We start from the raw sequence: 288,358 nt of genomic DNA on the forward strand, positions 1-288,358 counted from the left end.
TCTGACGTTTCCTGGTATTTCGGTGTTCAGCTTCCAGCATTTTACTTTGCTTTTATCCCTATACGTGAAGATAACCGCTTTTGGTGTTTGCATCTTAATCAGGCAACTGAGCAGCTGCAATTGGATTCGGTTTTGCATTATGAAAAGAAAAAAAGAAAAAAGCCACAAACCAACCAACAGCACGAATTTTTTTTCTTATTTGGGTATTCCAAACAATAAAAACTTTGCCTATAAGCAAAATAGTGATGATATATCTACACGTGGAGGATGGGCACTGCAGAGAAGGCAAGTGCTTCAAGGGAAGCACCCAAGATGTGTGCATAGCTCTGATCACACAAACACACACACTTCCCAATGCCTCCTCTCAGGCAATCAGCAGTCTTCCACACTACTCTCCACATCTCTGTTGCTGCAACAGTGATGGTTTATGTTCCTCATAACCGAACCACAGGTTTCGGAAACTAAGTTTCCAGGAAGAGTATTCCAGGACTAAGGACAAGGGAGGGTTACCATTTACTTCTCGCACTGTCTTGAGTGAGAGGCATTTGATTTTGAGAAATTCATCAGATGACAGAGATACGCTGTGTACAGTTGCTGTCTTAGCCTGAAATGCTCTTTCTTAAAGCCTGGTGACCCACGGTAGAGTCAGGAAATGGCTTAAAGGAACAAAGTTTCAGTGTCCAGTGGCTTCTTACAGCAGCTTAACCCAAAATGGGGTTAACCTGAGATGCAAGGAGGTAATCAAGTAGCCTTAGCAGTAACCACGCGCCACGAGATACCTCATGCCACAGTGTGCAAGGGGAAAAGTTGATCCTGCAACACTTCACTGCAGAACAGGGGATTCCGTGGAGAGAAAAGTGCAGATTCAGATAGGTCACTGTTTGTTATTTTTTTTCAGTACCTCACAAGGATGTTTTCAGTGTTGGTTGAAAAGATCTGGCTGGTTGTCCAGGGAAAAGGGCCAATTAATGATGACATGAAAGAGCAGATGGAATGCTTTAATTTGGAGATACTGTCAAAAATAGCTTTGAAAGAAGAGCCTGTGAAGCACAGGGGAGATGTCAATAAAACTTACAATTTAGATTTCAGTTCTGTTTAGTGTTACAGGCACTTTTTGATCTCTATCCCTATAGCTACCCCTATAGCAGTGGACTTAACAGGGATAGGGTTCAGGCTTAAACCATGGCACATGGTCATCCTCTACACTGTTTCCTTGGTGGCAGTGTCCCCAGCGTGGTTCTGTCCTACCAAACTAGCAGTCTCTGAAGCAATTGCCAGTGCAGCTCATGGTTTGGGATGGGCCAGGGGCTATTCCCAGCAGACCATCTGCATGCAGCTGACCTATTTCAGGAGACGAGAGTTTAGTTGTGCATATGCAAGCCATGCTGTGCCAGCTGGTTCCCGTGCCAAAGGACAGTGCCTGACCTGTTTTACTTGCAAGTAGAAACATGAGGGGCTTGACTTGTGTGATCCCCACTGTGTTCTGTGTCAAATCAGAACCTCACCACTGGCTGATTTCAAGCAATGAGAGGTTAGGTCAGGTCAGGCAGAAAGATCTGAGCCTTCTTCGATCAAGCAGGATTTCTGCAGAAATCTCTGCACAAAAGAAGGCACAGTTCCTTTGGCTAGTAGTGGATGAAAAAATCTATCTCATTATGAATAACCTTTCTTTTGTTTCCTCAGAAATGTTATTTCTTCTGCATTAAATGAAATATAACATTGGCTTTGATATGAATGCTGTATTCCATGGAAAATACTCATTTGTTTCTGGCCTTGCAAAGAAGCAGGAGTGAATTTCAGCAAGGAAGCAGTTAAGTTTGAAGCAAATGTCAAGCACAGATGGCATTTAGAAGTTCTGAAGAAATTAATAACTAAAGTAAGTAAGCCACTAGAGCAAATGTGCGCTTTCACATTAACAACAGCTGAAGGTAAAAGTGGGTTGGAATGGGGCTGATATAACTTAAGGTATACATCCTAAATAGGAGTCGGATGGGATTCCTAGGAATTGTAAACCAATGAAATATTATGGCTCTTACAAAAATTTTATATGGAGTACCTCCTTCAAATGCATGTACCTTCTATTTCTGTTGCCCTGACAGTGTGCAAGTGCTATAAATAAATATGGGGATAGTTTTGCTGATTTTTATTTTTTTAATTATTTTTTTTTTAAACCAGCTCAAACCAAAGCTGGGAAGAGAAATCCCAGAAGGATCTAACAAATGCTGAGGTGCTGGATGTGCTCATCTATTACACAGATGTTGCAGACTGTGAATGGACAAACTCTGCACTCGCTGGCATAGCTGTGCTTTGGGAGTCAGGTTGAGTACTTGCAGTGAAGGGCCTTTAGTTCAGGAGTTCACTTTTCCCTGTCTAGTGCCCCAGGCCTGTTGCCAAATTTCTCTGAGGAACACTCTAGGATGCATTTAAATTGTAAGGAGTAAGAGGTGTACAAAGGTATCTAGATAATACCTCTGTTTAGTCTAGAGAAGACTGAGAGGGGTTCTCATTAATGCATATAAATATCTCAAAGGCAAATGCCAGAGGGTGGTGCCAGACTCTTTTCAGTGGTGTCCAGCGAGAGGATGAGGAGCAATGGCCATAAACTAAAATACTAGAAGTTTCACATCAACATGAGGAAGAACTTCTTTACGTTGAAGATGGCAGAGCACTGGAGCAGGCTGCCCAGGAGGTTGTGGAGTCTCCCTCTCTGCAGACATTCAAAACCTGCATGGGTGCGTTCCTATGTAACCTGCTCTAGGTGGCCCTGCCTTGTCAGGGAGGGTGGACTAGATGAACTCCAGAGGTTCCTTACAACCCTAATCATTCTGTGATTCTGTGAACCGGGCATCATTCTTGTGTGTGCTGTGTGGTCTGGTGTGATTCTACATGCACGTATTTCAAGCAAGAGCAGAACTAACTACGGTGCTGTAGGAAGAAGTAATGTTAGTGTAAGCTGTACCTCTTTCTGCCAGTTACGAGGTCTGGAGGGGCTCCAAAATGGCAACAGGTTGGCTTTCAGGGTGAGATTACATGAACTATGTCTCTCAAATATCTGAGATCTTTCTTTACTGAGCAACTGGTCTAAGCCACATCTAATACAGAATCAGAAAGTGTCTGTAAAGTGATAGTATTCTGCTGAGAAAAAATACACAGAAAATTAAGCCTCAAAGCTGTTGCTTGGAGAAGTTCTCCAGGGTATGCTAGGAATATTTTTGAAACATGATGAGAAAAACTAGTAATGATTGTCCACAGGGAAGAAGAAGAAATTCAAAGTTATTCTTTTATGGGTTTTTACATAGACTGACAATGATTAACTTTCTTATAACTGTGGCAATAATTAGTGAATGATGTAAAATAAAATTCTAACAAAGGCAATCTGAAAAATAATAATCAGAGCAACTGTAATGAAGCACTGGGCTGAAAGATTTATTAGTGGCAAGTGTAACAGAAATGTGATAAACTGGGAAAAAGAAGAGCCCAGACTTTCAAGAATCCCATTGGTAGGCTGCACAGTTCCATGTTTTTGCAAGATGTGAGCAAAACATGTTACCGGAAAACCTAGACTGTCTTCTTATTAAACCGTGAACATTAACAACATGACTCATAGGCTCAGGGGACATGGTGCAATCATACTCTGCTTTCTGATGGGGTAAAGCAGCTCCAGAAATTCTTCCTCCTCTGGTATGAAATATTTACCTTAAACCAAATCCTAAGAACTCACTAAAAATAACAGCAGACTCTCCATAAATATTAGAAAGACTCTTGATTTTAGAGTTACTCTTTGGCTGAAGTGAAATGTGCTAGAAATACCAGCATAGCCCATAGTTGTCCTTTTAGCCTATAGTGAGTCAGATTTTATCAAAAGGGCGCTGCTGAAGATTCAGCTTGCTACAGCTGGATGATGATTTTGAACCCACCAGAATTCTTCACGAAACACAGGATGATTGCCATAACAAATGGAATTGCAGCTCAAAAAGAACTGTCTTGGGGAGGAATTGAATGGACAAGACACTCAAATCTGTGCATTGAATAGGAGGAAAGCTACAGGGAAAAAGAAATGTGAGCACCAGCGGCTCCTCAATGCCCTTCCTGAGCTCATTTTGATCAAAAAGCATTGTACTGTAAAGCACTGGGCTGTAGAAACCAGGTGGTAGCACGGGAGACTTTTTCAGCACTGTTACAACCTGTGGGAAGACACACGGGGGTGTGGAAATGAAGTCATTCATTGCAAGTCTTCTACCATTCATTGTCATGATCCCCTGAGCCAGTCACTGGAACAAAAGCGAAGATGCGCTCCAGCCTTGTAAGAGGAATAAATAACCCAGGAAGAATGTAATCTCCAGGGCTGATAAGGGGGAATCCTTTCGTGTGGGACCTCCCTACTGAAAGGTGGTAGGAAATCTGTTGCGCTAGGAGCAGGGACTAAGGGAAACTATAGTTAATGTGGAGGAAGACTCTTCATTTATATTGCTCTAAAAAGGCAAATTGAAAACTCTGAAATCCACAAGGGTCTTCTGGGATTTCAGAGGTTTCAATTCTAATCAGAGTTTCATAGTTTTTCTTTTAGAATTTTTCATCCTACTCGAACCAACACTGTGTGGAAAGCACTAGTGGCACAAAGCAGGCAGTGTTTGTGCAGTTGCTACTTTCTATAGCTATGCTGCCTAGTAGAGGTTCCAGCAGGGGCATGAAGAGCTGCATATGGCTCTTCCTCAGCAACTCAATCTCAACCGCCTGTCACAAGACAAAAGGTGGTTTCCTACAGGCATGGGGAAATCTACAGGGCAGCATCTCCCTGTACGCTGATTTGGCAAATATGTGAGATTTCCAGCAAATTCATGCTGGAAGTGCCTATGGAAAATCTGTCCTGTTGTTTACATTGGTGGCTGGCACTGAATCAGACTCTTGCAACTTCTGGTGCCTATTAAAGCACATCCGATGTGTGGAGCATATGATTCTCTTTCCTCTCCTCCCTTCCTTCCTTTCAGGGTTATAAGAGTCAGACCAGGCCTCTTAGTAGCACTCCACAGCCATTAAAGGTGTTGGGAGGACTGGGAGATCTGCCTGTAATCCCGAGTGGGGAATACATCTAAATGGAAGGAGAAAGATGCCCTGGCTGAAGGCCTGGGACTGTAAAGATGTTTAGGTTCTACAAAACCCCACAGCCACAGGCTGCAAACACCAGACCTTGACAGGTAAATAAGATTAGTGTCTAATCTGTTTATTGGGGACACGGCCATGGGCAACAAAAATCATGTGGGAGGATGAAACTGTAATTCCATCCTGCTAATGGCCTGTGCAAGAGCCCAAATCCTATCCTTCACTGTTCACATTTAATTCTGTATGTCTCTGTGTCTATGTTGTCATAGTGACAGAAGGCACTGAGAATATTTTATCTTTTTTTTTAGACATGGGTGCAAAACATCCTTTGACATGTATGTTTTCATTCCCTCCCAGCTGATATTTTTCTTGCCCTTCGTAAGAGTTTAAAAAATAACTGAAACCTTTAATGCAGTTCACTGTGCTTATATTTGGTACTGTTAATGAATACATTTTTTATGTCTGACAAACAAATTTAATACACACTAAAGGGCTTGGGCTAAATGTTATGATTAAAAATATACTGTAGGTACTGTTTGTTCTTATTCTTAGTGTATTGTCTCAAAGGGAATCTGCTGCTGGCTGATGTGGGAGCTTAGACACCTGCATTGTAAACACACAGCTCTAAGTATCTGAACCTGAACCTCCTGCCTAGGTTCTTGAATTGTATTTTGGTGTTTACTTGTTCAAATACACAGCTCCCACATAACTCCTGCCTTGGCTTATGCAGAGAAGAGGCAGAGAGGGAGGAAGAGAGCGGAAAAGTTCCTGGGACTAGAAAGAAGGTGTGCTTTGGTCTGAAGTATGTAGGGAAGGGATTTCAAAGTTATGCGTGCTTGTGTCTTCTGTTGGAAACACAAACTGCAGATCAGAGGTTTGGGCTGTACAGTGCAAAACAGCTGAAACGTAATGGTTAAGTTAAGGAAATAAATTGTTTGGGACTGGACAAAACCATGGACTGTCTTTAAAAACATTTGTAAGGAAGAGCATGTTAGTTTTGACTGCATCCTGTGGTGGCAGAGAATAAATGGATTCAGAATAAATGGATTCACAGCTCATGAGCCCTGTGAAAAGAGTGATGTAACGTGGCAGAAGATGAAATGTCTGTGAAACAGTAATGTAAGAGATGAGTTGCAGAAAAATGTTCAAAATGGAAGTTCCATGTGAGGATGCCTGAACTATACTGTGGATCAGTGAAACTTAGTTTTAGTTACTCTATTACTTCCCTAATTCCCAAGTCAACATGCTTTAATATAACAACTGTAATGTCCACCTATGGATGAGAAGGCAGAGCAGTAACAAGGTATGGCAGGATCTATACTGCCTGGCAGCTGTAGTCTGCACTTTTTGCACAACATCCACTTTCCTCCCTAAATCAGTAGAATTTCAAACATACCATCTTGGTTCAACACCTGGATATAAAATTAATTATGACAAATCAGAATTGGTAAGCATGCACCTCTTGGAAATGTAAAGGGAATGTAAACCTTCATAAACTGAAGTGGTTAAAAGTTAGTCGGGTGGTTGAATATTAACCTCATGAAAAACATGAGTACCGCCTAGAAACCAATTTACTGTTCTAAAATAGCAGTGGCTCTTAAACAATGAGTAAGGGTGGAGACTTCTCAAATGAGAAAATTAGTTGCCACAGAAATTAAGATAATCTTTCAACTTTCTGTATTTTGCTGTTCATACGTATTTGGAAATAAAGGTTTGGTAGGTGGTTCTAATGACCTGCATTGGGAAATGCAAGATGCCAAAGTGGAGTGCATGAGTATTATTCAGATAGGTTATGACGGAAAGATTTGTGGGCTCAGGATGGTGGCATATTGCCCAAAGTTATTTGAAGGATATATCACGATGGATGCAGAACAAGATCAATATGAGGGAAATATAACTTTCAGATCTAAGAATTTATTTGAAGGGGATGGTGTTAGAATTTAAATAGCCATTCGCTGTCTACAGTACCTTCAAATCTTTGTCTTAAAAATACTATCACTCTTAAAAAAGATTCTTCCTGGAGACCCTCAACATGTGAGTGGTCAGGTAATGTGTCACTCAAGGCAAAATCATAAGATACAGGTAGTTTGCAATAAACTCAGTGGGTTAAAAATTCTTTTTTTCACCAACACTTTCAAATCACAACTTTTCATAAGGAAAACAAACAAAAATAAATCCATGAGACCATGTATCTCTTTGGAGCAACCAGCTCCATTTATACAGACTCAGTAGAGAGAGGGTTAATTTCCAAAATGTGTTGAATTCTAGTAGATAAAAGGACTGATGAGCTTATTTTGAGTCTTAATTTGCTTAGAAAGAGACCCGGGAAAAGCAAGAGAGCTGTGTGCAGAAGGAAGATGAGACATTATCTCCCACGTGACATTCACACCGTGTGTGTTTCATGGTATTTGTTGCACATTTGAGTATTTCTTGCACAGAAACAACCAAGGAAGTAACCACTGTGGTGGTGACCATAAGGCTTCAGACCTGCTGGTTTGCCTGCTAAACGCTCCTCCAGGACAATATGAGAGAGTTATCTCTTTACCACATATGGGATTCTGCTTTGCTCAAACATGGCAAGAATGGTTTCTTCCTTTCATAATGAAGCATGGAGTGCTAAAATAGACTTCTGGGGGAAAGGAGGTGCCCCAGCATTTCAGGTATTCGGTAGGAGGCAAGAAAGGGGAAACGTAAATGTATGTATCCCATTCCTGACCTACAGGGAGAACAAGAGTTGAGCAGGCATTAAAGTTTGAAACTCTGGTCTTACTCTCTAGGTAGACAATTCTCAGTTTCATCCAGCTTTTTCTTCTTTTCCCTCCGCATGCACATTTTACTTACTGATGTGGCCCAACTAACCCCATCCCTTAACTGTGTATGCTCGCTTTTTCTGAAGTTCTTCCTGCTGGCTGGTTGAAGCAGTTGCTGTTCTCCAAATCCCCTCAAACTCTGCATTACCGATCAGACTGCATACAGCACAGCACTGGTGTGGCCTCCCTTCAAGTCCTGGCTGCAGTTTTGCACCTTACAATATATAAAGGATGTGAAAATATTATATTGTGTCCAAAGGAGGGCAACAAAGATGCTGAGAGGACAGGAGGAGATGACTTCTGAGGAGTGCCTGAGGACTCTTTGTTCAGCTTAGAGGAGCCTGAAGGGTAACCTCATTGCTGCCTACAACTACCTCATAAGGGGAGTGCAGAGTAAGGTGCTGGTTCTTCTCTCTGGTGTCTCATGATAGGGTGCAAGACTAAAGCTGTTCAGACTGGACATCAGGAAAAGTTCTTCGTGAAGAGAGTGGTCAAGCACTGGAACAAACTCCTCAGAGAAGCAGTCACAGCCCCAGGCTTCTTGGCATTCAAGAAGCATTCAGACAACTCATAGATCTATGGCTTAACTTTTAGGTTGCCCCACCTGGAGTTGGACTCTGTGATCCTAGTGGGTCCCTTCCAACTCCGGATGTTCAGTTTTACGTGAGAGACACTGGGAGTCACGTTTTGCTTAGTTTTGCGACAAGGAAACAAGATCAGAGACCTCAACACCCTTCCCCCCCCCTCCCTTCTCCCCATACTCTTGAAATGCCTATAGTATAAATTATTATATTTAGGCCAACTGACTTAGCCAGCACTGGTACTATGATTTATAGAATCTTTTTAATTGCTGCATATTAAAAGCTCTTTGCTGCAATACCATGAATTCAAATTTTCTGTGCAGATGGCAGCAAAGGACTGCAAATTGTGTACAATCACAAAGATTTCAAATAAATTTGTCAGCTTTAGGAGTAAAATCTCATGCTAAGAAAAATGTTCTCTAGAGGTTTACCTTATGTTTTACATACGGCTGGAAGTACTTTCTGAAATAAAGTCAGCATACCACTCGATGGTCTTCAACAGCCTTGGACCTGGACTTGCTTCCCTTCCTTTCTAAAACTCAAGTGTTTGTTAGATTGTAAGATCTATCTTTCAAATTAAGTTAATGTTTCAGTGTGAGGTATCTTCACAAGACATGTTTAAAATCTGAATGTAAGGAAGTGTTGATGTGCTTTTAGAACAACTGTTAACACTGCTTTCCTTATTAAGAACAAGCAGCACATCGGGTTTTGCCACATTAAATAAGGAGAATGGATGTTAACAGTTCTTCTGATACAATCTGATCAGGGAGCCTCCGAGCCTAGCAGGACACTGCATCCTATGTAATTTTTAAAGGCTTAATGCACCATGAGATTTCTTAACCAAAATGAATAATGGAAAACAACAACAAATCTTTTAATGATTTAAAATTGAGTATTACTCCTATTTGTCTCCTTTAAATGGAAAATGAACACTTAAAGCAATATGAGTCGCTGCTATTAATTTACTGTAGGACTGATCACACACTGTAATTCTCTGTTAAACACATCTCAACCTAGATGGGGACATTAGGCATCTGATAAACTGGTCTACATAATGAAATGAGTTAATGGCTGTATTTGGTTTTGTCCCTGTCCTATCACTTCATGCTTATCACTTCCCCATGTAAGTGAAGCCTTTGAATGGCTACAATTTATGCTTTAGCATTTGAATGAAATTAAAATTAAAATGAAAAGATCTGTAAGTCTGTGTAATGGAAATGGACACCAACAAAGCTTCACTAGAATCATAGAATGATTTGGGTTGGAAGGGACTGTAAATATCATCTAGCTCCACCAGCCCTGCCATGGGCAGGGACACCTTGCACTAGACCAGGTTTCTCCATGTCCAAGCTGGCCTGGAAGCTGAAGGCCAGGCTGGATGGAGCTTTGAACAACTTGGTCTAATACTGTTTTTAAATTCCTGCAGAGTATCACCTGAGGTAATAGGGATACGCAGAAAACAAACGCAGGAAACTTCCCAACCTATCTCACTTCATATAGAAATAACTTTCAGGAAAGATCTTATACAGCAGTATTGCACATAGTGCAGGAAAAAATGGGGTCTTAATAAATGTATGTAATGTAAAATGTTTTCAATTATTTTTACAACATAACTTACTAAAAGAGCATAATTTAAAGACCTGAAGGAAAACATAAGGTATTCAATTTAGAAGACTGTTCAGAAACCACTGACTTGCTATCCTTTTTTCTTTTAAACAAACATATTTGTACACAAAATAGTTGTCTACTTATAAAGTCATCTGTTCCTCTTGGTACTGTGTTCTTCCTGAAATCCAGATGCATCATCACATTTTCTTTTAAAAAACAGTTTCAGTATTTCTATCTAATTACAACTGATGCTTTTTTTTTTGTTCATTGCATGAACAAAAAGAAAAACATCTTCCATATTTACCTTTTCCCCTCAAACTACCTTCTCCGGAAGATCATTCAGTACAAACACAAGATTTCTTGATGTACAAAAGGGAGATGGGCCCGGTATGCTTCTATTGTCTGGATAAAAGAGTTCATAATACATACAAACCCATTCCTCTGAAATCTTCATTACAGGAAGTGCGAGATCAACATACAAAGTGCCCAAGGATTCTACACAGCCTCAAAGTGGAAGGCACCTACCACTCTGAGTGGCTTTGTAGAGGCTGCTGAGGGTACCTTCAGCCTGACCGTGTCAACGCACAGTGAGGTCTGTAACGGTTTTGACACAACTGAAAATCCCACAGTATTGTAATACCAAATGAAAGTAAGTGATGGCATTTCTGTGCATTCATCCTCTTCTGTACGAGCCTGTGAGCACCGCTACCAATTCAGATGGCAAAGCCCAAAGGAAAGATAGCTCTGGTTTCCCTGCACAGCAGAACCACCAGGAAACACAGACCTTCCCATGCGTAGCTCGCAGGTTTAGTCTGGAAATAACTTTTGTACTTACCCAGTCTGTGCAGGAGGAACAAAGCTCTCCCGGACTCGCACCAATTCCTTTGCCATAACTCCCTGCACTGCTCACATTCCAGCTTTCTCTAAATTTCCCTTCTTGTTAGCTTGTTTTATTAGATAACTACATACACTCTCTGATAATAAATGTGACTGCAAGCATAGCCAGTAACATAATCAAACACTCATTCCATTTTCTGTTATGTACTTACTTTTTATTACAGACTAATATGAAACCATCTCATATTTATACTAGATTTTAATTACTCAAGAGCAAACTTAAACCAGTCTTGAATGTATTTATTGCAAGCAGATTCATGTCTCCTGCTCATATATTCTACATAAGGATCCAAAATGTGACTGAGTATAAACAAGTTATATTTGGTTATCTACAGAAATAAATGTTAAAAATAGCACTGAAAAGAAACTTTACAGTAATGTCTTCACACACTGACTCTTCAAATCAAATAAACCAGGTGGTAGAGGATAATCTAAACATTTGATTTGAAGACTAATTTATTTTCAAATAAATGCACCTATAATTGTACAATTAAAAATAAGTGTCAGTATTTGGTGCTGGCGACTACAGACATCTGTAATGTTTAATGCACAGAGAACTACCCTCCAGCTCCCATACAGCAGCTTCCACAGATTCTACTTTACATTAGGTCATGAAAGGACATCTAAAATGCAGAGTGTACACAACACAGAATGTGTGTTGGAGACAACACCGGTTAAAACTCTGTGAGTTTTCAGAAGGTAAAAAATTAAAGCTCTATAAATGGATTCTTAGATTAGTCTGCAAAGTAGAATCATGTACTTTTCACTTTCATAATACTTTCACAAATTTCCATTAAAGCTTTTTTATCAGACAGTAGCATGAGCACAATGATCCCACTGGCTTCCAAAAGAAAAGTAGTGCAGTTGCTCCACCACTAACAGATTTTTTGTTTCCTTTCACATTTGCAAGCCAGTTGGGTCAAGACAAACAGGCTAATGCAAGCAAGAAAGTAAACTGGAAGCTTTTACATTAAGTGGCTGAATAAACAATTATCACTCATGGTGAAACAAAAAAGGTCTTTTGCCACAAGCCACTGTAGGAATATATGAACTTCAGTGGCCAAAAAGCTTGAAACACTAAGTCGTCACGTACATTTGGTTAGCGCTTACCAGCTTCAAGACAGTTACAGAAGCAGTTATGGAGACACTATGCTGTTAAAGCTGCAACAGTTTAAACAAGGCAAGTTAGGAAGTTATATAGGTTTCTATACTTTTCCCCTTTAATTTTTTAATTAATTTTAACACATAAAAATCTGTCTCTTTTCAGGGTCTCAGCCATAATAAAACATTCTAGCACAGTTTGAGCTACTTCTATTTTTTCATCTTTATATCATCTGATCCATTTACAACGGAACTCCCCGGTAACACCTGCTGCTGCAGTGGACTCTGTGTGTAGTAACAAAGACTGAAGCAAAAGCACCTCAAGTGAAACCCAGTCAATGTTGCATGGTTTTTTTTTCACTGACTGGTCTACTTTAACAAGCAAACTACCGACTTTTCAATGTAAAAGTATTGCTAAATCAAAGCAGAAACTGCCACTTAAATTCAAGCATTCTTTCTCCTCCCCAAAATGATGTGCTTAACTGAAATTTCCCAAGCACTTATAGAGGTGTTTCAGCCTGACTCATGTCAGTAGTTTTGAAGTGCAGGGCTACATGAAGTTTGCAATGAACTGCTTTATTAGTAGGCAGAACAGGAATGCAGCATTTTCAAAAACATCAAGCAAAAAATCTCATTTAAGGCTAAAAGATGGAACTCAGATAAGTAAAAAAGCAGGAGGCTTCAGAGAGTAAAAAAGCCAGCAGTAATAGCACAGCGCTGGAAGTACAGCGCTTTCCTCTCCACGGAAACTCCAACGGAACATCAATAGCTTGGGCGAGACTGAGCAGCAGACCTGCATTTCTAGTGTGACATTCATTAGTATTTTAACATTCAGCCACAACTCCACGCTAAGCTAAATCGAAGTGGCCAAAAACTCATAGGTATAAAAAAAGCCTTCAAAACATATACTTAAAAAAAAAAATAGAAATGGTGTGTTAACAAATGTATGCGTAAAACAGATTTATAAATAGCTACAGTATGAAAAATATTTCAGTGCAAAGGCAATTTTAAGATTTCTAAAAAATACATTACAAATAATTTGTTAACTACACACAAGAAATTTGTCACTGCTACTGGTATAAAATTTATAGCCATATTAACTCTTTAAAAATATATACACCAGTGTTTTATGTAGGGGATGGTTCTAACTGACCCACATTCAAGTCTGCAATGGGAAGTACATGTACACACACCCGCACCCACACACATATGTATTTCAAAGTGATACTACTATGAGGACATTCTTTGAAACTTAAAAGTGCTTGCTACATGTTAAATGGTAAAATACTTTCAGCTGTGGTGCTCCCCATTACACATCTTAAAATTCTCTTCTCTTTGGTTTACAGAAAATTTCACGACTTACTCTACAATCTCTGTCTCAGGCCATTTTAATAATATCCCACTGTTCAATGCGAAAATCGCCCAGAATATTGTGAACGACACTTCCTAGTAAGTAGGATTTTTCTTTTATTGAAAAGTAAATTAGTAAGTAAGCTATTTGTTTTGGTGGTTTGGGTTTTCTTTTTTTAGAACACAAAAGGGAAAATTTTTCTCTGCCTCCCTGGTCCATTCAAAATACAACTAACAATGTCTTGGCCAGGTCTTCCACTAAAGGCTGCAGCTCTGACTTCAGATATTTCTAGCTAATGTCCTCCCAGAGGTATCTAATAATGACTATAGTCATGAACCAGTTCTAATCACCGGGCTGAAATTGACTGAAATCAGATTACTCCTTCAGATATTTTTGCACCCCAAAATAAAACACTGGACTAACGAAACAAGACAAGGACACAGCTAATAGTTGAATTAGTGCCAGGTAACATAAATGTAGCAGAGAAAACAGAAGTGCAAGTTGGCTGTCATTCTTAAAGTCACTTAGAATCGTTGCAGTCAAACGAGTTCCTATCACAACTACGGTTCAACCGTTCGTAAACTGCCGTGTGCCACCTCGTGGTTCGACTGCAAAAGTTAACAGTTGCGTGCTTTGTAATACATCTAACCAAGCTGATTAGCCAGTATTTAACCATACACGGACAAAAACTTACATCAAAATTAAGAGGATGACTCCAGATAGTAAGAGTTGCTTATGTGGAAAAAAAACTTTTCTTCCTTTAAAGAAATAAATGTGTCAAAAAGGGCTCAATATATAATGCTGTTGGCTATGCCTATTTTATAATTACAGGCAGAGGACGTGGGAATGCTCTGACAAATTTGGAAAGACATTTTAGGCCAAATGCTTACGTTCAGGTTTTAAGTAGATACTAACATTGATATTTACCTACCTAACAGCCAACTTGACTTCATAGAGCATGTACATAATCCACACAAGGATTGTTTTGCCTATCTTTCTACGGGGGAAAGCTAACTTAAAACCAGACCTAGCCCTGATTTGGCCACTTACAAGGAAGTGAGCATTAGAGAGTGTTTCTTGAAAGCAGATTTGCACAGAGGAAACACCAGTTTGTTCTACAGAAAGAGCAAAGAAAGAAAAAGGACAGAGGAAAATCAGAAACAGTACTTGTTAAATATGATTTAGGAGACTTTCATTGGAGATAACTGAGGTCATTGTTTCTGGCTGAAAATTAAACCTGTTGAACTCAAAATGTAGGTCACTGACTGAAACTATACACTTCAAGTAACAAAGAAAACGACTAAAGATGACAGAAGCAGTAAATGCATAAAATTCTTGACACGGGATGAAGAGAATTTTTAGTGCTACCAGTCTCACAGTACCAGACTGTGCAGATTGTTCATTGCTCCAGTAGTTCAAAACATAAAAAGAGGCCTATTAGCCTGGAAGGGTTCATACTTCTAGCTCTTGATCCTGTTTGTCTGAACACTACCTCAGACTGCAAAAGCCACGTATAGTTTAATATATTTCTGTGACATGTTTGTTTCCTGAAAAAAGAAATAAACAGTTTTTAAAGGCTTGACTTGGTGTTCTGTCATACGGACGTTTCCAAACCTGACCCACTGTAGCGGTAGCCTGCACTGGGACGGCAATGCCTATTTGAATAGCCAAAGACAGATGGAAGTACTGAATAATCAATGCCTCTCCAGTGCGTAAACATCATTTTTTTAGAATGAGAATTAGACCTTCTTGCTGGGGAACTGCTGCAGTCACTGCTCCTGTATCTTGGGCTTTTCAGACAGGCAAGAGGTGTGAACTCTGAGATGTGCTCCTGACAGGGCCTCGATGCATCCTGTTGAAGGGAAAAAAACATATACACAGTAAACAAATGATTTTGGAGCTAGAAGTCTACAATTGTGTTCTTTCTTAGGGCCACTGTGCACTTGGTATAATAATGCCCTTCACTACATCACCACTGTGGCTATTTGTTTCATGTAAAGCTATAACCCCTCATACTGTTGAGCAACCAACCATTTTCAACATGATTAGTTTTATATTAAGACCTACAGAAGCAGGTGTAATTGTACACAGAATCTCTAAACCTGATAATGGGCTCTTCAGAGAACAGATGAAGACACAGAGGATTGCTTCCAAGTTGAATTGTTTTAAATCAGGTTTATATTTCACTTCGCGATCTCTCCTAGGATATCTTTTTTTATCTCTGAATGTCTTTAGTCAGGACTTTTTACAGGGAATTTTAAGACAGAACAGATTCAAGTACTTTGCCCTGTACTTCCAAAGAGATGGAATTCTTTACAATCAGTTAGTGTCAACAGATAAAGGTTCAAGAGGCTTAATGCACTTGCTTTGTACTTCTAAGCAGTATCTGATTTTGGACTTGCTTCGGTTACATGTAGCATCTATACAGCCAATTTATGCTATCTTGGCCTAATTGTCCATTAAAATTTATCTGTACCACATAACCACTCCACACTCTGGCAGAATCAGCCAGGAAATACTTGGGATTACAGTACCACCGCAGCTGCATGGCAACACCCTAGAACACATGCACGAACTAAAAGAAAATTAGCACAGCACTTCCCCCAACAAGTTTATCTAACTCTTCGCACTGAATGCACAAATAGTTTCCAGGTATAGAGGCACGGAGGTTATGTGATAGTATTTAAGCTATAAATGCATTATAAGCATGATTTCATAGAATCATAGGATCATTTAAGTCAGTGTTATCAATCACTCTCTCCACAAATGCTATGTAAGCCAGTCAATCCTCTATTCTTGATCATCCCCTTCCTCCTTTCCTCTTAACAGCAACACAAGAGCAAAAGGAATAAAATCACAAAGAAAATATTAATGATGTAGCTTATAGAAGTTTGGCTGAGATTTAATATTACACTTTTAAAATCAATCGCAAGCTTGAAGCAATACTTTTGAATAGCCAAGAGCAATCAGAAAACTCTCTTACAACAGGTACTCTTGGAAAAGTCAGTAAACTATACCAAACTGCTCACTAACAGTAAGGCCTGGGTTCTTTTAAACACACATATAGACCAAACACCATCAATACAGAAAAATGCAGATAATCAGCAGATTAGCAGACTTTGTTTTGGAAATGCTGGAAGGAGTATTCATACACTGTATGGGAACTATTTTTCCTATTGTTCCAGCGAGAAAGTGAGGCATTTTAGTTACTATGTGTATTTCTACAAATAAAATAATATTTTTTCTACACACAGCTCCAAGGCAAGCACTTTCAATCTGCCGTACCTGAAGCTGCTCAAGAGAGATGGGGTTTTCTACCACTATTTGTCTAGCAATCATTAGAAGTAAATCGAAAGCACCCCTCAACTACTGTGAAGCATCACAGCCCACACCAGCACATTACACTGCATCTGTCTTCTCCAAATACTGGAACTTTATGCACTCATTTCATTCCTTGTGTGCTGCTTCTCGGGTCAGGAGGGCATGAAGTGACTGGAGCAGACACGGCATTCAAGTAGGAACGTATCTGCATGAAAAAGTGTACCTTCTTACCTATATTCACTGGGGTAATCAATGGTGGGGCAAGGAGATGAGGTAAAGCAGAAAACTTCATTCTGCTGCCCTAATGTCTGGAGTATTTAGGAGCTCATTACCTGTGCTGGTGTCTCAAGTATTTGGCAAGACTACCACCCTTCTCTCTTGATCCGAGGCAGTGATGCAACAATGCACGGCTCTACATACAGCCCCAGTCTCTGTAACTGAGCCAAAGTCCTGTTCACAAATCGCTTCCTTTTGCATGGTTATTTTCCTGTTTTACTGTCTGTGTTTGGTCTATATATGTATTCAAGAGCACAAGAGATGATGGAAAAACTGCTTGTGTATGAGATTTCTGACTTCATGTATTCTACATGATAGTGTAATGTGAGTACAGTCTGCAATGATGACGACAGTTCTTATAGAAGAAATGTCACACAACACCTACACACATAACATAAGGTATTTGTAAGACTCTAATATGGGTATATTGATTCATTGCTTTTCCTTACACGAGTAAGCATCTGAGAGAAAAAGATCTTACCTGTGGCATGGAACATCTCTTACAAAAACTAGGCTCTCCAAGTAAAACATAATGATTTTGTATCAATATTGATAAAGTACATCAAAAACTCTGGAGGAAGTTGTATGGTTTGTAAATAGCACAGTTCACCAAGAGAAATTAATCCAAACTGGCAACACGTACAGTACTGTTACCTAGTTTTGATCTAATTATGGCTCGGAAGCTGAAAGATTTCCTTCAAGAAGTGGCCCATCGCTGTTCGCCAGTGCATTTAGGGCTGTTTTATGTCTCATACTCTTCTGCAAGGATGAGGAAAAACAGTGAGACTCTTGCTGAATACAAGAGAGAAATGTGAATGAACTGTACCATTTGGTACAAATGTTACTGTTTTAGCAAAGTCCCATAGAAGTGATGGATTTTCTGACATTTAAAATTGCAAGGTTATCCTGTGTAAAACAAGGTTTCTGATTCTTGATGCTGAGGTTATCATTTGAGCCCCTCTGAAGATGTTTCTACTTCATTTCAAACTCTGTTAAAAATACTTAATTACTCTCAAAAGCACTTAATTGTACCATTACTAAATACCATGGGCTGTCCTGCCCCTTTGACAATCACCTGTCCTTGGTTGGAAAGGACCTTAAGATCATCTAGTTCCAAACCCCTTGCCATGGGCATGGACACCTCACACTAAGCCATGTCGCCCGAGGCTCTGTCCAACCTGGCCTTGAACACCGCCAGGGATGGAGCATTCACAGCTTCCCTCGGCAACCCATTCCAGTGCCTCACCACCCTTACAGTAAAGAACTTCTTCCTTATATCCAATCTAAACTTCTCCTGTTTAAATTCGAACCCATTACCCCTTGTCCTAAACCAAGTAGATTGCAAATTAAGGACCACACATCCACCTTTGCTACTCCCAAGCACAACTGGCTGGGGAGGTGATGGGGCCAGTGCTAATGAAGGCTGACTGACAGCTTTGTCATTTCACCATGAGGAGAGGGCAGGGAGTTACCAAGCTACCTTCTACCATATTATTTAAATATTGCAATGGCAAGATCTGTTTCTTTGTTTTCAATAGGAGTCCAACACATGACGAAGGCAACAGTTTGCTGGTGACCAGTTTTCTAAGAGAAACAGAAGAATAATGAATCCCCAGAGAGGCTTCCCCAGGCAAAAGGACCACTTTGGGTTTCCCCAAGTGCAGCAAAGGGTAGAGATCTCATAAGGAAGCTAACGGGCAGATCTTGTGGCTGAAGTGAAAGTGAAGTGAAAAAACAATCAGCGAGAAGCAAAGAGAAAAAGAAAAATATTTCCTAAAAAGGGATGAAAGCACAGAAGTTATTTACAGCTCAGAATCTAAGCACCTGGTATTGCAGCTACAAAATATTTGGGATTGCTGAAACACTGTCAGTTGACGTGACAATTATAAAAAGAGGAAAATTTCAAGGGAATTTATATTTTCCCTAACAGAGCTGCTGAGCTGCTTCTATTAATGAAAGAAGAATAAAAAAAAGGAAATATAATCAATTAATAGAGATTGGATACATTAAAGAACACCTTATTGCTTTTTAAAAGTAAAGGCTGAAAGAAACCTCACAGCTGCAGAGTTTCCAGTTAAAGCACAAAATTCAGCTTGTTTCATTGAGCCAAAGAGTCGCTGGGACTACAGTACTAGAAATGAGCAGATTTTGACCAGAATTACCAGAAGGCAACAGATTCCTCCAAAGCTTTTGCAGAATTAATGTTTTAGCCCAAGAAATACAACAGTTCATACATGTGTGTGTATATATATAAAAGTATACATGCACATATATATACACGTAGACCTGTATGTACTATATGTACATGCACACACACACATACATGTCTTTGTGTGTGTGTATACATATAACTGAAAAGCTCTCTCAAAAAACCCAGAACTGTAACTAGAGTGTTTAAAACCCCCTGAATGATAACAACGGTTAACTATCTATTACCCACCACACACTGAAGTACTCAAGAAAGGAGAAAAACTTAGAAGCCTATGAACTACTTAAAAGCTCAGTTCAAACCAATCTGAAGGCACTTAAAAGCCAATTTTAGCCAGAATTTTCAATAGTGAAAAAAACTTTGTGAACTTTCCCCATGACTTACATAATTACAGTCACTTTTATTGGCTATGCATTTTTAAAGGGGAAAGAAGGAGGAAATGTGTATTTTATCTTAACCAGTTAAAAAATAAAGATATAAAATCTGCAATGGAAACCATCAGTCTTGTAGTATTAAGTAAAAATTATTTTCTTGCAGACCAGAGAGAAGCCAACATTTACTAGCATTTCTTCTACTTTTATGTTATATTGATTGTCACATACTTCTGAATCTTGAGCTGCTTTCTTTCTAGAAAAAGTACAAAATTTCATAAAATGGAATACATGCTGGACGTAACTTATGAATAAAAAAGTTGCATTTCCTTTTATCACAGCACAGCAGATATATTAATATATTCCAAAGATGGCTGAAATGGCTTCTAGTACCACATTTTCTGTATGACGTTAGTAACATCAGCATAATCAGAATTATCACTTCTTTGTGTGGCAACTATTCCATGTACTCAGGCACAGTGCAAATGTGACATGCGTTCACCTACTGACAGACCAATGATTAAAATGGGGATCTAAGCATTCTAGATTCTTGAGGCATAAACATTATGTAAAATACAGTGACAAAAATGACAGTGATAGTGACAGACTGTGACAATGATTCATAGAGTCTTTGAGATAAACACAAGAAGAAAACAGCTATACTAAAAAGTATTCTTTTTCAGAATATAGTTGATGTGAGTCAGAAATGGAGATGAGTATGGTAAATAACTTCTGATGATAAATTTTTCACTGTCCTTTGAATGAAATGGCCAAGCATGCAGAAAGGCAGAAAAAAGTCACCTTTTGTTCCATTAGAAACTTAGACTGCTTGAAGTCTGAGAAAGCATAAAGATGGTGGACTGCTCAACAGAAAGGCACTGATGCTTAGTCTGATTTTCCCAGGAGATTGTAGGAAGTAACCGTGCACATCATTTATGTTTAAAGCAAGGCAGCAGTTATTTAGACAAAGCAGATTGGAAGACAGAAAAAAACAGAGAGGGAAGAAGAAACACAAGGGATATATCTGGTTAAAAGTCATTGATTTTCTACTAAATATAAGAAAGTGAATACTGCCAGTGTTAAGCCCAAAGTCTGCTTTACAATCAATTCATTTTCCAGCATTAATATACAATATCTGTAAGAAATGCTGTACTACCTTTGCTTGGGCTTTTGTTTGCTAGCTTGTTTCTTCATATTAACCCATTCTTATTTTCTCTCATTACGCTTTTAAGCATACAGAACCTATACTAAGATCAATTTTTTCCACAAATCACAGACATAAAAAGAGAACAAAATATATGGCAAAACAGAAAAACGCTAAATGCTTTGAATGCTTTTCTGCTATTTATTATTTCCTGTCTTCCTTAAAGTGTGGCATTTTCACAACTGTGCATTCAAGGAATACAGAACAATGGCAAGGGGTTTTACTTTGCAGATATGAGAGAAGAATTTTTTACCTTTGCCAAAGGGAAAATTTTACTTTCCTTGGAAGTAAAGTTCCTTTATTCCTTTCCTCTTAATACAAAGTATCTTCTCAAATAAACATCAAAATGCTAACTAATCCCTACAGACAGAGTTGCTGGTAACTCATTATTTTAACCTACAAGCTGCAGTTGATGGGCTGAAAAATGCAAGGGAAGTAACATTAAGTTTTAGGTTCAATACCTATACTGTCCTTCACCTTCTAAACATATATAATATATGAAAGTTTGCTGGGGTCAAAAATACAGGTAACACGTTCTATTGCATTTGGTTTGATGAACCCAGCATAGTACCATGCTTCCCACAGAACCTGGCTTCTTTTTCAGCCTCAGCAGAGCAGGCCTGTATTTGCACAGTAGTTCCTCCTTTTTGGGCTGATCAGAAGAAAGGAGGCAACAGATTTTAAAATACTTTTTCCATTGGTACAGCAAGGCACATTTATGTAGAAATAACATATCAGAATGGGTAAAGTGTAAGTTGAAATATAAAAGAGAAAAAAAATATTAAGAAATACGAGTAAGTTTTAATACATGTGTGGTTTTATCAGGCATAGTTAAGTACAAAATAATTTGCTATAAAAGTATGCACAGATCATGCAATATGAATGTTGGCATGAGTTTACTACATATTCCTTACCAACTTTCGATATACTCATCACATTTATTTTAAGTATATAAACTCTAGATGTGTTCAATAATAATAGTGCTGAACCGTTTATCTGTCTCCCTCCATCTGCATCAGCTATTTCCCTGTGGTTGCTGGAACAGAGGCATGGGGGCTGCCCCGGGATTCAGGTAAATACCACCGTGGAAGTAACAGGCAGTGACTTTCACCATACCGCTTAGAAGTGGCTGATGTGGAACTGGTGATACATACCACAGATGGGGAACCTCTGCTCTAAGCTTGTCTCTAACCTTGAACTAGGAGTAATTATTAGAGACTTGTGATACAGAAAACTAACTTCACAATGAAAAATATTTTTACCTGGATTCTTTCTGTTGCTGTAGGCCACAACTGTCTGCATAAGACCTTCTTGAGAACATCTGGAAGAAGGCTGACAGTTATGAGCAGAATTATACCCAGCCACGCAGGACCACTAGACAGCATTTGCATGAACACGTAATACATCCTCTGATAATTGAGAAAAGGCCTAGTAGGAAAAAGATTAAATAGATATTACATTTCAGTACACAAAGACTGGCCATGTTAAATGTAAGAACTACGACACTGATTAAATACTTCAACTTCCCAGTCTGCAGGAGTTCATTCATCCCTGTTTTCTCAAAAAGTGATCTAAAAGAGGTAACTACCTTCTTGTTGGCCTCCAGGTTGCAGGAAATACCATGATCTGTCCTCCCTCCCACCAGAAACCCCAACACTTTCAACTGTCTTAAAAAGCTTCTGACCAACAATAGAAGAATTAGGTGCTCAGATATCTACAGTAGATCTACTTGCTAAAAAAGGGCGCAAATAGTAAGCACAAGTACAGGACTCTTGGTCATCCACACAACTCCAGCATGAGTACTGCTCCCTGGCTCTAGCTGAGACTGCTAAAGATAGCTCCCTCCAAGACAAGCCCAGAAGGTTAGCACCAAGCTGCACAGACATGACCTACTCAGTGAGATTTTGCCTCAGCTCCTTGAACCAACCCTTGGACTGCTTTGACATCTGGTATCCTTATATTCTTCTTTAAGAATATTTTAGCAGACAGTGAAAGAAGAGCTGAGCATTCTCTAATTATCATTACAGGTGTGCTTAAAATGTGATTGCTGTTGAGAGTTCTGCAGTATATAAGCACTAAATTTAATTCTGTTTGGGACAAAAAGGTGAAATACATAACAACTTTCATGTTTCGGACACAACTTTTGCAATGCAGTTTATATTAGGGTTCATACCAAATAATTCCTCCCCAGAGCAGAGAAAAGACAACGTAGAATACCAGTGATCCCCAGATCATGAAGTGATTTATCCACGTCCAATAGTGTGTATCTAGTGCAAGCTGACAAAAAACAAGTGAGATCATATGGTGCTGTTACTATCTAGAAGCAACAGAATACGCATCAGGAGAGAAAATAAAATTACACCCTTTGAAAAAAGAGAATGATTCTACATAGAATCAGCTAAAAGACTTTTTTCAGTTTTGAGCACAGTTAAGAAAGCACAAACAGCAAAATCTGTATTTAAATTAATATGACAATGTATTTTATAGAGATAAACTGATATAAGTTAGCAGCAATAAGAAAACAAGCCTTAGGAAAATGTCAGTGGATACCTTACCTTCAATGTAACTGTGAATACAAGCACAGTGAACACCAGTGTTCCAAAGGTCCAGTTTCCAAACATCTATAAAAAATAGTCCAAAGCAGTTATACGTAATATTGTCCACTATATGAATCGTCTAAAATAAGCCTCCTAAAGCTATGTATTGCTTTGTATCAGGAACTCAACAGTCAGGCAAAACCACTGAAATCCTACATGATCTACCCAGTGCAAAATGTTTTAGTTTCTTGCTCTTATGTGTACACACCTCAGATTTCATACAAACACGGGAAAAAAACCACAATTGATACACTTAATCTGAAGCTCAGTTATGTTTCCTAATTAAAATCAAGTGTAGCACTAATAAATCACTGAGATTTACAAATGAACTGGAGCAATTTCATCAGTCTTCTTTGATACCACCTTTTCTCTGATCTCCCTTCTCTTGGTCCTTGATACCCCAGAATTTCTTGGAGGTTCAACAGCATGTTATACAGATGAGTAACAGAACAAAAAGAATGTGCTAACCATTAAAGCCATGTAAGTATATAGATGTTCTACATAGGTTTTAAGATTAAACACTTTTGAATTGTGGTTTATTTTCTCCACACCTGCATGAAATAAAAACACTTGAGCTTTTCAAGTGGCAGAAATTATCATTAATGCTGATGGAAGGAAGAATTGTCTGTGAAAATGGTCACAGAGGGCTGCCTGGACTGCAGCAGCTAAGATACAATCAGGTTCAAGATCTAGAGAAATGCTATGAAAGTAAGCAACAGAGTTCAGACAGTGTATTTTAGGAGAAGAGACTTTGACACAGGGTATTGCACCCCTGAGAGAGAAGGGTGCCCAAGAGAGCTGAATGACTTTGAAAGAGACAGCTGCTGTGATGTCATGAGCTCCCTTCTGCAGGAAGAGATGGAATTTCAGAAGACCACCTCGCTGGGTGCTCAGGATGTTTCTCAATGAACAAAAAGGCAAAATGGGAGCATACAAGAAAAGTGCAAAGTTTTGCATCAACAGAGGAGTAATGCCATGTGGTGGAACTGACAGGCTGACCCTGCTGAAAAGGAAGTTGTAGTGCGGTTACAGTGGATGCGAGGTTGAATACAAGACTATACTGTGCTCTATACATAAGAAAAGCTGCAAACTGAGCTGTACTGGGAGGAACACGACCACTGAAGAAAGGTTATTATTCCTATCTACTTGACTATAGTGAGATTGAACCTGGAACACCATGCCCAGTTTGGGGCACCTCAGTTCAGGAGCGATGTGAAAAAAAATAAATGAAGGGATCAACTGGCAGGCAGCCAAGGTGGTTAGCAATATATAGCTCTCCTGTGAAGAGGCCGAAGGACTTGTGTCTGGTAGAAGTTAAGGAACAATCTAGTAGCTGCTCACGAACATTCGAAGAACAATTATGGAGATGAAGAACCGGAACAAACCTCTCTTCAGCAACAAGAAAAAGTCTGCTTAGGATTTAGGAGATTTTCCATTATGAACGCAAATATTGGAAGAGGTTGCCCAGGAAGGTTGTGGAATCTATCCTCAGGGATATTCAAAACTTGAAGAAGACTAGACAATGCCTTGAGCAACCTGATTTTAATTAGTCCTGCCCAAAGCATAAAGTTGAATTGGATCACCTCCGGGGTCCCTTCCCATATACATCATTCTGTAAGAGCTCGCCCAGTATTAGAAGACAGGGGATCCACATGGGCAAGTGATCACACAAAAATGTTGCTGCAGGAAAAACTCCGAACAGCCAGCCATGAGGCAGAAATCTGTAGGAAACTAGGCTGAGAATCCAATCAGTTTGGAACAGAAAGTAATTTTAAAATATTCAAATAATTTTAAAAATAAACATATGACTGGCTGAAAGATTCATTTTTCTGAGTATCCATTTCAGTATTCTAAAATTACACAATGTGTGACCAAGTGTAGAGAACATAAGATGAAATGCAGAAAACCTTCAGCATTTTGACCTTTTACTTTGATGCGCAATGTGATAATTTCATAGGTCATGACATTGCTACAATATTTTATGTGCCCTAAAAAAAGTATCAGTGCATGGACAGGAATCTAGTTCAGGAACTTCAAATTAGGTCATTTACCGACTGTTTGCAGTTAAATTTTACAGTACTCTCATGTCATATCTGGCATCTCTCAGACAACCTAGTGTCAGTCTAGCTTTCTGCACACTGAACAGATGAGTCTGTATTTCCAATAAAAGCTGCCAGATTAAATAAAAAAACCTGAAACAACCTTCCTCTGCTTCTGTCAGGCTAGACAGAAAGCATCAGGCTGCAACCAACCCTTCACCTACCCACCTTTTCAGTTTAAAAATAAGGTCACAGGAAAGGCACACAAGGCTCCATAAGGTTGTTAACTTAGCACAGAGAAATGCAAGCAGAGCAATATGGGACGATGTGAGTTACAAAAGCTCATAATGTATTTTCAGCATTGAATATCTCAAGATGCGACTCGTCTTCAGGCTGTGAATCATTCTTTTGTATGCCTGTTAACATCTAGTTTATGAAATGTTTTTCCATGCTCTGCTCCCAGCCTATCCAATTCTTCCCCTCCTCCTGTGACTGTATTTGTTGATCCTGCATGTTTTTGTTCATTATTCTAGTTAACTCTCCCCCTTCCTACTGTTTTGTATTTCTCACTCCGTTATTCCTTTCAACTTAGTTTCTCCTACCTATCTGAACCCAGCTTAATTGTATTTAATCCACTTTTCACTAAACATCAAAAAAAACACAAAGCCACACATGGGGAATACATTTTATTACACGGGTAAACTGAAAAGCCATTTACAATCTGCAAGTACTTCTACAGTCCCTTCTCTTCTTTCCTTCCTTATGTAGCAGGTCTCTATGTTTTAATAACACCAACAATGACGTCATATTCAAAGTGGAACACCATTCACGCAAAGCAGTACCACCAATTAATAATAATATAAGATAAATCTTTTGTATCTTAGATGTATTTACCAGGAAGTGACTGAGACAGGCATTTATGAAGTAAACCTCAGTCATTAAAAGTACATATCTTCATTATCATAGAAATAACATTCAACAGCATGGAAACAGTTTCAAACAAATTTCTGAATGCTGAGAAACATCCTGGTGGGGAAGTATGTTTGGAAGCAAACTTAATGGTATGCAGTCTGACACAGCTATTAATTTAAATTAATTAATTTAAATATTGACTTCACTTTTTACTCATTTTGCCACAACGACAATTAGTTTCTTTCTGGAGGGAAAGAGGAACTAAAAATTTTTGCTTTAGCAGCCATTTTAGCAAATTGGAACTTAGCCTGAATCACCTGATATCATTTATGAAATTAGTGGTACCTTCAGCCCCTTTAACCTGTGCCCTGTTCTACAGTAACATATTGTTGCGATAAACCTTTCAAATCTTTCACTGACTTTTTCCAGATGTGAGCATAATTTAAATACTTGGAAATAATCATCAACAACTAGCATTCATGCATGTATGAACTCATCTATGTATCTCTGGCTATACCTGAACACTAACATTTTCAAGCCTAAAACTGCAACTCTTAAGTTTTATACACACACACAAGCATGCATGCTGAGTAATGAATTTTTTTATCTACTGTGACACTCGAGTCAGAGTATCTCAAACAACACATTTTATCACCAAATATTAACTTGGGTATCCAGTCATAAATATAAACATTCACAATTTGCAAATTAGGTACTAGTCTGGCTTGAGAGCTTTATCAAGAATTTGACTGAATGTGTGCTATAGGAGAAGAATAAAATTCAAGAAGGAACTCAGAATATTTGCAATACAAACCGTGTATAGGTATAAGTTGTCTAGTTTTCAGGACTGTAAATATAAGCCGATGCAGAATTTTTAATATCTAACACAGCACATAATGGTACCAGGAAAAGAAGTGCTCCAGTGTACAGTTATGCCTAATGGAAATTCACTCTGTCCTTGTAAAAGCTCTTTCTAATACGTGTTCTCGATCACACTAGAAGTTTGTTTTATAGAATCATAGGTTAGGGTTGGAAGAGACCTTAAAGACCATCTAGCTCCAACCCCTCTGCCATGGGCAGGGACACCTTCCACTAGACTAGGTTGCTCCAAGCCCTGTCCAACCTGGCCTTGAACACTGCCAGGGATAGGGCAGCCACAGCTTCTCTGGGCAACCTGTGCTAGTGCCTCACCACCCTCACAGTACTTCACTGATATTTGAATATTGCATTTCTAGCAAACATGTACATTACATCCAGGTAACAAAACTCTGCACAATTTATTTTCTCTCACTTTGAGGGTCTTTTCTAAAGCTATTCGAGCACTTTATAGCATAAACTGTAATAATTTTTCTATAGCAGAGTCAGCAGCAAAATGTAGGCCACAGAAAAACACAGAACAAAGTAAGAAAATGCAAGGAAGCAGAAAGCCTACTTATTTTTTAAAGTTTATGGTTCTTCACCATACCTCATATACCTCAATATACATTATACTCTATAGAAACTAAGTATTTATAAAGTACAATAAAGAACATTTCTATCTATAAATTTAAGTGATATTTCAAAATAATTATAGGAAATATTTAACTGCTCTTTAACAGTTTAATTAAAGAACAGTGAAAGATGAAATGGATATCATGACAAATCCACAATAGTCTTACCATGTGAGTGCTGGTTGTCATTAGCTGAGGATAGGAAGAGAAGCAAGTAGCAAAAAGAAAAAAAAGCACACAAATAAAATAGACCAAAATATCAATGGGTAAAATAAATAAAATGCAAAAGTTCTTAAAATTTGCATTCATGTGACTGCAAAGCAAGTAGAGATAAGATTATTTTAAGCTGCCATATGTCAAAAATCATTGAAATATTAAAAAGCTTGTTATATTTAAGTTCTTTTATGATCATTTATAACTACTCTACAAGACTTTTGATATGTTAATCAGATATTCAGCAAATGCATGTTAAGCATAAAAGCTTAAAAGTTACTATGTGAATTCTGAAGGAATAGCTGGAATTTATTATATATATCTCTGTTGGATATAGTCCTATGCCTATTTACTGATACACAGCATATCCTATTGCATACTTCAGACTTTGCTAAACAGATGACCTATCTATCTCACCATAACTCATAAAAGTTATCTGTGCTGGAAATACTGAAGAAAACAAATCTATGTTCATAACACCATCAACATTAAAAAATTACCTTTGATTGACTGATCAAACCCAACACTAACCTGTCCATTGCTGGTCACAACTGTGTTGTCATACAATAAATAGGCACCAAAGAAAAATACCACAGCATCAAACACTCCTAGGAATGTCCAATAAATAAATGCACGCCAGCGCAGCAAAGCATTCTTGGCAACATCTCTGTGTAAAATAAAATATACACATTCATTATCAGCATGTTCTAAAATCCCAAACAAATGATGTCACTCACTGTTTTTTGAAGGAAAACCAATTAAGAATTGCATGTAAACCCACAACATTTCCACATGACGAGTGCCTACCACTTCACATCCAAATCCTTTCTGAATGTCTCCTCTTTAGTATTTTTAATTCTTCTAAGCCCTTTTAACTGTTACCTGTAATTCTTATTTCAACTGTGTGGTAAATTCCCCTGTGCTCTCCCATTTATTTTTCAATCTTTTTACAGAAGGTTTCTGTTTTCCATTACTTGCTGTGCATGTGATGATCCACTGTAGATTTTAAATGGAAACACTAGAGGTCTCTGGAGACTTTGCTTTATTTCCCACGGGGTGCTTTTATAGAGAATATTGTAATGAAATATTCATTTTATGTGGAATATGCAAAGCAAGGATTTTGCAGTTCAGTTGAAGCTTCAGGTCAAATGGTATTTCCTGACTGTTTTCCCACAAAAAAATACAGGGATTGGGCAGCAACAGAACTGTCCACTAGCTTGCATTTTCTTATCACAAAAAAAAGTTAATATTACAACCTTAACTCCTACACACAGAATAAGTATATATCAACTTGGCATATATCATAAAACTCATCAGAGTAAACCAGAACACAGTTAAGTGAAAATCCTGAATTACGGACACATTTACTACCAACAACTACTTTGACCGTAGGTACTTTAAAGACTATCTGATGATTACATGAAGTCAGTTCTCCCTGCAGATTACCAATAAATTGCACAAAACTGTATTTGGCCAACAATAACCTCATCTAGCCAGAACAACTGCACCATTGCCCAAAACAGCTTAGCAATAAACTGTTATAACAAAACCAAAATGTTTTTGACCAAATAACCTTCGCTAGCTTTCAAAAAGCAGAAAGGTCTTATGAATGACCATTTCTAAACTGGAAACATTTAAAATGTAGAAGAGAAAATAAAAAGGGGTCAACAGTAACATCCTATATTCCTCTTCAATTTCACAGCTAAAAACTTATAATTGCATTGATTAAATTGATTAACCTTTTAGCATCTAGTATTATCTCTCTCAAAAAATGTTTTTCCTTTGATTATCTTCTGCTGCCACTATCTGAAATGTACTGGTTTTGCAGCTGGGCATTGCTCCTAATTTATGTGGCCACATGCAGTTACACGGCAAGAACTATATTGCAAGTGGCTAAGAATCTAAACCAGTGGCAACTTCAGTGCCCAGAAGCACGTCAACAGTATGCAGAGGACAGTGTTGGACACCTCGTAGAATTCTATGGTACAACACTCTACCACTCTGTCCTCTTTCAGAATAAAGCATGTATATAGAAGAAATGGTATGCTTTCTCTTTTTAAAATCCTGTTCCCCATAGCCAGAAGAAAAAGAAGAGCACTAAAATATATGTGTCTGTTGTAGTTTATAGACTGTACATATGGTCTTCAACCTTTCTGTTGCACTTTATCTGACGTTCTACTCCCACTTTGTGGCATGGAAATCTTGAGGACTTCCATTACAACAGAGACAGATCTCACAATTGAACAAACAACTTTGGGGCACAATGTATGAATTTTACCTGTACAGCGAAGGCTCTCTCTTGAGTGTGTCTGCACTGACATGTTGCTCCATTAGACCGTAAAAGAGGATAGGAAGGGAAGTGAAGCTGATATTGTACAATGTTAGATACGCAGTATCGTATAAAGTCTGTAGATGGAAAAGAATTAAATCTGCTAGTTTTAATTTTAAAACACAATCCAATGCATGGCACTTGATTTGAAATCAGTCAACTTTTTTTAAAAAACAAAATGTATCCCTTCAGAAAGGAGGCAAATATTCCTGAACAGCTAAAACAGGCAAGATAAAACTACGCACTTGTACCCTGTTCATCTGGAGGACAAAAGGTCACCTAAGAGATTGATTTAATAGTCTTGTCCATGTAGCAGCCCCTCCTGTTGTTTCAACTGCAAGACACCCCACAAATTTAAAGAAACAATAATATTTTCTCCCAATTAAATCTTCCTCTTGTACAATTTAAACCTGAAAACAATCCTCTTGTCTAAGTCTGGTCATTCATTCCTTTGGGTTTTCCTCCATCATTCAGAAGAAAATGATAGATTTTGCTCCCACAAATTAGATGAGAGCAAGGGGTTGAAAAGTAAAGAAAAAATTTAGAAACCAGAATACTGGATCCTGTCCTGAATGATGGCACATTTCTAGTGAGCAGCAGTTCACTTTTCCTCTATCTTTCTATGCGCTGGGTTTTTTTTTCTTTTCAACTAATTGAATGCCACTATTTGTCCGAATTTTGCCATGCATACCTGTACATACCAGAAAAGACGAGTTTATTCTTCCATTTTCGGTCTGAATTCTAAAAATTAACAACCAGTTCAATTACTTATCTTTCAGGATTCCTTCTATCTATGTTCAATAAGCTTAAACCTGAAAGACTACATTTCCCACAGGCATTCCACTTTGCACTGCAGCTCCAAATTTTGGTTTCCTGTATTCTTTGACTTTGAAAATAACACTGCGTTAACAACACTTCATAAGGTTGATTTCTGAAATGTAACTGCAACTGCCACTGAAAATTACATGAACCAAAAGAGATGCTGCTCTTTTGACAATGTATAAACTAACCTAGAAATTTTGTCAGATGAACAGGCACAGCGTTAAACAGTCAACTCTCTTGATGGAAAAAAAAAGAAAAAAAAAAGAAGCCAAAGAGAAAATATGGCAGCGAGGGGAAACGCAACTAACCTGTTGTGAAAACCCACAGAAGAACTGATATAAAAACTGAGGAAAAATGAAGCAGACATTCTGAAAAACAAAGTGACACAGTCATCAAGTGGAATACAAGCAGTAATTTATATACTGAACAATGCTATATAGCTGTGCGTAGCATAGTTTTATAACACTAGTAAGTATTGCACGAACAGTAGAAAGAGCTGCATACATTAAATATCAACATTCTCATCTTCCCGTAGTACTATTAAGAAAAATACTTAAAATATTTTGAAAACAAACTTAAGGCTACAGTTTCAAAATTCAAGGGCAATGTATTTTGCAACCCAGGAGCACAGCTCAGTCAAGGCAAGGCAAACAAGGGACAATGCATGGTAGGACACAATATCCGGTAAAGCAAGCATGGACACCCTGGTTAACATGCTTCCCAGCAAAGTAATTTTAAAATGTTTCTAAGTACAGTCCCAGACATCATCGTCTCCTAAGTATACACATGGTCAAACACCAAGACCTTGAATTATCTTCTGAAGGGTCCTTTCTATTATCTTCCATCATTTCCCATCATTTAGACATAACAAATTGTCTAAACAGAAGGATGCACATGATAAACTACCCTGATGAAAATAGAAACTAACGTACATTGAGCTAAGCCAAGTTCTCAAATGCTGTTTCCAACTTAATTTAAAAGGCCACTGTAGAGAGAACCCAGAAGGTACTGAAAATAAGCAGAACAGTCTGTGATGGAATTTGTAAGAATTCTTTTTTTTTTTAATGCAATTAATGCTTTTTGTATTAACAGTGTAAAGTGTATATAGATATTACCACGTAAATTTGAGATTAATGTAATCAGAATAAGCATTCTCCTACCTTATAAAAGAAGTATTGCACAAGTTCAGATATCCTAACATAATAAAAATGCCCATGAACAAGCAACATTTTTTTCAAATGTTTAAATTTAGGTATTGCATAGTCACTGTTTCTTGCGGCTTGACGACCTTCTTTGCCAATGATTCCTTTAAAAGAAAAAGTGATGAAGCTGTTTAACAACTGAAGAACTATTTCAAAGACACAATTATTTGAAAAATTCTATATTAATGCTATGACACCCATCTAGTAAGAGATCACCATGGTAGTTACCTGGGGTAAATTCACTAAAAGTTGTCTACAAAATGTATAAGCTGATTCTTTGAGACTGCCTGTTTTTAAGAAGTGAATGCTTTTTGTCATCTCACTTGAATTAATAGGCTAAAAAGCCCACTTACCTATGCCAACATGTGCTTCTAGAATCATACTGACATCATTTGCTCCATCACCAATTGCTAATGTAATAGGATGCTCCTTTGATAACTTAATCAATTTCACAATCTGGAAAAAAATAGTGTTAAAAACTCTTTTCTGTTATGGTTTGCTTGTTTTGTATAAGCTTACAAGTAATGAAAAATGACCAACACAGTTACATAAGAAATTCCGTGAAGGGACATAAAACCAATATTACCCAATGCAACTACTATGAAGATCACAGTAGTTTCTTCATATTAGAAGTATTTGTTCCAAATATAAAATAACAGTTTTCAAATACTTTCAAACTATTAAGAGATACAGATAGTAGGAAGGAAGGGCAGAAGAATGGAAGGTGTTGAGGTTGCTTAATGCAGTGTAAGCACATTAATAAATTAAGAGGGTTCCAGAGACAAAGAATACAATTTCAAAGAAATCCTGAAATAAAGACTGAAAGATTCTGCTTTCTTAACTGTGCTGATGTTTTTTTTCTTATTATTTAAGAAAAGATAATAAGACTGTCTATATATCTAAATATTGTTGACATAGAAACTGTCCAAAAATTTGACCTCAAATCCCTCCACTGTAAATGTTCACCTATGTTCATTTGGTACTGAATCAGTTCCAACTAAAAACTACAGACTTCCAGACAGTTAAATTGCTGGATAAATACATGTGTTAAAATGAATAAAGGGCTACATATGCTGTACCTGAGCACTGAGAAAGAGACATGACAGTTTGAAAGATAAAAAGTGTATATATAAAAAAGTGTATATAAGAAAGGTAAACGTCTCCTTCCTTTAAAAGTTCTTCACTTATATTGAGATGTTTCAGCAATGGAAACATATGTTTTTACTTGATACAAACTAACATACAACAATTAAGAAGTACTTAAAAATGATAATGCACACATTTTTCTGTCTGGATTCTTTTTTCTTGGCTTACCACTTAAAAATAAAGAAGTATCACTCTACAGTAATAATGCAGGTTCTTGTAGCATCAACAGGTAGCAGACTATTCAAAGCTTGTTAGGTTAAAAAGGAAGTAATTAGGTCAGTTCATTAAATATGTTCCTTATCAGCATGTGCCAACCATAAAATTTGCACAATATGTACATATATCAAATTCAGGTGCACAGCTGGCTGCCCTTTTAGCATACCATTATCTAAACTGCTTGACAGGAGAAATTCTTCCCTCTCTCCTGGTATTTTTTTTTTTGCCTTTTCCATTTTAGAAAATACAAAAGTGAATGGTAACATTTTAAGTTATCAGCATAAGTTATAGAGAGGATTAACTTTCAATATTACATATGTGCACAGCTAACAAGCAACTGCAAAATGAAATACAAACCTGTGCTTTTTGTAGAGGTGCCATTCGACAGCATAACACTGCACTGCAGTTCCTGCAAATTTCAAGAAAGAGCTCTCTGTAGTTACCAGAGCTCCCATCTTGTCGTGGTTTCATTATTAATGATAATGCTGCTCCATCAATAATTAAACCATAATCTTGCATATCAGTTGAAAGTCTGTTCAGGGATAAAATATAAACGAAGAGACACTGTAAAATTCTCAGACACATTTAAAATCTGGCAACAGCGATTTTGTGAAAATTAATTAATGAAAAATAATGACTATGGAATACTGCAAAATTAATATACTTCTAAAGGAAATTCCTGCTATTTATGACATATTAAAATTCTAGATTATTGAAAATATTCAGTGCTTCACCAGTTCAAAGACAGAAACCTGATACCTCGGTGACTCCACCAGTGTGTATGAGTGTATAATTAATGACCTTTAAAGTTCTATTTGAAAGGACTCTGAGAACTACAGTGAGGTAAACTGATTTGCAGGAATAAAGTTAATTTTGTGGCACATTCCATAATAAAAACAAAAAAGGTTAAAGGAAAAGGCCTCCAAAATTTGCTTTGATGAGGAAAATACTTCTTTTTTTCTTCTTTTTTTTGTTTTTCTGAGGGAAAATGAAGTAAACCATGCTCTGAAGGAAATGCCCGAAAGAGACTTGTTGGCCTGAAGAACCAAGGCCACTGTCTATCTTTAGAGTACCTATCCTTTGTGTTTAGTGTGGTGGGTAAGTCTGATACAGGTATACCTGTAATTATATTCTTAAAATACAGTAATTACATACATTACCTATAATATTACAATATATTATTATCTATATTAATCTATAACTGGTACACCTGTAATAATTCGGGCACTGCTAGAAGCATAACCATGGTGGCATGAAGCACAGTCTACCACAATAACATATGCCAAACAATGAGGGAAGATGGTCCACGCTATGACAACAGGTTTTTGTGGCATCCAAACCAGTTATTCCACAGCACCCTTGCATTTGCCTACATTACAGAGCAGCCCCAGGCTCCAGCTCAGCAATGAGTGTTGTATAAACATACACTGAGGTTTATTTGTGCTCTAGTTTCAGTGCTCCAAGATTATACTACTGTGTGTGGGTTTTCAACAAACACAGTTTCACCAGGAACAGTGTTTGTGAGGAAAACACCATATTTATTAACATTAGTGTATTTTAAGCATCTCCATCTTCTCTACTACAACACAAGCCATTTTTGACAAATAATATAAAGTACCATAAACTATATTTACTAGCAGCTCACAGGTATTTTCAGCACTTTGTTACCATTGTACAAATAGGCTTACGCTGTTAGTATGTAACGACATCAACCAAAATGTATTATTATGAAGTTCAGGCAACGTATTGAATATTTGACACATTCTAGTGAAAGATTTTCAGTCTGAATTTGAACATCCAGGCAGAATCTTGCCATTACAGATAGTATTTGCAATTACAGATAGCTATTTTATATATTATAGTTGTAATTTGCTATTACAGATAGCAAATTCGCCAACTCTGGAGTCAAAGACAAAAAATTCTGGAGTCTCAATGTCTAGAAAATGGGCATTGCACAAAAAGTTAAACAAACATATTTAAACATATCTTGTAAGACCTGTAGGACTTAAGCTAAATGTAGTACAGGTAACAGTGAAATACGATTTAACTGAATATAAAGGTGTTCTTCGTTAGACCAAAGGAGTTTAAAATGTAAAGACAGCTAAGAAAAATGCTCTGCCGCAGACTTTCAAGCTTAAGGATAAGAGTTATAGAAACACTGCTAAAATAATATCATAAATGCTTGTTAATTTATTGTTCCTTTACTACAGACATACTAAAAATGCATATAAAATGCATTACTAGAGGATTCTATATTAAAAAGACAAATCAAATATGTACCATTATGCCAAGAAGAACCAGCAACTTCTTTTCTTAACGTCTTAATATGAAAAAATGTTTTGGAATCCAATTTTTAGTTTTTTACAGTGGAAAAAAGAGCAAGTAATATATACCAGCTACAACATTTCAAGTAAGTAGCCTAATTTACTACCTATATAAGGCAGATTTTACATTATACCTGCTTTTTGCTTTTTAATGCCATTTCCTAACTTATTCCATATACATGATACCTATCCTTCCATGGATATTCAAATACACAGAAGTCAGTAATTTCTTTACAATTCAGGGCACTTAAAGTATTTTTATGCACATCACAAGATTTGGTACTATACTGTTGCCTGTCACCTCTCTGTAAATGTAGCACTAACCTTCCCTAGAAAGAGGGCCATATATTGTTGCTCTCTGTGACCTTGGTCTTAAGAAAGTCACATCACATATTGACTCTAATTACAGGAATATATCATACATGCTTCACTTTTAAAAATTAGAAATAGTATTTTGCTTTACAATCATCTTTTTCAAGAATGAATATTTTTGCAGTGGAAAAATAAGTAATTACAATGTCAGTTGTGATTTTTTTCTTTTAGTTAAAGCAGTACTGGAAATGAGATAAAGTACCATGCTGGTGAAAACTTAAGCTTATGTGGAACAAACATACTTAATTGCCATACAGTAATTCACACTTTTAACAACAAAAAACTGAAACATAGTACGTTGCTGCTCTTAAGGCAATTGATCAATCAATCAATCATTTCATTGTTTATGAAATGCACAGAAGGCCATTACTGGCTTGAAAATTCAACTTTTTCCTTACCCTGAGAAAGTATCCCTGGTTAAGCTGCCACTGTGTCTTAGGACAGTTTTGCTTAGGTCAAAAAGCACATCGTGTAAACTCTGTTCCTCAATTTTCTTTGTGGTTAGCTCAAGTATTTGTGTATTTCTCCGGAAGAGTTTGCAAGCATAGCAAGTAGCTGCAGCAGTCTCCATTTTGTCTCCTGTCAGAACCCAAACTTTAATTCCAGCTTTCTGGAGTGCTTCAATAGTGTCAGCAGCTTTTTCCTGTAGTCTGTGGAAGCCAATTGACAACATACATTGACAGATTGCTTGGAAATGAGAAATTCAGAGATCCTTACTGAAAGGCTTCCATAACCAAATTTAAAATAAAAAAAATTAAAAAAAAAAAATCAAAGTTATCAGATCTAAGAATTTTCCCCAAGGTGTGAATCTAAAAATGTCTGGCAGAGTAGTACATTATAACTAACTAGTTTTGACACTTTCAAAGCTCTCAAGGTTTTCATCCATACAGTCTAAAAGATGCTTCTTCAGACTAGTACTTCAATTAGAATACTTTCAGCACTTTCAGCTAATGACATCAAACAATGAGGTATTGCTGAGTTATTAAAGTGACCTCCTAGTTTTAACAGCTTTTGTTTCTTCTTTTTTTTTTAACCTAAAGGTTCTTTCTTCATTTCCTCAATACCTATTTTGTAGTTCCTTCCTCCAAAACTTTCCACTACAATTTGTGTAATAAGGTATTACATGCACTGCATGTAAATGTCTTGAATATACTGATATTTGTACACTTAACTTTTGTTACTAGGTTACTAAATTATAAAGTTACCATGTGTAACTTTCGTAAGCTAAGGGTATGGAATTGACTCAAATAGAGGGTGGTTGGTTTTTTTTTTCAAATAAATCTCTAATTAAAAAAAAAGTTACAAAAACGGTCCTCATACTTTGGTACAATTACTAAACATAAGAAACGAAGAAATGCACTAACCGATCTTCAACAGCTGTAGCACCAAGTAAAATAAAATCTCTTTCTATCTTCTCATACACTTCTGCCAATTTCTTTTCTCGGTCCTGGAGGGCCAACTTCGCATTCTGAAGCAGCTTCTGTACTTTGCTATATTCTTCTGCTGTGAGCTCTTTATATGCAACACATAATGTTCGCAGTCCCTCCTAAAGAATGTAATCAAAAGAAACAAAGTGCGTCTTAGAAAACTCTTTTTAGACTTCTTGATGGTGTTTACGATGGAATAGTTGAAAAAAACTCTATGATTTTACTATTAATATGAAAAGTCCCACTGCTCACTTCATCAGTACAAGAGGTAATGGGTTCAGACTTTTTAGTCTGAACAGGGGAAGTTCAGGTTAGATATAAGGAAGAAGTTCTTTACTGTGAGGGTGGTGAGGCACTGGAACAGGGTGCTCCATCCCTGCTGGTGTTCAAGGTCAAGCTGGACAGTGCCTTGGGCGGCATGGTCTAGGCTAAGACATCCCTGCCCATGGCAGGGGGGTTGGAACTAGATGATCTTAAGGTCCTTTCCAACCCTAACCACTCTATGATTCTATAGTGAAGTGACTATAGTATAAAATAATATACTATAGCTTAGAACATGAGTCAACTTGATTCTGTGCTGCCCTGGACTCAGTTAAAACCTGAGGGACAAAACTCAATTTTCCAGAAGAGAAATAGCAACCCAGCTGGATGTATGAGATTAGTAGGGAAATGAGAGTCAGGGTAAAGGTTTCCCTCCTTACATGTGTAATTAAGCAGGATGAATCAGAATAAATAACAGTAATACAAATAGTAGCTCTGCAGAGTGATTTTGAGGCAGGGGCAAAACACCAGAGTGGTGAAAGTGAAAATTCAACTATGCCATTTCAGCCAAGTGAAAACAGAATTTAGCTGTGGGTGTTTCAGACTGGATCAGACTTTTGGACTGTGTAATGAGTAAAAAAAAAAAAATATATATATAGACCGTGTTAAAAAAAAGCAGCTATAACACAAGTTTTGCCACCTCAAATATATTGCCTCTGACACCATGGCACTTTACCAGCAGGTCTTTGTATAGTTACTTATCACCAATCCAAAAAGAAGCATTAAAATAGCTCCCTGACTGACGCTATTCATAAGGTTAGGTGCCAGGTGGTTGCCTGTATATTCCTTTCCTTCAGAGGCCCCTGTATGTAGGAGCCGGCCCTATTTCCAATTATCCAGGATGAAGAAATGGCTGTTGGTCTGGATTTTTTTTTCCTGATAGACACTGGATGGATATGATCCATAAAATATTCCCTTAGTTTCATTAAGCATCCTTCAGTTGTAATTATCAGACAGCTGTTTTTTATAGTAAAGCTTAGCAAAGCACTTTGACAAAAGAGTTTTGACATTTCCTGTCAAAAAAAGGCAGCTAACACTGTAGGTATTTTTCCACGTACCTGTAATAATACTTTGTTTTCAGTTCAAGTACTAGCTGCCAGAAAATTTTACCCTATTTATAAGACTATCAGTCATATTACATAGAAGTGGGTTCTGCATATTTTTGGACACAGTAAAATTTAGTATTTTTCAACTCCAAATACTATTTTTAGGTAAAACCAAGTCTGCATTTCTTTTAAAGGTGATTAGGCCATTCACAGCTCATTTTTAGCAAGCAAAAATATAAGGGTGATCACTATGTTGCCCCATAAGCAACACGTTTGTTGCTACACCATGCTCTAATAGATTTTCCCTTTTAAGAGCTTGTAAAACAATAAAAGGCAGCAAATTACAATTGCTAAGGCTGGGGACTGAAAGTAGAAATCAAATTTTCGGTGAAGTTTTTCACTTTTCTTTCACTCAAATGTTAATTCAAACCACTAGACCACTAGAGTTGTGAAAATGCCATAGTAAAAAGCTAATTGATGACTTCTGGTATAACACACAGTTGTGCATATCTATGCATTCGTATTGTCTACAACTGCATTTTGGAAGGTGAGAGGGAGGAGAGATTCAAATAAAAGAGTGACACGGACTGCTATCCATACAGCCTGTGTGCACTTTGGCACAGAATAACCTCAGTGCCTGGGAAGACAAATCTGTTACCTGATCAAGCAGGAAATCAGAACACTTAATTTCTTTTTTTATTTTTTCCCCCCACTGATATCATATGAACAGATCAATAAGATGGAATCTTACCACTGCATTGCGTTCAACTCTGGATCGTATTTGGTCAATTTTGCCTTCCTTAACTCTAGGAAATATGGAAGAATCTGCTCCCTTACAAAACAGAAATATATGACCTGAAAGAGACAGCATATGGAATTCAAAATGGCCAAATATATCCTTCTTCAAAAAATCATGCAAATTATTAAGTCTTCAAAAGCATTTCTTGCACATTTTATAGCATTTGTAGTCATGCTGGTACCTAGTCTCCTTCTTTATAAAGACAGACACACAGAGTGTGATTAATGCTTAAATCTTTGATAAACCTCAACAAATCCAAGTGAAACAAAAACATCTAAGACGAAACAGGATGCAACAGTCCTACCTGTTGAAGATCTAACAATTACACTCATTCGCCGTCTCACAGAATCAAAACTCAAAACCTCTAATAATTCAAACCTGGAACAGAAACAGAATTATTTTTTAAACAACTCTGCTTTTCCAGATCCCTAAATTGGTTGTTACAACTTCAGGCATATCAATTAAAGCATGAATTCTAGCATGGAAAATTATATTGAGTACTATGGAATGTGAACTTCCACAGTGTTAAAAAGCAGGTTACAAATAAGAAACAGGGGAGACCCCTAGCTCCTAATTACTTGAAACAGAATTTGTCTGCATCATGTTCATAAGCATCTTTAGATATATAGCCAATATAATTTATTTATAAGACTAGAAACCTTGCAGTAGAGCACTACACTGCTCATAAAGTAAATTCCTACGTATAATACCTAGGGATAGCCACAGAACTTGAAATGCATCAGCATTTACAAAGAAGTCTTTATTTAATATTTTTCTAATTTTGACTATTCCTATTTCCCCAAAGAGCCCACATTATTCCATAAATCTTGCTCAAGTGTTGGCTGACAAGTTATTAAAGTGTAAAAAACATTTCTTTTTACTGGTTTTATATTTGCCATTGTTTTTTACAATTTCATTTTATCCCATATTCTTTTCCCTTCTAGGCAGAAGCTCCTGTTGTACTGTTTCTGTATCATTCATCAGTTAAAATACTTTTATAATTTACTACCTTACCTATTTCCTTTTATCTAAAATTCTTCCTTTTTCAGCACAAACATAAGCATCCCAATCATTAATCCAAATCTCTTCAGGATTCATCTCTGTTAATACTTAGCTCATAAAACAGATTTGCTTGTTTAATTAGGTCATTCAGTTCTAAGTCCTTACAACAGTCTGGGATTCAAACCTGTACGAGGCCACGGTGCTTTGTTCATTAAGAAGTTACAACAGATTCTAAGAAGGAGTTGGATCAGACCTGTATCTACAAACCATGATGCATTTTGGAGAAAATCCCTAGTAATTACAGTACTTTAATAAACCACCAAATGATACTGAATGAAGTTCTTATGAGATGAGCCACAAAAGTCTGAAGTAACTTTCAGGAAAAATCCTCCATATTCCCCTAAAAGGGGGAAAAATGCCAGCAGGGTTCCTATATTTGTGTCCAAGAATCCCTGTGTGGTTAGCAGAGTGCACATGTAGGAAGACTCGGATATATGATAGACTTTACCAGTAAACTTCTACGGAAGTGGAAAGTAACATTTTTGGAAGTACATGCACCCCACTGAACAGCTCTACTACTAAAATGTCACTGAAAATTTTACTCATATTATGGACAACAAAATCTATTCTGTCAAAGGAAAATAACAAGAACAGTACCTGTTTTAATTTTTCTTTGAACCAGCTATAAAAATTTATTCTATAGATATTACCCCCCCATAAATACAGATTATTTGCAAACGACAAACTCCGTACATACCATTTTCTATTAAAAAATTATTACCATATAACAAAGGAAAAAATAACCTAACCATAGTTTCTAAAACTATCAGTAACTATTAGATTATCCTCATCTATTTTCTTGTATTTTTAACCACTCACTTCTCTATGTTATTTTCCCGATTTACGATCTCCATAAAATTGTCCTTCAGCCTTAGATAGGTGTAACCAAGCCTGTGAAATGGAACACACATCAAGAGAATGAATACAACAAATACATAATTATCCAGTTTAAGCATATCATAAGGATTTAAGACTGAGCTTCTCTTGAGGGTAGGAAGGGGGAATTGGTGACCAAAACATACCCCACCAAACCACAAAACCCAACTCACAAACTGTTTTATTTGATTTATGAATATGAGCAGTCATGACTGTATGTTGAGAAAATCATCAGCTGTGCCAATTTGGTGTTTCTTATTACAATTTTTGTGCTTAAAACAATTTTGAACTTCAGTGATTAGATCCACAAATAAAAAAATTATAATATCTAATTATACACGTACCTCTGTATTCCCTCAACTAGAGCAACTTCATCTGGTGATGATGATATATATATGCAAGATCTTCTTGAGAGCTGGCTTTTCTTCAATCCATCTACACTGTCATCATCTTTCACCTGGACAGTGTGGCAAAGACAAAGAGCTCGGAAAAATAGCTCCTCTCTCTCCTAAAACATAAAAGAAATAGTTGCCATTACGTGTTACCACTTTCATGCACTGCTTTGATAACCTTCTGAAGGAAAAGTTTTCCATGTCACTAATTACTACTGTTTCTGTCAGATAAAGGCAATGTCACAGGTCACCTGCCCTTTAGGGGGAGCCAAGTCTTTCCCAGGGGTACGCACAACCGCTCATCAGCTGCTATTGCTACTAGCATTGCCATGCAAGCCAAGCTCCTGATGCCCAAAAGAGGGTACGTCTCTTGCTTCCTGGGTCCTAGATGTGGCTAAAGGTTTTTTAACTTTACTTTTACTTAAACTTTGAATAAACTGTATCATATACTAGTTGAGGTACAATTTTAAGAGTCCTGAGTCCAGACAGAGGGATGCAGCACCTGAAGCACAAGTCTTAACAGGGTTTACAGATTTCAGTTCCTTAGGCAGCTTGAGTATCTTTAAGAGCTATATAAAATATAGGAGGTGGGCATTTTGGCAGCTGGAGAAAACAACTTCTATGAAATTTCAGATGGTTCGGTAATGACAGCTTCTGACAACAGAAAAATATTTCTGTTTCATGGATACCTTACTGTATTCTACCTGTCACTTTGTGTCTGAATCTTATTCTTCTGCGCTGCTCAGTACAAATTGACTGTGCCACTAGAATTCCAAGACAAAAACACCTTGGGACCGCATTCTGAGGCCTGTGGGTGACAGCTATAAGGCTGCTGAATTATATCAACATATTTTAAGAGGCCTTGTTTTGGCATAGTGAAGGGTATGGCCAAACTATGATTTGACACTGTACTGATATATTTAAAAATATATCCAATGTCCTTTGGCTATGATTATCCTGCCCATTTACAACCTGCTCATTAGCTGACATATGAAAGCTCCTTAACTTTCACCTAACTTTGCTTTACACAGCAAAAAAGCAGCATGCTTTTTTATACATGCTGTGTATAACACATTTCAAATGTGGCTATATTAAGTCACATTTAAAAGTAATTTCATTTAATCATAAACCATTCTCTGGCCGCATATTCACTCAGTGATGACTGTTTGCCTTGAACACTCATTTTCACCCTTGAGGAGCTTTCCTGCCTTGCTTTCCCTATTACCACTAATGTTAAATGGAAACCAGCTATTACATTTCTTTAGCTACTAACCAAAGAAAGTTCTGTATTTGGGGGTTTTATTTAATTCAATTTTACATCTGCAGTAAGTCGGGAAACTTCCCATTAAGTCTTCAAATCTTAGTTTAAACTAGGAAACGAAAATGTATGTGCTGTGATGAATTTCCTGCAATTATACACTATGATTAGTGAAACTCTAGAATGCTTTATTTCCAATATTCCCTTCACATCAGCACAGTTCAATTTTCATGTTTCATTATAAAAACCAGGAACAAGTCATAATACCTTTCCACTTCCTCCTGGAGAAGAATCAATCATATCAATGCCTGTACAATCATGGAGAATTTGGCCATTGCAGATAACATGTGGCACATAAACGTGCCCTTCAATGCAACATTCTACAAATTCCATGTTGTTCTCAGTTAACGTTCCTGTTTTATCTGTGAAGACATACTCAATCTGCAAATAAGCACAAATTAAAAACAGCAGGAATATGAGCAGAGATTTTCCAAGTTCTCTTAACAAAACTGAGATTATTACTGGGTTACATCTTCCTTTAAGGATCCTTGTGCATGCTCTTTCAGAAGAAGAAGACAATTTCTTTTGGGAGTCATCTTCCACAGAAATTGGGCCTGGAAAGATTTTATCACACAAGACTCTCAGCAAAGCTATCTTTTGCTTCATAACACATACAAATAATGTGTTTAATCTATTTTCTCTCTTCTCCCAGTCTCTTTTTTGTTTTTTAATTGCTTTCATGCTGCAAGACAGATATTTATGGAAACAAAACGCACATGAATTCAATTTCCCAAGGATCATTATTTAATGTACACGCCTGGATTTAGATCGGTTTCTGTCAGAATGGTCCTTAGGGTGGTATCAGAATTCCCCACTACAATTACATTAGTTTAAGTGATGATTCTGGATTAATGGTCATATACAGTTATACACCTGGGCACCGCTACTGCCCTGGAAACACTCCTTTTGTATCAATGTTGAATTTTTCAATATTTCAAGCTGAAAAAAAAAAAAACCTAACAATTTTAAAATAAAAACTTATGGTAGAAAAGGCTGAAAAAAAATTATCATTTGTTAAAATTTACCTGTCCCAGCTCTTCATTGAGGTCAGAAGTATTCACCAGTGGTCCTTCACCTGTGTCCTCATCAAACATTTCCTCATCCCATGTAAGGAAGTAAGAACCAAGAAATTTCTGCATTTCCACAGTGACATACATGGATACAGGAATAATGTAGTTGAAAAGAACCATGAATGCAAGGAAATCTGTAAAAGCTCGAAGAAACTGCCAAAGAAACAAGATGAAAATATTGATTTTTCAGGTACCATCAAAAACCAAAAGATGACTACATACATTTGCAGATTATTTTTTTTCTAGTAACTTTCAAACAGTAAGCAACACCTTTCACAGCTCACAGCTCAACACAAGTGTGTGCCTTCGTGGTATATAACATCACAACAGATTTGGCATAAAGAAAAAAATCCTAAAAATTTGTATTTTTCTTTACAGGTCTATAGTCACACATCATGGCTGTAAATTCTAGAGCAACTCATGAGAGTGATGAACACCTGTAGGAGAACAAGGAAAATGGTAACATGTACATTCACAAATTACCAGAAAAGCAACATAAACCTGCAGCAACTCATTCAAGGATTACCAATTACGTAACTTTCAGGCAGCATTTCATTAATGAATAAAGGGTTTCCCTTCCTTCTCTCAACACAAGTAAAATGTGTGCATATAACCTAGCTCAATTTTTTCAGTGGTGGAGACTTGTGGAAGCATAGTCAACCGGCTAAGCAGGCCGAGATGGTGCTACTGGTGGTAATGAGAAATCTAGAACATGTCTGGCTAGTGTGTGCCCATCATGCATTTAGGGTAACCAAGAAAATTTTCCCCTAGTCTCACTGGAAGTATTTAGTATCATAATATTGTGTTTTCTGTAGTGCTGAGCTCAGTCTGTTACTTTGGATCATGTGGGTATCCATTCTGGACGTCCTTTCTCTGGTAGGGTCATCATACACTGGCAACACTCCTGTGGGTCTCTAATGCTCATGACAGAGTTACAGAGCTATATCAAACTAAGTTTTTAAGGGGTATTGTTACACAGATTCCCACAGTGGATTCTTTTGAACACATCTGTTATATGATTACCAACAGCTGTCAGATATCTTTCAGTCCTATATTCCTCTGCAAGAGGACAGTTCTTATATTAAACATGACATTTTCTCATCAGTTAAATTCATACGTATAACTTGAGTGCAAAAATTTAATATATAAGCTTTCTGCAAACATACTGTCACCACTATTAGCAAACAAAACATTTTATGATCAGTAAGCAAGCAGGCTGTGTACGCTTTTCAGTAGGATTCTTGCACATTACAGGTTTAGTAAAACTTTTTGGTGTTGAAATTTATTTCCATACCAAATTTCTTTTCCTTTCTGGCTCTGTTTTCTGATTATACCATGGTTCATCACGAAATGGCTCACTCTGCCAGACATACTTCAGGACAGTATTTATTAGTGCTTTACTGATGAGAATACAGAGGTATACAATAAGGAATACATTCATTGATCTAAAAAAAAAAAAATAAATAAAGGCAAAGTGAGAACTCCATTAGCACATAAACCACAGTTTATTGAAAAATGCTACATTTGTGCTTCAGCTTAACACTTGCTCCAATTCTAACACTATGATGTTATATAACTTTTCTACAGCATTTTCCCAACACAGAAAAATATTATTGAGGATGATTTTCTATTTAAAATGTAAACTGCTGTAATTGTTTTCCAAACTGTGTGGGACACCTTAGCAAACCTAGTACATTAGTAAAAACAATAGCATAGATGGAATCATAACAGAATAACCAGACATGTATCTGCAGGCCTTTTTATGCCATTTCTCTGAACTGACAAGAAAACACTCACATAAGTATTTTCATGGAATATAAATCTATTGAGAACATTGTGCTATGTAGCTGTAATGATTTAACACTTTCTAGACAGATCTAAAAAAAGAGCAAGAACATTTCACATTTAAAATTATATTTTCATTGATGAATGGGTATGAACTAGAAGCCACTGGTTATACATCAATAAGAACTGAAAAAGACACATCACCAACGCTCAGTCACTATGTAAGAGAAGGGCTGTCAGCCAGTCAGTACATCTTGCCTTAACACCTTTTTTTTCCACAAGGCTTGGACACCTTACTCAGAGCTGATGATTTCAGATAGCAGAGCAGGACTAAAGAATACTTATCTCTCTTTAAAAAAGTAAGCAACCAATGTCAGCTCTTTCCTTGAGAATAGCAGTGTCTTCCTTTCCCATTATATATGCCCTGCAAGGAACTTCTAATTTTAGCTAAACCATGGGAAACCTGCCACAGACAGGCTTTGTGTTACCGCAGTTGATCCAAAGTAAACTGCATCCAAAAAATTGGTTTTACTGAAAACAAACCATTAAGTCCCTCTACCTCTAATGAAACATATACATTTAGTAAAATAAAAAAAACCCTCCCCTTTTATTCACCATCCGAACATGCAGTTTTCCACCCCCAAAATAAATATGAGAAATTTTACTTTTCTACAGCAGATCGTTTCTGTGATTTTGCCTGATAATTTAATGCCATCTTAGTTTCCATGCCAGTGTAGATAGCAACACCTGAAATTAGACAACTTGTTTTACTAATGATTACACAGCACAACAACTTCATAAAAGCACAATTCACTTTATTATTATACTCCATCATTTCTTTAATTCTCTATAGTCTGAAGAAAAAGAACAAAGATTTAGATGATACTCAGAAACTAGAAATAGCTTTAATAAAGAATAACTTTAGGAAACTTTAAGCAGCATTTACATCCCATTCCAGAGTCACAGTTCCCAATTGCTAACATGTTGCTATGTATCAAAGCCAATCCAAATTGCGGTTTTGAATAAATCGCCCTGCGTTTTTAAGTTCTCTTTTGTGGCTATAATTTTAGAAGCTAAGTCATACATCGTGAAAGAAAATCCAGATAGGGCTAAACTACAGGACACATCTAAGAAGAATAAAAGGCAACCATCAATTTTGCTTGCTTCAGTAAAATTTTAGAATTAATGAAAAGTGATCGTTTGACATTACAAATTTCCTGTTGAGAACACAGATCAAAAGACTAAACCTCAGAAGATTGAACACAGCAACTAAAAGAAGCTGTAAACAAGATGATGGACTTAAAGTACTTAAGCAAGCACATCTGTACATAGCTAAATAAAATAATTCAGGATATGAATTGTGCTGGGGTAATGGTAAATGCTGCATATGTAAGGCAGACCAGAAACAACTGCTTATTAGGAACATTTCTGCCCGATACTCAAGATAACAGAATATTAATATTAAATATTAAATAAATATTAAATATTAAAGCCATCTCCTGAAATTTACAAAAATACTTTCTACAAACTGATTATATTAGTCCATCTATTTTAGACTACAACTAAAAGCAAAATGAGGAAGTTGAAACTAATACATACTTTTTGCACTCTGTTTTGAGAAAAAGTTGCAAGATTTTGGTAGTTTAGGCTAAGTTCATGGCTATCACTGATCTTTCGTGGGAGTACAGAAGTTGTAAAAGATAAAGGATAATTTGGATCCTTTTTCCTTTAGTCACTGATAAAGACTGGCCTGTTATAACAGAACTACTACTCCCACTAGGCTTTCTTGAAGAATTTTAAAAAATAAAAGTAAAAAATCTCAGTTTGTGCTTCCAATTTCTGCTAAAATATGCAACATTTTTTATAGAATGTGGACAATTTGTACACATAAAATATACTTGCTAACAGAAAGTCTAATTTTGATCAGGAACTGTTTAAGTGGATTGATGGTTTTTTGATCAACCATATTTACATCTGGTTGGGGTGTCTGTTTCAACAAATGAGCAAAACAGATTATAAAGATTTTTCAACAGGCTCATTAACTGCTTTGGGACAACATCATTATTTTCCAGTGCCTGTTCAAAAGCCATATATTTACATGAAATTGAATTGTCTTCTTGAGTCACCTTAAGTAATCGTTAAAGACAAACAATAAAATCCTCCTTCCAAAAACTTTTTATAGTCATTATACATCATTAATAGTTACTTCACTGCAATTACAATAGTAAACCTTATTAAAAAGTTGCAAATCAAGTGACTCATTAGAAATCATATGGTCAGTAGTAACTGTAGGGTTGTAGCCTTGTTTAATGTTTGCTTGCTACTTCACAGACCATTTAAATAATCAATAGAAAGATTTACCAAAGATTTTTTCTGTATTCTTTAAAGTGGCTCCTCTAAGAAGCAGATTTTCAGATCCTAATGGCCTGCAAAGATAAATGTTACAAAATATAAACGTTTAGAGAGAAACAGCAGACCTTAGTAGAAGCCACATAAAAGAGGAAATTAGTTTTAGTCAAACATTTTTACTTTGTGTAACAAAATTACTAGGCATATTTAAAGCTTTCAGTTAAAATTAAATATATGTAGATGCCTAAAATTAAACTCGTAATTTCACAATTCAAGTCTTAAACCAATGCATCCAAGAACCACATATGCAGGTACCTAAATAAAGATTCATGATCCTAATAGCAAGGTGCGTATCTTTAAAAATAGCAATTCAAGTCTTTTTTAGGCTTATATAAATGATAGTATCCCACATGCTAGAATTACTTATTAAGGAAAATACATTCTTCCATTTTAAGTATAAATGGCATATAAGGTATTGTTTGATATTTACTGTATACATTTCAAAGCATAAAGTTGAATATAGGTAAAATAGTTTACTGAGGAATAAGGAAATTAATATAAGGATCCCTATGCAATTTAAAATAATATAAATCACCATATTAGTGCAAAACCAAGGACTACTTTATAGACAGAAAGCATGTAGAATTATCAGACCATATACACAGTAATGAAAAAAAAAGTTCAGTTTTTTTTAATGTGCTCCAAGTGTTTTTTTAACGTGTTCACGTTTTTCAAAGTGTTCCAAAATCTAATCTAATCCTCTAAAGACAAAAAAAACAAACATCCCTGGCCATACAACCTGAAACTAGTTTCGTCTAAACCAGTGGTGTGATGTTATATGAATGACTTGGATTATAAGACATTATATCCCAATATAGTAAAAAACACCCATTGCTCTAATAGTGCTGTCCAAGGAATATAAGTCTTAATGCCACAGACTTTCTTCTTGTGTTATACACAGATCAATTCCTGTTTAGATCAAAAAGGTTATTTTTTTTGCTTATTTTACTGTCCTCTCCCACCCAACTTCATTTCCAGCCAACTGTTATTAGTCAATCTCTAAAGAGAAAGAAGTTAAAAACAAACAAACAAACAAAAAAAACAGTTTTCGTAGCAGACTGTGATAGAAATCAGACATGTAGACACACTTGTACACCACCCATATGCTGGAGTCTAGGATATCACCCCAGCAAGAAGCTTTCCCTCCTATTGCTTTGCCTCTTTGTACCAAGGACCTGAACAAAATGAGGTACGGGAAGTTTCTTCCTTGGTGGTAGACAGAAGATCCTAGGCAGAAAAGAGAGGAAGACTCGTGCCTCTTTCGACTGCTTCATTTTTTTTTCTTTATGTTGCTGGACAAGGAATGTCCTGAGACTGCTCCTTGAGCACAAAGCACTGCACTCCCTTCAGGATAAAGCCTATTTGCACAGGAGGCAGACCCTTCTAAGTGCCAGACCCAGGCTAACAGATCACATCCTTCACAACATACAAAATTAATTACCTTGGATGTTGCCTTCCTGAACACACAACACTAGACATTTTAGAAAAATGTGCAAAAATCACCACTAAAACTAAACATTATACTGGGCATGTTCATATTCTTAAATTTCTAAGAAGAAAAAAACAGAGAAATATACAAGTGATACTATTCATATTGTTTAGTGCACTATCAGGATCTCCTGCTAATGGAGCAGTATTGTACAAGCACGGTCAAAATCCTATCAACGTAATTTATAAACTAAATACACGTCAAATAAAATTGAAGTTGAATAAAGACAAAAATATAAATGAGATAAATCTATCTGATTAAAATATGAAATACTTATATATGAAATAAGTCTGGAAACTTGTATGAGAAATACATATTATTAATAAGACAAGGCAGCATGCTGTTGGTGAACCAAAGGTAATGTTCACCATTGATACCTATTTGAACCTTGTCATGTTTTAACCTCAGCCAGCAACTAAGCCCTACACTGCCACTCAGTTACACCCCCTTACCCTCAATGGGATGGGAGAAAATTAGAAGAGTAAAACCAAGAAAACTCCTGGGTTGAGATGGAGACAGTTTAATAGGCACCACTTCGCATCAGCAGGCAGGGGTTCAGCCATCTCCAGGACAGCAGGGCTCCATCACATGTAACAGTGACTTAGGTGGACAAATGCCATTACTATGAACATTCTCCCCTCCTTCCTTCTTCCCCCAGCTGTATATGCTGAGCATGATGCCACATGGTTTGCGATATCCCTCTGGTCAGCTGGGGTCAGCTGTCCTGGTTGTCCCCCCTTCTAATCTCTTGTGCACCCCACTCTACTTGCTGATGGGGCAAGAGGCAGAAAAGGCCTTGACTCTGAATTATCAACAGTTTCTGGCACAAATCCAAAACATAGTCCCAGTACCAGCTACTATGAAGAAAATTAACTCTACCCTGGCCAAAATCAGCACAACCCTGGAAATGTTCAAGTGTGTAAAAACTCTGGATTTTCCCTACCTTGCAGTAGGCTCATTCCTATCATGGTAAACATTTATTCGACCAACAAATCTGCAAGGGAAGTATATATGTAGCTTAACAACATTGCTAATTTGTGTATTATTATGCATATATGTCCAAATATTTCAGTTTAATGTACATTACATTACAGATATATATACACCACACATACATGTTTGAAAACAAAGAAAATTACTGTCACTTCAAAAAACATATGTAAGAATAGATTGAGAAATATTTTCTACAAAGTATTTATTACAGTGAGCACCCTCCAGTTGAACAAGCTCTGATCACCAAGAACATAAACAAGAACACGGAGATACACATAAACAGAAAAATACACAGAACAGTAAGTCAGTGTAAAATGTCCATATAAAAAGATATAAGAGATTCTAAAATTAGAAGTAAATATTCTAAGTAGACCCATTAGCAAGAAATAACAAGAAATCTTATTCCCTAAATTACCCAAGGTAACCCAGTGTAATTACTATTCTTTACAAAACCTAAACCCTACAATTGAGTTTAAAACAAAAGTGTAAGGCAAATAAGCAATTTTCCCTCTGAATATCTCTCTAAGTACATTTTATCTGTATGTAGTGGGTTGCTGCTGGATAGCAACTAAGCATGCACTAGCCTCTTGCTAATTCCCTTCCCAGAAGGATAGGAGAGAGAACTGGAAGAGCAAAAGCAAAATAATGACAGATTAGTAAGTGAAGGAAAAAAAAACGAGTGACACAAAGGCAAGCATTCACCACCTCCCATAAGCAGACCAATGCCCAGCCAGTCTTCAAGCAACAGCTACTTTTGAAAGACTATTAGTTTTATTGCTGAGCATGACATTTTATGGCACAGAACAACCCTCTGGTCAGCTGAGGTCAATTTCCTGGCTGTGTCCGCTCCCAGCCTACCTGGCCAACCCCAGCCTACTTGCTGGAGGGGCAAAGTGAGAACCAGAGAAACCCTTGACACTGCGCAAGCATTTTTCAGCAACAGCAAAAACACGGGTGTGTTATTAACACTGGTTTTGTTACAAATCAAAACTACTACACCAAATGGGCTGCTATGAAGAATAGTTACTACATTTCAGTCAGATCCAGTATGCTGTATTTGCAATATCACAGTCTAAGTGGATAACCTCAAATCAAACCAGATTAAGACAGACATCAGCATTCTGGATGGTAGAGGAAACTGGGGAACTGGTGGGTCTGTTACCCTGAAAGGGAAACCTCCCAGGCTCAGAGAACTGGCAACCTGTCTGCTGAGAAAATATACAACACAGCAGAGCCACATCTAATGACACTGTAGAGTTTGTTATGATGCATCTTGATGTAAAAAGACCATGTGCCTTTGGAAAGAAAGATTCGTCACTGTGGTTTGTTGACCAGTAAAGTGCCAAGCAAAAAGTAGCAGAGATAGAAGCTGTCTACCAATACATATTCTCATTATTCATGTGTGCTGAAAGCAAAAGAACAAGCCATGGTGCCACAAGCAACCTCTCCATGTTGCAGAATATCCTCTCATCCCCTGAAGACTTGTCACAAACTGTATGTGACATGGGACTGACATACAGGCTATTTCTTGACAGCCAGTGTTAAGAAATGTATTAAATATTAGTAAAGCTTAATTTCTTTCTTATTTTTTAGATTAAAAAAAAACCACAAGTTCTAAATTTTTTGCCACACAAATGGCCTGCTTTGTGCACCCCTCTTTGGAGACCACTGCCCTAGAGCAGACCAGTGAACTACCTGCAGGAAAGGAACAAGGATGAAAAACTAAGCTGATGTCAAGCTCACTCTGGAGCCCACTCTATCCAGCCAGATGCAGCCAGTATATTTTCATTATGATATTCTTATACTTTATTGTTAGGGAACACCAAATAAAATGGCAAGAATTATTTTCTTACTTATAAAGGTCAGGCTGAGGTTGTTCACATTCAATGGTAGCATGTAGTGCATCCATTTCTTGTTCATTGTGAAATGCCTTTGTATCTTGAACAGCATAGTGAGTCTGGAACAAATATCAAGGTGTAAATAAAATAAAAAAGGACAGATATAGAATACATTAATCTGCACATATATTTCGGTTCAGCATGAAGCAGATTTATTAACTTCCACATAAGAGCTCATAGTTCAAGTAAGATGCATCTTCAAATGCTCCTAAGTGGGCATCGTCTTATATTACATGCAAGTAGCTTGCAGTGTGGTAACTAATCAGGTCACCATGAAAGCATTTAAGTACAAAAAAGTTTGTGCATTACCTCTGTAATCTGCATGTCTATACTGGGCACAAAGTCACAAATACATACATTTTTAAACTTTCCATAAAATGTTACTTTACGAAAAAGTAAGTCAATTGGTAGAAACCTAAGTTACACAAGTTAATCTGCTCACACATGTAAGCATGCAGTCAAATGTGAAAAATTAAAAGCAAGCTTTGCCTCAGAAAGAAAATTTAGAACATTTAATTACTTTATGGCTGGATTCACCATCCAAACTAGCTGTTGTAACAAAGCATGTTCCATCTTCTCTACTACTTGACAGAAATATTAAGTCACATGGGAATGTTTCATCTTCTTTTACCATTACAATATCTCCAACCTAAAGAAAAGATACAACAAAAAATGCATTTATCATTTATGTAGCAGCCTGATTTTCAGATTTCAAAACATCAGTTCACTAAAATATTTAGAAAATTCATCTACTTTTATTTACACCACGATTTTATCACAGCAGTAATATTCACTACAGGAATATCTCAAAAACTGAATCACACCTTGTGGAATGGCTGAGGTCTGCTGTGTACTATATTTCCTTTAAGGATAACCATTTTGCAAGTACTGCCTTCTTAAGTTTTGCAACTTTATTTGAAAGAGGAAGATACTATCCTTGTTTTAAGACTAAATACAACAAAATATTATTTCAAAAACAGCTGAAGATTTGAGCTACTTTTGTTGGCTGTTGAGGATAAGCATGTAGCTCTGAAAATAATTATATAGTTGCAAAAGTTATGATTTCCAAGTCTGGCAATGAAAATAGGATATATTTTCAGCAGAATTTATGACTAGAAGTCCATCCTATTTTCATCCGTATTTAAAGGTGAGCAAATTAGTTTGTAGTCATGAAAACACAGTTAAATCTTACAGCGTGTTTGAGTGTCACAGAACAGGAAACCAACTATAAATTTAAAATATTGCTCTAAATCATTCATTTGAGAAAAAAAGGCATTGATGCATTTTGGCGGGGTCATCTTCCCAAATGATTATAAGGAAAAAAAAATTAACAGATTGCATCTCTACCCTTGGAGATAATCAAAAGCTATCTGGTCCTGGGCAACCAGCTCTTGGTGGGCTTGCTTGAGCAGAGGGGGTTGGACCAGATGACCTCCACACATGCCTGACAACCTCAACTGGTCTGTGATGCAGTGAAAAAGAAACCTTGTCTTTAATCAAATGTCCACAGGCTTTAGGTACATAACAGTCTACCTTTACATGTTCTAGTCCATTTTCTTGCTTAATACATGTCCAAGAATTTATCCAGATATTCATCCAGATATTTACAGATATCCCTTTCTATGCAAATATTTCTTATGCCTGTCTCCTACTATCTAGTTGCTCAAAATACAGTCTCTGAAATGCAAAGAATGGGAGAAATTGAGAAAATATGGGCAATAGATTACTTAATGGAATACAAATTTCAGTCATGTGGTACTTTCTTTGCAGTATTTAACTGTTTAGTTATGTATAAGGAATACTCAGCATGTGATGTTTCAATTTTTTTTTATTACCAGAAAGCCCTAGGCAGAAGCTATCACACTCAAAGGGAAGATCACAGAGAAAGGCATCAGCAGAAAGGCTGTAAACACTGTAGAGCCATTTACGTTCAAACAAGGCAAAACAGAAAAAAGATATCCCTAATGAAGATATCAGAAATAAGGAAAAATCCAAACAAATAGCTATCAAATTTGCTGAATTCTAAAGAGAATGACGATGAAAAGAATCAAAGAATCTGCTCATTTAAAAAAAAAAAAAAAAAAAAGCAGAGATTAATTCTGAAAATAACCTTTAAAATGCCAGGAAGGGAATGCAGCAACATTCAACAGCCAATGAAGAGGCTGTGATTTGAAGAGTAATGAAGAAAGTATTCTGAATGTGTTGCATATATATGTATTCATATGTATGTTGTATACATAGGACACATCAGTAGCGCTATGATAATCTGTCTTAAATACATCATTAATGTGCATAACCATAGACTGAAAATGGAGAGAAGACAAAGCATGAGTGGAAAAATTAGAGTTAAAAAATGAAAAATGAATGGAACAGTTAGGAGTTAACAAGATAAAACAGAAACATATCTAGCTTATAAAATTTACTGAGTGGCATTAAATTAAAAATTAGTATGTTGCAAGTCTAATCTCAATGAAATGTAAGAAGTGCTGCAACATCATCATGCTGCATTTCTGTATAATTTGTTCCACAAGAAGCGTGAAGTAAAGCCTTACTCTGTTAAGTCATAATTACTTACTCTTAATTTTCGGCTTTGCTTTCTAACCAGTTTACCGTGTTGAATGAAATGAACAGGGTATTGGTTCATTGCATTGTCAGCTTTATGTCGAAGCCAATCTTCATAACCCTAGAAAATAGTGAAATGGAATGACACAATGATGCACATTTGGCTATAAAGACACAAATAAGCTTTATCTTGCAACAAAACCAACCAACCAATCAAATCGAGATTATCCTTTATCAAGAAATGGGGAGGGAGAGGTGGGAAGAGGGGAAAAGAATATATTCTCACTAGAACAAATGAAATTTTGATACGTCAGTCATGTTGGACATTTACAAACAAGAACATTCATGGTTAAAATTAGTCAACAAAATTATATATTTTAATGAAGACATTCTGATGAATAGGGGTGTTTACAAAGTGTAGAACTTTCTGGTGGTTAAGTGATTATCTCTTTTTCATGCTCTATTGACTCCTGAGTAAGTGCAAAGTACTTCTAGAAGGGGTTGCCAAGAAGATAGAGGCATAGAAGTATATTTTGGAAGACTGAGACTTCATACTGAAAGATGATGAAGTAACAACATAACTGAAGGTAGTCATTATTTTCTGATTGTTATACACTTGTTAACACTTTTTAACCTTATATACAATATATATCAACCTGAAGAATTTTGTTTTAAGAGACTGCAGAATAACTTATTTTGATCGCCCAAAAGCTACATGCAGAAACAAAGTAAAGGACAGGGAATCTGCAACTTTCCATTCAAAATGTGTTGCTGTGGGATAAAAATTGGGACTGAAAGACACCATTGGCTCCATATGCATTTTTACATCTAATTCTCTTGAGTACATACAATCATAGAATAGTTAGGGTTAGAAAGGATCTTAAGATCATCTAGTTCCAAACCCCCTGCCATGGGCAGGGACACCTCACACTAAACCATTGAAAATGCAATGCAAAACAAAAGCACCACTGCCTTGGATGTTCTGAGATAATCTGGGAACCCACAGAGTCTTTCTAACTTCAGTGTAATATACCTCCAGGAGCTGGCACAGCTTATCAATCAGGTCCCACTTGTTGGGAGAAAGACTCAAGGAGATAGATAGAACTGCAGTTTGAGGCACCACATGTCATAATCCAGGCTGTGGTAGGCCACTACCAACCTACAGTAAAATTCTAAAGTGCAACATTTAATATCTTCAGAGCGGGAAAGCCACACCTAAAATACTAGCTATTGCATGCATCACAGCTTTTGCTCACCAGAAAGAGCTGAATTCTACAATAGAATATACTCAATTGTATATAGTTAGCACTGTAAATAAATTACGATACTGCTCTCTGTAGTTTCTTTGAAAATGAATGAAGGAAAATTCTGCATTTAGCATAAAGACTGTAAAGGTAGTCAGTTACCCTATTCAGGGACAATCAAAATTACCCTCTGTTCTGGGCCTGGCTGGGATGGAGTTCACTTTCTTCACAGCTGCTTATATGCTGCCATGCTTTGTAACGGGCTAAACCAGTGTTGGTTAGGCCCCAGTATTTTGGCTACAGCTGAACAGTACTTGCACAGCATCAAGCCTTTCTGCCCAACCTCCCCATACATTGAAAAAGAGGTCAGTTGGCTGGGGGTAGTGGGCAAGGGGCGGGGAGGGGACATTGCCTGGACAGCAGACCCAAACTGACCAATGGGATATTCAATACTATATGTAATTGTGCTCAGCAAGAAAATCTCAGGGAAAGCAGGCACAAAGGGATCATTTGTGGTGATGGCACTTGTTCTCCTAAGCAAGCATGACTTGTGCTGAGGCCCAGCTTTCCAGAAAGTGACTGGACATCTGCCTACCAATGGGAAGTAGTGAATGAATTCCTTATTTTGCTTGGCATAGCTGTTACTTCCCTATAACGTGTCACTAATATGATACACAAGTATCTTCACTTTCTCTCTGTTTTCCACAGAAGAGGGGAGTGAGAAAAGGGGTGCGTGGGTGTTTGGCTGCTGGCCAGGGTCAACACACCACATCCTCATTTTTGTTAGCCATTGTTTTAATCATCAAATCCGTCATAGGTACGTAAGAAATACAGTCTTATCTCTACAAGTTTTGAGGTAAAATAAGGAGCACTTTGACCTAGAAGCAGTCTTGAATTAAACTATTTAATGGATTTTATTTTTTTCCCCCTCAAAAGATAACATTTTTTGGAAACACAAAGTAAAAGAACTTCCTTATGCCCGTGGAAAGTACTAACTCCTCCAAGCAGCCTAGCAAAAGATGCTGCTTGTGCAGATTCTCCTTCCACATTCACATTCCATTCACTGAAATGAAGGAAGGAAATGGCTGGTATCTGGACGCAGAGACACAGAGAAGACCAAACCATGAAAGGGAACTCGCTGTGCCACTGAGTGCCTACATTAACAGCTATCCTACAGAAGCAAATATCATTAAACTAAACTGAAGGCAAAAAGCCAAACACATAACAGAACCACTGTAAAGAACATGACTTGTGACTATTACTATAGGAGCCCAAATTATTAGAAACTATTCTGTGGCTATGGTGAGATGGTAGAGTAAATGCAGAAGGGTACTGTAGGCACCAGATACAAAGTACTGCTTATAAATTCACTTGCTAGCTCAAATTTAGTAAAATTTTCAACAAATTAACTCTGCACTAGCAAGGTTTTTTGCAAGATCAGGTATCCTCTTGTCCTCCTTTAGCTGGCTTGAAACTCACAAAGTCAATAAATTCATCTCTGGCTAAATCAATAGAAAGGCAATTATGAGCTCATTCCTGAATAATTCCTGATCTACATGCAATTTGAAATAACAGAGGCTCTGATAACACACAGATCTGATTTTAATATCTCCACATGAATTAAAACATTCCATATATATCTGAGATTCCACTACTTTCAATAAGACTCTATCTACATTTATGTGCTCATGCCAAAGGTAGCACTGCAGCAGTAGGATAGCTGGTGAAAAACTACTTTAATCACTATCCTCTTGGTAGTACTAACTTGAAAGTCAAACAGCAAACCTGTATAATTCCATACCTGTATTATGCAATTCTATTTTAACAGAACAACTTCTAGGAAGTTCTTTTATACTCAAAGATGTAGCAACAACTAATATCTAAAAAAATTACTTGTGTGGGTTTTCATCTATTTTATGGGTTAATTTTAACATTAAAAATGAGATAATACAGTAACATTTGTTCAATCCTAACCTGCAGAAAGCACTGCAGCTATCATTATGAACTGTAGATTACTATCAAATATACCCTGAAGACCAAAATAATTTTTATTATCCGTTCATACTGTAAAGGCTAAGGAAACCTGAAGGTTAGCAGCAGATTTCTTACGAGTTTTTGTAGCTTTTACTAAGCTCATTTTCAGTCACGGAAAAATATAACAGGATGTGGACAGCAATTTAGAAACAAATAAATGAAAGCTGAGTTGTGCTGAGTGAACACAAGAAGGGAAATGATTCCTTGGAACACAAGAACATCAAAATTATTAAATAATTTATGAGTTTGCATTAAAGGAGTGAAACATCATCATATAGCAACCAATTCTACTTAAACTAAGGAAACAAAAATATATCAAAATTTACCACAATCATTCTTTCAGCATTGCCCTAACTTAGTCTAACACAAAAAGGCAGGGAAAACTGAAATACACAAACCAAATAATAATGTTCTCTTTAGTTTTACTTTTGCTCACTATATTACTCACCTGTTTTATAGCTGTTACAGTGATGACAAATAAAAGTGGAAGTCCACTTGTAACTGGACTAGTAGGTGTATCAATGATTAACTGCAACAAAAGGAATAAATATTTTCTGGTTATATTTTTGTGAATATAAACTGTCAATTTTTCGACCAAGATGTTTCAAGTAATCATTTCACCAATATGTTCACAAAGCTCTAAGGAACTTTAATTAAAAAGCATAGTACTCTAATGCAATTTTAAGAATATATACTATACCAACAAAATCTGAAAACTATATGCTATAGTAAGATACAATAGTATATTTAGATCACATTAACATTCAGACATTAATGACTAGTAAAAGCAGTTGCTTGCAAGAGTTTAAGAACCAGATCGGAAAGCTGCAGCTTTGGAGACAAAATTACTAAGCAACATTAGAAATCAGTATAGTGTAATTTTTACATGTTACAGCTACAGCTGTTCTTACACATGCAAGGAGTAAACACCAAAATATTGGGCTGTGGCTTCTGCAAATATAAACAGAAGTAGAATGCAGAGAGAGAGCTCAAATGATAAGAAAGTCTAAATTTTCCTGGCAATCTGCATAGCTTTTCTTTCTACGGAATCTGGTGTGCCAAGTAATGCAGCTTTTCACTTAACTCTGTAAGATTTTTATTGTTTAATATATTTAAGTGATTGTGAAAGGTTCATAATGAAGACACCTAGAAAGCATCAAACTAGTTGTGTGAGGTAATAATTACAGACCCAAATATTTATGTACCATCCTAAGCAAGCATTGTATAAGAACCTGTAATTTAGTTTCTCCACAGCCTTCCAGTGCAATTAGAAAATTTCTGCCATTCTGTTATTAAAAAAAAATAACATTCAGCAAAACTAACAGAAGTTTATCATCAATCTAACTTATAACAATGGTTTTGCTGATCTGGATGTTTGCTTATAACAAAATAAAAGTTACGCATTCTTTTCAATTTTATCAAGAGGTATCTTGCCATCAAACTGGTGATGGTATCAATTTCTCTTTAGGTTAGATTCATATTCACAACCTGGAAATGAAACAAAACTCCTTTTATCACATCATCAGTACAAAAGGTTGTCCAGGGTCAACCATTTACCTCTTCAGTCATCAAAACCAGCGCCTTTTTAAACCTTTTCAAACTCCAGAAATGTATTGAAAAATGGGGATAGCTTACCTGAACAAGGAAAATGATGAGAAAATAGAAGTTAGCTATTCTTCTGAACTGCTCAAACAAATTTTTTGGTACAAAGTTCCAAAATGTGTACTGAAAACAAATGCACAGATTATGAATGTTTGGGAGAAACATTTGATCTAAAAATCAAGCAAATTTGAAACTCACAATTCAAGATTAAATTAAACAAGAAGCAGGAGTATTTTTGTTACTTTGTTTAAGAATTTACTGAAACGGGATCTTAAATTGGCAACCATGTACTGTTGGATTTGTATCAATTTTCTGAACTGTAATAATGTTGATACTTGTGACTGAAACAAGTTCTAACAACAATGCTCATTCAGAGATCTAGTTACAGAACAGTTCATTTAAAGCCACCAGTGGGTTTTAAAAACTTCTTAGTCACTTCAAACAGCACTTTTAAGTCGTTTCTATTTTGCATGCATGACTTGAAGAGATACATGGCACTCAGATTTAACTATGCAGTCATAGCAAGTTAACAAAAGTTGTCAGCCCCTCTTCTGCACCTTGTCTTAGACACAAAAATACTCCTCAAAATAAACTATAGCAGTGAGTAAGAGTAAATGGCTGCATACTTCTCTACTGATCTTACAAATTATCTGAAGTTTAATAAAATTAAATAAGAAACAGTATACAAAAGTGCAAACAAAACCCAAAAACTTCAAAGGAAGAACAAATAAGATAAAAGTGAGAGAGAAAGGAGTTCATCATGTAGCTCCTTCCTCTGCCCTGCAGTAGGTTCAGTCATACTCTTTTTACACAGCTCAGTGTAGCTCCAAACCCAAAATATTTTAAATTGCAAGGACTGCTTATCGGAATGCACGTAAAAGCAGCAGCTAAAACTGTGTGAAAAGGTGCAAAAAATTGCTTGACAAAACTAAAACTGTATCATCTTATTATTCAAATTATCATTTGACACATAACAAAATGACAACTCCAATGTAACTTTCATGTCTAAAGAGATGGACTAAGAAGCTTCTCCTAATCTATTTGTTCTGCTACAAATGTGCCTTGTCTCTTCTTGGCAGATTGCACTTATACTTGCTGACATGCAAGTTATGCCATGAGCTAGACATTCTAAGAATTTGACTTTGAAAGGGAAGACAGACAGAGCTCTAGAAGGAAAACACCTCTATTACATCTGCAGGTGGAAAGGATCCTTGAGAATTATGCCTTAATTGTATGTGAAAGCCCTATTATGTACAAGTAATCTTTTTACTTGTTGGAGGTTAAAGCCTAAACATTTGTAAGACATAGGAATGAAATGTTCTTTTTCTGTCATGTGCCAAAAATTGGGATCTAGTCTAAATATGCCCTCAGTAAACACTTAGCCGGCTTAATAGTTACCTCAGTATTAGATCACCTGTGAGCAAGCCAAAACTCAGGCAGGCACCCATGCTGGAAAGTCAAGTGCTCTCACTTTGCAATCAAGTACTTTTCATCAGATTGGAATGTTGCTTGCACTGTCCACTACCCAGCTACTTATCTTAGAATTTTGAAAGAGAACTGGTTAGACTTGATTATTTTCCTTGCACAAAAGTCATTCAAAGCTGCTGCTGTGATATATGACCATACAGATTTTATTCAGTGATAGTAATTTTATATTTTCATCAGTAACTTGTTATCAGGCAAATTGTCTCTGTTTATTTTTTAAAAATCTCCATCTGCTGAGAAGGAAAAATGAATAGAGGTTTCAGTGAAAAACTTGTTTAAATTTTCTGTTTAGCTATTTTAATAAAATAAAGTATTCTTCCACATTAGAGGGTTTTTTGACTGTTAAAATGTGATGATTTATACAAGCTCCCCAATTCACCATTTATAATATAAAAATTTAATCTTTTATGCAAGAACTTCCTGTTTAAATCTCCTAGCAGGTTATTTGTCTAAATGTGTGGTGACAGCATATTGTTGTCAGACTAGATATTTGAAATCTAGTATGAGGAAGTAAATTAGTTAAAACAATCTATCAAAAGGTTGAACGTTCATCTGTACCCTTAGTATCAATCCCCTCATTTTCCAACCTCAGGCTCTTTCTGTCAAAGCAGTGGTCTTTCTCACAGCTCCACCTTTGGTCAGCAACTCTCTTACCTGAATAAATGTGAATTACCTGGAATTAGATCACTTTTATGGTCTGAGAGGTGTTGTTTAAAATGGATGCTTCTTTAATACAGTAGACGACTTAAAACTTTATTTTCAAACAACCTCACAGACTTTTAGCACTTTATTACATTGGGTTTCAGACATACAAAGTATGTCTTTGTTCTGTCCATTCATCTTCAAAGTAGAAGTAACAATTTTTGAAGGGGTTTAGGCAAGACAGAGCACTAAGATATCTAGACAGACCTCACTCTGCCCCAGCCATCAAGAGCTCTGACCAGTATCTACAAATGGATGATTAATGTTTAACCACCATAATCGCTCCCATGAGAAACAACAGTGGGCTGCCACCCAGAACAAGACTGATTTAATAACTGCATTCAAGGCAGTTTCTCTACCCTCATTAGGCATGAACAAAATAAAAGTCTTTGAAGAAAAGACATTAAAAATGAAGTTACTAAATACAGCAGATTACTGCGCCTACATACAGAGTTAATACCAGTTTTCTTCTTCAGCTAATTTCTAGTTGTGCTTTTTGCAAACTGATACTTAACTACTTTTTTTCCCAGTATAACTCACTTGAAGAAAATAAGGTTAGCCAAATAGTTACACACTTGAAGCTTTTAGGCTGGGAAAGGTTTGAAGGTTTAGGTTGGAAACTGTTTTTTTTTAAATTGCTGCAAAAAACTTAAGAGGTCAGAGAACATACATGCCTTTTGCATACAGAAGGCAATATGTCAGACAGCAAGAAGTAGTTACGTATCCATCCAAGAGACGAACACGCTGTGTGAACAGATGCATCTGAAGCACTGTACAAGGAAATGTAAAATCAGACTGCCTGGAGTCAAAACTGCACAATTCAATTAGATTTTTTTCCCCATTTATAACAGTAATAGCACCTGCATTGCTGGTGTACTTGTGTAATCATGTGCTGACCTCTTTATGCACACTTCCACAGTGTTTCCACTATGCCTCTGCTCCATCTCACCAATTCTTGAATCTTCTTTGCTAAAGCCTTACTGCTTTCAGCTCCAATGTCTCCGTGTTAGAGCCAGTCCCATGAATTCAAAAATATAAAACAGGGTCTTCTTAACAATAGCTTAATTTTTTTAAACATTATTTTGACCCTTTAATTTGATATCTGGAAGCCAGAATTTTGACTCACATTTCAAGCTTCTCTCCATCCTAAGAGGCAGATAATATCATAAGTAAAAGGAGAGTTTCAGTAACCACTTGACATCAAAAGCTGGAGCTACAAGGGAAAAAAAGCAATCCATATTGGATTACTGAGTTCTTTCAACACTTCAGCTTCTTACACTTTATTTGTTTTAAAACGTCACCCACTCTCTTCTAACCTGCTTCCACTCCTTTCCCTCAGCTTCTTCAAATGTTACTTGTAAATGCTTAAAACCATTCTGAAAAAATACCTACTATGTTACTTCAGCCCTGGTTTGCAGACATTTTGCTATGCCGATTCTTAAACCTTCTGCAAAAGAGAATCCATCTTGAGGATAATAAATTCAGGGAGGACAGATAAAAGCTGAACAGTAGTCTTGCAGTCACTTAAGTTTTTCAATGTTTTTAACAGATCAAGACACATACACAAAACTTGAACATGTGCATTGTGACCAATATTTTTAATATACAGATTTTTATAGTACATGTCAACTACCAAGAGACAATATATTCTAAAGGTGCCAGCTTAACAACTGGACTCTGTATGTGTGTGCATATACATGCACATACCATTTAATATATAATAATGCCTTATATATTATTATGCTATTTAAACAACATAAGTATCATGTTTTATGTATCTCTTACATACATACATCCCACTTGAACAGAATAGCTGAAAAAGGTCTGATCAAAAGTTTGACAATTTCTTTACAATTATATTTATAAATTTTTTTTTAAACATAATTTGTTTAACTTCCTGTGTTCTTTGATATATTTAATCAGTCTCAGCTCTTATTTGTTCTAGCATTCTTCCCTAGGCATCTACTGCTGGTGACAGCGTAGTGTGCCAGATGGACCTCTGGTCATTCTTAGCTGGTCAGGCACACCCATGCGCTACTATCCAGGTACAGACACTCAGTTTACCATGCTGACTGGGATACTCCCAGCACATAAATATGAAGCATGGACCTTCCTTAAGGAAGTTTCATATTAAAAAAGTTACTTTGTAATTTATCGGCTTTAAAAAACAAAAACAAACCCCAACAAACCCCACAACAAACATCCCCCCCCCAAAAAAAAAACAACCCAAACATGCTATTACAAAAAAAAAAAACAAACCAACTTTCATTATCCAATTTAAGAAGAAGAAAAGTTCTTTCCTATCAAGTTCCATTAACTGCCACTGCTTCAAGGTTTAACTTAATTTCCTTTTGACATAGAAGTTCTACTACTCAGCAAATAATTTCAAAATGTGAATACTTTTTAAAGAAAAAAAGCAAGCAACCTCCCTGCCAATTCAATTACTTTTTCTTTCCTCTTATATGAAACATTAGGATTTTGTACTAGCTGGTATTTTGCCACGCTGCACCACTGTCATATGATAAATTCAATGAAGGGCACACAACAGCTACTTAGAAGGCTATCACCCTATTCAGCTGAAGTACAAGTTAGATGAACATACATATTCAGCTTACAAAGGCCACTATCTTTAGAACATAAGCAAACTTCATGTACAGTCCAAAAGACACAAGGTTTTGGCTTTTTTTTTCTTTTTCCAACAGAGCCTTTTTGAAATACATTGTTAAAATCGTAATTGAATTAATGCATCAAACCAAAAGAGCATTTGGTCTGGCCAAGGTCTGTCTATATATCATATTCACAACCAGGAATATGTCATTAAGCAGACAAAGAATTAACCACATTCCATAGTGATACTACAATATACAAGAAATATCCCTCTGTACTGGAATAAAATTATTATCTTGCTGACACCAGGAAACCTCTGGTGAAGCACAGTAAAGTTTACCTTTGGAAGGAAATAACTATAGAAAGTCTGAGGTTCATATTATTTGGAGCTGCCACTTTTTTCAGAAAAAAAAGTCTTTATGACAGAACATTTGTTAGTACAGGAGCATACAGACAGACTAATTGATGAGGTTTCAACATGGCTTTAAACTATCCTTTTCAGAATTCAATTTGTTTTAAATTGGCAAAAAATCTGTACCTGGAAGTTCAGAGTTCCTCATCCTTGAAGAACAATCATATACTAAGCATTAGAGACCTATAAAAGCACAACTGATAGTTACTGTCTCACTGATGAAAGATGACGCAAATACCCTTCATGGCTGAGGTAACATTATACAGTGTGCTTGTGTGGATGTGTATTTTACACTAACAGTTATGACTTTCCCATCTTAATTTTGTTACATTTGATCATTTTTCAGGAAGCTTATGTCTATGTTTCCTAAGCTGTGGTAGATGCCCCTCCAGAGTGTTCATAAAGGAGCAAGTGACAAGGACAGAATGAAAGGTTAAGAGTTAGAAGCTTACACAACCTAGAACAGAATCATAAAATCACAGAATAAATGCTAGTCAAGTCACAATGATGCTTTGACCTTTGGCTGTTTGGGATGGAGCATGTGAGTAATAAAGTTTACTTGAAAGGGACAGCATGGAAAGTTCTCATATAAAGACAACTGTCATTAAAACTGATTTTTTGGCAGTCTAAGGAACTATTTAATATTATAAAGCATTTACATGAACTCTATTCCCTCTTGAAATATCACCACTGTATTTACTTTCATGAAGACGCCATCTTATTTTTTAAGTGTGAGAAATTTAATCAATAAACAGAACATTTGAGAAGCACTGTACATATAAAAACATATCCATTAATAATCTTTTATTTGTGGAATTCTGATTACAGATACCATTCACAAATAGCGAGTCTACCATTTAACTGAACATGCTTCATGTCTAAATAAAAATATAGTGAAGTCTTCTTCCTGAACTAGTTAAAATCATACATATTTACTAATTGCTGACAGGGATCCTCAGCTTGATCCAGGTTTAAGTTATATTTTAAAAAACTCACTCTGCCAAGCACAGTAACTTGAAACCTCCACTATTTTCATCATCACAAAAAGATGTCAAACATCTTGCAGAGTTGAGCAAGATGTTTTTATTTCAAGAAGTGACAGCAGTAACTTCAATACCTTTATGTACGACCCAGATAAGATGTGCAAGATGAAAAAAGAGTATCACAGGAGTGGAAATATTTCCATAAAATGTATTTACTCTTCAGTAATCCATAAGACAATTCAATTGATGTGTCGAGTACAGGATTCCCACTGTACTAGCTTGACTGTATTCAACCTGGATTATTTACTGCTTTATATTTCAAACTTTCTAATTAAAGACACCTAGATACTATGTTGTTTGTTGTCATACTGTCTCTGAATGAAGTACAGAAATAAGGTAGTAAAAATAGGAGTGAAGGAAGGTAGTAAAATACAAAATTTCACATAAGGAATGAGACATAGTTTGACAGCGTGGGGTTTATTACAGCTTTGCCATTATATTAATGGATGGTAAGTGTTCAGATCTGCAATGATAAGTGCTCAGTTCCTTGAGATCACAATGCGACTAAAGTTCTTAAAAAGAGGCTGCGGATCTCAGCTACTGTTCACAAAGACATTTTCCCAGAAAAAGCTATTCTTTTGAATTCATTATTTCATAATTGGTTGAAGGTGTGTACTCATGAAGGTTGAAACTTAAGTACATTAAAAACTTTAAGTTCTTGGGGTATCAGCCACACAATAAGTTGCAAATGTTCAGCTTTCCATGCCATTGCAGAATGAACCTTTGGCTAAAGCAAGCCGGTCAGTCTAAACAGGTAAGAGAGTACCAACAACACAAACGAGCACAGAAAGCTGGTGAAGCTTACAGAAAGATTTACTAATTAAAGTGAGGGAGAACTGGAAGGTTTCTAAAGGGCACAACTATATCAGAATATCAAGAGTTTAAGAATGATTCACTTGCATGTTTATAACAATGAATACCCTTTCAATGGGGTTTTGTCAATACAAGTTTTTGAAGGGAATGGCACTGTTATTGTGGAGATAGCTTTGTTTGTTGAGCACTTACATTCATCATACTACTTCTAGTACTTGAAGGTATTGCTTTAGATTACAAATGACGTAGTCTTTTCTTGGGAAGATTTTCCTTACCCCAGGGTTGCCCCAAATGAAAATTGCTTTTTTACTCCAATGTGGAAACACACAGTATCATTCTAAGACTACTATATACTATAGTAAACATTGCAAATCATCCCATTCTTCTTCCTGCTAGAGGCAATTTGGCAATTAGTTTTTGTGGAAAAAAACTGAGATACCTTCATTTTCTTTCTGCCAGTCATGATTTATGTAAACTGGCATAATTCATGCTTATTTGTGTAAATGAATGAAAAAAATTACTACTACCTTTGATGAGACTATTCGGTTATCTGGAAATCTCTGTGGAATGTATGCTTCAGTGCCTGGAGGTGGTTCACGATGCCCAACATAAATAGTTCGACTGTCCACCCAATTCTCTTCTCCAGCACACTATGGAGAAAAAAACAAAACCAGCCAACAGTTATCATGTCAGGTCACTCTGTATTTCTGCAGTAAAATGAGTTGAATTAACTAATTCCACTGAATTAACACACTGAATTAACTAATCACATCCGAACATAAATGCATACATAGCCATCAGTGCGTGACCCCTCATTCTTCTCTGTATTATCTCAGGAGCACTAAAACACATAATCTAACACAAACTGCCTTAACTGTACTGCACTTTCCCTTAAGGCAATTCGACAATATCCATGAAAATTACTGTTCTAACTTTTTAGTTTTGTAACTGAAGAAAGAAGAATTTATCAAATTAGGTATTTACTGTTTAAGGGATTGCTACTCATTTTACCACTGGTAAGTATCAGTGGTAATTACAGTGTTTGTATGTATGTATGACAAACACATCCGATTTTTAAGACTATTCAGCCATAACTTGCTATTTTATTTGCAGCAAATAAACTGTGTTCTCTGAAATACTGGCAATAACAATTTCCCCAGTCATGAACAAGCTTAGGAACCCTCAGATTGCCAGGAAAAGACCTCAGCTTGTAAACTCAGATCCCCTGCTTTTTAATAACAGCTGTGTCTGCAAGTAGAAAAAAATGTAGGTGAGCCAAAGTAAAATGTTCATATATTTGCATCATAAACCTCCACTACACCTACAGCTTGTCCAAAATTAGGACTTCTATGCTTTCAATTCACTATAAAAATGAAACAAAGCAAAAAAGCACAAATCAAATCACTGTGGAAAAGTATTTAAATAAAACTAAAATGGTCAATTTTTATGTTTTTTTTAGAAATAACAATTTAGAGACTTCTTATAGGATTCTTTCAGCAAGCCAAAATATTTTGGAAGTAAAGCAATGAAAATGCTTCCATATTGCACCTTCCTTCCATGCCAAGAACAAAATGTGGTATCTTTCACTATTTTATTGGAACACAATATATTCTACCTTGTCCGTGCACTTGAATGTACAATGGACACAAATTATTTATCAACTCTAGTGCTAAGATATACCTAGAAATGCAAGAGCGTGTGAGATATTCCGGAGTAGTAGTTTAAATTTTATGATATTTATTAATTTTTTGTTAGGAATGACATTCCAGACATAAAAGTAACACAAAGAATACTCATGATACAGTTAAGTGCCCGAGTTCAGAGACGACTGCATAAAGGGCTAATGGGAATTCAACACGGGCATCTTTGAACATTAAGAAGAAATCCCTCAGCTTCTCCTTCCCTTTACGTAGGCCCAGCCTGATAATTTATCTCTTGCATTATGAACCAATCTAAGACTGCTTGACAAGGATATTATTAGTTAAAAAAGTGGTGTTTTTTTTTTTTTTTTAATTTCACATTATAAACTGATCTTTATCTTGACTCAGTTAACAGTCCTCTGTGATACTACCTTTCAAGCTGGAAAGTACAAAAGTCAGAGCTCTGAACAGAACTGTCTTGTATTTCTACCGTTTTTTAAAGGTCTGGTGGCCCTAGAGTATTGTGTTAACACTGAGTAAATCACCTTAATGTCACAATGTGGAATTTGTATCCCTAAAGAAAGGCTGTATATAACTTACATTAAGTATGGGTATAAAATCAAAACAATCTCTTCTGTTGGCTTAGCTGAATCTGGTTTTATCATGAATAGATAAATTCACCATGAAAGTACAAAACCATATCTAACTTAACTATTTGCTAGCACAGAACATTTTTTTATTTTTCAATACATTACAAGAGATAGAAAATTAATGCACTTTACTATCCTAATTCAACAACTTCAAAACCCCAGAACATTCATATCTAAGTATAAAAAATCAGTAGGTAAGAGTAAGGCTATGTTTTTCAGTGAGGTAGAACTACACTGGAGAAAAGTGGCATGCATTATTCAGTATGACCATAAAGAAACTTACTTGCAGAAAAAGATAGGAGAAACAACATTACAAGTCAGGACGAATGCCACATAGAGAACTGAAAACACCATCTGAATGGCTGGTAATGCTAACCTACAAAAAGCCTGGCATGTTGATACAACAGTTCTTTAATGTTCAGATATAGCACATGAGAAATCACTTACAGAATGTCACCAGCGTAACTGAAAAAAAGCAATCTGATGTGGTGCCAGAACAGTGAAGTATATTCACTTTTTTTTTAAGTTTTATTACTTAAGCCCATTAAGGATATGTCCAAGAAACCATAAATAAACCTTAGCATTATCTGCTTCTATTTATAGTATAAAGCTTAATGTACTGAGACCTAGTTTCATTGGCACATCACTGAAGAAGCGTTACTTAGCTTTTATTCCTCCAAGCAGGGTCAGCAATACAAAAAGCAAAGACCAGCAAAAGACTAAGTTATCTTTACGTAACACTAAATAAAGCCAGTTGACAGGATTATACCTTAATGTATGAGTTCAAATATTTGTGAAACTTATTTTTCTGATTCAAAAATCAAACTGAAACAAGCTTGAGATTCACCTTCATGCTAGTCTGCTCATTTTTATCTACATTAAATAAAAATATAATAAAAATATTTATAAAAATAAAAATATCTGAAAAGACAAAGTGTTAGTATTCAACAGGTGACAGCAAAAGGATATGAAGATGCTAGTGGTAGCTCCTGGAAAAAGTAACTGACCTTGAAAGATTCCAAGTCTTTCCAAGTATTTTAGTAAAGACACTTGACTTATGGTTTGGAAATCAATGGAAACACTGAATGACATTTCCTGACTCTCCACTATTTTGTCCAAATAATGTAAACACAAGCACTACTAAGTTAATATTCATTAGGTACGGCTGGAAACAGCTAAAGGCCATGATGTAAGTACACTTTGTTGGACAATATTCTCTCCTGCTTTTTTGCTAAATGCTTTCTCAGAAAGCATCGTAAATGGACAGACAGAACACTCCAACCACAGATTAGACAGCACTGAATGCTCAGCATCAGCTATAGCCTTCTTCACCCGGGCTGTAACAAATTCTTTCACAGAGAAATATTTTACACTCATAGAGGCAGGGTTTGGCAAGAGCCTGGCATTTCAATAGCACACTGCTACTTGATCTCAATGAAGCAATTGGCACCATTGTTAAAATTGCACATCAAACACATAGCTGCTAGATCACCTTGAAGTTTGTGGGTAACAGAAACTGACAAGCTATTACCACTCAAAATCTACATGAAGAACTAATGGTGCACAGTGTGAAAAACTTTAGCATGCAGAATATTCTGCTCATATCTAATTGGATACGTTAAACCAGCTCTGCACAAAAAAAAAATGCCCTCTGTTTCTCATCTTCCATTCGGTGGAGAAAAACAACTGCAGTATCTCAGGAAGCTGTAATTCATTAAAGTGAAAAAAAAAGGGACTAATTTTTATTTCTTAAATCTTAAGCAAAATATCTTCTTTATCATACACTATTTATGGAACCATGAGATCATATATTCTCATCTTTGTCTTCATTTGTCAAATATACTGAGTACCTGTTCTTTTACGCTGGACTCAGTGCTATTCTGAAGGTAAATGTGCAGACATGCCCCTATACAAACAGCAGCATAGTGTGCAAATTTTACTTAACCTTTCCAAATCCAATCAAAACCACTATCCTTTTAAAGGTAGATGAGATCTATGTGTCATAAAAAGCAGAATCCCTCTAAAGAAATTGAAAAAGTAATCCACATTTACTGGGTAGCAATTACAGAAAAGATTAAGAATTTAAATAGCTCATTTTGCAAAAAGTCTCATGCATTTACATGTATTTGTGGAGATGAGGGGTGAAATTCTTATCCACTTGAGGGATCATAGTAACATTTCAAATGTCAGGCAAAATCGCTAGACCTATATAGAGCACTTAAAATCTACATTTTGTTTGCAGCATTGTATCAGCTATAGAACGAAGAGTAAATATAACTTTAAAAGCTGTTAAGGCTGTTTTGCATGTTTCCTATGAATACAGGATGGCACAGATGAAATAATTCAATCTTATAATTATTGGATAAATTCCCTACCAGGTTTTATAATCTGAAAAGGGCTACTTCAGTTTTAAGTACCATAAGCAGACAGTAAACTGTTTCATGTACCTATAAATCATATGCCACTAATTTAATTGAATACCAAAATGCAGCACTTCAGAGGCAACCACAAAAATCCCCATCAGAACAAGTCTCTCACAGAAACTCCTATGATTAGCTAACATATTTCCTGTGGGAGATGTCATTGTCATGGGATCTGTTCCCTTACGCTGCTGCAACAGAATATTTATTATTGCATTTCTTTTCTGCAAATGCATTTGGAATCCATGCATGGTGTTTTCATAAGCAATAATATCTGAAAATAAAACTCCCCCAATAAAATTGCCTACGAATCACACAATGTTGGACATAAGCATATGCAAACAGAGAAGAGAAGATAATAAACATTCTTTGACTTCATCTAGATTATTTTATTTATGAGTCTCAGGTAAGGGATGGATGTGACTAGAAGCAAAGCCAGGTATATCCTAACTACAGGACATGGTGCTAGGTCCAGAAGTAAATTTCCTTGCCAAGCCACACCTATACCATTTTGTGGAAGGTTTTCTGATCCTTCCTTCCCTCTACTGCAAGGGGCTTGTGCAAGGAGGCAGAAGGGGGAATGGCTTCATTGCAATAGACTGCATAAACGTTTGTGAATTGCTTGAAGTTGGAAAGAGGAAATGAAGAAATATGATAGAATCATGTAAAGTTCTGTAATTCACAGCAGTTAGAAAAGAAACACACAATAGTAAATATTCCAGTTTCTGTAAAATACCTAACATTTCTGTATGTCTACTTAATAAAAATTTACCTCAGCCTTCCAGCTCAGGCCTCCTTGAGCACTGCACTTAGTATAAAAGATTTCTGAAGCTATTCTAACACAGGTATATTCCAACCATGTCACATCAGTTTGTACAAGGACATTCTAATACAGCACTTTGTAGACAGTCCAATTCTCCTTTCCGATTTCCAGTTTAAAGCATCACCTTCAGCTGAATTCCACATACTTTATACTTGAATGGTTGAATCATTTGATGTCATGGATGACAAGGCCAGTGATCTGTGTTCCTCCTAAAAAAAAAGTTACAGTAATTCTTTGTTTCAAATATATAAAAAGTAACCAAGTTATTCAAGCAAGAATAAGATCTTTCTTAAGTGGTCAATTTAAACTCCAAATATTCCTGACATACTGGCCCATTAGGCATAACTATTTGTGATGCTCATGCTCTCTCTTCAAGAGAAAAAGTCTCGTTTGGTTTCACTATTTCCATGAAAAGTAGCCATAAAAGCAATACAGGTAAGTCTCCCATTCCTTTCACACATCTGACCTTCAAGCAATTTCAAGGAATCACTGGGATGATGGTAAAAAGGTAAATTTGTGAAACAGATGAATTACTGGATACTTGGAAAAATAGTTTTGCATCACTCCTTTTCCTTCCTCCCATGGTACTGAAACATTTTGCTCTTTGCTGCCAGTGGTACATGGGACACAGTGCACCTCCTTGCATGTCTCCCCAGCTCTAGTCAAGAGAATTGCTACGTGGAAATCCTTTTAAGACAGTCTCACTTGCAATTAGAAAGGCAAATGAGAAACAAACTATACTGCAAATAGAAGTGATAAGGGAAGCTAGAAGGAAAAGTGTCACTTAAGACACGTGATATTTGGCAGCCTTAGCACTTTAATTAATTACAAATCAAGTTTATATCTAAGTAGCTCCAGACCAACAGCTAAAATTAAGGTTCGTGAAGAAAATTTACAGCTTCCTTAGGTGCTAGCAAAAGCTGCAAAACAAGAGCAATTTTGCTTCTTGCAAGGCAACTAAATGCCACTAAGATTTGCATGCAGTGTCAGTCTGAGTACAAACTCAGTGTCTGTAAAGATGCTTTTAAAGAAATATTTTTAAAGAGAAAGCAGTATAGCTACTTCAGAGTACAGGGTTCTTTTACTCTTTTAGCTTTCAGGAAACAATTTTCTTTGCAATAATTCATCAAGAAACATTCTAAAAAGACAAAAATTTTGAAGTCAGAAAATTAACTGAAATTTTAGAAAAATATTATTTTTACAGATTTTAAAGAAATGGGAAGTTCAAGGCAAGCAGCAGACTGTTTTGATTAATTAAAAAATAAGTAATAAGAACACAGGTACACCATACTATTTGTTTTCATTTATATGAAGATACCAAATGATTATGAAAAACGAAGCAAAAATACCTGATGACTACCTTTTCAAAAGCACAAGTTAATGCATATGAGATGATACACATTGGGAAGGTAAGATACAACTGAATGTCATTCTGAAGTGGTGCTCTTAGAGAGGCTTCAGGTTATTTAAAAGGGAACATATTCTAAAAATACACTTTGAATTTAGAACAGTAAATTACTCTCCCATCAGCCTTCACGTGGACATGATCAGAACTGGCCAGACTGACACCACCTTCTACAAGGAGTCTAGCAAACTCATGAACCTAATACTCAGTTTATTTGCCTATCTTCTGTTCACTTGCAGAAGTGCCGCTCTTCTTCAAGCAAGCACTACACAAAACTGTATTTTTGTACTACACCCACCCTATCTGTAAGATGGTGGCAGTCTAGCCAGATTCTCAGGACAAAACCATGCTATGAGTACACCTAAATGAAAAAAAGTAAGCAGAAGAGTCAAATTTCTGGCCTGAATTCCAGAACAAGGACAATCAAAAGATACGGGCTTTCACATGCACCTTTACAGTCGGTACAGGGGCTGCCAAAATGTCTCCTCTCTGTGGCAGCTAGTTTATAAGTTGTTCAGGTGAGCTATGGACAAATAAAAATTAAAAAAAAAAAACAACAAAAACAACAAAAACACAGAAAAACCCCACAAACCAAAAAACAAAAAACTTTCACTCTGCAGTCTACAATCACACAGCTGAGCAGGACACTCTCTATTCCTACTTGCACTAGAGAAATATAATGCAGTTTTCCCACCAATGGGAAAGACAGCATCTTCCTTCTGTCACGTCTTATTTAACAGCACGTTCAAATCTATAAGACAAGTTTACTGCAAGCAGTAACTACTCACTCTCCTGATGGTCAGTTCTTGTTAGAGTTTAAAAAGATTTTCATTCCTGAGTGGATACAGAGCTAGTGAAACAATGATTCTGGCAGACAGAAGGTGGGGCTACTTTGTGGTATCATCATATGTTCTAATAAGCTTAACAACTCATAAATGCTGGTCTTGCAAGTCACTGAGTTAGTGGCCAATGTCCAAACATTGTTACATGAACTGTTCCATCCATAATAACACCGGGCTTTAGTTCTTAGGTCATGTATTTCTACTGGAGATTCACTAATTTATTGTAAACTCATTTATGGCTCTAGATAGCATCACATTTATCTATTTATACTTAGCTGATACTGAGCTACAGTCTGTTAATGAACAGGGATCTACTATTTAACACCTTTCCGGCTTTTTTTGCTACACAAAGACTAATTTAAAAAAATTAAGCTTCCCAGTGTATGTCTGCAGCTATGCCACAATTCATATTTGAGATGAGGCTGAAACCTCATCAGAAGCAAATATCCCAGTAAAAATGAGAGAGAGCAAACAATCACATGGGTGCTGCAGAAAGCAGTACAACTAATATAGATACTTAGTCTTTCATACCTATAAGGAGAAAAACTAAATCCTCAGCAAAATTAACAGGTGTCATGTTTTGACAAATTTTCAAATAAAGACCTTGGCAACTTCAGTCCCCAACTTATTCCCCCTAAGGGCAGACTGTATTGGTCTATGTTACACACAAAAGTAAGTAGGTAAGGTACAAATGACAAGCTTTCCCTGCATTACGGTCAAATTCATCAAGCCTGGAAGCCCTGGCATTTGTCAAAATGACAATATTAATAGCCAGATTTCTACTCTGAGTAATTATATTTTGCTATATACCCTGCAGTGCAACTTGCAAATTATGTCTCTCCTTTTTTCATGTAACTGGTTTTGAGAGCTATTTAAAAAGTCACATCACAATCCCAGCATACCTGTACTTCATCTTAGTTCAAAAATAACTTGCCTGTTCAGAGTAACTGATTATTTATCATTTGAAGCACCTAGCATTGTCCTTCTCCTTACTTTTACTACGCATGAGCATCAAATCTCATGTTACACAAATTTCAACACACAGACACACTCTGACATGACAAAGGACCCTAACTACAGATGGTTATGAGGTTAACGAAACATTTATTTGGAGCTATGTGAAAAAAACTTCCTTTCAACAAACTCCAAACTCCTACATAACTATAAAATAGTATTCCAGTACAGCTCTGGGACACTAAAGGAATATAAACTATTAACCTAATGCTTCTTCCACCACTCAAAGCAATGCCATATATTGAAGTACTTGAGGAAAAAGGTAATGGGCTGATTCAAGTAAGAGCTCACAAACTGTATTTTACAGTTTTACCTAATATCATACAGGTGTTGTTGACGAAATAATCTCTTCATCAGGCACTGCAGCAACAGGACAAGAGGTTTAAACTTAAACAGGGGAAGTTTAGGTTAGATACAAGGAAGAAGTTTTTTACTGTGAGGTTAATGAGGCAATGGAATAGGTTGCTCAAAGAAGTGATGAATGCTTCATCCCTGGCAGTGTTCAAGACCAGGCTGGACAGAGCCTTGGGCAATACGGTCTAGCATGAGGCATCCCTGACAATGGCAGCAGGTTGGAACTTGAGGTCCTTTTCAATCCAAACCATTCTATGATTCTATGAAATATCACATTCAATCCCCACATACAAGACTGAAGACTTTAGATTTGCCAAAAGTAGTACGCATCATGATCACAGATCTGACTGAAAATCTATCCTGATGAAACCCAGGAGTTTTAAACTTATAAAATGGCATGAAGGACATTTATTACCTTAGAGCATTCATGTCAGCAACATGAGTAAACCTACTCATGATGTATAAAAAGCTTTATGATACCAATAGCCACACATCTTAGAATCCCTTTTGTTTTCACTGCACTTGAGGAATGTGAATTCCACAAAGATTAAATATTATTTGACAATCCCTTTGATGCACTGAGCTTTTCAATATTTACTTTTACTCTGAGAACAGATTTAAGGATTTGCAACTGAACAATATTAAGTACAAAATATTTCACAACTTACTTCTGTAAACATCAAAAGGTTTATTTCAAGAACAAACACTTCTACAGTGACCAAATATTTATGAAAAGTAAACTCTAACAGTATTTGCTACTATTAGTTCCATTTTAAAAGTTATGAGATTATTATTTTACATTACAGCTATTTCCTTTGTCACATGCAGTCTCTCAAAAATGTAAGCAACATTTAAAAAAAAAAAGTTACTCTGCAAAATAAATAAAGGAAATTAAGTTGACAAGTCAGAAGCTACTGTCAGGTCTGTAACTCAACTCATTGGTAACTAAGTTCAGAGAGACTCCAATACCTAATTAATCACTGAAGAAGACAGGACAGTAGAAATCAAAGACTGACTTTCCGTTTTTACCATCTTAAATAGTCCAATAAAGACTGGGTGACATTTAAACAAAAATACCATTAAAAACTCAAGAGGGAACTTCCGATATAACAAAGGTGAGGAACACTGAAATAAAACACTCTTTTTTCCAACATATATTCAGTGACCTGTAAGGTACTAGAAATTGATCCTAGACTGGCTGACCTGAGTAGACCTTCCATGCTGCCATACTATTATGAAAAACATTAATGATAGCCAGGTAACTCATAGTAAGGTCAACACAATATACCCAACACATCTTAAGTTCCAGTATACTTAGTACAATGTCAATGACCATCTCTTGATCAAAAGCAGATAGGTACAAACTATTTTACTAACAGCTGGAGCTACTTCCCCCTTTAAAATGTAAATCACATGCTCCAGCATTCATCTATCCTACAAGCAAGGCCCTAAATAATACTATAATATATCAATATAATTATACAACATGGGGACATTTCAAAAGCTTTCGATGCTCTGTATACCTCCTGTTATTTATATACGGAAGAAGAAATGTCCATATTCCACTTTAATGCATGAAAACTGTCCTGTGTCCTTCACACAGGAATGCAAAGATTTTTAAAGAAAGATTTTTCTATCAAGTCTAGAACTATATTGTAGATTGAGATTAATACATTCTGAGCTGCAATGATTTTGGTAAATAAAGGCAATGGAGGTTATGTACCTTTGTCTGGGATGAGATGATAAGTGTAATCTCAACCCCCACATGTCTGCCATTCAGTGATAGGGAAGAGGTTAAATAGCCTTTCAATGTTGCAGTTTTCTATTCAGCAGCAAAAGCATACATAAAAACACAAGAGAAAGCACCTACCTCCAGGCTTTGATTTACTGCTGTGATTTCTTTGATGTTGGGGGGGATGGAGATGAGTAGTAACAATACAACACTCCCTAAAAAGAGCTTGTGATGGGATAGTCTCTTTTTGCCATAAAACTCTGTCTCAGGATTCAACAAACCAAAGATGTCCTCTTTTTTTCTAGACAAACTTACCCAACAGCATTAACTTACATCTTTAATGAACTGGTAAACTACTCCCTAAAGAAATGTTTTTCAGACTTCAAAGGCTGATCTGCCATCCCTTCTTTTTGTCAACAATAAACAAAGAAAAAAATATTCTAAACACATTTTCTTCTCAATGGAAGACTACAAAGGAAACCAGCATTAGACAACAGTAGCTTATAGAAGGTTGATAGTCTCCCATAGCCCACATATTGGAAACCCCTACCGTAAGTAAACTCCCAGTACAAAGCACATGCTTGCAGAAAACACCTTTATTTAGCAAACTTGTATGTATAAGCATATACGTACTTGAGGACGTTGCAGGCCCTACAGGTCATTTAAGAACCGAGTTGAGAGTATCAGGCTTGTGGACAGCCTCTGTGGCAGATTATTTTAGGAGAAAACAAAACCAAAACAAACCACCACCAACAAACAAACGATCTTTAAATAGAAGGAGGATACCTGAGAGGTGTTATTTCAACTGAGCAAATATTAGAAAACCCTTTAAACCAGAATTATCAGGATTATCTATTTAAATCTGCTGTGTATGACAGGCTAAAGAGCCTACAAATGGAATCAGCTAGGTATCAATAAAAAGGCAAAAATATTTAATATGTTTTTCCTTCGCAACGTTTTGTTGTATTTAAACTGTATAACATACTTAAGAAACTGAGTTATTACAACAGTAAAGAAAGTATTTTTAACAGATTGTTTCCTTTCTTAGTGTTACCTTTTGAAAACAGTCCAGTAGACAGATTCAGCTTTTATGCTTAATAAAACTCATCTATTCCCAGGAAACATTGTGCCCCCCATCTGTCTCTTCCCATTTGACCAGGAATTCCTGGAATTAGTCCAAGGAATAAAAAAAAACAACAGCCAAAACTGCAAATCCTCAGCTGCTGCAGAACTGAGTTAGGAAAAGCAATGAGGAATTTTGAGCTAGCTTGTCATGCTATTTTTTTTACATCTCTTTACATTTTTTTACATGCCCAGGAAATAAATGAAGTCTCCGTAACACATATTCCAAATGTTTATTCTATCACATAATTTTTCACCTTAAGCCTTTAAGAACATTGAAAGCCAAAGGCAAAACCCAAATCGAGCTAGAAATCATTGTTCTAGACTCTCCCACCCCCCCCAACAAATGCAGTAAAACAACACAGATTCTACAAATCCTACTTCAGCCATATCACAAATCCTAAATACTGACGCTTGTCTGGCTCCTGCAGAAGAGCATATAACCAGTTTCATAAAATCTGCATGCTTCCAAATGTTTTTTAGTACATGCTACACACTTCAGGACACGTATCCTACAGGGAGGATCAGCTGCCCTGCATGCAAAGAAGATGGAGCAAGATACAAAAATTATAGTGCAAAAATAAAACTTCAGGTGATAGCCCAAGGAGCATTACTGCAAACGAGAACTAATCCTTGGCAGTGCCTTGGTTGGTAGTAAAATGTCTTACTGGAGTTATTTCTGTCTCCTTGCTAATACCTTCCTTCCCCCTCCAAATCTAAGAAGACTTAATGCATAAACGAGAGAGGTAATTTCAGGAGGGGAAAGTAATTTACTTTTGCCTTCTAGAAGCAATTACTATTTCTTGGGTTTAGGAAGCTTTCTATTGGACAATTCCATGGAAATAAATTACAACTACGTTTAATGCAGAACAGAAACACAGATCCTAACTTGAATTGCTTTAGGAGGCATAGTACAAATAAAAATGGAAACACCACTTTGTCTTATAAGTAAAACAGCTATGACTAAAACCAAGGAAAGCAAAAAATATTTGGACACTTATTTTACTTTTCAGAATACAACTGCGTCTGACACCTTGCAACAGCAGCAGTGTCAGTTACCATATTCAACAACCATGCTTCTGGAAGTGAATTGCTGCTGCAAGTCTAGTGCAGGGAAAGATCATGAATCCTGTTAATTTTTTTCAAGTACACATGAGTTTTAAGGGGTCAATTACACATTGTAACTTGAACTCAAATAGAGTAAGTATTCTGATTATAAGAGATAATTACTTACTTTGTTTCTTAATGTAAGTTGATTATGGGCTTATGCAAAAGGCTATCCGGTGGCAGCTGGAACATTTTACTTTGCCTGAGCCACTGGCTGTAGTCAATAGTGCACCATGAGGAGGAAGCAGCACTGGACTTTCCTTCTAATGGTAGGTTAAGTCATGTCCACCAGTTTGGTAATGTTCTAGCTCATACAAGGAATAAGGATATTATGTGGCAAGTTCTATCACAAGTGATTTAAATGTGCTATTGCTTTAAATAAAAAGAAAGCTTATAACTCTTCAGAGATGTTTTACAGCTAATATTCAAACAGTCATGAACGAAAATTGGTGGGGTTTTTTTGGTTTTGTTTTGCTTTTTTTTTGGGGGGGGGGTAGGGTTGTTTTTTTTTTGTTTGGTGGTTTTTCTTGCCCTTTTTTTTTTTTTTTCCAGTGAGAATGGAACATCACAGAAGGAAGAAAACTGACTTCAGTTCTGAACTTCTGGAAACAAGACCTCCAGATGGTTTTGTGCGGACACTGACAGAAGCCTATTAAGCAGGTAGTGGGTTCATCTGCAGGGTAACTTTTTACATTTACAAAAAGAGTACTAAGAAAGTATAGAAACTATGCCAAAATGTATTTGCAATTAACATAAATCCTTCCAAACAAGAACTGTTAAAAGTCCTATAAGAAAAGAGGTACAGAGAACTACACTTCTAAATAATTTTAGTGTGCTATAAGCACACTTTCTGAAGAAAGGCCCAGAACAGATACTGTTTGCAAGAAACACACCTGTAGACAGCATCCTCTCTCGACTCACTGTACATTTGAAATAGAGTTAAAATATTGTCAAATATCTGTCAAAGAACACCCATGATTTCGCTTCTATATATTTTTCAACATCTTGAGTGAAAACAAAGCAAAAACTACAAAACATGAGTAAATTCCATGTTAAATCATCTGTATTAGAACCTATAGCTTCCTTCTTACATACTTTCTAAAAACACTATAAAGACTTAGCAGTAGATAAAAGCAAAGGTTTGTTCTTGTAAGGAGGAATGCTAACATTGGACCACTAACAGGTAACAAATATGAAATAATAAACTGCATGCTTTCACTTACTCTATAGAGGCACATTTGAAAGACTTTGAGATACTGTGAAAAGGCTTGCTATATCCCAAATATAAAAGTTACATTGATTTAGTGTCCCTGTAAAAACTGCAGAATTTTTTTGAAAGCTGCTTAGATTTCTATAGCAGTAATTATTCCTAAAAATCACTTTGCTGCAAATCCCTAAATTCTAAACCAGTTGATTTTGATATTAAAAACATCTGAATTTTGAGTACTTGTGAAATAACTGTTTCACTCATTAAATATTAAACAATAAAAATATCATGTCTCTACAACAGTGTTACATATGTCTAACAGATGAAGATGCTTGCTTCAGATGTACTGAAAGTACACAGAGGTTACAATCATATTCGCTGTTTTCCCTTTTGGTGCATGGCAGAAAAAAAAACATAGTATCACCCTCAGAGAGAACTCCTCTGCATTTGCTCAGGGAGTTGAAATAGGATGAACTTTAGAAGAAAGAGTTTTCTCTTCATGTCTGTACACAATGCGATGTAGCCAGTGGAGACAGAAGGGACAAGGTATCATGAAGCAACTCATGCTAAAAACTAGTATTATCTAACAGATACCCATCCCTTCCAATTAATGCTCAGGCAAGTTATTTTCCCTCCCCTTCTTATCATTTTAAATTATATATAGATAACTGTTTTCACCTTAATACTAGCAGATTTAATACCAGGAACAATTATATTCTAAATTACTCTTTGAAACAGGGGAAAGTTGGTGATGTGAGGTTAAATAAAGCTGATCAAGAAGTTCCTTCAGGAAACTTAAATTGTAAAAAAAACCAAATTGGTTTTCAGAAAACCGGATAAATGGTCCAGAAAGTCCAAATTTGTACTTTGTGGCCAGCTGTCCATTAAAATTAACACTTCCTGGGAGACTCTCCCATCACTAGTTTTACTCTCAAGTTAATAAAATCAGTATCAATATTGCTGATCATGTGACAAAAGGACATTTTATGGTTTTGTTTGGATTTTGTTTGTTTGGAGTTCTTTTAAGCAAAATTAGTTACTTCATCACACAGAAAACCCAAAATCAAGCATACAGAAACAGAAGGAGAAAATATAAAATTGAATATCTGGCATGACAAACCAAGTTTATTAGCTTAGCAGACTGAAGTAGTTTCAAGGGCAAAATTACTTTATATCAAAGCCTGAAACTATTTCACTGTTGAAAAAATTTTGGGTATTAAGAATATAAACAGGTTATCTTAAAAATGAACAAGTATTATGAAGACTGATTTTAACCTTTGAGGTGTTTAAATCTCATGTCATAATACATTAACACAGAACATGCCTAAAGATTACTTGGATCTGGATTTAAAGACGGCATGTGAATTTTACTGGTGTCATAACTGTGATGCTCCTTGCTTTAGGTTATCCATTATATGGAATGTACACTGCCTCAGCAGCCTGTGGTTCCATGGCATGAAAGCTTCTTTGTTTCTTTAAATGTAATTGGTATAAGGTAATCTTATTCTCAGACGCTATCTTTGTTTAAATGTTGGAAAGAGTACAATAAAAAGCCAGATTTCTTACAATGTAGATACCAGAGCATGAAAGAAATTAGCATGCCAGTTTCATTCTTAATGATATATAAACCTGTTCACTCTTAATGTTTCCATTTTAATGTTATAAACTTGAGGTAAGCATTTATAAATCCTTTTATGCTTTGTTTACACATCTGCACAGATATGAAACTGGACAGATGGTAAAGGATTTTCTTCAAATGTAATGCTAGCTGGAAACCTTATGGGTAAAACACAAAACAAAATTCTATCTGCTCATAAATATTTTGGTTTCAAGATGAAACTGAGCATTTTTCCCCTTTGAATCCCTGACAGTAATATACACCTCCTTACTGACATCTCCACCCTGCTGTAGAAAAAAAAAAGAACCACATACACAATTAAAAAAAAACCACTAAAAAGACCCACAAAAAAAAAAAAAAACACAATTTTTTTTAAAAGGAACAAAAACCAAAACAAACCCAAAGCCCAACACAAAAATCCCAGTCAAAACCAAACAAACATTTGCACTGGGAATGCAGTTTTGTGGAAGGAATACTGCAAAAGGCAATCTTCTTTTGCTGTTCTGGGCTTCTGAAGATATAGATATTTTCCTGTGCTATAGAGAATAAATTTTTCCCCTCCCACCTTGTACACAGATGTATTTATTACTTAGAAAAAAAAAAAAACAAAAACCAAAGAAAGCCTCCACACAAAGAAAGAAACCAGACACATTTTGTAGAAACAAAGTATGTTTACCATATATTTTAAAATAATTTTCATGTTGAGCAAAAGTCATACAATGTTTGAAATCACAAAGCAGCTAATGAAAGTAGCCATTTTCCAAGGCAGCCCTAAATTTGCCAAAATTAATATTTCTAGTCCCTGATAAAACTTCTATCTATAGGACCGTTGCTATTACTGGTGTAATTATGTTAAAACTGAGTTAGTGTACAGTTACACAGAATAGCCAAAATATTGCTACCCTCCATTAGTCTCTTAAACTTCTGTTAGCATTTTCAGTTCTACGCTTTCTCAGTACGACAGATCAGTTCACACCACTGAATCAGTTAAACTACCAATATTGTAAAGGGTAACAGAACAACACGGTCCCCTCTCAGCATCTGAAAAAGGCAATGCCAATACTAGATGTTGCACTGATTTCATCACTGTTTCACATGGTAAACCTGGAAAAGAAAAAAAAAACTCAGTACCTACCACTCTTGGAAAGTCTTCTCCTTTAAGCAGAATCACAGTTAAGTCCACTTAATTTCATTTAGGTTTTTAACACATTTAACTGCATTCATGGCTTTTAAAAACTTATTTACACTAGATCTTGGATTACCTTTGTCTTTTGCACTGGTACTTCAAATTGTCATAAGCTAATGAGCTCCCTAAGTTGAAGTGTGAAATTCTTCTGATATTGTATTTTACATTAAAGTACAGTACATCTAACTGCGGATAGCATCTCTAATCATCTTGAAAAAATTTTACATCTCTCCTATTTCATGTAGAGCCAATATTTTAGCCAGCTTTCTGGTTTGGTCTCTTCAATATTAGTTAAGTAGTTCCGGCATCTCTGAAATAATCACACAATAGAAGATCTAAGAACACTCTTATTCTTTTGAAATCTCTCCAAAAAGGCTATTCCTCTTTTATTGCTAGCTTGTCATTATTGGTTGGTGCCATTTCCTTAAAAAATAAGTAACGCTAAAACCTATTGATTTGAGAAGTTCCACTCCAAGGACCTCACATTAAATTCAGCTAAATGATGAAATTTATTGGATTGTCCCATCACCTTACTTCAAAAATTCTCTAGGCTACAGAACAAGGCTAGGCTAAGAAAAGAAATCACCTTGGTGATTCATTAGAATAACTAAATAAATGAGAAGGCCCATATTAAATGCTTTCCTGCAAGTCACAAAAATCTATTAATTTCATTATATTTTCTGATGCTACTGTACTGAAATAAGAGAACACATCACAGCTTTTGCAAGTGAGCTCCAATTACAACCTTTACTTCCAATGATGCAAATAAGATCAACCTAAAGTTACATGAATCTGGTTTAAAGAAATTATTGCTACTTGTTCAAGCCCCCAAAAGGAAAAATTGACTAGCAGATGTCCATTCTGGGACATTTTAAAACTCATAGCCTCTCCACTTTACTTTCCCTGCTCAAGTCCTCTAGAAATGTTCAAGCTTTCTCTTTAAACATCCCCAGATGGATATTCATAGAATAGAATCACAGAATCAGCTAGGTTGGAAAAGACCTTTAAGACAATCAAGCCCAACCGTTCCCCCAACAGTACCAAGGCCACCACTAAACCATGTCACTGAGGGCCTCATCTACATGGCTTGTGAACACTTCAGAGACAGTGATTCCACCACTTCCCTGGGAAGCCTGTCCAATACCTGACAACCCTTTTGGGGAAGACATTGCTCCTAATATCCAGTCTGAACCTCCCCTGGCGCAGCTTCAGGCTGTTTCCTCTTGTCCTGTCATTTGTTCTTTGGAAGAAGAGACCAGACACCAGACCACATCAACTTTCTCCCGTCATTACTTTTCTCTCCATGGCAGATGATCACTCCTAACTGTAGCAATCTTCATTTAAACATGGCATGAACAAACAAATGATAGAGGAGTAAATGATTTGTCAGTGTGCCTAACCTTATCTGTACTGATGGAAAGCAATCTGCATCTCAGATTTCTGGGTTTAATTCTTTTTATGTCTATGAATAGATTCCTCCTTCCCTCAACAGTTAAACGACTATTAAGTCTGAAACAGCAAAGGAGGAAATTTAATTCGTAACTGAAAATTTCTACAGTGTAGTAACTGACTTTCATATAAATGATGACACTATAGAAAGAGCGATGTTTTTCTCTGGCAGGTTTTGCCACCATCCCATGCAAATTACCCTCTACGTGTATGACATGTCGTTTGCCTTATAGTTACAAGCACACAAGCCCACGTCCTCTATTTCAAGACACATGCGGTGCTACTTTATTGTGTACAGACTATTTTTGAAATAGTGAATGTAAAAGAGTTTTCCCACCCCTTCGTTCTATGTTATAGCAAACAAAATAAAAATGCTTTGTTAAAGGACTGTGTTGGCTTTTTCTTCTTGGGAAAGCAAAGGACTTGGAATTAGTAATCGCGTATTAAGAGATTAAAGACAACAATGTACCAACTGTTACATGTAATAAGACTTACTTGATGGAACAAACAAGACATTTACTGGTATTAGTGCATAAATCCATAACAAATATTTGCAAAAGGAGAAAAAGCCATCTGTTTATCTGCAAAACCAAAATCTCAACTACTGCAGGTTTATTCTAGGTATCAGAAAGGAAAACTTTCAAATCAGATCATCACATCAAATATAGTGCTACACACTGTCAAGTTAGAAAAAAAATAAACATCAGGGGTTTACGTTTCCTGTACAGTTTCATTCCTACTTGTATTCAAAGCAACATGATCTAAGCAACTGTGGTGGGAATTATTCAGGATTATTCTAGAAGAAAAAGCTTTTATTAATAGAAATGCTTCCTCTTTCATGAAGAAAAAGTAAGCCATAGCATAAGCTGTTAAGTCACCCATACATAATACAATAAGCAGCATCCTCTTACGCAACGTGTCACTTGTTCAATCTTTAATATAGTTAAAATTACCACAACCTAGATAGAGGAAAAGGGAAATAAAACATATAACAGAATCTGGACAGAAAAAAGTTTCTTTTGTAAGACAGATGAAAAGATCTCTAAACATTACTTGTAGTTTCATCTCTGCGTTTTTGTTCTCTCAAGGCTTCATCGCATGAGATCTTTTTCCCCCTGAAGAGTACCAGCATTTTAATAAAATCCTTCTCTGCTTTTCCACTGTTTATATTACTCACTTCAGTTACTAAAAGTTTCTTTCTGTTGTCCTTGAAAGCATTTTTCCACATCCATACTGACAAAAGGCTTCCATCAGAAAGTCAGTCACACACTGTGTTCTTGCAACTAAGAGGGCTCATCCTGTTCTTTGCTGATATGCAGCTCTAACAAAAGACCAAAAAATATGACCATAAGAACATTTGTACCTTGAGAAACTTCCAACTAAAGAATAGAGTAAGTCAACACAAGAAAGCAGCCTTTAGGATATCATTCAATAAAGAGTAACAGAACCATGAGCTAGGTCCAAGATCAGACAGGCAGCAAGACCACACACTGCACTGTAGTAGGATGTGTTATTTTTCTATCAGTCGTCCCGTCCCCTCCTCAAATGATTAAGAGTGCTGCGTGAACTGTTCTGTGTGCATGGTTTTTTTCCTGTTCCACAAAGAGGCTCTCAAGTCTGTTTTATTTTATTCTGAACCAGAGCAAGAAGAGAAATACAACCTATAGTCCTGTACTTGACTACTACAGCAAATCAAATGAAATCCAAACTAAAAAAAAACAAATGGCTTTTTTTGTGGATAACTGCCTGATAATGAAAGTCTGGAAACTATGGTGTGTTGGGTGGACACTCAGCATGACAAGCACACAAACTAGTCAGCAAAACAAAGGCTGCATCTATACGATGGACTAAACAGGGCTAGGGTCTGGGCAAATTGAGGGTCATCCACACCATGACTCACATATTATTATAACTATGGAAATGTTTGACAGAGTAGTGGTAAATTTTGATGACAACATAAAACTAGGCACTGAAAGAGGACTGGGTTATTGTGTTAGAATACCTTGAAAACTTTTTTTATAGGAGAAAAGAAAAAAAAAAAAGATGTAAAATTTAATCATACAGAGTACAAGCTGAAGCACTTTTAAGGACTAACAGCAGGCTTGTGGCTATAAACTGGCAGTTCAGCTGGGAGAGTGCCAGAGGATGAGATGCTGCATGTAGAGAAAGTACTGTTCTGACATCATTATACAAGGCATAGGTGGGATGTAGAAAACATTTGTGATTCTGGTCCTCCTAATTCGATAAAGGTCAGGTCAAACTAAATCAGGCACACAGCAGGACTGTATCAATAATCAGAGATCCTTTTCATGAGAAGAAACTAACAAATCTTGGACTAGGAAAACCTAGGCTTCTAGGAAATTTAAGTGGGGAAAAAAGGTCTGGTCATCCTCTAAAATAGATTGGAACAAGAAGGAATCAGTATTAAGTAACAGTAAAACTCTGGTTTATGAACAAATGCATATAAATTGCCTGTAAAGTTTGATTGGAAATTAAAAGGCTCCCAAACAAAGAAGTGAACCTTGGGTTGTTTGTGAGGTTCTTCTGGTGAAAGAGGTGATCAAAAACCTCTTTGCAACAGGGGAAAAAAGTTCTAACAATTCTTAAACTTGATCTTGATAAATTGATGATAAAAATGCCTGCAAGATTAACAAACAAATGCTGGCTATCTGAAAGAATAAAAGCCAAGAGACATCTAGGCGGGCAGGAGAGCGAGGTACTGCTAATCATTCACTTGCAGGCACATGCCCTCTCAGTGAGGTGCTAAGCCACCACCAATCAGCATATTTTTTTCTACTGAGAAATGTTAAGCTCCTAAAATATTTTTTCATTACAGAAACACAGTCACTTGAAATAACACAGCTTAGGAAAATCACCTGACACACATCAGTTTTACTGCAAAATTTCTACCAAACCTAAGATCTCAAATTGCCCATATAGTTTATTTTTAAATTGTTTTTCCATTCCAGAAGACTTTTTGCTGACAAACATGACCAGACAAATGACTACACCTATACATTGGTATTTATTGGATATAGCTACTATGCAGTCAACAGAACTGGCAATAAATAAGAACCGAAAAATAATGCAGTCCTCAAACAAATGGATGAAGCTTAGACTTTGCTTATTTCAATTACTCAAGCCTAGCAGGCTGTAGCCTCAAAGATGAAGATCAGTACACTTAGATTCTCAAAACCATCTCAACACTAAATAGCAGCACAGCATTTTCCAGTTGCTGTGGAATAGCTCTGGATACCAAGAAAAAACATCAAAATACATTAATTGCACATTTCCAGAATGTTCTAGCTTTTGAGCTGCAGAACAATAACTACAGTTATTAAAATATCAGTAAGGATAACCAGTAAGGATACTCCACTGTGATGAGGGCCACCATAGCTAAATTTAACATTTTCATAGAAATTATTTTTAAGTTCCTGGACTAGTGACAGTATTCAACCGAACAATAATGCCCAGGGTTAAAAACAAGGGCAAGTGACATGGCCAGCTTTTGCTTAAATAAAACCTCATCCATAAGGTACCAGTGTATTCCTGCCCAAGAAAACAGTGCCCGAGACTGGGAGTATCCCCACAGTATCATATGGGGATGATGTATGATGTCAGAAGTCTCACAAACATCTTCCTGTAATCATACTTACATTGTAATTACATTAGTTTTGCAATACGCTTTCTACAGAGCATTTTCACGACTAAAAAAGTGATGAACTGGAATCACCCTGAGAACACTCACCACTGTAAGGCAATCTGTTTTTCCATCTCCAATTTTCCGTAAGAGCATGCATAGCCTGCAATACAGATAAATGAAGCAACTTATGTTCTTAATCTGTATGATCAAATCAACATTGTGTCATGGAGTCAGTACAGACAAAGTGCTCCTGCTTCTGCCTACACAGCTGCTGCCCCAAGATACAGATAAGGAACAAGAGGCACAAGGGCAATTCCACAGAAGTTTTTTCTGCCTCAGAAGGTGATGGTGCCTCCTGTAGGAGACATTTTGTGTGTGCTGTAGTCACTGGATTTTCTAAGTATAGCAGGTTATTCTGGTGAAGGAAACCAGAGCAAAAAACTGCATACCTAAATTTGCTAAGCTATAGCTAATGGAAAGCTACCTACTTCAGCCTTGAAAAGACCTGTAGGCAACATTTTGGGGGGTTGTCATATCCAGATTCAACACATTCAGTCTCCAGCAAGTCTCCATTATAATAATGGCCTACCTGTAAGTAAGAAGTATAACCAGTGTGCTTGCAATAAATAGCTGGCTTTAACAATATTTAATTCACTGGGCACCAAAACCTGGTTTATCCAGTGGTTGTAGGCAAAGATAGCTGAAGGTTTGGCACTCCTTACACTTTTAGCAGTTACCAAGTGTGATACTAACAGTATTAGAGCTAGGCATCCTTGATGGCTCCCCCTGGGTACAGTGAGCTACATACTGCAAAAATTGAACTGTGTTCAATGGTGAAAGGGAAACAGCTATCGGGTCATAGGAAGTGGGTGGACAAAATGGCCAGATTAAGAAATGTGGACTTACACCAAAGAATTACCCATGAGGTTGACTGCACACCCTCTCTGCAAAGTGGCTGTGTCAGAACTTGCCTTGAAGTGGAAATAAGGCTTTAAACTATATCTTAAATTTGCACATGAATACATGCATGTAAACGATTCAAAACTCAGGCACAATACCAGTGTGTATGATGATGAGAACTGGGAAAACAGAGCACACAAAGTTTACAGAGGACACAGCAATAAATACAAAAATTATCTTTAAAAATTTCCACAAAAGCTTACCTATTACTCAACTGGGACAAATTTTACAGAATGCTACCTCTTTTGATTAGCACTGCTAAGCACTTCTCAGACATGACTATACACCAGAGATAGCCATCAGAGAGAAGAATTTCACTCTTCTGAATAAGAAGAAATAGATGTGACGATCAAATCAAACTTCAACAAAATATATTCTGAACAAAGAAAATAGGTTAGCATTGGCATGGGAACAAAACCACATCATTTGTAGAATGAGACAAAGTTAATGTCAGGGAAGAGAATCATCTCCAGAGATAAGTGTTCTCTGAGTATGTGTATCAGTAGGCCCAGTAGTCTCATTTTCTATGCAATTCCTGAACACGTCCAGGCAACAGTAATATCTGTGAGACAGAACTGTATTACTGAACTCCAGAAGCAAAAAGAGGCTGGAATGAAGAGAAAAAAATGCCAAAGGAAAGGAGGGGTCATGAAAGGAGAAACAGAAAATAGGTAGAAGTCCTTTAAGAAGCAGTGTTTCTTCCTATTTGAATCTGGCATACTTAATGTCTCTAAAAAAACTCTTGGTAAATATGATGCCACATCAAAAGGATAATTGTCACACAAAACAATTAGAGAAGCAATTCTATTCCTCACAGAAATCCGTTTAAGAAAGATGTGCTCTACTAGCAAATATGCAACTGACACTCAAGTAATATACACATGAAGTATTTAAATCATATCCTATAACACTTACAAAGCTATCCATCATTTTCCAAGGACTGGTTTTGTTTTTTTTGTGACAGTAAATATACAGCTACATTTCCACCACAACTGAAGAGATTTTCCTTTTATAAGCATTGCCACAAATACTGCAATTCACTTGCACTGCTTCTGTATCTTGATTTTGAAAAGCAGCCTTAGAAGTTACCTCAAAATAATACGAACCCACATTCTTTCCACACATTAGATGAGGAAATAGTGATGACTTCACCTTTGAGAGGATATTCTCTAACTGTGAAATAATAATCCTTTTATGAACCACACAATTCTCCAGGTAATTTCCACTGCACTGGGCATGAAGTCATACAAACCAATTATAATACAGCCACAAACTGACAGAATCATTACATCTTATTCCATGTTGGAAAAAAGTAAGAACAGTCTAAACCCTGTCCTTACAGGAAGATACGAGTTTAAAACTCAACTGTTCAATGCATTTAATCAATGCCTTAAGGTAAGGAAAAAATGCCAAGCATGAAGAAAGCAAAAACTGATTAAAACCTGCTTCTCAGAAAGTATATTAATCTTCCCCTCTCATACACTGTTCTTTCTGTTCAGATAATAATTAAGTAGCACACATCATTTTAGCCAGTGACCCCCATTACACAGCATTAGCTGCTTTAACAATATTTAAGTAGGAAAAAGGATTAAGTTGTTTAATGTGTAAATGGTAAACCACACACACACACAAAAAGATAAATGGAAAAGAAGCAATCTAGTGGTCAAGTTTTAGTATAGTGTCAGTCTTCACAAAACAAATAATAGGATTTCTGAATGTTTAAACAGACATTTTAGCATTTCAAAGAGATGAGAAATTATCACGGGTTGATTTCATGAAGCATTTTGCCTAGAGATAAGAATGGTGCACACACAAACTGCAAATGAAGCCAAATGTTTTTACCTTTAAATAAATTATTTCCAGCAGTCACAGTCCCTAAAGGCAAACCTGTTCCAGCCCTCTGCAATCTTAACCCTGTCATAGCCAATTTTCATACAAATTCTTGCACAAACTAACAAAAATCTTCCTTAATAAAGGAAGATTTTCTTAAATTCTAACAGCTTGTGTATGTGCCAAGGAAGAACAGGTCAGAGAAAAGAAGAGGAAGGGCTCAGTTAAACAAGGACTGAAATGGAGAAAATTACATCAGAGGAGGAAGTGAAACAAAGAGATTAGTTGAAAAATATGTGAACAGAAAAAAAATTGAGAATTTCCAAGCTGGTTCTGAAATCCAAGGAAACTAACCAACCCCATTTCAAAACTCACAGGACTCTGTTAGATTACAGAATTACAAACTGTTAGTGGCCTTCCCATTCTGCTCAAAAAAGAATGAATATACGAGTGAAGAAAAAAGCTTAATGCACACAATTTTTTTTTTCTTTGGTGTGAATCATCTTGAGATGCATCTTCACCTGGAGAATGAAGTTCCTGATCCACTGTCTGTCATGAAAAATCATGGCAGTCAGGTGAAGTTCCCGATGACTGGAAAAAGGGAAATATAACCCCCATTTTCAAGAAGGGGAAAATGGATGACCCAGGGAATTACAGACCAGTCAGTCTCACCTCTGTGCCTGGCAAAATCTTGGAGCAGATTCTCCTGGAAGGCATGCTAAGGCATGATGAAAATCAACAAGGTGCTTGGTGACAGCCAGCAGGGCTTCACTAAGGGGAAATCCTGCCTGACCAATTTGGTGGCCTTCTATGATGGGGCTACAGAACTGATGGACAGGGGTAGAGCAGTGGATGCCATCTACCTGGACTTGTGCAAAGTGTTCGACACTGTCCCACACGACATCCTTGTCTCTAAATTGGAGCGACATCAATTTGATGGATGGGCCACTTGGTGGATAAAGAACTGGCTGGATGACCGCACACAAAGAGTTGTGGTCAATGGCTCAATGTCCAGCTAGAGACCAGTAACGAATGGTGTCCCTCAGGGATCCGTGCTGGGACCGGTCTTGTTCAACACCTTTGTCGCTGACATGGCCAGTGGGATTGAGTGCGCCCTCAGCAAGTTTGCCGATGACACCAAGCTGTGTGGTTCGGCTGATACCCTGGAGGGAAGGAATGCTATCCAGAGGGACCTTGACACGCTTGTGAGGTGGGCTGATGCCAACCTCATGAAGTTTAACCATGACAAGTGCAAGGTCCTACACCTGGGTCGGAGCAATCCCAGGCACAGCTACAGGTTGGGCAGAAAAGAGATTCAGAGCAGCCCTGCGGAGAAGGACTTGGGAGTGTTGGTTGATGAGAAAATGAACATGAGCCGGCTTCAGTGTGAGCTCGCAGCCCAGAAAGCCAACTGTATCCTGGGCTGCATCAAAAGGAGCGTGACCAGCAGGTCAAAGGAGGTGATCCTGCCCCCCTACTCTGCTCTTGTGAGACCTCACCTGGAGTATTGTGTGCAGTTCTGGTGTCCTCAACATAAGAAGGACATGGAACTGTTGGAACAAGTCCAGAGAAGGGCCACGAGGATGATCAGGGGACTGGAGCACCTCCTGTATGAAGACAGGCTGAGGAAGTTGGGGCTGTTCAGCCTGGAGAAGAGAAGGCTGCGTGGAAACCTCATAGCAGCCTTCCAGTATCTGAAGGGGGCCTACAAGGATGCTGGGGAGGGACTCTTCATTAGGGACTGTAGTGATAGGACAAGGGGTAACGGGCTAAAACTTAAACAGGGGAAGTTTAGACTGGATATAAGGAGGAAGTTCTTTACTGTGATGGTGGTGAGGCACTAGAATGGGTTACCCAGGGAAGCTGTGAATGCTCCATCCCTGGCAGTGTTCAAGGCCAGGTTCGACAGAGCTTTGGGTGACATGGTTTAGTGTAAGGTGTTCCTGCCCATCGCAGGGAGTTTGGAACTTGATGATCTTAAGGTCCTTTCCAACCCTAACTATTCTATGATTCTAAAAGTTTTGAAAATTGTGTTAGACTTTGTAATATTTGTTCAACTGCTTGTTACAGGATTATTTTACCCTTTTTGTTTGGAATAATATAAAAAAGTTTATTTGCTCCCTTTCTGTAATGCATAAGCTACAATTTAGTCTATTTTGTTCCCTTTTTGTAATGTGTAAGCTACAATTTATTCTATTTTACATAGCACATAAATATAAGTACAGAAAATTTAGAGAGAAAATCCAGAATTTTTAAATAAAACTGTTTGCCAGATCTATCCAGTTCATGTGAGAAGAGTTACCTAATTTTCCTTTTTACTCCGTTTACAGAGGTGGTGGTGGTAGGTAAATATCCAGGAAAATGTGGTGTATTTCCACTGGTGTTTTGAGAAACAAAAGGAAGCGTTAACAACCTCATTTTCTTTCATCAAATTTAAGATTTGTTTCTAGCAGCTTACATTAGATGATGAGCTTTCTTTCTGCTACCCATAATAGGTGAAAATAATCTATGGTAGGTGCTCATCAACCACCACAACCCACAGGGAGGAGACTTTTCAGCTCATCCATTTGTTGAGTCATTCAAGGTGACACACAGAAAAACTTTCCATAACTGAAGTTGTAAACGCCTGCATTCCTCTTCACAAAAGCAGCAGTGCTTAGCCATAAACCTGACCCAGAAACACTCACCAGTGTCTCTGAACAGGAAACAAAATCCTTCCCTTTGAGAAGGTGAAAGTTATGGCCAAAGTTGTCACTTCAGGCCTGAAGGAAGGTGACTAAATTAAAGAGGCTTTGGCTTCAAAGTTTTCACTACAGCTTCTCCTGTTGTGGATAATCAGGGCTGTAGTTCATTAACACCTCTATTAAGAATGCTGTTTTGCAGGTTTCAGAGTTCACATGCCCATATTAACCCACATCTGCATTCCTGTAGTTAGATAATCCAAACCAAAATTTGCGAAGTTTTACACGGGAGACATTCATAGACTACAGAATCATTGATACACCTTGAAAAGCTTTTTTTGTAGTGCTTTGTTTTCTTATACTTAACATCAATTCTTAAACTCATTATAACTCTTCTCTAAGATCTTCTGTAGCCCTCTCCATAAAATCCACTCTGTAAAGTATCTTTCCATACTCCTACAATAATGCATGTAATGGAAATTCCCTTGCAATGAAGCAGTGGGATTGGATAGGGGATAAAAGCATGAAAACACACCCTTTGGGTCCCTTTTCCAGAACCTCCTGCTTAAATTTTACCTACAAACTTTCCTCTCACCACTCAATCCTGTTTAGCTTTCCCTCAAATGGAAGTCATACCATAGTGATTATCCCAGTCACCATTACCAGATTTACTCATGGTCTGAGGCAGTGACCAAAGACGCATACAGTGTACAGTACTCCAAGGAGTAACAGTAATGTTTTGTTTGTCATCTCCTACTCCTTTCCTAAACACTTCTGCCTTTGTTTCCATTTTTTACAGCTACAGAACACAAAGCTTATACCTTCAAAGAATTGCCCACAAGAACAAAATTTTTCCCATAGGATCACAACTAACTAGAACTGTGTTAAGGCAGCCATGTAAGTAGAACTGTTTTCATTGTCTCCCTGCAATATGCATTACTCTGCATTTAGCAGTGTTGAATCCCAGAAACTACTTATCGCCCACTTCCTCTGTATTTTGAAATTTCTCTTAAACATCTCAATTTTGGATTATATTTTTTATTCCCAGATGAACGTCAGCATAATTTGTTCATTTGTCTAGAACATGTATTAATTTTCTGAGGGCACATCTCCTTGAAGTGTCCACTGGAAAGATATCTGCGGAAACTGGTCATTTAGTCTTACCTTTTTCTCATCTTCTGGCCAGCTATTAATACAACAGGAGGCAGTTCCTCTTAATCCACAACAGCTGACTTCCTTTAAAAGCCTTTCGCAGGAGGCCTTGTCAAATGCTTTTTATAAATCGAAGTACATTATACCAGCCATATACTTGTTTCTCCCCCAGTGGATTCTAACTGCTTTGGGAAGCATGACCTGTAACTAAAAAAAAACCCATCTCTTTATTGTATTTATTTGTTCACAGAATTTTTATGATACTTTACTTCCTTGAAACCCCATTTTACTTCTCTCCTAGGCCCCTACAGTATTGCACTTGCATCTTCCACTCCTCCGGCACACACAGCCTGATGTTAAGGAATGGATTACATACTTATGACAAAAAAATCTGACACTTCCATGTCTAAGATATTTTACAGCTTGAGTGTGTATCATCTGGTTTGCACAATATTCTCCTATTCATTTTATTCTCAACACGTTAATTAAAAGGCAGCCCTTCTTGTCCACCCCTGTAAGAAAAGCTTCAGTCTGAGTATTTTTCAACAGTCCTCTGCAGTGACTGCTACAGCAAAGAACTCCCATGGATTGCCTGCTGTAGCAGCACCTTTCTTGAGAATTCCCTGGTGTCACTTAGAGTACAGCCTTTCATGCATGCTTCCCACCGTCATGGATAAGGATGTTATCTAAGGGTTTTAACTTTAAATCTGCACTTTTATCTAAGAAAATGGAAGGAGGAAGAGAGTACTGCTTTTTGAGGGATCACTATCATCAGCTTTCTCCATTCTGTTTGACCAGTAGATTCTTCTGTATTTTTAAGCCCTTTTTTAAAAAGTCTCTTATTTGCTGTCTTTATCTGGTCTTCGTGACATACACAAGACACCTTCACAGCTATACTTCATTGCTCTTATTTGGCTTCACTGAGTCCATGAGGCTTGACTAGTTTTTGGGAAGGGGAGTCATATGTATGTGTATATATGTATAAAAATAAAAAAATAATTTTAAAAGTGTGCTTTTGTTCATACAGGAATGCCAAACACCACCTCAAAACAGGTAATGTTTACAAGATGATTGCTTAGTAAGATCGTGAACCAGGCCTCCTGTATTCCTTAAAATTAAAATTTCCTCTTTGCACATTGATGCAGACGATCAAAGTACATCCTGGAGAATTAAAAAAGAAATAAAAATAGTTTCTTCACCATACTCAGTTGAGAGATTTGTTGTTGCTCTTCCTCCCTCCTGAGAGCAAATTAAGTTTACTGCTATTACTATAACTTTTTCGTTATGTTCTTTCATGCCTTCTCGCACTTTACAAAATTGTCAGTATCCCAATTATGTGGTCAACAGCATAGCTACAGTATTAACCCACTTCACCTCCTTTTAAGACACATTGCATTACACAGCACTTAACACTTCTGACTTGATCCCATTCTCCTTAATCATACATCATCTTTCTACTAAAGCAACTCACCTGTAATGGAATTCCTACCTAGTTGTACTCAGATATGGCAGTTTCATTATCTTCCTTCCATCAAGTTTCTCAAAACACAGCATCAGTGCACTCATTTTAAAAGTTATTTCAGTCTACTACCTTTTATAAAAGGCACACAACATTTTGACAAAAGCACACAAGACTCTGCACTTAATCAGCTTGTCTATTTTTACGTGTACCATTTACAAGGACTTAATCTGCTGATACAGTAAAATTCAGGAAAGAGACAACAAGAGGGACAAATGTCTTTTTCCTTGGGCTTTCATCACCCAGTGAAATACTATCCAAAGAAACTTTTCTACTACAGCTGTCAGGTTTCTGTTTTCAGTTTAAGGAATAATAAAAATCTATTACACTAAAGCTAGTATTCTTTTTACATTTTATTACAGTAGATTATGACACCAGGCAGAGTGCACCTACAATCCCCAGGACTTGAAAGTAATTCCTTGCATTTTCCATTCACCTGCCTATTCACTACCCTCTCCTACACTTCCCAGCAGCTCTTCACTAAAAAAAACATTCAGCCCCTTTGAGAGGTCCTAGGAGGTCTAACAGCTCAGCACACCTTCATTTCACACTGCTGCCCCTCAAGTACTGCCTTAGGACAGCTCCTTCTCAGCCAAGCATTTTTCATTAAATGTTTTAGTGTCTCCACCAGCAAGCTACACCCAGCAATCCAGATTCATCTTCTTCAGTACTACTGGACTGTCCTTGAGAATGCCTAAAAAGCTTGTTTCTTACCTGTGGCATGCTTCTGGCTCCTGCGCAAAGCTTTTCTTCCAATTCCCCTTTTCTGCCATCACTGCTTAACCCTTTCTCATTAGCAAGCTGAGACACCACTTTGGATGCTGGTCTTATTCAAGGTGTGTTTCTTGGGGTCTTGAAATTACGAAGAGCATGGCACTGATACAACGACTTGTACTGTGGTTTATGGTGGACTTGACAGTGTTAGGGTAACAGACTTGATGATCTTTTCCAACCTAAATGATTCTCTGGTCCTGTATCTTAGCCTAACAGCCCAGAGACAACGAGACCTGGTTGAAACAAGCCAGCAGACAAATTACTACCTCCGCTAACAGCAGCTGTTAGGAACTGGCTAAAGATGAGCAACAACATGGCAAACAACAATCCTTGCTTACAGTCTTGAGCTAATTTCAGCTTAGATGCACTCCAAGTAGGATATAGCTTCTACATATTTAGATGCAGGCTTCATTACAAAATGTTAGCATATAGCAAAATACTTGCATTACATTTATTATCACATCAAACTGAACTACACTGCAACCTTTCAATTCTGTTAAGCATTTCTGATGTAATTCACTAGCTGTCAAAGTCTCATGATGCCTTTTGTTCTATCCTTTTGGAATGTTTTATAACCTGCAGCTACTCTGTCACTTCATCTGACTCCATATATGAAATAATGTAGTGGGCATCAGATCACTGAATCTGGCCTGCTTGAAGGGTGAAAAATTTAAGTCACAGCTCAGAAACAAAGTAATGTAGTGTGGCAGCCTTTTATTAATAGCATGAAAGCAAGTAGAGCATGGAATGGCTTTCTTATTACACTAATAATGACATTAGATTACAGTATGCTCATTTTTTGTCACATTATATAGTCATTGCTTCTGGAAGGACAGAGAATGAGAATCTTGGTCTAGCTTTTTAAGCATGGTTGCTTTTTTCCAAGAGTTTGAAGGCTTCTTGGTTTTGTTGTTTTAAGAACTATCATGACTAGCAAACTACCACCAATACATATGCTGTTACATATTGCCTAGTCAAAATTTCTCATTCTTGTTCTGTTTCAACTTTCTATTGTGATTAGAAAAGATATTTCAGTACCAAAATGTTTAGGAAGCAACCAAACAGAACCCTCAACTGCAAAATTAGAAGAGCTTCACTGTCCTTGTCACACTGCTCAATCCTGCCAGTTTCTGCTTCCCTCAGAGCACTGTCTTTCCTCCTCCTATGGGGGGGAAAAAAAAACACCTTCGTAAGCACTGACAGTGACACCTCAGCATGCCCCAGCCTGAGCCTGTGAAATCATGAACAGTTACAAGAAAAAAAGGTGAAGTCCAAATTCCTCTACCTAACAGCTGAGTAAAGTCTCAGTCTGCTCACCAACTCTGCATAGTGACTGCAGGAGATGGGAAGCAGAGGACCATTCCCCCATCCACCACAGGCTCCTCTATTACAGACATTAAAATCGTAACAACAAATCAGATGAACCTCAAGTGCTCACCCAGCAGGGAGATCTCAAGGAAACACATAAACCCAAAGATATGCCCACTCCCCCAAATAAAAACACAGCTAAAACCAGATTGAAATTGCTTTATTTATTTAAATAAATCATTTTATTTGCAAGAAGTAAAAATTATTTTCCATATAAGCATCACTGCCTTTTACAGTTTATTTTTCTGCACAAAGCTACAGCTGGGCTGCTCAGACTAAACTCTCAACACCTGTTAAAATGACATACCTTGTGTATTACCATACTTCCAAGCATAACAGGTACCATCACACTGCAGATAACTGAGTAGAGTTTAAACGGACAAATCAGGAAGATGTCTAAGGTCCTAAGTGCACATCTTGCTAGCACATCTCTTCCTGCCCTTTAGTCAACATAACCTACTTTTATTTGTTGTTCTAATAACATGCTAATCATTGACAGGAACAAAAATAGAAACAAGGCAAAGTGCCATGAAAAGTCTAGTAAAAAAAAGTGCACTTACAGCAACACGAATAACCTCTACAGTATGTCATTTGAAGTTCCTCCCATGGTATCACTATTAGATACACACATGCTTGTCTTTTAGGCTTGATCTTTGCTAGGGTTCACACTCACTGGTGCATCCACTCCAGTTACTGGCATTTACATCTTCTCATTACAGCATCTGCAGTTGCTGGTACCACAGGCCTTTCCACTTGTGATCCCATTCAAGTCACTGTGCTCAAACACCCATCACACATACTCAGGAAAAGAGAAAGTAATTTAACCAGGAGAGGACAGGATCCACAGAGCAGTTGAAGGGTATGGACAGACAAACATACAAACAAACACCCTATTTACATGCAACCAATCTTTTTTTTTATCCCCTATCTCACTATTTTCCCCACACTTGCTCCTCCCCAAATGACACAGATCCCCCTCTTCTCCACCTTTGGTTTGTCCCTTAAATACCCCATAGCAAGTCCTGTGCCATTCTGAAATGTTCTTTTCCTCCCTCAGTCCAAAATATGCTCAGTGTTGGGTGGCTTCGCTTCTGGACAACATGGCTGACGATCTCCTGTGGCAACCCCAGGCAGAATTTTGCTTTCCTACAGGCTCTCCTTGCCCATATTTTACCTCTGTATTCTTCCATCAGCTTGTGGAGATGGGCCTCTAAGGGGCTAATACCTCCCAGGATGGGCCTCCAATGCTATTCAGGTACCTCCAACTGCCATTGTCTCTCCCCACTACTCTGAGTGCACAGACAAGCTTTTATCACATAAGCTAAGACTTTGTTCACTTTGAATACTTAACTTGAAAGCTCCAGAAAGGTTTGACATCAGAATGGTTTAGTAGTTTTGATACATTGATGCAAGTGCAATAAGCAATTAAGAGTATCAAATTTAGGTATCAGGCAGATGTGTGCTTTAACTTGTCTTCAAAATACAGACTTCTCAGTGCTAATGCCTGGCTAATAGTTAAATGGAAATCACATAAGGAGAAGGCAATAGCAGGCAAGTCACTCCACAGTGCTTTCACTGCTTTACCTACCCTGCAGCACACTGGGCCACATCTGCCAGTCCTGTCAATGGACAGACCACCTGCTGTCAGATGGTGCTGAAAAGATTAAAACCTTCATTTTAGTCAACCAGTTTTACCAGGAAGCCCACTCTACTCATCATTCACTGGATGAATTCTAGTTTTCACTGTTACCACTAGGTTGCAGGACCCTGGCCAATTAGTCCATCCTGTCCCAAACTCAGCATTCACACTGTATGTGAAATAAATCTGTCCGGTTCACCCAGCTCTGGAAGCAAGAACAGCAATTCACTATCACTTAAGTCCTTGGTTAAGCCTTCAAGCATGCCCAGTACTGACCTAACTGATCTCCCAAGGTCAAAATTACAAGAATTCTTGAACATATAAAATATATTGCATATTGCACTGTACTGGGGGAAACCATGGGGGGTGTTAGAAACAGTGGTATTTGTTTCTAAAAAGATTTAATTCTTGTAATACCAATTGTATGTAAGATGGCTTATCCTCATGAGAAACAGGCATATGAATAGCCTTTAAAACTAATAACCTTTAAAACTAACTCCACAAACCAATACATAGAGAATACCAAACCAAAGGTTAATAATCTTGTTTTGTAACAAAAACACTTGCTTCATAACTGCTAACATTTTGTTCCTCAGTCATCCTACTCAACAGGTTTTCTTAGGAATGTAGAACTATCAGTTGTATGCCACTTTGAGCTTTAAGATGTTCAGATGGCCTGATGTAATACCTCAGTCTTTTCATTTGCCCTTTAAGTCTTAAGGACTTAAACCAAACTTGTTCCTGAGAAATCTAAGCTGTGTGTCAGTCCCCACTGAGTGCCCTTCTTTCATTTTTGGTGGCATAGGCTTGTCTTAGCCCAGAAAAAAAAAAAAAAAAAAAGATTCAATAACAATTCAGTAACAAAACCAAAAATTTCAATGAACAAATGTTCATTTGCCACTGGGCAGCTGTCAGTTGTTAAACTTCACTTTCTCAGCAACAGACCTAATGACTAGAGAAATGAGAGCTACGCTTTTCCCTTGAAGCGGACTCAGACAGTGTATAATAATAGTTAGAAGGAAGGATGCTTCACAGACAGTATCGCTGCTGGAGAACACTGAAAGGGAAGGCCATTCCATAAAGACATTAGAAAGCTGTGCCAGTAATAGAGAGAATGAAGTTATCCACAATGCGTAACAGCCGCATACAGGATGCATTACAACATAAAAGCTTCCAACATGCACACACAAGGAGTAGAGATTACATTAGAGGCACATCCTGAAATAACTCTACAGTAAAAAGGGATTTTCTTTTTCTTTTTCAGTATACAGAAGTAGTGTAACATCTATATGCAGCATCAGAATACATTGTGAGGGCTTTATTCTCTAAGATTAAAACACAGCTTTTTGAAGACTGTAATATGAATACAGAGCAGTAGCTGACAAGACAAGAAAATAAACAAAACTTCTAAGTTCAAACAATTTACTTAACCATACTTGAGTGAATTGTCTTTTGATAACTGGCATGATAATACGCAATACCACCAGATTCAGAGAACACAAAGAGGAGGAAATCTTAAATTGATTTTTGGAAAAAAAATTTCTAGTTCTTTACACACACAACACTTTCTTCCTTCTCCATTTATTTCCACCTCTACTGCAGAAATACCAGACCACGAGTCATATTACTCTAGGTCATCAATGTTATAAATATGGTACTGTAGGAAAGTGTCATTATGTGAGCAGTTGCTTCTACTGATTAGGCTTTTATCGCTATAGATGAGCAATGTTAGCACTGTGGTACACAGAAATATTGCTAATCAAGAGAACAAAACACACTTTACAGTGTATTTATCAGGGAGACATCTTTCAAACTAATTGTGCTGCAATAGAAGCCTTCAGGGACTTCTGCAGAAACAATCAGAAAAAAAAAGGATACCCTTAGTCTCTCATACTTCTTGACTCCCAGCACCTTCCAGATTCCTAGATAACAGAAAAAGTTCCCTTCATGCAGGGAACGGCATCTTTCAGTAAGTATCCTAACAACTAACCTTTGGAACTGGGGCTAGGAATTCTCTTGAGTTTAATTTAAGTTTACACCTAAACTCATCAACACTGACAAGTGTTTAATTCTTCAAACATTTTAATTACTTGAAGCATGTAATTAAAGTCCCAGTCCACAACATGGTATGCTCTAATAAACAAGTGAGGTTTTTATATCACTTTTAAAAGTTTCGCTCTCTCCCTGCTTCTCTTCCACACCAAACTGCAGCTCTTCACTTGCCTGTAACTTTTCCATGACAATTGTTTTTATTTTATCAGAATTGGAAAAGTGCATGACCCACAGCCACATTAGGCCACTAATGCATGGATACAGTTCAAGGACAACATTAAAGGCTGCATGTACCTACAACTAATCAACAAAAATATTCAAGAGTATTAAGACCTCTACAAGAAAAGCATTTGCTCAATGGACAACCTGTTTCTGTCTAGCTTGCCTTTCTATTGAAAGAATGGCTTGCTGATCACCAACTGTTTTGGAAGAATTTGTTTCATCAGCCTTTCTCTAGGATGCTTTCTTAATTAGAAAGCTAAGCTAATAATTTTCCCCTCCTCTTATTTCAAGGAGTTAAAAATAGCAAGAATAGTACTTTATTCAGTTTTCCTTTCTTACATCAGTCTCCCTACCCAAAGAAATAAGGAGTGGCTCTGCTATGAGGAGCATATTCTGAAGCTACTCTGCATACAGAGTAAGAAGGCTGGAATTTATGTTTGACTCAATCTTATGAGTTTCAACATTTCACTCCCTACAAGCCACCCAATTTTAGTACTTTTAAGAATCACAGGTATACTCAAGATTAAAACTTTGCAAAGACAGTGCAGGCCACTTACGAGCTGAAGTCAGATCAGTTCTGCTTTTTGCTTACCAAATAGTCTTTGAAGGCAGCCCTGGACAGGAAGACTCCCACATAAGATACAGGATTTTCCTCCAGCCTGAAGGAAACAATAAGCCTTCCTACAAAAGAACAAACTAATAGCACAGCATGCTAAAAGAATTTCTGGTAGGAGGTCCCAAAATGCATTCAGAAAAGGACAGGAGAGAACTACAAACATGAGCTTATAAAAGGCTTTTCAGCATGAAACCCAGGAAATAAACAGGTTTCTCAGAGTTCGGACACAGAGGCAAGAAAATCCAAGCGTGAATTCAACCAGACACAAACCAGAAATTGGCTGTTTGTTTTGTTAAGCCATTTGCTTTTTCTGCAGTAGACATGGAAGACAGTATTAAAAAAAACCTACACAAAACCAAACACTTTATTTTATTTGGCAGAAGGAATTATTTCAGAAGCACAAGAACTTGTGCAGCATTCAAATATAGGAGACGAGAAGGGCTACTCAGAGGAGGAATACTGCGACATGGAATGTTGATGCATCTCTTTTGGTCACATTTAATTTCCTCCTCTGAACATCTATATCCTCGTATCTAAAGCATGCAATTTGTTTTCACAAAAATAATTTTTTATACACATATATGTGTGTGTATAGATATACATACATCCACAGTATACAGTTATATCTTCATTTGCCCACAAAGAGACAGCATAAAACAAATTGTCAAGTTTATTTCATGGGATGCTTCAGAACAGAAAAAATTAAGTTCTGTAACTTTTTCCAGGTATGGCAATATTAGCATACGCACATCTGCTATTGTGCATCTCATTAAGGATACAGCATGAACAACTTAGAAATTTAACTAGCAGGCTCTATTTCAGTCCACCAAGAGACGTGAGGAGTTGGCAGACTGCACACTGACAAAGTTGCTTTTGTGCTGCTTCTGTTGAAGGATTAGAACCATGAAAGAGGTGAGCTCGATTTCATCATATTTCTTGCATCTAATAATGTCCACTACTTAAATACACCCCACTACCACATTCTGAAGCAAACCATTGTAGATTTAAGCCAAACCTGATGACCAACTTTTTTAGAAAAAGAAAACATTACAGCCTTTTTAATTTTGTTGTAACATATTTCATAATATTCATGTCTATTTATTAAGACCAGGCTATAGTGTAAAATGCATAAAAAAAACAAACAAAACAAACCCACAAAACAAATCACAAATCTTGATGGCAAGGCCTTTAACTGTCTTACCCAAAATAGAAATGTAACAGGCTCATAAGACAGTAACTATCAACATTTTTAGACATGGTATTACTTGAAGAGCAATATAATGTCTGTGCCTTAAACAACTGTTTTGAAAGCTCACTTTTACAGAAGTGGAAAACAGCCAGATATACACACACACACACACTGTAATGGCTTGAGAATGGCATTATTTTAAAGGAAAATAAAGACGGTACTGCAAACTCACTTAGATGCAATATAAAGTAGGAATTTCATTTTTATGGAACTTAACTTTCATGGATGTACTTTGCATCTATCTTAATCCATGTGCAAAAAGGTGAATTTGGATCATTTATGTTAAAAGTTTTTTGACACATTCATGTATTTTTCAAGATAATAATGTATTCCCACTCCAGATACACTCAAACTTATAAAAGAGCATCTTATATAATTGTTAGGAGAATAAGTAAGAGACAAAATTAATACTAGTACATAAATTAGATCCCAACATTGAAAGTAAACTGCAGAGTTGAGGCATGAAAGAAAAAAATGCTTGAGCTTTTCACTTAAAAAAGGATTATTCCTCTCAGACACAGCCTTTATTTGTTTGCCAAGCAAGCTTGCTCGTTCTCTTTTTTAGTAGCTGGGTAAAGGCTATCTGAGTATGTGCCTCCCATCAGTAGCACAGACTGAAGTTTTGAAATAGAAATTTATTATCCCTAAAGAGAGGCGTGGTCCTTGGAGGGACACCACACCCAACTCTATGCAAATGATAGCTGTCTGCTGAGAACTACCTCCTCAAATGGCTGGCCCCTGCTGTGAGCAGCAAGCTCCTACGTTCTTCTTCTGAAGTCTTCACATTTCTCCTCAGCTTTATCACTCTTTATTCCAAGCAATGAAAACAGAACAGTAATTAATAGTGAGGAAGGGGAGAGGGACCAGGTACAGGGTGTCTCAACTGATTAAGCATCCAAGGACTTGTGCTTCATGTCTCAGGACAGAGGGGTACCCACACTGGCTTGGGTTGGTTTTGGTTTTTTTCTTTCTGTAACAGCTTTGATCTCCCTTACCTTTTACCCCTCACTATTTCTGTTCACTTCTTCCCTCGTCTCAAACAATGAATACTTTTGCATTTGAGAGGAAAAAGTACTTTTCACACATTCAGTTACATGTTCAAAGCATCAGCCACACTTGCTTCACAAGCTTTCCCCTTACACTGAAGCTGAAGCTATAAGCATTGTCATCTCTAAAGACTAGTAAAAGATAAGGAAAATTCATGTTCCCATGAGAGCTGCTAGCCACGTCTACCACCTTAGAAATAAACTTTGAAAGTGTGACAGTTCCATTGTTAAGACTTTCAAACAAACAATTCCTGCTTTCCCGACTAGGTAAGCTCTCCTAAAATTGAGTCAGCTAAAGTATGGAGCAACAAGAGAATTTCCAACCTCCAACTTGCACTACAGTTACCATCTTGGATGAAGACCTATATGCCATAGAAATGGGATTACTTAGATTTTTATCATGCTTAAAAACCACCTCCACCATTTATGTCTTAACTAAACTGAGACCATTACTCCTATGTATCATAAACCAAAGAAACCCAATGTCTTTATGTGCAGTACTTCATAAATAATTTAAAATGGCAATATCATTTCCTTTACATCAGGACTTTAGACCATTGAGAACAAGAAATCTTTACCACTCTTATTAAATATTTACTATATGGCTGTTCTGGCAACATCACAAGAAAACACTGCATACAAACGTTATGCATTAGCAAAACACAAAAGCTACATTTAAAACATTTAAAAGATGCTGGCAAGCAGACAACAGCTGGGAAATGCAAATAAAGCTGACAGCCTGACTTTCACTGCTGATTCTTTCCAGAACAAAAAGCAGCTGCACAAGAGAGTTTAACCCTTCACTTCAAGGTCAATGTGTCAAGGGTTTTCCATGAAATCGACATTTGCCACTACCTGAAAAAAATTAAGTAAAAGCATCTTTAGTGAAGCAAAAAGACAATCAACTTCTATCTCCACACAGCTTTCCATCAGTATATGTTACAAACATAGAAAGATCACATTTACCAAGTTTATGTATGCAATAAGAAGTGTATCTGTGCCCTCTGCCAGCAACATTTCTACCTTCAGAACAGCAAACCTAACAAATTTAACTAGAAGTGTAACATTCACAAGACAACCCATAAGATGACACAGAATGCAAGGGCCTTAAAGTAACATGCTATCTTCAGTATCCCATCCCCTGTCAGTAAATGAAAGTTCCAACCTTATGTTAAATCCATTGTTTCACATAGTTTTTTACTCTGTAAAAGCCGTCCTGGCAGTAGTCATATAGTAGCTGTCGCATAACCATACCTCAAAGTAACACACAGAGCACAACGATGAGATTTATCAATCACACTGAAACCTTCAGATTTAAAAGTACAACTGCCTATCCCAGTCAACAGAGCTACAGCTTGCACTGCAGCAATAACCACCGCAATTGGTGATTTCTGGCTGGACTCAGAACACACAATGATTTTCCCCAGCAAGTCTCCAGTAAGATGCTGAAGGAACATGCTTCCTACAGCCACTTGGCTCTCTTGACAAAACCATTAAAAGACAGTAATATTAGGTATCACAACCTCCTGCAAACCACATGCGTGTGATAAGCTTCCAGTTAAGTTTTGTTTGAAGTGAAGCAGTAGCAACCACTGCCCTCACAAAAACTTCCCAGCCTGGGCATCAGATCATTATTTAGATTAAAATCTTCCACATCACACCTAGACAAGAGTAAAATAATGCTGGCTGGGAATGTTTTCAGGTGATTCTCCCAGGTATGAAGCTTGCTTTCTAGCCGGTAGGCCAGCCCAAAGTTTCAAGGCCTTCAGTCTCAAGACAGCAAGGCACCTATTTCAAAAGATGCCTTATTTTCTAACCTCATTCCTAGAAGAAGCAACCAGGCTGCAACACTGACCATACTGCAATCTGTTTCTTCGAGAGCAGAGAGTGAACACACTGCCATTTCCCCACTGTGAAGAATGGAGTAGCCCTGAGATACCATAAGCTAATCGCTACCCTGCTCACTATCAGCTTTCAATCAGACTGGCAGCAAAAGAAGAATTGCTGCTTTCAAACGCAGACAGATATCTAATTAGAAACTGCACTACTGCCTAGCACAGCCTGCCAAGACAGCTGCATTGTTTTCTGTACTAATCACTTGAGAAAGCACTAAAATAAAAGTTTTGGCACTGATGTTCACCAAGAGAAGGAACTCTCATCACTACTAGAGATGGCCATCATTGTGTTTGTAGTACGAGTCATGCAAAACCATATTTAGTAACCTCGTATGGCATAATCCTTTCAATCATACAGTTGAGGGAGATAACCCTCAGTTTGAGGGAGATAAAAGCACATTTTGTTGGCTGTAGTTTTCCAGATACCAAAGTTGGATCTTCAAAGGAAGTGAGTCAATTTATCCCTTCTGCAAAGGTCCATCACACAGCAACAGCTGGTCAGCTGGGGATCAGATGACCCATATCAGACTATGGGAAGGTAGAAGGGAAGGAATTTCTCTGGCCAGGAAAACTCTTGTGGAGTTCATGATGTAATTTCTGTAACTTCTCAAAAGGCATGCATGTAAGAAGATAGACAAGCTAAGGCAAAGAACTGCAGAGAAACCCTACTGGTGTAAGAACACAGGCTCAAGGAGGATAACTGTGGAACAAGGAACAGGGAGACCTGAGCAGAAAAAGGCCTGTAATGACAGCTTTTCAGAAGAGATAGGAACCATAGTAAGATTAGCTGAGGCAACACTAAGGGGAAACTGAGGTGCTGGAACAATTTGCATCTGGGCTTAAAACCCAGTATATTATTCTGAGACAATACACAGAAGAACAGAGCATCCTGAACCACTTGCAGAGGAAGCAAAGCTGGACAAGCAGTGCTTTAGAAAGCCATCCAGATGGTTAGATACCATCCAGAGCAAGGGTTGTATACTTTCTGGCACTGATTACAGATGGAGCCCAGGCTCAGAATTAAAGACTTTTCAGGAATGTATCCATTGTTTTAAAGGCTGGGGCAAACAATCCGCTCACCCATAAACTGCAAGGTGAGAACAGATGTTTTAATACATTTGCGAATGAAAACAAACATTTTTAGCAAAGAGCAACAGCTCATGTAAATGGATGAAAGCCTGATGCCGCTACGGAAGGAGTCCTTCAGAAGTCATCTTCAAAGACATGAAGAAAGATCTTCCTCCTTCAGTAGTCTTTCAAATCTTCAAAACCCTCTTTCAAACTGTGCATTTTAAGAGTGCATCCCATAATTTAAACCACTTAAGCCGATCGATTCACTTTGCCCCTTTTTTTTTGAAAGGGCAAACTCCAATCAGAAGCAGGAAAGCTGGCCTGATTTGCCAACTTAGTGGTCAAGTTCTAAATAAAAGTTCCAGCAAGCTTCAATTGACCACGTAACTGGAGAACAGATAAGTATTTACAGTTTGTTCTCCCTCAGCCACAAGCTCAGAAACCACAGGACACATTACCACAGATGACTTCAAGCACGTGATATCAAGTGCTCAAGCTTCTCTTTCAGGCAAGGATCCCTCTCTTCTATGGAATATTCTTTCACCTTCCTTCTCTCTTTAGTATTTTAAAACAGAGACAGAAACCCACTGTGTTAACATGCTAAAATTATTTAAAGAAATCATAAGTCAGGTACACTGATATCTAGGGGGGTTTACTTCCAAACACACCTTTGACTCAAGGCCTGAGAACCCTTCCAGAATTCATCAACTCTTAACCCAGTAAAAAGTCTTTCAAGAACAGCTTACAGCAAATTCTCATTATCAAAGTATTATTTTTTTTAATGGCATAAGTAAGTATGTTTATACAGACATCTAGAGTTGATGGTATTTTCTACCTTCTGTCTACCATTCCCACACTCTCCAAACCAAACACACATGTAGTTTCAACACCTAAATGCATCTCCAGAATTACTTTTCAGAGCACATGCCCCCACAGGCAGTAGCCCGTGGTGAGACAACTATCTTGTCATGAAAGCTGAGACCAGACAGCTTAAGTCTCAAGGGCACAAGTGTTTTCACACTATTTGTTACTATTTAAAGCTTAGTAGCTTTTCTTTCCAGCCTCTCAGGTCACACTCATGCATCAGTAGCTTCCAAATTAAGCTATAGGTGTGTAGCCTCTTCAGGCTCCAGAAGAGCTCCACATCCACAGCTCCATCCCCACCTAGCTACTTACTACCATCCTCTCATAAAGGTTAAGGCTTCCGCAGATATTATGAATATCTGAAATAAGGAATATGAAACAGTTTAACAAATCACTTAGTAGTTTGAGATAAATCCATTTTTCATGGAAAACACATACAGAACAGCCACATGTACTATTAAAGCCAGTAGGAAGCAATAACAGTAACTGGATAAAGAAAAATTACTGCATTCAACCTATAACTGGAACAGGAACCAGGAGAAATACTTTAACCTGGTCAGATCTACAGCTATTAAAGCCTCAGGTATGCCAACAATAGTTTTTACTCAGCAGATGCACACAGGGAAGTTGTTGTGAACCTCTATTATGGCAATCTTAAAGTATGGACTAACGAACCCACCAAGTGGTATAATTACTGCTCAGAATAACAACCTGTGGAGTCTGCAGGTCATCACTTTAAGAAGTTACACAGCTTTATCCACAGAACTTGTTTTAAATTAGAATGTCTTATAACCATTTGTTCAAAGCTGAAAATCAAGATGGCTGCAAAAAAAAACAAGAGAGTATTTTCTCCTTTAAATTAACATTCAGCAATTTCAAGTTATTTTAGAATCGGAATACTGCAGGTTAGAAGAACTCTCTCCAGATCATCTCGTCACTTTTTATGGAAAGAGTTAAAAAGCATGAAGCATTTTTTGACTAGTCTGACATTAAACAAATGTTTTTGTTGCCCATTTTAGAAATACCAAGTTTAAACAATTCTTGTCAGAATTAATTCATTCCAAATAATCCTTACTGAAATAGATCATGTACACCTTGTCTTCATGCACAGAAACCCTTGATTTTTATTCATTTGACACTGACCTTCACAGTAAACCAAAGAAACCTTCCTTTACCAGTCTCCCACAGCTGTCTGTGAAAGGGTTAAAAGTAGTATAGGCTTTCACAATCTTAAAGGATTCCTGTTCTGGCTAGCATCTTTATTTCAATAAAAGATGTTCTAATATACACATGGGAGGAAATGCTACATGTATAATGGCCGATTTTCTCCCCCAAGTCATTCTGCTTTGACTGCACTTAGGACTTCAGGAAGGTTGAGCCACATGACATAAGTGCTGCTGAAGTGCACATGACAAGGCTAGTTTAGGGAAGAAACACTGGAGTTCTGTGGCTGGTTTGTTTGTTTTTAAGTAACATTCTCTCCAGTTTGTAGGCCCCCCAAATCCCTCTCCCATTCTATAACTCACAAAGCTTCTTAACATTTATATGAACTCCTACCCCTTTCCCAGTTACTCCTTTTCTGATGTCAGATGCTACCCAGAAAACAAGCCAGTGCTCCATGGATTTCAGCAACTTGTCAAATCAGCCCTGACTCATCAGTCACTCTGAAATGTCACCTGCATCCCTGTTAGAAGCACTACCTAGAACCCTGACATTTGGCAGCACTCTCCCTCACAGTGAAAGTTGCTATGACTGCACCCATATTTCAGCTTTAAACCCAGAACAAGAGTTACCTTTTTAGGAATGCATCCACACACACTCGTTGCCCAATGGTTTGTCACTCAAAGTAAAACAGATGTCCGTATCAACAAGCCAAAAGACCATCCAGAAGGGAAAAGAAAGAGCAGCCTTGTCTCTGCTGCCAGAGTTTCTTCTGGCAAGCTCTTACAAGATTACAAGAGCTATATGCTACTGCATCAGCCTGCTTAACACTACTACTTTGGTCTTTTCTACATACTACAAGAAACTCAAGAGGAGTTCAGATCAAGCCTTTAATCAGTTTAAGGAAGAAGTCCCAAGATGTGGCTGCCTGCAGCCACCAGCACCATGACAAACATGCTTTTCCACTCCTGCGCTGATCTAACCAGCCAGCACCAGGCAGGAAGCTCCCTATGCTTTTGTCTGGGCACTGCACAGATCATGCTTCTGCTTTTCCCCTGTACACCTCCAAGATACAGCTATGTATTTCACAGCAAAAAGTGCAGTGGCACTTTTTCTCCTGATCATAATACTCTTGAAAGATCAGCTAAAAGCCACATAACCAAGCAGCTGCTATTCTGCAGCAAAAAAAAGTCATTATCAGCAGCATTAAGTGGTCTGACTGGAGGCAGAGGGAGAAAGAAAGAAGAAAAGACAAAGCTACAGTCTTAGGAGCCTTCAAAGTTTGAAAGTTTGTTCAGTTATCTCCATGACTCAACTACAACCATGACTCAACCAAACTTTGGCCTCTGTTATCATTTTTACCATGCAAAAAAGCAAATGCATGTGTAAATGCATTATTATTTTCAGTTTAGAATACCTTATATTTGTTATACGCAAGCAAATACCAAAGGAATACCGATATTTTAATTCCACATGCCCAGCAGAAATCTAGTCTCAAATCATATTTTTGTTTTCTTAAACTTACTTTGTGTATATATATATATATATATATATATATATATATATACACACACACACATATATATGTGCTGACCTAAGAGCTCCTTGAACAAGTTACAGCAGAGGCCATTAACAAAGTAAAAATGCACACAGTAACCTTTTCCTTCTCAGAAAGGAAGTGGGGACTTAAGAACCTTCAAGAAAAAAAAAAAAGTCCTTAAAATTTGAGACCTGGGCTAAAAGAGACAGGAAATGTAGAACCACAATCCAGATCATCCTTTTATCAACCTTCCTGTGTTCGCTGTACACTGCTTCCCAAAAGCACATGACGCTTTCCTATTGTTTCTTATGCCATTACTGCCATTAGGTAGGGAAGCCTAATCTCCTTATGTTAGATAAGCTTACAACATTAAAAAGCCAACACATTCACGAATCATCTTAAAGTGACCACGCAGTTCAGGCCTGAGGACAGAGGTTTTTTTGCATTTCCCCTTAATTTCTCCCCTCCCAGTGCCAATACACCAGTACTGCCTACAAATTAGGCCATTTGGTCATCTGAGGACTGTAAATAGTAAGCACTCCGTTAACACTGTTTAAGAGCTTAACAATACTACAGCATTCACAGAACCCCACGCAGGTTAGTTCTGGTTTGGTTTTGTTGTTTTTTTTTAATCTTAGAAGATGAAAGAATTTTGTAGTTGTGCACAGTAATTATCACTGAACAAAATTTCATCTCAGCGTTCACCCACCTGCCCCTATCCTACCCACTATTACATTAAAGACTAGCTATGTATTTAAGTGGCTATATATTTGTTGGACAGAGGATATACATTCCTGCAAAGAGCTTAAAGTCAACATCAAAAGTGTATTTGTTTAGAACCCCTAGAACTGCTTTTGTTTAAGGTAGTTATGAATTGAAAAATCTGGTACAAAAGGATAAAATTACTAAGTATGCTTAAAAATCAGATGTGCAAGGCATTTTAAAAATCTGTCTACTGGATTTTAAACTAACTTAATGTTTGTAATACTTGATGTTCCTTGAGCAGTTTTTATTTTTTTTTTAAAGCCAGGATGAACGGAAGGCTTTTGTCAGTTAAGCTGTCTAAACTTCGTACTGGTGATCAGGAGGCTAGAATGCAATTTAAAATAACTCTTAAGATCACACTTATTGTGAATGTAATTCCACTGATGAATCAAAGAAAAGGAAACTGCATATAATTTACTAGAAGAGTTGCAGCTATTCTATAAAAACACAGAAAACACCAATGAACAACAGCATTTCAGTACATTCCATACTTACAGAAAAATTGCTGAGCATTAAAGAAAAGCACTGACATTAATCAAAATCTGCTTATAGTATAAGGAGTCTTTTTGATCAAATGTCCTGCCTGAACTTATTTGCATTATATTTATGCTAACATCAGCATATAGTTATGACTTGATCAACAAACTGTTTTGAACCTACTTTTGCAGTATCTTCTCTCATACAGATCATATTTCACATAATGAAAGAGTCTATTTCTACATAGGGACATTTTATTGTAAAATTAATGGCAACCTGGTTTTTAAGAGCTTTCAGGGGGTGCAGGTATGGGGGGGGAGGGTAGGGAGGAAAAGGAAATAATCTCACAGAATAAACAGGACAGCAAATTTTCCCAACACTATTTCCTCCACATTTGTTATACTCCACCCAAAATGCACCCAGTGATTGGTATGCCATTTCTGTTACATCAGACCTGCATACACAGCTGAAGTCATAATGACAGCCTAAGTACCACCAAGATTAAAACATCTGAAAACAGAAGTCACACAAAAGCAAAACATCAAGCCAAGTCACGGGCAAAGACATTAGATGTATTTTAACAGAAGACCACAGTTCTTTAAGTCAGCTTTGGGACCCCAGAGCCAAACATTCCAGTCATTCAGGAAACACTGTTTATGTCAGTCCGAGAAATTATAGTCTATTCAACACAAAGTCACCTCATCAATATGATGAAATAAACAGAGTTCAGCTTTTTCTGGATCACCCTTCTTCAGGTTTATAGCAGTTTAATGTTAGCTATCAAATGCCACTAACGATTCAGGTTCACCCTAAGAGAGGCCACATATTCATTCTGAGTGGTATATAATAGTTGTACAAGCACAGACAGTGGATACTGGTGTTTGCACTCCATTATAATCATTTGTGCAAACAACTCATTAATAGTACTCTGAAAAGATGTGAAGGGCTACATAAAATGCCAGGCATGAACTACAAGTTGCCAATGCAATTCAGTTCATCTACACATCTACTTCACAATGTAAATTAGAAGCATTAGAGACAACGCTGGGTAAACAATTCGATTCCTTCCCTCTCCCCATTTCATCCACACAATTCTCTCAAGACTAGTACTTCACGCATAAAGTTTTTTTCTGCATGTGACTATTTTGATTATTAACATGAACAGTAAAAAACCTCACTGGCACATCAGATGTGCTTTTCAGAGGATTTCACAACATTCTTTTAGTGGCAAAGTAGAGGAAGAGCCTAATTGTCCTTAATCCTCTACGTAAAATAGGTTAGATGAAATCCTCTTTTAACTGAAGCAAACCGCTTACTCAGTGCCACCAGAAAAAAAAAAAAATGCTGTTCCCCCTCCACACCTTGCCCCATATCTAGATGAATTTAACAATTAATGAAGGAAACAAGTTAACCCGTCTCCTATTTCAAAAAGGGAAATTAGTCTACAGGCAACAGCAGAATAAATGGAAAAGTGTCTCAACAAAATCTCCAAACTGTTAAGCTTTCATGCTTGTAATAACTAGCATAACACAAACAAGAACAAGCATCCCAGAATACAATTTCATAGCATGCCTCAGTAACCAGACAGAAGAGCTGGGTATAAAGCCTGTTTATTTGTTGGTTTTGCTTGCTCCTTGTGGTTGGTTTTTTTAATACTAGTATACATCTGAATCCCCAGTAATTCTTCACATAATTCTTGACATTGCCAAATGCCAATTTAAGTAAGTACATGTGCACACATCCACACACGGATGCATGCATATATGCAGATGCAGGAATAAAGGGGTAACTGGGGGTAGCAGGAGAAGCAGTGTAGGACACTTAAGTAAAAATAAAAAACAACCCTAAGACAGTTGTTATAGGCTTATGTCCACACCTAGTTTCCTTCTTGTGACAGTAATTTTACTACCTGAAAGCATTAATCTACCCATACTACTTCTCTCTATGTAAGAGTTAGGTAATACTCTCATCCCTGTCCTAAGGAAAGACGAATACACAGAGAAATTAAATCCAGATTCACAAAGATTTAGGTGCATTATCAGCCTATATTCCTCTGTGATGCTGCAAACAAACTCCCCAGCCACTGACTCATATCACCAGTCTCCCAGAACAAACAAGGCTAGGCTGCCAGTTTCTTCCTAGAAAGAGTGCATTTTCAATGCAGCATCACAAACACTCACAAAATTAAAAGCAAAGTTAAATAATAAAAAAAAAACATCCTTTTCACAATGACTTGGAGCGTGTTTGTGTCACAGGCTTCTCAGTCACTGGGGGGGGGACGCAACACAGGACGGACAGACACGGGGGACAGGACGGACACGACAGACAACCCACACAAAAAACCCCACCCAACTGGTGCCTACAGGATATCAAAGAATCATCCTTCATTAGCCTTGTCTACCTGCACTTGTTGCCATGGCAATTATAGCAGAGAAGATAATAGCATTCCAGTGTCATTCTGCTTCATAGCTCAGGATGAGCTTCAACTGAAATATCCCTTGATAATTATATAAATAGAAATATATTTATATAGATTGCATAAATAGATAATAAATAGAAATACATTACCCTGTATAATGGTAAAACAGAAGAATAAGAAGCATCACCCTGGAAATATATAACCTAACTAAAAGACTTACATGAGGAGGGGCAGGCTATTTTGTTAAAAACAAAAATACCCAAACACCCCCCAAACAGTAAAGTTGAGTCCAGTTGCATAACAGGTGCTTTTCTGTGGCACAGTTTCCTCTTTGTTTCCTTTCCTGCCACACCTGCATATGACATGGAGGGGGTGTCTCACTGTCAGGTTGCAGCTCCTCAAAAGACAACCGTTTTCTAGTCACACTTAAACCTAGGGAAATTACATAAGTTTATTTTCATAGAATCCTAGAATTTTGTTCTAGGCTTGGGTTGGAAGGGACCTGAGAGATTACCTGGTTCCAACCTCCTGCCAAGGGATACCTTCGACCAGACCAAATTGCTCAAAGACCCCGCCCAGCCCAGCCCTGAACACTGTCAGGGATGGGGCTGACAGAATTTCTCTGTGCAACCTGTGCCAGTGCCTCACCACCCTCACAATAGCGAGCCTACTCCTTGTATCTATTCTAAATCTCTTCTCTTTCACATTAAAGCCATTCCCCCTTGTCCTATCACTTTTGCTCCCTCCCCATATTTCTTGTAGGCCCCTTTAGGCACTGCAAGCTGCTCTAAGGTCTCCCCAGAGCATTCTCTTCTCCAGCTGAACAAGCCCAGATCTTCCAGACTGTCTCTGTAGAAGAGGTGCTCCAGCCCTCACAGCAATTTCATGGCCTACTCTGGACTCCCTGCAACAGGTCCATGTCCCTCTTGTGCTGGGGTCCCCAAAGCTGGACACAGTACTGCAGACAGGGTCTCACAAGAGCAAAGGGGAAGAATCACCTCTCTTGACCTGCTGGCCATACATATTTTGATGCCACCCAGCATTATCGCCATCTTGATAGCACAAACAGTAGCCAGCTACGATATCTGTGGAACGTTTAGTCAGCCCAGTTACTGCTTTCTAAGTGTTTTGGGTTTAAAAAGCAAACTTATAAGAAAATCTCATTCCACCTTTCTGCTTGTTTCAATTACTCTCATATGACACAGCAGCAAAGCGATCAGAGATGTTAAGCTATAAATGTGCTCACCTCAACCTCTTCCATTCCAAGAAATGGCTTCAAAAAGACTCCCTGCTTTTGGTATCGATGCTCTGTGGTGCTTTAGAAAAGGCATAAAAGCAGAACTATATTTATATTTTTTTAATGAAAAAATATGCTATCAATCAGACAAAAGCAACTATCCAGTTCTCATCTCAGAAGATACAAGTATTTTTGATACTAAAAATGGAAAGGTTAAAAGTTCTTGATCTATTTTAAGTCACTGAAATACTTCTACAATGTAGATGCTCCAAAAGCAGTGTTTTCTACTATCAGAGATCATCTGATGAGTGCAGATGAGCAATATTTTGTAGTCAATAGCAACCAGCTTGTAATATGTACTCTGGGTTCCTGTAAGTGAGCTGTTTTGCATATGCAATATCCTATTTTCATTTGTTTATTCTCAAAAGAAAAGGAAAGTCATGATTTTCTTGTGTAAATTAGCCAATTAATTGGTATGGGGAAGGACAAGATAAAAAAAAAAAAAAGCCTACATTTACTGCCCCTGAGCAATAGCTGATAGGGGAATCGAGTGTTGAGGGGTTTTTTGAGCCTCAGATTATACTGAAGCATCTAACAGTTTGTTACAAAACCAGAAGACAAAAGTAACTACCAGTAAATGAAAGGCAAATTTGCTGAAGTCCCAAATCCTGTCAGCCACAGTCCATGTTCAGCAGACTTAACTTCTCAGGTAAGTAAAGCTAAGTACGCAGGCAACACTTCATACAGCCTCTTCCCTTCCCCCACCGAAAAAACGCAACTGGGAGAATAACTAGGCAATGGTGCTTGGGAAAACAGGAATTCAGAACTTACTCATGCTGTTAGACACACTGTCACAGCTTCCACACCAAGAACTGGTACCCACACTGAAGCAGAGATGTGAGACGGGAAGCATCTCAGGTTTCAACAAAACATTGTGACACATTGACTTGCACAAGAGATAACAAAAATGCGTTACATGCCAGGGATAGACACAAACATGAAATGCAGGTTACCAGTGGCTGACCTGTGAATACACAGGTAGCTCCTACTGAGCACATCTTTTGTATGTTCAGTAGAGTCTGCAGACCAGGAGTCCATATATGAACACATTTATAGGAAATTTAAAAAAACTCATCAAATTATATCCCTGGAATTAAAAGAAAACAAACAAGCAACCTCTTTGACTTACTGTAGGCAACAGCTGCAAAGAAAACCGTGTTTATGTTAACAGGCACCCTAACTAAGAAACATCTATGCAGCACCAGTTTGATACCAGCCTGCGAGCATAAAGAGAAAGCTGAATAACTATGAGCAAAAGAATTGGAATGCAAGGGTACCCCCATATATAGTAACTGAACTCAGATTGAAAACAGTAGGTCATCTGAAACACTTGATAAATGGACTGTCCTTTTAGACACAAAAAGTTACAGAGCACTGAGGTTTACAATCTCACCAACTTTCAGGTCAAAGCAGTTATCAACCTTCGCTGTACCAAAGCTAGTTAAATGGAAAAAACCCTGAAGCTCAATATTCATTTTGTCTACTAGGACTACATACACATGTAAAACACTTAGGAAATCTAATTAGAAAACAGTTTTAGAATTATATTGTCAATAAACCAAACAAAATTGTCTAAATCAATCACCAAAAGCCACAGGCTTGCTAAAAACCCCTAACATAACTTCCTGTTTAGGTTACTCAATCACCTTCTCAAACCGTGATTAAAGTAAACCCACTTCTGTAGAAGTGGAAAATTAAGCATCCGTTTGCAAACTTATTTATTCCAACCTCCCCAAAAGAGATAAAGAGAATTTTTTAAGGGTTTTTTGAGTTTTGGGGTTGTCTTTTTTTAAGAAACATCTACAGAACTATAGGCCAGCAGCTTCCTAGAGGCCAGATCTGTAATAAATCACTTTCTTCTTGAAGTAAATCTTATCTGCTACTACACACATTCAGAGATATTTACACAGGCAACAAATACTCAACATCCAGATTTATAATCCTAAAGTAACAGGAGAACCTGAAAGAGAAGCGATACAGTGGCAGGATCTCTAAATATACCATGTTATACAGGCAAAACTGTTCACTGATACAGACCTCTGACCCAGTAGTATTTATTCTACAACCCAAAGCCATCAACCTGGGCAGGAGCATTTACTGATGAGGGCCAGCTGTCTTATAAAACACAGAACAGACTGTCACCATGGGCTGCAAGCTGTTTAGCAACCATTATGTGTCCAAACAAACATATGCCAAAGGGGGACATTTTTCCAGATTGCCCAGGTATATTCAAATCTGCAATATTCAGGAATATCCAGATCCACATTCATCCACTAACAGCTATTGTGAATATAGAAAAGACATGCACATGTTTTACTGAGGAAAGTAACTGTTCATTTAGTGAAAGACAAAATGCCATTGAGACTTGTTTTAAGATTATTAGCTATCTCTTGATTATAGAGGAAGAACTTCAGAAGTCCCAAGATCAGCAAGAAGCAAGTTACCAGAGAAAACTAATGCAACTGCACTTAAATGGGCAAAACACGCTGCTTAATGACATCCACAGTGTCCCAAATAATCTAACTACAAAACAGAAGCTAATCATGTTTTAACTATCACCGTACGCTTGTTTTTTCCCCTAAATAGCATACTGCTTAATATTAAGCTAAAAAGTTCCTGTCATTACTGAGCATACAGCAGGCTCTGCATGACACTTACAGGACAGTACACACTCCATATTCTCAGGCTGTGAGTCTGCCCTCCTGGGGTAGCACACATCCTCTGGGGAATGCACAAACAATCCAAGGAGAAAACAGAGAAGCATGGTGTCTTAATGCAAAAGCAACATCCAGAAATAGAGGTTATACTTATAGAGTATAGGACAAACAGCATACCCCCCCCCAGGCAATTTTCATACTACCCAGACATAGACGTTATTTCCACTATTTGGAAAGTGCAAATTAAACCAGGAAAAAAAAACAGTTGTCAATTTATCTTATTTTAGACAGCTTATTCAAGTTCTGTGGTTCCACACAGCAGAAATGCTCTACATAAAGTTGTTTCTATTTTGTTACTTACAGATACCTCTGCTATAGGTCAGAGTTTGACACAGCAAGGTATACAGAATAATCGCAGATACAAGAAAAGTTACGTTGCTGTATTCCAGCTTGAAGATCAGGATACTTTGAAAACTACACTGAACTTTATGTCAGCGGCACAGCAGCGAAACAACTCACACAGAAAGTAATTCACCAACAGTCCTATAAATACTGTATGGCTGCATTAATGTTAGGAAGAAATAACAGCTGAAGAAAAAAAAATATATTGCAGGATGGATATAAAGAGGCAGAGAAACAAAATGTCAATTTTGAAATTTAGTAACAGAAAGACATCACTGCCTCTGTCCTTTTAAGAGGCTACAGCATCTCTTGGTGAAGAGATAGGAACTACAGTACAACTGGCATGCTGACCATGTATCTTATTCAACCCATGCCACTGAATGCCTAAAAAATACAAAGGCAACACTCACTGCAGTTAAAACAGCAAGACAAACGTGAAAATGCTAACCAGGAAACTGGCTTCAACTTGAACTGACAGCACCCACTAATCATTATGCTTCCACAGGGCATTGGAGATACACACTATTTTGCATTGCTTCAAGACAGTGACTGCAAAAACAGTATGAGAAAAGGGAATGGGGGAACCTTCACAGTCAGGACAAGAACCCTGGTGCATAACCTATGCCTTTCCATCTTACAACATATAGTATGGGGAGAGAAAAGAAATGATGAACAACTCCTAGAAATCATCCTATTTGAAGTCTCCATTAGTACATCACTTAACAACTGTTTGCTATCCCAAGATCATACCACAAAGCTACCAGTCACATCAACATCTTCACCCTGCATCAGCCAGGGCTCTCAGGGTAATCAAGACCAACCTGCTCTGGTAAGGACCTGCAGCTGAAACAAGTCCAGAACATGCAGCACAAAAAATTTGTAATTCTAGGACCTCTATCAATTAATAGTTTCTATGCAGATCTTAATTAAACCCAAGCTTGAGCTTACTTTGAAATAAGCACAAGATGTACCTATTCTCTCTGACTCTCCTGCAGAAGTAGCTCTGCTTTGTCTCCCTTTTTGAAAAGGGGCTTGGAAAGAGGCAAGCGCATCTACACCTGTGAGGCCTGGTTGGTATGCATAAAGCTTGGGTGAACAACTGCAGAGTGACATGGCTCACATATGCACCTACTACTCATGTAAAACAACCAGTTTCAGGCCCAGCATTCAAACTATTCATTTTAATTTTCACTGCTGTAGCTGCACAAAAAAACAGTAGAACCATGGAGATTTAAAACAAACACAAACAAACAACCACCAACACACACACAAAAAGAAAACACAAAATACACAGGTATCAATGGCCTTACTGAAATGATGAGCAAACACACTTACTTAACTGTAGCTTTTACAAAATGATCTTTCCTTGGAAGAGAGGATTCAAAATTAAACTGACAGGAGTGCAAAAGAAGCAACAGGTGAAAATACACAAAGAACAGCTAAGCATGCATAAAGTAGTCTGATGTTGGAAACAGGAATACTTCCTCGCATGGGATATGATAATGTTTCATTTAGCTTTTAGACTGCTGAATTACTCTCATCAGCAGTGCAGGAGGGTGGTGATAGTCCACAAGTTAAAAGTTCAAGTACTTTATTTTCAACATACTGTCTTCTCATGTACATCGTCTTTTAAAAGAACTACTGTAGCTAATCTCAACCCTGTTCTTTCATATTTGATGCATAAACCGCATAAGAGTTCTACAACAGTGCTATGCAGAAGAGATTCAGAGACCACAGTATGCTCTGTGTACAATGAATGAGCTACTTGTACAGCCTCCAGATGTGCACACACACACAAAAGAAAAAGTCTTAAATTGAATCTCACAGATCAGCGCTGAACAAACACAACACCCAAACTGATCCTGCCTGTTTCCAAAGAGACCTCAGCACAACTCACCTAGGCTTTGCATATCCCCAGACACTAAGGCTTCTAATACGTCATTGTATTTCAAGCATTCCCCTCCTTCCCTCAGGGCCACTTTATAAAGATCCATAGCTGCTTTCAGTAAACATCTTCCCCATTTTCTCCACATCCCACATAATGTAAATGCGGTTGGAAAAAATGCACAGTTTTAGTTTTTCACCTCTGCTATTTTTCTTCATTCATACTTGAAGAAAAGCTTTAGCCTGTATCACACTGATACAGTCCTTGACAAGCATAAAAGTGTATTTACTTTTGTTTGGTCAGAGCACAGAAGTTTCCTCACTTACAGTACTTCCTGTGTGAGAGGAAAAGCTATAGTAAATCCCAATCATCTCTCCCTCTGTTTTGTTGGCTTTGGTTTAAACGTCTCCCGCAATTTTCTGCTTTTGGATGTAGTTCCCTTGTATGGGTAGTCCATGACACTCATATTGTGTAAGCCCGCGCTTACTGGCATTCCATCAATCTACTAAAACCATTATCCTGAACATTTGTTAGGGGCTCAATAAAACCAGATTCACACTCATTGGCGCACCTCAACCTACACCTGGATTCACTCCAATGCACTACTGATTCGCTCCTTCAGACGGTATGGGTGGGCGAAAACATGCTGACCAACAAGCTGGATCAACCAGCTCTTTCCCCAAAGTACACTAAGTTTAGCGTGCTTGAATCCCCAAAACCTTGAGATTATTCCGAGCATTTATGAAGTGTATTTAAATTGGACAATTTCACAAAACGCAGCTTGATTGAAACACTATAACAAAGAGGAAGAGGATAAAAAGGTCAGAAGAAGAAAGAAACCTTAAGGTTTTATCTGCCTTGATAACTGCGTGCCTCAGCACACTGCAAGCGACAGTGCTTTGAACTCAGGTCAACCGTTCTGGTTCAGCGAGGGCCAGCCCTACAGCCAACTACCCGGGGAGAGGGCTGCAGGGAGCCCATTAACAACTGCTAAGCCCTCCTTTTACAGTGGAAATCACGAGTAGCAACCCTGAGGCTGCCCTGGCCGCCGTGCGACTCATGGGACCCGCGCCCTTCCTGCGAGCCCGGGGCCACCGCGCGGTGCGGCCACCCGGCCGAGACCCGCACGAACCGCCGTCGTTCGCAGCCTCGCCACTACCCTCCGCTTCAGTGGGCGGCGGGGCTCGCCCCTGCGGCGAAAGCACGGGTTGCACTTTCACGGGAAGCCCCGGCTAGAGCTTCCTCAGAGGTGGCTCCGGGGCCCCTCCGGGACGGGCCCAGCCGTTGATACTCACGTATCGGCTCACGAGGGTCCGGAGGAGGCTGCAATCCATGGCGGGCTGGCGCCGCCGCCGCTGCCCGGGCACTCAGGACCGCGCCGACCGGTGCTCTCCGGTGCCGCCGGGCTCCCTGGCTCGCCTCACTTTCCACATGCAGAGAGCAACGCTCGCCCCACCAGACCGCCGTTACCCCGGCCCGGCGCTCGCCGCCGACCTCGGCTATGCCATGTGCTCGCCGCCGCCGCCACTGCGGCGCGGCGCCCCACGGCCCCTCATGCCCGGCACCGGCACCACAACAAGCACTTTGGCGGAGAGGAACCAGACAAAACACACCGCTCGCACGCCGTCCGGCCACCGACAAGGGCTGTCCCGGCGCCCAGGCACTTTAACCGGCGGGCGGGGCAGGGCACAGGGACCGCCCCCACGCCGCTCCCCCTCACGCACGCGCGCGCGCGCGTGCTCCCGGTACCCAGCCCGACCCCAAGCCCCGGCCCGGTTCGCGCAGCTCCGGCTTTGCTCTCGTCGGGCGGCCCGTCAGCGCGCGTGACGGGGTGGGGGGGGGGACCACAGGCATGCGCTCGCCGGCACCACCGCCTCCTTTCCCCCCCTCCCCTTCTTTTCCCACACACAACCGATCCTTGGTGTCCTGCCCACGGCCGTTAACGGTGGGTAACGGCTCCCGCTTGCTCGCGACTGGACTGAGGGTGAGCGGAGGTGGGGGGCGCATAAAACCTGCTGGGAGGAGAAAAGCACTTTAAAACCTTCTGCCCGCCTTCGCGCTATCCCCCATTCCCCCGTGCGGATCGCGGTGAAGCGGGACACGGGGTGGGAGAAGCGAGGCGGCCGCCCCATGCGAGGGAAAGGAAGGAAGCAAGTAAGCAAGCAAGCAAGCAAGGGGGAAGGTGAGGAGAGAGCAGCCGCCGCGCCCTTCCGGGGCCCTCTGGAACGACGGTGTTGGAGGGCTGCCCCTGGCAGCGCCGGGACGGAGGGCAGCCTTCAGCCGATGCCAGGAGCGAGGGCACTGTAGCTCTGCTGTGGTGGTTCGCCAGGGTGCGAGGTGTCCTTTGTGAGACCGCAGATGCTTTTAAATGAGTGTTACCTATTGCAGGCGGCTTGGCTGAACTGATAAAGGCAAAAAATTCTTCGCTCCCTCCCGCTTCTCTTCCTCTGCGTCCCGGCTGCTGAGGGAGGGCAGATGACAGCGGTGAGCTGCGGTGTTTTGTCGGGGCACGGAACAGGTGGAAGCTTCTCCTTTGGAAAGCGCAGCAGAAGCAGTAGAAGGAATCTCTTTTTTTCAGTAACTGAAGCCCTAATAAGCCTACAAACAGCAGAAATATAGGTGAAGGGATAAGAAGTCAGCAAGAATGTACACAGAGGGTAGGAGCCTATCCCGGGCTTTTCAAGTTAGCTGAAATAACACCTTTGAAGGCTTTTGTTTTCATGCCATTCATACCAAAGGACTCCCTCAAGTTTGCAAGAATCCGATAGGTCTCAGATAACTCATATGTTACTCTGTACACTAGATAAAAATCTGACTTAAAGCTAAATACTTTCTCCAAAATAGTTGGAATTTACTAATTTTATAACATTAGATATTTAACAAAAAGTGACTTTTAACAAAAAAGCAAGATCAAAACCATGTTATTGTTGTGAAAATCCATCCCTTTCTGTAGCAATGATCATGTAAGCTGTCCTTTATCTCCTAGCTCAGGGACAAAACTAGGCAATTTTTCTTTCTTTATGTGTTGTCACGATTCAGTAGGTCTTTGGGTACCATCAAATCTAAACCGAAGAGTAACTGAATTTCTTATACAGTGGAAAAATGTAGATTATGCTTTCTGAGATCATCACATAAATGCTAAGAGAAAGGACACAGGACTGATTCTTTACAGGTCACCTTTAATTTAAATGCATTATATATGTTCAGCATTTTTTTATTACTGGTTGGATTGCAAAATGTGTAATGCGCACTAAGTGCAGTGTGGTCAACCTAATGTTGCTGTTCAAACTCTAAAATGATGTTAGTCTAAACCCCAATTTTCTTCATCTTGGTTACTACAAATAATTTATATGCATTTTGCAGCATCTCCTGTTTTCATGCTCCTATTTACACACCTAACACTTCTGTAACATAGGTTTGGGTACTTACATTTCACTTTCAAGGCATGGCCACTGAAACAGAAAAGGAATTAAAAGCTGTGAAACAAAAATTTCTCACAAAATTTGTAATTCTGGATAAGTCAAAACTACATTCTTACCTGTTTGTTTGCTTGCATGAACAATTACATATTAATACTGTGTGTTTCATCAGTCTTTAGGAAATTAGTTTATTACAAAAAGCATAGAAGAACCTCATTAATGAACATGAAGTGATAATGTCAAACAAAATGCATAGCTTGCAAAGCTGAAAGCGGAAATTGTTTCAGTTGGTTTTTAGGATTATTCTCTGCCTAGCCATTCCATTTTCAAAGAATTCATGGAATATTCATATTTCATAATATTTTATGAGCTATTTTCCTTTAGTCAAATTGTGACATTTAATCAATCCAGTGTCTTTAATGACAATGCTTCTTACACAGATTTGGAATGAAAACAAACTGTCAAATTATGCAGAAAACTTTTTTTGTGTTTTTTTGTTTGTTTTTGTTTTGTTTGTTTGTTTGTTTGTTTTTAAATTTTCTTTCTTTTAATACTTGCAATAGCTTCTTTCATCCAAATACCACCATGTATTTTCCATGTAAGTAAGTGTCATTTCTTCATAGAGTGGGTAATAACTCCTATGTGTTAAAACCCACAATTATCTCTACATTGTTTCCATTAGAAAACCTGCGTGGGGTGCCCATGCTGCTTCGTGCACCGCAAGTAGCCGTTATGAAGGGAGGGAGCTTCACCTCATGATCTGGTAACAGTTAACACTCAGTGGTGATCATGATCATTGCAAGGACAGCTGTGAGCTTCCGAGCTTCTTGCTGTGTCTCCAGCTTAGGTAACCTAGATGAGCCTGCAAGAAACATTTCCCTTCCATCCAGAGCAGGGACCCACTAGTAAATCCCCTGTGGATGCAAAGGTTGACTGTATTCTCTTACGGTGAAAAGGGGACCAGAGTTCCTGTTCTCACTGACTGTTTCGGTCAAGGGCAGGGAGAAGGGAAATACACGCTCAGATACATATTTGCCATTTCCAGGCTACTGCTCAAGCTAAGCTGAGCCATTTTTCTGCCCTTCCCAGTGAACCCATGGCAGTATGCTGCCAAGAAAAATAGAAAAGGAGCACAGCTGGATCTGGGCACATACTGAGGTGAAATCCCAGCCTGCACTAGTTGTCCTTTGTGCCCATATTTCTGCAAAGAGGAAACCTAAATGTGCAGTCCAGATAAAAGCACTGATAGGCCACTGAAAGTTAACACAGCACACCCTTGCTGACTGAGTGGTGTTTGTGCAAGAAGAACTGAACGGCAGATATATATGCCTTTTTGGAGTAACAAGCTCCCCCACAGTTAGTACGCAACTGAGCACAGCGCTTAGGTTGTACTTTTAGACTTAGGTACCTCAAAGCTGCCTAAGTCAGGTGTAAGGTGCCTGAGTCCTTTATTAGATCTAGCCTGAAGTGACCTGCTAAAGGTCACGTTGTGACGTAACAGTCGAGCCAAAAGAGCAGCCTTAGTCATACTGCTCATGGCTCTGTTCTGCCTATTACGCAATGTTTCACTTTGAAGCAATTTATTAAACTAATAGTCTTTGAATATACCATCACATTTATTTCACTCCTCATTTCTCATTTTAAAAATAAATTCCTAAAATTACCTGTATACTGCCTCTACCTTGCATGACCCAGCTGTCTTTTCTAGATGTCTTGCTTCTTTTCTGACTGCACATTAGAGCTCCTCCTCTATTCCTCTCCATTTCTACCTCATATTCTTACAGAATGATTCCTTCTGATTCATTACTGAATTACTCTCAGCCAACTCCTACCTGCCCAGCTGATTTACCAAATGTTCTAGATCCTGCCACTTACACAGATTCTCACATCCCTTCTGATTTACTTACTGTATCAGCACAACTCTGCTTAAAACATCCCATTATTTGTTTAAATAGCATTAGATACCAAGTTGAATGTAGTAGTGTGCAAAAGACTTACTCTTTTTATGTACAGCTGTGTTTTCTGCTACTTTGCAATCCTTGTTGGGTTGCCCTGTTTTATAACTGCAGTCAAAATGTTGAGAGACTAGTCAAAGAGCAGCAGCTCACTTCATGCTGAATTCTTGAAGCAGTGATAGTCCATGGTTTAGTCTACTTCACCTTTGAAAGGTAAGAAGGCAGGATTTAGAGGTGGATCTGAATAAAGTTCAGGCACAATGGTGATATAGTATGCACTGATAATATGGTAGGCATCAAAGGCACTGGAGTTCTAGATTTTAAGATGTTTAATATCTGTTATTCCTGCTCCGTATTATGTTATAGTGACTATGTACCTCTAGTAGTTCTGGCCAAAGTGACTAAAAACTGTAAGTGGAAAAGTTGGCTTGGGCATGTGTGAGAACAGTCTGACGAGAGGGAAATAACAGGGATTGAAAAGCCATTTATTGTATGCAGCTCATCTGCTTAAGGAAATGGTGTATGCTTTGAATGAGTAGTTTATCCTGCAGTATTCCTGGCTTTTCCCCTACAAATTTATCATTTCTTAATTGTGTCTTTCCCTCTATTATGTTTCTGAAAAGCTAATCAAAAGAACCACTTCTTCTCTTTCTTGCATCTACACCATATATTTCAACTAGTTAATTTGTATTAACAAGGGAAATTGTTCTCTCAGTGGAACAGATGTTTATGCTTTGATCTATTGCAAACAGCATTTTCTCAGATCCTTCTGAATATTGGTTGTGAAAAGAGATACCAACACTAATTTTGAAGTCTTTGTATTATGTTAAAAATATTTCACTCCCTGGCATTTGTGATAGATGTACTTCATTTGAAGAAGAATGTAATTAATCGTTATTGTGGTGCTCCAAGGACTTACTTGTCCAAAACAGCTAACTGAAGGTGAAGCCAAGGTGTGAAGCCAAAGCATGGCCAGCATGGCACTGCTATAATGATGATTCTGTTAGAAGCACAGTGGCCCAGAGGACAAAGCATTAAGCACTGGATAATGAAGATCACTCTTGCTTGACATTCTTTGTCTAGATGTTTTTTTTCCAGAAAGTATGTGTGAAAATGAGACATATTTCTGACTCTCTGACCTCTCTGTTTCTAACCTCTGACAATAATGCATAACTTCTGTTATTCTCAAAAGCTAAATGCACTGTCATTATGACAAAACATGATTCCCACATCACTGCTAACAAAGATGACCTTTGTTGTACAGTTTCTTAACAAAATCCTCTAAAAGAAGAGAGTTTGGCTTCTAAGTATCTGACAATCAGATAAATGCACATCAGTTAAAATAAGTTGGCTGCAACCTTCTACCAGCTTAGGCAGCTCTCTGCAATTACAGCCAAGATTTGCTCATATGCGTTACCTGTGTATGCGTAACTTAGTGAATCATTGGGAAATTTTGGTCATCAGCAAATACATCTTTGCAAGAGATCCAGTCCCTGGTCACTGCAAAATAATCCTTTTCATCAGGAGCAGCACAGCATTCAGGAGGGTCTCGCCAGTGATACAAGGCAGTAGAAGATCCTGTCATGTGGACCATTTGGAAGACTTGACTTCACTGTGAGGCAGTGTATGAAACTCATTAAAAGGAAGCCCAGCCTCCACCAAAGGAAACTTCTCCTCCGATAAAATGCTGTTGGCTGCTATGGTTACTAATGTGATCTTCCATTTACTTCATTGTTCACTCACCTGCTTTCCCATTCAAACACCACACATGAGTACCTTCCAGAGATATTTGTTGTTGGAATAGTGACAAACCTCATTAGTGGCAGCCATGGCACTAATTATATATTGTATACAAATAAGCAGTGAATAAACAGAAGGAAGGAAAGTGCTGGAATCTATAGGTACTGTGAATAATATTCTGTGCTTGCCGGGTGGACTTTATATTCTCTTTGCTTTGGATTTGCATTAATGTTAACCTTGCCTTATGTGTCTATTTTACACTTCAGTACCTCAGTCCAGCAATGAACTCCCTGCAGTCAGACTCCTGTGACTGTAGAGCTGAGTGCGGTTTCAGGATCTAGATGAGGAAAGTATTGTGGGTTATTTTTGGTATCTTAAAGGAACAGAATATTATTTTGCTACTTTATTTTTGATAGCACTTCACAGGTCTGATTTCTACCTTTACATACATTTTTTTTCACCTTTTTCATTTTTCTGATCAGCTATCTTAACTGTGTAATAGTTCTACACTATGAAAATGTTAAATTCCAAATAAATTGCATGCCTGAGGGCTGCATCCCCTCCCCCCCCCCCCCCCCCCCGGAGTAAAGAGATTACTTTTTTAAACAGCACACGAAAATTCCTGTCATATTCCACATGGCCTAGTTAGTACAACTAGTATTCATCATAACATACTTCCAAGTTAGGTAATACTTTTTGGACAATATTTGCCAGCAATAAAAGCAAGCAGCTGACTCTCCAAAAGGATGGTAAATAAAAAGGATATCACTTTCTGGCTACTTTAATGTCATCTGAAAAATTACTTTTGTTCTAATGTAGCATTCAATCAAAGCTGGAAGAAATCTTTTAGTGGTTTGTTCTTTCCCACCAAATAAGGCACTAAATATAGCAGTATCAGCATTCTGGGCTTCAAAAAAGCTGTGGTTTAGATTTCTCAATATCTGCTTTTTCTCCTGACTGTGTTCAATTTGTTTTATAACTGTTTATTTTGGAAGCATGAGTAGCTACAAATCAATACATAAAGTACCAGAAATATTAAACACTACAAAAATGAACCTTTCGCTTAGATAAAAATGATGCAGTGATAGTCATCAGATTTTCCAGTTTGAAAGTTACAACCAGTTGGAGGACAAATTCCTAAGAAAGAGACAACATTGCAGTCTAGGGCAGACTGACTTGTCCCACAGAGGACAGCCTGTGTGCTGTGTACCTTTGCATTGTTCTGCACTTACCCTTCCTCCTGGTTATTCTTAGAAGCAGCATTCTCAGTGCGCTGGGAGTGGACACAGTGGGGTGGTGGGAGGAGGGTATTGGGAGGAGGTCCTTCACCCCTCCAGCCCTCCTGATGCCCCCCCCCCCCCCCCCCGCAGGTAAATCTCAGGTGACACAGATCACACTTCATTCATTTCTTTTATCCAAATGACATCAGCATTTTCTCTTGAAATAGAAAAAATACCAGTATTCCAAGAAATGTTTTGAAAATAATTTTTGGTGATGTTTTCAATTTTAATGCTCTATAAATGGCTTTTACATCTGCATGTAGCAAGTAATAAAAGCCCGATCCTATGGCCACAGCTTATTCAACTGAGAAGTGGTTCTTTAAGATGCTGCTGTTTTCCCTTACTGCAGCTATGTCTGGCTCATCTTCTTGAGCACTGCAGAGGTTTGGCATGATGAGCATTGTGTGGACTGGGAATCTTGCTGTGAGGGAACATGGTGAGACTTAGTGTTTTGTAGGCAGACTCAATGAAGTGTATGAGATCTTTGAAGCTTTCAACCATGACAACGTTCAATTCTATCATGTCACTTGCAGTGAAATGTGTAAGGGCCGCAGCCGTTGCTTTTTGCCTTTTTTTTTTTGTCTCCTGCAGGAGTTTGTATTTCAGTAAAGTTACTGTTAAAAGTTTGTTCCAACTTCTCATTAGTATGTTACTAGAAATTGATTTAGTTAACTAGGCAACAATTCTATGAAGAATGTTTCCTCCTGACAGGGATGCACATCCTTCCAAAAGGGCTTATAAAATAAAAACTAGAGTTACATAAAAAGCCAAAAAAAAAAAAAAAGTTAGAATTTTCATTGTCTTATTTTTCCTCTCCAGAGTATGGCCTATTGACTTGTAAAATATCTCTATATTATGTATGATTGCAGAAGTTTGAATTCCATGTTTTCCTATAACATTACTCTCATTTAAATCCCATGGAGGGGAGCAGGAAAGGGAGCCAAGCTGGTATGGAGGCTGGTATTCTCTGTGGGAAGAAGTATTAATTGGCAAGTCTAGGAAGCAACAGAGATCTTGTGGTCTTTTCACAAATTTTATAAGCAAAAGGAAATTTGTGTAGCTTGCTGATAGTGCAGAGGTAGAGTTGTATGATCATGAAAGCAGCTTGCTCCCACACAGTATGTGTGCTTTCGTTGTACTGGATGTTTGGTTTTTTTTCCATGTCTTTATTTCATGTAATGGGTGTATGGATTTCATGCTAATTAGAAAAAGATTAATAAACTGTGGTGGCAATATTCATGCCTTGTCATGATACTTCTCAAAGCTGTCATTTCTGAAAGCAGGAAACTCACTAGACTTACAGCTGAGTTGGAAAGAGAGCTAGTCAACAACATCTACACAGTACGAAAAGCCTGGCAAGGGACAGATTTTATCAAGAGGCTGTGATTTGCAAAGCACCAGTTTCTTCTGAGATGTTAAGTCTGTGTAGACTAAGATGACTTGTTCTGAGGAAGCTCATGTTTCCATTTAACTGGGCGTCTGTTCTGGTTAGGCAAACCAAAGCTTTTCCTGAATTTGTGTTTACTGGTCTTAACCTGAGACATCTCTTTGCTGGAGTACACTGTCCTGGATAGGGAAATCAGTTACCAGCCTGTCAGCTGGTGAAAGTCTCTGCTGGACCGAGGCAATGGCTGCTGATTTGACCTTCTATTGTCCAGAAATGTGGGACAGAATAAAATATCTTTAGCTGGGGATTATTCTAGGGGAACTGATGCTTGGTAGTAGTGAACCTACTCAGTGGAGGTGGATAATACTACCAGAAACCATTTAAGAGGGACATATCTGGTGATAGGCTAAATACTATGATTAAGTGCCACCTACAGTATTTGGTGCCCTATAAATAGACACGTGTACTAGGACAGTCCTGCAGCAGCCATTCAGTGTTGACTGATTATAGGACAGTCAAGGCTTAAAATCTGTTGCTTAGCCTCACTTTGATGCTACTGCTTCTCCAAAGCTGGCTAGTGCTAGAAAGGTCCTAGAAAGGAAGGGCTGTAGTGTGACAAGTGCATGATTTATATCCTTCACTAGTGCTTGAACATCCCCAAGTGAAATGAGAGAATAAAAACTATCTTACTTCTTGAGTATGCCTCTTTCTTTTGCTTCATAAAATAATTGTTTACTGGCAGTTTCCTGCCTCAAATTAGACCATCATTACCAACGATCTTCAGTGTTTCCCCAGAAAGGTGAGTGTAGCTGAATTTTTCTATACATGGAGATACAGCTGTGATTGGAAGCCAAGTCAAGTATGAGTGCTGTCCTAAATCACACAGGCCTGCCCTGACACATCTGAGATGGGAAGTCTATGTGCATGTGTAACATTTCTAGAAGTAATCATCCTGGCAGAATGAGTCATATAATGGGTATTGTTTAATAAATAGGTGAAGGAATGAAGGAGGGTTTGTTCATGTTTTCATACTACTGTTGAATTCTATCAATTAGCCACCACTTTGTCTCCTGTGTACTGAGAAGTACATGAGCAAAAAAGGAATTCCAGATTTTTGCCTTCGTTTTCCATGCTGCTTAGTAAAGCATACTCCATACTGGGAGTAAGGGAAATGTCAGCTTGTTCCATTCTTCTCTCCAATGCCCTTCCTCCCCCTTTTGGAAACAAGAGGTGGTTCCAGCTACTCATCAAAGGCAAGATATTAAGGGAAGAATGCAGTAGCACAGGAAGTGATTTATGAAGGCTTCCATACTTTAAGGTCATGAGTCAGGGATTCCTTCCTTGAAATTCTTAGCCCTTAGGCTCCCTTCCTATCTTTGCCTGCTACTGAGTAGCCCCATTGATGTCAGTGGGCTGGCATGGGTGTAACTGAAATTGCTCTTAATGTTCAGCACACAATCAATCTGAAAGGCAAGGAGCTGCTTTGAGGATGAAGGATCGTAGATGGCAGAGACAGAAGCAAAGCCTTACGAAAAAATTTGACCAAGACTTGAGTAACTGCTAGTCAGAGAGAAGAGAGATGAGGGGAAGGGAGGAGAGGGAACAAAGGAGGTATGGGTATTTGATACCTCTTTATTTTATCAATTAATTCCTGACCTAATTATTTATAAATGTGTACACAGCCACATGCATACAAACTCCTCTCTTCTGTTTAACATTTTGATTAGTACTAGTCACTGCATATACACGCATATGGGGATGCAAAATCGTGGCATCTTTCTAATAATGCATAATGCAGTGGCTGATGCATTACATATATATACATATAGCATATATACAGAATGATGCAATGCATATACCTATACATTACACTATTCACAAAGAAGAACTTGCTCCTAAAAAATAATACAGTAGCTGAAACTGTATTACTACATTGTATTACATATCCCTTAAGTATTAGGGTTGTGGGACATAAAAGCTAATTTTAGTCAAGAAGCAGCATATGTTGTCTGAATTCCATGACTAGACTGTTGCCAGTACTCAAGCTAGTGAGCATAAAGAGAATTTGGATGGCCCCATTACAGCTCTGTAGTCTTTAGACAAGCCCTTAATGGCACTGAAACTCTGGATAATAGAAGCATTTGTTAAGTCATAGTACTTTCTATTCAGACTGATACTCAGCTGGCAAAAGAAAGCTGTGGGAATACTATGTTACACTCAGAAAATTCTAAAAAGCAAACAAACAAAATTTTATCTCCTGGCTGTGCATCTGCTGGTATCAGTAGGACATATTTAGCTGTGTTAATACAGAAAGTAAACAGGTAATTGGACTTCAACAAGAATCAGTGAAGTACTCTGATGTGATTTTTTTTATAAGATATATTTTATTTTACATTGAAAGCATAATTTTAAAAACCTGGGGTTTTATTTTATGTTAGTGGACAAAGAAGAGCAAAGAGCAGATAGCATGAGACCACCCTACTTCTACAACCCTTATTCCAAATACACAAGTATTATTACTTCAAATAGATAGTACTTATTGCTGCTTTTACTTAAGTATTGTTTTCACTGAGTAAAGCATAACTGTGCTTCCTTTTTTTTCCAGCAATTTTCCTCCTTTTGTGATATGGTTCTGCATAGCATCCTGCACTGTATACAGTTTCTAGGTGTTCCAGCCACTGCTGACAAAACCTAACATATTATCTGTTTTTTATGTAGCCTGCTAAGTTTACCAGGAAAAGGTAAAGACAATGAACTTTGCTCCATGACTAAGGTAAAAAAAAGTGCTTTTGGAGGAAATATCCTTTCCTTTTTCAATGAGCTTGCATGTTATTCTTCCTGTATTGATAGGCTGTCAGGGCTTTTTATTAAAGCTAGAAAATTTGGCATGGCTTCCCCTCAGATCTGAGTGGATTGTTCATACATCTCCATATGCGCCAACTGATTTATCATGCTTGAGTTTTTGTATCCTTGACATTTACATCTTAAAATCAAAACAGCCTTAAATTGCACAGCACTTCATTGCAAACAGGGAGGTGTGTCCCTGCAGACTTCAGTGTGGGTTTAATGGTAAGAGCAAATAGCTGTAAAGCACCATAATAGCACTCTTCTCATGCATGTTGTAGTTGTAACTATTGGAGATGTATTGTTTCTGATAGGTGTCAACAATATAATAATTTAATGTCAATCATATTCAGATTACTTTTCTTATAGTTTGTTTCATGGCAGGATTCAGCACCAACCTGAGAAAGGGGAGGTAGGTGACTCCAGCTGTAGCAGCCACAGAATATGTTAAATACTGTGCTACATAATTTTGTAGCTTCTCCTCAACTGGTGAAGTCTTAGTCTGTCTTGATCTACAGTGGTAAACTGAAGTGGGAGGGGATGGGGAAGTAGGAACCATCAGATATATCAAAATGGCTTGACTTCTCTAAATCTGTCCAGTAAAAGCCATCTTTTGTATCAGCAAAATAATTTGAATTGTTATGTAACAAGAAAGGAGACTCCAGAAATAATTCAAAGGACCATTTTGGTCCTATTTGTGAAAAAGGATTATAAATAAAAATCTGTCTCCATGGTAGACAAAAGGAATGGAGTGACTTTCTAGGATGGTCTTAGTTTGAGATCACAGCTCTGAGAAGCGTTACAGAGACAGGAATACAAACTCAGTGCAACTTTAAAGGACTTGGCCAGATTTACAGAATCACTGAAAGTAAATCTCTGATGGAAGGAAACACTAAGAAGGCAAAAACAGTCTCCTGGCATCTAGTAGGCCCTACAGTCCCTGGAAAAAAAAATGTTATTTGTGCTAACATGATTTATAGGATGCCATTAGGATTGATACTGTATGCTAGAAAATGTGATGCTAAGGTTGTGATGATACAACAAGATGGCCAGATGCAGATTAAAAATGCATTTATAAACTGGGGCCAATTAAAAGGGAAAGAATCAGTTCTATAATAATATTCTATGAATACAAATGGATGTTATTAATCCTGCATGATGTTGCTGGTACAGAAAGATCACTGGAAAATGCTACTGTGCTTTGTCAAGAATCAATATGCTAGTCCTGTTTAGAAGAAACAGGTGTAATGCTAAGCAGTAAATAGCATACTGGCTGTCAAATAAGAATATTATAGCATAGAGTTAGGAAACAAACAAAATTCCCTTGCTTTTACAAGCTTTTACCGTGCTTCCATATGTGATGCTACCAAGGTTTTGCCAGTGATTAGAGCTAGATACATAGCATGCTGAAAGTAACTTCTCTAAAGAGTGGAGGTGGTTAGTCTTTCTGAAGAAGACAAGAGGATCAGAAATATGTATGTTTTTTTCTCCCTCCGAACTCATTATGGTCAGTTTTTGACTGCCATCCAATTTGAGATCCTTTATGAAAATCTCTGGCTCAGCGAAGATTTTAGAGATTATAGAACACAATTATAAAAGCAGTTATTTTACAGAAGAAATAATTTTTAAAAGTAATTGTTCTACATAAGAACATAGCAAATGTATAAATGTATATATGTATATAAATGTATATAAATGTATAAATGTAAAGGAAAGGTCTTTTCCTTTCTGTGCAACTTTAGAAAACAAGCCTAATTCTTTTCTTACCTTATCTTATGTTTGTTTATCAGTGATTCCATTGTTTTGGCATGCAGTTTTGCTGCTAGTGTTTCTACAGATTTCAGGCTAAGTATATAGTTGCAAGTTTCACATATTCTGTATTTTCTGATACTTTAGATATTAAGGTTCAAGAAAGGATTAAAAACCAAGTTAAAAGCTGGCTGGCCGGTGCCTCAAAAGAGTTGTGCTGAATGGAGTTAAATCCAGTTGATCCCCAGGGCTCTTTGTACTTGGGGCCAGTTCTGTTTAATATCTGTATCAATGATCTGGATGACGGGATCGAGTGCACCACCAGTAAATTTGCAGACAACACCAACCTGGCTAGGAGTGTTGATCTGCTGAAGGATAAGGAGGCTCTGCATGGGGACCTGGATAGGGGCTGGATCGATGGGCCAAGGCCAGCTGCATGAGATTCAACAAGGCAAAGTGCCACATCCTGCACACAGGTCACAACAACTCCGTGCAATGCTGTAGGCTTGGGGAAGAGTGGCTGGAAAGCTGCTCAGCAGAAAAAGTTCTAGGGGTGTTGGTCAACAGCAATCTGAACATGATCCAGCAGTGTGCCCAGGTAGCCCAGAAGGCCAGTAGCATCCTCGCTTGTATCAGAAATGGCGTAGCCAGCAGGACCAGGGCAGTGATCACTCCTCCTATACTCGGTGAGGCTGCACCTTGTATCCTGTGTTCAGTTCTGGGCCCTCACTACAAGAAAGACATTGAGGTGCTGGAGTGGGTCCAAAGAAAAGCAACAAAGCTGGTGGAGGGTCTAGAGCACAAGTCCTATGAGGAATGGCTGAGGGAACTGGGGTCGTTTGGCCTGAAGAAAAGGAGGCCCAGGGGAGACCTTACTGCTCTCTACAGCTAGCTAAAGAAGGTTGTAGTGTGGTGGTTGTTGGCTTCTTCTCCCAAGAAACAAGAAATAGGACAAGAGGAAATGGCTTAAAGTTCCACCAGGAAAAGTTTAGATTGGATATTAAGAAAAATTTCTTCGTCAAAAGGGTTGGCAAGTACTGGAATAGGCTGCCCAGGGAAGTGGTGGAGTCACCGTCCTGGGAAAGATATAAAGATGTGCAGATAAAGCACTTACACACATGGTTTAGTGGTGGAATTGGCACTGTTAGTCTGATGGTTGGACTGGATGGTCTTAAAGGTCTTTTCCAACCTAAGTGATTCTATGATTATTAGGGGACCATTTCCTTCATGGTAACTTAATTTATAGTGTCTCGTACCAAATCCACAGATTTTGGTTGTGTATATGGCTTGATTTCAACCATGTTTGACTAAAACTAGATCACTGAGTTCAGTTTGGAAATTTCTGCTTGTTCTGCTTGTTGCTGAAGAAGCAGTACCAGGAACTGCTATTCCTAGTCAAGCTCCAGCATAACACAGAAGAAAGTCAGGCACACTTCTGCATGCCAATTCAGGTAAGGCCCCACTGTGAGAAATTCTTAAAGCCAATCAGGCCAGACACTCCAAGCACGAAGAAGAGGAGGTCTAATGTGTTAATATCCTAACCATTGCCCTGCTGGGACAGATAGACTTTAGTCTGTCAGTTCATATCTATTTAAACTATGAAAAAAAAAAAAAATTCAAATCCTGTTGCTTCAAAGGCAGAGTGAGCTTGATATTGCCTGATATGTCCTGCTGGAATAGCTGACATGCAAATCAGGATCCAAAACCTTTGCTCTTTTATGCTCAGCCAGGCGCAGGAAAGATCAAAGAGGCCCCTAAAATCTTTGGTTTTATTGAGGGGAAATTGGGAATTTGTCCAGAGATTATAAAAGGGCAGAGAGAACCCTGAGTAGAGAGATGGGCAAGAATGCAAAAGACATGCTGATAAAAAATTATCCAGACACCTTTTTCCTCACCCAAATGATATTTCTTAGTCAACATTGCATCACTGAAATTCTGAAGAATCTTTGATTGACATCTTTGATATGGTGATGAGGTCCTTCACAGCTTCATCTTCAAAATTATTCACAGAGTATAAAGGACTGGCATACAGGGGTCTTTGCATACCATTGGCCATAGGCTGTTTCTTTTGCTTGATACCAGCTGTCCTAGGGAATCAGCATAATAAGTGTGAAAGTTGACTGAAAGACTGTTGTTTTTTTTAATTGATAGACCACCAAAAGAAAGACACAAGGAAGTAAGATAAACATTTTTGTGTTATAAATTACTTAAATTTTTAACCACCTACTCAGTTGTTATGGAGGTCAGAATAGGTATATTTTGCTTACTGTTTCTTTTAAACTAGCAAGATTTTCAGACTTTCAATAAACATTCACTTCAGCAAACCATTTGAATAATACACTTGTATTTTGGATTATAAGAACAGTTTCAGGGGTGAAACAGCACTCAATTTCTAACAGGGTTAGACCTTAAAACTTAAAACCTTAGATGCTAAACCTTGGTGTCTCCTTCTTGGCATTAGACAAAAAGCAACAGACAAAAAAATGCTCTCTCTTCAGTATGTTTTTTCAAGAGCATGTGCTAAAGCATAAAAATAAGGACTTAACCAGCACTAACACAGGATATTATACTAAAAGTACTTCCAAGCATGCAATGAAATTTGCTAGACTGCTAGCTTTGTCTTGTGACAAGAAAAAACACAATGATAATTAGGTTCTATGGTAGCTGCCTAAGAATAGGCTTTTAATGTAAAAATCAGTCAATGGTAACAAATAGTGTTCATCCAAATCTGCATTATATAAGCTTTTATTTAACATGCAAAGTCTAAGAAAATATACTAGAAATTTCAACAAGTTCCTAAAATATTTTCCTCTATCTATAAAGAGGTACTTCAATGTTCCACAATATTTTTTTTTTTTTGTATCATTGTCTTGAATGTACTTTGTCTTAGAATGGCACTCTGGGGCAGAGAAAGTGCTTTTCCCTTCACTTGCCAAAGGAAACTGAGAGCAAACATCCATGGTACATTTCATACTGTTTAAATGCAAGTGCATCCCACAACATGAAATCTGGGAGTGCAGTTTGACTTCTCTAAGTTTAAGTGTCTGCACTGTAAGACTTTCCATCTGAAAAAGGCGTCTGAACTCCTATTACATCAATGAAGAGCCAGTCAGCGCAGGCAGGGAACTCAGGGAGGCTTCCAGTTGACCAAATGTGTTTCCTTTAGGATGAGATAAATTCTCTGCATGCATTTGACCATACTGGCTCGTTGATTTAACTAAACTGTAAACACCTGTCTGCATGCAGACAGTTTTCTGCTGTAGACACCTAAAGTTTGATCAAGCTGAACCCTGCCCCAGGTAAACTGCAGAGCAAGCTGAGGGAAAAAGTAGAACTAGGCTAGGCCTTAAAGCAACCCAAAGTCCAGCATCACTGTGTCCTGGCTGAGTCTGCAACGATACTCAAAAACAGCCCTTTTCAGTGCATCATGTGGCTGATCAAGAATGGCCACGTCAGCCAACAGGTCTGTGGCTAGTGTGGAAGTTGCAGTGGCCCTCCATCACGTAGCACAGTCAGGGTCAGTAGGTAGCCTTGTCCTTTCAACAAGGTGATCACAGGCCAAGTACTGAGCTAGGCAGATAAAAAGAATGAAGTATTGTCAGGGAGTATTCTGGCTGTTACCCCACCCTCTGCCCTACGGGATAATGTAGATGTAAACAGTGGTTCAGACCAGATCCCATGGGAGGCAGGCCCTGAATTCCTTTGGGATTTTGTCTCCACATGAATTATTACAGGTTATGTAGGAAGTCTTTGAGGCAGAAAATATAAAACTTCTGGCACCTCAAATCTTAGGCTAATGTTTTGACACATAGATCATCCATGCCAAAGTGTCTCACAAATATTTTTTATTTTTATGAAGTACACTAATATATTAATATAAGGTTAAGAAATTAAATTTGACCTGGCTGTTAACTCTTTACCTCTGTTTTCACTGAACCAGGAATCATTTTGAATTCTGCCATTTTATTAAGGAGCACTGAAAAAAAAGAAAATACCAGTGAAGGAAGAGAGACAAAGTTATTGCCAGTTTCAGTTTAACTTCTACTGGAAAAATACTTCTTATATTGTGCCTAAACAGGAGACAATTAGAACATACCTGAAACTTTAGAAGATATTAAGAAAAATTAAATTACTGATTTGTTTTCAGTGATGTTTGTATCTTTTCCTACTTACCTGATTAAGTCTGGAAGTATATTTTAAATAGACTTGAATACATTTTGCATTTCTGTTTCCTTCATCTCAAAAAGGATATTAGTCTAGATACAGAGAAGGATGACAAGGGTGATCCAAGGTATGGAAGAGGATGTGAAAACAGTTTGCATGAGACACTCAGTTTGCATGAGAGATGACTGGGTAGTAAAATCTTTTAAAAATCATGCATGACAACAATAATTTACCACTGTGTAAAGTTTGCTCAATCTAGGAAAAAAGGCAACATATCATATCCTGGTTTTAGCAAAGATGGACGGAAAGAGGGTACACTTCTGACTTAGATTGGGACGGGCATGGAAACATGACTGTGAATGGGATGTGTGACTTCAATGCAGTAGATGACGTGGGTGTTTTGTGAAGCTTAGTTCATATATGTTATATCACATAAGGCAGATGTCAAAAAAAAAGAAAAGATGCTTACAGCATTAGAATGTGCAGTAATGTGGAGAGATTTGGAAGCAACTTGTATTATTTTACATGATCTGTATTCTTGAGTGTCTTAGGTGCCTTCCCATTTCTATTGCTAAGGGTCTCCTGCTGGCCCTTCTGGACCCTGCCTTTCCCTCCCAGCTGTGTGCTCCTCTCCCAACAGTCTCTATCTTTTTCCCCTGGGGCCCTCCACAGTTGCTTCATACTATTATTCCCACATCCTCACCCTGGAAAACTGTGAGTGGTGTGGTGGTGGCAGGTTCTCTTGCCGAGTGACCAGCATTGGCCAGGACTGACCCCTTCATGCTCCTGTCTCTCACCCCTTAGTTGTAGCAGCTGGCTGACCTGAGGAGACCCACCACTGACTGCACAAAGCTTACCAACTGCTCAGCATACAATGTGCACCCTAATTAGTACTGACAACAGCATACACAGAAACAATTGACAGGGGCAGGGCCTGAGGTCACCTGGAGTATTACATTAGAGCAAGAAGGTGGGCAGCCGCAGCTTTCCAGGGGAGGATGTTCATCAAAGGATGGATCTGCCCTCCCTTCTTTTCTCAGCTGGCCACTGTCACTCTCCCCTTCCCAAAAAGTAGCATTCATCAAGAGAGCTACTGTACGCCATCAGCTGCGAATAATTGCTCCTGCTAACAAGACTTTGTCCATGTGAACCTATTCCAGCCTCCTCTGCGCAACAAACTTAAATCATTGTCAGTTTAAGAACAGGTCAAGATTCATACAGGTTTTGGCTTTGCCTTTGCTAAATACATTTCATGATATATTGATGTCCTAATTATTGAGAGGGGAAAGTATTGCTTTTAAAGCTTTCATCCAATCCATTTTTCTCCTGCACCTTCATATGAATTCATCCGTAATTTCACAATCAAGTCTAACTGATTTCTGATTTTTGTACAGGAGGAAATATTGTCTTCACTTAGCACTAGGAAGAGGCAGTTCCCTGTCTTCAGTTAGGGAAGAAAGAAGTGTAAAAACTGTTTTTTCCTGCATTGCTTGCCTGGCTGGGATTAGAAGACCAAGTCTATCATTTTCCCTGGCATTGTCTTGGAAAAAGATAAATCCCAAAGAAGTATAAATGTGCAGGGTAAGTACAAGTTAAATCTATTTTCAGAGTAATTTTATGCTGTCAGCACTGATTTTTTTACTTACTTCAGAAGTCACTAGATATTTAGATCACTGGAAATTGTATTTAAAATCAGGTCTGTGTGATAGAAGCTCTATAATATGCATAATAGGGTATTGCTGTAGAGTCTTGAACCAAGGCATCTTGATTTTATCTCCTCTATTAATAATGAATCTTTTTTTATGGAGAAAATTTGTATTGTTTCTATAGGAATGTGTAATCTGGGCCACTGTAAAGGCTGAAGCCAGCCATGTTTCAGATGGATAAGCTTATTTTCCTAATATTTGAAAAGGATTGTATTTGAAAACCTATGATACGTAATAGAGTAAGAAATAATCACATCTATTGTTATGTAATGTGCAGTTAGTTTTGTATCTAATATTGAACCCAATTCTTCATTAAATCAGGTCACTCCTGTACTATCAAATGTAAACTGACATTTGAGAGAGTGGTGGATTTTTTTAAGGACAAATAAACATGGTTTTTTTGAATATTGTTTTTAACAAGATAAAAAAGATTTAATTCCTCCTCCATGAGAGAAAGCTGGTATTATTTTTTTTTAATTGGATGTACTTTTTAAAACTGGTCATGCCCATTAGAAAGACTTAAAATCCAACAAATGGCAAATGCAACAAAATTAATTAATTTTAATAATTTTACTTTAATACAATAAAATTATTCAAGCTTTTGTCCTGTCCACTACAACTGCTACACAGCTGTCTAGCATGAATAGTATTCTATAGACATCTGTGGCAGTTAAAAACAGCTAAGAATTATGAAAGCTATACCAAAATGGTGAAACTAATAGAGCCTGCTAATTCATTTCACACAATAATGCAATGACAAGTGACAATTTGACCATGCATTTTAACCGAGTACTCATTTTTGCTTGTAATTTCATATGAACATCCATTCAAGTGATTAAAGGAGAGCACTGTATAGAGCAGCCTTTAAAATATTTGGTCTGCTGTAACAATATTTTAAGAAGAATTTTAGTTTGCATTTTAATGCAAAACTAAATAATGCTAAATGTCAGTCCACTGCATGATATTTTAGCTGGTATTTGCCATTTTAGCCTTTTTCCTAACATACATTTTGTTTTCTGTGTATCATACAGATGTATGTTCTATATCACTGAGCTGCATATGATCATCAGATTTATGATCTAGATATTTGTATGTCATATACATAAAAGTTGTTTTACAGATGAAACAGCTTCTAGTTATTGCCCTGCTTTAAAGCATTCTGCTTATGATACAGTTGTTTCCAAATTAGTGCTCCTTTGTGACATCCTAGGGCAACTTCTATTTCTTTGCACTGAGAAACTTTAAATCTTGGTTAGCTTAAACACTAACACAATCCAAGAAAGTTACTGTATATCTATCTTTGTAACTCCTAGAGGTAAAGCTGAGCCACGCTGGAATGGTACTAGCTGGAACGAGGTCACAGAATCATTTAGGTTGGAAAACACCCCTTAAGATCATGGAGTCCAACCATTAACCTAGCACTGCCAAATCTACCACTAAATCATGTCCCTAAGCACCACATCTACGGGTCTTTTAAATGTAAGTCATTAAAATAAAAAGTGGTTTAAATTGGAATACAAATAATGTTAGCATTACAATAGCATACCTGTCTTATACACACTGTGTGAAAGAATTTCAACTGACCCTTGCAATGCCTTTGTGTGAAGGCAATTAGGAAATCACTAATGTAACATACAGGAGGAATTAAGTGCTCAAGACATAGCTCTGCTTAAAGTTATTTAACACGTACTACTAGTTACACCCACCACTAACATAACAGCTCAATCTTGATACTAATTTAATATTAACATGATACGGTTCTCTTTTCCCCTCTTACACATTTTCCCTATTCATGCTTAGTACATGAATATATCCAGTCAACATAATTTCAGCACTCAGGACTTTGCAGGATGAGAAGTCCTTTGAAAGAAACATTGACTTTCTACGGCAACAGAGGGAAAACGAGGTTCCCCCTCCTAGCTAGAACCTTTAGGCACAACAGTTAGGATAGTAACAGTAATGATCACCTTCATCTGACTTCAGCAAATTCCATACCATGTATTCAGTTTGCTGGCATGGAACTGTTGAACCACTAGGAATACAAAATAAGCCTGTATATTGAATTTGTGGATTTTCTTCATCAAAATATGGATATTTTGCTACTGGTTTATTGGCAATTAGATCCAACATAAAGAAATAAATCTCAATATATTATCAAGGACTAACAGGATTGGAATTGTGTAAGTGACTAAATCTAGTTTTTCAAAGTCCAAATTCAATCCATGAATTGATCTTTATTTGGCAAAATTGTTTTATCATGGGAATATGGTTTCAGAGGGGAAAAAGAATGCGTTGCACCTTGTTCCTGGTACACAGTGGAGAATGGCCCAGAAAATTGCTGCATACTGTATTTTTTTTCTTTGATACCTTTTCCATACTGGCAACTTTTTAAAGGCATGCAGTTATACAGATACCTATAGTGAATAGTTGGTACTTTTAAATGTGTTTCTAGGCACAAGTAGATGAGCATCAGGAAGGCTTATGTCTCCTACAAAAAAGCAGAATCTCCCTGGGTTCCTCAAACTCTTGTAGAAACTGAGAGCTAGAACCTAGTGTTCTTACCTGCAGTACTGCTATTCCTTCAGAAAAGGGCATAAAGTATTTAACCTGTGGAAACTCCTGCAAGTACTGGCTCCCATGACAGAATTTTCTCTTTAGTGGAAAAGAACAAGATGGTCCTTTGGGGAATTTCTGCCTTGTCTTATGAGTCATCTATGCTGAGTTGACAACTTATTTCACTATATTTACAGTGACATTAAATAAGGTCATTCAGAAAATGTAATTGTACTGGTGTTAGGATAAGCTAACCCTGATGTATTGCAATATTAAAATAGTCCAAATTAAAGAATTACGTTAATTATTAAAGAATTATGTTGCATTTAAGGACAGAAAACTAAATTCTCTGGAGTTATTCTCACTGATAGGCTTTGTTCTGTGTATTTTCAGACTGAGGTAAGTATCTCTGAGTAATGTAACTGCCCTAGCGTAGTGTCAGGGTGTGTGTGTGAACGAATACATATTTCAGAAGAGGCTTTAACACCTCTTCTTCCAAAATATATAAAATAGATATATAGCCTTCACTTGGAGTTGAGATCTCACTTGGAGTATTGTCTACAGTTCCAGTGTCCTCAACATAAAAAGGACATGGAACTGTTGGAACAAGTCCAGAGGAGGGCCACGAGGATGATCAGGGGACTGGAGCACCTCCCATATGAAGACAGGCTGAGAAAGTTGGGGCTGTTCAGCCTGGAGAAGGCTGCATGGAGACCTCATAGCAGCCTTCCAGTATCTGAAGGGGGCCTACAAGGATGCTGGGGAGGGACTGTTCATTAGGGACTGTAGTGATAGGACAAGGGGTTACAGGTTCAAACTTAAACAGGGGAAGTTTAGATTGGATATAAGGAAGAAATTCTTTACTGTGAGGGTGTTGAGGCACTGGAATGGGTTGCCCAAGGAAGCCGTGAATGCTCCATCCCTGGCAGTGTTCAAGGCCAGGCTGGACAGAGCCTTGGGTGACATGGTTTAGTGTGAGGTGTCCCTGCCCATGGCAGGGAGGTTGGAACTAGATGTTCTTAAGGTCCTTTCCAACCCTAACTATTCTATGATTCTATGATTCTTTCAAAATCAAGCCATTCAGAATTAATTTAATGCAAAATCTTTCTTATTAGTTTCAGACTTTCAGCAGCTGGAGCAGGATGCTTTCATTTTTTATGAGCAATTCTCATTCTTAAATTAATGGAATGTGGATCAGTGTTTCCATATTAAGAGATGATTCTTCCACAGTTCATCTTTTCCACCAGTAATAGATACCTGCCACCCCTGGCAGTTAAGAAATCCAACTCATACTGACTGTTTTCAAATGTGTTTCGAAATGAGACTTAAGCAAATGTTCTTCTGTTGGCAGTTTGAATCATTATTTGACTTTACTCAGTTTGCAGATGCAAGCAGGGCATGTTGTGAATACACAAGCATTTTTACAGTGTACTTTATTAATTCTTAAAGTTAGAAATTATGTGTTCATCATCTGTCATCATCATATTGGGATGGGCTTGGGACCCTTAAGCCCTTTCTTCTCTCCTCACAGCCTACCCCATTAGCACAGACAGCCTTCATCATCATGGCAAAAAAAGTAACGGTACAATATTTTTCCCAAAGCCACACTGGGACAGTTAAAGCCTATGCATAACAATGGTTAGATTTTCCATTAAAGCATACTGATACTTCTCCTAGTCTTTTCGTAGCTCTGACAGGACAAAAGCATGACTAGTTTATCAGCTAAACAGTTTGTAGGAACCCAGAAATGCACTTCTATTTGGCAAGCATTGTGTGATGCTGCTTTCCTAATGATTTGGGACATGGAGAATGTATTTTTGATTGCTCTAAGGTTGTTTTCTAAAGGATTCCCAGCAAATACAAGCACACATATAATTCGGAATCGGTGTTGCAAGCATTTTCATGGTCCTTGGAGTAACCATGGTTTTATTCTACCAGTGACTATACTAATTAGAACTGTCAGGGAGTAGCAAGGGTCAATCTGCAGAAGAGAAGAATCTGTAGGGGACAGAATGGAAGTGGAGACTCCAAGACCCATGTATATCTTTAGAGGTATTCCTTATAGGAGGCTAGGTCACAGCAGAACCTGTATCAAACAGAATGACCCATATCCACCCTTTGCATAGACAAAAACTATGCTGAAGTCCATTGAGTTGATTCAGAATTAAACATAGACTGAAACAACGTAAGGCAGAATCCCAGTGCCATAAAAAGTTAAAATAGAGTTGTGTGGTATGTACCTAGAGTCTTTACGGCAGCACCTGCATATTCCCAGGAAAATGGCCAAGGACTTTATAACGACAGCTCTCAACTATGCAGAACAGATGAGAACCTCTTCTTAGCAGTAAATAAACTTGCTCATTTTGTGTCTGAGTCATCAAAACTTGTCTCTCTAATTAAAGGTCTTTTAATTCTTTGGTCTTATTCTTGCCTATTTTTCCTATTAGTGAAATGTAACAAGTATATATAAATAATTTAAAAAGATAAAATAATACATATCCAGAAAAAAATATTCCTATTTTTACAGGGAGGATCTGACATCTGACAAGAATTCCTTCCTGAGCTTTATCTGCAATAGTATTGTTATCAGTCAGCTTTTTTGCTTTTTTTTTGTGCATGCACACAGCTGCTCTTCAGAAGATGATCATTTCAGATCTTAAAATAACATTTCACCTTCATTATTCATCACAGCTGTCTGAAAATTCACATGAGGAGAAGTACATTTGTAGTGATGTGGAATGTTGGGATATTTTTGCTGTGGGTTAGCATGTGTGTCAGAAGAAAGGTTTCAGAAACTACTTCAACTGTAGATATTAAAAGGAAAGACCATAAATCTTGTGATGGAGAAGCTGATGGTGGTATAAAAGGACAGATTCTCCAACTACTCTGCAGATCTTGACTAACACAAGGACACACTATGTTACAAAAGGGAACTAATGTGTTCCTCTCTTTCCTGCCTGCTTCTCCAGTTAGAATCGAAGGATGTTTTTCGGCCAGAAAGACTTTGCCTGCAGGGAATTGTAAGACATTGTAAGATTATTAATCTGTTTTATCATGAGATGGATTACTGTAACCATGCATTTAAACTTGTCTTGTCCTGATCATGTGATGAATCACAGAATGTTGCAGCAGAAACATATACATGGCAGATATATACGTAGCAGGCTCGTTGAATCTAAAGGAAGTTTGCTATCAGAGTCTTGACAGTATCAAGAGTTTGAGATGCCACACTTAGCCTGTGGAAAGTATGAGTGTTGCTGCAGAGGCTCTCTGTGATAATGCCTTTGCTGTCTAGATACAGACCAACTGCACTTGTTTCTGTGATCTCTACTGAGATGCATGTACCTGTTTCTCAATGCATACAATGCATACTCTGCCTTGCACAATTCTATTAGCTTGGGGCTAAACCTGGCATGACTGCTAAAAGGCTTCTTTGGCCAGAATTCCTGGCAAGTATTTTAAGGAAGGTTTTGCTTGCAATTAGCTGACAGAAGGATATAATCATTGATTACTTGCAGCAGAAAGCACAGTAATCCATTGTTAGACAGTAATGGGAAAAGAAGATGGTATTTGTGAAGAGAAAATAAGTATTATATCATGATTGTTCTTTACTCTCAAATGTTTACTAAATGAAAAGTACAAATGTTGACTTTTTTTTTTGCTGTTTTTTTCAGATGGCATTAAGCTATGTCTTTTAAGAAAAGTATAGGAAATACAGTTACAATGTTGTTTAAAACTATTCTAGATTTCATTTTGTGCATCACCAAGGTGAAACTTTGGTTCTGTCTCTCCTAATAGGTATTTTTTGGAAAAGACTCATGGTACAAAAGTAATTGCTTCCAGATGCATTGTTTTTAAAAAGTGCTTGGTAAACAAGATATCACAGAGTTAGATAATAAGAACATACTGGGGCCTCTCTGTGGTATGGTCTGGGCTGTATCAGAAGCATATGCCCACAGCCTGGAGCTCTGAGTTCAGATACCACTGAATGTGGGCAGATTATGGTAAGATAGCTAAATAGTTTCTGCCCCTATCTATCTGTTCTACTTCTTTCCTGAAAGCTTGTATTTCCATGATATGGGAAGGTAAAGAGCCTAAAAGTGCTTTTAAAATTGCATGGGCTGAAGGTGTCTGAGGTGTCTATGTTCCTTTGTGAAATGTGTGTCACTAGACAAAAGGGAGGAAGCAACTAAAAACCAAACGAGGCGAGGTCTGAAGCTCTGCACAGCCTTCGCTTCCACTCTGGTACAGGCCAGATCCTATTTCATTTATTATTAAAACTCCTGCTGAGCTTCTAGAAATTGGTATCAGGGAAGAACACATTTTGCATGGAAAAGTGCTGTAGAATACAAGCGAGGAGAATGTGACTGCGAATGACAGTGGGAGTGGTTTTGCTTTGTCTAAGTTTGAAATAGGAGAACAGGATAGACTGCTGAAAGCAACTCCAGCAATGCAATACCCAGTATCGGGAGAACAAAATCCTTTTGTTTCCTGACCTCGGCCTCATCAAACAAACCAAGAGAAAAGTGTTATAGAGCTGGAGGAATCTGTTTACTGGAAAGAATACTGAGACTCTATGATGGCATCTTACAGCACAAAGGATGTTGGAACGGAACAGACCTATTCTGGAAAACAGAAGCAGCGACGATGCCCAGATTACAGCAAAGTCAATGGAAAATGAACTTGCATGAACTAAAAAGTAAACCCTGTCAATAATTTTGATTCCTTTATTTAGCTGACAACTGTACCTAAAATTGATCTCAGTTATACTGACGTAAGATGTTTTAAGGACTGTTTAATTGATGTGCATTTAACTCTGTGTGCAATGTCCCAGTTAAATATGCTTGTGCCTTCAAAAATGCATGATGTGTTTGAGTAAATCATGGTGAAAAATATCTATCCAAAATAAATATTAATTTTCTATATTGTAGACTTAATGAAGCTAACTGTTCCTTAGTGCTTTCCTGCAATGAGCTCTGGAAGCTCCTGATCATCTCGCTGTAGTAACAGAGAGTTTCTTTAGTATTTGTGCTTTGTTTTCCCTGCCAAACAGGCTTCAATATTCTTACACTCTGTACCTTGATGTGCATTGGTTTGGTATATGTAATTAATCATCTAACCTATGTACTTTGCTTCTTGACTGGATAATACACTTTCAAAATAGGAAATATATACCGTATCATAAATAACGCATTTTCATATTAGATTCTGGTATTAACTTCCTTATTTGTATTAAGCTTTATGATTTTTCTGGAATTTATGACCACTTTTGATTGCACTATAGATTAGAGTAAGTAGCAGTAGCCAACTGAATTCTGTGCTTTTATTCAAAATCACTTCAATTATTAGGAAAAATATAAACATATTAAATATAGGCCTACAAATTCTATTCCAAACTATTATCAATACCTTCCCACTGTTTTTATTCGTGTTTCTAAAAAATATGATCAAAATGACATCATAAGACAGAATTTTTTCAGTAACAGCACAAAAGTTATAAAATGCATTTCTGGTTTATAAATTTAGCTGAAAAGAAACCAACAGTTGTAAGTTACAAGAAGGAACCCATCATCTGAAAGCAACGATACACTTCGACTTTTCATAGACCCATTTCATCCTGTGGATGAGCTACACACACCAAAAAATTACCAGCTTCAACAAAGCATATGCAGTAAATCATATGACCCTTACACCTGCAGAAAAGAGCTGGGTAAGCACCTGAATCTCACACAGTGTCCTGAAGATCATCATCTCAACCTTAGGCCCTTGTGCAACAGTGCAGTGGAAGCAAGTGTCTTGCACACCTCATCCTGTTCACCCTAATGCGCCATTGTGCCTTTTTGATATGATATAGTTCATTTGGCATGTCTGACAGTGTTGTGTCCTCTCATTCACTTGATGAATTTGTTTATCTAGGAGAAATAATATCAGGATTAATTTTCTGTACTTCCCCATGCAGATTCCCAAAGGGCTGGGATATAGTGCGTTGATAGACTCAAGGGATCAACCCAGTCAAAGAAGCACATCATTTTATCAGGCATCTAAGGAAACAGATGTAGGAACTGTACAATTTTACATGTTCTATAGCTAGATCTGACTTCTGCAAACCCTTTCTTAGCATTTAAATTCAGAATGTTGTCTCTCCTGACCAGCACAGATGTGATGAGCCGAGATCTCGGATACACGCCGAAACATCACTGACAATTTGTTGAACTCTGAATAGGTTTTAATCCTTCAAATTTTATTTTTGTGCTCCTTCTCTTTTTACAACCTGTTCTCCTCCCCCACTGCTACAGAGTCCTGTAATTCTGGATTATACGTGGCAAAAGAACAGAATGGCAGATGGGACTGCTCCATATTTAATGCCTTCAGGGAGAAGAACAACACAAGAGCTTGCAGAGCACGTGTGGTCCACCAGCAGTCTGTCAAATCAAACCCTCATTACTATGGGAAGCTAATGCCTCAAGACTGAGAGTCACACAGCTCAGAGACACACTTCTACTGCAAGAAAACCTGCCATTCTCTCATGAATTTATGAAGAATTCAATCTGAATATTTTGTCAATCAGAGATTTTGCTCAGAAGGCTGGAGATTCGGAAGAGGCATGTAAAGAGGGATACGATCACCTCCCTGTTTCTCCCATTCTGGGACCTGATACAGTGGATGGACACTAATAACAGAAAAACTAGATCATAGCTGTATTGAACCTGAAGCTGTGCTTCAATGTGATCTATGTACTTATTTACAGATACACAGAGAGTAACACGTTTGGTATAATGCGCTGTTATAGTATGTTCATACATCCCTTGTCCCAGGTGTTGTTGCATTTTTTAGTGATTAGCATAAAATCTGTCTTCTCTATTAAAAGCAGTGATTTGGCTCTTGAGAAAGGGTAACGCAGAAGCCTGAGCAAGCTGCACAGGCTGAAGACCTTTTTCCCTTCCAATACACTCTTCTCCAAATTTCAAAGCAGTCCCACCATAAACAAGACTTTCCCTGGTCTTCAGTCTGTGCTGTCTGTCTAGCTCCACTTACTGGGAGAAAAGGAAGGGACTTAGCTTCTGGGCCAGTCGCGAAGGGATGACACTATTCCTCCCTTAAATGAGCAACAGTAGAAAGCAAGAAATGTATCTGTCTGCTGCACCACATAGTTGTTGTTTTTTTGACAGCTGAGATGATTAAGTGTGAGCCTGCAGAGCTCATCTGCTGCTATGGTGTCTGTCTGAACAGAAGAGGAAAAAACTGGGGAAAAGCCCATGCCCTGGGGTTAGTCTGGTGCCTGGACAAGTCTGAGCTGTCTCTAGAGTGTGTTCAAGCAGTAGCAGACTCAGACAGTGGACAGAAACCAGTAGTATGTGGTGATAGTTAATGCATCCTGTGACAGCAAAGCAAAACTGAGCAGCCCTCTTCTTCCAGGTGAGAGATGCAGTCTGCATTAAAAGAAATCTGACAGACCCTCCATTAACTAGGTGGTACGTGCTCTTCTCTTCATCTCTGCTGATCCGCAACAGCCACTTCTGGTAAATGATAATGTACCTGATGATAGCCACTGGCAGGGCAGTACCACTTAAGGCAGTGCCCCTCATTTGGCAGAGGATCCTGGTGGTGCAGACACAGGTTGCCTGACCAAGCACGTTTTTTTATAATTGCTAAATGTTATTTCCCTTCTGCAGTGCCACCTGGCGTCGGTTCCTTGAATGGGGATGTATTTCCAATGTCATTTTTCACAAGGCCCTCTATAATCTTTTTGCATGTAGATCTTTTGAAGGCTCAAATGATCGACCCTGCACAACCTTTTGCATGGATGCAAGCATCATTTCCCTCTGTTACTACAGCCACTCAACTGGTGATCTTCAGTGTTTGGGGGAAAAGCACATGGTCCTGCTAACTGAAGCTTTCCTCCTTTCTGCCAGACAGATGATTTCAGTGGATATTCCACATACACCTCCTTTCATGTTCTTACGCCATCCTCCTTATAACAAAACTTACATTAGCATTACCAATTTCATGCTGATAAAGCAGCAGTAGGTTTGTAACATGGCTTACCGTTAAGCTGCCGTGTCAAACAGAAAAGGTCTTTGTGCAATAAGACACGAGCTATGATCTGTTTTAGTGTTGTTCTGCTTTCTGAAGCAGAATATTAGATTCATATCCTGGTGCTTGTTTTACCAAACGTGATGTCTCAGCGTTTGTGTTTTACTTGTCCCATTTCTCTCTCTGCTCTGGTACTCTTGTGTTCTCAGGTTGCAGTTGTTCAGCTGCCTCTTCTGAAGCTAGCCCCGGAGAGAAATATAATCTGGAGAGCTCACCAGGAGAGATCTCTCTTGACAGTCTATAACTTGTTCTTATCGTGCAGCCAAATGGCCTCATGTTTTTATTAAATTACATTATAGAAGATGAGTTGGGGTTTAGACACCAGAAATCCAGAGTTTACCAATCATTTGCCTTCCCGTCATTTCCAGTTGAGAGCTGTATTTTTAAAAATATTTGCTTCCTCTGGACAATGATGCCCATTTCCAAACAGTGATTAATTTAATCTTAAAATATGATAGGCAATTAAAATGAGAGAAAATTTATGATTAGCAGATGCACACACTGTATTAGCTGAGCCAGTACTTAGTAACATAGTTCTCTTATTACATTATTTTTCACAAACAGCCCCCTCAGAACTTCTTTCTACTATTCTGCATGAAGATATCTGGAGTCTGTCATCTGGAATTATAACTACATTAACATGTAACACACAGAGTAATTTCTCACAAAAGTAAGCCTTGAAGATCCCAACTCTGTACTGGAACAAGCCCTGGGCACCCAGTAGCCTCCTCCCTGTACCCTGCTTTCCATGTAGAAGTAGCCAAAGTGTGGTGCCCAGATGTGAGCAATCCTGTAGGCAACATGCAGGGCCCAGATGTGAGCAGTGCTGTACTCCCAAGTAACTAATATCACCTGGTCCATGGGCAGTAGTCTCTACAGCCATGCTGCAGCAAATGTCAACAGATAAGCACAGGTAAGGTTGTAATACTGTGGCACATTATGAAGAAATTTGTGATTTCTCCTAATCACCTAACCTTTTAAAGAATCAACATCAGTGCAACACAGTTAATAAGTATGGGCTAGATAAATGCAGGGATGGTGTTGTATTGTCTTTGTTAAAGAACTGCTATAGCTCCCGATAACATAGGGCCTCACATAGTAACAACAAATGGGAATTGAGAACCCTGAGCCAAGGTTGAATGCATGGCAGTACTCCTGCCTCACATATGCTGAAAGAATACTGAGAAACTGAACATGAGCTGGTTTCAGTGTGTGCTTGCAGCCCAGAAAGCCAAGTGTATCCTGGGCTGCATCAAAAGGAGCGTGACCAGCAGGTCAAAGGAGGTGATCCTGCCCCTCTACTCTGCTCTCGTGAGACCTCACTGGGAGTATTGTGTGCACTTCTGGTGTCCTCAACATGGAACTGTTGGAGCAAGTCCAGAGGAGGGCCATGAGGATGATCAAGGGGCTGGAGCACCTCCTGTATAAAGATAGGCTGAGAAAGTTGGAGCTGTTCAGCCTGGAGAAGGCTACATGGAGACCTCATAGCAGCCTTCCAGTATCTGAAGGGGGCCTATAAGGATGCTGGGGAGGGACTCTTCATTAGGGACTGTAGTGACAGGACAAGGGGTAATGGGTTCAAACTTAAACAGGGAAGTTTAGATTGGATATAAGGAAGAAATTCTTTACTGTGAGGGTGTTGCAGCACTGGAATGGGTTGCCCAAGGAAATTGTGAATGCTCCATCCCTGGCAGTGTTCAAGGCCAGGTTGGACAAAGCCTTGGGTGACATGGTTTAGTGTGAGGTGTCCCTGCCCATGGCAGGGTGTTGGAACTTGATGATCTTAAGGTCCTTTCCAACCCTAACTATTCTATGATTCTATGATATGCCAGCCTGTCTATAATTACACAGCCACAGCTGGTTTTTCCCCAACTGTGAAGTCCTCTCATGATAAACATGACTACCTTTATATTAGGCAAATATATGTAGGCACCTGGAAACCTAAGGTACCCATAACTGAATTTAGATTCCTTACATTATATTAGACAATTCAGGAAATTTCTGATTTTCAGCTAACACTGATATGTCAAGTATTAGCTCAAGTAGGGTTTGTTGTTGAAATTCTTTGTCCAGTTGACCGTCTTAGAATTACTCAGGATGATGTTTTTCCACCTTAATTGATAAACAGCTCTGTCTGTTTTATGTTGTGCTTCTGTCCAGCAGAGGAAGTGACTGGGAAATTAAATGAACCTGCAAAGTATCCTGGTCTGGACTCTGGTTTGTTTGATTATTTGATCACATACTTGGTTGTCTCATAGTGTCTGTATAAGGCAGGACAATAATCCTTGCTATTCAGTTGTAAGAAATCAGAAGCAACTTTAGGCAAATCTCATTTCTTTCAATTACTAGCAACTTATTTGGGAGAAAAGATATTCCAAAATAAGATTATTAGACAACTTTTACAAAAATATTATGCCATTGTTATTATACTCTCTCCCTCATAAAGCAATAGTGATAACTGTAATTGTAATTCAGTGAATTCCAATCTTCATACGAAAAACTATTCTTTCTAAATTATTTGGAATATATTGTTCATTATTTTTTCTCATACTGAGGATTAGAGGTTTTTCTGACTTTTAAAATGCTTTTGGCATTGGAAAGATAATAATGACTTCTTCCTTCCAGTTTAGGAAACCTGAACAATCTGTTTGTAACAAATGTATGCTGCTGGTGTGCCTTCTAGAGATGTACTGAGTACATATCCCTGTCTTTAAATAGAAAGCCGTCAAAGGATAATTGCAGCATTTAAAAATACTGAAAGCATTCTAAGTAGGAAGGAAAGACATCTCAGTGGTTCAAGTATAAGAAGAAGAGAGTGTCTGGGTTATATTCCCAGGCTGGACAGATATTTCCTTTATAACCTTGGGCAGAATGCTTCATCTGTGGCTCTCCATATTTTATTCAGTATAAAATGGGAACTGTAACCCTTTTCTGCCTCAGAGAATACTAAAAATGTTTGTGCTGAGATGGAAGGTATTATCCAACTGTTATTATAAATGGAAGCATGGGATGTGTCTACACAGGCTCTCAGTTAAGAGCTGATCTAATCACACAGAGGAAACCCAAGAAAAAGAGCCAACAAACCTCATTCTCAAAGGCTCCTGTTACTATCCGGTTGTATCTTTCATCTGTATATATGTCTGTCTCCAGGAGCCTGACTCTCTGAGAATATGCTTTGCCACAGATTTTCAGGAAGGAGAAAGTGTTGAGATTAGTTTCTAACCCACTGCCTATTATATTTAAGAAAATTTTGAACAGTATAACACAAAAATGTTTCCTACAAAAAACTAACTTGCCATAGAGTAGAGAAACTTTCCTGCAGGTAGGACCCAAGCCTGGCTCCCCTGCTAAATCTCACACCTAAGAATATCTGTAGCTCCTGTGCTGCTCTTTTTGCCTATAGCCCCTCTATTTCTACCAGTTCAACAGTGGTAATAATAAGATGTACTTAGAAATTCTATAGCATCTGGGAGCATGCAGTGTAGCCTTGGATTCATAAACACATTTAGAAGTCTAAAACCCAACGTTTTAACAGCCATGAGGACCCATCTCCCTACATCCATCACTTTGTAAATTCAGGCCTTAAAAGTCACTTTCTCAGACCAATTTATTGCAACTTTTTATTTAATAGAGTAGAATAGCTTCTCAACTAGGCATAGCAAAACCATTCAACAGTTCAATGCAGGAAGCAGAGAAAAATACTGTATTCACTAATTTAGATACACAGGGTATTAATCATCTGGCTAGAATGTGGCAGACTTGAACACTAGGAATTGTTCTTACGCTTTTAAGAAGGCTATGGATTGAAGTTTGTTTCCTTACAAAAATATAATAATATACACTGATTCCTCCCAATACTGTGAATGAAGTCAGTAATCTCCAAGAATTTTAATGGAAAAAAGCTCAGGCTGGTATGAAACGGACTTTAAGAAATGGTTGATCAGCTTAATGAATACATAGAATTCACTAAGTGAATAGAAATTCTTCTTCTAATATTTGTAGGAAAATGAAACTCAAGATGTATCCTGCAGGGGATATTGTTACCTTGACAGTCACTTTTGTGTGGAAGTATAGTACATATTGTTACGAAGTGACTAATTGCTATACTCAAAATAAACCTGCAGGAAAGAAAAAGAAAATGTTTCCCTCTATTTTTAAAAGTGTTTACACTATACATTTGACACAGCTAGAGGTACAGCTACTTTCAGCATTTTCTTCACTAGTTCACTGGAAAGGAAAAAAATCAGTATCATAAAAACTCTCCAAATACTGAGAGGAGAGCAGAAAAATCAATAAGCACTTTAAAAAGCATTAGAGAATGAAATCTTCAGAGTGACCCCTTAAAGAGTAGATAGTCAGAAAACTGCTTAAATACAGCTAGTTCAAATATAACAACCACAACATGACATTTGCTTATCAGATATTAATGCTTTTAATATTTAAAACAAAAGCATGGGAAGAATTGAATCCTTCTTTGCCAACTGGTTGCTGTCTCTTCTCCCCTGTGACAAGGATTAAAACCCAAACCTTGACCTTGAGGCTTTCAGCTAACACAGATGTGAGAGTTGCTATTGGCATGAGAAATATGCACCTGGGGAAATGAGCAAGCAAAGTAAGGTTAATGGAGTAAGTTTAAAGTAAGGTTAAAAGCAAAGTAAGGTTAAAAGCAAAGAAAATGAAAAAAACCCTCTGAACTTATTGCTTTATAGTGAAATTAGCTAAAACAACACTAAAGGAGAAAATTGATCAGAAAACTCCAATTAGCTTGTCATTCCTGCTTGTACAGTATTGCAATGCTTTGTAGAGCTTTGTTACTGACTTATGCTACTTTAATGAGTTACTTTTGCCTAGTGGTATTACCACATAGAATCATAGAATGGTTCGGACTGGAAAGGACCTTAAGATCACCTAGTTCTAACCCCCCTACCATGGCCAGTGACACCTTCCCTCAGATCAGGTTGCTCCAAGCCCCATCCAACCTGGCCTTGAACACTGCCAGGGATGGGGCAGCCACAACTTCTCTGGGCAAAATATTCCAGGGCCTCACTACCCTCAGAGTAAAGAATTTCTTTCTTATATCCAATCTGAACTTTCCCTCTTTAAGCTTGAAGCCACTACCCCTTGTCCTATCAGTGCAGTCCTTAATGAAGAGTCCCTCCCCAGCATCCTTGTAGACCCCCTTCAGATACTGGAAGGCTGCTATGAGGTCTCCACGCAACCTTCTCTTCTTCAGGCTGAACAGCCCCAACTTTCTCAGCCTGTCTTCATATGGGAGGTGCTCCAGTCCCCTGATCATCCTCATGACCTTCCCCATGACTTGTTCCAACAGTTCCATGTCCTTTTTATGTTGAGGACACCAGAAGTGCACACAATACTCCCAGCGAGGTCTCATGAGAGCAGAGTAGAGGGGCAGGATAACCTCCTTCAACCTGCTGGTGACGCTCCTTTTGATGCAGCCCAGGACATAGAATCATAGAATAGTTAGGGTTGGAAAGGACCTTAAGATCATCAAGTTCCAACCCCCCTGCCATGGGGAGGGACACCTTACACTAAATCATATCACCCAAGGCCTCGTCCAACCTGGCCTTGAACACTGCCAGGGATGGAGCATTCACAACCTCCCTGGGCAAACCTTTCCAGTGCCTCACTACCCTAACAGGAAAGAATTTCCTTCCTATATCCAATCTAAACTTCCCCTTTTTAAGTTTGAACCCGTTACCCCTTGTCCTGTCACTGCAGTCTCTAATGAAGAGTCCCTCTCCAGCATCCCTATAGGCCCCTCTTCAGATACTGGAAGGATGCCATGAGGTCTCCACGCAGCCTTCTCTTCTCTAGGCTAAACAGCCCCAACTTCCTCAGCCAGTCTTCATACAGGAGGTGCTCCAGTCCCCTGATCATCCTCATGGTCCTTCTCTGGACTTGTTCCAACAGCTCCATGTCCTTTTTATGCTGAGGACACCAGAACTGCACACAATACTCCAGGTGAGGTCTCATGAGAGCAGAGTAGAAGGGCAGGATCACCTCCTTTGACCTGCTGGTCACGCTCCTTTTGATGCAGCCCAGGATACGGTTGCCTTTCTGGGCTGCGAGCGCACACTGAAGCAGGCTCATGTTCATTTTCCCGTCGACCAATGCCCCCAAGTCCTTCTCCGCAGGGCTGCTCTGAATCTTTTCTCTGCCCAACCTGTAGCTGTGCCTGGAATTGCTTCGACCCAGGTGTAGGACCTTGCACTTGTCATGGTTAAACTTCATGAGGTTGGCATCAACCCACCTCACAAGCGTGTCAAGGTCCCTCTGGATGGCATTCCTTCCCTCCAGCCTGTCAACCGAACCACACAGCTTGGTGTCATCGGCAAACTTGCTGAGGGCGCACTCAATCCCACTGTCCATGTCAGCGACAAAGATGTTGAACAAGACTGGTCCCAACACCGATCCCTGAGGGACACCACTCGTTACTGGTCTCTAGCTGGACATTGAGCCATTGACCACAACTCTTTGTGTGCGGCCATCCAGCCAGTTCTTTATCCACCGAGTGGTCCATCCATCAAATTGATGTCTCTCCAATTTAGAGACAAGGATGTCGTGTGGGACAGTGTCGAACGCCTTGCACAAGTCCAGGTAGATGGCATCCACTGCTCTACCCCTGTCCATCAGTTCTGTAGCCCCATCATAGAAGGCCACCAAATTGGTCAGGCAGGATTTCCCCTTAGTGAAGCCATGCTGGCTGTCACCAAGCACCTTGTTGATTTTCATGTGCCTTAGCATGCCTTCCAGGAGAATCTACTCCAAGATTTTGCCAGGCACAAAGGTGAGACTGACTGGTCTGTAATTCCCTGGGTCATCCATTTTCCCCTTCTTGAAAATGGGGCTTATATTTCCCTTTTTCCAGTCGTTGGGAACTTCACCTGACTGCCATGATTTTTCAAATATGATGGCCAGCGGCTTCACAACTTCATTTGCCAGCTCCTTCAGGACCCATGGATGGATCTCATCAGGACCCACAGATTTGTGCACATTCAGTTTTTTAAGATGGTCTCGAACCAGTTCCTCTCCTACAGTGGGCACAAGGTCCTCATTCTCACAGTCCTTGCATCTGCCTTCCAAGACTTGGGTGGTGTGGTCAGAGCCTTTGCCAGTGAAGACCGAGGCAAAGAAGTCATTCAGAACCTCAGCCTTCTCCAAATCCTGTGTAGCCAGTTCTCCCAAGAGCTTCCTGAGGGGGCCTACGTTCTCCCTTGTCTGTTTTTTATTTGCTACATACCTGTAGAATCCCTTCCTGTTATCTTTAATACCTCTAGCTAAGTTTAATTCTAACTGAGCCTTAGTTTTCCTAACCTGGTCCCTAGCTTCTCGGACAACATCCCTGTACTCTTCCTATGCCACCTGTCCTTGCTTCCACTTATTATAAGCCTCTTTTTTCAATTGAATTTTCCTCAGGAGCTCCTTATCCATCCAAGAAGGTCTCCTGGCCCTCCTGCTGCACTGGTTTCTGGGAGGTGAGTGCACACTGAAGCCAGCTCCTATTTGACCAACACCCCCAGGTCCTTCTCCGCAAGCCTGCTCTGAATCTCTTCTCCACCCAGCCTGTAGCTGTGCCTGGGATTGCCCGGACCCACATGTAGGACCTTGTACTTTGCTTTGCTGAGCTTCATGAGTTGGCATTGGCCAAACTCTAAAGTATAAATACATCAGTACATTTTGACTGGTCTGCTACATGCTATTTTTATATTCAGTATCTTATTTTGATAGTTTCCACTCCCCTCCTTTGTCTGGGGCTGAGAAAGATCAAAACCCTTTGCTCTAAAATACTGAAGCCAGATATGGTCAAAACTATTGAAAATATGATGTTGTATACAAAATGAAACATATATTTGGAAATATTAACTCACTCTTATTACAGAACTTCATTTTCCAGGCTCCCTTCCAAAATTATTGATCTCCTTTTTAAAAGGAAATAGTTGTCACAAGGTGGCTTTAATTTTCAAAAACATTTTAACAGCATTTGGGGGGGGGGGGGGGGGTGACAAAATAGAAGCATTTTTGCAAAAGTTTCATCAAATCACTTTCTGGTACAAGATGATTCAATGAGATTTCTTTACTGCAACTCTAACAAGACTGTGACACTATGGGCACACAGAAACCTGGAAAATGTCAGGTAGTTTTACTGAGCTTGCTGGAATGCCTGTTTGCTGGCTGCAGTTTTACTATTAATTGAGAAGATACATAATGCTGTTCTCCCCTCCATGATCAGTAACATTTAATATTGAGTGGGTTTCAGTGTGTGCCTGTCTGTATATCTTCATGTTGGAAAAGAATTCTGTTTATGGCTAAGAAGCACTGGACTGATAAAACAAAAACTTATCAGGTTGTGGCAGCACCACCAGAGGAAACAACTGTTCTGAGAAGCAAAACATTACTACAGGTTCCAATTTATAGGATAGCTAGTATTACATCTTGAACTGTTGCTTTACTCTAAATACTGAGCAGAATTCCAAAATAGAAAAAAAAATAAAAAGTCCTTAGTTTTGCCCTTATATAGCTTAAATCGTAGTTTCTGGCATCTCTTAAGTATTTCAAAACACAGGTTTCTTTTTTGATACAAATGCCAATCCAGTGGACCTTTCTGTAGGTGTACAGCATTTTGAAACACACTTCAGGCTTCTCAGTCAACAGAACAGCTAAAGTGAAGAGTTTAGAAAATGGAGAGGTAGTAGTAATATTGTGAAAGTCCCAGTAAGTAGGCTGCAATGCAGAACTAAGACACTCAGGAGAGTTAAACTTGGATAAAACTCCCTCTTCACCTAAGGCCTACTTGTGCAAAGGGAAAAATCTACCAGAAATCAAGCCACAGCACCTCTTTCTGGAACACGCCCTTCAGAAACGCGGCCTTCCCCTTCATACTGCAGACTCAACATAGCAGGGCTCTAGGCTGTTATAGGGTTGCCTATGTGGAAAATATATGCTGCGGTACAGAAGTCAGATGGTGTCAGAACCAGCAGACCCAGATGCTGCTCCTTCAGGGCTGTGATATGCTAAGTAAGGCACAGATAGTATCCTCCACTGTCTGCAGCCACTATAATTATTGGCATATAATTCTTATATGACACAAAAAAGTCAATCTGGCACAGTGGAATGCTAGAGATGTCAGCATGATGCTCTACTCATGATTTGGCTGTCCCACCAACAGCTAGTGCTGTCTAAGGTACTGTGTCCTGTAGACATAACCATGAAGGAGCTGAGAAAACCAGAACAATTAATCCTAAGGTTTTTTATAAGGGTAGGAATCTTTTCTTAGCATTATTACTTAAATTTAGAAAGCTTAAGACCAAAAGGGATTACGATACCCTCCAGTCTGATCTTCTGCACAACATAAACACAACTCAGTTGCTTTTGTGTCAGTTTCTATCTGCTCACTAGGCCTGTAACAGAAGGCTGATTTAAAATGTTTGAGATCTGGAGAAAGTGCCATGCTCTTAAACACCTCTCTCTACTGGTTGAACATCCCTACTGAATTAAACCCTTTCTTTTTTTTACTAGCCTTATTTTTGGCAAGCTTCAACTTTCATCTCCTGCTGGATCTCACTGTACATTCTTCTGCTATAAAGCTATGTAACAGCAAAAATATGTTCTTTATGTAGCAGCTCTGAACACAAGTTTTTTTAAGCTTCTGTAGATAAACTGAATTCCTTGTAAGTCAGTCACTGTCATACTTCTAAAAGCATGCATTTATCTATGTTAACTTATGAATTTTCTGTACTATGAAAAATCTGAGCAGCTATTGCTTTTTTTCATAGTCTGATGCTCAGAGGCCAAGCAGCAAGGTGAACTAAGTTTACAGCTATACAGTAAGCAAAAATAGTCAGTATTTTCTTTTTCTCAATTTTCAAAAATGAAATAAAATTCTCCATGTCATAAAAATGCTGGAGGACATAATAAGCTGATTTAAGCTGCACTGGAGCTGGTAAAACCACAATAACCTGCATATGTTAGCAACCTGCCTTATCAGAATTAGCATTTGTAAAGAGGATTGCAGGATTAATTATTTTCATTAAGAGAAAAGCAAGGAGATCTATCTGTGAGCAGCAGAACTAATGAAACTTCGCTTCCTCCATTTCCCAGCAATTTGCATCCTTCCTGCCTCTTTCTGCTCACTTTCCACATTATCTCCAGAGCTCTCTCTCCTTTACACCTTTGGCTCCTGCATCATCCATCAGGCTTGGCAAGAAAGGTTCAGAGCTAGGTGTATATACCTAGCTGTCCAGGGTGTGCATACCAATCAGCTGCTTTGCTAACAGCAAACACAATAGGGATAACTAAGTTCTCCTTACCTTTCTTTTCAAGGGGGCACTAATTTGACCTTAATACTCTCACTGACTAATTTCATTAGATTTTTCTTAAGTAATATCCTTAAGAACTCCACCCCTCTACTAAATTTGTTTAAAATTGGTGAAGAGATCCAAGAGTTATGAAGAGGCACAGACACAGAGTAACTGCTGAGCCTCCTTTTGTTAGGAAAAGGGGCTAGAAATGAAAGAATACATTCCCAGTAATGTAATTGTCAGCTATTACAGTGCTTCAGAAACATAATGTAGGATGTAGTTTTGCTGAAGTTGAAAAGCTTAAATTAGTATTTGTACTTTTGCTTGCAGGCACACACAATTGAGCACATTTTAATGGCATGTTCTTATTGTGCTGCTCTGTAATATGTTTTGATTCCAGAATGGTGACACTATTGCCACAGGTAAAATGACCAGCATAACCAGAGAGAATTACTAACATCCACTTGAAAGCAGTAACAGGATATTTGTGAGTGACTGGATTCCCTTGGAATGTAAAGATTTTTTAAAAGAACATCGCTTCCTGTTATTATTGTCAAAGTGGTGTTTTTGTTTTTTTTCCATGTGAACAACCATATTTGCTGCTTGATAGATTAACACCTTCCGTGATGGAATCTAAATCTGGAGCGATCATCAGCAGTAGTGACCCACTGGCTTTTTGTAGGACAACAACTGTGTTTGCTTCAGATGGAGAATGGAAGAGACAGTCTGCTGCTTGGTACAAAAATATGGCACACCATCTCTGAAGTCTTTCTTAGAGAATTATTAGAGATGCAGCTTTCTCTCTCCTCCCCCCTGGCTTTATTCACATGGGATAAAGTTCTGGTAACTATTAACTTTGGGTTCTACCGTACTTCTCAAAAGAGCCTGAACAAAGTATCACTAAGATTTGAAGAGCTATAATCTGAGTGGTGAGACTATGATAGTTCAACTACAATATTCCAAGTGACAAAACCCCATACATCCTCAATGAATTTCAGTTCTGCACTGCCATCAAGATTAATGTGACAAGATTGCCATCAAGTCTCTGTCAGTAATGCTAGTGATAAGCCACCATTTACATCTATAATGTTCCCATAAGGAAAGGCCTGCATGTGTGTCTGTGGAAGGAATACACACAAAATCATAGCTACACTGTGAAGAGATAATAAAGCCAACAGGGGCTGCCAGAAAGTGTACTGCACAGTAGGCATGTATTTATATCAAGCTCCAGCAGCACAGCAGAATAATTACTCTCTAAATATGTATTTTGGGCTGGACCCAGTGTGAATTTACTAAGTAAAAGAAATGGAAGACAGATGTCTTGTGAAGTCTGTGTCCATGTTAGGGGATGACAAGCCTGACAAGCTCTGTTTTGCCCACTGGAGGCCAAGACCTTCGCAGGGGACTAGGGCTGCCCAGCCTCAAGGCTGAGGGATGAATGTGGATGGAGTACCTGATGGACTTAATCTGATAGACTCATCAACTTATCTTTATGAGCTTAAAGGCTAACATTAACTTAGCCACATTGCTTGGTGGACTTGCTGAAATTTTAACAATGGGTAGCAACTTATATATGTCTCAGATGATGACCGTAGAAGTGAATAATGTTAGGGCAACAGTCAGCAAAGTACTGTTTACAGCGGCCAAACCAGATGAAACAAGGGGGGGAAAAGTAATAATGACAAGAGGAGATCATGACCACCAATTCATAGACCACCTACCCCAGGTATACCACATCCTCAAAAGATTAAGAAAGTGAAACTCTTATATGGGGAGATTTAGGTTGGATCTAAGGAAGGAGTTCCTTCCTGTAAGATCAGTGAGGCACTGGAATAGGCTGCCCAAGGAAGCTGTGGCTGCTCCATCCCTGGCAGCGTTGAAAGCCACGATGGACAGGGCCTCGAGCAACCTGGTCTAATGTGAGGCATCCCTGCCCATGGCACGGGTTGGAACTATATGATCTTAAGGTCTTTTCCAACCCTAATCATTCTATGTTAGGTGAGTCAGTTTTAGCCAATCATAAGAGTGAATAACAATACATATGTGCTAGGAGATTGAATATGTTAATGTTCAGTGTGTATAAATAATTGTGGTTTGGGAAGCTTTGGTGTACTAGTTTTGTGGTATTACCACCTAGCACCCATCTCTGCAGACATGAAATAAACACCTTGGCCCTGTGTGTTTATTGGCTTCTTGCAAACCTGGTGAAAGAACCCAGATTTGGGACAACAGAACTTCACACATTTTTCCAGATCTGCAGATGACAGCCTCAAGCCATGCCAGGGGAGGTTTAGACTGGATATTAGGAAAAACTTCTTCACCAAAAGGGTGATGAGATTTTGGAACAGGCTGCCCAGGGAAGTTGTGAAGTCACCATCATTGGAGGCGTCAAAACCAGTGTAGTGACATGCTTTAGCTTTAGGCTTGGCAGTCCTGGGGTAACGGTTGGACTTGATGATCTTCAAGTTCTTTTCCAACCTACTTGATTCTATGACTCATAACTACTTTGTGTGGAAAAGTTACCAACGTGCCGGGACTCCCCAGGGCTGTGAGTCACAGCAAGTGCAGCACAGCAAGTCACCCTGCTTGTTCTTCTCTGAGGGGGAATGAATGAGCCTGATCTCCCCAGCTTTTGGGGAAACTCAAATGCTGTTGCAGAATGGGAATTTTCTATTTAATTTTGGGAATTCAGGGGACACTTTCGGCCAGGGTTGGTGCGCATCGCAGGTGTTGCAGCACTGGCCTAGGCCCGGTTCCCACCGCGTTGCCTCAGGACAGCCAGGTCCTCCCCACCCCTGCGTGCCCTCCTCGCGGGTGCCCCGGGCTCGGCGGCAGCTCGGATCCTGCACGGGTCTGCGGCGGAAAGGGACGTGTGTCCCTGTGTGTGTATGCATGTGCCTGTCGCCTGCCCCGGAACCCCCGGGCCAGGGGGGCGGCGGCGCGGCGGAGCGTGTTCCCGGAGGCACGCTCCGATGCCGCCCGGCGCGCTGGGGCATTGTGGGTGCCTGGCTGCCGCCGATGCGGCTTTCGGCGGGTTCTGTTAAAATGGCGCCCTAAGGCGGCGGTGGCCGGTGCTGCCGGGTCCTTGCGCTGCTTAGCGGGAGGGGCGCGCTTCTTCTCCTCCCTTCCGCTGTCATCCCGCCGTGCCTCCGGCTCCGCAGCCCGCTCCCCCGCTACACACACCTCCTGCCTCCCGGGCGGCGATGGCGACCCCGGACCAAAAATCCCCCAACGTTTTGCTGCAGAACCTCTGCTGCCGCATCCTGGGCAAAAGCGAAGGTAACGGCTCTCTCGCGCCATTCCCTCCGCCGGCAGCCGATAAAGCTACCGGCAGCGGGGTGGGTGGAGGAGGGATGCGACGAGGAGGGTGTGCGAGCCCGGCGGGGAGAGGGGATGCCGGGGCGGGGGGACGCCCGTGACACCGAGAGAAGCTGTGCTGGCCCCGCCGGACCTGACCGGCCGCCAAGGGCGTCCCCCTCGTCCCCGTGGTTGTGGCCCGGCCCGTCGCGGCAGGGCTTGAGGAGGCGGGCTGGCAGCCCGGGCGATGCGCCCCGGGCCTCTGGGCGACTCTGCTGCTGGCGGGGTGGCCGCGGCAGCCTGAGCCTGAGCTGCGGACGGCTGGGGAGCGCTGTGGCGGCCCACGAGCGGCCCCGTCCCTCGGAGCGCATCGCGGGGTGATGATGGCGCTCCCGCCCTGTGGGGAACACGGCACCGCTCCGGCGGGGCTTGGGGCAAAAGGTGGCTCCTGTCCGCGTTCAGGTACCTTTGCCTTCCTCCGGTGTCTGCTCCAGTCGAAGCATTGCCATCCCCATGGTCCTCCACAGGTTCTCTGCATCTTGGTGCTTCTTTGATCCTCTAGCCAGGGAGTGAATCTCTTGCCTGTTTGCGTAAGTTTCTATCTGTTGCAAACAAGGCAAACACTTTATAGTCAGAGCAGTCTGAGTTTGCAGTCAGAGGGTGGAAAGAAAGAGGTACATGGGCTAAGTCTCCTTTTTAAGTTGCTCTGTTTATAAGCATTGCTCACTAGACAATTTCATAAAATCATAGAATCAACCAGATTGGAAAAGACCTTTAAGATCCTCAAGCCCAACCATTCCCCAGCCCTGCCAGCGCCACCACTAAACCATGTCGCTAAGGGTCTTGTCTACATGATTTGTGAACGCTTCCAGGGATGGTAACTCCACCCTGAGTAGCCTGTTCCAATATTAGACCACCCCTTGGGGAAGACATTGTTCCTCATCTCAAGTCTAAACCTTTCCTGGTGCATCTTGAGGCCATTTCCTTGTCCTGTCACTTTTTCCTTGGGAGCAGAGACCAGCAACCTCCTGGCTCCATCCTCCTGTCAGGTAGTTGTAGCCATAGCCATAGCTTTTGTTGTATCTATTTTCCTGTATCTATTTCTTCCTTATTAGTAATGGCTGAAAAGTTGTTTATGTGTTCTTTTCTCTATCCATGCCACTATTCTGGCAAGTCTCTTCTGTTACTTTTAGGTATTTCTGACAGCAGCTAATAATTCTAATAATTGACCTGTTTCAAAAAATTGGGTTTGAATTGACTAAGCCATGGTCTATATGTGAGTTACTGCTATCTTAGAAGTCTAGAAAATGAGTGAGTGACAAGGTGAAAATATATACTTCTTGTCTCTCAAATTTTGTTTCTGTCTGTTGGAGACAGTATCTCATAGACTCATACACCATCCTTGTCTCTAAATGGCACAGGTATCGGTATAATGGGTGAGCTACTTGTGGATAAAGAACTGGCTGGATGGGCAACATCCGAAGAGTCGCAGTTAATGTCCCAATGATGAAATTGAGATCAGTAACAGGTGGTCACTCTCAGGCATTTGTATTGGGACTGATGCTTGTCAGTGTCTTTATTAATGACATAATCTGATTGAGTGTACCCTCAGCAGGTTTGCAGATGACACCAAGCTGAGTGGTGCAGCTGCTGTTCTTAGGGAAGGGATGCGATCCAGTGGGACCTCGAAGGCTCGAGAGATGGGCCTGTGTGAACCTCATCAAGTTCAATAAGAACAAGTGCAAGGTCCTGCCCAGGACTGGGGCAGTCCCCAGTATCAGTATGGACTGGGGGATGAATGGATTGAGAGCAGCTTTGTAGAGAAGGACTTGGGGGTGTTGGTGGATGAAAAGCTGGACGTGAGCTAGCAATGTGTGCTTGCAGCTTAGAAAGCCAATTGTATCCTGACCTCCATAAAAAGAAGCATGCCCCTCAGGTCAAGAGAGGTGATTCTCCCCCTCTATTCTGTTCAGGTGAGACCCCACCTGGAGTAATGCATTCATCTTTGGGGCTACCAATACAAGAGAGACACGGACCTACTCAAGCAAGTCCAGTGGAGGGCCGTGAAAATTATCAGAGGGCTGCAACACCTTTCCTATGAAGAAAGACTGAGACAATTTGGGTTGTTCAGCTTGGGAAAGAGAAGGCTTATTGAAGAGACCTTATTGTGGCTTTTCAGTACTTAGAGCTTAGAAGAATGACAGACTTTTTACCAAGGCCTGAAGTGACAGGACATAGGGTAATAGTTTTAAACAGAAAGAGGTTATGTTTAGATTGGACATAAAGAAGAATTTTTTTTATGATGAAGATGGTAAAGCACTGGAAAAGGTCACAAGATAAGTTGTGGATGCCCCATCCCTGGAAGGTCAGATTAAACAGGGCTTTGAGCAACCTGATCTAGTGAAAGATACGCCTGCCCTTGGCAGGAGGGTTGTACTAGGTGGTCCTCAAACCCAAACCATTTTGTGATTATGTGGTTCATCTGAGAAGCTTGGAAGAGTAGGTAAAGAAGTTGCAAGCTCTTTCTCTTCCCTGAAATGTTGAGTTAGGACTCCTTCACAGAAACATTCTGTTGATAGGTGATCTTGCGGATCTTTTCCAACCTAAATTATTCTATGATCAACAGCTGTTGATTGCTGTGTTTTGTTTTCCGAAATCCATTCCCTCCATTTTATGTCTAAGTCTTCTGCAAGGCCATAGATTTCCCATTTCCAAAATTGTCAATCTGTAATAATTCTGTGACAGGAACTCCTGTTGTGAGATTTTATCAGGATGTGGTGTTTCTTTTCTCTTATCTCCCCCATGTTAATGGTAGCTTCTGAACTGTTTAATACCTCTTGTGTTTTTATGTAACCACACATTTCTTTTAGCGACCTGTCTAACTCTATATTAAAGGATATTTTATATTAGTTAGCCTACAGTTCTAAGGTACTATTATAGCTTCGCTTCTAATGCTGTTTCTTGCTTTTAACGTCCCTTGAAAACTTTTTTCTAATACAAGTGGTGTATGTTCTTACCTAAGAGCACTTCAGACTTTTTGTTACCAGAAATCTGAAATTATTGTGTTAGTTCTGCCTACAAAAAGAAAGAAAAAAAAGAAAAAAGGCTTGTTTTATCGAAGTAGTGGAGGCCTCTGTGAGGACATTATTCTATGTTGCGTAATCTTTTCGAGACTCTTGGATTTGAAAGGGGTTGGAATTTAAACTCAGTATAAGCTTGTTTCTAGGTATTGAGTATCTTGTCTATGTCTGTGGTACTTACAAAAGTCAAACAGAGCATGAGAATAGAAACAGAAACCTCTGTGATTATCAGTCAAGGTATGAGTATTGAGGAGAGGTGGCTCACTTCTACTGACTTTGGATCTAGCCTTTTTTTTGAAGCCATGGTTTCTATACATCTGTCTCTTCTGACTGGAATAAGAAGTTTATTTGCAAGCAACATGTATGAAAGCATGCAAGCAAACTGATTTTTGTGATTTTTGCTTTTTTAAACCCTTTCCTGTATGATTCTACTAATGTGACTAAAATCTCTTGCATGTGTGACTGATGAAAAGTGAAATTTTGCCCAACATCACGGTAAGCTGTAGTCCACTACACCTGTTCACTTGTGGGTTGTCTGAAGACTTCTTTGAAGTAAAAAACTTCAAAACCAACCTCAAACCGCATAGTGTGGGTTGTCTGCCACATTTACCATCACACACATGTTTTTATGCCTGTGACAGGTTGGAAGCCCGTCCTTACTCTGCTCTGTATTTGTGTGTTACAGTCAGAGGGACTCTAGCACTGAAGGCTCACTGTTCTAACATTACTTCTCTTGAAGATCAACTGCAGTATGCATGTTAGTTTGTTGTTAGCTCAGCTATTGATTTAAGCGCATAGTGACTGGTGAATCAAAAAGTGTACGTGACAAGTCTCGGCTGAAAGGTCTGTATGGTGATTGTCGTGTCTGTGTCCATCCCCAACCCCCCTTGTTTCTATGTCCAAGTAATGATTAAAGAAAAAGGAATTATGTTAGTACCAGCATCCTCTGTGTGGAGATAGATGTACGTATTCCTCAGTGGTAAGGAAACCACCAGACAAGTTATTTAGCATCTTACTGTTCTTCAGGCTTGTAGCTGTAATTTCCTTTCCGCACAGGATAAGATTGAAGTATAGTATTTGGTGTGGCTAGTGGTCTACGTGCAGCTTCTCTCCTCCTTGTGTACTGATGAAGTTAGGCAGCTTTGTATATACTCATTCTCTTTTTTTGAAGCAAACTTTACAAGTTGCAGTTTAGTTTTTGGTAAGTAATTTATGGTGTTTAGTTACTTCTATAGAATTTAGGGGAAAAAAGCTTTGATAGTTGAGATATCTTTAAATTTAGTAGAGAAATTTCTAGTAAAAAATTGTAACAAGAAGCTGAAGCTAGGTGCAAAGAGCCATCTTTAACTATTTGCATAGTTAGCCTGCTGTGAATGTCTTGAAATCCTAGCTTTTGATACCTTCCTGGAATAAGTGCTCTAGTTAAATAGAGTTGGGTGAAGTGTAATGGGTAAGTAATAGAAAGGAGTTGAGATTTGACAATCTAATGGTTCTTCCTACCTGCACGTTCCCTGAATTTGTACTTCAGAATGTTTGTTCTACTTAGCTGTGTTCCTTCTCAGCACTTCATTACGTTTGTGAGGAAGTTATGGCTTCAGAAAGAGCTGAAGGAGTTCGTTTATGTAATGTCTGCATCATAATAGTGCACTTAGAGCTAATGTGGTTTGAGTGGTCTTAACGCTGCATCCATGTCTACATTCTGCAATCCCATGCCTGAACTCCTCTGTAAACCCAGCAGACAGCAGGCTCCATCAAGGATTCTTTCATTTCTGCCCATGATGACCTTAGGGGGCCTTCCAACAACATAAATATTGTTAAAAATTTATGTTGAAGTGAATTTGTGCTATTTTGGAATGTGACTGCAGAGGCTCCCAGTGGTGGAGCTATCCTCTCTCCCTATTACTTCTTTTCTGAGACCATACAATAGGTTGATGGCTTGTTTTGTTTCCTGAATCAGTCAGCTGCACAGGTCTAGTAACTGATTTTTTGCTAGCAGCTGTGCCTCTGAGAAACTCATTACAGGGTCTGCTATGTGGAAGAATTCTATTTAAAATAATGGTAATAAAAAAATCTGCCTCAAATGTAGCTTATTTTTATTTTTTGGTACAACTAAGGTGTGAAAGCTCTCTGCTCCTGTCCTTTAGCCATTTCTCTAGTAGAGACTTAAAGCTAATTTCCCGTGATGCCCACTGCAATTACTTGGGCATTTCTGCACTCTGCGGTTGGAGCCCTTGGTGACTTCTTTGTTCCACATGTCCTCACAGTGTCTATGAACTAGTGTACTAGTCTCATATTATCAATCTTTCTGTGTTTATCCAGGCTATCCACCTCACTTTTACATTAATACCTGATCTTGCAGAGTGCTTGCCTGCCTGTGCAGTAATTTTTATGATTTTAATTTTTTTTTTCCTTATTCATAGACTGCAGCAGTTCTACAGGGTTGCATGCCCCTCTCTGTGAATTTAAACCTTCTGACAAAAAGCTGAGTGGAAGAAGAGATAATGGAGAGAGTTTGGTAATCTTTGAGGGCTTTCAAGAATGAAAGTGATTACTGATTCTTTAAAATTGTCCTATAGTTTAGAAATAATGCTTACAGACAAATTGGCCAAAGTCTTCTTTCAGTGAAAGAAGGTTCCTTTCAACAATCATAACACATTAATGTTTTGAAACACTATCTCAATTGCCACTTAGGTTTTCAGGGGTATTACTGTTTTCCTCTGGAAACTTCCATAGCCAATGGCATTGAAAGAAAGGTATAAGACTGTAAAGTGAATTTCAGTTCACTTCCTAAAATTATAGGTGAAGTTAGAAGTTTCTTTTTAGCAAATGACTTGTTGAATTTTAGCATTTCCTCTCGAATACTGGCTTCTTGGAAGTATACTGGTCAATTGTCTTTAACTTTTCCTTTAGACTTGGTCTTTTGTCCTTTTTCTCCTTGCTTTCTCTAAAACCAAATTCTTCATGTGCATCACTTCCATATTTTTTGCATGTGATACACTTGTATCTTCTGCAGCTTTAAAATGCCATTACCTGTCTTTTGAAGTAGTTGAGTTTTAATACTGCATTGTTTGTAGGAAAGTTTGAATGGCTGGGTGGGGTATAGCTCTTTGAATTATTGATAGATTGTTCTGCTCAAACCAGAGGGGTTTGAAAAGTTGTTTCTTTTGTTTGGATTTGTTTTAGTGATTCACAAGTGCAATTTCTTTGTTCAGCTCTGTGGCTGCTTTCCAGTATCATTAATTCTGTATATATGTGTGTATTACTTAAGGGATATAGTCTGAGGAGAAGTGACTGCTTCTGTCTGCATTCACTGCTCTGATCAGACCTCTGGAAAACAACTTATGATGTGTGTTTTTCTGCCCTTTAGCTTGCAAACAGCTTAATCAGTTTCATGCATCAGATATGTTGAGCCTGCTGTTACTTAATAGAGTCATGCCATAATCACTTTTTTGATGAAGAAGGATATACATGTACATAGATAGGTGTGTATTTTAAGCCCATCTGTTGTCATAATGGTTGCTCTTTGAGGATACAAGCAGTTAAATGTATCTATTAGTAATAAACTATGTGAATTTTTATTTTACTGACAGATATCCGTATTAAGCTAGTTATGTTTAATCACTTTAGGTACTGAAGTTATTTTACAGACTCTTAAGAAATAATCTGCTGAAGAAACTCTCACAGCAGGGAGTTCTGTTTATAAAAGAGAATTTGGACTTGAGATGAATAAAACATGAAAATCTGAATAAAATACAAAGCCCAGTCTTGCTACCAAGCTATTGAATTGCCAGTGCAAATCTGTATGTATAAAGAGCAGATAAGTTTGTTCCATATTGGTAGTAATGTAACAGGTTTAATAATCAGGATTTTTTTTTTTAATGGAACTGTAGTCTCAGCTAGAGATATAATGCTCCATTCCTGGCAGTGTTCAAGGCCAGCTGGACAGAGCCTTGGGTGACATGGCCTAGTGGAAGGTATCCCTGCCCATGGGAGGGGGTTGGAGCTAGATGATCTTAGGGTCCTTTCCAGCCCTAACCAACCCTAACCATTCTATGGTTCTGTGTGTGTGACTTGTTAGGACAGTATGGAAAAGACTACACTAAGTTTCTGTGCTTTAACTAGTCTTGCTATGGTTGGTGTTGAAATGGAAGGTTTTATGTATCTTAAAATTTACCCATTACATGAAAAACCCCTGCTACTTACTATTAATAATGTCTCTGTTGTGTTTTTTTTATTAGATTAAGGACTTATGTTTAAATATTCAAGGTTTCTGTCCAGAAACTTTCATGTGGTTTTGTTTTGTTTTGTTTTCTTGTCTCTCAATCTTGCTATCACCATTCCCTTATACTACAGGACTAGAAGCACAGGTAGTCTTCTAAAAGCTGTAGTGTCAGAGGCAGGCAAATTGGAAAATATGCAAATGGTAAAGTCTGTGATTTTCTTCTGTTATTTTGAGGTAAATTCCTATTCCAACACCATAAAAAAAAAAAAACAAAACCAAATACAAAACAAACAAAAAAATACCCAAACAAAAAACCCATACAACACTTCCCCCCCCCCAAAAAAAAACAACAAAAAAAAAACAAAAACCACCCAAACTTGTGGCTGTCTTTCTGAGTCATTTCTTCTGGAAAAATGAAATTCCAGAGAATCCCTAGAGACTTTGTACACATCTTTGGTGGATTTTGTAATTAACTCATCAGGTGACTAAAGACAGTAAATCCCCTTCATTCTTATTGTTTGAATCTTGGTTCATGTGAATTTAATCTAAACCCTATTGTGGTTTCACCCGGCAGGCAGCTAAATGCTATACCGCCGTTTCCTTGCTCCCTGTTCCCCTGCCTGGTGGAATGTGGGAGAGAACTGGGATAGGAAAAAGGGAGTATGGTTTGAGATAAAGACTGTTTAATAGGACAGAAAAGGAAGGGAAAATAATAATAATAGTGATAAAAGTATTACAATATACAAAACAAGTGATACACAATGCAATTGCTCACCACCTGCTGACTGATGCCAGCCAGTCCCTGAGCAGCAGCCCTCGGCCAGCTTGCTTTGTTTATATGCTGAGCATGATGCCACATGGTCTGGGATATCCTCTGAGTCAGTTGGGGTCAGCTGTCCTGGCTGTGTCCCCTCCCAACTTCTTTGCACCCCAGTCTGCTCAATGGTGAGGTGAGAAGCAGAAAAGGCCTTGACTCTGTGTAGGCACTGCTCAGCACCAACTAAAACATCTGTTTTATCAACATTATTATCATCGTAAATCCAAAACACAGCGTGTACCAGCTACTAGGAAGAAAATTAACTCTATCCCATCCAAACCCAAAGCAACCCCAAAAAACACAGGAACAACAGAGGGGAAACATAGCACTTGAATCTTTTGAAGCACATAGGAAACAGTTTGCTTAGAAACCACATAACTTAAAAAAACAACCATAAAACATACAGCATTGCTTACATGGAAAATTGTGCGCTATCCCTCAGTGTAAATAGACAAAATGTAATGCTCTGATTTTTAATTTTTTCACCAAGCATTAAGCTTACTGATAATCACAGTATATATCATAGCATATACAAGTTAGCAGAAGCATCTGAATAATGCTCAATTGTCCAGAGATTTTTGTTAATCCAACTATTTATTTTCTTATTCAACACTCATTAAGATAAACATACTGTGATAAAATGCAAGATCCTAAACATGTAGCAGACAAGTCCATTCAGTAAAGTGAAATATGTCTTTATTTCCTGTAGATTTATGTTGTAGTTCTTCAGTAAACCCCCAGCATTCCTGAGCTGTAGTACTGTTAGCCTGTACTTTAATTCGCTGTAGTTCTCTTCAGAAATGCCTCTTCCCTCATTCTCTACATCTCTCTTCCTTTGTGTTCACTGCTCTGGGCAGGTACTTGATATTGCTAATTCTGTGCAGGCAAACAAGAGGGAATAATTAACCACTGAGATTTACAGCATTCTCTTCCCCAGGTTTGGATGTTTGTTCTACCAGTCCCCAGTGTTTATGAAACTTGTTTGACTTGATACCCTTGAGACCTCTGTCAAATTCATTTAAGGAAATCAAAACAAAAAAAGTTCAAGGGCAATCCCTTAGGGGCAGAGTGGTGCAGGTGGACATAGAGTTTAATTTCAGAATACACTTTTCTTTAAAATACCAGGGTAACGTATCTAATGAGTGAGGAAGAACTGTAGGAGGCAATTCCTGTGGCTTTGTTGTGGTTGGGTCTGTGTGGTTTTTGTTTTGAGCTTTTTGAAGACAACATCTGTTTATGGGGTTGTTTTTTTTTACTGCTTCCTACTCTTAAGTTTTTCCTGTAACTTGTATTGGAGTAGTTTATTTGGATCCATTCTTACCTGCTTTTTAGTGGATAATCAGAGATTTTATTTAACCTAGGTACATTTCATAACTTATGAAGAGCTTTGATATCAACCCTTGATCCTTCACCAGGCTTCAGTTCATCATAGATGCTTGACCTGGAGCTCTTTTAGCAATTTTGTGTTTTATTTGTAGCCCCTGTTAAGTCGCTGTAACAACATCCCAAAAATCTCTAAGTTACTAGAAAAGCCTAGCCCTTGCCTAACTGCTGCTTTGTGCACAGCTATGGGATTAATAAAAGATAAAACTTATATTACTGTTTGGGATTATGTAACTCCAGTATTTGACTTTAATTGGCATTGCAGAATACTTTCTGAAATCCTGAGGAGCTCTGTTATGATGTGCATTATACTTAAGAACTACTCAGAAACACTTCCTCATACTTAACTCTGCCCACCTTGTCATCAATTTACACTATAAATAGCTGGACTATTTAATTATTTTATACGTATATTTTCAAGTCATTATTGTAAATGAAAGGCTGCTTTGTCTAACAGTAGAACTGTTCTTTCTGGGAGGCATTTAAGTCATGCAGATTTGTGACCTTGCAGTAGATTGGATATTGTCATTTTCTCCTCTGAAAGTGGAATGATACCCTTGCTTCTTTTGTAGGCCAGTATTGTCAAATACTGTTAAATATTAATGATTCTGTCTGAGCAGACTTTTTCTATGATTGCGTGAAGTACTGCTTTAAGTGAACTGGTTAATGTTTGCTGGTCTACAGTTGTATTCTAATAGTTTAGGACCAGTGAGGTGGCATTTATATCACAAGATAGTAGAAAAATGGGCATTCAAAAAGGATGTAGCACATTCTGATTTCAGATTTCTCCTTTCCATAAATTCCTGGAGATTTTAATGCATTTAATAAATAATTGACTCCTAGTTTCTCCCAGGTGATTTTGGTTTTCAATTGTAAATATTATTTAACTTAAGATGATTCAATACTTTAACTATTTCTGCTTCTAGTGGACCTTTACTTACACAGTTTTTCTGTTCATTTTGTCCAGGTCAGCATCCTTGCTTTTTCCTTAGCTTGAACCATTGCTGCGTTACTTTACAATTTTCTCTGAAAGTTAACTGTTTAACTGGCTGATATAAAACATACAAGGAGTCTGATACCTTTGTTGTATACAAAACAGACTTAATATGCAGAATTGCTTAGATGCTTGTTTTGTTGGTTGTTTTTTGTTTTTGTTTTTCTGAAATCATGAAATTTAAAGATCCAAGTAGCTGATGCAGCTCATTTACACTTTTTCTTATGTACCTTTCCTCTGATGTTACTACAGTTATTCCTATATGAGAATAGAAATTTATCTGATATTTTGCAAGGACACTTGACATATCTTTGGGGTTATCATTTGATTGTTTTTTCTCAGGCCAATAAATGGCAACATGACTATGCTGTAGAGGCATTAATACTAAGCTGGCCTTATCTCAGTGTTACCAGGCTGTTAATCTTCCCAGAAAGCAGAGATATTTGCATTAAAACAATACTGTTCAGCAACAATATTAAAGATAGAATTATTGCATAAGGAAGGAGCAGTGGAGGGAGATTGCTGCTTCATGACCTCTACATTAGTATCTATTGTGTACCTCTGAGCTAGCTTTGATCCTAAGCAGTGAAACCATATAAACTGTTTTAAAACCAAACCTGAAAACAACACACAAACTGGTAAAGCCACTGTTGTGAATGTAAGGAAAGATCTGTCAGTTTGGGTGCCTGGTAAGAGAGTGTGCCTGGTGAACCTGGCTATGTTGTTCCTGTATGTGAGCTGAATTGTGAGTTTTTTTTCCAAGTGCTGCAGCATTTCAGTCTGTGGGAAAGAGCAAAGCCAGTTTAAGTGTGCTGATACTGTCCAAGAACTGGGTAGGGCTAAGTGTCTTTTCCTTCAGGACAGAAGAGGAAAGGCTTATTCACAAATTTAAGTGCAGTTATTTTGCAGAGTGTATTATAGTATTGATAATACATTCGTGGGTAAGCTGGACTTTGCTGCCCTCTGGTTAAAAGTGTGTTTAAGGATTATAGCATAATATTATCTGATCTAAGCATTTATGCCACGTTCAGCCATAGCAACATAATCTCATGTCTAACTTTTTAAAAATTTAATAGAACATTAACCCTCTGCTTAACTGAAATGAAAGTTTTCCTTTTTTTCTTTTTTCTTTCAGCTGATGCAGCCCAACAATTTCAGTATGCTGTGAGAGTTATTGGAAGCAACTTTGCTCCCACTGTTGAGCGGGATGAATTTCTTGTAGCAGAGAAAATCAAGAAAGAACGTGAGTGCATCTTTGTTTCTTTCTTAGACGTAGGAATGGAAGTTCTTCAAGAAGTTAATCTGATCAGTTTGTTCCTCTGAAAATGGGACAGCTCTACCTCACAGATAGTTATCTGGTCTGTTATTAATGCTCACTCCCTGAAAATCTCATTAGGGAAATTCCATTAATTCCCCAGTGAGCTTTCCTGATCGGCTATTTGTATTCACAGCTAGATTTTTCTGAATGCTCAGTTTAGACTTCCCTTCCTGCAATTTACTTTGTATCTTAGTTACCATGAAAGTAAACAATTAATATTGCACTCATTTCCCTTTAATAATATTCAGACGTTATGAATTTGTAGTTCTTCTTAGAAGACTGATATTTTAGTGATGCGCACTTTATAAATACTACACTTTTGGCACAATTAACTTCAAGAGCATCTGTGTGAAAGTTGCTGAATGAGCATCCTGGGAATTGATGGAATTGTTCATGTGATTTGCCTGATATTTCTTGCCTTTAGCTTCTCTACAAGTTTTCTGCAACCACCTTCTCAAACCAAAACATTAGACCCTGACAGTGTAAGTTACATCGCAGTTACATTCCATTGTATTCTGTGCTGCTCTGAGTCAAGTGTTGCGATGTGTGAATCCAATGGCGATGTGATGCATTCTTCTTGAAAAGCCAAATAGCCAAATACTGCTTTCAGCAGATCATCTGCTCTACAGTAGAATGTCCAGAAACAATTAATTGGAGTATGCTAATTAAACTAAAGCATCATATTTGAGCTTTGAAAGTTCAGTCAGGGAGGCTGAATTAGGATAACTGAAGTCAGTGGTTCTAGATGGTTTAAAGTACATGTGTATTTTTCACTAACACAGAGCTTCCATGACTTGCTGATAGACAGATAAGCCCATTAGAATTTCTCTAGATGCAACTTCAAAAGACCAAAATCTACAGTGTACACTTTCTGCATGAGTTTCTACATGCTTTGGCTAATACTAAACAACACAGCATATGTTCTTTGACCCTATTGCCAGGAGTTTTGAAGAGTGATATCTACCTCATCTTCCTTCTCCTCAACTTCAGTTTGTAGGCTGATGTTAGTAGTCATGTAACAAGTGGCTGGGTATATCATTCTAATTTTACTATTCTGGAGCTCTTGTGCAGGAATTTGGCAAATGCGTGCCACATATTTGGCAAAGTGTCCTTAGCAGTGGCTTTTGATGCTAATTAACACTTTAACAGCATTTCTTTTATTTAGGTTTCTTCAGATGTTTTTGGTTTTTTCGTGTTTTTTTTTTTTTTTTAAACATGGCTCTGATGTGGCATGACTTTTCTGAAGGCATCTTAATGTTTGAAGGTGTTTTCCCTCTGAGCAAAGACTACTGTTACTTAACTGGTAGTGATTGAGACTGTTATTTTTCTTAATACATAAAAGTTATGTGGCCTTGGAATTCTGCTTGACTTTGAGCAAGTGGCACTACTACTTTTGTTTCTTTCTTTTATTGCTTAAAATAGGAACAATTACATTTACTTTTGTGAAGGGCATGATGGCATTCTTTAACCTGTTTAAGCAGGCTCTTACCTGCTTTCGGTTGTGTTGTAATTCCCTAAGCCTACAGAATGGCAGACTAGACTTTAAAGGGGCACTTACTTAGAAAGTGGATATTTTGATTGCTTAAAGAAAAACAGGCACTTTCATTGCATCGCTTTTGATGTAAGAATTTTCGGGGCTGGAATGCAGATAACATGAAAACAGGCAAAACTGTAGAAGTCAACAGAGCGAAACAATTGAGCATCATTAAGCTTTCCTGGGTATGTTTTCCAATTTGCCACAAATGTATAATTTCAGACGTGAGTATTACATGTCTTTCAAATTTTTAATTTATATTTCTTTTTTTTTTAATAGTTGTGCGACAAAGAAGGGAAGCAGATGCTGCTTTGTTTTCAGAACTCTACAGAAAGCTCGGTACACAGGTACAATAATAAATGTATATAAAGTACAAAAACTGAAAGCACACACATGCATCTTTCTGATGTTATAGAGTTGTTTTGGAGAGTGTTCAGGTCTCTAACAATATTTTTACTCTGAGGATAGTTGAATACTGGAACAGATTGCCCAGGAAAGCTGTGGAGTCTTAATCCTTGAAGACAGTCAAAACTTGACTGGACACAGTCATGGACAGTCTGCTGTAGAAATCCTGTTTTGAGCAGAGGAGTTGGACAAGATGATCTTCAAATTGTAATTTGTGTGAAAAAGTTTGCTTTTTGCAGATGTGAGGGGTTTTTGTTTTGTTTTATTTGTTTGGTTGGTTGTTGGTTGGTTTGTTTTTTTTTCTTTTTTACTATGAGATGTTTGCTGTTAATTAGAAATCAGTTTGGAAGAGAATAAAGACCATAGTTTGAGGCCAGTTACACAAAGGGGCACTTCATATAAAGGAAGGAACTCTGGAAAAATAGAAGTGTTCATTTTATATGTAAAACTGTTGAATTGCTCTTCGTATTTAGGAGAAATGTTTTTCTGTGTTCTGTTTTTTATTCCATAATTTATGTATAGAACATGGCTGAGTTTTACAGGATAATACTAAGATTTTAAGGTCAAGAAGGTGATTCTGTAGAGAGTATGACCAGTCAGAACTAGTCAGAAGTTCTGCCCCTCATCTGTACTTAACTTACCCATTAGTTTGTTACTGCTTGGAACTAAAGTCACTCTGTAACTCTTCCTGGTTTCCTTATCCTGTATGTTTGTGTATTATTTGCGTTGTTTTGTATAAGTGAAACAAGTGTCACTGGCTTGCAGACACCTGTTTCGATGACCTCAGTCACTGGTTTCAGCCTCCTGCATGTATTACACTGATCTTGCTCATTTAGTACAGATTTTCTGTAGTGTTTCTTTAGCTTATATAATGCATCACCAGACTGTTCCATTTAGCAAGCACTGCCCCTGCAGAGCATGATGGCTGTAAACTTTGGAACAAAATGCATTATCTGTGTTGTTATCAGTTTGGTTACTCCTCTGAGTGTAAATCAAGCTTACATCAGCTATCTCTTCATATTTTGCTGTCATCTTAAATGCTTGAGGTCCTTCTAACTTCTGCTGGTTTTGTTTTTGGTTTGGTTTGGGTTTTTTTTGTTTTCCTCTGTGCTAGCATTTTGTGTACATGAAATGCTATCATCTGAATAATGCCTTCTTTAAAATTCTCTGTTTCATTCTACCAATTACTGTTTAATCTGCTCTTAAGTTTATTACTACCAGTGGACAAACATTTCCTCATGAGCTTAAGGAAGGGCACAGAAGGAATATGTCTTCAGAATCAGTAAGGCTTTTTCTTTCTCCAGCAATTCTCTTGAAAGCAGCTAGGAGAAAGAAAAAAGCTAGTGTGAATCTGTTTTAACTTTATTTCATCCATTACTCTGAAGGGAAAAGGAGGTCAGCGCTTTATTTTAGCGGCAGCTTGCCAGTTGAGCAAACTGTGCTTTTTGAGGCACTTAAACTCATTCTGTCCTGGCCAGTAGAGGCAGCAGTAATGTTGCTGCTCCTTCTTCACTAGTTGTTAATGAGTTGCTGAGTTAGTTATTTGTGACAGATGCAGTACCTCTGCTTCTTGCTTGTTGTTGAGATCAAAGCAGGAGATACTAGACTTCTGTTCAACATAATAGTAAAAATGTCTCCTTCTACTCTTATGTAACAATATGGAGCTTTGGTAGGTTTGATTGGTGTGCTGTGTCCCAAGAAAGAAATGTTCTGTGGCCAAAAGGTCGTATACTATGTAATATAAACATATAAAATGTGTAATCTGCAGAGAAACAGGAAAAATAGAATAGGGTGAGAATGAAAATGTGCCTTTTGCAAGACTGATAGCACTGAGCTGCATTGCTTCATAAAGGATAGAGTCTTTGTTGAATCTCGGTATGACTGAAGTTTCCCTTATATTTGATATTGCTTAGTATTCAGACCATAGCCTGATCAACATTGTGAGGGAGCTTGTATGAATTTCTTTTGACTTACTTCAATATGTAATGTCCATTATGAGGTTCTATGTCACTGATCAATTCAGATGCAGGTGTTGGTGTCACAGAAGTGCTGAGTAAAATATCTAGAAATATATGCATATCTAAAATAAAACATACTAATATTTGCTATAACTCTTTTCTTCAAAGCATTCTCTTTGTAGCTTGAGCTTTAGCATTGTTCTGTCTTCTCCTGGTAAGCTTGCTCCTGAGATCTAAAGCTGCTGAGAGTGTTGTTCTGAAAGTCTGTAGGTATCTATTTGTTTACTTAAAGACTATTGTGTAATGCTCAACTTTAATTTTAGCCAGTGTCTCTATCTTAAGGTGTGAAAATTTTGGTAGCTCTCTTTAAGTTTATTCATCACTTATATTTATTACCATTTAAAGTAGTACAGATTGAAATCCTCAAACTTGTAAAGCCTCCCTGTAAAGGAGACTGAAGGGGAAAATCTCCACTGACAGACAGACATTTCTTTGCTAAAAATTGAACTAAGAGCTTTCCTTCTTCGCTTTAGACTAGCATCCACATCTGAGATGATTTAAATGCTAAGAGTGTGTGGGAATGCTGGTAAAACCTTAACTGTATGTAAACCTCTTTCTTAGTAGGTATGAATCAGTAGATTAGTAGCTATGAATTTTAAATTGAGTGTACTTGCTGACCTTGGAGCAGGTGAGAGTTCATAGTTTGAACACAGTGGAGAAATTAGCAATACAGAGACTGCACTGCACATTCTGTTTATTCAAGAATATGGCTCTGACTTGGTCTTATTTGTGTAGCAAATATATATATATATATATATATATATATATATATATACACACATCTTAGTGGGCTGGATAATAAAAATTTAAAAAGAAACAACATTATTAGTCAGTAAACCAAACTTTTCTGTTCATCTTTTTTTCCAAGGGCATTTTGAAAAACAAATGGTCAATACTCTACCTCCTGCTTAGCCTTAGTGAAGATCCACGTAAGCAGTCTAACAAGGTAGGTGAAGAGAGCTTTGTTACTTCTGCAAAACAGTAATGTATGTCACTTATTTTAGATGTCATTAAGAATCACTATGTAGACTTAACTAGAGCCTCAGCTTGTGGTTGTAGTGTTTGTCTATGAGGCGTAAACTCTTGAAAAAACTATCTGTAATTTTTCTGTGCCTTTTTTTTAATACTAAGTAAATGTAAGTATATGAGTTGCCCAACATTTGTAGCTGATGATGTGACTCTTAGATGGATGGGGTATTTTTGTTTGCTTTCTGCATGGTGATATAATGTCTGCTCACATGCTAATGAGTTTGAAATGGAGTAGGAAGAGCAAAATTCCTCCTTTGGTTGCAGCTCTTCTAGCACCGAACTACTTTTTGCATCTATTGCTAGTGACAGTTTGTAGACAGAAGTAAGCTGTATTGCTAAAAGTACTTTTGCTCACTGTAAGAAACTTGCTTTTTTTCCTCATTATAGTTGTAACAAATTTTTCTCTGCATAAACATGGTCTTCAGTTATATTCTGCGTTCTTGAATATTACACTCCTGTTAACTGAAGACATGACTTAAATCAACTCAAATCTTCCTTCTTTTCATTCCTCACTTTTCAAATCCTATCCTTTCCAGGTATCAAGTTATGCCACACTTTTTGCTCAAGCATTGCCACGGGATGCTCACTCAACTCCTTATTACTATGCCAGGCCTCAAAGCCTTCCATTGAATTACCAAGACCGCAGTGCTCAGTCTGCCCAGAGTTCCTGCAGCATGGGGAGCAGTGGGATCAGCAGCATCAGCCTGTATGCCCTGAATGGGCCAACACCGACTCCACAATCACTCCTCCCAGGGTAAATTACTGTTTTACCTTACAAATAGGTTTGGAGAAGATGAGAGATGATCTCTTCTTGGTGTTTTTTTTTTAGTTTTGCCCTTTTCTTGCCCCCCCCCCCATTTATATGCTATTGGAATTTCCACTGTAGGTGTATTGGAACTGAATTCCTTACCTGAGTGGTTCTGAATATCAGGTGCTCTCATATGACTATGCCAAGCCACAGATGGCTGGCCAAGTGTATCTGTTCTAAAACTTAATCACAATTATCTGCTGAACAGCTGATATTTTATTGGATTCACGCATTTGGATTCTAGTGCCAAGTACTTTTTCACGAATTTCTCCATTCTCTGAAACCCTTTAAAAGTAGTCTATCTTCTGTAAGCACATTGGATTTAGGGTCCTTGTTCAAGTTCCTTTTACAAAGCATTCCTCAGCCAGTGTCAAATTAGTAGATTTAGCATCCTTCGTTTTTTGAATGGGTGGCCTTTCTTACATGGTCTGATTTTCTCTTAAGCGTGTTAACAGTAGGTTGAGCAGTCTTGCATCTTGAGTGAACTGTTTTTTTTTTTTTAGGGTTTGTTTGTTTTGTGTTGCTTTGTTTATTTTTTTTTAAGAGTAAAAAAATTGTGCAAGAGTTGATTTTAAAAGAACTGCCTATTAGAAAAAGATATCCTAAACCACATTCTGTTCAGCAGTGGTCTGGTCATGCCAAAGTGAATCTAAATGTGGAGCTGAAACATTCAAATAGGAAATAGTTCAGATTTTTGATATGTAAAAGCTGGCTATTTTAAGCCAGAAGATGACTATGTGAGTATTGACCTTCTTAAATAAGCTAATACAAAGTAATGTGCTCAAAATCTGAGCCCCTCTTGTGCCATTGGATATTGCGTTGTATTACCTCTACAGCTGTACAAAGCCTGACAGAGGTACACTGCACACACTCTATCTTCCATGGTATGAAAATGAACGCACATTTTAGTGTGTGAGAGGGAGTGGTTCAACAGTGATTCTGTAGTATGGGCCTGGAACATTGTCTCATAAAGGTTGATCATGGAAAAATGAACAGAATATTATTAAGAAAGTACAATAGCTTTATTTTGAGTTGAAGATACTACTTTTTTTTTTGTAATATACTGTATTTGTCATGATTTATTGGATTCATATTGTAGAAATATTTAGAAATATGTAGAAAAATTCATATTGTAGAAATAATAAGTGCTGACACAACTGGATTGTATTGTTATTAATATGTTTTACAATACAAATCGTTATTGGACTTTGTCAGTGCTAGGTGTGTATGCTGTATCTTAGATATATGAGTAGAGGGTATCTTTAAACTCAGAATAATAGGGGGGGAGGACTATGCCCCTCAACTGAATGAGGAACTGGTAGACCATATTAGTAAGCAAAAGGTGCAGTGTGATGTGGTCAAGAGAGACCTTGAAACCAACAAAACAGGGCAGAAGTGGGTCCACCCAGGTACATGCACACAAAAGACGAATGGGGAGAGGACAGCCTCCTGGGGAAAGTTCTCATGCCTTTCCTGGAACATCAGCACAACTTTGTTGGGAGTGCCTACACACTTATATATGGCAGTATCGGAAACAGACAGGAGGACTTAAGAATATGTATGCAGTACTAGAGCTGTGGTCTCACTGGGGTCACAGACACATGGTGGGATAGTTCATACCACTGAAATGTGGCAGAGTGGATACACTCTCTTTGGGAAAGAAAAACTAGGATGGCAAGGAGAACAAATTGCTATTTACATGAGAGAGCAGCAGAAATACATGGAGCTTTGCCTGGGGACAGAAGAACCTTCTGTGATGAGATGACTGACTTGGTGGGCAAGGGAAAGCAGTGAATGTATTTATTTCAACTTTAGCAAGACTTCTGACACTGTCTATATTGGCATATCCTTATTGGCAGACTTAATAAAGTATGCTCTTAAATAGGGTGACAGTGAGGTGGATTGAAAACTGACTGACCTAGACTCAAAACTTAGGATCAGGGACACAAAGTCCAGTTGGAGCCTGGTCACTAAGGGTATAGCTCAGAGGCTGGATCCTTCATCCTGCTTGATGGCATAAAGTGCACCCTCAGCAACTTTGCAGATGATAACAAAACCGGGAGTGATTGATAAAGATGGTAATTCAGCTGTTGCTCAAAGGGACTTCAGTAGGCTTCAGAAATGGGCTGACAGGAGCAGTCTGAAGTTCAAAAGAAGTCCTGCACCTGGAGAGGAATAACTTCATGCACCAGTACATGCTGGGGTCTGACTGGTTGCAAAACAGCTTTGCAGAAAGGGCCCTGAGATTCCTGGTAGATACCAAGTTGAACATGAGTGTGGAAAAGAAGGCATGTTCATGGGCTGCATTAGCAAGAGCATCAGCAGGAGGCTGAGGGAATTAAACCTTCCTCTTTGCTCATTACTGGTAAAGATACAGCTGAAATGTTGAGTCCGGTTACAGTACAAAAAAAGACATGAACAAACTCGAGATAGTTTTGGGGTTCCTTCACCAGACTAATTGAGGAGTTGGAGCCTCTGATATACGAGAGGAGGCTGTGAGAGCTGGGACTGTTCAGCCTGTAGAGGAAAAGGCTCAGGGGATCTTACCCATGTGATTATATCTGACCAGGGGAGTAGAGAAGTCTGAGCCAGACTTTTTCTCAGTGTTGCCCAGGGGAAGAACAATAAGTAATTTTCAAAACCTGCAAGGTTGGAATCACAGTTAAAATATAAGGGAAAAAACATCTTTTTGCAGTGAGGTGGGGTGTGTGTGTGAGGGCAGGAGGGTGTTGTGAAACACTGAAACAGGTTCCCCAGAGGGGTTGTATAGTCTCCATAATTGAAAATATTCAAATTCTGACTGCACAATGCACCAGGTAACCTCCCATGCTTTGAACAGGAGGCTGGAAGAAGTGATCTCCAGAGGTCCCTTGCGACCTTCACCGTTATGTAATCTGGATACAGTATAGAAATGTACATCAATGAGGTTAATATATCTGCTTATCATAGAATCATGGAAAGGTTTGAGTTGGAAGGGACTTTGAAGATCATCTAGTTCCAACTCCCCTGCCATGGGCAGGAACACCCTTCAGTTGAACCAGGTTGCTCAAAGCCCCATCCAACCTGGCCTTGAACAATTCCATGGATGGGGCAACCTGTTCCAGTGCCTTACCGCTCTCACAGTAAAGAACTTCATCCTTACATGTGATCTAGATCTATCCTCTTTCACTTTAAAGCCATTCCTCCTTGTCCTGTCACTACATGCCCTTGCAAAATGTCCCTCTCCAGATTTCTTGTAGACCCCTTTAGGTACTGGAAGGCTCTAAGGTCTCCCAGAGCCTTCTCTTCTTGATGCTGAACAAGCCCAACTCTTGGCCAGTCTCATAGGAGAGGTCCTCCTGCCCTCGGAGCTTCTTCATGGCCTATTCTGGACTCGCTCCAAGAGGTCCATGTCCCTCTTGTGCTGAGGACCCCAGTGCTGGACCCAGTACTGCAGGTGGGGTCTCACAAGACCAGAGTAGAGAGAGAGAACACCTCCTTGACCTGTTGGTCATGCTTATTGTGATGCAGCACAGCATATGGTTGGCTTTCTGGGCTGTGTGCGCATGCTGCTGGCTCATTTTGAGCTTCTCAACAAACGCATCCAAATCCTTCTCCACAGGGCTGCTCGGAATCAATTCTCTGTCCAGCCTGTATTTGTGCTGGGATTGCCCTGACCCAGCTGTAGGACCTTGCACTGGGCCTTGAACTTCATGAGACTGGCATTGGTCCGCCTCTCAAGCGTGTCAAGGTCCCTCTGGATGTCATCCCTTCCCTCCAGTACATTAACCAAACCACACAGCTTGGTGTCAACAGCAAACTTACTGAGGGTGCACTCAATCCCACTGTCCATGTCACTGACGAATTTGTTCAATAGTGCCAGTCCAAACACCAACCAGTGAGGAATGCCATTTATCTCTGGTCTCCACTTGGACATTGAGCTGTTGATGGCAACTCTTTGAGTGTGACTGTCCAGCCAATTCCTTTTTCACTGACTGGTCCATCTGTCAAATCCATGTATCTGCAGTTTAGGGACAAAGATACTGTGCAGGACGGTGTCACATGATTTGGTGAAGTCCAGGTAGATCACATTTGCTCTTCCCTTATCTACCAGTGCTGTAGTCCCATTGTAGAAGGCCCTCAGATTTGTCAGGTATCATCTGTCCTTAGTGAAGTCATGTTGGCTGCCATCACCTTGTTTGCATGTGCCTTAACATAGTTTCCAGGTGGATCTGCTCCATGATCTTGCCTTTACCAGGCTGCCATGACTTCTCAAATATGATGGATAATGACTTCATGATTCTATGATTCTGTGATATGAGGATTCTATAAAAGGATTATGGTAGAGCTGTTATCAATACCTGTAATGCAAGCCTCAGCACCAGTTCTAAGAATAGGTCAGTACATAAGCACTGAAAACTTCAGTCATGGCAGTAGTGGTGTTTGTGTGAAAAGCTAAGAAAATGGTGTGGGCAGTTTTCAGAAAGGGTTGGACTGTGGGACCTTTCCGTCACACCGGTCTTTCAGACTGTGCTGTCCACAGGACCTGCCTCATACAGGTTGTGTCTCTGTTGGCAAGCAGTGTGGATGAGTGGGAGCAAGCCTCCATTAAGTAATTAGGGTTGAGGACCTGGTGTTCTCAAGGTGCACATTTCAGAGTGGGTTATATTTTGGAGAGGTCACTTAAGGCTTTCTGTCTTATCGAGAATGCTTGCTTGAACATACCAGCAGAGCTTGCCTTGTTCCTGACATATTCTTGACATAATCTTGATCTGACCTCTTCATAGTGTTACATTTTTATAGCAGTTTCACTGCTTTCTCTTTAGTCCTGTAGCCTGTGACCTGGGCAACACAAATTAGATCTTTCTGTGAGCTTCATTCCTCCTGTACTTCTCTTTATACATGCTTCCCTTTGTTTCTAGAGTACATTCTTCTTGAAGGGTGACAGCCTAATTCAGTGTTGTACTCTAGTGCAGGTATTACAAATGCTAAGCATAAGAGAGACAGATGCTCTGTCTTGCAGGCTGTGTTCTTGCTCACTAGCTGTAATCATATGATGTGTGACCATCCCATGAGCCATGCGTGGCTGTTGAGAGACGAAAGGCATTCCTTGACTTTTTACATGGACGTTTGTGTTGCCGTCTTGCGCCATCTCTCCCTGCAACTCCTTTCACAGCTTTGTGGAACTAGTTTATTATTTTTAAAATATGTGTCTATTTCCAAATGTCTGAATTCAGTTGGTGGAGGGCAGAGGACTGGTCAGCAGCAAAAATCCCTTGTAGATGTTTTTACCATCATGATACATAAATAATCAGAAAGGTAACTTCTGGTCTTAAAATTTTTCATTTTTAAGACTTCTTTTTGAGAAGAATTTGACAAGTTTGAGCATAAAGGAAATAAGGGCTTCTCTAGATGCGTCCTGCTCGATCACATCTTCAGGTACTTGACGCAAGCTCTCCTAAACAGTAGAGGAGCAGAAAAGTGAACTTTCTCCTCTTTCTCTGTTTTCCTTTGGCATGTATCTACAGTTTCAAGTAATAACAAAATGTAAATATTTGTTTATTTATATGTTGTTATTATATTTGACTTCCCTCTTAATCCATTTCAGTGTATTTACACAGTTCAGTGTGGACAAAGATAATCTGTGATACAAAATCACACTTGTCAAATCTGTACTTCCTTTTCTATAGTTTTGTGGGGTTTTTTTAAGTGCTTATAGGAACTACAGTATAAGCTTACAAATATAAGTACTCTAGGCTTATAGGAAGCCTATTGTTTGCACCCTTTTTGAAGTTCCATTATTGACAAAAACCCAAACTCAAAACAACTACAAACAAAATGTCCACAAAAAGCCACCTCAAGCGTGTGGCATTTTTCAGCATACCCCACACCAGGTGATGAGCACAGAATCGAAGTTCTTCAGGATGTTTCTTCCTTTTGTCCTTTTAGACAATCCTATCAAGCTCCAGGCGTTGGAGATTGCCTCCGTCAGCAATTAGGGTCACGTCTTGCATGGACTTTAGCTGCAAACCAGCCTTCGTTACAAAGTGCTACCTCAAAAGGCGTTTCAAATGCTGTGTCCCGTGGTGTGCCAAGGTCAAGGCGAGAAGGGGATACAAGTGGTGAGCAAAGACGTATTTATTAACAATAACTTTTTACAGTTCGTATCTACATCCTCCACTAGTTTTCAATGATTTTGAAATAGTTTTATAGCATGTTGAATTTTTTGTGGAGTGTTTTGCTAGAATGTGCTTGATAGAAGGATAGAAGCAAATATGTGAGACTAATATATTTGGCCACAATCTCTATGGTTGTTTGCTAATTTCCTTCTGCAGTGATTGGTTTCATAAAGTGTTCTGGTCCTCTTAAAAGACTGATTTCATTGCAGTGTTTGTCAGAATCAGGTGGTTGTGGTTTGTGAGTAATGGTCACTCTTTTGATGATCAGAAGATGCTACTGCTTTTAAGGAGCCAGAAAGAGTGCTCAGTGAATAGAACTTGAAATACTCATCCATTTGTGATTCTGTCCTTTAAAACTTGGAAATGTGCATGAGAATATAGAGCTTTTAAAAATATTTTTTCTTTACATGAGCGCACTGTTTACAGTGGTTGTATTTAGGGGAACTGGCATAGCATATTGGCAACAATGAAAAAAAAAATATTGCTAGTTTATTTCCTCAGTGGAGTGGCTGTAAACTTGAATAGATTCTCTAGGCATCAGTTTCTGAATTTGCACAAGTGTAACTTGTGCACAAGGAGAAATTGTTAAACATATGATCTCTGTGACAGCTATGTTATTTTCAGCCCACTCATACTGTGAAAGCAGGAGACTTTCCTGAGTAAGAGCTAATGGCAGATGTTGTCACCCTACAGTGCTGTTAGTCTCTGGCGGACAGCTAAGAGATGTGGGGTTTTTAATTATTTTTCTTTTGTTATTGTTTTGGGGTTTGTTTTAATAACTCCTGTATAAAGAGTGTGGATAGGTAGAAGATAAAATACAGTCTGACTGCCATTCCCTGACTCTTCATGAGTAACAGTGCACAAAGCAACATCTTACAGAGCAGAGTTGTTCTGGTATATCTGAGGGCAGCATTTGTCATTTAGAACCAGTTAACCACTAATTAGCCACTGCTGGTGTGAAAGAGGATGAATGGGGGTGTGTCTATATGTATGTAATATTTATAAATATGTATATATATGACAGATTTGATACGTATAAACAAAAATATATAAAATCAAGCGCTGCCTCTTATTTTTGTTGGACTAATTGCCATAAAGAGCAGTACAAACTTGTTTTATTCAGTCAGCCAGCAGCTGTGGCTCTTGATTCTTATATGGGATGGTATAAGAAAAGACTGACAGTTGACTTAAATGTAGTCACTTGTTGATGCAGACATAAAAGTAGGACTGCATTCAGAAAAGGCTATTGACAAGAAGAATATTCGTATTTCTATGAATATTAAATTCTTCTAATTAAAAGGGGTGGGTGTTTTTCTTCTAAATTTGGTTACTGTTAACTGGAGTTTTATTCATCTACACAGAGTATAATCAGGAGGGTGATATTAATTCCTGTTGTATTACTTATCAATTAAAGAAATATGCCTTTGAATCTTTTACCATTTCACTAAGAATTCCTAAAATGCATTAGCTATTCTTGTGCATATCTTAGCATTATTAAGAGTATCTGAGTTTTAAACAGCATCTTGAGGTGATGACTGCTTTTGCTAAAATAAGAATAGAATTTATTTTTTTGTTTTCTGTTTGGTTTTGGTTGGTTGTTTTCTTTATTCTGAGAAAGTGGACTATTGGGAAGGCAAACTGATGAGAGTAAGGGTGCTGTCAAATTTGGGAGAAGCATGCTGTAGCATCTCAGTTTTTGGATAGCCATTAAAATTGTTTCATTCTTGATATCTTAAATGAAGTTACAAAAGCAGATGGTACCATTTTGTCCAGAAAAGGTGGGCATATTTGCAGTGGCCTGCACAGCATCTTTTTCAATCTTCTGTTTCCTTTAAATCAAAAAATACCTGACATCTCAAACATAATCTAACCTCTAACTTGAGTTAAGAGGCAGAAGTAAACTGTATGCTGCAATGGTAAAAGCAGTACTAAATCACAGGTACATCTTCAGAAACAGTATTTACACTTTTCTGTTTGCCATCTCTGTAGATGTTACACAGCTGGCAGTCTGGTTCTGATCTGTCTTTTCACTAAGCAGTAGCATACGTGATTGAAAGCCAATATTTAAACAAGCAGCTCTTCCTTCTGGATTAACTGATTTCCTAGCTGAATGTAGAAGAGATTATTCTGTAAGTCCCATTTAACCACTTCAGCTGTTTGTTCAAAGAGAGGTAAAGTCATCATGATGCTTGACTTAGAACTTGCATTAGTGATTGAATTAGAAAAGATAAGGAGTTTAAGAACTGGCTGAAGTATTGGTTAAAATATAACCATATAGCTGTGCCGTACAAGCTGTCTTGCTTTGAGAGGGTCACAAGTATCAGTAGAGGCCCGTAAAGGGAAATCTTGGCTTCTCTGTCAGGTTGTTAAGAGGACTCAACACAGGCTTTCTCATTTTTAACTAAACACAGGCTTTCTCTTTTTTTGGGCTATGCTTCTAAATAGCGTTTTGAAGTTGTAATAAAATCTAATTGTCCATCAAAACGAAATATTTTTTTATTCTTTTTCTTTCCAGGCTCTGTTGAAGTAACTGAAGCAAATCTTGTAAGAGATGTTTTGTATGTCTTCCAGGGAATAGATGGCAAAAACATCAAAATGTGCAATTCTGAAAATTGCTATAAAGTGGAGGGAAAGGTACTGTATATTGACTGGTATTTCATATGTGAGCAGAGATGTATGGAGGGGAAAAATAGCCATGAACAATACGTTAAAAAAAAAAAAAGGAGTAAAAATATTTTCACAAGTCTTTACTCTTTCCCCAGATTTTTTTTTTTTTTTTAATACAACAGAGTAGTTTCAACAGTACTAATTTAAAAATGATTGGGTGGATTAGGTCCCAGAAAGAAACTGTAGTATCTCACAAGATGTGAATAAACTCCAAACTATTAAGCCAGTACAAAGACTCCCAAATTATGGCATAATTTGAGGATTTTTGTCATCATTTCCCCTCTGCAGTGTAGAAGAGGCTGTTGACTACATTATTAGTGGATTAAATTTAACAGCCTGAGATGTAGAATGGATGCTAGCTGCTTGATACTGTAGTCTTGATTACAGTTTATAGTGACCAGATTGGATCGTGCAGATCACCCAAGAAAGCACTGTGCCAGAGCTGAAGAAAGTGCTTTCAACTCCTGTAGTTGGTAGAAAATCCAGCTGATGTGGATTTGAAGAAATATGTCAAAGAGAGTGCAGAGGAACAGGAGAGAAGCCGAAGAGGGAGAAGATCTTGTTTTAAGGTGGCAAGATGTTAAGTGTATTTGCAGTATGGAGAAGAACTGAGAGGGAGATTGGGTCAGCTGAACAAGGACAAAAAAGTGGCTCTAGTTATTTTAGCATATTCTCCTTAGTCAGTATTTAGACAATACTGCATCACAATTCAATTTCAGCTCGCTAATTTATTGTCATGTTCTTGTTCAAATTCTTGTACAAGTGCTTCAATTTTTAATATATATTAAGAATGTTATACTATGACAATATGACATAGTCCTAACATGGTGGGGAATAGAGTTTGGGCCATTTCATATGCTGAGAGCACAGTAGACTTATCTTGATGTTGACAATAACTGAACTAATTTTCTTTTCTCCTCCATAATAATAGCAAAAAGTGAAATGTATAATTGTTCCCCTCTTATTTTATAATGACATTTAGGGCTGCTTAGTGGAGGGAAAAATGGAAAACTTCAATCTTGTTAAGTCACTTGACATCCTTAAGAATCTGTTTATTATCTTCTGTACCTGTAGATGCTGCAAAGATTGTAATTCCTCAACACCTGCACTGAGTTAATTATGTTCCATATACGTTAGACTATATATGGGAAAGGAAAGGTACCATAATAGAGTCTCCTAGAGGAATGTGAAGAAAACTTGGTGATTGCAAAATTGGCACTATGGGTTTCATTAGTTTTCTGTGTAGTTTTCATATCAAATAGGCTAGTTTTTAGTGAAAATCTGTTCTACTTTGAATTCCTAATTCTGTTAATACAGGGAGTTTGATTATTTGGATGGTTTGTGTTCAGTAATGCTTTTTTCTAAGAACTATTTGTCTTTAGTTATTTTTGTGAAGTCAGTTGTCTTCCATCATTCTTCGTTACTGGCACTTGTGCTGAGCTACTGGACCCAGCGAAAAAATTGTTTGTCTAGAACTGCAGCTGGAGCGTCTGATGATGAACACAGAGGACCAAGGTCATGCCTCCTCTAGTTATGTTGACTGCATCTTACGCAAAGTAGTAGTCAAAGCATGCAGTTTCCCCTCAGCTGCAAAAAGAAAATGATGTTGTACACGGTCTGTTTTTGCCAGAAAGCAACATGCTTTCCAAGATGTTAGTCTTGCTTGAATGTCGGTGTTAATATTAGGTCTGTTGGTGACATTCAGCACTGTATAAGCTAGCAGCTTCTGCTTTGATCTAAGAGATACAAATGTAATAACACTAAGCCAATTTTGCTTGTTCCTCATTTGATTCCAGTGGATGTGTATTGTCCTTAATGCTTGCCAAGTACTCTGCAGTGGCAGAATTCTAACGGTTCTTATGTCATCATTTTGGTTTTAGCTGTGGGCAGTCTCAAGCTGTGTCCAACTATGCTTGTTTAGGCTAGAATTTATCCTATAGAAGTTGTTCAAGATGTTAAAGTTGTGCTTTTGCAGCTAAACAAGAGAGCCAGAGATTGAACTCTGCTCTTACAGCCAAATGCTGCTGTCTGGTTCAAGCCCACATTGCTGTGATTAATACACTCTGTAGCTGATTTTTATCTTGGAGAATACCGGTGCTGCTGACTGAAAGACTTAAAGAATTAGTTTGATTCCTAGTTCTATGGCAATCCATTTAGCTTGCTAGTGCATTTCATTTCTTTGGTTTGGACTGCTCCAGCTGGCTGTCCGAGTTATAATTGTCTGTAGAGATGGGATAGGCCCAATGGCTGTGGGCAGTCAGTGTCTGCCTCTTGGCCTAGCGTACTGGGGGGTTTTGTCCTATAAAGTTTGAAAACTTGATGATGGTTTTCTTGGGTGACATCATGAAATGTGGTAGAAGCAAATCTCAAGTAGGAATGCAAGGAGCAGCATCTTATGTGTTGGTAATTTAAAGGAAGAAATGTGCTGATTTAGATGAAAATAGCAATAGTAAAATAGGGTGTTGGGACTGAGGTGGACTTTCAGGGTGAAGTGAGACACCTGGTACAAGTAGAAACATACTGGAAAAATTCATAGGGTCATGTGATTAAATAACTTGCAAAAGCTGCTATCAGTGGATCAGACTTAAGCTTAGAATTTGGATACTGTAAATTTTGGTTCCTGATACCTGGTCTGTTATTGGGTCATTTGTCTTCTACTATTAGTCACTACTACATGTGAATCAAACCTCTTTGTTCTTGAGGTTTCTTCATTAGTGTCAGTCATTGACTCCACTTCTACAGCTCAAATATTTTCAGTCTCACTGCTAATCAGGATAAGATGAAGTGGGATTCTAAATCATAAAATTTCAGATTTCTTCCTCTTTTCTGAAAACCTTTTTGTTACTGCCATAATTGCTTAATGTGAAAAGGTTGTATGAATATAAGACTCGCAAAAGGGAGTGTCACAAAGTCACCAGTACTTCATTGCTGCTGCCTTTTCAATGGTTATGTGTATAAATTGTAATTTATTTGTTTGTATATTTCTTGTAATTTATTATTTATTCAAACTTAATTGAAACAAGTATTGGAATGATAGATTTGACTTAACTGCAAGTTACTGTTTCTGTTAACTTTGTAGGTGAGCTTATCCAAATCCCTCAGAGATACTACAAGTAGACTTGCAGAGCTCGGATGGCTACATAATAAAATAAGAAAATACACAGACCAGAGGAGTTTGGATCGCGCATTTGGACTTGTGGGACAGGTAGGTCAGCTAAAAAATCGGTTTTGCCACTATATTTTGGTCTTGTTTCCCATAGAAACTACTGAGTAAATGCAGTACTAGAATGATGCGTAAACTTTGGAGCTTGGATCGTTCATCCTTTGATGGAATGCCACTTTTGCTATGGGTCATAGTCTGAAGGCAAGCAAAAGGCATTTGCTCTTGCTGGTGATTAGAAGGAATTGGCCCTGTCACTTTTAGGTGGAAGATCTCACACATAATTTGTTCTTAATCTTTTTTTTTTCTAATTTTTTTTTTGTACTCATGCATGTTTATAAACAAAACCATTGCTTACATGGGATAGTGGCATCCCTGAGCTAATTAATCACCGATTCAGTTGTTGGGGTGATCTATGCAGGAGACGTCTTGTCAGCTAATGTTGTTTGTGTGTTAATACTGCACTAGCCTACATAAAATGCAAATACCCATTATCTTTTGCCCTTTCTTTTAAACACAGCATCAAAAGAATATTAATTTTTGTTTTTATAGGTTTCATCATCATGATTTGTAGTCTACAGTAACTTCACAGCTGCTGTAATACCCAAAACCACATTTACTGCTAAGGCATTCCCGTTTCCTCTCACTTGCTCCCTCTGTAAAACTGGATATTATCCCTTCTGAATCGACAGAAATGTTATTCTTGCCTCTAGCCATAACATCCTACCTAATCTGCCAAGAAATTGAAGTTCTTCTCCCTTCAATCTAATTTTTCTTAAGAGGTCAGTAGAGACACTGTAGTGCTTCCTACTTTTCTAATGTTTTATTCTGTTCCCTTCTGTCTCTTAATTCTAAGTAACTCTTTTAGTTACAATATAATTAATTATTTTTCTAGTGATCCAATGCTAATTTCCATGTTTTATATGATATTGCTACTGTATATGCATTTTCTTCAGACTCTCCCCTTATATCTGAGTGAAGTTTCTAATTCTTTATCTAGTAGCTTCCTGCTTATGCTTATTTTTACTGTCTCTGGCTTTAATTTTCAAGTTTACAGTAAGGGGAGAACTTTAATTCTTCAGTGAATTTAAATGTGCAATGTCTTAGCTACTATATGCAGATTTCAGTTCCTGTACAGAAGGCTGTGCAGTTAGTTTGCCGAATCTGCATAGCTCTAAAGCTGTTAATTTTGCTTGAGGCAAGCACTTTCATATATATTTCTAGGACATGAGTGTACAAATAAAAACATATTCTACTCCTGCTGTCAGTATCTGGGTAAAAAGATTATATACCATTGTTGTTCATGGCTTTTATAGCTGACAATTTCGGGTATTGCACACTGTACATTAAGAATTGAGCACAAGAATGTGTTGTGCCTTCTAAAGCATCTTTGGCATAATGTTTTAAAAGAATGCTTGTGTAAACCCCTGTTTAAACCATGTGTAGGATAAGATGTCTGTCACCTTTTTTGTTATGATTCTGGTGACTGTTTTTACTATGCAAATTATCATGTATTGATGATTATTAGGAGTAGAGATGTAACACTATGCTACACTTTAACATTTTCTTCTGTCTTTACTGCTTAGTATCTAATTTCTCCTCAGAAAGAAAAAAAGAAAAAAATCGGCAATGAAGTGCCTTATATTTTGACATTTTGCAATTCAGATCCAGTTGAGGTAGTGGGCATCTTTTTTTTTTTTTTCTGTTGAACAAGTGTTCTGTTTCCTTCCTGAATTCTCTTCTGCTGTAGACCAAATCAGAATTCTAGGATAATGTCCAGTTTTCCGTAGCAGTTTGGGAAACAAATATCTGTAATTTTTGTGCAGGAATTGGCACTGGATGTAAATTTTAACTCCTAAAGCATCTCTGGAAAGTTCAGAGACCAGTTAGATCCTAATTCCAGGCCAGTTAGATCCTAATTCCTTTTGGCTACTAAAGTCGTTGATTACTGTTCTCACTTTTTGAGATGTATGGTGCCTTTCAGTGTTTTCTTGGAGGCTGTATTCTGCCCTCTATCTTGGCGAGTGCTACTTTAATAAGTTCAAAAATGTACTGAAGAAGCAAGTGAGAAGAAATGAAAAGTGGAGTTACACATAAAGAGATTTCTTTTTGCCCTTCAGTATCTTCTGGAATAAAATGAATTTCAAATGTCTTTCTATTTTATGATGTTGACTTGAAGAAAGGAACCCTCTTTCCTTCAAACGGATGTAATGGCAAGGTTAATGGTTTCGTTGTTTGGGTTTGGGGTTTTTCCTCCCCCCAGGCTTCTTAGCCTCTTAGCAGGAATGAAGATTTATTTTCTACTTGTGCTTGTAGTAATGATTTCTGTCTTGTACATACTCAAGTCAGTAAATATTTTACTTCAGCTCTTGGGTTCTTTTTGTGAGGTTTTCCTTATGTTTTCCAAATTACTTTGATTGTGATCATTTCAGAAAGGGTTGAGGGCAAAAGTCCTGGGGAATTGCCTATTAACAAAAGTCCATTCATACAGATATCAAAATTGTTAGCTGAGAATTTGTTAAGAAATCAGTTCTGAACAATAAGTTTGTGTATGGGAGTATCCTTCAGAAAAGGAAAACATACAGCACCCCCCCCCCAAAAAAAAAAAACCAAACCAACAACCCACAAATCGCCACAAAGTGCTGAAAGCCGAAGATTTTTAACTCGGTCCAAAATTAATGAGGCCTAATTTTAATTGTTTTAGAAACTGTGTTGCAGGATATTTTTTTAGTCTGTATGTTAGGTTAAGAACATTACAGAAACAAAGCAAAACCCCAGGACCCCAAACTGTGGAAAACTATCTGTTACTGAACAAGTATTCTTTCAGGAATAGTTTTTAAAATCTACCTCTATTTTTATTTTTAAACAACCCAATGTAGCTGTGCTTAGATTTGTTTTACAAAGAACCAGTAGTTCAGGCCTGTTAATTTCTGCCTGTTTGACATATTTCTTGGGATACACTCAGTCATTTCTTCTGTGTCAAATGAAGAATCAAATCATATACAACTGTCAGTTGATAAAATGCCAAAAATCTAGAGTTCCTGATCCAGCAGCACTTACTGGGAGTGTTCTTTTATGAGCACTGTGTTTTCTTGTTCAAGTCAAGTAGTCTGTATTGTAAATATAATGATTACATCCTCACTTCCATGTTTTGTTATTAGAGGCCTTCCTGAAATTGAAACTCTATTACTTTATGACATACTATATTTTGCCTAATTGTTAAGAAAATTTCTTCTGGGTCATGTTATGATTTTCATATCCTGTGGTAGTTATTAATGTATTTATTGAGATGATACATCTATTTGGAGAGTTATAGTTTAGTCTGTTGGTAGAATTAAGACAGCAAGAAACAGAAAGTCACTTGACAATGTGTATATATCCTTAGAAAAGGTCTGTGCATCTCTTAGGGAAGCGCTTACACATTGGTGAATTTTCTGAGAGTTGGCTTTTGTGCTGAAACTTGTAGCTTGATTCCTTTTAGGAAGTTTCTAACTACATTCACAGGGCAATGATAGGATAAAAGTTATATCAAAGTTATTCAGAAAGGTGTTTTCTGATTCCCCCCCCCCCCCCCCCTTTTTTTTCTTTTTCTCTTCTCAGAGTTTTTGTGCAGCCTTACATCAGGAACTTAAAGAATACTACCGACTTCTGTCTGTTTTACATTCTCAAGTAAGTTAAGTGGTTCTTATTTAACTTTCTTATTTTGATTTACATTATCTGAATATCCCCTTAAAGGTATACCTAGAGAAAGATGCACAGTGGTTTCTATTGACAGTGAACACGATTCTCTGTGACATGAGTATTTTTCTCGTAGAAATCACTGTTATGTGTAATAATATTTGTAATAATAATACATTACATAAGCAATTAATATAATATGTCATTTAGAGATAGAGCAATAGTTCATCTAGCCAAGTTTCTGACAGAGGATGGCATTTCTTATGTTCATAATTATCTTTAAAAAAAGAAGTCAGCATTTTCAAGACTTTTGCTAGATTACCCAGAGGTGAACTTGGTAACTTGTCACTTTTATTTTAAAAAGTGATGGGGAAAAAAATCTACATTTTGGAAAGACTCTTTGTTTACAAAACTGGACATTTAGTTACTTGAAAACATGTAGAAACTGTCTTGGAATTGAGCACATGCGGCATTCTTGTATGTGGGAGATCATACAGGCTGCCAGCTTAGCTGTTGTCAGCTGCGGTTCCGGTTAGCAGTTCTGGCGTAGTAATACATGGCAATAATCTCATGAAAGGATTCAGTATTGTCTTTCTCTCCGTGACTTTATGTCTTCAGATCTTCCCTGAAACATGGCTCTGCCTTAGAGTTTCCCTGAGTGATGTAAGGGTACTATATCTTCCCTGAAGATAAGGGGCGGGTTTTGCTCTATATATCTCTTACCATTGCCAATTTCCAAACAAACAAACTGAAACAAACAAACAAAAAAAACAAACATGGACTCAGGAGCATCCAGAAGCTAATAAATGTAACTGTTTTTAAGGATGAGCTTAATGTGGATAACACTAATCTTAACTGATATGTGCTAAATGTGGAAGCATGAAGTGTATTGGTTATTGCATCCAGGAAATAGAGCATCTTTTCTAACAGTTTATCTGCTTGGACTGCTCTAGAAACTTGCTTCTGTATTCCTGGGTTATGTTCTTATCCTGCTTACCCCAGTGGTACTTGTATGAAAGGTACATTTACATCTCAGATGCAAATGTTTGGCTTTCCTTCTCCATGGTGTTGTAAGATTCATGGTAGTCACATTGTGACAAATTTTTTCTTTTATTGGTTTTTCTTTCAATAGCAGCAATTTCTTAATCTCACTCTGTAGTTCACTTAAGTTCTGATGGCTTCTGGAGGAAGACTTTGAACAAAATTCATCCCATGTTGAACTAAAAGAAGCTGGCTGTGCAGTAATAAAAACTACCTCTTACACCCTTCCTTTCCTTTAGATGTTTTTCTTTACTTTTTTCTGAGCATCTCTGCCTAATATTTGCTGTCTTTCGGGATCTCTGCTCTCTTTTCCCTTGCTCTTCTTTTATGACTGTCACCTCGCTTTCCTTAACGTTCTTGACCTTTGTGCTCTGTTGGCCCTATTAAACTTCCATGTGTCTCTGTCCTTTCACCTTCATTTGATTCTCTATTTCCACTCATGTGGCTCTTGGGTTTTGGCTCAATGATTTAATGAGAGAGCATATAATACTGGGAATTTCAAATAAAAAGCTAACTTCAGAACATAAAGTATGAAACATTAGTTCTGCTTCAGATTTGCCAGCTTTGTTCCTTGATATGTTTTTCTGTTTCTAATTTGATCAGTTGCAATTGGAAGATGATCAGGGCGTGAATTTGGGACTTGAGAGCAGTTTAACACTTCGCCGGCTTCTAGTCTGGACATATGATCCTAAAATAAGGTTAAAGACCCTTGCAGCGCTTGTTGATCACTGTCAAGGTCTGTTCAACATGAATTTAATATTTCTGGGGAAGTTATGTAACTTTGAGTGGTTGTGCATGCCAAAGGTAGATATCAGTAATATTACTCCTGTGGTTTTTTTTTAAATTTTAAGTAGGTAAGCCAGGGCGTTTTTCCTCTTTTAGTTTAAGTGAAAACCTGATGAATTATAGTGTTGTTTTGGTACACTTAGACTTTTTTGTTTTGGTTGTTTGGGTTTTGTTTTTTGTTTTTTTTTTTAAACTAGAACATGCTTGAGAAATCCTTCAGATTTTAAGCAGACACTTTTCATGCTGTTTTCAATTTTAATCGTCTTTCAGAGAATGTTACACTGTTAACCCCCCCGCCCCAGTACATTATGAAATGGTTGGCTTAGTCTCTTCACTGTGTATGAGTATTTTGCTGTTCCTCTGTGAATGATGGCATATAGGAGTCATTTGCAACCTGTCTGCAGGTTCAAGTGGAACAACAAAACTTTACAAACCCGCCAGTAGTGGATGGCTGCAAATGCTGAGAAGTGGTGTTGGAGCTGACCAAAACTTTGGCCAGTAACTTACCTATAGGCTATGCTTCGCTCTGAGGGTACTTCTCTGCTGTCTTTAAAAATAAATGGAGATTGTTGCTCTTTGTAAAAAAAGCATTTGTCATGTAAGATTTTTCTGATTAAACGATCTGTTTTACCTTCATTATTGGAATTGGTAACAATTGGAGGGGGAGGCGGGTAGGGAGAGAGAGAAAGTGGGCTTTCCTTTTAAGACATTTATGAAATTTCTTCTACCAAGAAGCCAGAAAGATGTCTTTGTGTACATGTATGCACACAGAACATCTAAGACAGGGTCAGGTACAGGACAGAAGGAAAATGTACTAAGGCTCCTTTAAGCCTTATTCTGGTAGGGGAAGAAAAGTAGCTTGAAGTCAACCATTGTGTGTGATCTGATGCCTTGAAATTTACATTCCTTCAAGCACTGTAAAGTAGACAGAATACGGTGTCAGAGAACTCTGCTTGATGCTTCAGTGCAATTAATAATTCATGCCTTAAAACCTTGGAATTCCCTGTCAACATTAAAAAGTATACTTTTCCTACATTTTAGAATTGCTGTTCAGCAAGCTCTGAATAACGTATAACTAGCTGAAATCAGTGGCTGCTATGTTTTAGTGTGGTGTGTATATTCTTTCCTTCACGCATTTCTTTTCCTCTCCTCTATAATCACACAGGGAGAAAAGGTGGTGAACTAGCCTCAGCAGTCCATGCCTACACTAAAACAGGAGACCCCTACATGAGATCTCTCGTTCAGCACATTCTTGGCCTAGTATCCCATCCTGTACTGAATTTCCTTTATCGCTGGATTTATGATGGAGAGCTGGAGGATACATACCATGAGGTAATGTATGTGATACAATAAATAGTTGATCTTTGTTCGTTTGCTTTGTGGGAGTATAATCTGTGGGAAGCGTAGAAGAGAATTTGAAAAGTAGACTGTGATGGAAATGAATGGCATATGAGTAAGTAATATATACAATAACAACATGACTCTCTTCATGGATACAGTCAGTGTGATATTTGGAGGTTGCGGTGGTGCAGTATCTTGTCTCAGTGAGTCATATCCTGTGTCTGTTTAGTAGAGGCAGAATGGTGGTCTAACAATAGATGCTTCTACAGAGAGAGAAAGTCATCTTTCTATCTTTTCTTGCTTAGTGTAACATCAGTAATGTATGCAGAGTTCTTTGTAAGTTATTAGAATGCAAGCCTTATATTTGAAATAAAGTTAAGAATATTCTATTGTGACTACATACTGTTATCCTTGGCTTCATAAATGGCTTCAGTTTGTCAAATTGGGTGGAGGAGGTTTACAGTTCCAGAGTTCCTCTATAAACTCTGTAGTTACTTGTTGTGGCTTCTGTAACAGCAAGTTCTAGTAACTGTCCTTTTTCTTCGTAAAACTTTTTTTATGCCTTTTTAAGCTCTCTGGATTATTCTTCTTATCTCCAATCAGTACAGTCTTGTTAAAGGGACATTTTTGGGATCCAAGAAGCCAAAGGATCATTTTTTTAAATGAATTGAGCCCTTCTGAGACACATCTGAGTAACTTTGAGTATGAAATATGCTGTTTGCCTTCTGAAACTGTCTATCTAGGTCAAATTTAAAATGAGTACAAATATCACCCACAGCTGATCTTTTAAGGTCAGCATTAGAGACTTGTGTAAATTGTCTACAAATCTCTACGGCTAGAAGCATGAAAGAGACTTTACTTGTTTTCCCAGCTGTTCCTCAGATATGTGAGGTGCTCTCTTTTAGGGGTTCTACGTCATTTACTAGCTTTCAACTTTGTTTAAAAATTTATATGTTCACTGTAAGAACATTCTTAATACTGAAGATCACTGTTGGACATGGATACAATTTTCATTCCATCGACAAGGTTTTTGAACAAAGACAATTGACCGTACTTATTGGAAATGGTATTTGGAGAAAAAAAAAAGTTCTTGTTGAAAAATGGGTGTCTTGTTTGACAGGATGAGGACAGAATCAATATACACATCGTTTTAACAAAACTAATCACATATTTTGAGTTTCTTACTAATGAAAGTATTCTCTTGTGTGGAGTTATCATCAGTTCAATTGCAGGCTTTCTTGGTCTTGGGTTTGTTTTGGGTTTTTCTCTGCAACTCCTCAGTTGTCCTTTCCAACCCTAACTATTCTATGATTATATTCTATGTGTCCCTGCCTGTGGCAGGGGGTTGAAACTTGATGATCTTTACGGTCCCTTCCAGCCCAAACCAGTCTGTGATTCTGTGATTCAGTCTGTGAATTCTGCGTGTGTAAAAATAGAAGGAAATCTAAAGGGACCCGAGTAAAAATAGAACCAGTAAAATAAAATTATATTATATTCTGAGCTTTATCTCCTACGCTAACTGTATAACTAAGAAAATGCCATATGCTTCTGTATTTTATAGTGGATGTTTTACAGCTAGTACACTTCACCCTGAGGTAGTCAAGGTTTCATAACCTACAGAGGAGATTTCTGAGTACAGAAATTAAATACTAGGGGGAGAGAGTTTACATTTTTGTTCTTAATATTTATTTTGATCTACAGTTTTTTGTAGCTTCAGATCCTGCAGTTAAAACTGATCGGTTGTGGCATGACAAATACACTTTGAGGAAATCAATGATTCCTTCTTTTATTACAATGGAGCAGTCAAAAAAGGTATGAATTCAAAAGTTAATCTTCTGATAATTTGTTCACACTGTGCTGCTGCTTCTGTTAAAAAAAAAAATGGAGACCAAATTTAAAAATAAATAATAGTCTTAAGAATTTTGGAATTATGTGCTGAGGAAGACTGGAAAACTATTTCTCCTTTCAATTCCTTAACTGATAAATTTTGTTTAAGGAGATTTGAAGGGGGTTGGGAAGAGGTTTGTGTTTAAAACTGCTCTGTGTTAGCATATGAGTCCTGGACTGCTGTGGTTGGCATTGTGAAGCTAAGAGCACAGAAAGATGACAAAATACCCTGTTTTGGTGATTGTGATTTTGGTGATTTGCTTTTTTGTTTGGTGATTTGTTTGTTTTCTTGGGGATTTTTGTTTTGTTTTCCTTTATACAAATCACTTTTTTTTCAGGTCCTTTTAATAGGAAAATCCATAAACTTCTTGCATCAAGTTTGTCATGATCAAACTCCATCCACAAAGATGATTGCTGTGGCAAAATCTGCAGAGTCGTCAAAAGATGGTAGAGTATCAGTGTTAGTCAGTTTCTTCCCTTTGAACTGAGGTCTACAATATGTGGTTTAGACTGTAAATTGACCTTTTGGATAGTGAGGTGGAAAGGACTAGAAAAGTCCCACCTGCCATAAAACATAGGTATTTTAATAGATACTTGTATTTTACACATGTGTAATTTGATAGGTTTGCTGGGTGGTTGTTAATGTGCTAGGTTTCTGAATGCAAACATTCAGGAAGCAGTCTGCCTTCACCTGGCTTTTGTTGAGAAAGCTGGGGTGGGAGCAGGGATGTTCTTGAGTGCTACAGTAAGAATTTGGTACTTGTTACTTCTCATCAAATATACTTCATTATTTGATTCCATAATAGTACTGAATTAATTCTGTGATTAAAAAATTTTAAATAACCAATTAGTTGCCAGTAAGAAAATAAACAGTAAAAAGAGTCAGGACAGAAGCCTTTCTGTAAATACCCTCTACCACTATGATCTGTCTGAAGAAAATTGAATATGTGGAAGGTTAGTAAAATTATATCTTTTCTGTTATTCCTGTACTCAAATATGACTTTATTATATATAACTATGAAGCTTAGTTTTGTGAATTGTCACATGTCTGTTGCTTCTGTCCCCTGATTAACCTTGGGTTAGTTTTTATATTAACTCTTCACAGCATGGATTTTTAGCGTGAGTACCTCCATGAAAAATGTTCTAATAACAAAATCCCATTCATATCTGCAAGAATTTTTCATCTAATAGTTTGATTTTTTTGTACCATGTACAGTGCTTGCCTAGTGAAAGATGAGCTTAAAGTGCAGAGAAGGGTCAGGATTAAGTGAATAAGGGCTGTAAATGCATTTGAACCATCATCTCATCAGCCATTCCTAAAAAAGGCAAAAAACATTCTTTTGCTGCACTACTTCCACCACTTTACATAGTGGTTGTGGCTATGCTTTTCCAGTATTTTTTTTTTAATTTGCACTTGTTTCTCTCCCTGATTGAACAGAAGATCTACGCAAATACAGGTTCCCTGTTATGTAGGGAGCGAGAGCTTCAAAGCAAGTACGCGATCTTAAGTGCTGAGAATACCCGTTTTAGACAGAAGTGTAGTTTTAGAAGTGGATGTTATCAACTATATCTGCAGTGTGCTGAAGATGTGCGGAGCTTACAGTCTACGCCCTAAATGCCTCACAGTATTGCACTGCCTTAATTCTGTGCAAAACTGCACTTGTGTTCAGGGCATTTTACCCATTCAATCCAAAAAGAACATTCTGTGTCAGTGATGTTGGAAATACATACTGTCATCCTTGTTTGTGCCATCTGACAGTATCCTGAGAGTCCATTCAGATAATTATTTATGCTAAGATGATGGAAGCTAGGATGCCAACCTGAATACTTTTTCTCATTTTAAATCAGAACATTTTATGGGTTTGGTTGTATTTCTTATTTCTTTAATTTATTTGCCTTGGAACCTTAATTTTCACGTGTCCCCAGTTTCCTTTTGAACTTCACAGGGTACTGAATGAGAGTTAGGAAAACGCTGGGAATGTCATTGAACCAGACCTTGTGAGGTTTCCCTCGTTAAAGAGTGACTTCTTTATTACAGCCACTGTTTATTTCTTCAGTTTAAAAGTGCATTATTAATTGAGACTGAGTCTCGTCAGAATAACATAAAACTTGGTTTTAATTAAAAAAAAACAAACAACCAGTTGAAACTAATCCTGGAGCCGGCAGTGCAATGTCTTATGCTAATTTGGTACATGAATCTTCATTTTTTTACCTGTAGAGCAATAGTTGTTCAATTAAAAATCGTTGAAAGTGGGAATATATCCTTTAATGCTTAGGAAGGTTTGAGTCGCAATAGTTGACAGTCCAGTATTTAGGGGTTTTGCTTCATGTTGCCTGAAGAGGTCACACTTCCTGCTATCTTGTAACGGTCTTATTGCAGCGCCTCTCTTGATAAGCTTGTAGTTGTAAGAAGAGTGAAATACACTTCCTAGTAAGGGGCAGTGTCCTACTTTCTGCCCCCAAATTGCCATGTATTAAAGGTGAAGAAGAAAACATAAGGTTGCTGGCTGTCCCCCAGATAACACAAGCATATTGCCTGCTTCCTCATTCCGACTTGTACGTGGGAATTCTTTTCTGTTAAGTGTTCTGACTGATTCTTTGATTTCTGCACACACACACACTTAGAAGTGGCTTTTGATTTAGATTCCCCTCCCCCCAGCCCCCGGAAAGCTTTTCCCTATGAGTTTATAGCTCCTTCAAATTAGTTGGTTCTGTAAATTGCAGTATTTCAGCAAGCTGAAGAAAAGTGATGAAATAACATTAGCTCTTATTGGAAATTACAGGAGCTGGACGGAGATTAAAAGCAATAATGTTGATGTATGGGCTGCTTTAGACTTGCTTTTGCTTTGGCTATGTAGTCTGGTTTTATATAATACAGTGGATCAGAATAAATAACAATTTATCTTCTTGCATGTTTCAATTCCAAAGTTTGTTTGCCTCCATTTTGGAAAAACTACTGATTTTGACTCTATTTTTTTTTTTTTTTTCCTTTTAGCTGCTGATTTGTTCACAGATCTGGAAAATGCATTTCAAGAGAAAATTGATGCAGCTTATTTTGAGACCAGCAAATACCTGCTGGATGTTCTCAATAAAAAGTACAATTTACTGGAACATATGCAGGCCATGAGGCGATACTTACTACTTGGTCAAGGAGACTTTATCAGGCATTTAATGGATTTACTCAAGTAAGAAAGTAGGAAGGGTAATTGTGTTAAATTTCTGGTGCTTGCAAATGCACATGATCAGCACAGAAACTGTTTTACTTTTGGAAGAGGACCCTTTAAGTATCTTATTATTCAAAGGTTTAATTGAACAACTTTTATACTCTATTTTGCATCTAAGTTCTTTGACCCTGAGGCTGAAACTTTATTCTTCCTTTTTGGTAGGAAGTATATATGGTACTATTTCAGATTGTCTTGAAAAGTTAGACTAATATAGATACCTTTGCACTGACCCTGTGACAGCCTCACAGATGTTAGCACTTCTCTCACTCCTGTCAGCAAGTTTAAGCAGAAAAGTTCTGTTGCCTTTGATGTCAATGTTAGGCTTTTGTATTTTGGAGGTGTTTGGTCCAAAACATTGTGTCAACACCACTCAATGCATTTTTAAAAATTTAATTGATGCCTCACCAGTCTTTGTTTTAATTTTAAACAGTCCAGTGCACCCGCAACTGTCAGTTTCAGTTTTTGAAATATATTTGAATCTCACTGCTTTTACATGATGGTGCTACTGACAATGCTTAGTCCGTCAAAAATGTCCTTTATAAAGCTTTCCCTTGTCTAGAAAGCTTTGTAATAGACCTTCTATTAACTTGTTTATGAGTCAAAATCAATATTGTCTGGTGACATGACTATGCTTTTTAAGGTGAAAATTACTGTGAAGCAGAATAGATTTGGATTGTGGAGCCAGTATTACATTTGAGGTAGCAGCAGTCAGGGACTTTCCAGTACTGGTCATAGGGGAGAGTAGTAGTGCAGGGTACTTGTATGTTGCAATTCTTTAGAAAGTTTAAGTTACCTAGAGGGTGTGGGTTTGTGTAATTCTGCCAACACTTCTAAGCCTTGAGATGGCTATCAGCAAGTCTCTCAAAACTGAAATTAAATTATTGGTTTGTTGTATTAATGGTGCAATCTGGCTCACTTTAGATATGAATGCAACTCAAATTACAGAGTAGTTATGCTAGCAATCTTAGTAATTTCAGATTATTGGCATTAAATGAGGATAAAGTTACTCCTCATGCTGATGTTCAGATGTATATCTGCATATTAATAGACATATTCTGCTCAAGTATTTTGGTCATTGATTTTCTTTGTGGTTAAGACAAAAAGTAATATGAGAGGTTTTGAAAGTCTGTCAGAAAGTGTTTCACTGTGTGTTGCAGTTATTACCAAATTGTTGCTGCAGAATATCTCAGTAATGTGCCATAACTGTTTGTTTCGTAACCACCAGGCCAGAGCTCGCACGACCAGCTACAACCTTATATCAGCATAATCTAACTGGAATCCTTGAAACAGCAGTGAGGGCAACTAATGCCCAGTTTGATAATCCTGAAATTCTCAAACGACTGGATGTTCGACTTCTGGAGGTCTGTTGCATGATGGTGACTCACCTGACCTCTTTGTGTGTATAAATGCAGAAATCGATATGAAAATTTTAATATGTATATATATTAAATACATTTTCCCCCTCCCTTTCCACTGAAGTCTTACTTTGAATTATGTAAACTTAATTTAATAAGTCTTTTCTTCTTTTCCTACTTCCTACCTATTGTCTGTATTTCGAGCTGTGGGTTTACAGCTGTTTCACTGGCAATACAAAGTTAAGCATTTTGGGTCTAGCAGTAAGGGATGCTGGTGGACCCAGTTTGAGGCTCTGCAAACAGCTCATACTACTGTTGCCTCTACAAGAATCTAGGGGTGGTCTCTGTCACCAGTAATTTACAAGGAGTGAAGCAATTTAAGTGCATTTTATGAAGGTGATCTCTGGTAAGAAACTTAAGTTCATGAAAAAGCTTCAGTCCCATTGGTGGGAATTCGCTGATGAACTGTAGCATCTAAAATAAGTCTATACCTTAGGCTGAGTCTTGTCTAAGAAATTTTCCTTCCCTTCATTTCCTTTACTGGCTCCAGTAGAAAAACATCGACATTACCATATCAGCATTTGAATGAGATGAATCCCACCCTTGTGTCAAACTTTGATTCATTTTTGCTTAATCTACTACTTTCAAGAAGGATCTGTATCTTGTATTGATACGGATCCTTGTTTTTTCTTAGGCTGTGGAAGATGGAAGTGTAAGCAAGAGCTGTTTTTTCATCATTCGTATGCTCTGATTATACATTAAAATAGCATATCTTTTTAATACAGGTGTCTCCTGGGGACACTGGATGGGATGTCTTCAGCTTGGACTATCATGTTGATGGGCCAATAGCAACGGTAACATCATATACTGCTGTCTGTGAACATCTCGGATACTGAATTGAATTGCTAATTTTTAATATTTCTTTTTTCGATTGAAATAACCTTCTTTTATTCTGGAGTGTGCGATCAGAGAGACTTTTTTTTTCATCTGGGATGCACCCACTGTATAAACAGTTGAGCTAAAAATCTCAGTTCTTATAAATTAACCATGAGTGCTGAAAAGCTACATTTAAAACAATAATTACTGAAAATCAGTAATTCATTTGTTCCAGCAGAGATTTTAGCAAGTACTTAATAAATGGAGTGCTCCTCTTCTCCCATCATTACTATTTTGTAGCTACTAATTTGAGATAATTTGCAAGGAACTGAAGAATGTTTTTGAGGAGAACCTATTTGTACTGTCTAAATTAAATTTGATAGGTAGTGTTCATTAGAACTACTGAGAAAATAACTGCACTATTGATCAGAATGCATTTAGCTTCTGTAAAGAACCTCTATTTTTTAAAAAACAGGACATCAAAACGTGAGTCTGACCAGCAGAAGGAATTTTCATATGTAGTTCGGAAAGAGCACAATGTTTAGGCCTTGTCACGTTCACCTCTTCTTACACTTCCTGCAGTGCCTTGTGCCAGCTTGAATATTAGGTAACTCAGTTCAGCCCATGAGGGGGAATCTTTCCAAAAGCTCTGGGTTATACAGGGTTCTCGTTTTGTCAGTATTTATCAGTAGACTGCATGGGTCAGATAAGATGGACTGTGGTGAGGTTCTTGGTCCTTCAGAATATACAGTAAGTCTATTAAATTTGTACCGTTATGTTTTTGGTTTTGTTTTTTTAAATTTCTAGGTATTTACACGCGAGTGCATGAGCCACTATCTAAGAGTATTTAATTTTCTTTGGAGAGCAAAGCGAATGGAATATATTCTTACTGATATATGGAAAGGGCACATGTGCAATGCAAAGCTTCTGAAAAGTATACCAGGTGAGAGAGGCCCAAATGGATGACATACTTGTAAACTGGATTTAGATGACTACATCTTATTTCAAACTGTTAAGAGGGGGGGGAAAAGGTCTCTTGGGACAGATTAATTTTATGTTTTATTGCTCCTCTTGACTGACTGCTTAATGGGAGATGATGATGAAGATAAAATAACATTATTGTAAATGGAAGTTTCCTGTTCGTTCTACGTAGTCCTTGGTTGTGACTTTTTGTAGCAGTGAGGAGATAGAACCTCCCATTCTGGAAGAATACCCTTACTCTTCCATCACCTTTATTCATCTTCCTTGTTAACTTCCTATCTGTAACTTGTGTCGTCCCCTTTCTTGTGCTGGAATAAGTCTCACACATGCACACTTCTGAGTTTACTAGTTTTACCTTCACTCATTCCCTGTGCTTTTGTTTAGCTAAGAACAGAGGAGGCTAAGAAGAGAAATGTGTGAGAAGAAATAGGAAAGCTCTTAATTATAGTGGCATTAGTGTATGTCTAATGGACTGGGACTTTTTGATCCTATTTCTCAGCTGAGAATATAAGTCATATTTGTAAGCATCTGTACTGGCGCACTCTTGTTTGTTTGTTTTTTTACCTACCTAATTTCAGTATTAAAAAAACTATTGAAGGTTATGCTTCTTTATGGCATAGTAATATTTACAAAGATATATTTATGTATTTATTGTAAGGAACTGTTTGGTGGGTGGGAGTGGACACCTTGGCCTCAGAAATTCCCTGGGAAACAAGCTTTCGCAAAGTCTGCTCTAGTGTACAGGGCTGATCTCTGGAACTGTCGTGATGACTAGGTTTCCTTTCTGCTTCTCTGAGATGGGATTTAGTTCACTGTCATTTCCCTGCCCCAAATAAGTGCGTATTTGACTTGAAACCAATGGCCTATTCCGTTCTTGCTTTCTGTTCCTTTTGAGACTAACAGTCAACAGATTTTATTCTCATTGCCTGAGGGTCTTCAGGCTGGACCTGTCTCCCATGGCTAGAGTTTTATTTGTTCCTGTGTTCTCAGGAGGAAGTTTGGGTTTTCTTCCACCGCCTCTTGGGAGGCCTTTCTTATGCTTTTTGCCATAGGGCAGTGTTCGGTAGGTTAAAGCTCACTTGCTTGTCACCTTTAGGTTTGGCTATGTTTAAAGTAACACAGACATTCAAAATGCTGGCCAAGCTGTTATAGCTGTTGTTGGCAGAAGGAGTTGAGCTTTGTATTTCTTGGTTTGTGGCTCTGACAAAAGCGAGTATGTTTACAAAGACCTGTACTGCCTTCTGCCTGGAGGGACAGGAGCCCTTTTTTCTCACTGCCATGTCTAATTTGGAAGCTGTGAGTAGAATTTTTTCTGAAATAGATGAAGAGTTCACCCCAGCACCATTTTTTGAAGAAGTAGTAGAACTTACTTTTATTTTTTCTCCTTCCCTCTAAAATAGCACCTTGCCATTCCAGTTACAAAGCACCAAATGGAAGACAGTATCTGATAGGAGGAAGCAGCTTCAGGGTCTTTTGGTTTTCAGCCACAAAGAAGTGGCATTGACTTTCAAGGATAGCTTTATTCACAATTCCCAAAAAGTCTTAACACCCTGCGATTTTAGTGCTTTAAAGGAGTACTTCTAGACAGCAGTGCCAAGCTCACTGTTTTCCTATCAGGGAGAAGAAACACAGATGTACCCAACTCACCAATGCTGAAGTATTTCTGTTGTTTAGCCAACACTGGAGGTTGTTTTTACTGATCTTTTTTAAAGTAGATGCAACATAATGTGTTAGGGATAGTTTTCCTGCGAAGGCATAAGAAATTAAGAGCAGAGTATCCAGTAATATTTTTTAGATCATTAGATGGTCCTGTAACATCCCAAGGTACAAAAATGTAGAATTCCTTTTGTAGTAGTCCCATATCTTGTCTGCAATGGCAAATTACTTTGGCAGGTTTTTAGAAATTATGTCTTCTGTCTGGCTATCTTCCTGATTCCAGAAGGCTGAGTATCTTCATTCTAGTGAATTTTTCAAGTTGATAGTAATCTTGATACTACCCTTCCACAACAGTGGTCCCCTCTGTTACAGGTGAGCAGCTGATGCCATTAGTGATTTGCCTGTTGGTCTCTGTTGTGGATCAGGGAATTGAACCTGGACCACATGAGCCACAAATTCCCTACTGCTGTCAGGGCCATCCTCTCTTTTGGTCTCAGTGTAGCCAAGTAGTGCAAAAATACACTCTGTGTTTTAAAGGCTGATGGTAAGAGGTTTGGGAGGCCCCAGGAGCAGCTACAAATCCATGGCCTCAGATTTTCAACCAAAAGAACACACAGGACATTAACTGTATTTTGGTCTCTTGAGACTGAGAGGGTCTTTTACACTTGTGATACTCAGCAAGTTTCCAGCACTGTCTGAGCACATGGTGTCATCTTTGGCTCACATTTTCTAGGAGTAAATTGTGCAATGTTCTTTCCTCATCTGTTGCCAGCCAGTGTTGCTTCTACCATCCAAGATTAGTGACTGTTTTATGGAAGTATTCTGTTTGGTAGAAAAAGCTGGTTTGATGCCTCTGCCTGTCCTGGCGGTCTTTAACATGTCATCTCTTTGGATTTTTTACAGAGCTTTCTGGGGTGCTGCATCAGTGTCACGTTCTGGCATCAGAAATGGTCCATTTCATTCATCAAATGCAGTATTACATTACATTTGAGGTATACGCTAGCCCCCTAATCAGTTGCTTAAAAATTAAGTACTTTTAATATTCTGTATGTGTTGTGTGTCTCAAATTTCAAAGAGCTTGTTGTCTAGAAAATCAAAACAGCCAAATCCTGAATCATTGCTACAGGTGCTTGAATGTTCATGGGATGAACTCTGGAACAAGGTCCAACAAGCACAGGACTTGGATCACATCATTGCAGCTCATGAAGTTTTTCTAGACACAATCATAGCTCGGTGCTTGCTGGATAGTGATTCCAGGGTAAGACTTCTCCTTTGCATTAGGTTGCATCTTTGTGATCTTGACTTACATGCTAGGAACCACCTTCTCTTATGTTACAGAAGCAAGGGGAAAAGTAAATTTTCTTTCTCTGGTAAAAGACCTTATTATGGTAGGCTTTGTACATAATCCCCAGCACAGATGCTGATCATAAAACTTGTTGCAATGTGGGCCAGTTGCTTTTGGTCCTAAGAAGCTGTGTGATCATGCAACAATTGACTTAGGGCTTTGCAAAACAGTCTGTCGAGCTGTGTGTAAAAAGATTTAATTTACTCATGTTCTGAGGAAAGGTATTAAATTAGAACACTCTTGCTTTACAACTGTTTGTTTTGTTGCTTGTCTCACAGGTACTTCTCAACCAGCTTCGAGCTGTTTTTGATCAGATCATTGAGCTCCAGAATGCCCAAGATGCAATGTACAGAGCTGCTTTGGAGGAGCTGCAGCTGAGATTGCAATTTGAAGAGAGGAAAAAACAGCGTGAGCTTGAGGTACAGTAAGAATATGACTAAAACATGAAAATTAATTGAGGCAGATACACTTTGATGTACGGAAGATTTTAGGTACCATTTAGAGGTACAGCAAAAATTGAGATGTTGTTGGAACAAATGTTAAAGTCATCAGCAATAGCTAGCAATTTCAGACAAAACTGCTGAATGGTGTTTTTCATTTCTCTCTTGCCCAAAACCTCTAGGTCAGTAGGTTCTCTAGGGAGCTTTGGAGGATGAGAAATCTAGGTCTCTTTTAGGAGAAGGAAATAGAAGCGGTTTTAATATTCAGAACCTTTTTGCAGAAAATGCCATAGCTCCATGCCTGCCTTCCTACTGTCAGCCTGTGGGACAGGCAGTGCTGCTGTGAGACTTTCCTGCTTGCTTAATCTCAGATTCCTTTCGTGTGCTGTACCAACTACCGAGGGGACTGATAGTTTCAATATTAAAGGCTCCATGTTTGGCTTCCTATGGCAGTGGATGGTTTGTATAAATGTGGTTCAGTTGGGTAGAAACTGGACCAATTATCAATTTTTATCATGTGACACTTGACCTCTTAACTTATTTGTTCTCTCTGTAGGGAAAGTGGGGTGTAACTGCATCAGAAGATGAAGAAGAGAGCAGGAGGATGAAAGAATTTCAAGACTCAATACCCAAAATGTGCTCACAGCTGCGAATACTCACTCACTTTTACCAGGTGCCCCTTAGATTATTTTTTTTCATTATGGATGATGAGCTTTGATATATAGAAATGAAATATTGAGTAGGTGCAATTTCTGGATTCATGTGTGCAGCTCGTTGATCTTGGTTCTTAATTTTTTGCTTCTTTACTTAGAAGCCTGTATTTACTGTTCCTCAGTAAACAGTAGGTTTTTTGGTCATGTATGTTCCCGTGACAAAGGGGAATAGTCTCTTCATGTAACTTCTCCTTCAGCAACAGAACTAATAGCTATCTTCTGGTGTGATCTGAAAAAAAAAAAAGAAGAATCCTTCTGCATTCCATTTTTTTTTCTCACCATCTTTGCAAGTCACTGCTATTAAAGACTACAGAAAGAGTCCTTATTAAGGGCTTAACAATTTTAAGTGCACTGAGATGGGTAAACTGTTTGGGTGAACATGCACAGGCTGTCTTCTTCAGTGGTAATTATTCTGTGTTTTTCTTAATGTGTTATATCTAATTCTAAAAGCTCCCATTCACCAGAAAAATCAGCTGTTAGATTTCAGGGAAGTGTAGATTCTGAGCTTTGATGCAAGGACTTTCAAATCTGAGAGGAATTTGCTCCTGGCTCCAAGTATTGCAATTCTCCCTTCAGAGGAATATGGAGCCAAATTAAGTGCAGGTTATAGTTTTTATACCCTACAGGATTGCCACAGGTTGCCAATGTAGCTTTTACCTGATTGGACTTTCTCTTCCTGGACCCTACTTTTTGTGTTTTTCATGCATTTTCCATGAAGGATTTCCCTGGCCATCCTTGGTCATCTTTGGAAGTAATGGGGTGCTCTAGTTATAGAATCATAGAATGTGGGTGTGTTCATGTTAGTATTTAGTGGAGAAGAGGAATGAGCTCTTCAAGTGAGTCTTCCCATGCTCCCAGAGTCCTCTTCTTTCCTGCATGCTGTGGAACTTCTGCAGCTCCTTGGGTAGAACCGAACAGGAAGATGGGCTCCAGAAGCATGCCTTCCACATGCTGAGTGCAAGTTTCACTTAAGAACTGCTCCAAATGCATAGAGTCTAGCTATTGGGTCTGTAGCACTGACTGCCCTATTTGGCAGATACTGTGCTGTGCTGGGGTGCTGCTTGCTGCTGTATAACCTACATCAAATACTTTATTTGTAAAGTGAGCAGTGGTCTAATGCTGATCTGGCCTGCATTTGAGATGCAGCATGGACACCAGGTGAAGTCTCCTGTTGGCATTGGTCAGGTCTTGAATGGTGTCCTGGCCTGGGATCCTGAATGGTGGGGCTGCCCTGGGAGGGCCGGGGCAGCAGCACAGCGGCAGCTGCCTTGCAGGTGCCTTCAGTGAGATGGAGGGTGCCAGCAGAGTACAGCAGGGGTGGCTTGAAAGACAGAGCTGTTCGTGCTGGAAACTGACGTGAATGGCAGACATTTGAAGATAGTGAAGCTCTGGGATTTTGCAGAAAGAATGAATCCATGATAACTGGTTTGTTAACAGTTGGGTATAAATGTTTGTGCTTGCCCTTTCTGGATTCCCTCTGCTCATTGTCAGGCCTGGGCACTACCTGGCATCCCTGTGCAAAACACAGCAGTGATATCTGATTTTTCTTTCTCCTTCAGGGAATCGTCCAACAGTTCTTGGTCCTGCTGACAACCAGTTCTGATGAAAGCCTTCGATTTCTTAGCTTTAGATTGGACTTCAATGAACATTATAAAGCAAGAGAGCCAAGGCTTCGTGTATCGCTGGGTACTAGAAGCAGACGAAGCTCCCATATGTGAAACAACTGCGAAGGACTGCACCTCGGTATCCGAAGGATGTTGAACCTCTTGTTGGACAAGGCAATCAGTGTTGACATAGTACCACCAAATTGTGTGTGATCGGTGTCTACCATTTCTGTAGGCAACATGTTTTTTGGTCATGTGATTGTGTGACACTGTATAGCAGAAAGCAAAAAAAGTAGGGTTTTTTCTACACAGACATTTCTAGAATTACCAGACAAAATGGGCTGATAAAACCTCTTCCAAGCAACTTCTTAAACCATCCTTTTAAAAAGTTGCCAATTTAATTTGAAGCTTTCTGAGCTCTCTCCACTGTAACTTATATCTGTGTCAAGGAAATCACATCTTTTTGTTTACAGAAAGCACCCTTTCATTTTTAAACAAGAAAATAAGAAGGTTATTTTTTCTATATGTACTTGTTCTATTTGAAGAGAGCTTTTGTTAAAGCCAGCAGACAAGGACCCAGATCTAATGTCCCTGTTAAGAAGCTATACAGCATTTCTTTATGCGGATTTTTTTTTTCAGTGTTGTGATGTGTTTGTGTGAGAAACTTTGTATCAGGAGACATAAACTTCTATTTAATTTTTTGTTGTTTTCAAACTTAACAAACTGAAATGAAAAAATCTAGTAGGGAAATTCTATGGTTACTGTACAGGAGAAAACTATAGAAGCAGAGCAGGAGTGTGTTTGTTGCACATAAGATCTAAAAAATGAAGTTAAAGCCTCAGTACTGTTAAAGGAAGGTGTTGGTTAAGGTTGAATTGAATGAAATAATTGATGTTCAGAATAGGATGTGTAGAAGCAAACTGACTTGGCTGATGTTGACTTCATTCTCTTCCCTTCCCTATTTTTTCATTGTAAATATTTATATATTGCTGTCCAGATGTTGGGGAGAGGGGGATTCTTCTTTTGCAAAGTTGTCATTATATCAGGTCATTTATTATGTTCCACAAGTGCAAGCTTAGAAAAATAAAAACACGATTATCTTTCAAACAAGTATTTTGCTTTTCGTAACTTAAAGATTATGATTTTTTCCACAGGGTAAGAAAGGAGAAGCTTCTGGTTATTGTTTTACAAATCCCTACCTGTTATAGGGTTTTTATATGAGTCGTATATATACTTAGGGTTGTATGGAGTTCATTGATTAACAGTTACCCTCAGATTAGCCATGTCTGTGGCCTCTTTTGCCCTTACTCTGCTTGAACCCCCCAGGAAGCAGAGGCACCTCCCAAGCCATGCAGGTGAGGCTGCTCTCAGTCATGACGGAAGTGAACTCTCATTGTGGGGACGATGCACCCACTTGCAGCTCTGGAGTAGCAGGTTTGCCCTCTGGACATGAGGATTCCTGTTACTGTGCAGGCCTTGGAGTGCTTGCTTTTAAGTAAAACACATTAGGCTTTTAACCCAGTGCTCTTCAAGGACCTGCTGGTGCAGCTACCTTCATAGGGGTACTTGCAGGCAGCTATTCAGTTGTAAGAAAATATGGACTCTGAAGCCAGTGGTACTCTGTGTGCCGAAGGAAAGATGAGGGATGCCGACATTGGCATCACAAGGTCACAGATCACTTGACAGGCAGGAGTATTCTGGTTTTGCGGGTGTGGTGAGAGCATATTGTTCTTGTAAAGTCTGAAAGAACTACAAAGCTTATATAATTGGGTTTTGGCCAAAACTGTTTGGGAAAAAAAACCCTACCTGCATGAGCACTCTTTTGGCCATTGCCTTGAGACTGTTACATGATCCCATGTATTAACAATCCACAGGCAGAGGGGTAGCATCCAGTGTCAGAACCAGATCCAAGTTCTAGGACAAGTTCCAGAGGAAGGTTTAGTTCCATTTGCTGATAAAATGAATCCACCAGTACACAGGAAACCTGCAGTAGTGGCTGTGGTAGGAAAGATCAATTTGAGGTGATTCCACAGAAACCTATCAGTATGGGAAGAGTCCTCACTGCTGCAGGAGTTGCTCTGTGACTGGCAGGCTAAAGGGGATGTTCTGAACACAGGACACAGAATACCTGAACCTGAAGGGACCTGCCACTGTCCTTGGTGCTCCTCACTGCGTGAAGACCAGTGTTTTATCCCTTAACCCAGCACCTGTCATGTTTATTTCAATCTACATGAGTTTTGTAGCTTCTGGTCCTACAGGTAAAATTGAGTTGTGGTGTAGCAAGCGTAGCTTGAGGAAGCCAGTGCCCTCTTCTCAATTAGGATTGAGCAGTGAAAAATACATACCAACAAAAAGGTGTACCTTTGTGATTGTCTGTTGGCTCTGTACTATTAGAACTGGACTCTCAGCAAGCGAGTGGATCAAAAGTTGAGCAATGGATACTTTTAAATCTTCCTTTGGGCTTTGAATTAATTTACAGCAATGTCATACTAAATTATATGAGATCACCAACACATCAGAGCAGAAAATTATGACTTGAAGCATCAATAAATATTTGAAAGGTGATTTCAAATCACCTTTCATTATCCAGCTCTGCAGTGGCAGTGTATGGAAACTGTTCCTGAGATCTCCAGTTTCTCAGGCAATGGGGTCCATTCTTCTCTCTTTCTTGGAGATTGCTTTGCCTGCGCCTGCACCTGGAGAACAGCCATCACCCCTCTCAGACCCTCTCTGACTGTCAGGCTGCGGGGAACGTTCTGAATCGCTGGCGTGAAGTAACTGGACCAGCTCTGCTGAAAGAACCCCTGGAAGTGGATGGGAGCAGCAATGTCATCTTTTATTTTTTATGTCCATTTCAGCCATTTTTTATTTTTCCTTTTGTGGATTTATGCTTTACCTTCACCTGCAGCTGAGTCTTCCCTCTTTGGGGCACTGTTAGCATTACCTAGTGCTGCTTCTCTGCAACCCAAGGCATGGCTCTCATGAAAGACTTCAATATGAAGGAGGATACTGACTTTATAAAGCTCTTGCAACAGAAGTGCCAACAGAGCTGCCCACAGTTACCTGCACTCCATGGTGCTGTCCCTAGAAACGCTTCACTGCACAGAGCAGCCATCCTGCAAAGAATGCTGGGAAAACCAACTCACCCTTTTCTCTTCTTCAGCAGTGATTTAAGCAGGTGACCAAGAGGCAATTTTGGAAGGAGAAAGTGTGGGGAAATAGTGGGGTAAGCAGATTAAAAGGGACAGTTGTGCAAACAGGGTGCTGCTCAGTATGTTTTTCTAGCCTTGCCCTTCACCTTATGAGTACAGCCTGTCCTGTTGTCTTACTAAATCCCTTTTCCTGGGTGGGACGGGTGTCTGAGTGCAGCTGCTCAAGTGGGATCACAGATGAGAGGTGTGCCTGCAGCGCCAGCACTTGCAGACACCAGTGAAAGGATGGGTGCATCTGGAGGTGAGAGATCCAAGGGTCAGCTGCTGACTGGACTGTGTGTGTATAAGCCCAGCTACTGGAGACATCCACATTTGTACCATGAGCTTTGCAGAAGGTGGTGTATTCAAGGAGTTGATGATGTTGGACAGACATGTCTGCTCTGCTGGCCCTCATATCTGAGGCTTGAGTAGCCTGAATATCAGTATGAACAGCTCCTGTATGGAAACCTGATGGAGTGCCCTGTGCCACCCCATCCTGTGTGGCAGGGCATGGGAAGAAGGAAACCCTCCAAGGATGGAACCTGTGCAGTGCAGCATGGAAAAATCAATTCAGATTCCATCCCGTCCTCCACAAAAGCAGAGTGCTCAGCATCTGAATGGATATAAGGTTTGCTACCCGTATTCGTCTTCTTATCCTATTTATATTCCTGGTCATATTAAACCAGCTATTTTGTTAAGCTACTTGTTGTCAAGCCTTTCTTACTGAGATCTAGAAGAACCTTGCACCCTCTCTCTCTGTCACTGACCTCCTGGTGCAGAACAACATTGTACTTATAAAAAGTAAAAGATATATACATTATATGTTTAGTGGGAGATAGATTCCCGCTAATCTATATCTCTGTCTACACCCTGCTGAGCCAGAGAGGGGAACGGGGTGAGGCTGTTGGTGTTGCCTGTGTTCGTGTGGCTGCTCTCTGTGCCTGTCTGGGTTGACTTGTGCGGCCAGTGATATATATGTATACTTGTGGTGTGTATGTGTGCTCTGTGTCCACGTGCCTATAGGGGATGCATCCTGAGCCTTGCTACTGCTTGGACCTAGGGCCATAGAGCTGTGGCAGCCTCGCCTCTGTCAGGCTGCTGGATTCAGAAATTCCTAACAAAAGTGAGAGAGAAATTGTCTTTCATTTGTACCTCAAAACCGATACTGAATTCCATGTAAATGTGTGTACTTAGTGCAAAAGTTGACAAGCTCGTGCTTCGACTGCGTGACTGCTTTACCTTGCAGTGGGTGGCAACAGCACCATTCAGGCACATTTCTAAAGAGAAACATAGCGCTTTTACCTTTTTACTTTTAAAACTGCTTATCTACTATGATCAATGTTAGTGATAATCATAGAATCATAGGAAAAGATTAGATTTAGATTAGATATAAGAAAGAAATTCTTCACTGTGAGGGTGGTGAGACACTGGAACAAGTTGCCCAGAGAAGCTGTGGCTGCCCCATCCCTGGCAGTGCTCAAGGCCAGGTTGGACAGGTCTTTGAGCAACCTGGTCTAGTGGAAGGTGTCCCTGCCAATGGCAGGGGTTGGAACTGGAGAAGCTTAAGGTCCTTTTACGACCCAAACCTTTCTATGGTTCTATGATTCTCTCATTAAGTTCTCATCCACCTCAGGATATCATGCAATATACAAAGCTCCTCTGGGGTGCAGGTCTATCTATGCAGTGCTACCAATATCATAAATATATTAAAAGGAAAAGAATGGGAAAGTATTAATGTCTTATTCTTTTAAACTATAAGGGATATTTGTTCTGCTAACTGACACAAAAATTATATCTTAACCAATCTGAACTACGAAGAAGAAAAAGTTAAAAGCAGCCCTTGAAAATTTAATCTCCGGTAAGTTACAGTAGCTTGGCTGTCTCAGGGTTGAGTACAATGCAATTTAATATTAGAAACATTCACTAGGAAATGCAGAAGCTCATGATATAACATATTTTTCAGTGAATTAGTTATAGGTTTAGGGTAGGAGATCAAGGACACAATATAATTATAATCCAGTTTTATTATAGTGATTCCATTTTTCACTTAAGGCCCTGTAGATTTTCTCCTCTTATACCAGATGCACTAAACAGATGCCAAGGTCTCAACTCTACATAGGAGTGTACTTTTCTTTATAAAACCCCTAAATTAAGTGATTTATTTTGCTAAAATTAGCTGTGGATGCATTCTCTCTTCCTCCTGTCACAGATGTAAGATCTACATTTATTTTTTGCCAGAACTTTTTTCAACCCCTTAATAAATAGCATTTCTATCAAAAATGGCCACTTTTCTTTGGTCAGTGTGAAACTGTAACTTTTAGTATGCCACATTTAACAATGTTTTTCAGTATTAAAGATGCTCTTCAAGTGCACATGTAAATTTTTTGACACGCTAAGAGTTGAAAGGTAATGAATGGCTGAAAAAGAAGAGAGATAAGTGGACAAAAAAGTTAAGCTTCTTTTAAAACTTCTAGACTTGAAGATTGGACTCCTCTGTGACATTTCATGAATGCAGCCTAATGATGACGGTAGAAGCCAGCTGTGGATGTACACGTTTGTGCTCATTCCAATTTTCCTGTGAATGAGCAGCCTCAGAGATGACCGCACACACGCGTAAAGGTGCTTGGAGACTTCTTGGAAGTGCCTGATGATTAATTCTGAAAATTCATCTTTTGGCTCCTTGGAACCTAAAATATCACTTTAACGTCCTAAGAAGATTCTACTAATTGGAGAGAGGAAAAAAGAGTTGGGAGAGCTGCAAGAGATGTGCAAACTTACGTAGAGCAGGGACAGATACAAGAACTTGCTGTTTCAGAAGTCAGAAGAAATTAATTCTGTATGGTTTCTAGAAGGACATTGTAACCATCACCTGCTCTACCCAATTTAACAAACCAAAATTACTCAATGTCAGGGATAACAATGAACATCAAAAGCAAGATATTCTCTTCTAGTCTGTAATTGTTCAGAGTGAAAAGTTTCTGCAGCCATTGATTTCACCAGTCATATATCACTCTGAGAGCTTGCTGGACAGCAGTTTTAAAATTTAATGAAAATGCATTAGTTTTAGGTTCACAGGGAATACTACTAATTTAAAATATGAACCACTTGGTCTCTTGAAAGTATTAAGCTGGGCTTCCTCATGTAGTATTTTAACTGCTTTATGTTAGCTTAGAATGATGCAGTCTTCAAGGCATCGGAATCACTCATAAGGGTTAACTTGTTACTTACTCTCTTTCACAGAAAGAGCAGCAAAGATGTCTCACTCAGTGTTTGTTTTCCTTCTTTCTGTTCCAACCTTAGCTTTTTCCTAATACACTCTGACTACCCAAAATTGTACATCCTCTCATAAAATCACTGGGCTAAAACCTGATTGCCACATGAGCAGAAGCAGAAACTTGAGTGCAGGTGAAAAGACAAAGATGAGCAGAGATATAAGGGGTCAGAATGAATACAGAAGCCAGGAAGGTTAAAGAAACCGAGGTGATGGATAGTTGCTCACAAAAGGAGAGAAGAGCAGGGCAGAAGAGAGCAGAGATCCTGAAAAATAACAAATGGTGACCAGGGATGCTCAAGAAAGAGTAGAGTATGAAAAACATACCAAGAAAAATCTGAGGAGTGTAGGAAGTGACATTTCTATCACTGCACAGTTAGTTTACTTTAGCTCTCTATGGAACAAATTCTGTCAAATATTTTCCGTCAGAAGTCATCAGGACAACAATTAAGTTAGCTAACCAGTAGAGTACGGAAAATGCAATTGACAGGATTGTTACCTTCAGTCTGAATAATAAAAGGTATGATAGGGAAAAGCTGTCGCAAGATGGTGAAGAAATCTTCCAGTGCCATGGAGAATGAAAACCAATTATTTGCATTTGAGATACATGCCACAAGAAGAAGGCAGGTAGGCATCTAGGATCCTTCTCACTTCTACAATGGGAACCTTCCCAAAATTAGTCAAGGCCACTTCATTGCTCTTTAAAGTTTTTTCCAAAAATTGCCAAGAGTGAGGCAAAGAACAGAGTCTTCTGCTTTGCTTTCAAACAAGGTGCTGCATTCATTCCTTAAAGGAGGGTATTTGTATCGAGTTTTACCTCTTATTTCTACTGAATGATGCTGAAGGCCATAAAGAAACAGAGGAAAATTACAGACAGGCTTACAACAGCAACTAAAAAAGCAAATCAGAACTTTTAACAACTTGGTGTGTAAAAATGAGTACTAGAGCATAATGTAATGAGTAGAAAATTAGGAAAACAAAATTCTCTAGCAAACAAGCAATTGAACCATCAGATGGAGATGCAGCATTTAGTGGAGAACAAAAAGCATAGAGAATATAAAATGTGGGATGCAAATGGTATTTGATAAATCAGAAATTCCTACCCATTGTGACTTTATTAACACAACCAATGTTTAAGACCAAAATAGAATATATTTTTGACAGCTGTGACCCAGGTTATTAAAACAGCCATAAATAAACTGAAATATTTTGTTTATTATCCTGTAAAAGAGACTAATGCAGTATAAATTTATACTCTTTGTGTACATATATACGTGTGTACAAAACGCATGCACATAATTAATAAAAGTGCTCATAGACCAGTAAGAATAAAACTATTATGTCTTTTTATTTGCTAAGGAAAAGGATACAGTACAGATTTCTCAGCTACCATGAAATGGATAAGCCAACACTATTTGTCTCCAAAGTGCCAGATAGTGCATTAGACCCTACAGAAAATGGGTTTCCTCAGCACTGCAGACAAAACACGTGCTGTACTTCTTGCAACAGCCATTTGCAACTTAGGTGCAAGAACAATTGGAAATGAGTGTTTCCCAAAACAACTGAAGAGGAAGCATGTAGTGACTTTACTTCCTAAACCTCTCATCATTCTTGTTTTCAAACACTGAGAAATAAACAAAATGGATACATTCTGAAAATAAGTCATGTCTCAACTTCCCTTTCACCTTACTTCCCTGCTCACCAGCCTCATCTCTCTCTTTCAAATGTCTAGGGGAGTTCTGGGATCCTTGATATAATTAGGTAAGAGAGTTAAAAGGATCTTATAAATGCACTTCTAAATCTTGACAGATTGTTAAGTCAAGAGTTGCAGGAAAGGTGGATCCTTTAGAAAGTCGTAACTGCAGCATTACACCCCCTCCAAATTTCCCAGAACACTCTCCTAATAGCATTCAGGCACTGAACAATCCTGTACTCAGATTGCTTTTGTACTCCAACATTGCATGGTACAGGATTTACAAGCAACATACTCCAGGTCTTTCATATTTTCATCAACCAGGTTACCTCTTTGCCCACAGGAGCAATCAGTTGATTAGATCTACTCTATAGGCTCTTACGGGCAAAAGAAAATGATAGGCATTTTCAAAAACTCTTCAGGATACACTAAAGAAACAGGCAAAAACCGGATCTCATGAAGAGACAGATCTCGTGAAGACACCTCTACAGGTAAAATGTCTCATCTTCTAGCAGAAAAGCAGCAAAGCAGCTGGGAGAGGTGGAGCAGCAGCAGAATGGTACCTGTCATGCTCAGGCTTACCCTAGATTTAGAAACGTGTGCACAGGTTCCGATGCATCACGGGCAAACATTCTCGGAAATTAGGATAAATCAAAGATGCTGCAAAGCAAAGGAGCAAACCAGACATTAATAACAGAATAGGAAATGAGTTTAAAAAGAGTAATTGGATGGTAGCCAGGAAGTATAAGAAAAGAATGAATGTTACTGTTTCCTTAATTAAGATTGTTAAAGGGCAATACTGTAAGTGACTCAGAAGAAGCAGCTGCATAGAAGAAGTTTACAGGCCCTTGTGACTTAAACTATAGGGTTTCTTAATGGGCAATTATATAACTGTAGGCTTATTTTAAGGCTTGACCTTTCTCTGTTATAAATAAAAAACTCAAGAGCACTGTATAAAGGTGTAGGTAGGTACCAGACAAGATCAAATTTTTAAGTTATAAAAGTCATAGAATGATTTAGGTTGAAAAAGACCTTTAAGATCATTGAGTCCAACCATTAACCCATTCTTAACAAAAACAATTTTCAGACTTTTCAATTCCTGCTGACAGGAATGGCAGCAGAACTGGCCTGATGGAATTCCCTCCATACATCTTTACTTTTTTGCCTGTGGAAGTGATCAATTGTGAAGTGATTTAGCTGTAATGAAAGCGTGAAGGACAGTATCAGGCTAACTTTGAGCTACAGGGAGAGAGGTTTTCTGTAGGCAAATCCAATGGGAAAAAAGACTCATTCCTCAAAAATAATAAAGAGTTTCTAAATTCTTCTTCACTCTCTTAAGAAGTCTTCTCTTCATTCTCAGAGTAAATACAACAATTTTTCAAGCCAAAATAATGTTTCAAGCAAATGTGATAAATGCAAGAACAAGGCTTTTTAATAGACTGAAACATCCCCATAAGAAAGCAGCTTGTGAATGAGTAGAGTTAACACACGTCTGTGAGTTCTATGTGTATCTTCTGTTGCGGTTTGAAAGTATCAGTCCTCAGTAACGGCATAAGACAAGACCTGAAAACTGTTCAGTGTCTTCACTGGCCTGGTGAAACTCATCTTTTTTCCCCTCTAAGTTTTGGAAACCTGAAAATGCCGATTTGAATGCATGGTACTATTTGGAGCCAGTGCCTGGACGTGCTAAGAGACCTCAAAGCCTCAGCAGCAAAGCAAACTGTAGCAGGAAGCAAAATAATAGCAATCATGTTAATCCCATCCTTTGGCAGAGACAGCAGTGCTGCTGGTGCGGCATCACATGTCTCACACACAAGGTCTCCCCGTGTCTCTGATCAGACCCATCTCTTGCATTGGCTTGCATGGTTCTAGCTGTAACTTTGCATAAATCTCCCACTTTTCTTCCATCCAGTGGCCTGCGCAGTAGCACACAGACAACAGAACAGAAGCAATTTGCTGTTCAAACTCCGACGCTGAAATTCCTGAAACAGCCTTTAGAGGACAGCGGAGAATTGCAAATGACACATTCTCAGCTCTGCTGTCATAGTCTGGGATCCTTTCGGACTTTAAAATGAATTAAGAGTTCTGATTAAAGACAAAGTGAAACTTCTGTAGTAATGTGTGCTGTTTATGTATTATGGCTTCCTAAGATAAGCTTGGGGCTCATAACAGATGTGTATTTTTAATTATATTGTAACCTTTTCTATCACCAAGAATTCCAATTGCTACCTGGCTAAGATACAGTCTCTCTGAATGAACAGTTGCATTGTAAAAAGGAGCTCAGTGCTTCATGGTCAGGTCTAATGGAAAACAGAACAGTGTCCCCAGATAAAAAAATACTGGGGACCCTTGCTGGAGGCTGTAGTGATCCTGGGCCTTGACATGGGGGCTTTAAATCTCTGGGAAGTTTGTCATCTGGTCTAAATACTGCACTTGTATCTCCCTGGGAAAAATTGGGCCAAATTTTTAAGAGCTTTTAGCAATAATTTGGCTGTAGTACAGTTTTACTGTAAATTGATAGGAGCTGGCTGGGTCAGCAGTACTGACTGCCCTACTGGGAATATGCTCTGCTGTGCTGGGGTGCTGCTTGCTGCTGTATGTATGGTCTACATCAAATACATATTTGTGAAGTGAGCAGTGGTCTAATGCTGATCTGGCCTGCATTGTCCATGCAACATGAACACAAGGTGAGGTCTCCTGCTGGCATTGGTCAGGCCCTGAATGGTGTCCTGGCTGTAGTGGAGCTGCCCTGGGGGGACAGGGGCAGTGGCACAGGTGCAGCTGTCCTGCAGTCTGGGAGGCTTCAGGGAGATGGAGGGTGCCAGCAGGGCACAAGGGGGATGGTTCAATAAACGGCTGTTTGCACTTGACATTCTGATGTGCATGGCAGACATTAGAAGATAAAACAGCTGGCAACCAGTTCTGATGAAAGCTTTTGGTTTCTTAGCTTTAGACTGGACTTCAATGAGCATTATAGAGCAAAAAAAGCCAAGGCTTTGTGTGGCGTTGGGCACTAGAGGCAAACGAAGCTTCCGTATGTGAAACAACTGTGAAGGACTGCACCTCGGTGTCCGAAGGATGTTGAATCATCGAATCACAGAATAGTTAGGGTTGGAAAGGACCTTAAGTTCATTTAGTTCCAACCCACCTGCCATGGCAGGGACACCTCACACTAAGCCATGCCACCCAAGGCTCTGTCCAACCTGGCCTTGAACACTGCCAGAGATTAAGCATTCGCCGCTTCTTTGGGCAATATGTTCTAGTGCCTCAGCAGACTCAAAGAACTTTCTCCTTATATCTAACTTGAGTTTCCCTTGTTTAAGTCTGAACCTCTTGTTGGACAAGGCAATCAGTGTTGACATAGTACCACCAAATTGTGTGTGATCGGTGTCCACCATTCTTGCAGGAAACATGGTTTTCGGTCTTGATTGTGTGACACTGTATAGCAGAAAGCAAAAAAAAAAGTAGGGTTTTTCTACACAGACATTTCTAGAATTACCAGACAAAATGGGCTGATAGAACCTCTTTCAATCAATTTCTTAAATTATCCTTAATGAACAAGATATTTAATTTGAACCTTTCTGAGCTCTTCTCACTGCAACATGGGTCTGTGTCCAGGAAATCACATGTTCTTTTGTTTAAGAAAGTACCCTTTCCTTTTTTTAACAAGAAAGTAAGATTCTTTTTCTATATATACTTGTTCTATTTGAAATCACTTTGGTTAAAGCCAAGCCAAGAGATTTGGACTCAGACCTAATGTTCTTGTTAAGAAGCTATATAAAGCATGTAATTATGCTCATTTTAAATATTATGAGATATTTATGGCAAACTTACATACTTTAAATCTTTTCTGTGTTGGTTTTCAAGGTTAACGTTACAAATGAAAGTAATTTAGTAGGAAATTCTATGGTTAGTGTACCGGATGAAACTGTAGAAGCAGAGTAGGAGTGACCTTATTACATATGAAATATCTTAAGAACTGAAGTTTAAACCTCAAGAGTATCAAAGAAAAGTGTAGTTTATTTTTCACAATCTCATGTGTTAGAAAAAGATGGTGTTGGCAATGAAGACTACTTTATTTATCTTTCCTTGCCTATTTTTCTTTTATAAATATTTATATGCTGTCCAGATAATGGAGGAGTGAATCTCTTTTTTTTTATTTGCCAAGGATGTCATCGCATCAGGTAACCAACGTATCCGTATGTTATGTTCCACAACAAAAACCGTTATCTTTCTAACAGTCGTTTTGCCTTTTGCAATTTCAGCAAGGTAAGCAAAGATAAGTCTCCAGTTCAGAGTGCAGTTGTTTTACAGATCTCTCTAGCAAAAAAAAACATTCCAAGGCTTTGGTACTAGTATTAGCTATAGTTACAGTTGTGTGGAACTCATCAGTTAGAAATTGCCACAAATAAACCATGTCTGTGGCCTTTTTTGCCCTTTGCCCTTACTCTGCATGAACCCCTGAAAGCAGGGGCCCCTGCCAAGCTATGAAGGTGAGACTGCTGTGAGTCATGATGGAGGTGAACTCTCATGAGGACTATGCTTCAAACTCACAGGTCCAGACTAAGAGTTTTGTGCCCTGGATATCCAGACACTGCTGATGGTGGAAGCAGTGCTCTGCAGTCAGTTGTCCTGTAGGATAACCTGCCTTTCCCACGTGGGATGAACACAGACTTTTCAGTTGCACTGTGTGGTGTAAGAAGGATGGACCTGTAAAGAAGAGCTGAAGTTCAGGTGGTGAACAAGTCCTGGGAATGGAGGTGGTAGGGGGTGAGAGAGGTGAGAATTCAGCCACAATGTCACTTTCTTTCTGGACAATTAGACATACCACTTTCAAGTGAAAACCTTTTAAATCAAAATCAAAAGGGGCAGATTAACTTTTTAGCAGGCCGCCAATCCCTTGAAACAAATCTGCTGACCAAGACTTTGCAGATACTGTGGTTGAGGCAAAGACACTGTTTTGCATCATCCCATCTCCAGTATAGCATGCCCTGTATTTTTCACCAGAAGGATCTGAGTGATACAACCTGCAGTTTACACTGCTTGATTTGTCTGTCATTTTGTTGAGAGCAGTTGCATGGCATTTAGTTGCCAGCTGGAGTTAAACCACAACACAGTCTCACAGAGGAGGGTAATCTCAGGACCAAGCCACTGATTTAGGCCAGGGAGGAGCACGTCCCTGATGATACAAAGGTCTGGCATGGTATAAACTTAGGCTAAATTGACATTAGGATTCTGAAGCAAAGGTCGACCTTCAAGGCTGTTAGCAGTTTTACTACCAGGAGAGAAGCCTGCCCTACATTAGCTTCTTTCTCACCTGCACAGGCTGAGATCTGTCCTGGCCTAGGTAAACTGTGCTGAGATCCTGATCTTTGCTTGGAAGCAGTTATTTTTAGCAAGATACAACGTAAACCTCCAAGTTTTACAATAGAAACACCCATTATGGCAATGTACTTGATAAAACTAATTGTGACCTATGTAGAGGGTGGAGACTTGTTATACTAGATTATACTTGTTATACCAGTTTATACTTGTTATACCATGCAGGTCATGCGCTTGTTTAACAAAGAGAGTTTGTTTTGTCTTTTCTCCTGATCCCTTCCCTCTGTTTTGCCCCCTCTTCACTTTACTGGGCCAGCTGTAACTGAACTCTTGCCTTACTTTCCCTCCTGCAGCTGTACAGCTTTCTGCTTTCCCCCCATTCCTCAAGATCTGGAATGAGCTCCTGGGACTCACTTGGTGCCTCCTGGAACCTATTAGCCAAGACTTGGGGATGGACTTCAGAAAGTCTTACTTCCCCTTCTCTTCTGAGTTGTATTTTTGTTCCTTTTAGCTACAGTTAGAGCTATGTTTCTCCTTTAAAATAGAAGTCAGGCTTTTTGCATCCTTCTCACTCTTCTCTCCCAACTAAACTTTGCATTTTTATTAAGTCATTTTAGCAGCTCTCGGGCTTTACCAATTACAGTTATGAGTTCAGAGGTGTTTCAGGGAATGGATTCTTCACTCCTGTGAAATAAAACTTGTAAAACTTAGATATCTGTTCCACTTAAGGGAACTGCCAATGCAGCTTCGTTGGAGCACTTGCAGGGAACATTTCAGTCAGAACAAAGTGAGGTCGACGAGGAAAGTGTTGTTTTGTGTGCAAAGGGAAACTTGAAGGATTCAGAAGATTCTGATTTTAAAGGACTGCAAAATTAAGTTGCTGCTGGAAATCCAAGTGCATCTACAAACCCCTGGCAAACATCCTGAAGGGTTGGTGGCTGGCTCATTCTCCATATAGACACCTCCTGTGTAACACCATTACAGTAATTGCATTGCTGTATCAGCTCTGGCCATTTGTAAAAACTCAATACTCATTTACAGGCATGTTTAAATAATTTACTGGCCTCTGTATGTGCTACTGTAACTGTTGCAGAAGTGTGTCTGTAGTCCCAGATATTTATTCTCTGCCAGCTGATCTCATATAGCTAGTGCTTACAACCAGTTCTGTATTGGTGGACTCAAACACCCAGACAGAAATCACTGTAGCCACCAGAATGTGCTCCATTGTAGCCAGACATGTTTATTTTGGAGAGGAAAAAGGAGATTTGTTTAGTTCATTTCTCACCACTACTTAAGTTGCTCTTAATATGCAACTAGTTCTGAAATAGAAATAGACTAATAGAAAAACTTCCTTTTTTATTGCAAAAAAACCTTGACTTTCATCACTTGCAGGACCAACCTATGATCACTTCAGGTAAAGCTGCAGATGCTAAGCTCTCATTGTACAAAATGACTAGTACTAAAATGATCAAGTGAGATTGCACCTTCTCCACTGTTCTGAGGCAGGCACTGTGGTTCTTATAAGTTTTGTATTTGTGAACAGCAGCTGTGGATAACGGGTATTTGTGAGAGCTGCTCGTGCGTTTGGGGTACAGTAATACAGTATAATAGCAGAAGTTCTGGTCTTCTCATCATTTGCTTTTGATGCTGAGCTACTGTAGGATGTCTCATGAGCAGGCTGCTCTTCTGAAACTGCTGAATCCATACTATTTCCTTAGGACTCCTGTGCTGGCAGTCCCATACAGTTGACTGCAACTTTCTTGAGATTTGTGTTTTATTTGGCAGTCACGTCCTCTTTTTGCTTATGCTCCTGAGTCTTGTCTGTGTTCTTCTAATTGATTCTTCTTTTGGTTCTTTTCATTTACAGGCGGTGTCACTGCAAGTTAATATTCACAATAATAAAAAAGTTTCAGAAAGACACTCACTGGTATGAATTAAGAAGCCAGTTTAAAACCAGCCAACCCACCAACCAGGCAAACAAACAAAACTTACAGCAAAGATCTTAGTATTGTTAACAGATAATGTCATACTCCATAATTCAGTGGAGAATAACTGCAAACAACTACTAATATCAATCATCTAATAAAAGATTATGTGGGGGAGGGAATCAATTGACTGTTGGTCCCTGCAGGTTTTACCTCTATGGGTAAAAAGAAAGGAGTATAAACAAAGAAATCTCAATGCAATAGAGGGAGACTACTGGGATAAACAGCATTTCTATGAGGGTCCTTCTCCCTCTGTTCAATAAACACTGTTCCTTACTATCTCTCTATAGTCAGTTGCCTACAAACTAGAAACTGTAGGCCTCCCACTGAAGATATGCTACATGAGGGAATCATCTATCATATGCTTTTATTGCATTGTTATTATTATTATAAGAGCATTACCACACTTACTTAACTTTCTTTGTTCTGTAGAGCACATTTCAGCTGAAAAATATTGCTCAGTTAGACCCACCAGTAAGCTTTAATTTTTAAAGTGTTTTCTTAAGGTCTATTTGATGAATTCTCAGACCGAATTTGCACAGCTGGATTTCAAAATTAATGCAGCAAATAGACCATCAGTTTTGTTCACTGTCTTATTCTGAATTCTCACATATTGCCTTATTGGAGTTTTTCTTTGTATTCTAGATGACTCAGTAACAACAACAAAATGTGTAGCTGAGGTCATACAGCAATAGAAAATTGTTTGCTGTCTTTCAGCTGAACAAAACCAAACTATAAGACCCAAAACCAGGGTTCAAAATTAGCATGAGGATAGCTGTATTTTATTAAATGAAGAAACACAGGACCACAAGTTCAAAATGATACCTTTCTTGTATTAAGGAAGACTCAGTTTAACTACACAACCCTACATTGCACAGAGCTGGACAGGAAAACCAAACTGAAGTTCGTTGACTCTGTTCATTCATTAGGCTACACGCTAGTATGCAGACTCTTAGCTTGGATACCACAGCTGGAAACCTGAAATGAGGTTGGGCACCACAGTGGGCAAGAAATGATGAGGACCAGAAGATGCTTATTGTTCTGCTAGGACTTCAGAGTTTCTGGGTTGCCATATTTGAGCTGAAAATCATAAATTGACATTTGTATGCGTATGTATTGGTGCTGTTTGGTTGCTGTTGCTCCTTACAGCAAAGTGATCTAATTGGTTTTATTTAGGAGTAGGCAGAGCTAGTAGAAGCTCCTGGAAGCTCCTTTTTCCCCCTGCCATAGGGAGGTAGAGGCAACAGAGGATTTCTCCCTGTTCTTCAAATGCCCTTAGAAGCAGGGGATGGATCTTGTCTCTCAGGTCTGTTGGAGGGATATGAAGCAGAAAGAGTAGCCTACCCTTTTTCAGACAGATGGTTTAAGTGCAGCTACTTTGCTAGCATTCAGCATCCCTCCACTGCTGAGGGTTCTCCCTCCACTTCCACTTTTCATCAGAGAAGTGTACCATCAGGCATCACACATCACACAATACTCCAGATGAGGTCTCACCAGAGCAGAGGGAGAGAATCCCCTCCTTTGACCTGCTGGCCATACTTCTTTGGATGCAGTCCAAGATAAGGTTGGCCTTCCGGGCTGCAAGTGCACATTGCCAGATCATGTCCAGCTTTTCATCCACCAGAATCCTAAGTCCTTCTCTACAGGGTTGCTCTCAATCCCTTCACCCCCCAGCCTGTACTGATACTGGGGGTTGCCCCGACCCAAGTGCAGGACCCCATTCTTGGCCTTATCGAACCTCATGAAGCCCACTTCTTGAGCTTGTCCAGGTCCCTCTAGATGGTTTTTCTATATATTCATTATTTGCTCTTTAAATGTCTTAAGAGAACATTTTAAGTCAAATCTCACCCGAACAAAGTGTTGGAAAGTCAATTTTTATTCTTTCAAATAAATATCTTTTTATCACTTTGCCATGAAATTGCCCCAAGTCAAATAAATACATAAATTATTCCCAGTGTAATTTTACTTTAGTAAATTGTACAGCATTAAACATGCCTTTGCAACACTGAAATTTAGAGGACTGCACCTTTATATAGTATCATATTGAGGATATTTTAGACCATCTGTGAATAAATTGATGGAGTGGTATACTGGTTTCCTCAGTTACAGGAATAACATAACAACGCAAGTGTGGACACTGACAGCAGCAGGGATATATGTGAGGTATGTCAAGTATCTCTTGTGCATCTAGAAGACCCCTGTGACAGAGAAAGAAATCCTAAAATATGTTACTTAATGAAACTGATGGACATGCTGTAGTTACTACCAGTGCAAATGCTTGCAACAATAGTGCAGCAAGATGGCACAAGACTCCCTGTAAATGATTCTGAAGTTGGTATTTGGATGTGTAAGAAAAATGTAACCTTGTGATAAGAAATGGTGCATGAGGTCAAAAAGCAAGAACTACAAAGGTCTAATATCTGACATAGCAGTCCACTGCTATAGTGCCACATCGAACCACCTACTCTGTGAGAAGCAATGGACCCAAGCTGGAAGAGAAGCTGAGAGAAGGTGACTGTGACACGGATGTCGGTAAAATGATCACATCTCTGAAACTGCTGACTGTGCTTGGTGACACAGCCCAAGAGGACGTTTGTCACCTTTGCTGCCAGGGCACACTACCAGCTCATGTTCCACTTGCCTGCCCAGGTCCTTTCAGCAGAGCTGCTTTCCAGCCAATCAGACCCCCTTGTGTACTACTACTTGGGATTATTCTGTCAGGTGCAGGGCTTTAAATTTATTGCTCTTAAATCTCATGCCATTCTTGTTGTCCCAATCTTCCAGCCAGTTGAGGTCTATCTGTGTGGTGGCTTTTTCCCAGTTTAATGTAATCTGCAGTCTCGGCAACAGTGCATTTAGACTTGTTCTTCCATATTGTTTGTAAAACTTTGAAGAGCATTGAACCCAGTATTAATTCCTAAGGAAATCCACTTAGGAGTGGCTACCAGTTTGACTTTGAACCATTAAACACCACTTCTGGTCACAGCAGTTCAGACAGTTTTTCATCCATCCGTAACTGTCCAGCTTGTCAACAAGGATGTTTTCTGAGATGCTATCAAACACCTTGCTAAAATCAAGGTAGTATACTTCACAGATCTCATCTACCAAGCATCTTGTTTCATCATAGAAGGATATTACCCGCTATATGGCTTTTCTCAGTCACCTTCTTTTCCTTGCTTTGCCTGGAAATACCTTCCACAAGGGCAGGGAAAAAAGTGAGCCTGACTGGTGTGGTTTCCCAGATTTTCCTTTTTGTCCTTCTGTAGATGAACATAATATTACTCCTTTCCTATGTGTTTGGGACTCCCTGACCTTCATGATCTTTCAGAGATCATGTAAAGTAGTTCTGCAGTGAGGTCAGCCAAATCTTTTAGCTCCCTCAGCTGCATCTCATCAGGTCCCATAGACTTGTAAATACTGGGTTTGTACAGATGGTCCCTAACTCAGTTCTCCTCCACTATTGGTAAGAACTGTGTGTCTACATTTCCTGTTCTTCTAAACCCCCTGATAAATTACACATTGTTAAAATGAACATTTCCTGTCACTGAATCTTTTTATATAAATGTAGTTTTTAATTTTTACTTTCCTTTTATTCTGATTATGATTATATAGTTCACTTGTTAAAGAGAGAAGACTTTCCTGCCATTTGACACATCTACAATGCAGCTGCAAATAAAAATACTTCTTTTTTTTTTCACATAGTCATTAAAACAGTTTTTTGTAGATGCGTAAACCCAGGTTCTGCACCAAGAGCTTGTGATACCTGAATACAAACTGCCAAAAAAAACCAGAGGAAACTCTAAATAACTGTATGAAGATAATAATAAATAGGCAAGTCAAGAGACCTTTCGTTTTTGAAGCTGAAATTCAACAGCAAAACTAAAGCAGAGCACTCCGCCATGGGTGCGTATGAACTTTGGGTGGTTTTGGACAATGATGCGGGTTCAGTGTCACTGGCAGCAAGGCAGATGCTGGAGCAGGCAGCAGGTGGGAGGTGTACCACCTACTGGAAACAAGGGACCAGCTCTGGGACTGACACCTCTTCCAAGATAGCTAGGAAAAACTTCTGCAGCGTTTTCAACAAACGCACACTGAGTCAAAACACAGTGAATAGAGCGGGAGAGGAAGGAAAGGCACAGGCACTGATATGGCCACGTGTAGCCTACTTGGTTTGCAAAAGAGAAGGCAGTGGAAGCAGAAGACTTCAGCTTGCAGGCCTGGCCCAAGGGAAAAATTTCCCTTGAATTCAGTGGAAGTTCTGCCAATATGAAAACCAGGACCAGCCCTGTGTGAGGTTGGCACAGCCACCTCACCACACCCATGAAGAACAACACATTACATTCAGGAAGGGTATACAAGCTCCTACGCTAAACCAGCAACAAAGCTGATTTTGAAATAGTTTTAATGATAGACAATCTGCATACCAATTGACTCATTTGCGTGTACGATCGCTTGGAACAATAACAGAGAAATATGTAAAAAGTCTGCGATGCTGTATGACAATAGCTTCCAAGTATGCTGACCTTCAGTAAATGAAACAAACGGAAAGTACAGTACTCTTTTGATGAGGCATTAATGAAGGATTAAGAGCGGATACAGCTGCATCACACGAGCACTTTCTTAGACACACTGTTTTCACTCTGCGCCTTTTCCATAATTATAACAGAAACATTGTGTGAGGCAGGCAGGGTGCGTACACTGTAACACGTTTCTATTTTCACAGAATCACAGAATCATTAGGGTTGGAAGTGACCTCTGGATATCACCTAGTCCAACCCCCCTGCCAAGGCAGGGCCACCTAGAGCAGGTTACACAGGAGCGCATCCAGGGGTGTTTTGAATGTCTCCAGAGAGGGAGACTCCACAACCTCCCTGGGCAGCCTGCTCCAGTGCTCTGCCACCCTCAATGTAAAGAAGTTCTTCATGTTGAGATGAAACTGCTTGTGTTTTAATTTATGGCCATTGCTCCTCGTCCTCTCGCTGGGCATCACTGAAAAGAGGCTGGCACCATCCTCCTGGCATTCACCTTTGAGATATTGATATGCATTAATGAGATCTCTTCCCAGTCTTCTCTGCTCTAGACTAAATAGGCCCAGGTCCTGCAATCTCTCCTCGTAAGAGAGGTGTTCCAGATCCCTGACCATCCTTGTGGCCTCCACTGGAATCTCTCCAGTAGCTCCTTGTCTTTCTTGTACTGGGGAGCCCAGAACAGGATGCAGCACTCCAGATGTGGCCTCACCAGGGTCAAGTAGAGGGGGAAGATCATCTCCCTCGACCTGCTGGCCACAGTCCTCCTGATGCACCCCAGGATACTGTTGGCTCTCCTGGCCCAGAGCACACTGCTGTGGGCTGGCTTGTAATCAACTTATCATCTACCAATACTCCCAGGTACTTCTCACCTGAACTGCTCTCCAGTAGGTCAGTCCCCAACCTGTACTGGTACTTGGGGTTCTTTCTCCCTAGGTGCAGTACCCTACACTTGCCCTTGTTGAACATCATTAGGTTTCTCTCATTTTACACCAATCAGGTGGTGGGGAGCAGCCTGGTGCAACCTGACCCCCCTTCACTGACCCCACACTAACTGCTGTTTCATGCACTAGAAGTTCCAGGCAGGTGGTTCTCAGGGCATCTCACAGTGGGGACTGAGGAGGAAGCACAGCAAGGAGCTCTGCCAGCCTCTGCAGAAGGGCCACCTGAAATGCATCCCAGCCAGCCACTCCACTGCAATGTGGGAGGGTAAGCACAAGGCAAGAATATAAAACCTAGGGAAAAAGATAGATAGATTAAAATGTGAAGGAGAAGGATACAAACATTCATGTAACTGCTGTGTCACCAGGGCTCTGGTGCTGCATGCAATAGCTGCAGAGAGCAGGGCTCACAGAAGAATTTGTAGGCTGGATGGCAGCCCTTCTAATGTGCAAGAGAATCTTCTAGTGTGGAACTACTCTCATCCATTTCAAGAGATTCTAGCTGTTTGAAGTGTGCTCAAATACTCACTAGGTGAATAGTGAGTACTTACGCTGTTGCTTTTACCTTCTTGTCTTTCCTTGGTATCCACTTCTAGAGCAGGGAGCCATGCCATATACCTATGAAAAATTAAGTCAATGTGCTTTCTTTCTTATATTATTACACTAAATTTCTTCCAAAGCTTATTTGTAAGGAGTAAGTTGAATAAAACCGAAGCTACTAACATGTTAGAAGGCTGTCTATTTTAATGAACTGACTTGGAGCAGTGCAATTCAGACACTACATTTCTTCTGCAGAGGCATATGCTCTGGTTGGATCCCAGGTATGGCTCTAGAGTACATCTAATCATTATTAGGTGTACTAAGAATCACTAATCCTACTTTCCACCTCTGTTAGTATTTGGTGCTTCTGATTCCATGCCTTGATGTTGTTGATTTTTAAAGACTAGTAGGGGTCCAGCTGGGCGCTTAATTCTCACTGTCATTTCCATTCCCCCAGTACCAAGTATGCTTGGATGATACTTCCTCTGGCAGCAAGTGCAAGTTTTGGCAGCCCTGTGGTTCTTCCATCCTTGTGAGGGAGCAAGGGTACTTGCCCTTTCCTCCAGAGAGTCCTGACAAAGATCACTGGGATGGTGTTGTGAACCTCTTGTCTTCATCTGTTTTCAATGTAGGTAATTTCAGTCATCTGCCTTGGACTTTGTCCAGGCTACCAGCAATGTTGGCAGAAGTGCAAGTGAGTTCGACTGAGAGGCAAGCACAATAAAGTGTGCATCTTAAAGGTATACATTTTAAAGTTAGTTTTCTAGGAGTCAAAAATGTGAAAGGGGAAAATCTAACCTATTTGAACTTTCTTGGTAGGAAATGTAGGATTATCTGTATCGAGTGTGAAGACTGGGCCAAAACATCCTTGTTCTTAGTAAATAGCAAATACCTGATGTTTTAGAAGAGCATGGAGAAATCTTAAAATACAGTCTTCCCTGTATGATGGTGAATAAAACATAACCACAATTTTTAATGACTCAGTAGCTGGAATACAAAATTAAGAAGAAAAGAGAAAGCCATTATCTGCAAAGTAGACTACCTTTGTTCTTAACAGATACTTCCACCTAGGCTACCTTTTGTGAATGAGCATCACCTCTTTTCAAATTGCATGCTTTAAAAAGACTGGGCTGATTTTCCATCTCACTTTGAACACCCTCTGAAACACATAAATTACTGTACTGCCCCAGCACCGGGCTTCATTAACCACAGTGCTCTGTGCTCTGAAGGAATCATGGAAATGTAGCGTGTGATGGAGTCTCACCTGGTACATTAAAACAGGATGGAGTACGCCCAAACAATTCCTGAGAAATGTTTGTTTATCCTGTCCTTACAGAGCTCCAGCAGTAGAAATGCTACAGTGCACTGAGTTTCACCTTTCCAGTGTTTTATTGTTGGGCTGGAAAGTTTGTTTACTAGCTTAAATCTCCGGAGCAGTATAATCTGCAGGGGCTCTTGTCTCCTGCCTCATTTGGGGAATTTTCAAATTAACCAGGGATTTCCAAGTAATTCAAGCAGGAGGGCAGGCCTGCAGGTCAGTAAACTATGATTGGTGTACAAAATGTCAAAGCAAGAAGAGACAAGGAATTGTATGGCTGGAGGTGGATGGAAAAGTGAAGGGATAGAGGTGATTGATTAGAAAAAGTGGTGAATGGGGATTGCAGTGACTGAAACTAGAGGCTTTGACTTTCCACGTTTCTTTCCAAGCCACCCTGCACTTGTTTCAAGTCACCTGAACAGAAGTTAAACAGAGCTGTATGGACTTTGATCAGGTCAGGCTCGTATTTTGGTAAACGTGAGGTGCTACTATAAGGTGTAGTTCATGCTTCTGGCAGCCTCTGGTAACAAAAAGGAAAAAGGCCTGGGAAAAATATCCACTGTGACAGGGAGTAACAGTTTGTTAAAGTTTAAGCATTTTTGCATAGGAAGCCAGGTTAAAGGTGACTTGTATTACCAATTACTGATTTTATTAACTTTGAGAGTAGACCTAGACATGTAAAGAGACCTGCAATTTGGCAATATACACTGCATACAAAGTAATAGCTTGTTTTAAAACACAAACAATGCTGACTATTATAATGTGAACTGTTTTACAGATGAAAAGAATTAACGGGATGTAATTGGAGAAGTATGCAATGGTGGCTAATATGCTATTATTTGAAAAGAGATATTACAACTTATAATCTTCTTTCATGGGTTTGCGTTGTTAGTGTTTAATCAGGCGTGTGAGTGTATTCAGGTGTTAAACCATTCTATTAACTAGGAAAATTGCACTATTATTTACTGAGCTGTTTGTGATATCTTGCTGTTGGCTTTTTGCTATTTCTTGTGTTCATGAAGTTTATGCAATTGTCTTTCTGCTTTTGCCTTGTACAAAGTCTTGTGAAGTGTCACTAGGGTGGATTAGCCTTGTCAAAAATCCAGATTTTTTTTTAATATATATTTTTTTAATATGAATTAATCTTATTTCCTCTCTTGTTTTATTGGGAGGCACCACAGCTACAAACTGGTGCCTTTGAGCTTTTGCCAGCTTTCCACTGGGAAACTGAAGAACCTGTGGTATCCCCAGTCATCTCCGGTGCTCAACAGAGATGGCAGAGGGGGAGAAGAAGAGCTTGATAAAATAGTGTTTGCTCCAGACCTAGATCATCAGGAGGTTTGTGGTGATGAGGATGGGCCAAGGTCAGCCCACAGGCTGGGGTACGAGTGTGGGTCACCAGTAGCATGGCTTAGCAGGGGCAGGGATGCAGTGCAGGAGGGATGTGCTATGGGGGCTTCTAATGCAGGGCATCAGTCCCATGCTTGGAGTTTAGGTGAGAGGTACTCATGGCTACCTCCACATCATTCTGCATGCAGGGATAAGAGAGGACTTCAGGCAGCCCATGGCTCTGAGCAGCCTTTCCATCTCCTTGGTAGAAAGGTGGCGGAATGGATGGACCCATCCAGTGAACTGCATCCTACAACCCAACAGATACTGATTTGCAGTGCTGTATGTGGGACAAACTTGCCTTTCAGTTCCTGAACAGGAGTGGCTTCAAGCATGTGTTAAATATTTTTCTGAATCAAAACTGGACCCTAGGAATTTGTGAGTTCAGCAGACAACAATGACAGCTTTGCCTGCCCTTGTCCTGGATGAATCAGACAGACATCTTAGTAACAGGGCCTAGGTAGACCTCTTACTTTTCTTTTCTTTTGCTGCTTTCTTGCTTTCATGAAGTTTCATAAATCTCCGTTTTTGCCTCCGTGCTACCTTTCTGTACTTATTTTGGCATAAGGCATGGGCACATTGTAATTCTGACACACAAAAGAAAATACACTGGTTATTGTTTACTAGCATCCAACAAAATTTAATTGAAACCATATTTTTTTTAAATATGACTGAAAGAGCAGCAGCATTTTGAGACAAATGAGAAAGTGTTGGGGAAAGTTCAGTGTGTTGTTATGGGAAGTGTTCTAACGGCATGAGATTAAAACACTCTTGAAAATTAATGTGTATGAATTTCAAACTTTGCTGACAGAATTCTGTCTTCACCCACTTCACTTTAAGAAAATCTACTGAAATTTCCAGAAGTTACTACAGTATTCTTTATAAACTTTACATTTCTTTTCTAAACCTCTGTTCTGTCAAATGTGATCCTAATTGTCTGACGTTTAATGTCATCCATCAGACCAATTTTTCATTCCTCCCATGCTGTTTCAAGAACTCTGATCCCTAATTTAATTAATGAATCATTGTTTCCAAAGTTATTAGCTGCATCTGTTCCTTTTCATTTTTTTAAACAATTGCAGTATTTTTTCACTTGTCGCCTTGAAAATAAATGCTGCAAACTGGTTGTGATGCTCAAAAGTCCTATCGCTTTTAAATCTTCTTTCCCTTCCCTTCCCTCCCATTCTCTTTTCCCTGCCTTCAGCATGGGGCTTAATGTTACCCCTTTAGCACCTTCAAAGCTCCCATGCAGGCAGAGCTTCTCTTGGAAACTGTTCAATCTGTAGTCTTTCTTCTATGTAATGACATCCAGACCCCAATGAAATCTGTGAACATTTTGACATCTAGTGTTTTTACTCATATTACAGCTAATTAATTCATGCCTGTGAAGCACTTTGAAATTATGCAAACACTTAATATTGTTCTTTTTTTTATAACTTACCATCCTTAACTCACATGAACTTTGAATTAAAGGATTTCTCTCTTTGTGATCTGAAATCTGTCTTACAAAAGATTGACAGACTGTTTCCACTTTTCAGAACATGCCTTCTCAGTTTGGCTTGTTACCCACTGAATGAAACACAGTGAAGATGAGATCTCACCAAAGTCAACAGCGACCATGAACCCGTCCAGAAATTGTCACCTCAGACACAACTGATCTCCCAAAGTGCATGCTAGAAATATTTTAGAAAGTTGTAGAACAGCCACCTATGGGATCTGACCTGCGTTTGCTTGAACAGCCTCTTACTGCACTGGGCAGGAAGAGCCAAACTCAGCCAATTTAGATTGCAGTAAGGCACCCAGAGTCAGTGACCATGTTTCTGGATTTACACCTAGTCTAATTGCCCTTAGAAGCTAACACTACAGTACCAGTTTGGGCAAATGGTAGTTTCATTCAGAACTTCCAAAACTCACTTTATTTCTATTCAGTGCTTGAGGAGATGCCACAGATTATCTGCAAAAAATTTATTCTGCAGGATTAAGTCTGAGCTCTTCATAAAAAACAAGGATTTGAGTCCAGAATAATTTTCATCCAAACCCCATGGCCTTCCAGTGCTTCCAGGAGAAACCAAAGTGAAGGTGGTGAGATTAAAGAGGACATTGTACTTAGGTCTTACCACTGAATGGGCACTGAACACGGCCACACTGGCACTTGGTCGTATCAGCGTTCCTGTTGAGGATAGCTCAGACAAGGCTGGGATGAACAGGCACTTCTCAAAAAATTCATTTAGAAATCATCTTAACTGTGTCCTTTGTTAAAATAGGTGGGTTTATCTTATGCAGTGATATATTATTATTATTTGTTATGTATATTATCATACTGCCTACTTGCACTTGTATGTTATCTGAAAGTTAATTATACCTCCCATCCTTTCAGTCTCCACTAATGTTCAGGTTTAATGCACTAATGTGTTCTTCTTGTATGACGTGTATCCTGGATGCAAGAACAAAAATTAAATTGAAATCTTAAGGTATAAAGAAGGTTCATCTCAGTTAATTAATATTTACCTCCAGCAAAACACTGACTAATTACACTGGTGCTGTAGGGGGGGAGAGACCTGTAAGAAGCTGGTTACCCATTATCTGCCCAGCCTAACAAGCTCTGCCAGCCACTGTGAGCTGATGAGAGTCCTTGAGAGACTCCCAGCTGCGGCAGCAGCAGCACAGATGCTTTCTCCCTCCATACTGTGCCTGTGCTGCTGAAAAAACAGAGCAGGCAGCAGCAGCAGCTTCAGGCAAAAAAGCCCAAGGCGGGTGACAAGACAGATTTTGTGTGGCACCCAGCAGTGCCATGGAATGGTGAGCACCATTCTGCTCCTGGCTGCCAACATGCCTGGATCGCAGTGTATACTGTGGTCAGTTGCTGGATGAGGTATTGCAGGTCGTGCAGTTCACAGCATCAGTTCTCTTGGAGAGGCCATCTGCCCCGGCTGAGTGTCTACCAATACACTTAAATCTTAGGTTAAAGAAGGATTTGTCAGAGTGGCTCCTTTTGACAAGTTACTGACTCTTTAAAATAATAAAAAATAGTCCCATTAAGTGCTACCTGCCAGTATACCCTGGTGCCCATCAGCATTTTTTGGATCTCACCCCATTTCCCTTAAGGTAAGCGGGGCTCTATTATAACTGGGAAGAAGCAGTGGGATAGACAGTGCTGATGCCACAGACCAGGTGATGGCTCTATTACCTCTTTGCTGCGATCCTCCAGTACCGCAGAACAGCAGTACTGTGGTCCAGCAGAAACAGAGACCTGACTTTGGGAAAAGTGTGGTTCAACTCCCACTGATTGCTTGCTGACATTACTTTGGGCAACATTTAAGCTTATTCCCCACCTACAGGTTTCCAACTATAAATCAGATGCTTGCAGGTCTTTCCAAGGTCTGCTGATAACAGCTCAATGGTAGCCCTAGCAACAGGTTGTTCCTTATGCAGATGGTCTGTGACTGCCACTGAGAAGCTCGTTGTCACCAGAAGACCTGAGTCCACAGCTATGAGATTCCCCCAGCTGCAACAGGGGTAAGTAGTTGCAGTCTTACTGTACTTTCCACTGGACTGCTGGAATGGGGATTCCTTCCCCTATGCATATGCCCTCACTAGAACTAGGCCAGGTAATCATTATGAAGCTGAAACAAAATTCACCCTGTTTTCCATTGAAAAGATTATTTTATATGTATCTGAAGTAGATTTTCTGACTTGGTGACTTAACAAACTCACAGGACTGAGTAGCTGTCATTTCTCTAAATCAGTTTTAATAGATCTTCTCATTAATCATTGCCGATCTAAACAGTTTGATCTCACTGAAGTATGTAAAACATGCATTCAGTGACTGACTTAGGTACTGAGTTACCATTTAGTTCAGAGGTTAAATGCAAAGTTGTATTACACATAGAGTCTTGCAAAAATAACCCTGGGCTTTTAGTTTAGATTTCTACTTTATTGATTTACACTAGCTAAATTTAATTCTGAATCTTACAGATGGCTGAGATATTTTGATGTCATTCAATTTTGTCATTGTAGTGAAGAAACCATTAGGAAAATGGAGCAGTAAAGGTCACAGTAATCTTTACTGGAATGAAGACTGAAGAACTAATTTTAGTCAGAGGTCAGATTTGTACCAAAACCTCTGAAGCACTCACATGGTGCCATTATTTAAGCATTTACAAAGTTTCATTGACACACATTTGTGAGACACAACATAGAACATGTTGTAGAACACTGCTCGACAGAAGATGGAAAAGTGGGAAGCAGCTTCTTTTCTTCCATGCACTGCTTGTGAATTTCCCATGTTATGCAGACAGGATAATTATCCATAGGCATTTTTGTACTCCTTTATCCTATGGAGGTGTTTGTACTGGCCCTGTGTTCTCTGACTGTGACAGAGGGACCTTGGATCTGCCTCAGACACATACCCATGAGCTCACAAATCATCACTTTCTTCTTCTGAGCCATCACTTTTTTTGCTCCAGGGATACTTAGAGGAAATACTTTCTGCTATGTGAGACAAACCGAATTCATTGACTTCAATTTTAAATTTCTAATTTTTGCACATGAAAGATATTCGATATGCTTTAACAAAGACTTCTCACATTAAAAAAAAAGTATGAAAGTTACATATCTGTTTCTTGGAGATAAAGACTGGCTTTTACAACCACAATTGAGGTATTGTCAAGTGCCCAAAAACTCTTTGTAAGTCCTTAGCATGTAAACGTTGGGAGAAATCCAGACATTTAAACAAGGGTCCAGAGCTGCTGCAGATGGCCCCAGGGTATCTGACTTGGCTCTCCAGCTATCCTGTAAGGGCAAGAGGAGGTCTCCAGTAGGTCCTGGATCAGATCTGTCAGCTTCTTAAATGTCTTGGCTGATGCCTGATGGCATGAGGCACCTTCACCCCTTTCTCTGGAACTTCTATGCTAAGAGGTGAGGGATGACAGAGCAGGCACCCTTGAGCCAGAGCTGTCAAAACCCAGAGGTTAAGCTGTGCAGAAAACTGCATTTTGGAATCCCCTTCATCTAAGGCTTACTTACAGACATTTGCCTGCATTAGTGTGCTCTACCGCTCAGGAGCAGCCACCCTGGAAGCGGAGTTTGGACAATTCTGTCTTAGAAGACACATTTCAGCCAGAGCTGGTGGCTTCCTTCCCATCTCATTACCAGCTCAGACGCCACCAGCAGCTGAGCTCCATGGACATATCCTGGTTTTGGTGAACCATTTCCACCCAAAGCCTGATAGCAGCCATGCCACACAGAAGGATGTAGCAGCATCAGCTGTTACAATATGGGGCTTGTTCTCCTCTGGATGCAAGGATGTAGCCTTTCTGAATTAATAAAGCACGGTTGCGGAACATGCAGGATTTGAAGCCTTCTCCGTGTTGAGGGACTGACTGCACAAAAGACCACTCACTACTGGATGATTTTACTTGCTCATCTCATAAAAGACCTCACCAGTAGCTCAAGGTATCATTGGCTACTGAGGCTGGAAATGGAATTGAGTAAATGGAGCATTTGCGGCATGAATTCATATCTCTCTCTGTCAGTCTTGCAGGAATGATATTGATTTCGCACTTGCTGTTGCTTTTAGATTCTTTCACTATGAACGCCGTTTGCCTCATTTAGCTCTGTTTCTTACACCTTTTACCTTCAATCAAAATGCTGATATCCTTCCTTGTACTCTTCATTGCATCCCAAGTGCCAGCAACCTTGAACCTGCGGCACACGGCAAACTTATAAAACAGAAATGTTTGTGCACTTTATTCTAAGAAAATACAGTATTACATATACTTCATAAATATATATGGCACTCATACAGTTTTCTGCATATTTTTTTCCTTTGGAAGAAAGCAGTAATCCAGAGAAAAACTGTGGATATTTTAACTATGAGCCTTAAGTTTTAGTCCTATTTATTGAAATGTGATTTAAAAATCTGAGTTGGACAGAACTAAAGAAAGTAATAACCACAAGGGCCTTGTGGAAACCCTCCCACATTCTACTTCATGTGCATTAGTGCAAAAGTGTGCTGAACCAAATAAAAAATAACTGAATTAAAAAACTGAACTTAATAAAAAAAAAAAAATTAAAAAAGTGTGAAATATAACCCCTTTTTAAATTTGGTACCACAGCAACGTTACAAGCTTTATTACATTTCTATTTGTATATTACAGTCCCCTGTCTGTTCCAGGGTAAATGCAGCTGTGAACTCTGCAGAAGGGAAAGTCTCAGTTTATACAGGAAACAGAGGCAAAAGAGGCACCTGGGTTTGGAAGAAGGGGCATGCAGCAGAAACTCTGCTTCTACCAAGCTCCCCATGCCAGGTACCTTTTTACCCTGACCTATTCAGGGTTCACATCTCTGTTGGCCATTGCAGTAACCTGCTATCTTGCTTGCACTCCCAAATTTACTATATTGCAACTGTTGGCAACGGGAAGTCTCTTTTTGATCTCAGACACATTCCCAGGCATGGTGCTACATTAAAAACTAAGGGGACTGATGAGGACCATTACAAAGAAGAGGACTGATTGGGACTGAACCTCCTCCTGGCTTTTTTGCAGACTCCTTGTATAACTCCGGGTGAGTCCCTTTGTTTCTTCATTGGTCAAACCAGGGATAGCAATGCATCCATGGTTCCTGACATTGTGATAAAGTTTATTCTTTTCTGAAAAGAAATATGTGTGAAGGACTAACTGCGAAGTGTCACACATGACAAAAATATCTGCAGCTGCATCTCTCCCTCCTTTCTCAGCTATCACTGAATCTTATAATTTTAATTCTTATATGGCTGATTATCATTGGAGAGAAGCAAAAGTAATGATTATTTACTTAATAAAAAATGACATATGTTTGTATGGTGCCAAGATCAAGTGCCTAGAAGGGTGTAAAACAGTGTGCTTTCCTAAACTTACCCTCGAGAGGACTATACCTATGGTACAGTCAATTTAACTCATTTCTTCAGTTACTTCTACTGAATAAAGGCAAAAAGTCTCTTTTATTATGCCAATGCATTTTAATTAGTAACATACTGCTTTAAATTTTCTGGTTTAGATTTTAAGCCCTTTTATGCCATTGATGTGCCAGTGATTTTCAAATGTTACTTTGGCTGAAATACTCAGTAAAATAGAAAATGGCTTCAGAATCCTGGATTAGCTGTCATTGACGGCATAAGTCTGTCAATAGCAGCCAGTAAATGCTTGAGACTGACTTTCCCTTCTAATTTTTATTTATAAATTCCATTTCAGAATAGCAATAAGACACTGCAGGCCATGCATTTTGAAGGGATTATTGCACTTCTCTCATGACTAAAGTCACCTGCCCTTTAGCCTTGTGTCTTATAACACCTCCTGAGGTGTTCAGTAGTAGTCCAGAAATGCACAGCATGCTGTGCCTTATAGCTTAAATATATTTAGCTTGATCATACAGAAAAAATAATGATAAAGTAAGAGAATGTGCAAGGAAACCCACCCGCTATTCCATTCTTTCTCCATTCTTTTTTAATCCACTCATAAGTAAAATAATTCGCAGGTTGCCAACTGTTTGTTAAAATGTACATGAAACATGGAAGAATTGTTTCCCTGTTATAGTTATGGGATCTTGCAGTATGTATGAAAATATATATGAAACACTAACCTTTTAATGCAGTTTGGATTGTTGCATAATATAGAAATACATCTAAATTCTTAAAAGGGTTAAACAGTTCCATTCTGCCTTAAATTACCACTGTCATTCAATTCATTAGATGAGTTTATGGAGTTACAATATGTCTGTAATTTATAGCCTGCTTACTGACAAAGCTTAATGCTAACATATGCCTAATTTGCCAAGGTTATCTCAAGCCCCATTCATCTCCCCCACTAACAATATGCTGCTGATTCCATGCTTCATGGATGAGGTACATGTGGTTTCATATTTAGTGCTATCAATCACAAGTAATTGCCTCCAGCTCCCCGCCTCAGTGTTCAAAGTGATTTCTCTTCAGCCTCCGAGGCTTGACGAAAAGGGGATGCATAGCCAGAGGAGGGCATCCTCCTCCAGCCTTAACATCTGCGGACCTGAAGGAGCTGGAAATCAGAGAAGAGAGGCATACCTGCAGCTGACATTTCCAAACTTTTCTTTTCAGGGGCACACACCTTTTGCTGTCAGGAAATTATGCTCCTGGGTATATGGTTGTGGCATACATGTAGCAGTGACCACCCTCCTTGGAAAGTGAGCCAGCTTCTGGAGTGGCACCCTTGGGACCTCCCCAGTGATATGTTGGGCTGCCCAGGGACCCCTCCAGCCCAGATCCCCCACACCCCTGGTTGCAGTCTGGGGATGCATCACTGCTCTCCTGGGCCTTTAGTCTGGTTGCACTGACATGTGGGATGTGGCAGGACCAGGGTCTGCCAGAGGAGACCACAGTTCAGGTGTATTTTCAGTATCTACTGGGATTGTTATACCACCAACTACTACCACCAATAACTACTGAGTGTTTTGTAGCACAGCATTTTTTAATTGCAAGTACCCTGGTCCTACCACTTCTTAAACCTGTGCCTGGCTTTGTTCCTGAGAAAGGTCCTGTTGATTTGGCTTGCGGAAGTGTTTACAAGTATTAGGATTTAAAGAGAGCAACTAACTGCTGGTTCCATTCCTCTTTATCTGCTTGCTGGGATTTTCTGCAACTTCATATAAAGTTGTAATGGCCCCTTCTATCAGCATGTACCTGCCCCTTCCCCTGTCTGATTAGGCTTTTTTTTATATGGTTGTAGTCACTCTGGGAGCTGAACACTGAATGAAAAATTTAGCTAAAGCATGGTCCCAAACTGTTTATTTGTATTCTTACTGCAAGTCATTGGGGATTACTCACATTCCTGTATGAGTACTAGCATTTGTATTTATAGTATGTGAATCAAAATCTTTGATTTTATGAATGTGAACACACATACGTTGTCTACTGAATGAGCTGCTGAGCCATGCAGCTATGTAGCTTCCTGTGCCTTTGTATACATTCCAGAGATCTCTTAGATCACATTAGAAAACACAGAGAATGAGTTAGCAAATATAGTTTGCCTAAAATACATCTTCCAATTTACTTTGAAATTCGACAATCAAGAATATCTAGGAAAAAGTTTGTTCTTGGATATTCTGCTATCAACCAGCTGTAATCTTAGATTCGTTGAGGATGTTGTTATGCTTGATATTCTAAAACCTCCCCAGAATAACGGAGACAGTTTGGCAGACTCAGTGGAACTCTCTGTTCATGTGAATTTACTATGATTTGCAGTCCTGAAAGAAATGACTGCAGCTAAACCAGTCCTGAATGGATGAACAGGATTTAAAACCAGAGTGATATTCATTAGTTTCACAGCATAGGAACACCATAATTTTAATGTTCACTTGCAAAATGAAAAGCATCCTGGGTCAAAAAAAAAAGTCTTATTAAAGAAATTGCTGATGCTGATATTTTTTTCTTTTCTATGAATTGAAAATCATTGCTCTGTATGGAATTGACAGTTCAAAGTGTGCCAGTTACCAGTGTAAGCTTCTCTTCAGGGTTTGTTTTTTTTTTGTTTTCTGTGTTGTATCAGAACTCAGAAGCGTGACACGAAAGGATAGGAGGCAGTCCTGAGCTTCACGTAAGTTTGCTTAAGAAAGAATTAACTCCTTTAAAAATCAGAAAAACTATTGCACTTGCGGAAGAAAATATTAACTTTGTGGCTGTGTCGTTAGTTGTGGTTAAGCTTGTTATGAACTGATATTTGGGTGACTTCAAAACTGTAGTGATTCTTGCTTGTACTTAAATAAGCTTTTGTTTTTAAAAAGTCAAATAGGATAAACTCAAATAAACTGCTAAAAACTTTTGTTAATTTCACTTCCTGCCCTCAGATAGAAGTCCAGCAATTTTATTTTTATAGCATAGTTCTAACTTCTTAGGTTTATTTTTAGTCAAATCAAGTAAGCAACATAAATACATGTAGTGTCCTTTTGTATCTAATTTATATTAACATGATTTACAATTCAAGAGGACTGCACTGTACGGGTACGAAATAAATTAAATTAAAGAATACAATATTAGCTATTAATTAAGGGGTTGTGAGGTTTTGCTCTTTGCAACATCTGAAATAAACATGAAAAGAAGTAAATCAGAGAATATACGGAAAACATTTCTGCAGTAGAAGAATTTTTAGAGATCTTTTTGAAACACCACTCTTGTGAAGCTTCAGGAAGATACACAGTTATCTAAATAAATATAATTTAATCAGTACTAGCCAGTAAAAGAAGTCTTCACAAAACTTATCTTTTTGTTTTAAAGACTGTTTCTTAATCAGCGGCTGGAAGGAAATGTCTTTCTTTGTGAATCTTTGCATTTATTGCAAAGGGCTCTAAGGCTAAGTGGCCGCACTTTGCATTGCATCTGCTGACTTCCCATTCAGAGCTTCTCTGATGAGTGGGGGATGGAGGGCTGCTGTGCGGTGGTTTGTGGGAATAGGGTCTTTCAGTTCTGGTTTATTACATGGCTAATTAACCAAGGTCACCAAGCTCTTTTAGAAGTCTGCCAATAGAGACATCACTGGTGCTTTAACAGATCTGTTTATTATATTGCGTACCCTGATAATGTGACAATGATTAAAAAAATATGTGGGGCAGAATTTACCTGGAGCATCCTATAAGCATGCAAACATGGGAAGCAAAAATAAAACTGAAATAATAGGCACCGCAATATTCTGAATTTTGACATGTTTAATCCTAAAACCCTTTGTTCTCTATGTTATTCCACAACAGAATATATGAATGATGACTGCAGGATTTATAAGCTGTAACAGTAACATGTCACAGTAATAACCTGATTTACCTGGGACACAGGATCTCCAGCAAGATTGCCACTCTGTATACAAATTAACAAGGAATGCATGGTGGTGAATAATTAGGGGGTAAGACAAGGGACTGCATGTCAGGATTATGCACCAGGCTAAGATAAGCCCCAGTGCCCCTCATGCTGCCATGAATGCAGAACAGGGATGCTTATAGCTGACTTCACAGAGCCATCTTGCAAGGTGTGGTCACCCACATTTAAGTAACTAAGGCCTCTCTTAAAACCAATGAGACCAATGCTATGCTCTGGTGTGCAAGTCTGGTGTTCAGAGGCCTCCTCTGGCTGCCCTTGGCATGCACAGTGTCCTCAGTTCTGCTGCAGCCCTGTGTATGAAGCCAGGTTTACATGACACTGTCCCTGTATAAATGACACGTACAGCACTTCCCAGGGGAGCTTTGGCAACAGCTCATGAAACCCACAACACCCAGCTTGTACCTGCCTCTGGGAAATCCTGCAGCAGCTCTGCACTGCTCCCTTCTCATCTGCCAAGAGCAGCCCATGGAGGTACTGCTGCTATGTGACAGTATGCCTAATGCTGGCAACGGATTACTGTTCATTGTGGAATCCTCTCCTCAGCCATGAGATGAGCTGCAGCCTCTGTATCTGAGACTACTGGGTTACTGGTGGTTATTGATGCTTCATCTGAACTAATCCATATGGAGCATGGCTGTCCATGGCTACACAGATGTGTGCATGTGCCACCAAAGGCCCCTCTGGGTGTCACCCTGGGTGGTTTGGCCACCAAAATGCCACTGACTGAACCAGAATGATTTTGGGATGATCTTCAGGAAGACAAGAGATGTGCAACCCAATCTTGAGTGATGGTGGAGGGAGCAGTCTGAGCAGCCTTATTTGGAGAGTGCTAATCTGCGTTTGTAATTTTAGATCTCTGTAGGGTCAGCTTTCTCTAGGAAAGGGTTTACAGGGCACTTTAAAAATTCTGTAATGTTTACAGGGGATGGACGCTGTACTTTTGATTCTCAACCCCAGTTGCATTTTTCTGGGCAGTGAACTGAGAGGCTGGGTGCCTCTGTGGCTCATGTGCATGCCCTGTACCTCAGGGGGCTCCAGGGCAGGCAGGTGGCTCTGATTCTCTACTGAACTTTTCTGTATTTCCTCTAGAGGCCTCCAGTACACTATAGGAACCATCTCTAGATTGACTACCTCAGTGTCTTTATACATGCCATTCCCATCCTTAATCTCATATCCTGTTTTGGTACTAGCAGGTGACTGTTTCCTTGCTGTCGAAGGCAAGGATCCCTAAAAGTAGTGTATAGTCTGCTGAAAAGGTGGCTTCTTGGACTATGACATCCCTCCACTGACTTACACCTTCCAAGGTTATTTCCCACCTTATTTAGAACCTGCTTTCATTACTCACTCAGTATTCAAACAAGCTTCTTCTTGCTCACTCCACTTTAGAAGAAAGCCTCTCCTAAGAATTTGCAGTTCATCTCATTTTATCACATCTCTTCTTGAGGCTCTTCCATTATGCCTACAAAGATCCTGAAAAGTTACTCTGCTGGCGTACAGAAACCAACATTTCTTAGATGATGTATAACCCACAAATCTCTCCTCAGCCACTTTCCTATCTAGACTTAGAGGGTGTACTTAGAGGCTTTGGATCAGGATACTTATACTTAGATATATATATGGAGGTGCCACGTTTGGACTAGAAGCCCAGGACTCCCTTATGGTCAACTGTGTCTAGCTTATACAGTCACTGGGAATGGCAGGGTGATTCAGCTTCCTCAGGCATGGACACTAAGGGTTTGATTCATCAACCAAAACTCCTAGTAGAGAGTCAGTGCACAAGTAGGAAGTCTACAGCAATGCATGTGACAATTATAGCCATGAAAGGTTCTAAAAGCAGATTGGACAAAAAACCCACCAACCTAACTAGGAATTCTTCCTATAGTTATCTAGCCAGAAGTCTTTGACCCTTAGGAAATGTGTGCTGCCTGGAGAAACTAAATATTGTTTACCAGTGACATTTAATCTGAGTAGCATCACCTCTGAAGCTGATATTGGTCATGGTGGACCATGTCTGCTGTAGTCACAACAAGCAGCAGTCATCACTGTAGTCCCCCTTGCAAGGATCAAGGATATCACATCACTGTAATTCACACCTATAGAATTTGGTTTCTTTTCCTTCCTGAGATAATTTCTGTTCTTGTCTCTCAGACACAAGTATGCCAGAATGAAAAGAGAAAATACCCAGAACCAAAAATAATACCCTGAAAACCGCAAGCCCAAAGACCATGCCTTGTCATAGTGAAGTGTCAGTAGGGATCAGAGGTCTGACGCCATAAAGGTCAGGCAAGAAAAAAACTTTTTACTTTCTATCCCCTTGTCGTGGTTTAAACCCAGTCAGGTAACTCGTTCACTCACTCCCCCCCTTCTTTCCCTCCCCCTACTCCCGGAGGGACGGAGAGGAGAATCGAAAAGAATGCAACTCCCACAGGTTGAGATAAGAACAGTTCAGTAACTAAGGTATAATACAAACCACTACTGCTGCCACCAATAATAACAATGATAAAGGAAATAACAAGGGAAGAGAATACAACATCTCACCACCAGCTGACCGATAACTTCCCCCCCAAGCCCGACCAAGCACCGACCGATACCTCCTCCAACCCTGCAGTCTCCCAGCCCTTCCGGCTAACTCCCAGTTACATCCTGGGCATGACGTGCTGTGGTATGGAATACCTCTTTGGTCAGTTTGGGTCAGGTGTCCTGTCTCTGCTTCCTCCTGGCTTCCACCTCCTCCCTGGCAGAGCATGAGGCTCACAAAGTCCTTGGCCAAACCAAAACATCATTGTTACCAGCTCTGGTCCCGAGCCGAAAGTCAAAACACTGCACTGCACCAGCTACCAAGGAGGAGAAAAATGACTGCTACTGCTGAACCCAGGACACCTCTCTACTACTCAGTAACCTTAGTGGAAGAATCTGGACCTATATTTTGTTACTTGGCTGTTTAATATCCCATTATAGGTCTTAGAACATGTATCAAAATGCTCTTCTTTGTTTAAATATACTCTGTTTTAAGCTAGTGTCATAGCCAGAAGGGATATAGAGACATACTAGTGACTGGGGTTAGATTACAGAGATACACCATTTTGCAGCTCTTGTGTCACACATAGATTTTCTTCCTCACTGCCAAGGAAGAAATTCAAGCACATTGTTCATGTACTGGGTGAGTGAAAGGATGCAACAACTACCTCTCACACTTTTAAAAAGGAGAAGAATGATGAGTTCTCCATTTTTTATGAAACAAAACGAAATGTGTCTTACTAGGTCTGATTTGATTTCAGATTTGATGGCATTGGTCCTTACAGGGGCCTAAGTATTTCTACATGTAGTGAGGACAAGCAGGCTGTTCTTTCAAAGTGAGTTTACAGGGTTACAGAGAAGTTCCCTGCAGCCTTGCATCTTGTGAGATCCATGCAATCGTACCTAACGTTTAAGCCTCTGGAGATGACTCTGGTAAAAGGAAGTTTGTACATATTATGATTGGGAGCAACTTAAGATGTTGGCTTGCTCCCCACCAGTACAAAATATGTTAGCCTTATAAGGATAAACTTTTTTCTATGATGTGCCATATTTTTGATTGGGGAGCCTTGGATGTAAAGACCATGAATGGGCCCAACTTTTTTCATATCAATACTTAAAGTTCAAACAGCAGCACCACATACATTCTGTTCTTACAAGTATAATTTGAAAGGGAATCTTGCTGCCGCTATGATTCTAAGGGCAATGTATTTGTAAACGTTTAATTACCTACTTTGTAAAACCTGAACTAATGTTTTATAGGAAAAATCTAGCCGTGATGTTTCTGGAGAGAAGAATGTTGAAACTTTCATTGCTTTTATTTTCTTCCAGCAGTGCCTAATATCTAAATGGCACAGATTTAAATAATTTCCACAAAGCTGCTGAATTGAGTAGGCCATGCCAACAATTTTACCAATAATCTCTTTTCCTTTCACATCTATTTTCTTACCATTCATGTGAAATCTGCTCTGTTTGGTATTAACTTTCTGTATTTTTTTTGTGTAGAAAGAGCAACAACATTCTTATCATCTTTTCTCCTGGACACGATTGTTTGCGCCTGGCTAATATCTTAATGCAGAATGAAAACTTAATCAGTTAATGTCTGTACCCAGTGTTTTTCAAGAGTCCTTTTGGTTTGAGACACCCACATGGGGTTTCCTTTTGTAAAAAGGGGTGCTTTTCCTTTAAGTCCTCATACACTGCTTGCTAAATCCTCAGTGAGTTGAAGGGTTTACACCAGCAGGATTGGTACACATAGTCCTTTGAAAGCTGCCATTAAAGCACTTCATAAATGAGGGTAACAGCATAATAAAAGCATTGTGGGTTGTAAAATATCTCCACATCTTGGATTTTAAACTTCTGCTAAAGCACCCTGTAACTGCAGTTTTACCTTTGTTATCAGTAACAAGATGGTGAACATTATGTTACCTTAACAAACTGCTGAAAGACCTGTTTTGAAAGTTCACTAAGCCTCTCAGTCTGTAATGCCTGAGCTTCACTTCTTTCAGCAGAAAAGGTTTGAAAGGCTTCTGAGCCTTCATTGGCCACCTTATCTGCGACCCTGAAATCCAGGCACATTATATATATATATACAAATAAATATCTCACATATGTCATTGTTACATCGTACTTGAAACTACAGCTGTTCTCGGAGAACTGCTGCATACCCAAAGTGGGCTTGCCATTGTGCAGCCCCACATGATACTTTTGTTTCTCTCAAAATGTACTTGGGCTGCCTTGGGAAAAGAGGAAGACAGCCTTCTGCTTGTGTGCTGGTCAAGGCCTTGCTATGTTTGTTTGTTTTTTTACCATCAGGTCAGTACAAACTTTCCTTTAACGGGAACATCGCTGTAGCCAACACTGAGATTTATTGGGCTTCTTGAAGGAGGGACCTTAAAGACCATCCAGTTCCAGCCCCTCTGCCACGGGCAGGGGGCACCTTCCACTAGACCAGGTTGCTAAAAGCCATGTCCAACCTGGCCTTGAGCAATTCCAGGGATGGGGCAGCCGCGGCTTCTCTGGGCAAGCTGTGCTGTGCCTCACCACCTTCACAGTAAAGAACTTCCTCCTTATATCTATTCTAAATCTCCTCTCTTTGAGTTTAGAGCTGTTTCTCCTTGTCCTATCACTACCTGCCCTTGTAAAAAGTCTCTCTCTAGATTTCTTGTAGGCGTCCTTTAGTAACTGGAAGGCTGCTGTAAGGTCTCCCCAGAGCCTTCTCTTCTCCATATGTACAAATACACCTTCTCTTCAGAGGCTTATTAAATCTCTCACAGTTGCAGAAGTGATGGTCATCAAGCCAGGATATAGCCATAACATTGTGACCAAACTCAAAACTGAACCTCACAGTTCAGACTCTGACTATTGGATATGAAGCATTTTATTAACAATCTCACAAATACTTTAGAGTAAAGCTTAACAACAATATTCAGTATTTATTACTTGGAATTCTCAAATAAACCTGAAATAGTGCAAATATTCAGTGAATTAAAAATATAGACTTTATTATGTAGATATATAATAAAGATTATAAATATAGACTATGAGTTAGTCATCTCCATGCAACACAGAAGAACATCTGAAACTTGTTTTCATAGTCTTCAGTGATCTTGGGTAAAAGGCCCTTGCATGCTTTATGAAACTTTTTAGGGGGCATTGTAATAACAACTGAGATGATAGCTGGTTTTGAGACTTTTAATACACTGCTGCACTGGAAAACTCAAAAAAGTGGCACATGGAATATTTGAATTGTGTCACCATTTTGTACGTTGTCTCCCTCCTCAGTACTTCACAGGTGGCACTGGTCTCTGTCTTGTGACCTGAAAGAAATGTTTATACTCTGGGTGCTTCAGAGCTGCCATTCTCCAAAACAGCCAGTAGCTCTGTTTTCTCAGTTCTGCATGCAAGAGGAAGATGGACTCTGATTTTCACCCTGTTATGTGTACATTTTCTAGTTGTCTGTATTTGTTGTACTTGTATTCTGGGCTTTCATCCAATACATTTTATTAACAATTTTTTCTTGGCTGTCTTTCTCATTCCACATCCTATTTTTTATTTATTTTTGTTTTTAATTTATTTCCACTCTTATCTCTTTTTTTTTTTTTTTTGGAATCTCCTGCAGTTTGCCCCATTTAAGCTCTCCAAAGAAATTTTTTTGTGTCATCATCCACTGACCTAGAATCTTGCTATCCTAATGCTTTGAAATGGAGATTGTCATGGTATTCAGCGTAACAGCCAGAAATTTAGTTTTCATTGTACAGATAATCGATGATTGGGAAATTTATAAAGAAAAATAAAATAAAAAATTAAAACTTCTTATTTAAGGGAGTTCTTTCCCATCTTCTAATAATGTTTACTCACCTGGGGAAACATTGCATCCAAGCCTGGCACACTGATAATGAATTATGCATTTGTACTATTGGTCTGAAAGGTCTAGTTTAGTTTTTCTTCAGATTTAGAGAGCTGGAGAGAAAGATCAGTCCACTATAAACAGTTCTAACCATGTCTGGTTAACCTCCATCCTCTATTAGGCTCTCATTCCATTTCCTCATGGGCCAGGAACACACCTGGCATGAGGTTCTCAGTCTTGCAGAAGTGGCAGTCAGTTGCTTGGCCAGACCTGGACCTGGCTACCTGGGTCCACATAACACCAGCATTACAGAGCCTTCTGGTGTTGATTCACTCTTACTGTGAGATTAGGGCCCACAGACCACCTGGGTGCCTGCCTCCTACCTCATGAATGGAGGCACCCATGCTTGCCTCAGTCTGGTGGGAGCCACACTGTGCACATCTCCAGCAAGAAAAACACTTGGAAGCACAAGGTGGCAGGGAGCTTTTCATTGTTTCTCTCTCACACAGGATATTCTTTCAGGGATTGAACACGATAAACAAAGGAAGGCTTTTGTAGTAGTTTGTTGCTAAATCTGTGTTGATCTAGGTTTAAGCAGATATCAGTGACATGGAGCACAGCAGAAATGGAAGCAGCAGTGCCGTTAGCACCAGCAGACCTGACAGCTTAGTTGGTCTTTACATATCCCACATTCAGAGCCTACAGGAGCATGTAAAGTATCTGAAGTTTTGACCAATTTGTTCCATGTTTCTATTTTGTGTCTTTTTTGTAGGAGAGGATCTTGTCTTCCAAGGTAGTCAAAAGTCCAAGATATACCAGGACAAATCATTGTCCCAGGTATATGAAGTGTAGGCTCTGGTTTTCCACCTTTATTTTGTGATTCCCTGTGCTCTATTTCAGGTAGGAGAAGTGCTGAAACTATTTGGGCCACCATGGCAACATTGTCCTGCTTAGCAGCATTTTGCCCAGTCCAGGAGGAGCAGCACTGTTGCCCATCAAAAGCCTGACCAAGCTTAAAAAGGAGGAATGAGAAAGATCATTGAGTTTTAATCTGGGCAAGATAGCTGATGCTGAAGGAGGAATGTGCAGGAACATACATAACATAAAGGATCACAGATTGCATTTCTTGGTATTTCCCTGTCTTACCAGGAAACACTGGCAGTACAGGAGTGTTTATTAACCTATGTCCATCTTGAGTGAGTGTGGCAAGATAGGCAATGCCTTCCCAGTTTCTAGAGTGGCATATTTCCTCTCCATGGGGGTATCCTTGGTGCTGGCAAGCTATCAGGTAGCAGGTATGGCACCTGAGACATGCCATCCTTGGACAGAGCACTCCCCAGGACTGTGTCTACACTAGCACCAGCACTCATGATGGAGAGAAGGAGCTGAACGGTTTGAAATCTGCCTCCTTCATTTCTTCTTCCTCCCCAGGACAGAAGAGGTTAACAGGCACTTGAGTAAGAAGTCCCCAGGTTTAATTGTCTAGCAGTCGCTAGTGAGACATTTTCAGTGGAGGACTTTTGACTCTGGAGCTCACTTCCAAGGAAGCTCAGAATGGAATAATTGACCTGTGGGGCACAGCCAGGCTTTCACCTGAAGGAGAAACGGTCAAGCTGGTTTTGTTTTGGAATTATACACAGAGAAAACAATTGTGCAGTGGTGATTTGTTGAACCTCGTGCACCCATTCTGTGTTAGGCACATATTATACATGAAATGGAAATAGCATAATTGCTAGCACAAGCCTCATATTAGCTCCCCATCTCCATCTTCTAGTTTGTTCTGACCTTACAGTTTTCAAAAGTGGGATTAATCTACTATTCCCTGAATTTATCCATCCATCCTAATACAACCCCAAAGAGTCACCCTTTCAAAAATGGAGAAAAAAAACAGCTGAACGTCTTGCCCTCAGTGGCCATTCCATTAGTTGTCAATTTGGACAACAGCATTAAAAATCACTCTTCAATGTAAATGTTGGTAGACAAATTTGTTTTCATAACCTGGGTGGCCATGATGTCCCAGTATGAACCAAAACTTCTGAAATCTATTGGTATTTCATGGACTCCAAAGGGCGAAGAATGTCAGAAAATCTATTCCTTCTCTTCTTCCTCAGATTTTTCATTACCTCAGCTAACCCAGAGAAGAGTCATTCAGTGTAATTTACTCTGTAATGGGTAGACTACACAAATCTCATAGCATGCTCTTCTGCTGGGGATCATTATTGAATTAGACATGCAGGCAGAAGAATCTGAATGTCAAGCAATGCCAGAATTTATAATCCATTGTTTCATCTTGGTTTGCAATTTACAGCCCAAGTTTGTAAGTAGGTGTATCTCCAGTGACTTCATTTTTTTCTGACTTCACTAAAGACTTGTCAGAGACAAATCTGTCTCTCTTACGCTGCCAGGAGCTGACAAACAACAGTAGACAGCGATCCCCTGGTAACACCAATGATCAAGAATGGGAATCTAATGGAGAATAACCCAAGCATGTGCCAAATTTCAAGCAGAAAATTGAACTTCAACTTCTATTTTCTGTAAAGGGAGAAACCTATGTGGAATACAGAGGTCTAGGGTTTGTGTTTTGTTTCAGTTTTGGGGTTGTTTTTATCTATTGATGTTTTTATCTGACATCTTAGGTGATTACAATTGGCTTTGGTAAAGAGTACAGATGTTTTGAGAACTCCTGGACTATGGCTGAATTGGATGACCCAGAAGTGCTCCCAGGCTCGTAGGCTGGGATATAATATGAAGTGCAGCTGCATTTTTACTCCATGTTGTAGTGAGACATATGTGCCGATCATAACATTGCTCTTTCTCTGGGAACGGAACTTTTGTGTATGGAATAAACAGGAGCTACACCGGGTTCTGTGATACGCCCTCTGTGGACAAGAGGTATCCAGTCAGGATGTAGACTTTATCAATGCAAATGGTGCTGAGATGCTGCTTTATTCACAACATACCTATGGGGTAATAAAGTTATTTTCAAACTAAACCCTGTAACATGAACCATCTTGGGAGGTGGGCTTAAGGGGGAGTTAGAAAGGGAGAGAACACTTGGAATGACTTAACAGTTTTGGATTAGCAGATATTGTCAAGTATTGTACCAGCAGTGTTGTTTCCCATTTATAAAACTGCTCATATTTTACATGTCTATTGATGTATGTAGATGAGATGTATATTGAGAGGCTTGAGATCCTATGCAGGAAAAGGCATGGTGTGTGCAAGTCAGAATGCCCTCAAATTATTTGTCTGTAAATCTCCTTTTGCATTGAAACTCCAACTTGCCAAGATCTCTAAAAGCCCCTTCTAAATGAAGGGATAAGGCTACAGAGGTTTGGTTCTGGATGTCAGCAGCTCCTGGCTTCATAATCTCCACTGATGCCTGTTCTTGGAGCAATTTGCATTCCTGAGTGATTAAGGGATGCTTTGTCCTTCAGGTTTTGTAGGTCATTTCATTATTAGACGCTTGCCATATTTTTGCCAGACTCTCTCTTTCTTTCCTTCTCTCCCAAAAAAAAAAAAAAAAAAATCTGATCTTTTTTATCTATGGCCTTATAAGGGTCATTGGTGAGCTCAGAAGCTTTAATGGAGTTGTTTATTGTAGTTCACATAATCTCTAGCGGCAGCTTCCTGGAGCTATAACAATGGAAGGGTATTTTATAGCTTTGAGCATAATAGTGTCCAATGGAAAAAAAATAAATCTTTATTATCTCAAGCTCTCTATCTCAGAGCACACTAGAGGGACATTTTTATATATCTTGAACTCAATACTTAATAAGAACGGAAATAGACCAAAGAATCTTTACCTAAATTACTGAGCCTACAGGCCTTCTTGCCTCTCTGTGTTTGAATGTGTGCAGACGGTCTGAAAAGCATGCCACCACCGCTCCTGAGAAGCATAATTATTTTAATCTTTGTCCTGGAGACTTGCTGCATTTACTCTTTGGTTGCAGAGGAGCCAGTCGGGAAACGTGGGCAGTTCAAGTTTGCTTTTTAAGAAAAGGTCCTGTCCTCTATGCTGGTCTTTGGCAGGAGCCCACCAGACACCTGTGCTCCCAAACCTGGCCTGCTAGAAGTGCCCACTACAGATGTCAGAGCTCTTTTGTTGACTTCCTATTAGTCGCCACTTAATGGATGTGAGCCGAACACAGCTTTGCCTAAGCACTTATCAATAGACAGCAAACATTCTTCTTCCAGTGGGCAAAGGGTCAAACTGTTTCGCCTGGCTATAAAGCTGTGCCAGATAATTGCTGGTGATTAGCAATTTTAATTACCAGGTGCTAGGGGTCCTTGCTCGTGGAGCTTTTTTTTTCTTTGCTGTTGTTGTAATTGGGCAGGCTGTTAATAGGTATGGCTTATTGTATGCATGGTGTATAATTTACAGATACATCATGCTCCTTTTAAAGCAGGTAAAATAAAGTCAGTGACATAACCTGCTTCTGTTTGTATCTGATTAGCCGCATAGTGCTCCAACACGGTTTTCGATAAAACTTCTCTGATAAAGGAATCTTTAATACAAGTCGCTAAAGCAGCTTTTAATCCTCTTGTAAACATTTGTATGTACTATTGTTATTGAAGAGAGGCAATGATTTTAAAATCTTTTCCTGCTACATTGGTCATGTTGGAACTAAGCTTGTCAAACATGTTCTACCTCATTGGTTTTGCATGCAGACTTTTAGGGGGTTTTCATAGAATCACAAAACCAAGAGCACAATTAGCAGCGAACTAATCTCTTCCCATATTCAGCAGCAAAAAGGGTTCAAAATAAAACTGACACAAAAGACTCTTCTCTGATCTTCCTCAGAGCAGTGAGAAAGTAAGCAGCTATAATACTTCAGTTTCTTTTTATTTTTTTAACAAAAATTTCCGTTTATTTCCTTTACTTACGTTATTTTACATCACAAGCCCTGCAGATATACTGAAGATCTCTGAAAGCTGAATGTACCGTTTACTAATCTACTCGGGTTAGTAGATTAGGCTTGTTCTTTGAGGGAATACAAAGGGTGAATACCTCTGCAGTACAGAGTTCTAGCTCTGTTTTTTATTTGTTCTGCAGTAATAATACCTCATGTCCCAGCTCAGATCACAGCTTCATTTATTCCAGCAATAGCCAGGCTGTCGGTCATGGGCTGCTTCTTGGCCCACAGAATAGGGCTTTGCAAACCACTCCCCAGCATCTTCCCTCCTGGGAAGCAAGGAGGCAGAGACCAGTGATGGGTAAAGGGGTGTACCCTTTCCTGCGTGCTCTCCAGTAAAAAAGGTATGCATCCAGCCCCAGGGATAGGATACTGGAGAGCCGGACTCTGGCAAGGATTCACATTTGGGGTATCTGAGGGAGGAAGTGCTGCAATATAAGCAATTCCCTGGGTCTGTTTTCAACCACATAGCCCTGTGCTGTAAATACACAGGAATGGGAAAGGGACAGATTTTAGTCTTTTTTTCACCAGAAAAGGCAAATAAGCCCCCTCACTGTTTTGATGTGATGAAGTCTCACTTGAGTCTCAGGACCCAGAGATTTCATGAGAGGGAAATTGCTCAGGGAACTGTGGTCCAGAGCAGCTTCCCTGTTCCAGCACTGCACCAGCCTGTCCTCAAGAGCAGTGACCAAAGTTACTGCTCCCTTCATAATTTCTTCGTCCCTGCATATGGATGTTTATGGGCCCTTGTCACTATGGCAAATCCCAATTTAGGAACCCAGGAGCTCCTTGTGCAGCACACAAACACACAGGAGTGAAAAATACAGTGTATGAAAACCAGGATTTTGAGCCAGCTATGAAAACATCAGCAGAAGGCAGGTCTCCTCTGGCCTAGCAGCTTGCTTGAAAAGCAATGCCATCAATTTTGAAGGCGTAATTCAGCTTCTATGGATTTATGCATTCAGGATGTGCATTTTCACTTTAAGAAGTGAAAACATTTTGTAGATTTTTCTGCAGGAGCTGCCTGACAAAATCCTGTGGCAGCAGCTGCCATTGAAATTGAGGGCAAAGCTTTGCCTGGCTTGAGGAGCTGTGAGACTGCAGCATCAGGTCCCTTTTGTGCCAAAAAAATGAAGATGCCTTAATGCTCAAGATTACTATGATGATAGTTACGAAGCTCTTCAATGTGACATGTTCTGCAGCTACAGATTAGCAATGATGGTTCACCTTTTGCTGCTAGCTAAATTGATCAGAGCTTTGAACTCATTGAAACCTGGAGAAAAATAAGTAGTTAAATAAACAGTGGACATAGAAAGGTGCTACTGGAGAAGATGCAGTGATCAGGGTGCTCCCATCCCCTGCATTTCCAAGGCACATCTATGGGCCCTGACACTCCGTGGAAAACACAGAGCCTTCTCCTTTCTGCTGACCCCAAAACCTGAGGATGAGCTGCAAAACCCCAGTGCCAGACCTGACACCACTCCAGAGAAAGCTGTAAATAATGAGTATTCCTGAGAAGTGGGACAGCCCATGGCGGAATTTGATTTCCTAAAACCAGTCTTTGAGCAGTGGGAGGTGTTAAAAGTTTTGGTCATAGCACTAACACACAGTCATGATGGGTTGATTTGTTTTCACAACCAACCTTTGTTTCCAGTTCTGAAATCTGATCTTTGTTGTAGAAACAAATTTCTTAGCTCAGGTATGGCTGAATTAATTATGTTTCTCTCCGTATCCTTGCTTGGAAACAGATTGTTTTGCTTCCTACACAGTATTTTTCTTTGCCTCAGTGTCAGGCTGAAGTAAGAAGTTCTTAAACTTGAATACCACTGATGCAATTTTATTTTAATTCCAACATGGATTTATATCCCCTCCTTTTTCAGGGTCCCAGTAACACTTCAAAAAGATGCAGACACCAGCATCAGACTTGCTGTTGCCACAAGTTCACAAAATAGGTGTTTCCCTGCCTCGTCTATCACAAGAGTCCAACATGCCCCAAAGAACAAAGAGAAATATACAGTCATCTAAACCCCGCTCATCTCAAACTCCTTTTGCAATTATCACAGCCTGCTCCCAAATTCCCCAGCTGCAGGCTCAAGTCCATGCAAATGCCAGTAGACGGTATTTTTACCAGATACAAAGCGATCGTAAAGAATCTGCATATAACAGTGGGTTTGCTTTCTGTCACCATCTGTGTGGCAACATGTAGTTGCACAGACTTGAGATGAGAGTTCAGCTGCAGTCATAAAGCAATTCCTAAAACGAGTGGTTTACGGGTAGAGTTTAAGCCTTAACTTTGAATTGCCTTGCTTTTGTGGATTGAAGTTAGACCCATACAACATTATTTGAACATAGTCTCTGGTACTTTGTTGATATTAGTTACCTGCTGTGACACACAACACATGACAGTTTCATTTTTGTACTCTGTAAAATACAGGTATTGTACACCTGAATTATAATCTTGCTGTGATAATATGCCTCTATTGATTCAACAAAACAAGTTGTCTGCTTTGTCTCCACTCAGACATCGCTATGAAGGAAAAACTGACAATCAGAAAGGTAAATATTTTGGACTTCACATCTCGTGGCATGACGAAAAAGATAAAAGTGCAATAATTTTGAAATGAGACCTTCACAGACAACGCCACTCCATTTGAACCAGCGAGATGAACTTCATACAAAAAGTGTTTATTATAAAGCAGTGTTAAAATGTTGTAATCACTTAAAAATGTAGGAAGTGAAAATGGTCTATTTAGTCATGTACTACTCTCTCAAGTATAAATATGCAGGAACTTAAATGTAAAATAAGGCTGAATTTTGATATCTAACAAAATGAACGCTATTTTAACCAATAAACTACACCAATATAATACACTGAGCTATAATATATATAATATTAATAAAAAATAATATAACAATAATTATATATAGTGTATATATATATACCATGATAATACACTAAACTCAGATAACATACAGGTTCTGAAGAGAGAGTTGTATTCATAGACCACTAATTTTAGTGTGTGCCATGAAAATAAAAGTTAAAAAAAAAAGGAAAATGTGCGTATTTTTCTTATGAAAGATTTCAGTCTCATTTCGCAGTGGCTTAATTTTAAAATTTTATTTCCATACATTCACAGTAAATGTGTTGCAGCCCTCATGGAGCTTCGCCTAACAGGGTGCCCTTGGAACTGCTGGTTTCAAAATATCACTCTATCCAGAGTGCATGAGTTGTACTGCAAGAAGCCAGAATTGAGCCTATGCAAATATCCTTTGACAAATAATATTGCAGTGCTTTTAGAAAAGAGCTGTGGAACTATGAAAGGATGTGTTTTGGAAACATCTTTTCTACCTATAACTTTTACTACAAGGGTGAAGGGTGGCTGGAGGCTGCACAGCACATCTGCCTATCCCCACACATGCATAAGAGTTTGCTGCTAAAAGTCCCAGGGTACTCAGATATATGACTGGGGCTACCAGATGCTGGGTCCAAAGGCCAAGCAGGAGCAAGCTGGGCAGGCATTTTATTTGGCCCTCCTGCCAGCTCAAGGGCCATCACTGAGTCTGTGTAGCCTCAAGAAAAACCCTTTTTTTCCCGTCTAGCACCACCCTGTGCACAGGCTGTGTCTTTCCTTGGTAATGCATTGAGTCTGAAGAACAAACTAGTTAAGTGCATCTTTCAGTGGATATTCCTGCAGTGTTTTACTGACTTTTTCAAGAACAGGTGTTATTTAAATTGCATTAATTCAGGAACAAGTGTCGCTGAATAAAACTTGAGTGGGCACACCGGGGAAAATAGTCCAATAAAGACATTTATAACAAAGAAATGAATCATTTGCTGATGGTCTTTGGATACCTGATGAAAGTGATGTTCAGCTCCCATGAAGACAAAGACGCATGCTTCAGGAAACTAGAGGAGGTGGAGGGCTGAGACATACTTTGATTTAGCAAATGTCTGCTGAGGTTCAGTTAGGGTCCTTAAGCTCTTTACTTCCTCACAGCTGCTTGGTACTAGTGCCTACAGAGCAGAGGAAGAAGGTTGGATCATGAGCTCTCCTCCATGTTCTGCAGCATGAATGCTGGCAACCTAGAGGCAAGCCAGGTTTCTTGTGTGAGGCTTGAATCATGGACAGAGTGATGCCCACCTCTGTTGTACTGTGAGAGAGAGAACGGTAACCTGTGGCAGGGTAGTGCATGCCAAGAGGACATGGAGAGACATTTCGATTTTCATTGCTCCATACATCTGTTGTGTCTGTTGTGTCATCCCAAACAGAAAGGTAATGCCAGTGGAACATAAGTACTACGTGTTTCCACTGTATACCTCCCTGCATGTGAGTTATTAACCAGAGTGCTCATGAAGTAAAAGCTTGGAAAGAGAGTATGTACCAGCAACTGAGGTGCTTGTACAGGGGATTAAACCCTAATTCCTGACCTTGAGAGACTAACCCAGTGGGATTACAAGACTGTACTTCTGGGAATGGGTCTTGAAAGTGTACTGAATGAGAAAGTGTTGTTGCCTATACATGCTAAAGTTAAGATAAAAGCATCACACAACGATGCAGTGATGTGCTCAGAACACCATGATGTGGTGAGTCCAATTGAATAAATTGGGTTAGAGGAATGGGAGATGCCTTCTCTCTCATTCCTAATGGTGAAGGAAACGATATATTTCAGCTCATGGGGGCACAAACAATGGAGGCAAGCAACTTGAGAATGATGCATGGATTCACAGCAGGAGAAAGCCAACAGAAATAAGTTGATGTATTAATAGGAATTTCAGGGACTGGAGGAGAAAGGAGAGTTTGTGGTATGCAAGCATAAAAGTAATGTGATGAAAGAGTTTAATGTGGTAGATGTCTGTGAGAAAGAATAAAGGAATCAAGTCTAAAATGAAATGACTACAAGATGAAATTGTGATCAATGTCCTACAAATAACTTATGCTTTTTTACCCGATGTTTTTTCCTGAGATGATATAAGGATCGCAGAATTTTGTATACAAAGATAGCATATGAGTGACTTTTTAGAACCTATAATGTGTGTGAGCTGTAGTGACTACAGGCAAAACATGTGGCTAGAAAGAATTGCCTTGAGATATATCCACCGTGTATGTCAAGGAGATAGTGACAATCATCTGTTGCCCTACGTATTGTCCTATTCTTGTCCTTACATTTTTGAAAACTGTTGGTCAGTGCCCTCAGTCTTCTAGACATCGCAGCTCCTCCAACTACTCCTTTGTTACGCCCATGATCAGAGCCCATGTCCCCTCTAGACTCTTTCCAACTTCAGTGAAAATCAGTCCCTGTAACTAGACTCACTGCTTTAGCTGTGGCTTTACCAGCCTCGAGTAAAGCAGAAGGATTACTTCATGTGTCTTACAGATGACCCTCCTGTTTACACATTCCAGCATGTTGGGGTTTTTTTTGCTGCCACATGATGTCTTTGGCTGACATTCAGCTTGTGGTAACTCCAGATCCTGCAAAGCTGTTAAGTCATTAGCCATTTCCCCCTCTGTATTTATGCAGCTGAAATGCAGAAATGAATGTAGAACTTGGAATGAGCATTGAGAAACTGGAATTGTCTGAAAAAAAACTGGATGCAGTGTCTGACTCCTATCCTCCAAATCACTTCCAGCTTCTCCCGGCTTAGAGTCAGATGTAAATGTACAAAGTACACTCTCTATTCCATCATCCAAGTTGATAATGCAAATACTGAATAGTGCCAGACACCGGACAGACTCCTGGGAAACCCCTCTCAATACGTCCTTTTAATTTGATGGTGGACCATTGATAACTAATTTCTTAGCACAGCTTTCTGGACAGTTTTGCATCCACCCTATGCCTGCTCTTTTGTTACTGTCCTGAAACTGGGGGCTGTTCCTGTAAGCACCTGCTCTTTTGTCCCCAAAAAATATTCCCCCCTCCCTGTACTTGCATGCTGGTAACCCCAGGGAACAGTAGCCAGAGAGGCAGCGAGCAGTGTCTGAGGAGCTCCTCTGGGCCCTTAGACAGCCAATTAGTACAGGATAAAAAGTCGGGGTGCCCGTGGGCAATTTGTCTTTTCATTCTGTCAGTTCACTTCTATTCAGTGCTCCAAAGAAATGCCCTCAGTGTTTATGCGGGTTTTTTTGTTTTTCATATACAGCTCTTGTGTCCCTTGGAGGAAAGAGAGTATTTGTGTGTCTGAGAGTGAGTTAATGTTAAACACAAGTTTGTGGTTGGGTTTTTGGTTTGGTTTTTTTTTCACTTCCTAGCACTTGATGGCTTTTTCCCTTAATATCAATATTCTAATACCATCTTTACTATCAAAAAAAGGATGCAAAGAAAGGCTATGTGAACCCTGATAACTCAAATGCACTTTGGTCTGCAAGCCTCAAATGCATGTTTGTAGCACTCACTGCACAGGTAAAGAATTAATAATTTGAAAATTAGAAAAAATCCATAACAAAGTTTTTTTAACAAAGTCACCCATAATTTTTCTGTATGTTTTAAAGCCCTGGATGAGCCCCACACTTCATTAAATGAATGTACCCCATACTTCCTTATCTAAAAGGAAGCTTCTCAAAAAATTGTATTTTTTAAATAAGCATCAGAAGTTTGGATGTGATTCAGGGATAATGGACATTACCAAATGTCAGACTGTTGCTATAACCATCCAGAGCAAATGAAGATGATGAATCACAAAATCTTATACATATTCAAAGATACAATTCTCAGAAGGTTGGATCAAGGCATTTTAATTCCTCATATTTTACAAGAGGCACATACATGAGGTGATGAGAGACATCCTGAGACAGTTTGGTAGTCCTTCACAATTTGAAGAGTAGCTTGTAAGAACACAGCCTGCTCTGGGCCCTACCTAGAGAAAGTAACTGTTTGTGAAATGGTTTGGTATTTAAAAGTACTTCACATCTTGCCATTACAACATTTTAGATGTCAAAAGCACGGATGGATAAATGTGAAGAGCCTTTTAAAAAGGAGTATTTCAGATACTGAAGTTGCAGTCCCATATTGGATGAATAATCCACTCTAGAAATGTGGAAAATAGTGAACAGCTGGAGTGACTGTAGTTGATTCATCACTGTTTTAACGGGGGATAGAGGTCAGCAAATGCTAACTGTGTTTAAGTGGGGATCTGAAAATGAGTATAATCAAGAATTTTTAAAAATATAAACCATCTGGTTAAAGCAAGAGGATAATTTTCCAATATCAAAAGCTAAGCTAAGGGATAATTATGAGAGCAAAAATATGAATTTTGCATCGCTGAGAACATTTCAGCTATCAGCAGAACACACAATGAGGATAACACAAGCCCTGGCTCCACTTTTAGCGGTGGGGGACTGATATACTTGTTTTTACCCCATGCAACATGGTGCTTTCCGTGGAGTCAGTGAAGGTACTGGTATATTCCCAGCGCTGGAGAAGGTGCATGCTGCAGACCTCTTCCTGGTATGTTACTTCAAAAAGGAACAGCACAACACTGGGACTTTACAGTGCAAGCCTTCAGCAGGGCTGTGAAAGCCAGTCAGATACACCTGCCTGGTTGAAACTGGTTCCTCTTTGACATTTCTAGTGTAATTTATTATGGGCTTTCCTGTTTTCCCTCTGCAGTAATTTGGCCCTAAATGAGTAATATAGAGGTTTGCACAAAATCAGCAGAGTTGTAAATCACCACCATCAAAAATTATAAAAACAATTCTAACATCTTTAATTTCCAATCAATGAACAAATGAGGTTGTTGGATGAGTAAGGGGTAGAGGATTGTCAGGCTTTTTAATTCAACTATTCTTCTGATCTGACTCAGCTGTCAGAGCTGACTTGAAGGGAATGGTTGAGACAACACACAATCTGAGTTGTTAGAGGGCAAGGAAATCTATAGAATGAAAGCAATGATTATGACTTCCCAGGAACATTGATATGCTAAATCTGTGAGCGAGAAAGATATCTTGGAATAGAGTTTTAAATAAATTCAAGATTTTTGTAAAAAATTAGTTTTTGAGGCCCACAAGAGAAGCTTGCATTTGAAATGCTGGCTGCTTGGATACACCTCACCTACAGGAATTGTCTTGTGTGATTTTTTGGTTGCTAAGGATGCTGTTGCAAACAGATGGAATTTCAATTGGAGCCTGGAGCAGGCAGCATGCTATTTCTGGTGGGGTGTGGAGTAGCCTGTTTATTATTACTTTTGTAGCAAGTATCAGTTCCTGTAACTAGCAAAGTAATCTTCTTTGGTATGAAGTGCCTTCTTTTTCAGATGGGGGAATTCAGAATACAACAACATGAGTTGAATTATTTACCAGACTTCTGTAAAAAATCAGAGTGTAGTGTCTTTCCCAGTCCAGGTTTTGTTAGGTTATGTCCAGATTTGGGCCACAGCAGCTGGAAAAGGCTTATTCAGACAATAGCAGGTTATTACTGGCAGTGGAACTGAGGCAGCACAAGGCTCAGAAATAGTGTGTCTAGCAGGGTGATGGAAGTGATTGTCTTCCTGTACTTGGCACTGGTGAAACTGCGTCTTGAATCCTGTGTTCAGTTCTGGGCCCCTCACTACGAGAGAGATGTTGAGTTGCTGGAGCGGGTCCAGAGAAGAGCAGCAAGGCTGGCAAATGGTCTAGAGCACAAGTTTTGGGTTTAAAATCTAAAATTATAATGCTACAATTTTGTGACAGTGTTAGAATCTGTTTATTTGGTAATTCCTGAATCTCTGGTTTGCAGCATCTCTACTCCATTCACTAGGCAGTTTACTCTCTTTAGGTGACGTAAGGCATCGCAATGCTAGACATCTACAAAATGCAGACCTCTGCATCAAAGCTGTTTGGCTTTTCTTAATTCCAAGTCATGTGACTTATGGTAGCTTTTTAATTTGGGATGAGCCAAAATTACTGTTGGGAATTGCTTACATCTTTCCATGGACTCTAACAGGGGTCCTTTCAATCTAAATTATTCTGTGATTCTATGGTTCAGTAATGGTCACAGGGAAGAGAAAACCCCCCGGTAAACACACTGAAATTGGTCACATTAGGTATCATGATGCCAGGACTATACTGCCCTGTTAGTTTTAAGCTAACTGAAATGTAAACATTACCTTAGTGGGGATTTGCTGGGTTGGAATGGTCTCAGTCCTTTTTCTTTTTTTTTTTTCTTTCTGAAGGTGTAAGAACAAACAACTAAACTACTGTGGTTCACAGAGACACAGAGATATCTGTGAGCTCTGGCCTCCCATGGGGGCTTTGAAAGTTTTCCCTGCAATGCATTGTCACTAAAAAAGAGCAGGCTTGTTCTGTCAGTGGATGTCAAGAAGTTTCATTAAAGAGTTCACAGTATCTGTTCTCCTTCTGTTCCTCTAATGTCCTAAAGCTAGGCAGATTCTTTTCTCTATATATAAATTTAGACCTAACAAAAGTACCAGCAAGATTCCTCTCTTCGCCTAAGTGTTGGCAACAGGGTTTAAAAGAGCTCTTTAAATAAAGCTATTTAGTAGAATATCTTGCAAGCTGTCTCCCTATTGAAACAGCCCCCTAATCCCACAGTGATGCTTCCTTCGCTTTCCAAAGGCCTCTACGTATGAGAGGAAGGAAGAGGGCACCTGACTGGCTAACAGAGGCTGTGAGATCCCGGCCACTCGGGTATCTATCTTTTCACACTGCCCCACCTACTGTTTGCCCTCAGATTATGCTGCCAGTGGAAAATAGTAAGATGCATACCAGCCGTTGTTGCTCTTAAATGTGAGATTCACAGTGTGAATTTTAAAAGTCAGGCTCTGGTTGGTCATTGTGGCTTTTTCTGCTGCCACCTCTTTTCCCCATCCTCTTCCAGATGTGCTGCTGAAAGTCATACTTGAAGGAAGATTGTTACTGGTGACAGCCCAATCTCTCAACCATCAGTGACTCACCACAGTGTCTCCAGAGACACGGAATTACTTTTATTTTTTAAAAAATACAGATGAGCCTATTTTTTCCTATATGCAAACTGATAACCCTTGTTATTCATTCAAAACATATGTAATTCAGCTTAAGCAGGGGGGAAGGGGAATCAGAAAGAAAAGGATGCATCCTGTTAGAAAATGGAAAATACTGTATTTATCATCTTAAAAAGAACAAAAAGATCTGCAAGTTATGTGGGTTTCTGTGACAGTAATTATCCTTCTATTCAAGAATGAGTAATTACATTATTCTGCATGCTAACTTCCCCCCCTCTGTGGTTATGTGGCATGTGCAGGCAGGAACATACACAGACGCAATGTGGTTGTACCCTGAAGAATAAAAACAGGGTGCAGTAGGAAAGGTAGTTCTGTTGTTTTCTTGAATAATGTTGATTGTGGTACTTTTTTGTTTATGCTAAACACCTGTGGGTGAGAGGACAGAAAGCTGATTCTTTTCTCTCTCTCACTAGGGAAACAGGGCTTGGCTCTGTTCTGCCTTAGCAATAGCCAATGCAATGCTTGGGAAGTATTCGTTCCCTTCTCTCTACACTGAGAAAATATTAAGTACTGGTTAACTTAGAAGACAAATTAGGTATGTGTAAAAGGAAAGTTGATCCACCACTTGACACTTCCGTGGAGTGCTTTCCCTTTGGTGGAAAGGACAGGTTTCCTCTACCTTTTATGTGCACTGATTCATGTAAGGTGGTAACTACATATTGTACCTGCCCTTCTCCAGCAGTCCAATTTCCCTTGATCATATTCATTCTGTGCTGAGAAACAAAGTAAAGTGAAACAAATAGGAAAAAACCTAGACAACTATGTAGAGCAAAAGTCAGGCTTCACACATATATGCATTGAAATTTGATAAAGTTCTCAGGATGTAAAAAATGCAACCCTGCTGTATACAATTCCATTACAAAAAAACAGTACCAAAACATGCATAGTAAGAGATTAAAAAAGAATGTTTTCTGTGTTTTCCCAGCACAAAACAACATTTCACTATATGGAAAAAGAGCAGCTGAGTGTTAGTAATCTGGGTCAGTTTTCATTAACAGCCTAAGCAATAGCATAGCAACTGCATTCAATACATTTGCAAACAAGCAAAACTTGAGAGGGGATGTTGGCATGCTGGACCAGGAATAGAATTCAAAATTTCTTGGCAAACTGGAGATAAACTGAAAAAAACAGACATTCATGCTGGGGTATATAAACAGGAATACAGAGGAATACAGCGTGCATGACATGTCCAGTTCTCTTCTGCTCTGCATTAGCAAGGCCCTGTATGAAATATTGTGTCTAGCTTGAGGTGTCATCTTTTGGGAAGAGTAATATGATGGAGAGCAGTGAAAATGATCAGAGCTCCAGAAAATATGGCATCTCAGGTCTGCTTGTGCTAACAGAATGAATGTGTGTGACATGGCTGGTGTTGTAGTATATGAAAGGCTATTGCAATGGAGGGACCAACCTCTCTTTTTGGCCTACATGGATGGGAGACAAACGATTGGTTTATACACTGTATTAAACAGAAATTGGGTTCAGACACACAAAAGGTCCTCAAACTATGGAGGCAGAAGTGCTGAAATACATTGGGAGAACTCATTACTACTGGAGGAATTAAAAAACATGTTAATACGGAACTGGGATACTTGAGCTTGCTTGGGAATGGGGGACAGGGTATAACGGGGGTCCCACCAGTCCTGTGGTTTTATGACGGTATAAACAGTCCATATAGATAAAGGAATCAACACCAGACTGGAGGGTAGGTCTAACCTTTTCATTTTGTCATGTAGCTGGAAGGGAGGAGGTGTTTGGGATTTTTTTTGTTGGGGTTGTTCTCTCCACGAAGAAAAAATAAAGCATCGGTGTCTGGAGTATTTGAAAGCTCTACCCTAACTTGCAAAGGCAGAATTTGCTTTCCTGCTGCTTTCATAGACACTATGTGATGGTGCAAGTGTATTTCTGAGTTTCCATGTGAAAGCACACAGGATAAAAATAAAATTACATTATATCTGGATCCATGAAAGCTGTGGGTGGGTGGGAGGGCTGCTGCCAAAGCCCTGATTTTAAGCTTCATGGGAGAATTGGGTAGAAATTGCGGCTTCTCAGTGAGACTGATTCCATGACTGCTCAGCTTGATAAGCTCAGCAGAAGACCGTCAGGAAAAAAAAATCCTAAAACCTGTGGGGTTTTTTTGTTTGAATAAAAGCCCATGTTATGAAACTGTAGTACTGCTTGTTAGTAGCTTTGCGGTTTGATACAAATGTTATCCATCAGCTGATAGTGTTAGTGATTGTTTAGTACTCCAGCCTCTAATACAGGGATAAATTCCTACAGCAATTGCACTTTGCGCTGAATACTTTTTAAAACTTGTTTTAAGTCTTCTTGTTAGGCATATAAATAGGATTCAGCAATAGAAGGCTTTTTTGTGTGGCTGGAGTAGAAAAAAGGGTTGTGTACGTTTACTTCATGGCTTGAGAATTCAAGGGCACAGAGGAGTTTTTGGCATGTACATCTTGGCTTTAAAGGGAACTGGGAAAGCTACACCAGGCTTCGTTGTGTTTTTTCCTGTAGATCTCCATTCTCCTTGCCATCTCTCCTCCCTCTTTTCAGACGGGCTTTGAAACTCCTTACGGACCTGATACAGCATTGCTCTAGGAGTTTCCTCATAACCAAATCCTGTCACATGAGGATACTGCTAAGAGGAGAAAAAAACCTAACAAGTTCTAGCAATGCCAAATTACATTCAGTTCTTGTATTTTCACTTGGCGTGGTAACACTTCCAAAGAGCAATTGTTTCACAATCAGAATTTTTGCAGCCTGCTCATTTTCTTTCCCTTACTTAGCTGTTCAGAGACCATCAGACACCAGGCAAGCCAATAAATGCCCACCTCAGCAATAATATAGCATAAACATCAAGTAAGACAAACTGTTTTTTCCTTGCAAGTACAAATTAAAGGGACAAGACTGATAGCATCACCAGAAATAATTCATTTGCATGACAACTCTTTTCTCTTTAATAAGATTCAGGTATTAATTAAATTAAAAATCCTGATTTTAAGAACGCTTTTCTCCTAAAATAAACCCTCTGTCGTGACAGATACAGGACACAATTCTCTTAAAGAAAACTCAGTCCTTGCAGCCATGATTCATGTCACCTTTTCAGAAAAGAACTCAAGAATATGCTAGTTGTTCCTAGGCTGGTTGGACTTACACTAAAAGTTGTATTTATAAATCAGAAGCTTTTGCCTGCAACATTTGGAATAGAAGCAAGTCTCTTTTTAGGCTAGTTCCTGGAAGAAACACTGCTATGCAGAGGAATTTTAATGGCTATTAGGGATCACCAGTAACATCATTTAAGATGCTTTCAATAAAGAGATTGAGTGGTTTATAGCTCTTCCCTCTGATCAGCATTTAAAGGAAAGAAAAAAACCCTTTACACAGCACAGCAGATGTGCAAAAAGATGACTGATGCTTAATATCCATGCTGATAGCCGTGTTACCCATAAGGAAGTCCTGAGCAAGAGGGGTTTCTCAATCATAGAGCTCTGAATCACAAGGGAGGAGGAAACCTATTTTACTAAGAAATTGGTTTTGGTGGGATACTTGTGAAAGAGGTCAAAACCAGCTAGTTCTGCTTAGTGTGTCTTGCGGTGAATTGCAGAGATCTGCATACTCTACCCTTTGTTTCAGGGTCTGTGTGCAATATGGAAGTGAACAACTGACATGAAACAAACATTATTTAGAATCTCAGATTAATTCAGATTAATTGATAGAACACTGACATTCAATCATTCTCATCCCAGTAAACTCCAGGTGTTCAGCAAAGGTATCCATGCTGATGAGCCACAAAAGGCTAAAACTCATATTTCTTGTCTTTAAACATCTGTAGTATAAATGTCTGTGTCTACAAATCTCCCTAGGCTCCCTTTATATTAAGTGGAAGAGAATTTGACCCTATTTTTGGTATCTGCTTTAAGATGGCTTGAATCACACCTTCAAAATGGCTCTTTCCATTTTTGATTCAAGCAGCCAGTGGTGACTAGCTCAGGAACAGTTTAAGTAACAGATCTATTAGGGTAGGAGAGATGAACCCCAGACAAAATATACACAGTATATGTATATGTATGCCTGGACACACACCCATTTTGTCCTGGTCCTCTGCCAGTGACAAATGACACCTGGCTGGTCAGTGCCACCGGGCACTCCGGGGCTGTATGTCTGCCTTTCATCAGGAAACCAGAGAAGAGGGAGGGAGGAGAGAGTAGAGATACTGGCTGCTGCTCAGCTCTTGTTCCAGGATGAAGTGGGCAAGCGGCTGCAGAAATCACCAGGCCCAAGAACTGCCCATGGCAGGGGGGTTGGAACTAGATGGTCTTAGGGTCCTTCCAACCTTAATTTATGATTCTATGATTCTACGTTTTGGGGTCCCACAAAGCAGAAATAATCAATGTGCCTCCTACAAAACTGCTGTATTTTGAATCCCAAGTGCTATATCAGGAGCCCTCAGCCAGTGGTCTCACTCCCTGCTTATATGATGCTTGACTTAGAAAAAGAATTCAAAGGCATTATGGTTTAAAATCAGAGCACCAGGTTTCTTCCTGTTTTAATTTTTAGGTATAGGAAATTATTGCTTAGCAAGGGAGGCAGTGTTAAAACAAACCTTCTGCTTAAAGGACCAAGTATCTTCTCTATCAGCACATTAACATGAGCGGTCTGGCAACGCACAGGGCGTTGCTCCACCTGAGGATGTTTGGTGAGGGTAGCAATAGCAAGGCAGGTCACCCTTCCTCATTGTTCTTTGACTTTGCTTTCATGTTATTTCAAAGAGAGGTTAATAAAGACTGTTTTTCTTTGAGAGAGGTTTGCTTTCTGTGATCATTTTCTGATAACATCATTTGTTTTCAACCTGGTAGTAGGGTTGTGGAATGACATCCCCCTGGACCTCCACGACTTCGTCTTTTACCTGGCAGTAAACATCTCAGCTCCTTCCCTTGTCACTCGATCTGGGGTAAAAGAAACCTACCCCTTTCTTAAGAAAAGGAAAAAATAAAAGAGGGGGAGGGATGGTGGGGAATCCCTGAGGGAAGGCATGATTACAGGGAAGATGGGATGTATTCTGTACTGCCATTTTCTGGCAGAGCAAATCAAGCCTTGAACTCAAACTCTGTTTATTAAGCAAACAAAATGTTTCACCATGTGCAGTGTGCCTTATTCTGCAGCAAACAGCAGAAACAACCTTGAAACAACCCCATGTGCCAGCATTAAAGTTCTTCAAGTTCTAAACAGAAATCTTTGTGCCAGCTTTGGTGCAATATTTGGCTTGCTTGTAAAAAAATCTAGTCTCTATAATTTATTGTAGGTGTAATGGAATATATTTAATATGATGGAAAGTCCTTGATAAGAGACCAGTGGCGGTAGCATGTGGATGTTTCCTAACTGACATTTGAGAAAGCCAACATGATTTAATCAGGGCTCATTTTAAGTTGACTTATTATTGCCTGCACAAGAAAGTTAAAAAGTGAGTTCCTCTGTTACTATGAGATTCTGTTCTCCACATCCAGCTGGAATATAATATTGCTGCATTGGCTTATAGGCCTGTGGGGTTTAAATAGTGCCTGCAATCTGGTGCCATGCTGATTTACTAATCCTTGATCTTAGTTGAACATGATCACAGTCCCTGCTTCTGTTCATAAGGGATAGGCTTACTGTTAATTGACAGGCTTTGGCGTCCTACCAAAAGAACTGCAATGTAGAGAAGGAACTAAAACTGAGCAGAGGATGCATTGGACAAGCCAATTTCGGCGGGGGGGGGGGGGGGGGAGGGAAGAAAATCTATTTAGTAGATCTTTATGCCAAAAATTATTTTCTGTTTTATTGTTTCATTGAAAATACAGTATGTGATTCACATTTTAACATGAAACTAGTAAAAACAAAGTAACCTGAAATTACTTTGTGTTTGCAGGGTGATTAAGTAACTAAGACATGATGTTTGGAATCTTCCCAGCTGCTCTGCTTTCCCTTTATTTAATTATTGTGTGAACTTTCATGTTTGTGTCTGCTCACAGAAACTTGTGTGCAATTGTACACGCTATGTGTGTGTACAAAATCTCATGTTTGTGATATTGCTCACAGATTTGAAAGAGATTGTATGCAGGGGTTGGGGACCGTGTGCCATTTTATCCAGAGTGTTTGAAATCTGGTTGAAAAAATGTCAGTAAGCTGTAGCTGCCTTTCCAGTAACTCCACAGAAGTCTCAGTCTGTCTTCTTTTTATTCAGAACCAAGTTTGCCCCAAGTTTTAATCCCTTTCTTTAGTTTTCTAAACCTGGCAAAACTTGAGAAAAAAATTATTGTGAGGGTAGGCTGAAATCCTTTTAGATACATCTATCTGCACTGCTGGCCTTGCAGTCCACAGGCACACTGAGTTGAAGGGCAATATTTAGGTGTCTGTGGTACCCTTGGAGAAACCACCTTTCACCAAACAGTTTTGTAGCCTTCAGTATGGATGAATAATGTAGGTGTGCTTGATTGATGATAACTTTAATCCTTTCTTGTGTTTTGGATGTGTCACTCAAGCTAACTTCAAGCACGCCTACCTACAACCAAAAGTAATTACTTTGAATTCCCTGGAAAGTAGTTTTTTACACAGTGAGCCAAGCTTCAGGGAATTTCCTGGTAAGTTTCAGAATTTCTTCTAACCAATGGAAAAGACAAGTGCTCTTTTTGGGTTGTTGTAACAAACCTTTCACTGCTGTGCAAGTAAAGAGCAAACCAGCACCCCCATTTTTTTTTAGGTAATTATTTATTTTTTTTTTTTAGCTTTAATGCAGAGGAATATAAGACTGAAAACTGAACAAACTATTTCACACTGAACTCTGGAGCAGGATGGTGCATGGAATCTCTTAAAGACTCAGGCCAAACTCAAGCTAGGTGAGACTGCAGCAACTTGGAGTGAACTCTGAGCCTTCCCAGTTCTTGACTGCTTTGTATGTTCAGGTGTCCCTCAGATAACCAAAATGACTCTGGGGCATGTCCACTGATAGACTTCTAGCTTTGTCCAACTGATTGTGTCATTAGAGGCATTTCAGCAACACCATGCTTTGCTTCTGCTAAGCAAAGCTCCAGCTGGTGTATTTTCCACAGTGGGTGTACAGAAGTTTCCTTCAAGAATGTCTGTATAATTGCAATGCAATCCTGATGCCAAATAATTTATCTCTTGACTATATGCTCACATATGGTATTTGGAGGTGAAGACTGTGCTGTCAACAGTCGTTTCATGAGTGTATGTGTAACCCATCTGTGAAGCCTGTGGATAGTGGGCAGACACGTACACATCAACATGAGGATTTTGTTCTCAATATCTCAGTTCAGTAGAAAAATCAAGCATCCCTCCAAGCCATCCCATGGCCTCTGTGGTGGTCTTAGGCCTCCACAGCCACAACAGGCTACCAGAGTTATTGCCATGTAACTGCAAGTCCATGTAAGCCTTTGTCTTAATGATGGGGATCAGTTTATGCTGAATTTAGCATCAATCAGAATCAAAGAGTCCTTCTTCAGCTTACCTGTGCTGGTGTCCATGGCTGTCTCTATTATTCTGCAGTATACCTTCTTCTCTGTCACCTCAATGGTCTGTGAGGTCTTGATGTTGTCATGAAGGTGAGAGCACTGGAGTGAAATCAGGAGAAATTGGAAGCTGTACACCAGATCCTCACCCTAAACATATGAGATGGGAGACATTCCTGGGTTCAACACTAGAGAAATGAAAAGGAGCATTTTTCTTACCCTTTAATAAGCAGGTTAAAACCAACAAAGACATAAGAATTACCAGTCTTGACAGGTCAATTTATGCAACATTTCATAAAGTGATATTTAGATAACAGTGAAAATTCCAGACAAAAAAAAAAAAAAAAATATGATTTTAGAAGACAATTGCCAATGGTTTTCCTCACTGGCTTCTGGGCATCCTGCAGTTGTGACAGTCCAGATATTAAAAGGTCTTTGTCTTCTAACCAGAGAGGCATATGCTATGGAAACACCAGATGTATTTTTTCTGGAGCTCTAAGAGAAGCTGAAACTTTTCACCTTCTCTTAAAGATACTGGACTGTCCATTTAACTCCAAACTGATAGTAACAGTTGCACATTTTTGAGTGATCTAACAATAATCTCGTTGTGATCACTCAGATTGCTTGAATAAATAGAGGTATGAAATTGAACTGGATTAGATAATCACATTAAAACTGTGTACATTCTCACAAAAATTAAACTGGGCTTAGTACTTAGTTTCATTTATTTCCTGTTGTGATGGCTGAAAAGTGCTTCAAATCAGGGCAACTTTAATTCTGAATTGGAAAACCCACAGGGGAGGTGAATATATTTTAGCTAAGGTGCATTAAAAAATTAATTTGAACTAACTTCTTTAAGAAAATCTCTTATCTTGAATGAGAGAAGAACATATTTGCATGATGCTGTAAATTGAAAAATGGTTTGTCACAAGACAAATTGAAAAATATGAGGTGAAAAATAAGGTCTGTTCTCAAAAAGTTATTAAAAAAAAAAACCTATAAAATTTAAGAGAGTTCCAAATTAAACAAATTGCCTGGAAAATTGGAAAATTCAGCTATCCCCAAAGGGTCATTGTGTTCAATTTGGAGACAACACACAGCCATTATGGTGTGAAACATACTTGCCTTAATTGCAAATCTCAAAGCAGTCTCCTCCAGGAAGTTGCTTCCCACCTTTCATTAATAAGACTTGGCTTGTGAGGGGTACCTGGAAACAGCTGACAACTGCCTTATTATAAATATTTTATTAAAAGTATTTACTTTTGTAAATAGCTTTGTGTATTGGCAGAGACTTTTGACTAATGTTGGTAAATATTAGATACAACTAAGTAGCTCACTAACAGTTCAAAGCTGGGGAAACTTATTGGAAGGATGCTTAAAAAAATCTCAAGTTAGAAATGAGGACATGTATGTTTAAAGGCAGTCCTGGAAAAAAAAAAAAAAAGAAGAAAAGTATTGTTGTAAGAATGTAATGTATTTATAGAGCTCAAAAGGGTGTGCTCTGTGAAGGTATTGATAGGCAGTCTGTCCTTTTTTCAAGTCTTATCTTCAGGGTAGCAGAGCTCCAGTGTGCCAGACACTTCTCGTGTTCAACTCTGATTGCATCTGTGCAATTTTCTCTGAGATTTATGTCTGGTGCCAGTGAAAGCAGTGGGCATTCGATCTCATTGTCTCACTATATTTAACATATTTGTTAGATTAACTGATTGCTTAAATGTTTTTTATTCTTATCACATCTGCAGTGCCAAAACTTCACTGATCAACAAAAGGATGCTGGCTGGCTGGATAACAAAGTGACTGCTGCTCCAGGCAAGAAATGCAGCCTCAGAAGTGCGACTACCCCAGCCGGGAATGAGCAGAGCTCCTGTGCTTTCTGAATTTACATTCCTGGTACTGACAGACAGAGACAAGTATTTTTAATATTTTTCTAAGAGTTCTTGGGTGTGCACCCCTTCACCCACACACTTTTCTTCTTCATTAAGGAGACACTGCAGAAAAGACAGACGTCTGGAGCACAGAAGGCAAAAGAAGCAGTAATGGGGCAAAAATACACCTTGACTTTTGCCGGTCTTGCAGAATAATTCAGTGCCACACTATTTGCACGTGCTGTGCTACCCCAGCATGTATCCAAGTTTGCTGAATGTAGCCGTGGATCATGGATATAGGAAATCAATTGCTGTTGCTGTCTTTGTGTTGCATTTCTTAATTCTAGAGGCATTTGGTAAGTAGCTGTAGCAGTTTTCTTTAAGTCAGGCTTGTTTAGAATTCTGATGTGACTTGTGGGGTCTGGTGCTCTCAAGGCATACATCTGGGTCAGAAGAAATAATGCCCTCTGTTTGCTCCTCTCTCTGGTCCAAGTTGGATCACCAGGGCACTGTGCTGCTGGCCTTTCAAAAGAGGTGAGTAATTTACTCCTTGACTATGCTTGGTCATAAAAAGCCTTTCAGCATTACACAGCATGACTATATGCTCATCAGTAACCTCTGGGCCTTTGGGTGATTGAAGTGGTCTTTATTTATGTACTTACCAGGGTACTATGAGCCTGGATGAAAATCTGTATTTACTCTTCAAGTTCTGCTCTGAGAAGGAACTTATAAATGGTGAATGTGGGGGGTAGAAATGAGCAATGTACCTTCCTTCCTACACACTTTTTTGTCTAGTAGGGATCAAGTGCCCTTTGTCCCATTAAACACTGGTTTATTTATTGTAACTGCTCTGGCAGAGGGGCTTGAGAGGGTTTTTGAAAGACAGGTGAATATAAGCCTTTTAAGTCAGCTCACTTTGAGACCTAGAACCAAAAGCAGTTACTGCTGTAGGAAGTCAAACCAAGGTTGACATCCCAGCCAGCAAGAAGGTGACTTCAATGGAATGAGAGCAGTAAGAGGGAATAAGTAGAGAGACACATGGTTGACCAGCAAGATAAGACAAAAGCACTGAGCTTGACAGAGTGAAAGAAAGGAAATTGGTAAACTATTTATGGGGTAGAACATCAAGTAAGGGAAAGGACATCAGGCATTTTACCTATAAAGACGCAGATAGTTATTCTAGCTCCACATTTAGTCATTTGAGCAAAATCTTTTTGGCTAGGTTATCCCAGAGTTTGCACTACCGCTTCCATGTTCAGGTGACCAGGAGTTTCTATTCCCTCTATGCTTTTCTATTCATTTGAGCAAGTGAAGTTTATGGAGACATTACAGGCATCACTGATACAGTGGCACAGAAGCAGAAGCTATCTGTTCCAGTACTGGGCTCTGTGTGGCTAATATTGAGTGCCCTGGCTGCACTTGCAAAACACACAAAGAGGGTGGAGTCTCAATATTGGAAAGCTTTAGTGATTTTACATTTTCTTCTCATCCAGCTTGGATGTCGTTGTTTTGGATTGTGTGGGCCTCCTTTTTGTTCCTGCACAAAATGTACCTTTTTCACCCGGAAAATAATTGATAAACTTTCAAATTATGTGTATGGTTCCAAACCATATACGTTCCACAATGCCTGCAAAATCCACACAAAATGGACATCTTATAATGCCCAAGTATGCTCATTTAAAAGATGGTGGGGAAATTGCCTAGGATGTACAATATTTGTGCCAAGGTTTTGTTCAGAGCAATTTTTTTTTTAATGAGGCTTTAGTTGTTGTTGTTGTTTTTGTTTTAAATCTTTGAAAATAGGATTTGATGCTGATCTGCTGAAAGGCCTTATCCAGCAGTACTGCTGGCACTAAGTCACAGTGTAAACACAGCCTGGTGGTACAAGTCACAATGGACCACAGCTTGAAAATTATTGGCCTAGCAGCCCAGGAGCGGGAGCTCTCAAAGCTCTGCCTTTGAATCTCTTTTCTATTTCCTTTCTGAATTTCATCATGAACAGTATTAAAACCAACATTTCTGCCTCTTGCTTTTGCCTGGGTAAAGGGAAAAGTGAAAGCAGAGAAATACATTACTTCTTCCCCCCCGCCTAAAGTCTTTATTCCAATGCTCGTCAACCTAATTTTTCCTTCCTTCTCCTCTTTGCTCACAAGCTTTCAGCTCTCCTTTTCCATGACCCCTTGCTTCTGTTAGCATTTCTCCTCTGTACCTCATGTTGTTTCTCTTCTCAGCATGGCCTGCTGATGTGCTGTCATGCTGAGAAGAGGGGCTGGAGCGAGCAAGAGTCCTGCCAGCAGTGCAAGTGGCAATGCTGAGCCTCAATTCAATGCCACACTTATGTTCACTGATTATCAAGAGGTGCTGGATCCAGCTGAGCCACTTGAGCTTGGTGTGACAGCATATCAGCAGGGTCAGGAGGGGGCCCCAAAGCCCCCAGTGCACCTTGATTCAGGAAAGAATCTCATGGCAGACATGGACTTTCTTTCCTTCTGGCCAGAGGGGACTTGTATCTGTCCAGTGAGACACTTCTGACATCATGTTATTTGAGATTATGTTGTGTTTGTACTGCATCACTTGTCCACCTGGTACCACACAGAAGATTGGACTGAGGGTTTGCTCTCCTGTCTTAGTTCCCTGGAAGCCCTATAAAACAGATCTTAGACTCCTGGTTGAGAACATCAACCTACAGCAAGCATCATCCCCTGTCCTGCTGAAGGCACTTCACCTTCCTTTGGGGTCCTGTGCTAACTGCTGTGTCTCAGCTAGAAGACACTGGCTTCTCAATATACACTGTTGAGACTGCTAACAGTTAACAGAATTTTAATCTGAATTTTTCTTTTGGATTTTAATGTTTTCCCATAAAGGAAGCAACCTGTTGCTTCAGTTGATATGGAACACAGTGTTGAGCTATCTTTGCATGCTTATTGATGGGCAATGCACATAGTTCTGTCCCACAATTGATGATACTGCAAACCTTGTCCTCAGTTTATATGCAGACTACTGCAACACTTCAAATTCCATGCTGGTCGAAAAAGTTTGGTAAGGCAGGCCTCAGCATGTACAACTGTTTGGATTATAATCTATCAAATAGCTTCCTACCTCTTTTTTTTTCTCTTGGTATAGTATGTTGTACACTTTTATAGATAGTCTCAAACTCTCAGAAGCCTTTGTTGAGAGGCATGAAATTTTCATGTCCTTAGTCTCTGCATCCTTTTTTCTATGATTACTTTGCTGCGCTGGGTTCAAAGTTTTCTTCCCAGACTCCATCTTTCAAGATATGTGTAATTTTGGCAGCCATTTCACAGCAACAGTAGAAAAGCCAGATCACTGATCCTGAATGGACATTTTTTCTTTGAATTAATCAGTTGACATATTAAGTCTCCTAGTATTCCAAAGGATTAGAACTATGATGGAAATGTGAACAAGTATCAAGGGAAAAATGCAGAGTCTCTTTTCTTGCATGGCAACCCCGTATTTCATTGCAGAATGTTATGTTGATTTTCAAGGTCTTGTAGTTTCAAGTCCACATCTACTAATCCAGTAGACTGTTAAGGACCATAAGGGCTTCATCTCTTGCTCTCACCTCGAGGAAGAATGCTGTTTGTTTGAATGGATTATTTTTGGTCAGATGCAAGTTTATTTACAGGTGATTCTGGGAAACGGTGCAGCAGAGAGCTTCCACCTTGCACTCAGGTAGTCCACTTTCTCACAGCCATACTGTATGAGGCAGAAGGTCAGATCCAATGCTGCAGTGGTTAAATAGTCAGGTTTGCCCGGCCATGCCAAAGAGTGCATGGGGCAGAGTCTGTTAGCGATGAAGAAGAGTAGAGGGGCTTGGTCATTAGTCAAATGCATTTGAATCAATTGGATATTGGTGCCAGCTCAGGGGTAGCAATATATATGATGGGATGGGAATGAATGATTGTGCAGTTCTCCTTCCAGGCACAATAATACAGCTTTCTTCCCTGGACAGCTGCCAGTGCCCAGAGAGGGCAAGGAAGAGGTGGTAGCTCTTGATGATCCTGC

At 38.9% G+C, this 288,358-nt stretch overlaps 2 protein-coding genes and 1 long non-coding RNA gene across 13 annotated transcripts; 2 read left to right on the forward strand and 1 right to left on the reverse strand.

Moving 5' to 3' along the window:
• Positions 1 to 14,303: 14,303 nt before the first annotated feature.
• On the reverse strand, positions 14,304 to 125,432 carry ATP11A (ATPase phospholipid transporting 11A). 11 transcript variants are annotated; one of them, XM_061472741.1, is made up of 31 exons: positions 124,929 to 125,432; positions 68,408 to 68,530; positions 60,852 to 60,941; positions 59,665 to 59,745; positions 55,952 to 56,059; positions 53,897 to 54,025; positions 53,332 to 53,435; positions 51,429 to 51,479; positions 48,949 to 49,013; positions 47,253 to 47,334; positions 46,097 to 46,247; positions 44,758 to 44,955; positions 43,940 to 44,113; positions 42,367 to 42,530; positions 41,966 to 42,037; positions 40,389 to 40,462; positions 40,037 to 40,140; positions 37,856 to 38,037; positions 36,890 to 37,141; positions 34,153 to 34,327; positions 32,787 to 32,889; positions 32,392 to 32,537; positions 31,540 to 31,599; positions 30,359 to 30,486; positions 28,612 to 28,747; positions 28,036 to 28,059; positions 23,385 to 23,450; positions 23,003 to 23,106; positions 22,092 to 22,257; positions 20,427 to 20,515; positions 15,163 to 15,300 (listed from the first exon to the last, which is right to left on the reverse strand). In XM_061472741.1, the coding sequence occupies exons 1-30, from the start codon at positions 124,965 to 124,967 to the stop codon at positions 20,438 to 20,440; spliced, it is 3,429 nt and encodes a 1,142-aa protein (XP_061328725.1). In that variant the 5' UTR covers positions 124,968 to 125,432; the 3' UTR covers positions 15,163 to 15,300; positions 20,427 to 20,437. The 11 variants fall into 11 exon arrangements, 8 of the variants coding, with proteins under 8 accessions (XP_061328720.1, XP_061328721.1, XP_061328725.1 ...); XM_061472738.1 differs by lacking the exon at positions 20,427 to 20,515 and adding an exon at positions 17,689 to 17,804 and having other exon boundaries at positions 15,164 to 15,300; XM_061472739.1 differs by lacking the exon at positions 20,427 to 20,515 and adding an exon at positions 17,700 to 17,804 and having other exon boundaries at positions 15,166 to 15,300.
• Positions 125,433 to 125,635: 203 nt separating this feature from the next.
• On the forward strand, positions 125,636 to 149,484 carry LOC133279185 (uncharacterized). Its single transcript, XR_009746797.1, has 3 exons — positions 125,636 to 125,815; positions 136,020 to 136,155; positions 148,958 to 149,484. It is a non-coding gene; the product is annotated as an uncharacterized LOC133279185 (long non-coding RNA).
• An 18,309-nt stretch (positions 149,485 to 167,793) lies between these two features.
• Positions 167,794 to 219,770, forward strand: TUBGCP3 (tubulin gamma complex component 3). The gene is made up of 22 exons (XM_061472745.1): positions 167,794 to 168,122; positions 179,772 to 179,879; positions 181,768 to 181,835; positions 184,780 to 184,857; positions 185,477 to 185,694; positions 191,677 to 191,849; positions 194,422 to 194,540; positions 197,653 to 197,778; positions 201,334 to 201,402; positions 203,056 to 203,188; positions 204,404 to 204,570; positions 206,281 to 206,391; positions 206,805 to 206,913; positions 209,462 to 209,651; positions 210,916 to 211,051; positions 211,831 to 211,899; positions 212,729 to 212,864; positions 215,462 to 215,550; positions 215,685 to 215,816; positions 216,182 to 216,322; positions 216,900 to 217,016; positions 218,616 to 219,770. The coding sequence occupies exons 1-22, from the start codon at positions 168,047 to 168,049 to the stop codon at positions 218,772 to 218,774; spliced, it is 2,724 nt and encodes a 907-aa protein (XP_061328729.1). The 5' UTR covers positions 167,794 to 168,046; the 3' UTR covers positions 218,775 to 219,770.
• Positions 219,771 to 288,358: the final 68,588 nt, after the last annotated feature.

This window comes from Pezoporus flaviventris, unplaced genomic scaffold, assembly GCF_033815535.1.
Source record: "Pezoporus flaviventris isolate CSIRO_AGI_PZ_B2104156 unplaced genomic scaffold, CSIRO_AGI_Pfla_v1 ptg000072l, whole genome shotgun sequence".
In the NCBI taxonomy this organism is placed as follows: Eukaryota; Metazoa; Chordata; class Aves; order Psittaciformes; family Psittacidae; genus Pezoporus; species Pezoporus flaviventris.

Coding starts and splice junctions, on each gene's coding strand:
- TUBGCP3 (XM_061472745.1), top strand. CDS start 168,047: ATGGCGACCCCGGACCAAAAATCCCCCAACGTTTTGCTGCAGAACCTC. Junction 206,392..206,804: donor CAATGGAGCAGTCAAAAAAG/GTATGAATTCAA, acceptor CTTTTTTTTCAG/GTCCTTTTAATAGGAAAATC. Junction 215,551..215,684: donor AGTATTACATTACATTTGAG/GTATACGCTAGC, acceptor TCATTGCTACAG/GTGCTTGAATGTTCATGGGA.
- ATP11A (XM_061472736.1), bottom strand. CDS start 124,967: ATGGATTGCAGCCTCCTCCGGACCCTCGTGAGCCGATAC. Junction 32,890..34,152: donor CACCTCTACAAAAAGCACAG/GTTTGTATTTCA, acceptor ATTTTTTTCCAG/ATTGTGAAATTGATTAAGTT. Junction 30,487..31,539: donor TCTGTGGGTTTTCACAACAG/GTTAGTTGCGTT, acceptor TTCCATCTACAG/ACTTTATACGATACTGCGTA.